This window comes from Oncorhynchus masou, chromosome 1 (assembly GCF_036934945.1).
Source record: "Oncorhynchus masou masou isolate Uvic2021 chromosome 1, UVic_Omas_1.1, whole genome shotgun sequence".
Lineage (NCBI taxonomy): Eukaryota > Metazoa > Chordata > Actinopteri > Salmoniformes > Salmonidae > Oncorhynchus > Oncorhynchus masou.
Window position 1 is genome coordinate 80,140,237 of NC_088212.1, and position 283,108 is coordinate 80,423,344.

The 283,108-nt window shown below is 43.7% G+C and overlaps 5 protein-coding genes across 9 annotated transcripts; 1 reads left to right on the forward strand and 4 right to left on the reverse strand.

The window, feature by feature from the left end:
* Nucleotides 1-8,215: 8,215 nt before the first annotated feature.
* LOC135551501 (signal peptidase complex catalytic subunit SEC11A) lies at nucleotides 8,216-21,184 on the reverse strand. 2 transcript variants are annotated; one of them, XM_064982713.1, is made up of 6 exons: nucleotides 21,006-21,184; nucleotides 20,303-20,412; nucleotides 19,961-20,110; nucleotides 19,550-19,669; nucleotides 8,876-8,933; nucleotides 8,216-8,647 (listed from the first exon to the last, which is right to left on the reverse strand). In XM_064982713.1, the coding sequence occupies exons 1-6, from the start codon at nucleotides 21,054-21,056 to the stop codon at nucleotides 8,597-8,599; spliced, it is 540 nt and encodes a 179-aa protein (XP_064838785.1). In that variant the 5' UTR covers nucleotides 21,057-21,184; the 3' UTR covers nucleotides 8,216-8,596. The 2 variants fall into 2 exon arrangements, with proteins under 2 accessions (XP_064838785.1, XP_064838790.1); XM_064982718.1 differs by lacking the exon at nucleotides 19,961-20,110.
* A 15,041-nt stretch (nucleotides 21,185-36,225) lies between these two features.
* Nucleotides 36,226-49,706, reverse strand: LOC135544050 (alpha-protein kinase 3-like). The gene is made up of 13 exons (XM_064971445.1): nucleotides 49,604-49,706; nucleotides 49,325-49,442; nucleotides 47,145-49,170; nucleotides 41,445-43,704; nucleotides 40,829-40,976; nucleotides 40,403-40,530; nucleotides 39,327-39,362; nucleotides 38,875-39,152; nucleotides 38,604-38,692; nucleotides 38,268-38,485; nucleotides 38,119-38,167; nucleotides 37,771-37,959; nucleotides 36,226-37,251 (listed from the first exon to the last, which is right to left on the reverse strand). The coding sequence occupies exons 1-13, from the start codon at nucleotides 49,704-49,706 to the stop codon at nucleotides 37,134-37,136; spliced, it is 5,760 nt and encodes a 1,919-aa protein (XP_064827517.1). The 3' UTR covers nucleotides 36,226-37,133.
* An 11,210-nt stretch (nucleotides 49,707-60,916) lies between these two features.
* LOC135504413 (FERM domain-containing protein 5-like) lies at nucleotides 60,917-242,329 on the forward strand. 2 transcript variants are annotated; one of them, XM_064923041.1, is made up of 14 exons: nucleotides 60,917-61,018; nucleotides 214,542-214,646; nucleotides 221,658-221,700; nucleotides 221,863-221,941; nucleotides 224,594-224,691; nucleotides 227,164-227,287; nucleotides 228,136-228,223; nucleotides 228,982-229,070; nucleotides 229,372-229,435; nucleotides 230,118-230,209; nucleotides 231,826-231,900; nucleotides 232,008-232,076; nucleotides 232,679-232,785; nucleotides 241,485-242,329. In XM_064923041.1, the coding sequence occupies exons 1-14, from the start codon at nucleotides 60,917-60,919 to the stop codon at nucleotides 242,075-242,077; spliced, it is 1,728 nt and encodes a 575-aa protein (XP_064779113.1). In that variant the 3' UTR covers nucleotides 242,078-242,329. The 2 variants fall into 2 exon arrangements, with proteins under 2 accessions (XP_064779113.1, XP_064779194.1); XM_064923122.1 differs by lacking the exon at nucleotides 214,542-214,646.
* A 13,619-nt stretch (nucleotides 242,330-255,948) lies between these two features.
* On the reverse strand, nucleotides 255,949-268,384 carry LOC135551517 (WD repeat-containing protein 76-like). 3 transcript variants are annotated; one of them, XM_064982725.1, is made up of 16 exons: nucleotides 268,041-268,384; nucleotides 261,961-262,101; nucleotides 261,731-261,799; nucleotides 260,279-260,371; nucleotides 260,117-260,172; nucleotides 259,809-259,929; nucleotides 259,328-259,429; nucleotides 259,077-259,117; nucleotides 258,755-258,911; nucleotides 258,250-258,408; nucleotides 257,956-258,071; nucleotides 257,766-257,864; nucleotides 257,367-257,519; nucleotides 257,158-257,211; nucleotides 256,781-256,889; nucleotides 255,949-256,550 (listed from the first exon to the last, which is right to left on the reverse strand). In XM_064982725.1, the coding sequence occupies exons 1-16, from the start codon at nucleotides 268,323-268,325 to the stop codon at nucleotides 256,407-256,409; spliced, it is 1,899 nt and encodes a 632-aa protein (XP_064838797.1). In that variant the 5' UTR covers nucleotides 268,326-268,384; the 3' UTR covers nucleotides 255,949-256,406. The 3 variants fall into 3 exon arrangements, with proteins under 3 accessions (XP_064838797.1, XP_064838804.1, XP_064838809.1); XM_064982732.1 differs by lacking the exon at nucleotides 261,731-261,799; XM_064982737.1 differs by lacking the exons at nucleotides 255,949-256,550; nucleotides 256,781-256,889 and having other exon boundaries at nucleotides 257,367-257,485.
* An 82-nt stretch (nucleotides 268,385-268,466) lies between these two features.
* Nucleotides 268,467-276,841, reverse strand: LOC135551537 (pro-cathepsin H-like). Its single transcript, XM_064982745.1, has 10 exons — nucleotides 276,740-276,841; nucleotides 275,849-275,880; nucleotides 275,533-275,617; nucleotides 274,988-275,058; nucleotides 274,758-274,862; nucleotides 273,998-274,084; nucleotides 273,129-273,197; nucleotides 272,921-273,027; nucleotides 272,494-272,619; nucleotides 268,467-270,478 (listed from the first exon to the last, which is right to left on the reverse strand). The coding sequence occupies exons 2-10, from the start codon at nucleotides 275,855-275,857 to the stop codon at nucleotides 270,460-270,462; spliced, it is 678 nt and encodes a 225-aa protein (XP_064838817.1). The 5' UTR covers nucleotides 275,858-275,880; nucleotides 276,740-276,841; the 3' UTR covers nucleotides 268,467-270,459.
* Nucleotides 276,842-283,108: the final 6,267 nt, after the last annotated feature.

The following is a 283,108-nucleotide window of genomic DNA, read 5'->3' on the forward strand; positions in this document are numbered from 1 at the left end:
TAGGTGCCGTGGGTTTGTGTGACAGAAATGAGGATATTATGAATGGACTATCAAGACAACCAAGTGCGTTGATGAAGGAGTTTGATGCAAGAGAGACAAAGTATGTTCAGACATTTGGGGCGGATTCTCAGGGCAAAGATTAAGCCTCGTTCTGGAATAAAAGCATGGTCAATGTAAAATCTCCATCAAATCAAATCAAATTGTATTAATCACATGCGCCGAATACAACAGGTGTAAACTTAACCGTGAAAATGTTTACTTACAAGTCATTTTCAATAACACAAAGGGAATAAAATGGCTTACAAGTTGCTTCATTGTCCAGGACTAAACTTAATCTGCGACCGGGAAACTGTCTCTCAATAAATGAAATTACTTGACAAGGACAATACTTGAAAGGTTGATTGAGGTCTATGGTCGAGCTGGACTCGACTCGCATGAATTTGAAGGACTCAAGGATTAGAGGTTATTTCATCTTAAAGTGCCTGAAGGATGTGTGAAGTGCCTACAGACTGAGTCAATGCAGGTAATTCCCTAGAGACCTGGAAAGTGTTGGTGTCCACAAACATACCTGATGAACCCTTTGATGGGGATTAGACTATGTTGGAGGGATTTCCAGTATTCTATATAAAGACATATAGGATTCACCATTAGATCAACTAGAAACGGTATAAGCAAACCACATCTAGACTGCATGTCCTTTAAGATTGTCTGAATGTGAAGTAAAACAAATTGCGGTAACTGCTGTGCTTTAAAATCCCAGTCTAATAAATAATGTATAATAAATAATGTATAAAATATGGTTGTATGTATTGTATTATTGTGTAACAATTTTAACGGTGTGGGAGGAATACTGTTTGACCGCGTCTCAAGAATATTTTGATTCTGTACAGTGTTTATTGAACAAGGCCCTTTGTCAGGTTGCGTCCCAAAGCTTTAAAACGCTTGATTTGAAGAGGCAAATATTTATCCTTCATAACATCTTCATAGTAACTTTGTTTATTCTTAGTTCTTCCTCCCCACCATGAGAGCATATACAGTGTCTTCAGACCGTATTCACACCCTTTGACCATACTTTGTTGTGTTACAGCCTGAATGATTAAAAATGGATACAATTTAGATTTTGCATCACTGGCCGACACACCATACCCCATAATGTCAAAGTGGAATTATGCTTTTAGACATTCTTACAAATTCATCAAAAATGTAATTCTGAAATATCTTGAGTCAATAATAATTTAATCCTTTTGTGATGTACGGCAAGCCTAAATAAATTCAGGAGTAAAACTTTGCTTAACAAATCACACTAATAAGTTGCATGGACTCACTCTGTGCGTAATAATAGTGTTTAACATGTTTTTTTTAATGACTACCTCATATCTGTACCCTAATATATAATTATCTGTAAGGCCCCTCAGTCGAGCAGTGAATTTCAAACACAGATTCAACCACAAAGACAAGGGAGGTTTTCCAATGCCTTGCAAAGAAGGTCACCTATTGGTAGATGGGTAAAAATAACAAAAGCAGACATTGAAAATCCCTTTCAGCATGGTCAAGTTATTAATTGCACTTTGGATGGTGTATCAATACACCCAGTCACTACAAAGATACAGGCGTACTTCCTAACTCAGTTGCTGGAGAGGAAGAAACCACTCAGCGATTTCACCATAAGGCCAATGGTAACTTTAAAACAGCTACAGAGTTTAATGGCTGTGAAAGGCGACAACTGAGGATGAATCGACAACATTGTAGTTACTCCACAATACTAACCTAAATGACAGAGTGAAAATAATGCAGTCTGCACAGGGAGTTTGTTTAGGATAAAAAGAAACGGAATAGAGCTAAGCACAGGCAAGATCCTAGAGGAAAACCTGGTTCACTCTGCTTTCCAACAGATACCGGGAGACAAATTCACCTTTCAGCGGGACAATAGCGTAAAACACAAGGCCATTGAATTAAAGTTGCTTACCAAGATGCCATTGAATGTTCCCGAGAGACCTAGTTAGTTTTTACATAAATCGGCTTGAACAACTATGGCAAGACTTGAAAATGTCTGTCTAGCTATGATCAACAACCAACTAGACAGAGCTTGAAGAATAAAAAAAAAGTGCAAATATTGTACAATCCAAGTGTGCAAAGCTCTTAGGGACTTTCCCAGAAAGACTCACAGCTGTAATCGTTGCCAAAGGTGACTAACATATATGGACTCAGGGGTATGAACACTTATGTAAATGAAAAATTTCTGTATTTTTTTTTCAATAAATGTGCAAACATTTTTTTAAACATGTTTTCTCTTTGTCATTATGGTATTATTGTGTGTTTAGGCTGTAATACAACAAAATGTGTAAGAAGTCAAGGGGTATGAAAACTTTCGGAAGGCACTGTATGTCAAAAGGACAAACATCGGTTCAGAATATTGTAAAAAATAAAAAAATAAAAAAAGTGGTGTATATACAGTGGGGCAAAAAAAAGTATTTAGGCAGCCACCAATTGTGCAAGTTCTCCCACTTAAAAAGATGAGAGGCCTGTAATTTTCATCATAGGTACACTTCAACTATGACAGACAAAATGAGAAAAAAAATCCAGAAAATCACATTGTAGGATTTTAATGAATTTATTTGCAAATTATGGTGGAAATAAGTATTTGGTCAATAACAAAAGTTTATCTCAATACTTTGTTATACACCCTTTGTTGGCAATGACAGAGGTGAAACGTTTTCTGTAAGTCTTCACAAGGTTTTCACACACTGTTGCTGGTATTTTGGCCCATTCCTCTATGCAGATCTCCTCTAGAGCAGTGATGTTTTGGGGATTTTCTATGGGGTTGAGATCTGGAGACTGGCTAGGCCACTCCAGGACCTTGAAATGCTTCTTACGAAGCCACTCCTTCGTTGCCCGGGCGGTGTGTTTGGGATCATTGTCATGCTGAAAGACCCAGCCACGTTTCATCTTCAATGCCCTTGCTGATGGAAGGAGGTTTTCACTCAAAATCTCACGATACATGGCCCCATTCATTTTTTCCGTTACACGGATCAGTCGTCCTGGTCCCTTTGCAGAAAAACAGCCCCAAAGCATGATGTTTCCACCCCCATGCTTCACAGTAGGTATGGTGTTTCTTTGGATGCAACTCAGCATTCTTTGTCCTACAAACACGACGAGTTGAGTTTTTACCAAAAAGTTATATTTTGTTTTCATCTGACCGTATGACATTCTCCCAATCTTCTTCTGGATCATCCAAATGCTCTCTAGCAAACTTCAGACGGGCCTGGACATGTACTGGCTTAAGCAGGGAGACACGTCTGGCACTGCAGGATTTGAGTCCCTGGCGGCATAGTGTGATTTTTGCTCACCGTTCTTGTGATAATTTTGACCCCACGGGGTGAGATCTTGCGTGGAGCCCCAGATCGAGGGAGATTATCAGTGGTCTTGTATGTCTTTCATTTCCTAATAATTGCTCCCACAGTTGATTTCTTAAAATCAAGCTGCTTACCTATTGCAGATTCAGTCTTCCCAGCCTGGTGCAGGTCTACTGGTGTCCTTTGACAGCTCTTTGGTCTTGGCCATAGTGGAGTTTGGAGTGTGACTGTTTGAGGTTGTGGACAGGTGTCTTTTATACTGATAACAAGTTCAAACAGGTGCCATTAATACAGGTAACGAGTGAAGGACAGAGGAGCCTCTTAAAGAAGAAGTTACAGGTCTGTGAGAGCCAGAAATCTTGCTTGTTTGTAGGTGACCAAATACTTATTTTCCACCATAATTTGCAAATAAATTCATTAAAAATCCTACAATGTGATTTTCTGGATTTTCTTTTACTCATTTTGTCTGTCATTGTTGAAGTGTACCTATGATGAAAATTACAGACCTCTCTCATATTTTTAATTGGGAGAACTTGCACACTTGGTGGCTGACTAAATATATATATATATACAGTGCCTTGCGAAAGTCTTCGGCCCCCTTGAACTTTGCGACCTTTTGCCACATTTCAGGCTTCAAACATGAAGATATAAAACTGTACTTTTTTGTGAAGAATCAACAACAAGTGGGACACAATCATGAAGTGGAACGACATTTATTGGATATTTCAAACTTTTTTAACAAATCAAAAACTGAACAATTGGGTGTGCAAAATTATTCAGCCCCCTTAAGTTAATACTTTGTAGCGCCACCTTTTGCTGCGATTACAGCTGTAAGTCGCTTGGGATATGTCTCTATCAGTTTTGCACATCGAGACTGAAATTTTTTCCCATTCCTCCTTGCAAAACAGCTCGAGCTCAGTGAGGTTGGATGGAGAGCATTTGTGAACAGCAGTTTTCAGTTCTTTCCACAGATTCTCGATTGGATTCAGGTCTGGACTTTGACTTGGCCATTCTAACACCTGGATATGTTTATTTTTGAACCATTCCATTGTAGATTTTGCTTTATGTTTTGGATCATTGTCTTGTTGGAAGACAAATCTCCGTCCCAGTCTCAGGTCTTTTGCAGACTCCATCAGGTTTTCTTCCAGAATGGTCCTGTATTTGGCTCCATCCATCTTCCCATCAATTTTAACCATCTTCCCTGTCCCTGCTGAAGAAAAGCAGGCCCAAAACCATGATGCTGCCACCACCATGTTTGACAGTGGATATGGTGTGTTCAGGGTGATGCGCTGTGTTGCTTTTACGCCAAACATAACGTTTTGCATTGTTGCCAAAAACTTCAATTTTGGTTTCATCTGACCAGAGCACCTTCTTCCACATGTTTGGTGTGTCTCCCAGGTGGCTTGTGGCAAACTTCAAACGACACTTTTTATGGATATCTTTAAGAAATGGCTTTCTTCTTGCCACTCTTCCATAAAGGCCTGATTTGTGCAATATACGACTGATTGTTGTCCTATGGACAGAGTCTCCCACCTCAGCTGTAGATCTCTGCAGTTCATCCAGAGTGATCATGGGCCTCTTGGCTGCATCTCTGATCAGTCTTCTCCTTGTATGAGCTGAAAGTTTAGAGGGACGGCCAGGTCTTGGTAGATTTGCAGTGGTCTGATACTCCTTCCATTTTAATATTATCGCTTGCACAGTGCTCCTTGGGATGTTTAAAGCTTGGGAAATCTTTTTGTATCCAAATCCGGCTTTAAACTTCTTCACAACAGTATCTCGGACCTGCCTGGTGTGTTCCTTGTTCTTCATGATGCTCTCTGCGCTTTTAACGGACCTCTGAGACTATCACAGTGCAGGTGCATTTATACGGAGACTTGATTACACACAGGTGGATTGTATTTATCATCATTAGTCATTTAGGTCAACATTGGATCATTCAGAGATCCTCACTGAACTTCTGGAGAGAGTTTGCTGCACTGGAAGTAAAGGGGCTGAATAATTTTGCACGCCCAATTTTTCAGTTTTTGATTTGTTAAAAAAGTTTGAAATATCCAATAAATGTCGTTCCACTTCATGATTGTGTCCCACTTATTGTTGATTCTTCACAAAAAAATACAGTTTTATATCTTTATGTTTGAAGCCTGAAATGTGGCAAAAGGTTGCAAAGTTCAAGGGGGCCGAATACTTTCGCAAGGCACTGTATATATATATATATATATATATATATATATATATATATATATATATATATATATATATATATATATATATAAATATATACATGTATATACCAGTCAAAAGTTTGGACACCTACTCACTCTAGGGTGTTTCTTAATTTGAACTATTTTCTACATTTTAAAATAATAGTGAAGACATCAAAACTATAAAAAAACACATATGGAATCATGTAGTAACCAAAAAAGTGTTAACCAAATCAAAATTATTTTATATTTGAAGTTCTCAAAGTAGCCACACTTTGCCTTGATAACATCTTTACACATTCTTGGCATTCTCTCAACCAGCTTCATGAGGTAGTCACCTGGAATGCATTTCAATTAACAGGTGTGCCTTGTTAAAAGTTAAATTGTGGAATTTCTTTCCTTCTTAATGCGTTAGAGCCAATCAATTGTGTTGTGACAAGGTAGGGGTGGTACACAGAAGATAGCCCTATATGGTAAAATACCAAGTCCATATTATGGAAAGAACATCTCAAATAAGCAAAGAGAAATGACAGTCCACCATTACTTTAAGACATGAAAGTCAGTCAATCCAGAACATTTCAAGAACACTTTCTTCAAGTGCAGTCGCAAAAACCCTCAAGCGCTGAGATGAAACTGGCTCTCATGAGGACCGCCACAGGAAAGGAAGACCCAGAGTTACCTCTGCTGCAGATGATAAGTTCATTCGAGTTACCAGCGTCAGAAATTGCAGCCCAAATAAATGCTTCACAGAGTTCAAGTAACAGACACATCTCAACATCAACTGTTCAGAGGAGACTGCGTGAATCAGGCCTTCATGGTCAAATTGCTGCAAAGAAACCACTACTAAATGACACTAATAAGAGGAAGACACTTGTTTGGGCCAAGAAACATCAGCAGAGGACATTAGACCGGTGGAAATATGCCTTTTGGTCTGATGAGTTCAAATCTGAGATTTTTGATTCTAACCGCCATGTCTTTGTGAGAATCAGAGTCGGTGACTGGATTATCTCTGCATGTGTGGTGACCACCGTGAAGCATGGAAGAGGTGTGATGGTGGTTTGCTGGTTACCACAGCATTCTGCAGCGATACGCCATCCCATCTGGTTTACGCTTAGCGGGACTATCATTTGTTTTTCAACAGGACAATGACCCAACACACCTCAGGGCTGTGTGAGGGCTATTTGACCAAGAAGGAGTGATGGAGTGCTGCATCAGATGGCTTGGCCTCCACAATTTCCAACCTCAACTCAAAGAAAATAAAATCTCTTGAATGAGTAGGTTTATCCAAACTGTTGACTGCACATATATAGTGAACCAAAATAGAAATGCAACATGCAACAATTTCAAAGATTATAAAGTTCCAGATCATATCAAGAAATCAGTCAAGTGAAATAAATGAATTAGGCCCTAATCTATGGATTTCACAACTGGGAATACAAATCTGCAACTGTTGGTCACAAGTACCTTAAAAAAAAGGCAGGGGTATGGATCAGAAAACTAATATCTGGTGTGACCAACATTTGCCTCATGCAGCGTGACACATCTCCTTCGCATAGAGCTGATCAGACTGTTGATTGTGGCCTGTGGAATGTTGTCCCGCTCCTATTCAATGCTGTGCAAAGTTGCTGGCTATTGGAACACACTGTCATACATGTCAATCCAGATCATCCTAAACATGCTCAATGGGCGACATGTCTGGTGAGTATGCAGGCCATAGAAGAACTGGGACATTTTCAGCTTCCAAGAATTGTGTACGGATCCTTGCTACATGAGGCCATGCATGATCATGCTGAAACATGAGGTCGGTGGTGGATTAATTGCACGACAATGGGCCTCAGGTTCTCGTCACAGTATCTCTGTGCATTCAAATTGCCATCTATAAAATGCAATTGTTTTTGTCTGAAGCTTATGCCTGCCCATAACCCCATCGCCACCATGGGGCACTCTGTTCACGTTGACATCAGTTAACGCCATACACTTGGTCTGTGGTTGTGAGGCCGGTTGGATGTACTGCAAGATTCTCTTAAACAACGTTGGAGGCGACTTATGGTAGAGAAATTAACATTCAATTATCTGGCAACAGCTCTGGTGTACATTCCTGCAGTCAGGATGCCAATTAAACACTCCCTGAAATCTGGCATTGTGTGGTGACAAAACTGCACATATTAGAGGTCTGTTTGTCCCCAGTACAAGGTGCACCTACGAAATGACCATGCTGTTTAATCAGCTTCTTGATTCGTCACATACATCAGGTGGATGGAATTAACTTGGTAAAGGAGAAATGCTCACAAACAGCAATGTAAACAAATTTGTGGACAATAATATTGAGAGAAACAAGCTTTTTGTGCATATTAAACATTTCTGGGTCTTTTATTTTAGCTCATGAAACATTGGACCAACACTTTACATGTTGCGTTTGTATTTTTGTGTATAAAAAAAAAGTGCCTTCCATGAATAAGATATCTCACCTAGCCATCTTAAGATGAATGCACTAACTGTAAGTCGCTCTGGATAAGTGTCTGCTAAATGACTAAAATGTAATAATGTCATATTTAGCCTGCATGTAAAATGGCATTTTGAAAATGCACAAATCTGTTTTAGTGAAGTTATGATTGAATATAAGAAAAAAACACTAGATGCATAAGTTACCAGAATGCAGGATAGAGGGTAACAGATGTCATATTTAATGTCACAAACATATCACCTGTCATTCAATATTTCAAGCAAAGCCCAATTAAAAAGTGAAAACAAATTACACAATTAACCATCTAAAATGTTGGATTCATGTTCTGAAAGAAATTAAATAAAGAAACAGCTCTTTATTCTACCTAACTTATATCTAATTTCCCTCACAAAAATAATGAGCGCTTGTTTTTTTTACAATGTAAACACTATCCACATTTCTAGACACAATTCAAAACATATGGTACAGAAAAAAAGCACCTTATTTTGACATATTCAACATAATTCTGTCTTGAAAGGCATGGTGGGGTGGGGATTTCCAATTCTTCCTCTGTGGCAGATAGTTAGGTAGTCTCTTCCTCACTCCCGATGGACCAGGACAAACAGACCCAGCAGGAAGAGAACAGCGTACTGGGAAGGGGAAGAACAACAACATATTAGTATCCCTGTTCTGAGGATCTGAAAGCAACAGCTTTCCGTCTGCCAGTTGCTGTCCCACTGTTTAGTGTCTGGCTGCTGGTCAGGCTCTCTAACCTTTAGAGTACCTGCACAATGCACCTAATAAGGCTGAATTTAGTAAACAATTCATAAAACCTTAGGTGATTGTCCTTCTAGTGATGACGATGTAAAATATCTTACCTTGAATTTGGGATAGTCGTTCATCAGAATGGTAACGATTCCGATGTATGGCACAAACCTGGAGACAAGATTGACATTCAACATCAGATGACATGTTCATGACAATGTCATGTCGCTGTTATGATGTACAATTCAAGTAAATTATTACATCTTCAATAGTTAAATACAGTGGTGGCAAAAGCACTCAATTGTGGTACTTGAGTAAAAGTAAAGATACCTTCATAGTAAATGACAAGTAAAAGTCACCCAGTAAAATACTACTTGAGTAAAAGTCTAAAAGTATTTGGTTTAAAAAATATTTAAGTATAAAAAGTAAATGTAATTGCTAAAATGTACTTAAGTATCTAAAGTCAAAGCATAAATCCTTTCAAATTCCTTATATTAAGCAAATCAGACAGCAACATTTTCAATATATGGATAGCTAGGGGCACACTCCAACACACAGACATAATTTACAAACAAAACATTTGTGATCAGAGGCAGCAGTGATGACCTGGAATGTTCTCTTGATAAGTGTGTGAATTGAAAAATGTTTGGGTGTCAGGGAAAATGTATGTATGGCACTTTCATTTGTTGACTTCTGTGATCGAAAAAGCCGTGGTTTCATGCATATCAACATCAGAAGCCTCCTCCCTAAGTTTGTTTTACTCACTGCTTTAGCACACTCCGCCAACCCTGATGTCCTTACCATGTCTGAATCCTGGCTTAGGAAGGCCACCAAAAATGTGGAGATGTCCATCTCCAACTACAACATTTTCCGTCAAGATAGAACTGCCAAAGGGGGAGGAATTGCAATATACTGCAGAGATAGCCTGCAAAGTTCTGTCATACTTTCCAGGTCTATGCCCAAACAGTTCGAGCTTCTAATTTTAAAAATGAATCTCTCCAGAAATAAGTCTCTTACCATTGTTATATTGTTACTGCTATAGACCCCCCTCAGTTACCAGCTGTGCCCTGGACACCATACGTGAATTGATCGCCCCTCATCTATCTTCAGAGTTCGTTCTGTTAGGTGACCTAAACTGGGATATGCTTAACACCCTGGCAGTCCTACAAGATAAGCTAGATGCCCTCAATCTCACACAAATCATCAAGGAACTCACCAGGTCCAACCCTAAATCTGTAAACATGGGCACCCTCCTAGATATTATCCTGACCAACTTGCCCCCCAAATTAGAGGTCGACCGATTCATCGGAATGGCCGATTAATTAGGGCCGATTTAAAGTTTTCATAACAATCGGAAATCTGTATTTTTGGACACCAATTTGGCCGATTTAAAAAAATGTTTTACACCTTTATTTAACTAGGCAAGTCAGTGAAGAACACGTTCTTATTTTCAATGACAACCTAGGAACGGTGGGTTAACTGCCTTGTTCAGGGGCAGAATGACAGATTTTTACCTTGTCAGCTAGGGGATTCAATCTTGCAACCTTACAGTTAACTAGTCCAACGCTCTAACCACCTGATTACATTGCACTCCACGAGGAGACTGCCTGTTACGCGAATGAGGTAAGAAGCAAAGGTAAGTTGCTAGCTAGCATGAACCTTTTCTTATGAAAATCAATCAATCATAATCATTAGTTAACTACACATGGTTGATGATATCACTAGTTTATCTAGCGTGTCCTGCGTTGCATATAACCGATTCGGTGCGTATTCGTGAAAAAGGACTGTCTTGATCCAATGTGTACCGAACCATAATCATCAATGCCTTTCTTAAAATCAATACACAAGTATATATTTTTAAACCTGCATATTTAGTTAATATTGCCTGCTAACTTAGCTCGTTGCGAACTCTGAAGACTATTTCTTCCTAACAAAGACAGCCAACTTCGCCAAATGGGGGATGATTTAACAAAAGCGCATTTGTGAAAAAAGCACAAACGTTGCACGACTGTACCTAACCATAAACATCAATGCCTTTCTTAAAATGAATACACAGAAGTATATATTTTAAACCTGCATATTTAGCTAAAAGAAATCCAGGTTAGCAGGCAATATTAACCAGGTGAAATTGTGTCACTTCTCTTGCGTGCACGCAGAGTCAGTGTATATGCAAACGTTTGGGCTGCCTAATTTACCAGAATATTACGTAATTATGACATAACATTGAAGGCTGTGCAATGTAACAGGAATATTTAGACTTATGGATGTCACAAGTTAGTTAAAATACAGAATGGTTCCGTATTTCACTGAAAGAATAAACGTCTTGTTTTCGAGATGACAGTTTCCGGATTCGACCATATTAATGACCCAAGGCTCATATTTCTGTGTGTTATTATGTTATAATTAAGTCTATGATTTGATAGAGCAGTCTGACTGAGCGATGGTAGGCACCAGCAGGCTCATAAGCATTCATTCAAACAGAGTTTTGCCAGTAACTCGTCGCTGTGCTTCAAGCATTGAGCCGTTTATGACTTCAAGCCTATCAACTCCTGAGATTAGGCTGGTGTAACCGATGTGAAATGGCTAGCTAGTAAGCGGGGTGCGCACTAATAGCGTTTCAAACGTCACTCGCCTTGAGGGCCGCGGCTTTTGTGGAGCGATGGGTAACGCTGCTTCGAGGGTGGCTATTGTCGATGTGTTCCTGGTTCGAGCCCAGGTAGGGGCGAGGAGAGGGACGGAAGCTATACTGTTACACTGCAATACTAAAGTGCCTATAAGAACATCCAATAGTCAAAGGTATATGAAATACAAATCGTATAGAGAGAAATTGTCCTATAATAACTACAACCTAAAACTTCTTACCTGGGAATATTGAAGATTCATGTTAAAAGTCACCACCAGCTTTCATATGTTCTCATGTTCTGAGCAAGGAACTTAAATGTTAGCTTTTTTACATATATTGCACTTTTACTTTCTTCTCCAACACTGTTTTTGCATTATTTAAACCAAATTGAACAGGTATTTGAGGCTAAATTGATTTTATTGATGTATTATATTAAAATAAGTGTTCATTCAGTATTGTTGTAATTGTCATTATTATAAATAAATAAATAAAAATCGGCATCGGCCTTTTTTGGTCCTCCAAATCGGTATTGGCGTTGAAAAATCGTAATCGGTCGACCTCTACTCCAAATACACCCCTGCTGTTTTCAATCAGGATCTCAGCGATCACTGCCACATTGCCTGCATCCGCTATGGGTCCGCAGTCAAACGACCACCCCTCATCACTGTCAAATGCTCCCTAAAACACTTCTGTGAGCAGGCCTTTCTAATCGACCTTGCCCCGGGTATCCTGGAAGGGTATTGACTTCATCCCGTCAGTAGAGGATGCCTGGTCGTTCTTAAAAAGTAATTTCCTCACCCTCTTAAATAAGCATGCCCCATTCAAAAAATGTAGAACTAAGAACAGATACAGCCCTTGGTTCACGCCAGACTTGACTGCCCTTGACCAGCACAAAAACATCCTGTGGCGTTCTGCATTAGCATCGAATAGCTCCCGCGATATGCAACTGTTCAGGGAAGTCAGGAACCAATACACTCAGTCAATCAGGAAAGCAAAGGCTAGCTTTTCAAACAGAAATGTGCATCCTGTAGCTCTAACTCCAAAGTTTTGGGATACTAAAGTCCATGGAGAACAAGAGCACCTCCTCCCAGCTGCCCACTGCGGCTAGGCAACACGGGCACCACCGATAAATCCATGATAATCAAACATTTCAAGAAGAATTGCTCTACGGTTGGCCGTGCTTTCCACCTGGCTACCCCAGGCCCTGCAAACAGCTCCGCCCACCCGCAGCTACTTGCCCGAGCCTCCCCCGCTTCTCCTTCACCCAAATCCAGATTGCAGATGTTCTGAAAGAGCTGCAAAACCTGGACCCGTACAAATCAGCTGGGCTAGACAATCTGCACCCTCTATTTCTAAAACTATCTGCCGCCATTGTTGCAACCCCTACTACCAGTCTGTTCAAACTCTTTCATATCGTCCGAGATCCCTAAAGATTGGCAAGCTGCCGTGGTCATCCTCCTCTTCAAAGGGGGTGACACTCTAGACCCAAACTGTTATAGACCTATATCCATCCTGCCCTGCCTTTCTAAAGTCTTCGAAAGCCAAGTTAATAAACAGATAACTGACCATTTCGAATCCCACCGTACCTTCTCCACTTTGCAATCTGGTTTCCGAGCTGGTCATGGGTGCACCTTAGCCACGCTCATGGTACTAAATGATATCAAAACAGCCATCGATAAAAGACAGTATTGTGCAGCAGTCTTCATCGACCTAGCCAAGGCTTTCGACTAAATCACCGTATTCTTATCAGTAGACTCAATAGCCTTGGTTTCTCAAATGACTGCCTCGCATGGTTCACCAATTACTTCGCAGACAGAGTTCAGTGTGTCAAATCGGAGGGCCTGTTTTCCGGACCTCTAGCAGTCTATGGGTACCACAGGGTTCAATTCCCGGGCCGACAATTTTCTCTCTATATATTTTTATAAATGATGTCGCTCTTGCTGCGGGTGATTCCCTGATCCACCTCTATGCAGACGACACCATTCTAGCCCTTCTTTGGACACTGTTAAAAACCTCTTGAAGCTATGGGGGCGCTATTTCATTATTGGATAAAAAAGCGTGCCCGTTTTAAGCGCAATATTTTGTCACAAAAAGATGCTCAACTATGCATATAATTGACAGCTTTGGAAAGAAAACACTCTGACGTTTCCAAAACTGCAAAGATATTATCTGTGAGTGCCACAGAACTGATGCTACAGGCGAAACCAAGATGAAACTTCAAACAGGAAATGAGCAAAATTTTTGAAGCGCTGTTTTCCAATGTCTCCTTATATGGCTGTGAATGCGACAGGAATGAGCCCACAATTTCTGCCGTTTCCCCAAGGTGTCTGCAGCATTGTGACGTATTTGTAGGCATATCATTGGAAGATTGACCATAAGAGACCACATTTACCAGGTGTCCGCCCGGTGTCCTGCGTCGAAATTGGTGCGAGTATTTTTCCATGGAATTCAGAGAAGAAAGCAGGCTTCCACGAACGATATATCAATGAAGAGATATGTGAAAAACACCTTGAGGATTGATTCTAAACAACGTTTGCCATGTTTCAGTCGATATTATGGAGTTAATTTGGAAAAATGTTTGGCGTTTTGGTGACTGAATTTTCGGTTTGTTTTGGTGGCCAAAAGTGATGTACAAAACGGAGCGATTTCTCCTACACAAAGAATCTTTCAGGAAAAACTGAACATTTGCTATGTAACAGAGTCTCCTCATTGAAAACATCCGAAGTTCTTCAAAGGTAAATTATTTGGAGCGAGCGGTCGCATCTACACTTCGGTCCGCAGGAGTCACTGCTAGCTAGCTAGCCAACAGCTAGCCAACGTCTTCCGAATTGAACTTCAACAACCCGGTCAACATTCCGCCTCGCTCCACAGGTAGTATCACATTTTCATTTCACTTCATTACAGTCCAACGGTTTGATTTGTTTGATCGTAGCTAGCTAGCTACATAGCCGTCTTTGTATCTAAGACAATTGTGTAGTCTGGAGCGATTTTCTAGGTTAGCTAGCCAGCTATTGTCGTTCTTTTAACGTAACGTTACGTAATCAACACTGCTAGCTAGCCAGCTAGCCCCCGAATAGCAGCACTGTAGAAACTATTACACTCGACGGAACGACTTGATTAGTGTAGTGTCAACAACGTAGCCACTGCCAGCTAGCCTACTCCAGCAGTACTGTATCATTTCAATCATTTTAGTCAATAAGATTCTTGCTACGTAAGCTTAACGTTCTGAACATTCGATAAGTGTAGTCCACTTGTCATTCCAATCTCCTTTGCATTAGCGTAGCCTCTTCTGTAGCCTGTCAACTATGTGTCTATCTATCCCTGTTCTCTCCTCTCTGCACAGACCATACAAACGCTCCACACCGCGTGGCCGCGGCCACCCTAATCTGGTGGTCCCAGCGCGCACGACCCACGTGGAGTTCCAGGTCTCCGGTAGCCTCTGGAACTGCCGATCTGCGGCCAACAAGGCAGAGTTCATCTCAGCCTATGCCTCCCTCCAGTCCCTCGACTTCTTGGCACTGACGGAAACATGGATCACCACAGACAACACTGCTACTCCTACTGCTCTCTCTTCGTCCGCCCACGTGTTCTCGCACACCCCGAGAGCTTCTGGTCAGCGGGGTGGTGGCACCGGGATCCTCATCTCTCCCAAGTGGTCATTCTCTCTCTCCCCTTACCCATCTGTCTATCGCCTCCTTTGAATTCCATGCTGTCACAGTTACCAGCCCTTTCAAGCTTAACATCCTTATCATTTATCGCCCTCCAGGTTCCCTCGGAGAGTTCATCAATGAGCTTGATGCCTTGATAAGCTCCTTTCCTGAGGACGGCTCACCTCTCACAGTCCTGGGCGACTTTAACCTCCCCACGTCTACCTTTGACTCATTCCTCTCTGCCTCCTTCTTTCCACTCCTCTCCTCTTTTGACCTCACCCTCTCACCTTCCCCCCTACTCACAAGGCAGGCAATACGCTCGACCTCATCTTTACTAGATGCTGTTCTTCCACTAACCTCATTGCAACTCCCCTCCAAGTCTCCGAACACTACCTTGTATCCTTTTCCCTCTCGCTCTCATCCAACACTTCCCTCACTGCCCCTACTCGGATGGTATCGCGCCGTCCCAACCTTCGCTCTCTCTCCCCCGCTACTCTCTCCTCTTCCATCCTATCATCTCTTCCCTCTGCTCATACCTTCTCCAACCTATCTCCTGATTCTGCCTCCTCAACCCTCCTCTCTTCCCTTTCTGCATCATTTGACTCTCTATGTCCCCTATCCTCCAGGCCGGCTCGGTCCTCCCCTCCCGCTCCGTGGCTCGACGACTCATTGCGAGCTCACAGAACAGTGCTCCGGGCAGCCGAGCGGAAATGGAGGAAAACTCGCCTCCCTGCGGACCTGGCATCCTTTCACTCCCTCCTCTCTACATTTTCCTCCTCTGTCTCTGCTGCTAAAGCCACTTTCTTCCACTCTAAATTCCAAGCATCTGCCTCTAACCCTAGGAAGCTCTTTGCCACCTTCTCCTCCCTTCTGAATCCTCCTCCCCCTCCCCCTCCTCCCTCTCTGCAGATGACTTCGTCAACCATTTTGAAAAGAAGTTCGACGACATCCGATCCTCGTTTGCTAAGTCAAACGACACCGCTGGTTCTGCTCACACTGCCCTACCCTGTGCTCTGACCTCTTTCTCCAGATGAAATCTCGCTTCTTGTGACGGCCGGCCGCCCAACAACCTGCCCGCTTGACCCTATCCCCTCCTCTCTTCTCCAGACCATTTCCGGAGACCTTCTCCATTACCTCACCTCGCTCATCAACTCATCCCTGACCGCTGGCTACGTCCCTTCCGTCTTCAAGAGAGCGAGAGTTGCACCCCTTCTGAAAAAACCTACACTCGATCCCTCCGATGTCAACAACTACAGACCAGTATCCCTTCTTTCTTTTCTCTCCAAAACTCTTGAACGTGCCGTCCTTGGCCAGCTCTCCCGCTATCTCTCTCAGAATGACCTTCTTGATCCAAATCAGTCAGGTTTCAAGACTAGTCATTCAACTGAGACTGCTCTTCTCTGTATCACGGAGGCGCTCCGCACTGCTAAAGCTAACTCTCTCTCCTCTGCTCTCATCCTTCTAGACCTATCGGCTGCCTTCGACACTGTGAACCATCAGATCCTCCTCTCCACCCTCTCCGAGTTGGGCATCTCCGGTGCGGCCCACGCTTGGATTGCGTCCTACCTGACAGGTCGCTCCTACCAGGTGGCGTGGCGAGAATCTGTCTCCTCGCCACGCGCTCTCACCACTGGTGTCCCCCAGGGCTCTGTTCTAGGCCCTCTCCTATTCTCGCTATACACCAAGTCACTTGGCTCTGTCATAACCTCACATGGTCTCTCCTATCATTGCTATGCAGACGACACACAATTAATCTTCTCCTTTCCCCTTCTGATGACCAGGTGGCGAATCGCATCTCTGCATGTCTGGCAGACATATCAGTGTGGATGACGGATCACCACCTCAAGCTGAACCTCGGCAAGACGGAGCTGCTCTTCCTCCCGGGGAAGGACTGCCCGTTCCATGATCTCGCCATCACGGTTGACAACTCCATTGTTTCCTCCTCCCAGAGCGCTAAGAACCTTGGCGTGATCCTGGACAACACCCTGTCGTTCTCAACTAACATCAAGGCGGTGGCCCGTTCCTGTAGGTTCATGCTCTACAACATCCGCAGAGTACGCCCCTGCCTCACACAGGAAGCGGCGCAGGTCCTAATCCAGGCACTTGTCATCTCCCGTCTGGATTACTGCAACTCGCTGTTGGCTGGGCTCCCTGCCTGTGCCATTAAACCCTACAACTCATCCAGAACGCCGCAGCCCGTCTGGTGTTCAACCTTCCCAAGTTCTCTCACGTCACCCCGCTCCTCCGCTCTCTCCACTGGCTTCCAGTTGAAGCTCGCATCCGCTACAAGACCATGGTGCTTGCCTACGGAGCTGTGAGGGGAACGGCACCGCAGTACCTCCAGGCTCTGATCAGGCCCTACACCCAAACAAGGGCACTGCGTTCATCCACCTCTGGCCTGCTCGCCTCCCTACCACTGAGGAAGTACAGTTCCCGCTCAGCCCAGTCAAAACTGTTTGCTGCTCTGGCCCCCCAATGGTGGAACAAACTCCCTTACGACGCCAGGACAGCGGAGTCAATCACCACCTTCCGGAGACACCTGAAACCCCACCTCTTCAAGGAATACCTAGGATAGGATAAAGCAATCCTTCTCACCCCCCCCCTTAAATGATTTAGATGCACTATTGTAAAGTGGCTGTTCCACTGATGTCAGAAGGTGAATTCACCAATTTGTAAGTCGCTCTGGATAAGAGCGTCTGCTAAATGACTTAAATGTAAATGTAAAGTATGTACACAATGGGTTAAATACTTGAGAAGGGTTAAAGCAAAAAAATAAATCCTGTGACTGAAACTAGTCTGGGGCCAAGTTAACCTGCCCTTTCATGTCAGAAAGTCATGGCCATCATGCTTTCAGGAAAAGTGGATAATAATGTACATGTATTAGACCTAGACTGCGAGTTTGACCAATTCCAGTCCCCTTCCTTAGGGGGCCCGGGGTCCACCCTGGGATAATTTGTAAGTAGAAGACTGAGAAGCTCAGTTCTGGTGACTTTTTAAAGGGACATTCTACTCCAAAATGAAACTAAATTATGCTGAAACCATTTCAAATTAAATTACCACCTTTAGAAATTTGTCCAATAAAATATTGGTAAAATCATATTGGACCATGCATATAGCCTATGCATGGTCTATATTATCAGATATGCTATAAGCAATATCACCTGTAGCCCAACTGATGCAGCATTGTGATAATAAAATGTACATAGACTGAAGCATGGAGTTTGTCTATCTGCATTTACCCATTGGACACAACATCATGATCATTATTAATAACGATACTTTTATTATAAATACATCAATTAAATATTATTCACTCTTAAGATATTTTTGGTTTCTATTACAAACGGTCATTGTCCATTTAAGACACCGTTGCCCCTTTTAGAGCTGTTGCATATTGATTCAGAGTCTTTTTGGTCAGCTGGATCATTTGGCTCCTTTCACCTAAAAGAGCTTCTCATTTGGCTGCCCATCAGTAGTGCTTAGAAATTTACATAAATGGTCAACCCCTAATTTAAAGCCTAAAATGTTACCTACCATTATGTCAGATCGTGAAATTTGAGTTCAAATACATTTTAACCTGACCAAATTATTAGATGGCTTGCAAAAATAAAGACAAAAAAAATGTAAAGAATTGCATAGTGCGGAATGAGGGTCTCTCCTCACAGTATGGTTCCTGCACTGAGGAATTAGCATCTTCAGAGAATATTTTTTATAATTTATCTGCAGATAATCGATGTCTGGAGATCAAAAAGCAGCAGTATGCACATCAGGGAGTCAAATAAACTGGAGAAATTATTTTTTGCAAAAAACAACCTAATCCGTTTAAAAAAATGCAGCTTGTTCGCAAACTATCCATCACTACTTTGCGCAGAAGTGCCTAAACCATGCTCTGTTGTAACCAGAGCATTTCTAAAAGACGCCACTCGCATAATTGAAGGAGTAAGAAATAAACGTGGTGTAGCAATGGAAAACTGGGCTCCTCCTCTTTAAAAGAAAAATATATATTAAAAAAGGCCAAACCCGCTTTCAGAATACATTTGCCAAAACTCCTCTGCCAACTTGAATGCGCCGCGAGTGTATGGATGTGACAAACATTATTAACTTTCAAACTGCCATTTTCATCTGAACATCCGAGTGTCAGCAACAGTATGTCAGTTCAGTTCACACAGCATAACAGAGAAAATAACATATTTGATAATACATTTATCTGGGAAAATATTACTTCATATTAGGATGTGATCTCCAGATCAGCCCCCCCACCCACCTTTCCCCCTGAGGCTTTTATGTGGATCTACACTGATCTTAAATCCATCACTTTGATGGAGAACTTTAAACCATGCTTGAGCTCTTCCCCTTTACAGGCTAGATGAGCGCAGACTCAAGTTTAGTTTAATTTAGCACTAAATAATATCAAGGGAAATGGTATCATATAGATCCAGTGAAGTGAAGCATGAGACTCAAGTCATACAGCAGACTAAGCCTAGTATCACTGGTGGAATGAGATAAATGCTCACCCTCTGGCTCGTCCCACCACATCTTTTTTCTCTAGCCAGTGCTGTCCCGGCTTGTACAGCCCTCTGTCATCTACAGAGTTGTTGTCACCTTTGGTCAGGAACTTGATTTCGCCATTTTCCCTGGAGATAAACAACATTTAGATTTAGTTTGGATGTCATATATCGATTTCCTGGCCCCAGAGCGGCTTATGAAGTTGCTCTGACAATGACATTTATTCAGTTACCCAGCAAATACAACTAAATATATACGAGGTAAGAAATATTACAGAATATTTAGAGCCTAGTTTGAGTGTTATGCAGCAATAAACTTTTTGGGGGAAGTAGGCCTTCTAAAACTTGTAACAAACAAAGAGAACTATCCCGAGAGAGAACTAGCGCATTTCAATAACTACAGAAACATCATAGACCAACTTTTCATGAATCTTTAGTACTCTGTGTACTATGGGGATCTCTCTGCCCTCTATCCTGAAGACCACAATCTCTCCGACTCTGATGGGGTCTTCAACCCGGTTTGTCAGGAACAGAAGGTCTCCTCGATGGAAAGCAGGTTCCATACTTCCACTGAAACCAAGGACATGTTACAGTCAAGGATAGACAGGTTACTGCAAATTAGCAGATGCGCTTCAGACAAACAGCAGGTATGTTGGTGCTACACTTTGGTAGTGAAAGTAGCAAATTTCCCCTTACCTTGTAAAGCGATTTGAGTGTATTGAAAAGCACCCCATTTACATAAATCCAACACCAATGCTTTACCTGAGGACGACAACAATAGGGCTCTCGCTGCCTGTCACGACCATCAGTCCTTTCCAGATCATCAGGGCTGAGGACACTATCATACCAAAATTCAGCACCTGGTAGTAGAGCTGAAAACAAATAAGACAGGTTGTCAGGCTGAGACGAGGATAAGCTAGTGGTCGCTTATAACAACGTCATAATAACTATATCTACCAACAGCTGGTCCTGGGACTAACAAGGTGTGCAGGCTTTTGTCCCAACCCAGTACTAATACATACGTTTCAGTTAATAAAGGGTTTGGTGATCAGCAGAATCTAGTAGAAACTAGTAACTTAGGCTGGAATAAAAGACTGCACACTTTGTAGGTCCTCAGCGCCAGGTTTGAAGAAGACTGAAGTAACACCATATTTAGGCAGAGAGGAAATTGTACGGGCTAAAGCTACATTGATTTTGCAAGTTTGCTAGCTAGTTATTTTGACAACCCAGTTTATCATGCATGTTCAGTAGGCGATGTAACGTATATAACTAGCAGGGTAATTTCTGTATACATGATTAAGACCACACGGAAAGCTGGGTAGCTAGTTAGCATAGACGACTTGAATCTTAAGCAACGTGTTATTAACCAGCCGACTAATGTTGCTAGCATAACTAGACAGCTAGCTAACTAGCCTTGGAAGAATCCGTCACATTCACACAACAAAAACAATATTATCGTACATACCTGGCGCTTATTCATCCGCCGCACATCATCAAGGAAATCTAAAGACAACATCGTCCCGGTATTGAGTTTATAAAATGAAATAAAAACCAGTGATCAATATATAAAAAGCGAACATATGGTAAACGTCTGAGAAACTTGCATCCAAATCTTCCGGGTACACTCAGCCGGAAGTTCCGCCCACATTCAAAATATTTTGTCGAGGTGTCGCTTCTCGATACGGGGGCTGGCAGACAGAAGGTTTAGATATCCACATTTTAAGAGCTTTCATTCACTTATGTAGTGAACACCCGATTTAGTTCCAATTAGTCGATCTAATCGACAACTATCATTAGAAATCAAGCGATATGAATCAGACAGTGGGGCGCCGCCTGCAATGAATGTATGAAAACTCTAAAAGCATAAAAAACTATGAGGTCTGAAATATAACAAAACAAGATAACTTTCTATAGGCTGGCACACGTTATTATAACATTCACCAGAGAGACAATCACTAGGAAGATTGCTATGTATTGGCCAATGAGAGGCTTTAAAGCCACCAGTCTGCCATATTGTAAGAGACAATTAAATCCACCAGCACAGAGAGAAAACTCTTCACTAGTGACCTAAAGAGAGAATACACTTATCCAGTGAACTACAGAGAGAAAACCATACTCCAGTGAACTACTGACAGGTCCCATCATCTCTCTCTGACTGAGCAGGGTTTCTGTCACAGGACAGAGGGAGTGAGGCAGGGTAGTAGAGGAAGGCCAAGGGTAGGAGGAACAGCCAGAAACATTGCACCACTTATAGCTATACAGAAGTTTTTACTGAGTTACAGTTGATATAAGGAAATCGGTCAATTGAAATCAATTCATTAGGACTTAATCTATGGATTTCACATGACTGGGCATAGACCCACCCACTGAGGAGCCAGGCCCAGCCAATTAGAATGAGCTTTTCCCCGTACTAGGGCTTTATTACAGACAGAAAAATTCCTCAGTTTCATCAGCTGTCTGCGTGGCTGGTCTCAGATGATCTCGCTGGTGAAGAAGCCAGATGTGGAGGTCCTGGGTTGGCATGATTACACGTTGTCTGTGGTTGTGAGGCCGGTTGGACGTACTGCCAAATTCTCTAAAATGACGTTGGAGGCAGCTTATGGTAGAGATATTAACATTAAATGCTCTAGCAAAAGCTCTGGTGGACATTCCTGCAGTCAGCATGCCAATTGCACGCTCCCTCAAAATTGAGACATCTGTGGCATTGTATTGTGTGATAAAACTGCACATTTTAGAGTGGCCTTTTATTGTCCCAACACAAGGTGCACCTGTGTAATTATCATGCTGTTTAATCAGCTTCTTGATTTGCCACACCTGTTAGGTGTATGGATTATCTTGACAGAGGAGAAATTCTCACTAACAAGGATGTAAACAAATTTGTTCACAACATTTTGGGGATCTTGTTGCGTTTACATTTATTTATATTTTTGTTCAGTATAATTGCCATCAGCACTTCTGATTTGAGCAGTTCATTGACATTGACACACAACTCTAAGGAAATGAGAGACGTGGACACGGAATTCAAACGTACATCTCTAAACGTACAAAAGTACATCTCCATCTAGTTGTCGCATCGTGGATAACTGTAGCATTTTAGCTAAACCTAACCCTTTTCCTAACCTTAACCTAATTCTCCTAACCTGCTGCGTTAATTCAAATAAACTGCTGCGTTAGTTCTCCTAACCTGCTTCGTTAGTTTTCCTAACCTGCCGCGTTAGTTCTCCTAACCTGCCCCGGTTAGTTCTTATAACCTGCTGCATTAATTCTAATAACTTCTGCATTCATTTTAATAAACTGCTGTGTTAATTCTCCTAACCTGCTGTGTTAGTTCTCCTAACCTGCTGTGTTAGTTCTCCTAACCTGCTGCGTTAGTTCTCCTAACCTGCTGCGTTAATTCTCCTAACCTGCTGCGTTAGTTCCCCTAACCTGCTGCGTTAGTTCTCCTAACCTGCTGCGTTAGTTCTCCTAACCTGCTGCGTTAATTCTCCTAACCTGCTGCGTTAATTCTCCTAACATGCTGCGTTAGTTCTCCTAACCTGCTGCGTTAGTTCACCTAACCTGCTGCGTTAGTTCTCCTAACCTGCTGCGTTAGTTCTCCTAACCTGCTGCGTTAGTTCTCCTAACCTGCTGCGTTAGTTCTCCTAACCTGCTGCGTTAGTTCTCCTAACCTGCTGTGTTAGTTCTCCTAACCTCCTACGTCAAGACACTACTGTCTGTATCTGTACTCCATCTAGCCACAAATGTAGAAGCTGTCATTTTCGAGAAACCATCAATTTCACAACAGCAGGACACGATCAAACCTGGTTATATCTAAATGCCATTGGTCAGATTTTTGCAAAACATTCACCAATCACGTTAGGTAGCCTAGCAGTTAGAGAAGCAAGCCAGCAACTGAAGGGTTGCCAGTTAGAATTCCCGGTCTGACAGGACAAAATCTGGTGGGAAGTGAGCCGGCAACAGGAGGGTTGCTGGTATTGAATTCTAGATGCCATTGCCTGCTGTTGTGCCCTTGTGCAAGGCACATAACCCTCCACAACAACTGTTTTACGGGCTCCTAGTGTGGCAGCCCTCTGGTCCAATCTGTATATGTACCGGTATGTGTGTCTTTTGGGGGGGTTGGGATAAAGTAGAAGTCATGTTTCAGTTGGACCTTGAGTACAATTGACGAATAAAGTAATCTTAATCTTAATCATCTTCATATTTTGTTTTGTATTCCCATTGTGATTGGTCTCTGAAAACTAGGAGGACATTTTTGAAATAGATAAAATCCTCCTTCAATTTGCCATCTGTAAGTCATGATGAAGACTGGTAAGGCCCTGATGTGGCAAAAAAAACCTTGGTTTTACCAATAATGAAGCATTTTATCAACTTCCACTGCCCTCCAAGAGAGTTGCTGATATACTTTTCATGTTCAGGTTGCTCCTCAATTCATGCACCTTGTTTGGAGAGCGAGGTAGTGGCAGTGTTACCTTACTAGGAACCAATGCAGGTCAGGGAGCCTGTTCGTCTTGTGTGTATGAGTATAAAAAATGTTTTTAAACTCAAGCCTAATCATGATTTTGAAAATGAGTCTGACCTCCTTGTTGTCTGTCTAGGACCAGGAAAGTGTTATTAGGCTGTGTGGGTCAAGTCATGTTTCAGATTTAAGGCTACAGCCGCTGTTTCTGTGCTCTCATATCGATTCTGTCTGTTGTTCATGCATCAGCATCAAGCATCCGTCCTCATCATCTTGACAAGAGCCTGTACAGGTGGCTTGTGTTGTGTCAATTCCCAGAATGAACTATTGGGTTTGTTCTTCTTTATTTGCAGTGAACTGTGTGGCTGTGGGAGTTACTCACGTTTCAGATGGCTTATTGTACATCACAATGCATTGTATCACTAAACAAACCCAGGCACATTAGGCTAATTGATAATGTCACTGAGCAAATAGTTTTTGTCATGTGTTCAGTCAAATTTCCGAGGGGAAGTACATTTGAATGAAAAGATGAGTCATACAATTGTCAGAACTGCCTGATTTTTTTTCATGTTGACAATTATTATGATTCATGGATATTTTAAGCCCCTGTCAATGTTTGACCAATACTGCAACTGTGTAGCCTATCATTAATGTAGGTTACATGACAACACGCACAGATCTACTGTCTTGTACAACATAATGAAAACCCTCATACAATTCCAGATATAGGTTTGTGAGTCATGGTGGCGCCCCAGCAATCACGTCACACTAAAAAGCTAGTATCCAGGGGGGCTGGTTAAGGATTCCTTTAGAAGGTGAAACTGACCCCATTAGTTGGTTGTTTAAGCATTGATGGTTTTAGCTTTGACATATGTTGTTTCTCCAATGTGTTTGACTTGCTCAGGGAGAGAGCGCCAGGCAGAGAGTGAGTCGTGGCTCAAGATCTTCACAGAACACTCACTTGTTCCCACTGTGGATGAGAATAGTAGAGGTCCGTGCTGATAAGGGAAGGTGTGCTTTTGAAATACCCACACTGTGGTGGTGTCAGTGTGAGCTTGTGAGTGGGTATGATGAAACGCACACACATACACACACACACGCGCGCACACACACACACACCACCAGTCCTGCCTTCATAATGGCAGATAAACACCTTTAGAATACAGCATACCAAGTTATGTTCTCCTCAGAGAGAGCGAGAGAAGCTCAGCCGATGTTCAGTAGACCAGCCTCAATCTTTCTGATTCAATATGTCTCACCAGCTCTGAGAAATAGATGTATGCCACAGGAGGTTGGTGGTACCTTAATTGGGGAGGACGGGTTTGTGGTGATAGCTGGAGCGGAATCAGTGGAATGGTATCAAATACATCAAACACATGGTTTGATGTCATCCCATTTCTCCATTCCAGACATTATTATGAGCCGTCCTGCCCAAGATAGTTTGTGTGTATGTATTGATATGTAGGCTGCTGTCATGACTTCTGCCGAAGTCGGTTCCTCTCCTTGTTCGGGCGGTGTCCGGCAGTCGACGTCACCGGTCTTCTAGCCTTCGCCGATCCATTTTTCATTTTCCATTTGTTTTGTCTTGTTTTCCCACACACCTGGTTTTCATTCCCTCATTATGGGTTGTGTATTTAACCCTCTGTTCCCCCCCATGTCTTTGTGTGGTATTGTTTGTTGTAAGTGCTTGTGCACATTGTTGTCTGGTGCACGACGGGTTTTGTACCCATTCTTTATTATTCTGGATGCCGGTGGTTATATATATATATTAAACTGCTCTGATTATTACCCAGTTCTGCTCTCCCTTACATCTACGTGTGCTTTTTGTAAAAACATATTTTTTAATATAGTTCTGTCCTGTAGTGCTGTTGTCTATTAATGTTCTGTATTATGTCATGTTTTGTGTGGACCCCAGGAAGAGTAGCTGCTGCTTATGCAACAGCTAATGTTGATCTTAATAAAATACCCCAAAAATATCAATACCCTCAGCAGCTTCCACTGATGTATACACGTGTTCTATTATCAACTCTTATCAAAATAGCCCAGTAACGTTGTTGTTAACACTTATCACTAATAAGGCGTTATGGTAATAATGTACATTACTTTAGGACTATATTACATTACACATCTGAAAACACATAATTAATCAATGAGTCCTTCAATAATTAGGAATTTGTTCAAAAATGATGGTGGATACTTGAAATGTAATTTTGTGAATCATTTGCTATTGTAATTTTTCTAAATGTTTTACCCTTTTGGCAAAGGGGCTCCTGAGTGGCGCAGCGGTCTAAGGCACTGCTAGAGGCATCCCTACAGACCCTGGTTCAATTCCAAGCTTTATCACAACTGGCTGTGATTGGGAGTCCCATAGGGCGGCAAAAAAGTTGCCCAGCATTGTCCAGGTTAGGGTTTGGCCTGGGGTAGGCCATCATTGTAAATAAGAATTTTTTCTTAACTAACTTGCCTAGTTAAATAAAGCTTGAATAAAAATAAAACCTTACTGGCATTCAAATTTGTTGAACTTGTTTTTGAAGAGGATCATGTTGTCATGCTTCCTCTCTGACATATTAACTAGCAACTGAACAATTGAAGGTTTGGAGCTTTGTTGTGAAACTAGAGACCATACATTACTTTTGGTAAGACATCCAGAGGACAGCTCTATAAACATATCTCTTTGTGAATGTGCCATTTTGTGGCAAGATTTCTATTGTTGTTCCATCTTCCTCTTCAGGCCTTCCACAATCTTGTTTCTGGGTATTTCCACAAAGCAACAAGATCCAACATAGCTCTTTTATCTGAAAATATTTCCCATAGCATAACACTGAAAAAATCCAAGCTGATCTGGCTCACCTGAAATCCTCCCAGTTGTTGCTACCTCATAGAAAGACTGAATCAGAATACCTAACACTGTTATGTGCATCTACTACAGAAAGAGTGTTGAATGCGGAATGTCAGTACAATCTCCATTATGTTCCATTGTATAACTCACATGTACTCAAATAGGAGGTGCTTATTTGTCTTGTTTTGATCTAGCAAGCTTTTGGTTTCTGTACCAACACTCTAACAGCTAGAATACCTGCCGCCCTAAAGCTATATCACTGTAGGCTATATCACAGGCCAGTCTTTTATACAGTAAATACAATATACATGAACATGCATATATGATTATTATGACAATGCTTTTTGTCATTCTGTTTCATATAATTTCCACAGCTCCTCAGAAGACGTCATGAATACATCATTACCAACCACCAACGTATGACTACTGTAGGCTATGAGATATGACCCGAAATTGTAGTGTGGTGGATATTATTTTCTGAGGAGAATATGATGACCAAAAGAACATTAAATTGTTCATAGTAGCCCGGGCTACATTATCATCTAATTAGTCCGTATTTATGTGATTCCAGCCACATTGAGCCTTTATGCTCTCATGAGAGTGGAACAGCGTGGAAGCAGAGAGATCTGTATCAGAATGTCATCATTTCCTAAGCACAAGGCATTCTGGGTTTTGGTAGATTACCTCGCCCTTGACAGCCTCAACAGTGGCGGCGGGGACAAAATGGCCGCCTGCGACTTTTGGTGGATTAGAGATAAAAGTTGTTCCAAATGCCATCACTGTACTGTGACATTTAGCAGCCTGTGATGCTTTTCAAATAAATCTGAATAAATGGTCGGGAATTACAATGTCTCTCAGCCAATTATAAATGAACATCACACACAACAATGTGAGTTTAATAACCGATGGTGTAGCCTAGGCTAATGCCTCTAAAATGTCTTAATCGCTAACTGGTTATAGTTATACACTTGCCACGTTCAACCAGTTAGCAAGTCGGAAACTTCAGAGTTCCAACTAGCACATGAACGCGGCATATCTATGAAGGATTTGTCCTGGGAGATCACACTCAGTCCTCTTTTAATTTGATCAAATGAGATCTCAATGACAATGGACCACCATTGTGCCTCTAATCAGCTGTTTACTTTGTAGTCCTTCTGAATGAGACTGCTACAGGAATTCATGTAAATGTAATATCTGCTTGCCTTGTGTGGCCTAACATGACCTTATTATAGCTGATTATTGTGCATGACTCTTCCGGCCCGTTCACCCTTATGGTTAACATTAGCTCCATATAAATGATTAACATGCTACAATTAACGTAGCCTCTCATATCACATTTAACAATTGCCTGAATGGATGAAATGTCATTGGCAGATTTGTCCTTTCTATTACTCTCCATAACTCTGATTGTGCCAATGAGTATCCATCAGTCCACAGAGCCCTGGGTCGCTGTGCAGTGTGAAGTCCTGATATTAACTTGAATTTCTGTTTTATTAACTGAGGGGGCATTTATTTATATGTACTACATGTGACGTTTCTATAATTAGTGACTCTCGATATCCACAGTTGCTGTGCCTTGCACTGAATCTCAATCGAAAGATTAGTTTAATTGACTAGAATCAATGCTCGTTAGCTCTCCTCATCAGACACACTCAGTGCAATATGAGGAGCTATTTTAATGTATGATGTTTTTATTCAACAATTTCCTGCAGGAATCTGCTTGGATTAAGGAATGCCTCATTTTGAGTTCCTCTGAGTGGGTCCTGATAGAGAAATGTGATTTGGCTGGCGTCAGTGTTTTTAACAAGGTTGTACGTTTGAGGGGGATATGTAATAGGGTATGTGAGCACTAAGCAAACTGTAGCATGAATGAGCCTCCTGAGCGATGATTGGTTTTTAATTACCATAGAAATCACTTGACGCCTAATACCCTTAACTGTGAAGGTAGGCTTGTGCTTTCTGTTGAACTATTACTGAATACGGAAAGACTGAGTGAAAAGTCTAACTTCCACATAATATTGTAGTGTTCTTGGAAGTCAGATAATTATGTAGGCTATTTGTAGGGATTTTTCCATCACATTGTTTGACTTGATGGACTTTGTGGGAATAGGTTGGATCAAGGAAATGAAGGTTCGGTAGGACTGTGTAGGCAGCACACTGGCTGGGTTTGAAAACATGCTCTAGTTACAACCTTGTCCTATCACTGAGATTTAAAGTAAATGATGGTGAGGAAACACTATAGCAGCACTCAACCCAGCATGACTTCTACTTCTGAAACTCTGCTCCCTAAAAGGTGACGAGGAAAAGCAAGGAAACTCTCAAATTTTCACAAGTCGCATCCTATTCGACCAAATACTCTTCACTTTCTGTTGACCTTGAGGGAGTTGGGTCAATTAAACCAGGGTGTCGATCGATAGTATGTGGGCAGAAAACAAGACACGTCTGCCATCTACTGTCAGTGCACTCTCCACACTATGCCATTTAACCCAGGCAGGCAGGAGAATGACTGCATGGGCTGCATCCCAAATGGAACCCTATTTCCTATTTAGTGCACTAATTTTGACCAGGACCCACAGAGCTCTATATAAGGAATATGGTGCCATTTAGGATTCTACGCATGCACTCATTTTCCTGCTTGCCTGGGTTAAATGGCATTGTGTGGAGAGTGCAGTTAGCCCTGGATCTCCCTGAGCTGTCATCACCTCTGTCACACTTTCTAACGGCTCCTGAAAGAGCCCTCTTCTCGGCCGCCAACTCCCTCGGCTCCCACCTCCGGGCTCTATAGGTCCCAGACCTGAGTCATTGTCGTATCAGGCAGACACTTCCAAGCCAAGACTGTGTAAGACATGAGCCACTAATGAGCCATGATGGAGTCAGATATCAATATATCTATTATGTTGTGGGAAGCCTCATCATGAGAGGAGTCTTTTGAAAAGAAGACATAAAGGTTGCCAGTTTGATGCAAAAACTTAAGTGAACTATTTACAAAATAAAAAGCAGATCAGAGCAGATCAGCCTATAGAAGGACAATATAGTAGGAAAAACATATTGAGGAGGAGGCGTCGTATGACCATATCGCTCATTAATATATTCTGTAGGTGATTCAATCATAGAGTGGTGTGACTTTTTTGTGGCTTTGTCATGTATTCACCTGAGCCGGGTCTTCTGTTTAGCGAAGGGGAACCTGTTTGAAGTTGATTCTCCTTTTCTTTCGACTTTCAAAGGAATATCCAGCCAATAGAGAAGTTTAATATCAGCTCCAGTTTTCATAAAGTGTCCTAGATCAGAACTCCTACCCTGAGACACTTTATGAATTAGTTCCCAGAACACCAGCCACTAAAGCTCTCAATATTGCTCGGAAACAGCATTGCCATGACACAAATTGATAACAACTGGTTAGGTTTATGAGAGGACCAGGTAGTGATGCAACCAGTCAGGATAATCTAGATGGTGCATCTGTAGAACCTTTTGAGGATCTGAGGACCCATGCCAAATCTTTTCAGTCTCCTGAGGGGGAATAGGTTTTGTTGTGCCCTCTTCATGACTGTCTTGGTGTGCTTGGACCATGTTAGTTTGTTGGTGATGTTGACACCAAGGAACTTGAATCTCTCAACCTGCTCCACTGCAGCCCCGCCGATGAGAATGGGGGCATGCTCGGTCCTCTTTTTACTGTAGTCCACAATTATCTCCTTAGTCTTGATCACGTTGAGGGAGAGGTTGTTGTCCTGGCATCCCACGGCCAGGTCTCTGACCTCATCCCTATAATCTGTCTCATCGTTGTCGGTGATCAACCACTGTTGTGTCATCAGCAAACTTAGTGATGGTGTTTGAGTCGTGCCTGGCCATGCAGTCATGAGTAAACAGGGAGTACAGGAGGGGACAGAGCATGCAACCCTGAGTGGCCCCTGTGTTGAGGATCAGCGTGTCGGATGTGTTGCTACCTACCCTTACCACCTGTCAGGAACTCCAGGATCCAGTTGCAGAGGGAGGTGTTTAGTCCCAGGGTCCTTAGCTTATTGATAAGCTTTGAGGGCACTATGGTGTTGAACATTGAGCTGTAGTCAATAAATAGCATTCTCACATAGGTGTTCCTTTTGTCCAGGTGGGAAAGGGCATTGTGGAGAGCAATAGAGATTTCATCATATGTGGATCTATTTGGGCGGTATGCAAATTGGAGTGAGTCTAGGGTTTCTGGATTAATGGTGTTAATGTGACTCATGACCAGCCTTTCAAAGCACTTCATGGCTACAGACGTGAGTGCTACAGGTCGGTAGTCATTTAGGCAGGTTACCTTAGTGTTCTTGGGCACAGGCACTATCGTGGTCTGCTTAAAACATGTTAGTATTACAGACTCGGACAGGGAGACACTTCCCAGGGACACTTCCCACTTCCCAGTTTTCACTGACTCGGTCACTGACTCGGTCAGCTGGTCATGGGTCAGTGAAAACACTTCCCAGTTGGTCAGTGCATGCTCGCAGTACACGTCCTCATAACCCGTCTGGCCCTGCGGCCTTGTGAATGTTGACCTGTTTAAAGGTCTTAGTCACATCTGTTGCGGAGAGCGTGATCACACAGTCTTCTAGAACAGCTGGTGCTCTCATGCATGTTTCAGTGTTATTTGCCTCGAAGTGAGCATAGAAGTGGTTTAGCTCATCGGGTAGGCTTGTGTCACTGGGCAGCTCTTGGCTGTGCTTCCCTTTGTAGTCTGTAATGGTTTGCAAGCCCTGCCACATCCGACGAGCATCAGAGCAGGCGTAGTACGATTCGATCTTAGTTCTGTATTGAAGCTTTGTCTGTTTGATGTGATGAGAGCCCAAATGTGGTGATTGATTTCTATTATGAGAAGGCAATATAAGGACATGATTGTATCGTGAGCATTATGTCAGCGTTTGTTTCTTGTGTGTTGTATTGCAACTGACTGTAATGCTGAGTGTACATGTATATTTCAGTGCTGTAGAGCAGGGGTGTCAAACTCATTCCATGGAGCTACAAGTGTCGGCAGGTTTAATTTTTTCCCCTTCAATTAAGACCTAGACAACCAGGTGAGGGAGTTCCTAATAATTAGTGATCTTAATTCATAAATCAAGTACAGGGGTGGAGCAAAAAAAAACGAACACTTGGCCCTCCGTGGAATCAATTTGACACATGTGCTTTGAGAATCTCAATTGTTGGTGGTCGACTTTGATAGAGCCCTCGGTCTATTCAGAAACACAAACACTCTTGTTCCTGTTGGTGGCTATCTGATCTGAACCTCTAATAACACTTCCTCCTTATTTATTTATGTTGTGCTGTCTAAAATCCCCTCTAGATCCTGTCACAGATTAAACCCAAATAAATGCTGTCACTGTTAGTAATGTGTTCTCTCCAGTTGAAATCTCTGCTGCCATCCACCGCCATCATACTGATTTGTCTGTCATCACTACGTCGAGACTGCGTTGACGCTGACAGCTCCTGACCCTCTCTCTCACTGACTGACAGAATTATGACATCACAAGTGTGTGTATACAATAAGTCGCCAAGCAAGGATGAGGGGGGTGGGGGTGGGGGGGTGGGGGTGGGGGGGGGGTAGTACACTCAGCCCGAGCTCCGCCACAAGAGTCTCACATTGGGGTTTCACACCTGCATGTGCAGCCATCGCTCATCTCTCTTTCTCTCGCTCTCTCTCTCCTTCATAAAACCACAGGGAGTAATTAATAATAACATTGATGAACTTGGGCAATTTCTTCCCAAACACTGCTGATCTATAGAAACTATACAAAACAATACTTAAGTGCTTTTGTAATATAAGAGAAGTAACTCACATTAATTTTAGTTTATTATCTCTGTTTGTGCTATGCTGACATCTAGTGTACAGAATCTTGAGGTGCTGAGTACGTATGGGGTTTCTGGCATAATTCACAGCTACATCAGCTGACTATTTGAATCTATAAACTCATTGGTTTCTAAATTAGTTAGTAGTACAGTGTCTGTCATACATTACTTCTCTTTGTCAGAGATATTATTATTATATATTTTTTTTCCCCTTTCTTTAACTAGGCAAGTCAGTTCAGAACAAATTCTTATTTACAATGACAGCCTAGGAACAGTGGGTTAACTGCCTGTCCAGGGGCAGAATGACAGATTTGTGTCTTGTCAGCTCAGCGATTTGAATTTGCAACCTTCCGGTTACTAGCCCAACACTCTAACCACTAGGCTACCCTGCCTCCCCAATCCATGAACAAGGGAATTATATTCCCTTTTCACTGAAATTGCAGTATTTCCCTCAATGTGATGTTTCTTCAAGTGAATGTCTTATAGCAATTATATGTTTGCTCTTTTGATCTGAAATATTAGAATGATTAAGAATGAAATAGGTTATTATCAGTGGCATGCAGCTCTAATGTAGCCTTACTATCCATAGCTTCGTGGTGCTGTATATAATTGCATGGGGATGACAGAACGCAATGTAATTTTGCCCTCTGAGATCTCAGTCAGACCTAGCTATCTGGCCAGCCGGACTTAGCTACATGGCAGGCCGACTGGCCGGACTTAGCTATCTGGCAGGACCTAGCTATCTGGCGGGCCAGCTGGCTTGGCCTAGCTACCTAGCTATCTTGACCAGTTTGCCAGATAGGTTGGTCCAGCTGGCCGGCCGGCCAGATAGCTAGGGTCATCCGGCCGGACCTAGCTGTCTAGGTAGGTACCGAGGAGTGGCTTCCATCTGGCCACTCTACCATAAAGGCCTGTGGAGTGCCACAGAGATGGTTATCCTTCTGGAAGGTTCGCCCATCTCTCCAGAGGAACTCTGGAGCTCTGTCAAAGTGACCATCGGGTTCTTGGTCACCTCCCTGACCAAGGCCCTTCTCCCCTGATTGCTCAGTTTAGCTGGGCGGCCAGCTGTAGGAAAAGTCTTGGTGGCTCAAAACTTCTTCCATTTAAGAATGATGGCCACTGTGTTTTTGGGGACCTTCAATGCTGCAGAAATCTTTTGGTACCCTTCCCCAGATCTGTGCCTTGACACAATCTTCACTGAGCTCTACGGACATTTCCTTCAACCTCGTGGCTTGGTTTTTGCACTGTCAACTGCGGGACATTATATAGACAGGTGTGTCCCTTTCCAAATCATGTCCAATCAATTGAATTTACCACAGGCGGACTCCAATCAAGTTGTAGAAACATCTCAAGGATGATCAAAGGAAACAGGATGCACCTGAGCTCAATTTCGTGTCTCATAGCAAAAGGTCTTATGTAAATAAGGTATTTATTTCCGTTTTTAATTTTTAATACATTTAAAAAAAAATCTTAAAACCTGTTTTCACTTTGTCATTATCGGGTATTGAGTGTTGAGCGATGAGTATTTTTGTAAATTTAATCGATTTTAGAATAAGGCTGTAACATAACAAAATGTGGAAAACGTGAAGGGGTGTGTATACTTTCCGAATGCACTGTGTTGACATGCATACTGTTATTAAAAGACAGCAATGTGTTCACCTAAAAAAAAAAAAATTAGTTCGCTACCAATCACATGAATTGTGCACAAATATGATAGCTAACGTTAGCTAGCTAAGTGAGTCAGTCAGTGGCGCCGACAGAAGGAAACTGATATCAACAAATGTTTCACTCTATCTGATAAAACGTGACATTGCTAACTAGGCATCATTTAGCTAATACCATTTTAAAGTTTAATTAATAAGTTAGAAACTCACCAGACAATGTTGGTAGGTACATTGTAGCTAGCTAGATAGCTTGGTTTCCAATTTCCATGTTTCTAACCCCCTTGATTGGTCATCAACTGTTTGCCACTAGTGGTAGTGAATATTATTGTTGCCAAAGGTTTGCTGCAGATTAACCACTAGTGGCAAACGTTTGCAACATTCTCGCAACATTTTGTTGCACACTATTTAGTTTGCAGCAAATTTTCCACAAACTTGTGGGAAGTTTGCTGCAACAAATTCATTTTTGTAAGGAGTAGTTAGCTATCTTAGCTAACTAGCTTCTCTCATATTGATGCAGTCAAGACAGGTACTACGCAATCATATTGGAAGATAAATAACCTAGCTATGACAATCTAGAAGTTAGTCTACTAGCACAAGTCAGCTCGGTTGGTTTCTGCCTCTCCCTCCCTCCTTGCTCCTGTTTCACTCAATCAAAGTACACACACTGCAAGGCCCCTCCTCCTCATGCTCTCCTTTGCACTTAATTAGTGTAACGGATGTGAAACGGCTAGCTTAGTTAGCGGTGCGCGCTAAATAGCGTTTCAATCGGTGACGTCACTTGCTCTGAGACCTTGAAGTAGTGGTTCCCCTTGTTCTGCAAGGGCCGCGGCTTTTGGGTAACGATGCTTCGTGGGTGGCTGTTGTTGATGTGTGCAGAGGGTCCCTGGTTCGCGCCCAGGTATGGGTGAGGGGACGGTCTAAAGTTATACTGTTACATTAGCTCTGATTAAAGTAGCTTACAAATAAATTTTTCTGCTACTTCCCTCACTCGGATCCGACCACGTCCTCAGGTCCATTCGGAGCGGGTCTCTGAATTGAAACATTTATTTATGCATATTACACCGGGTGGGAAAGCCCCAAGTCTAATTTCGGATCGTGTCCAACTTTTTAGACCTCTACTTGAGGCCCAACCTAACAATCCCTGTCACAACAGACAATACCAGAAACATTGTGAATGATGTCACAGAAACTGGACTTTGGCCACAAATAGGGTGCTTTAAATTTTGTGTATTTTCCAAATAAACATTTACATTTACATTTAAGTCATTTAGCAGACGCTCTTATCCAGAGCGACTTACAAATAAACACAAATTAAAACAGCTTCTATCTATTTTGTCTACTGTAAACTGAAACGTAACCCCAAAACCGCAATATGAATTGAACCATGGGTTTGGTGAACCGGTACACCTTTACTCTCAACTACACAATTTGATCCGTAAAATGTACCTTTATGATTCAAGCCTTTGGGGATCTTCATGTACCATTGAGCCAAGTGAGAGGCAGAAGGTAAGTCATGGGCCTATACTGTCATTGTAATGAGGATCTATTAAGATACCTAAATATGAGCTCTTGTATAGCATAACATTACTTAAGTTATAGATAGGCTATGGATATATTGAATTAACCTTTAATAATGTGGTTGGGATCTGTTATAACACGTTCATGAAATTCTTATAGATTATGGCTATGTCATCAAGGTAAATAATTTACCAAGTTCTCCTGCAACTGGGTGACCAAATTACGATCCTACATCTGTAATGTCAGATACTTATATGTCAGATTACAGCAAGTGACATAGCGGCTAGCCCACGTCATTATTTACCACTGAGATACATTACATGTCAAATGGTTTCCAGGTTAGCACTCTGTTTCATTGAGAAAAACACACCTTGGTCAATAAGAGGCTTAATTTCAATATATTTCATTTTAATTTACAGCCATTGCATCCAGTGAGCATTTTCTATAAATGTCATACACTGCAACATGAAAACGTAGGCACATTTACAGTACAAAAAGCACCACGTTTTTATTCACAGTGTCATGGAAAACAATATACGCTACATTCTTAGGGCATAGTTTTCTTAACAGAACTATTATCCTGAGCACTGTGCACCATTGAAGATAGCCTTTAACTCTTCAACAATCCCTTTAAATGTATTTCCCCTAAATGTTCATGTTGTTGGGACCTGAATCGAGCTGGCGTGCTAACCTTGTGAATTACTACTCCAAATTATTACTAATATGCAATAGGAATCCCTGTATAATGTGAAAGCTTTAGCCTAAAATTTTATGTGATCTACTCAATAAATTAAGAATGTATTCATTAGTGAAATTAATGTGTAATTTAATAATTTCAAGGACATACTAGTGTAGTCATTAATTTCATTGTCTCCGATTCTGGCAACAGGCGACATGCCCATTAAAACTGAGGTGGCATTTCATTGTTTATTTTAACACAGAATTCATTAAAAGATGTGTCTGTCATTTCTGGAAACATTCAAGTTCTTCCTTCACCTGGCCTTCTCTTTCTCATCTCATCTTTCTTTTGGGACCCAGGTGTCTGTCTGTGTCTGTCTGTCTGTCTGTCTGTCTGTCTGTCTGTCTGTCTGTCTGTCTGTCTGTCTGTCTGTCTGTCTGTCTGTCTGTCTGTCTGTCACGGCTTGGGGGAGGGGTCACCAGCCTTTCATCCCAGACCGGCTCCCAGCTCCCCGAAAGCTCTATAGGTGGGAAGACATGTCTGGCAGTAATTCCATATCTGTTTCAGCATTTATTCTCTTTATTGAGAAAAGCAGTTGCTTGCTTTCTACGGCCGATGAAGCCATTCTAACTTCGGACAACATTGGGAACATCAATGGCCTTGTGCTTGGCGGTGCTGTCCTCTGGCTGTGCTGGCTTTCTGATCAACCGGGGGCTTCCTGTGGCCTTCCTGGAGGGCTGGGGACTGAATAGAATAGGTACTTTATTAATCAATTTGGCTAGCACAGAAATTCGACTTCTACCTTTTTAATAACACCCCTAGACACACGTTGAGAAGTTACAGGGTCCGACACAGCGCAGCGTCCTTGGATGGAGACGGTTTGGGGGTTAAAGGAAAACTCCATCCTAAAACTATCTTTTGGTATTTTGTTCATTAGTCCATTGTTGATATAGTCCCAAAATGTTTTACATGTCAGCAATCAAGTTTTCAAGATATGTAACTTTCAAAATACAGAAATCTTGCCTGAATGATGCATTTTGCATCCTCTGATGCTGCGTTTGCATCATATGATGCAAAATGCATTATTCGGCCCAGATTTCTGTATTTTGAAAGTTACATATCTTGAAAACTTGATTGCCGACATGCAAAACATTTTGGGACAATATCAACAAAAGATGAATGAAACAAATACCAAACAATAGTTTTTGGGTGGAGTTGTCCTTTAAGTGCCTTGCTGAAGGGCACAATGGCAGTGGTTCATACCTGGAGGAGCCGCCCATCTTGCGGTGGAGCAGGGGGCTCCTGGAGCACTTGGGTTTGGCTGGGGTCTGCAGGGAGTCCTGTGTCTTCAGGGACCTCAGGCTGAGGAGGCCGCAGTAGTAGTTACACTGATGCTGAGAGACAAACTGCTCAAACACATTGGGGTTCTCTGTGATCGTGAGACTTTGGTACCTGGAAAAATAACAACAGATTCAATGTTACAGATGAGTAAAGGAACAGTTTGTTGACAGATCTTCGTGCCCGAGTTTGTTATTACAGTATTGTAATTGTAAATGGTCTATGTAGTCATGAATATCTCTAGAACACAATGTTCAGAAAAATTATACCAACCCTTTCGATTTGATGGAAATTCCAACATTTGTGATCTTGAAGTCAACACCTGCAGCACAATCACAATTACAGTTAATTTCACCTGTTCTGTTATTCAGCCAAAGCATTGTCTTGCTAGAGTTCGTCACCCGAGACTATGGACACTGTACCTTCCATCCGAGTGAGCAGCAGGTTTCCATTGGTCCACTGGAGGATCCAGTGCTGCAGAGTACAACACTTCAGTGCCGCCTCCGAGCCAGTTCTCATGACCAGCCGGCCTGTAGCGTCCATCAGACAGTACCTCAGATAGACCCCCTTCAGGTCAGACTCCACCGTGGCATGGGGAATGGTGTTGGCAGGCCGATACATATGGTGGACTGGGATCACTCTGTGTAACCAAGAACAAACACACACTGTGGTATGACAGAAGGCTAAACAAAGTAGTGAAATAATATGAAAAAACGTTGTTTTTATGTGCAGGTTTTGTATCATTTTGATGATCTCACTCCAGCGCTTCTCCAAAGGTTCCTATCACCCTACATTCCGCAGCAAAGATCTTGCAGTATTCACGAGCGATGTTCTGAAGTCTACATTCCTTTATGGAAAGAAGATTGCATTCATGATCGGACAGAAAAACTTTAATTGGGTTAGGGATCAGAGCTTTGACTAAATGATTTTTTGATTCCTTTCATAACATCAATAATATCATTACATTAGCCCAATTTCCATTGATTTCATTAAACATTTACTTTATGTTAAAGAAGTAAAACTCTTCACCTGTTGAGTGATTGCCAGGTTTCTCTCGACCAGGTTGCTCTCCTCCTTGACTCCGTAGTAGGCGATGGGGCTCTTCACCTTGATGTAACATGTGGTCCCAGACTCAAACACTGGCTCCAGCCCATAGATGACCTTCACTCTGCAGGCCTTGTGGGAGCAGCCCTCTCCTATATGGGCCTCCTCCATCATGATACGCCCAAAGAATTTACTTCCCCAGACGCCAGAGTCAGCCAGGCCCTTGGTGAACAGTAGTGGACTCATCTCTATCTCCTCTCCCACTGTAGAGAGGAAAGATTGTAACATCATCAAATATAATGCACTGGAAGTGGTATTATGAGGCTGCATCGTGAGCCACCTGATCCTGCAAGCTTCCATGAATGGCTAGTTGAACGGCGCTAACAGTGTTGAACACCAATTAAATCCTAACAAATAATAGACAAATGTAATCTTACCTTCTTGATCCTCACGCAGAAACATGCCAGAGAGTACTGCAAAAAAGACAGAGTAGAAAGAATAAGAGCTTGCGAGATGCTAAGTATTTATATATTCCTGCTACCAGTCACTTTTCAGCCCAGTTTATGTATATCCACCTATCACGCCTACACTGAATTTCTTGCACACTCACACACCCACGCTAACACCCACACACACTCATATACACACACTCACAACCACGCACTTACCCACTCTCCACTTATATGGCTGCCATATTGTTTACTATTATTATTAATCCTGCTACCAGTCACTTCCTCCTGATCTCTGCCTACATGTACATATCAAACGTAACTACTCCACTATTCCTGCACATTGTAAATGTGGTACTGGCATTGACCCTGTATATAACTTACATTCTTCTATTTATTTTGCTTCCTCTCTTATTTTTTATTTCTCCAGTTTTTTTGTTATACTATTTTGACATTGAATACTGCACTGTTGGGAAGGGCTTGCAAGTTTAGCATTTCACTGTACTTGTGCATGTGACAAATAAAACTTGAAATATATAGGAGATAAAATATGTACTGAAGTACTGAGTACTGAAAAAATAGATTCTAGTCGACAGAATGAGAGATAAGAGATATAGGAGATAAAACACACCAGAGAATACTGAAAAAATAGATTCTAGTCGACAGAATGAGAGATAAGAGATATAGGAGATAAAACACACCAGAGAATACTGAAAAAATAGATTCTAGTCGACAGAATGAGAGATAAGAGATATAAAGATATAGGAGATAAAACACACCAGAGAATACTGCAAAAAAATAGATTGTAGTAGACAGAATGAGAGATAAGAGATATAAAGATATAGGAGATAAAACACGCCAGGGAGTACTGCAAAAAATAGATTCTAGTCGACAGAATGAGAAATAAGAGATATAAAGATATAGGAGATAAAACACGCCAGGGAGTACTGCAAAAAATAGATTCTAGTCGACAGAATGAGAGATAAGAGATATAAAAATATAGGAGATAACATGTTGAAACAAGTCAAACTTCAGAGATTGAACTGAGACACTAGTGTACATACTGTCAACACTCAGTAGGAAGTCTGTTGTGTCTGTCCCATATTCATTAGTGATGGTGCAGCCATAAACTCCACAGTCTCTGCTGGACGTCTGGACAATAGCCAACGCTACCTGAGTCTCATCTCCTGCACTGGGAAACACACAGGAGTCAGGGATGGACAGAACAGCAAAATAAACAGAGTTTCAGAAAGCTCTAACTAGAATTTGTCAGTCACACAGTGTCTCTACAACACCTTTACATTGTTGCCATCAGGAAAACTAAATATATATATATATATATATATATATATATATATCCCATTTAGCAGGGATGAGGGAAAACTGTCTTTGATCGTGATTATTTTATTGTTGAATCCCTTTTATAAACAATATTTTCCACATTTTGGCTACAGCATTTCACGTCAAGGCAGCCTGCATGGAGGACTCACCTTCTTTTAACCTCAGCGATCTCCACCTCATCCCTGATCCACTTAATTGTGGAGTCACTAAGAACGTTGAAGAACTGGCACCACAGCTTCAGATGTCCTGCCGCATCGGAGAAGGGCTCTCCTCTAATCTTCCTGATGACCTGAGGAGCTGTAGACAGAGGGGGGGAGAAAGAGAGATTAGTGCCAGTAAGAGAGGGACTCCCGACAGACAGGCACATCTAGGTAAAGATAGACACTTTCTTATGTTACAGCTTCCTAACTTTAAGTAATATGGATACTATTTCAGTTAAGACTCCATGTAATCCCACCTGGCAAGTAGCGGGCCCCATAGAAATAGAATGAATAGAACCCCAGTCAAATTGTCAGGTTTAGAGGTTGCAAGCCAGTTCTATTAATTATATATCTATAACTGACGATCCATCTCGTGACAGTGTCAAAGCAAACAGAGGAAGCACGAAGGCTCTCGATACCACTCCCTACTGAAGCTTAGCCAAAGAAACTACACTGACTCCAATGGTTAATTTAATTGAATAAGACTAGCTACTCTCTAAAAGTATGCCAACATCATTCACCCCCTTTTTTTACACTAAGCTGATATATCTTGAAAGGAGTTTACCTTTGAATGGGTTATGCTTGTCCTTCTCAGCTGGTTTCTCCTCAGTCTTGGTAGTGTCGGTTGTCTCCAGGGCAGGTTCCTGGCTCTGTTTGAGGGTCTCTGTTGTTGGAGCCAGCTTCCTCCTACTGAGCAGTGGGGAGCGTCTCTCTGTTGGAGGGGTGCGCTGGCCATTGGGGGGCTGCAGCAGGGGTGACCTGCGGGACAGCCCAGGGGACATGGGAGAGGAGGACTCTGGGGATAGCCTGGAGCTCATCCTGAGGACCTCCTCTCTCTGGGGGCTCTGGGTGTCAATCTGTGAAGCAACAGCTCCAGGGTCCTCTCCTTTGGGTTTCGGGATTAAGATTTTGCGTCTAGCGCCGGAGGCCAGCTCCTGTGGGGTGGCTGAGGGCATGGGGGACACACTGTCTGATCCCTTCAGCAGGCCAGTACTTTCAGTGACTGAGACACATGTTGAAGAGTCTGACTTTGAATATTCCCCAACTTTCACCTCCTTGGATGGAGAGCTTTTGCTATCCAACGGAATGGTGGGAACAGGTACTGACCCTTGTGTCTCACTACTTGGGGAACCCTTGGTATCAAACCTTCGTACAGTCTGAGGACCTGGCTGAGGAACATCAGGTTCGCATGCTTCACTCTGACCTAAAATCATGCCAGTTACTGGTGAAACAATGTTGTTTGTAAATCCTGTATTTTTTGTAGAAAAACTTTGGTTCTCAGTGGCACTAGGAAGGGAGCTAGATTCTGTTGAACGCTCCGAAAGGGCAGAAGCACACGTTTTGTCTTTGCCATGTCGACTGCTGAACACTGGAGGCAGTAAGTGTGAAGAATCCATCCCTTTGACTGTATTTTCTAGTGTTTGTTGTTTCTCTGCAGGAAAGGTAACAGATGAGATGGATGGAGGAGGAACTGTAGTGTCCAAGGACTTCTGCTCAGGAGTAACAAGAGAAGACTCTTTCTGACCATCCTTATTCGCAGCCAGACTAATATCAGCATTATGATCCAAAAGATGCTCCCGCTCTGTATCCATGACACTTTCAATGTCCATAACTATACATACAGGAGGATTACTGTTCTCTAAAGTGCCATCCATGTCTACAATAGAGATAGGAGGAATAACGAAAGCTTTAGGTGAGGCTTCAGTCACAGGACTAACTATGGGGGACTCAACTCGTTCTGGTTCAGAGGTATTAAATCTATATTCTACATTTGAAGTTGAAATAGAACTGACAGACAGATCAGTTTCCTTCTTACAAGTGTCTTTCTCAGGTTCCTGCCTGTACTCTGTCTCATCCATCCTCAACTCTGGACTTTGTATTCTCACATCCTGTATGTCACATTTAGGTTGTTGGTCTGTGTTTAGACTTTGTGTAAGGGGCATTGAAATGGTAGCTACTGAAATGGGTGCCACTGAAATGGATGCATCTGAAATGGATGGCACTGGACTTACTTCTGTAGGGGCACTTTTCTCCATTTGTGACCTTAGAATCTCGGCAATAGACATTACTTTGGCTACAGGTGTCGGGGCTTTTGGTTGTTGCTCTGAGATGTTTGTGTTTGGGACACTTGTTGTTGTGTCAGCCATCTGTGATGTGTCTGGAATAATAGGCTGAAAATGGGGATTTAGAGAAAGATCTTGGCATTCTGCTATCTTCAACACAGGTATACTCTTCTCATCCCATAGAGCCACTGCTATACTTTCAACGGTTTTCTTTTCAGGTGCTTTCGTAAGTCTTTCAATTTCACCTTCCTGAACTTTGCTAACTTTATAAACAGTTTCCATGTCAGCTCTTCTCTCATAACTGCCTCCCTGTGCATATATCTCAGCCAAATTATTACCCTGTACTTTAACGTCAAATTGTATTTCTGTCTCACCAACGGTTTTTATAGCTATCTCAACTTGGCCTTGCTGGCCTACTGAGGAAACACTACACCCCAAGGTTTTCTCACCAACACCCGGGCCTTCCAGGGGTGACTTTAGTGGCTCTGTAAAAGGTAATGTATGGGTCTCATTTGATCCCCTGGAATGATCCTGTGTGCCCTGCGTCATTTTGTCAGAGGCCGATTGGCTCTGAGGATTGTGCAAAGTAGGAGACCGTTTGTTGGCATTTGCTGTGACTTCTCTGTCCGATGACGATGGAGAACATTGTCGTGGCGAAGGTGATTGTCCGTCCAGCTTTCTCCGGATGGTTAGTATTACAGGTTCTTGCCCGACAGGTGTTCCCTTCCACTCTCTCTCTGTCTGTCTGTGGTTCTGTGTAACCTTGAGGCACAATAAAAGCAGAGACAGATTTACATTCTGTAAATACTTTGCTGCAGTCATATCCATGACACATAAACACACATCATTGCTATATACACATCAAAAACTTAAAAGTGTTATCTTATGAACAAGTAACCAAAGAGACTGCTGTAAGTGTTAAAGACTATGAAAATAACAACAAAGGCTTGACCTTTTCGACAAACTGAAATACATTCCACATCCACAATGTGCAAAGCTCTGTCGCCTGCAGATGTGTTTACTACTAGCAAAACACCAGTCTCAACGTCAACAGTGAAGAGGCGACTCCGGGATGCTGGCCTTCTAGGCAGAGTTCCTCTGTCCAGTGTTCTTTCGGCCCATCTTAATCTTTTATTTTTATTGGCCAGTCTGAGATATGAGTTTTTCTTTGCAACTTTGCCTAGAAGACCAGCATCCCGGAGTGACCCCAAACTTTTGAACGGTAGTGTATATATGTGGACACCCCTTCAAATTAGTGGATTTTACTATTTTAGCCACACCCGTTGCTGACAGGTGTATACAATTGAGCACACCGCCATGTGATCTCTATAGACAAACATTGGCAGTAGAATGACCTTACTGAAGAGCTCAATGACTTTCAACATGGAACCGTCATAGGATGCCACATTTTCAACAAGTCAGTTCGTCAAATTTGTGCCCTGCTAGAGATGCCCAGGTCAACTGTAAGTGATGTTACTGTGAAGTGGAAACGTCTAGAAGCAACAACGGCTAAGCCTTGAAGTGGTAGGCCACACAAGCTCACAGAACGGGACCACCGAGTGCTGAACCATGTAGCGCGTAAAAATTGTCTGTCCTCTGTTGCAACACTCACGACCGAGTTCCAAACTATCTCTGGAAGCAACCTCAGCATAATAACTGTTCGTCGGGAACTTTCTGAAATGGGTTTCCATGGCCGAGCAGCCACACACAAGCCTAAGATCACCATGCGCAATGCCAAGCGTTGGCTGGAGGGGTGTAAAGCTCGTTGCCATTGAACACTGGAGCAGTGGAAACGCTTTCTCTGAAATTATGAATAATGCTTCACCATTTGGTAGTCCGACGGACAAATCTAGGTGTGGCCGATGACGGAGAACGCTACCTGTCTGAATGCTTAGTGCCAACTGTAAAGTTTGGTGGAGGAGGAATAATGGTCTGGGGCTGTTTTTCATGGTTCGGGCTAGGCCCCTTAGTTCCAGTGAATGAAAATCTTAACGCTACAGCATAGATTGACATTCTAGATTCTGCACTTCCAACTTTGTGGCAACAGTTTGGGGAAGGCCCCTTCCTGTTTCAGCATGACAATACCCCGTGCACAAAGCGAGGTCCGTACAGACATGGTTTGTAGAGATTGGTGTGGAAGAACTTGACTGTCCTGCACAGAGCCCTGACCTCAACCCCATCGAACACCTTTGGGATGAATTGGAACGTCGACAGCGAGCCAGCCCTAATCACCCAAGACAGGTGCCTGATCACACTAATGCTTTTGTAGATTAATGGACGCAAGTCCCCGCAGCAATATTCCAACATCTAGTGGAAAGCCTTCCCAGAAGAGTGGAGGCTGTTATACCAGCAAAGGGTGGACCAACTCCATAGCAGGTGTCCACATATTTTTGGTCATGTAATGTATCTAATGAATTAATCTTGTTTTCAATTTTGAGCTCTCGTGTTAAGTGCTGAGTGCTCAGACATATTTACTAATTGGAACCTGGTCAATGGATGAAGCAATCCTGTTTTCCAGTTATAACTCTGTTACTATCTCACAAACTGTTCTTGACTTGACAGCTATGGCTTGTAGTCAAATCACTATAATTCACACAGGTTCAACCCCTCAGATAGAAAGATTTGAATACTGTCTAATCGTGCTACTGGTGGGGTAGTGCTGTTAAGCTGCACTCATTTGATTATGAGATGATTATTACTTCACTTAATATGTCCTTTGATGAGCCATGGAGATAAACAATACCCTCACAAACACAGTGCAGTCCTACAGTACAGGACGAGGTAGTCTAATGTTTCGACCAGGTGCAGAGTGAATGTGGATCTGTAGTGAGATTAACTCCTGGTCTGAGCTCATGTTCCTTTAGTCTTAGATAAACATAACAGTAAGAGATATCTAACTCATTTGAAATAAGCACCAGATCTAATTGGTCAGCTGAAATTAGCACCAGAGGGATTGGCTCCGGTGTGACTTATGTGTCACTCCATCAGTGAATGAGAAAAGTCCAGAGTTACTGAAAGGACCATTCACATTGCTTCTACTTTGATTTCAATATCACAGAACTAAAATATGGTGTTGTGTGAAATAAAAATTCATTCCCTTTGAAGGATCAACTGACAAATTATATTGAAATGGGGAGTATATGAACATTTACAATGACAAGTACAGAAGGGAGAGCATGCTCTTAGGTTCACATTGTACAAAAATCTATTGTAGGCCTACTTTGGTTTCATTGAAACAAGAAAGAGCTTTATAACCTCTCTCTCTCTCTCTCTCTCTCTCTCTCTCGCTCTCTCTCTCTCTCTCTCTCTCTCTCTCTCTCTCTCTCTCTCTCTCTCTCTCTCTCTCTCTCTCTCTCTCACAGTGTTCACAGTGGAGTGTATGACAGTGGAATAAGCACAGACAGACATGGAACATGGAATCTGTTTAGGTTTCGTGAGGAGACAATGTAATGTGGATCATTCAAAGGGGTGCTTGATGGAACAGAGTGGACAGAAGTCGTCTCAACAGTATTTTCACAGTACTTTGTTTCCATACCTTACTTTTCTTGGATTCAATAAAAGATGCAGTGTTTCAAAAAGCCCAAATAGTATGGAATCATAAATGTCTTCTTTGGAGAGATAAAATAATCAATGCCTAAAATGATTTACAACTTTTTGGAAGAGAGACAGAAAACGACATTATCTCCATCTCTGTTTGGCATGGCTGCGACCAACAGTGTAACTAAAAGACGAGGATAACAGTGCAGCTCAACTCTCAAGGATAGCATATATTACCCATCATGCTCTCTGCCTCTATGTATGGACCAATCCAAAACCTGTTCCATTGTGCTTTTCACTCTCATGCCATGTGTTTTCCACCACCAAGACCATTCACAGACGCCTTAAAGCCCCACACTGTCACACAAGCTAAGATTGTTGACCTCCCAAAATCCTTACTGCACAAATCATACGCACAACAGAAGCCTTGAGGTACTCTGTGATTTCTCTACTCATGTTTTCAGCCATTCGATATGTAGGAGTGGTAATATACCTGCTGTCCGTGCCAGCACATGCATCATTACACATATGTCTTGTCACACAGAGGGGCATACTTGTAAAGTCTAATAATAGCCCTATGGGTGCTTGTGTTACTGATTTGGCTGGTGTGTTTTGGAAATGTTAGGCGCTCCATGAGCTCATAGGGACAGGGCAGAGACACTCACCTCCCCGCGCAGCTGCGCAGGCAGCCGAGACAAAGACACATTCTTTAGGCACATGCTTGTTTCCTCCACAGACAGCTGATCCCCTGACTGTTCACACAGACGCTGAGGCAAGGCAGAGACAGCCTCGCTGCTCTTACAGGGTGATGTTAGTACTGACTCCACTGATTCCCCAGCAACTTCAACTGCAGTTCCAGTTCCATGAATGGAATAAGTATCTGAGTTCAGCACCTCAAGCACTGATGCTGAATCCTTCCCCGGGCATTCAGTTTGACCTTTTAGGGGAGTAGTGGTGCTGTTTAGGTGTTCCAGGACAGAAGGCTTATCGTCTACCTCAATGTCTGTTATGTTGCTTTGATGGGTTTTAATGTTCTCTGGTGTGTTGCTCAAAACCTGTGGAGTTGTTACTGAAGGACTTGCTTGTGGTTGGGGTGTGACAGAGGAACTTGGTTGGGGTTGTAAATTCGGGGAAGGACTTGGTTGACGTGGTTGTGGTTGTAGCTTCGCAGAAGGACTCTGTTGTGATTGTGGTTGTGGTTTCGCATAAGGACTTGCTTGGAGTTTCTCTGAAGGACTTGGTTGACGTATTTGTGGTTGTAGTTTCGCAGAAGGAGGATCTGGTTGTGGTTGTGGTGTTACTGAGGGACCTGGTTGTAGTTTTACTGAAGGACTTGAATGACGTGGTTGTGGTTGTAGTTTCCCAGAAGGAGGATCTGGTTGTGGTGGTAATGAGGGGCCGAGTTGTGATTTTATGGAAGGGCTTGATTGACATGGGTGTGGTTGTAGTTTCGCAGAAGGAGGATTTGGTTGTGGCTGTGGTTTTGCTGAAGGACTTGGTTGTGGTTGTGACATCATAGAAGGAGGACTTGGTTGACGTGGTTGTGATTGTAATTTCGCTGAAGGAGGACTTGGTTGTGGTTTTAGTTTAGCTGAAGAACTTGGTTGTGGTTTTAGTTTAGCTGAAGGACTTGGTTGTGGTTTTAGTTTAGCTGAAGGACTTGGTTGTGATGAGGTGACAGGAGGAACTGTACTCTGACTCCCCATAATATTGTTATTTACAACATTTTGGGTCATCTGAGCCACTGCAGCATTCTGACTCTTATTCCCTGAGATGGTTTCCCCTGTAGAGAGGAGCCCAGTAGAAGGAGACAGGATGCTAGGCTCTCCGTTGTGTGGTGGGGTTTGTACAGGTACTTTCTCCTTCACTTGGACCTTCACTTCTTCCGTTACTGATACAGTGTTGTTCAGTGGGGCTCTCTCAGACTGATTCATGTATTTTACACTCTTTGTCTTTGAGGCTGAAGTTTCAACAGCACTCTCCACTTCCAGGGCCTCTTCTGATGACCCCAGTGAGGGTGAGGACTCAACCAGACAGGGTGTCAGACTGACCTCTCCTTCTTCACTCATCCCTCTCTCCTCAGGCTTCTTTCCTGCTTGGCTATCAGCCATCTTCCCACTATCCTCTCCATTGGAGATCTTTATCTTCTTCTTGGCCAGTGATGCTTTTGGTGTGTGTGGAGCAAAAGAGTTCTGCACTGAATCGTAAACATACGTCCGGCCTTTGTTGCTGCTATTTTCTGTAATGGCTGCCTGTCCATTGACATTGGAAGACCCAGCCCTGTTACATTCCCATTTTTCTTCCCCCACCACAGGTGTGTCCTGTAGCCTGGCCTCTGCCTCCCCAGCATGAGCCTGAGTGCTCTCCTCAACCACTTCATCCTCCATAAAGCTGGGGGCACTGAGGCTGGGGTCCATGGGGGACCGTCGCTTCCTCTGGGACCGGTCTGGACTGATGGTCCTCAGTGTTTCCTGCCGACTACCAGGAGACCCGTGGTTCTCCTTGTCCCACGGCTTGGGCTCCTCCAGCTCTCTGCGTGTGTTTTCGGCCTTCAGTTTAATCTTGGCGAAGTACTGCTGGTGGATCTTGTATTCACTCATCGTCCCCACCTCAAGGACTCCAGAGCAGGACACAATGCCTTTGTTGTTCCTGGCTGACGCTTGGTAGATGGCTGCATCCTCCATAGTGCAACTGTAAAGAAAACAAATCATAGATACTTGTATTATACAGTTGCTGCACAATGTTTTAAATAATATTTGTGTGCATCAATACAAACCAAACTGACATCAATATGATAACATTTAACATCTTCAATACAAATGACAATTATGATCTTGATACATACTTGTAAATGTGCAGTGAATGGTTTTGTCCATTGCGGGAAATGTTGTATTTAGGTAGTCCACAGTATCTGTCCAATTGCAAATCATCTTTATACCATGTCACTTCAGGAGCAGGGTGACCTGGAGTCAAATTGAAACAGAGAAACAGTTATAGAGACTACATTTCACACTTACTGTAAAATCTTCAGATAGATAATACTGGTTAGCAAGTACAACAACAAAGTATGTAGGCTATTACAAACAACGTATTGCGCCCACTCACACACCAGAGGAGAGTTTACCTGACACCTCACAGGAGAACTTGATGTTACAGGTTTCAGATACGGCTCTTGACTTTAATGTCGTCTCAAAGGATGGCTGGGTCTCCTCCGTTAAATGTGCCATAACACAATGTAGTGTGCTCCTGCATAACATACTTAGTTACATTTTCAAATGTAAACAAGTGTCTCCAACCTGGGCCAAAGTTATTTTCAAAATATGTAATCTTCTATAAAGGCAATGGAAGATAGCCAAAATATATGGAATATAAAATGCAATAGTTAATAAAACATATAAAGAATTTTTTTTTTTCTTTTTTTGTTGTTGAATTTTACCCCTTTTTTCTCCCCAATTTCATGGTATCCAATTGTTGTAGTAGCTACTATCTTGTCTCATTGCTGCAACTCCCGTACGGGCTCGGGAGAGACAAAGGTTGAAGGTCATGCGTCCTCCGATACACAACCCAACCAGCTGTACTGCTTCTTAACACAGTGCGCATCCAACCCGGAAGCCAGCCGCACCAATGTGTCAGAGGGTACACCGTGCAACCTTGGTTAGCACGCACTGCACCCAGCCTGCCACAGGAGTTGCTGGTGCACAATGAGACAAGGACATCCCTACCTACCAAGCCCTCCCTAACCCGGACGACGCTAGGCCAATTGTGCGTCGCCCCACGGACCTCCCGGTCATGGCCGGTTACAACAGAGCCTGGGCGCGAACCCAGGGACTCTGATGGCACAGCTGGCCAGTACAGCACCCTTAACCACTGTGCCACCCGGGAGGCCATAAAGACATTTTTATCAACACATTTAAACATACATACTGTAAGGCAATGTGATCCCATATCCTAGTGATTTGATTGCTATAGATTGTCTTGCTTTCCATAAGAATTGCAGAGGTCAAAATGGGTGTTATGTAGTTTGTGATGCAATATCTGGTGCAATCCAATATCACTATAATCAAATATCAGCCAACATACTTCACCAAGCACACATTGTTCCATCTTTCATCCTCAATGTCATGACGGTGAGACAACATAAGCCAGGCTAAAGGAAAGCTAAAAGATAGCAAGTGCATGACAATACCTTGATGGCCTGTACTGAGAATAGCTGTGACTGGAGTAGCTATGCAGAGAGGATGCAAATAGAAGCAGCTTATCAGGCACAATGTATAGGTGTTCTGGCATGAATGAAGATGGACTAAGAAGTGTTCTTACATACATTGTCATGCTTTTAATTGGTTATCAAATGCCCTTCATTGGTTATTACATTTAATTGGTTATCAAATGATTTCATTTATAATTCACTGTATCACAATTCCAGTGGGTCAGAAGTTTACATACACTAAGTTGACTGTGTCTTTAAACAGCTTGGAAAATTCCAGAAAACGATGTCATGGCTTTAGAAGCTTCTGATAGGCTAAGTGACATCATTTGAGTCAATTGAGGTGTACCTGTGGATGTATTTCAAGGCCTACCATCAAACTCAGTGCCTCTTGGCTTGACATCATGGGAAAATCAAAAGAAATCATCCAAGACCTCAGAAAAAACATTGTAGACTTCCAAGGTTCATCCTTGGGAGCAATTTCCAAACTCCTGAAGGTACCACGTTCATCTGTACAAACAATAGTACACAAGTATAAACACCATGGGACCGCGCAGCTGTCATACTGCTCAGGAAGGAGGCGCGTTCTGTCTCCTAGAGATGAACGTACTTTGCTGCGAAAAATGCAAATCAACCCCAGAGCAACACCAAAGGACCTTGTGAAGATGCTGGAGGAAACAGGTACAAAAGTATCTATATCCAGAGTACAATGAGTCCTATATCGACAAGAACTGAAAGGCCGCTCAGCAAGGAAGAAGCCACTGCTCCTAACGGCCATAAAAAAGACTATGGATAGCAACTGCACATGGGGACAAAGACCATACTTTTTGGGGAAATATCCTCTGGTCTGATGAAACAAAAATATAACTGTTTGGTCATAATGACCATCGTTATGTTTGGAGGAAAACGGGGGAGGCTTGCAAGCCGAAGAACACCATCCCAACCATGAAGCACGGGGGTGGCAGCATCATGATGTGGGGGTGCTTTGCTGCAGGAGGGTCTGGTGCGTTTCACAAAATAGATGGCATCATGAGGACAGAAAATATGTGGATATATTGACATCACGATAACAGTCCTCATGGTGCCATCTATTTTGTAAAGCTTGGTCGCAAATGGGTCTTTCAAATGGACAATGACCCCAAGCATACTTCCAAAGTTGTGGCAAAATGGGTTTAAGGACAACAAAGTCAAGGTTTTGGAGTGGCCATCTCAAAGCCCTAACCTCAATCCTATAGACAGTTTGTGGGCAGAACTGAAAAAGTGTGTGCAAGCAAGGAGGCCAACAAACCTGACTCAGTTACACCAGCTCTGTCAGGAGGAATGGGCCAAAAATCACCCAACTTATTGTGGGAAGCTTGTGGAAGGCTACCCGAAACATTTTACCCAAGTTAAAAAATTTAAAGGCAATGTTACCAAATACTAATTGAGTGTATGTAAACTTCTGACCCACTGGGAATGTGATGAAAAAAATAAAAGCTGAAATAAATCCTTCTCTCTATTATTATTCTGACATTTCACATTCTTAAAGTAAAGTGGTGATCCTAACTGACCTAAGACAGGGAATTTTTACTAGGACTAAATGTCAGGAATTGTGGAAAAACTGAGTTTAAATGTATTTGGCTAAGGTGTATGTAAACTTCTGACTTCAACTGTACATGACTCTATATGAATATAATGCTTTCAATACAGAATGCAGGTATTGCAGGCTCATTATTGAGTGACATTAATGCCAACAAAAACTGCATTTGTATTCAGAAATGTATTTTGAATTGAAAATGATTGAATTCAGATTCCATTTCTGTTGTAACTAATATCACTCCATACACCATAGAGTGCAACATCTTAATTGGTGGATATGTCATGCCTGTAATCATGGCCACAAACAGAGTGTTTAAGTGTACGTCTAGTCACTCTGTCTGGTGTTGTCATCTATTTCAGTCTCTCGGCCAGATCATTAAGATAGGGTGCTGCTAAGGCCATGGTTAATTTGAGATTGTATTTTGACTGACTATTGCCTAGTGTCTACAGTGAAACAAAATCCAACCACTGACAGTGGAAAAACACTAAGTGACGTCAGCAAGTATTACATGACGATACTATCTGTACCATTAATATTTTATTTTATTATAATTAAGAATACATGTTTTCACTTGACTTGATAGTTTTGCAGCACGCACTTGGCCATAAGTAGACATACCCAGTAGTAGGAAGATAGGTTTTCCTTAAACTTTTCTTCTATTTGTAGGATGCATTTTGGAAGACGGTTTGCCTTTACACAGGCTCATGCAGTGAGATGCAGTTTATTTATAAAGAGCAGAGAGCTGACCTTCATGGTCAGAGCTTTTTATGAGCCAGTAGTGAGTGGTGCCTATCAGCTGGCCATTCAAACAGTCCTCAATGCAGTAAACGACACCATGGAAACCAACAATGCCTTTGATATGTGGTTGACTCATCCAGTTACCTTAAGATGAATGCATTATAACTGGCTCTGGATGAATGCATTATAACTGGCTCTGGATGAATGCACTATAACTGGCTCTGGATGAATGCATTATAACTGGCTCTGGATGAATGCATTATAACTGGCTCTGGATGAATGCATTATAACTGGCTCTGGATGAATGCATTATAACTGGCTCTGGATGAATGCATTATAACTGGCTCTGGATGAATGCATTATAACTGGCTCTGGATGAATGCACTATAACTGGCTCTGGATGAATGCACTATAACTGGCTCTGGATGAATGCATTATAACTGGCTCTGGATGAATGCACTATAACTGGCTCTGGATGAATGCACTATAACTGGCTCTGGATGAATGCATTATAACTGGCTCTGGATGAATGCATTATAACTGGCTCCGGATGAATGCATTATAACTGGCTCTGGATGAATGCATTATAACTGGCTCTGGATGAATGCATTATAACTGGCTCTGGATGAATGCATTATAACTGGCTCTGAATGAATGCATTATAACTGGCTCTGAATGAATGCACTATAACTGGCTCTGGATGAATGCACTATAACTGGCTCTGGATGAATGCACTATAACTGGTTCTGGATGAATGCATTATAACTGGCTCTGGATGAATGCATTATAACTGGCTCTGGATGATTGCATTATAACTGGCTCTGGATGAGTGTGTCTGCTAAATGACTCAAATGTAAATGTTATGTAAATATAGCTAATACAACTACCTATAACTAACTAACACCGCTATCTCCAACTAACTAACACACTGAGAAATCATTTCAATCCAAGCCATCCAATCATTTTAATTTAAAAGGGCATTATAAATTCAATGATTATTGTTTTATTATTAAGACCTCATAATGCAATGATGCCGAATCAATGGTTAAACTTCACTCCAAAAGGAGAGGGATGTGGTAATAAACATATTCTAACTTTGTTGTTGCTTGTTGAGGTACAGTAATATTTCCTGTGTTGAGCTGAGGGGTTGTGTACCTGTTTTCAGGCCTGACATCAGAGAGGTAGCTGCGGCTGCTGGCTCTGCTACTCCCTATGACATCATCTCCATTGTGGGAGCTGGGCCTCCCGTCCCCCGCAGAGTAGGAGCGGGTCATCAGCCTCCTGGAACTCATTCTCCAACAGATACCGTTTCTCTTTCAAACTTAAATCCCCAGGAGAAACTTCCTCAGAGAAGGCAAAAAATGATGATGTACATCCAACAAGGAAATTAGGTTTTCTTCTGTGGCTGTAATCTATTATGGGCTAAATCTGGGAGATAGCAGCTGAAAGAGAGATAAAGATAATACTAAGTTATTTTTAATAACAAGATACAAAATCAAGATGATGCCCTTTTTTGGTAAATATTTATGAGCTTGAAAACATGTTTAAAAAAAGCAAACACTTCTATTGTCTTCATCAATTGTAGTGCAATGCCTTATACTATAGAGACTGATATCAGCAACAGAGATGTTTGTTCAAAGTAACGTTGTTATGTTCAGTTGGTAACACATCCATTATATCATCATTCATCGACAAGCTATCTTCCATCAGATATCTGAGGTAAACTCACCATTCATAGCTTTCCTTTTGTCTCTTTGTATAAGGACCCACCACTCTCTCCGGCTCAAGGCACTGTGCAATTTCCAATCAAACATGAGCATGTGTACCCTGCCAAACCTATTTATAACAGGCCTACAAATAGGCACAAGAGCACATCACATTTTCCAAAACTAGCCTTCAAACCATTTTAAGTACAATACCCCACAACCACAAGGAAAACTCCCTTTGGGAAAGAATCCGTAGAAAAGAGTTTTGATGATATCTGTTGCAGCATTGTGGAGGAGATAAATCCATAGGGAACAATGCTTAGTCAGAGGCCACAAGGCCATCTAAGAGTTGGTTGTCCTCCAAATGTTACAACTTGGGTTAAGCAAGTTAGGCCACCGCGAGTGTGTGACTTGGTTACCATTGGAAAACGTTCCCTCTAAAACAGCAGAGGGTCTTTCATGTGACCCAATGGGTGACTGCGCTTTTTCTTCTCTTAAACAGCGTGCATGCTTAGTGTTTGATACAGCCCGTGGTGCCAAAGTATCATATGACCCTGTCAATCAGAATGATGACACCAGACTTAAAAGTCAATTTAAAAGAGCTGTATATTCAGGCATCCAGTCCCATCGCTCCCACTTTCCAAACATAAAAGTGTTTGGTTACAATGACTGACCTTCCACAGCAACAAGCTTGTTGATCCTGCATATGACAAATATACTGGGACAAATGTGAGTCTAAATGCAATAGAACATTTTGCAATGGTTACTTCTCTGTGATATTTTTGTGCTAGTGATATAACATGTAAACAAGTGCTGTTCTCAGTGAGTTTTTCACAGAAGTGCCGTGCAAGTTGTGGATGTCAGTTTCATCATCTGTTGGGCTGCTGTTTGGTTAAGCTGTGATGACACTGTTCGACCACCCTGTCATCAGATTACAGATTACACAGATTACACATGCATACGTACCTCCTGCACTGCTATTTTAAATGAAACTTTTAAACATTTCCATTGCCGTGTCTCAGTAAGGTCTAGGCCCTGTCTTTTACATAGCAGGTTGATGTCTCAGTAAGTCTTTTACATGGAAAGCTGATGCAGTGTGTCTCTGCTTATTATCAAGCTGAATTATTCCACTCTTCTGTTGGCTCCCACCACCACCAACCACACTGTGATGACGGACGGACATGAACTGGACTGGATACACACACACACGCACGCACGCACGCACGCACGCACGCACGCACACACACACACACACACACACACACACACACACACACACACACACACACACACACACACACACACACACACACACACACACACACACACACACACACACACACACACACAGCTGGCTCAGAGCCCTCAATCAGAAGCCATGGTAGGGACAAAGAGGGAGGCCCTCGGCTAGCCTCTGCCTGGCTGTACATTCTTAGAGGGGTGTGTATGCTGCTATGCTGCTGGGATCAAAGCACAACACAGACCACTACATAGACCAATAGACCACAAGGCCATGTCACATGACCCTGAAACAAATGGCCTATGACGTAATGGAAGGGATTTTCTACAAGATGTGTGGAAAGAGAGAATGACAGATTGTACAAGGGTCTTTGATTATGTCAAATGTGGTTGATATCCTCTTTGACCTCACAGAGGCTGCCTTGGATACATCTTTGGTATAGTTGACGTCTAAAGTAGCTGTCACACCCTGATCTGTTTCACCTGTCTTTGTGATTGTCTCCACCCCCCTCCAGGTGTCGCCCATCTTCCCATTATTCCCTGTGTATTTATACCAGTGTTCTCTGTTTGTCTGTTGCCAGTTTGTTTTGTTTGTCAAGTCAACCAGTGTTTTTGTGGCTCAGCGCCTGCTTTTTCCAGTCTCTCTTTTTCGTGCCCTCCTGGTTTTGACCCTTGCCTGTCCTGTCTCTGAGCCTGCCTGCCCGCCCGCCTGTGCCTGCCTGCCTGCCGACCTGTACCTTTGCCCCACCTCTGGATTATTGACCGCTGCCTGGCCTGGGCCTGCCTGCCGTCCGGTACCGTTACTCCACCTCTGGTTATCTGACCCTTGCCTGCCTTGACCTGTCTATTGCCTGCCCCTGTTGGATTATTAAACAATTGTTTATTTGACGTTGTCTGCATCTGGGTTTTACCTTCATACATGATAGTAGCTTTTGTTACACCATATGTTTTGCCTACTGATTATGGAAATAGAAAATCACATTATTGTAATTATATTGAATTTACAGCTGATTTATGATCATTATCCCATTGCATAAATGAGGAAACCTGATACTCAGACGTTACGTTATTATTTGTGTTGACCTCCTGGTCTGGATCAGATGGTGGGTTTGAAAAGTATGTTTTGTAGTGTGTAGCGTCATACCGGCTATCTATAGCAGTTCCTAATGTCCTGTAGCCTTGTTGGACAGATGTCTAGATGTCTGTGAATGATGTTGAGGAACACCAGAGGCACTGCCTTTACAAAAACATAATCCCATGGCAAAATAGTTATACAAAACAGACGAAATGTAGGTTCACTGGCTTCTGTTTCTGTTGATGAAACTGACATATTTATATGAACATCTTCTGGAGTTCATCCCATTTTTACCCTTTTACAAGGCAATCTCTTGCTAATTTTGGACAGCACCTTCAAAAGAAATGTTTCTATATTAACTTACACACTCTACAATGCTAATATCCAATTCTGAATGAGTGTAAAATGGTTATACAAGCCTTCTTCATTCAATGCAAGACAGCATAGAGCCATGTGCTTGCCCAAAATAATGAGTAAACTGTGCTGCTATAAGTGAAACCAAAAAGCAGCCAATGAAATCCCATTATCACAAGGTGAGTGGCTGTTAAAGAGGAAGGAGGACTGCTTTATGGCACCTTGTTGGGATATAGTTCTGGTGTGGTAGTAGATAAGGGGCTGAGCCGCTGTAACTTCATCTTGATTCCACCATGGCCGGCGGGGTCATAATCCACTTCATTGACATCGTAAATAGTGACCTTTAACGCCTCATGGCCCTGAACTTTTCACCCAGCTTCCTCCAACTCTGTTACAAGGTCATGTAGAACCAGGTAACTTGATTTACTCTACAGCTGTGATACACGATATCATGTTGGTTCTGATATGAGACAACATGTTGATTTCTACAGTATTTATAAATGGGAGAAGTTGTAATGCTTATCTGCCTGTCAGCTATACAGGATACAGGATAACTGATCCCCTAATTATGATCAAATGAATACATATATGTCGTCTCTAGGCCTCAGCAGTTTCAACATCAGCTAAACACAACCAGAGCCCCTTCAGATGTAGGCCTACTACAATATGCCTCAGTGCTAGACATGTGTAAAGTCACTCAAGTCAATATCTCATTGGATAAAAATACACTTCTCTGTACAGTTTAGCAATTTAATAATTTCAATTCAAACAGGTGCTCTTGTCTGTAAAGAGTACAAATACCCTGCTTACAGTAGGTGCCTGAGTTTACGCAGTACTGAACACTTCACTACTTCCCTCTAGTGGTCCCCTAGCAAACGAGCAGGAAGTAGACTGTGTGTGGCCACTACTATGAAACTTCTGTGTTATCACTCCTATAGACATCTTCACATGCACCCAGGTGGGCCAACAGTGTATTACTGTTTGGTGAAAGCAGAACATTAAACTCCACTGATTTTTCAGACTGCTTTCATAAACATTGTGTGTGTGTGATGGAGATCACAAAGCTATGTAAGATATACAGTAGTGCGTCCAGCTTCAAATGGCTTCCACCAGGATACATATTGGCTAAGATTAAAATACAACATATCACATTTAGGGTATCGGAACTATGGAACATTGGAACATGGTGTTCCGTTTCGATTGGACTCATGAGGGTTAAGATCCAGGCTAATTGGAGCGGCTAGGTGTTGACATGACATCTTGTGCCAGAGTGATTGGCTGGCTGTCCTGGGTTATGTCCTAAATAGTACCCTATTCCCTATGTAATGCACCACTTCTGACCTCTGGTCAAATGTAGGGCACTGTATATAGGCTATATTGGAGTGCTGTTTACCCCTCTCAGGTAGCATGATGCCAAGTCCTGTTCTCGCTCCTTACCCCCCAGCCAGCCGGTAGGGTTGTTTTGATGTTTGACAGCCTGGGGTCTGGTCACTGTGGAAACTGGGCTTGGATTTGTAAGACTGTCCGGGGCTGCTGAATCTATGACATCATCTCTTGGTTATTCACACCCAGACAGTGTTGACTCCCAAGGCCAGAAGGAGAAATAGGAAGAAGACGTGACCCTGTGGAAGGACAGCTGAACAACACCCAGACACCCCTCTTCACTCAGGGTCACATTTATGCTTGTGACCACACCCATTCTGCAGTGCCATGAACCAATCCGCTGCCGCATGCCATCCCAGACAGGTGTTACTACCATGCTGTCATGTCCATGAATGATGATTGGTAAATGTGTTTACCTCCTGTTGTTAAAAAGTATTTGCCCACTCATGTAATGTTGAACACATTCAGTATCAGAATTTTAACAGCACCATAGGCACATTCCAGAAGTTAGCATTAGCAAAGACCTAGGATTAGCTTAACCTCTACACATTTTTTATATCTTTTTTTTTATACTTCAAGGGGTCTTAATATTAAAAATCAAATAGCAAAATGATCCATGGTATGACCTTCTTAAAACAATTCCATAAAGCTTAGTAAACCCCCCTCCATGTCGTGAATATGTTATTCATTGTGTTTGTATGGGCTAATAGCAGTAAGGCCAAATAAAATGTTTCATCAAATAATTTGTGTATATATATTTTTTTATACTTCAATGGGTCTTAAAATTCAAAACCAAATAGAAAAATGATCCTTGGTATCACCTTCTTAAAACAATTCCATATAGCTTAGTAGAACATAGACAGGGTTTAGACTCTTACGGGTTAAACAAAACTTGGTTGAAACATGAGTCTTTCATTAATGTTAGGCCTAATTGATGTGATATAATTGACAGCTTCCCGATACTCACAGGGCTGTTGTTTAGCCTAATATATTCATATCCTACAGCTACATGCATTCCACATGTGTTGATAGCCTATTCTGTCTTAATCCCAATAATCAATCGATTAAAAAAATCTGCGATCCAATCCACCCCTCTAAGCGCACACTGAGATAACGGTAAAGCAGGTAGGGCAGGTACATACTGTTATGTCAACTATTTCCAGCGGCTTCTCCTCGTGGTCTAGTGGCCCACCTGCTCAAGACTACCAAGAGCAGACTGCACTAGAAATTACACACCACCTGAGGGAGCCAACAGCCTATTGCATAACCAGACAATCTTAATAGTAGGCCTAGTCTATGCAATAAATTGGACTCCCCGGATGAGATCAATTATAGGTACATTAGGCTATAATAAGTTACATGATCATTGTTTTCCCTTACCTCAGTGGTTAATGTTGGTAATTAACATTGCATATTCCCTGGTTTTTCAAAGGGTGAATCTAGAAAAATATGACTATTGCATTCTCTGTATTATGAAACAGTCTACGATTAACACCTCTCGCTCGCCAACCTCCTTTCCAGCCGCTCTCCTCGAGCGCGTCATGCACTCATTTGCATACGGTGCGATTTGAAATACAATGTAAACAGCTCTTAACTGAGAAGCTCATCGAATCAGGTCGAGCAGTCCTTGCTGGCTATTCGTACCCTTGGCGATGTAGGCTAACTGGCATTATTTCAGCTGATGGGCATGGCCCTGCATTCTGATGGAAACGTGGGAGATTCGAAATGACTATTCGTCACATTGCTCCCGCGGATAACCAACCTGTGGTTAACACACAGAAATGTAGCCAATTTCCTCGGCTTTGACTGTCGCGCAGACACGTCATTCAGAGACTCGTCCTTGGCCCGCCCAGCAGCATTTGACGGAAGAGAGCAATGAAGAGTGTGGAGGTATGATAACAGTTTAACTGGACCTCAGCAGCAGGCTAACATTTTATCACATTGAGTGACACAGTATACGTTCTTTGGTTGCCCAGCAGTTGAGCATTCAGTGCGATATCACATCTGGGCTACCGGAAATACGATGCTCAACCACCGCTGTCGGTTGACATTGCTGCTATCCAGGTGTTGGACCAAAGAGGAGGGACGTTGTTGATGTGACATTACATCTATGCTGTGTGCAGTTTTTGTGGTCCCATTCACAGACACAGAGCAAGAAGATGCTGAGCCGTTTCATGAGTGGCAGCATCAGGAATCTGGAACGAGAATACAACTGTACGGTGAGGCTGCTGGATGACTCGGAGTACACCTGCACGATCCAGGTCAGTTCCTGTTTAGCAAGCAGGGAACCTATTATATTGATGCCGTTGCTGTCATCGTTGGTTGCCCCGCATCACATGACAGCTTGATGAAAATATAGAAAACCGTAATCTGCATTGCGTATTAAATGTGTAACGATCTAATGTATCTCATCGGGTATTTGATGTCATTCTGCTGGCTGAATTTTGGAAGCATGGCTTCAGTGCACTGCAACTGTCCTGAATCGTTCATCATACAATATTGATCATCTATGGATCATCTATTGATCTATGACACTTTTCATATTTTCTATGTTTGTCTGGGTTTTAGACTGGCCTTGGCCTAGGTAAAGAGTGATAATCAGCATCAATAACAGTTTGTGAGTGTGTCTCCTAACATGGACGCTTAGAGATGTGACAGTTCTCCTCACCATCATATTTGTAATGACAATATGTAGAGACCTTCACCATCCACAACATCTCTGGGATCTGACAAAGGAAAACTATAGCCTACTTTCCAATGTGACTGAAACACTGAATTGAAAGGAAATGGTAGGATTTAACACCAACCATGTAAAGTCTGTAAACAAATGCTGATACCTTTTCAGAGAATCTACAGTATAAGAAGAGGTCAGTCAATCAATCAGCCATCTGCAATCAATCTGCAATCAATCAACATGACCATTTTTTTCATTCTTTGTATCAGAACCTCTGACTTTCTGAGTATTGTAATGACCCTGGACTTCCTTTTGCTGATCCATGCCTGATCAGGCCCTTGCATCTTGTCTAAGAGAGAGACAAAGTATTGAAACACAAGACACATCTCCAGGACACACATTTTAAGGCTTGTCACAAGTCACATTTGAATCACTCTCAGACCGTTGTTGCTGATCTGCAATTCTCTCACAGAGAGAGGGAAGGGGAGGTGGATGGATAGATAGATAGACAGACAGACAGACAGACAGACAGACAGACAGACAGACAGACAGACAGACAGACAGACAGATGTATTGGAAGAGAACATGTGAGAGAGTGTATGGGAGAAAGAGAGCTTCAGCTCTTTATATACTGCATTTGGGCGTTATTAGTCTGTGTACCTCAACGCTTTAGGGCTGCACTGCTCACAGCCGTACTCAGCTTATAATGTGCTCTCTGGTCCTATTCTGAATGCATCTCTGGGTCTTCTGCTCTCTATTGTTACAGGGTGGTTTGGAACAGGACATATTCAAACCCTTTATGATACTGATGACAGTCAAATGGTCAAAGTGCCATCTAGTGGCCTCATGGGTGGAATGTTATTCATATTTGTCATAATTTCATTCATCAACATTGTTTAAAAAAATGCTGAAAATCCTGTTTTATATGTCAAACGGTTTTGTTATAGTTCTTCTGTGATGTTTATAATGTGTAACATTGGGATGCAAACTCAAAATGATCTGAAATGGTACATGTATCTTCTTTTTTGTAAGCCTATAACCATGTGTGTTTCAAAGTAGATTTGTTTTAGACTACCAAGAAACACTCTGTGTGACCCTGATTTAGCCCACTGGAGTAATTAAATAAACGTTTTAAAAAAGGAGGGAACTCAAGATTTTGAGATGCACTGACTGTGGCAAGATGAGCATTTTAACTTCTGATGGTGTTTGGTCTTGTTCACCCTGAAGGAAACTGGAATCACTCCTTGCCAAGTCTTGAAGTGTACTGTATTTCCCCCAAAGCTCTTCTAGTCTTATGGCACATTGGTATTCCTTACTTTTACCCTCTTCAATTCACCTGGAATTCATACAAGTTTAAAACAGAAACAAGTACATTTATTAATGACTTTAGACAGGAGCTTGAATTAAATATGTCTCTGTCTTTCATAGAACGTTATTGATCCAGAAGAGCAGAGAAGTCCTCTCCTCCTCATCAGTATGGCTGACTGAGGCACTGGCACAGAGTCAGTGGTGGTGTCCCAAATGGCACCCTATGTAGTGCACAATATTGGACCAGGGTGCATAGGAGTCTGGTCAAAAGTAGCGTGCCATTTGGGACATCAACAGTCTACAGGCCTCAATCAAGATGCTGCATTCTGTGGTGCACTAATGAAATCACCACCGTTCCCTGGAAGTCTAATGCAGGACTTGGATGGAGTTCTGATTTTGTCTTGTAAATGCATTATTGAAATAGACTTCTGCTGCTTTCGTCTAAGTGGGCGTTGTTAAGTTATGTTGTTTACTGCCTGGCGTGTTGCCTGGTAATGTTGGGGTTTGTTAAACTTTTACTGCAGTGGGCTAAATCAGGCTCACATGGAGTGATTCTTGGTAAGTCTTAAACACTTCTACTTTGAAACAAAAGTATACACTTCACACACATGGTTATGGGCTTAAAAAAACAAGACACCTGTACCATGTCAGATATAGACTTCAAATGTATTACATTTTGAATTTGCATCCCAATATTACACTTTATATACATTACAGAAGATTGAAATATAACATAGTTTGACATAGAAACACTGGATTTCAGTCAGGTTTTTAAAAATAATCTTTAAATCTGATTAAATTAGGAAAAATCTGAATAACATTTCACCCATGAGGCCAAAGAGGGTGCTTTTGGTCATGGACTGCAGGAAAGGGATGGCAGCTTTGTTTTTGGAGCCTACATTCAGATAGAAAAGCCTATTGTAGATGTCAAGTTCACATTTCTTTCTTCTCTTCTTCTCATGCCTATACCACTGCACTGCAAAAGTGCTTCACAAATAATATATAAGCGTATATCATGCTTTATTTATTTATTTCACCTTTATTTAACCAGGTAGGCAAGTTGAGAACAAGTTCTCATTTACACTTGCGACCTGGCCAAGATAAAGCAAAGCAGTTCGACACATACAACGACACAAACAAACATACAGTCAATAATACAGTATAAACAAGTCTATATACGATGTGAGCAAATGAGGTGAGATAAGGGAGGTAAAGGCAAAAAAAGGCCATGGTGGCAAAGTAAATACAATATAGCAAGTAAAACACTGGAATGGTAGATTTGCAGTGGAAGAATGTGCAAAGTAGAAATAAAAAGAATGGGGTGCAAAGGAGCAAAATAAATAAATAAATAAAATAAATACAGTAGGGAAAGAGGTAGTTGTTTGGGCCAAATTATAGGTTGGCTATGTACAGGTGCAGTAATCTGTGAGCTGCTCTGAGAGTTGGTGCTTAAAGCTAATGAGGGAGATTATTGTTTCCTGTTTCAGAGATTTTTGTAGTTCGTTCCAGTCATTGGCAGCAGAGAACTGGAAGGAGAGGCGGCCAAAGAAATAATTGGTTTTGGGGGTAACTAGAGAGATATACCTGCTGGAGCGTGTGCTACAGGTGGGTGATGCTATGGTGACCAGCGAGCTGAGATAAGGGGGGACTTTACCTAGCAGGGTCTTGTGGATGACATGGAGCCAGTGGGTTTGGCGACAAGTATGAAGCGAGGGCCAGCCAACGAGAGCGTAGAGGTCGCAATGGTGGGTAGTATATGAGGCTTTGGTGACAAAACGGATTGCACTGTGATAGACTGCATCCAATTTGTTGAGTAGGGTATTGGAGGCTATTTTGTAAATGACATCGCCAAAGTCGAGGATTGGTAGGATGGTCAGTTTTACAAGGGTATGTTTGGCAGCATGAGTGAAGGATGCTTTGCTGCGAAATAGGAAGCCAATTCTAGATTTAACTTTGGATTGGAGATGTTTGATGTGGGTCTGGAAGGAGAGTTTACAGTCTAACCAGACACCTAGGTATTTGTAGTTGTCCACGTATTCTAAGTCAGAGCCGTCCAGAGTAGTGATGTTGGACAGGCGGGCAGGTGCAGGCAGCGATCGGTTGAAGAGCATGCATTTAGTTTTACTTGTATTTAAGAGCAATTGGAGGCCACGGAAGGAGAGTTGTATGGCATTCAAGCTTGCCTGGAGGGTTGCTAACACAGTGTCCAAAGAAGGGCCAGAAGTATACAGAATGGTGTCGTCTGCGTAGAGGTGGATCAGAGACTCACCAGCAGCAAGAGCGACATCATTGATGTATACAGAGAAGAGAGTCGGTCCAAGAATTGAACCCTGTGGCACCCCCATAGAGACTGCCAGAGGTCCGTATAGCAGACCCTCCGATTTGACACACTGAACTCTATCAGAGAAGTAGTTGGTGAACCAGGAGAGGCAATCATTTGAGAAACCAAGGCTGTCGAGTCTGCCGATGAGGATGTGGTGATTGACAGAGTCGAAAGCCTTGGTCAAATCAATGAGTACGGCTGCACAGTAATGTCTCTTATTGATGGTGGTTATGATATTGTTTAGGACCTTGAGCGTGGCTGAGGTGCACCCATGACCAGGTCTGAAACCAGATTGCATAGCAGAGAAGGTATGGTGAGATTCGAAATGGTCGGTAATCTGTTTGTTGACTTGGCTTTCGAAGACCTTAGAAAGGCAGGGTAGGATAGATATAGGTCTGTAGCAGTTTGGGTCAAGAGTGTGACACCTTTGAAGAGGGGGATGACCGCAGCTGCTTTCCAATCTTTGGGAATCTCAAGACGACACGAAAGAGAGGTTGAACAGGCTAGTGATAAGGGTGGCAACAACTTCGGCAGATCATTTTAGAAAGAAAAGGTCCAGATTGTCTAGCCCGGCTGATTTGTAGGGGTCCATATTTTACATGCTCTTTCAGAACATCGGCTGACTGGATTTGGGAGAAGGAGAAATGGGGAAGGCTTGGGCGAGTTGTTGTGGGGGGTGCAGTGCTATTGACCGGGGTAGGGGTAGCCAGGTGGAAAGCATGGCCAGCCGTAGAAAAATGCTTATTGAAATTCTCAATTATAGTGGATTTATCAGTGGTGACAGTGTTTCCTATCTTCAGTGCAGTGGGCAGATGGGAGGAGGTGTTCTTATTCTCCATGGACTTTACAGTGTCCCAGAACTTTTTTGAGTTAGTGTTGCAGGAAGCAAATTTCTGCTTGAAAAAGCTAGCTTTGGCTTTTCTAACTGCCTGTGTATAATGGTTTCTAGCTTCCCTGAACAGCTGCATATCATGGGGGCTGTTCGATGCTAATGCAGAACGCCATAGGATGTTTTTGTGTTGGTTAAGGGCAGTCAGGTCTGGGGAGAACCAAGGGCTATATCTTTTCCTGGTTCTAAATTTATTGAATGGGGCATGCTTATTTAAGATGGTGAGGAAGGCATTTTTAAAGAATAACCAGGCATCCTCTACTGACGGGATGAGATCAATATCCTCCCAGGATACCCCGGCCATGTCGAATAGAAAGGCCTGCTCGCTGAAGTGTTTCAGGGAGCGTTTGACAGTGATGAGTGGAGGTCGTTTGATCGCTGACCCATTACGGATGCAGGCAATGAGGCAGTGATCGCTGAGATCTTGGTTGAAGACAGCAGAGGTGTATTTAGAGGGCAAGTTGGTTAGGATGATATCTATGAGGGTGCCCGTGTTTAAGGCTTTGGGGAGGTACATGGTAGGTTCATTGATAATTTGTGTGAGATTGAGGGCATCAAGCTTAGATTGTAGGATGGCTGGGGTGTTAAGCATGTTCCAGTTTAGGTCGCCTAGGAGCACGAGCTCTGAATATAGATGGGGGGCAATCAGTTCACATATGGTGTCCAGAGCACAGCTGGGGCAGAGGGTGGTCTATAGCAGGCGGCAATGGTGAGAGAATTGTAGAAGTAGAAGTTCAAATTGTTTGGGTACAGACCTGGATAGTAGGACATAACTCTGCAGGCTATCTTTGCAGTAGATTGCAACACCGCCCCCTTTGGCAGTTCTATCTTGTCTGAAAATGTTGTAGTTTGGGATGAAAATTTCAGAATTTTTGGTGGGCTTTCTAAACCAGGATTCAGACACAGCTAGAACATCCGGGTTGGCAGAGTGTGCTAAAGCAGTGAATAAAACAAACTTAGGGAGGATGCTTCTAATGTTAACATGCATGAAACCAAGGCTATTACGGTTACAGAAGTCATCAAAAGAGAGCGCCTGGGGAATAGGAGTGGAGCTAGGCACTGCAGGGCCTGGATTAACCTCTACATCGCCAGAGGAACAGAGGAGGAGTAGGATAAGGGTACGGCTAAAAGCAATAAGAATTGGTCGTCTAGAACGTCTGGAACAGAGAGTAAAAGGAGGTTTCTGGGGGTGATAAAATCGCATCAAGGAATAATGTACAGACAAAGGTATGGTAGGATGTGAATACAGTGGAGGTAAACCTAGGTATTGAGTGATGAAGAGAGAGATATTGTCTCTAGAAACATAATTGAAACCAGGAGATGTCATTGCATGTGTGGGTGGTGGAACTAATAGGTTGGATAAGCTATAGTGAGCAGGACTAGAGGCTCTACAGTGAAATAAGCCAATAAACACTAACCAGAACAGCAATGGACAAGGCATATTGACATTAAGGAGAGGCATGCTTAGTCGAGTGATCGAAAGGGTCTAGTGAGTAGTGAGGTTGGTTGGGGTCACGGCGATTCAGACAGCTAGCCGGGCCATCGGTAGCAAGCTAGCATAGGATGGAGGTCTGTTTTTAGCCACCTCGTGCGTTTCCGTCGGTAGGATTAGTGGGGTTCCGTGTGGTAGAGTGGATCAATCCAATTCGCAAAAAAACCCAATAGATATAGTTATAGAGGCCCAAGAAAAAAAAAAAAAATAATTGTCCGATAGGTCTATTCACATAGCAACCGATAAGACAGCTAACGATTAGCGGACCGCAGATGGACGTTCAAGTAACGTCGCGACGGAGGAGCCAGCTGGATAACTCCCTCGGGCAGATAACGTCAGTAGTCCAGTTGTGAAGGCCCGGTGGGGCTCCGCATTGGCAGTAAAACGGGTCTGGATAGGTGATTGTAGCCCAGGAGTGACTGATGGAACTCTTCAGCTGGCTCGCTCCGGAATAATTGATGTTTGCTCCGGAATCGATGTAAGCCGATAGTCACACGGATAGCAGCTAGCTAGCTGCGAGATCCAGGTATAAATATCTCGAGTTAGCGGTTGAAATCCAGGGACATGGAGAGAAAAATAGGTCCGGTATGTTCCGGTCCGAGACGCGCCGTACAAAACTTGCAATAGATTTTCGAGCTAAAGGATAGCTGATGACCACAAACCGTGGTTAGCTGAATACTAACAATTAGCCAGTAAAGCAGCTAACTAGCTTCTGATTAGCTTCTTGTTAGCTTCAGGCTAGCTTCTGGCTAGCTTCTGGATTAGCTTCTGGCTAGCTTCTGGCTAGCTTCTGTCTAGCTTCTGGTTAGCTTCTATGGAGGATTACAGATTTGAGGTAAATAGAACTTTCTTTTTTAAAATATAAATTGGTGAGACGGGTTGCAGGAGAGTGTTTTGAAGATGAGTTTATGGACAATAAAAAATATATATAAAAATAAATATAAAAAGGTATGCGAAGAAAGTTGTAAAAATATATATATATATATATATATACAGTGCCTTGCGAAAGTATTCGGCCCCCTTGAACTTTGCGACCTTTTGCCACATTTCAGGATTCAAACATAAAGATATAAAACTGTAATTTTTGTGAAGAATCAACAACAAGTGGGACACAATCATGAAGTGGAACGACATTTATTGGATATTTCAAACTTTTTTAACAAATCAAAAACAGAAAAATTGGGCGTGCAAAATTATTCAGCCCCCTTAAGTTAATACTTTGTAGCGCCACCTTTTGCTGCGATTACAGCTGTAAGTCGCTTGGGGTATGTCTCTATCAGTTTTGCACATCAAGAGACTGAAATTTTTTCCCATTCCTCCTTGTAAAACAGCTCGAGCTCAGTGAGGTTGGATGGAGAGCATTTGTGAACAGCAGTTTTCAGTTCTTTCCACAGATTCTCAATTGGATTCAGGTCTGGACTTTGACTTGGCCATTCTAACACCTGGATATGTTTATTTTTGTACCATTCCATTGTAGATTTTGCTTTATGTTTTGGATCATTGTCTTGTTGGAAGACAAATCTCCATCCCAGTCTCAGGTCTTTTGCAGACTCCATCAGGTTTTCTTCCAGAATGGTCCTGTATTTGGCTCCATCCATCTTCCCATCAATTTTAACCATCTTCCCTGTCCCTGCTGAAGAAAAGCAGGCCCAAACCATGATGCTGCCACCACCATGTTTGACAGTGGGGATGGTGTGTTCAGCGTGATGAGCTGTGTTGCTTTTACGCCAAACATAACGTTTTGCATTGTTGCCAAAAAGTTCAATTTTGGTTTCATCTGACCAGAGCACCTTCTTCCACATGTTTGGTGTGTCTCCCAGGTGGCTTGTGGCAAACTTTAAATGACACTTTTTATGGATATCTTTAAGAAATGGCTTTCTTCTTGCCACTCTTCCATAAAGGCCAGATTTGTGCAATATACGACTGATTGTTGTCCTATGGACAGAGTCTCCCACCTCAGATGTAGATCTCTGCAGTTCATCCAGAGTGATCATGGGCCTCTTGGCTGCATCTCTGATCAGTCTTCTCCTTGTATGAGCTGAAAGTTTAGAGGGACGGCCAGGTCTTGGTAGATTTGCAGTGGTCTGATACTCCTTCCATTTCAATATTATCGCTTTTTGTTTCCAAATCCGGCTTTAAACTTCTTCACAACAGTATCTCGGACCTGCCTGGTGTGTTCCTTAGTCTTCATGATGCTATCTGCGCTTTTAACTGACCTCTGAGACTATCACAGTGCAGGTGCATTTATACGGAGACTTTATTACACACAGGTGGATTGTATTTATCATCATTAATCATTTAGGTCAACTTTGGATCATTCAGAGATCCTCACTGAACTTCTGGAGAGAGTTTGCTGCACTGAAAGTAAAGGGGCTGAATAATTTTGCACGCCCAATTTTTCAGTTTTTGATTTGTAAAAAAGTTTGAAATATCCAATAAATGTCGTTCCACTTCATGATTGTGTCCCACTTGTTGTTGATTCTTCACAAAAAATACAGTTTTATATCTTTATGTTTGAATCCTGAAATGTGGCAAAAGGATGCAAAGTTCAAGGGGGCCGAATTCTTTCGCAAGGCACTGTATATATATATATATATAATATACAGGACACGACAAGACGAGGACAAAAGACCTCTGACTGCTATGCCATCTTGGAGCTTTATAAAGGGTGACATAACCATTCCCACTGTAGGGTCAATTGCCAAATGTGACACAATGCACTATGAATGTTTATGCACCATTTATAGAGTATGACATACACTTATAGATTCCTTGTGAAGCATTTATGTTGTGCGTATGAAGTATACTATATAAAGCCTTTATTAATTGTACTTTGGTTAAAGTTGGACTGTCATATGTGCATTTGTTACTGTACATGAACATGTTATTACCAAAATGACTTCTTAAAACTGCATGTGGGTTAATCCCCAATCATTCCCAGTCAAAATAATCTCTCCTAGATGCAATACCAAATAAATCCTGAAACTGAGGTTCCACCTAGAGTGAACATTACAGGAGAGAGAGAGGGTTCCAAGTGGGATCATTTCACCCCATGATAGTCCTGAGACTGGGATTGCTGATCCCCTATTTATATATATTTCTAACTGCTGGCTCAGGCTTAATAGAACCTAGAATAGCAGGAAGATGTGATTTAGACAGCCACACCTCTGCTTATCAGTCCCTCTAGCTACAGGCCTACTCTACGCCACCAGGCCTGAGTTCAAATAGTATTTGTTGTCTTTCAAATACTTCAGCTGTGCTTAGTTGAATAGGCCTGCTGCAGTAGAACTAATGGAATCATACAGTAAAGGCAAACAGACTCAAGCAAATGCTCACAAATACTATTTGAACCAGTCCTGACGCCACAGAGCTGAATCTACACAACGCATGTCACTTTGATTCGAAGGCACCCTGCAACAACATGGTTAATCCATAATGTAGAGGAATAGTGAGATAAATCCTCCAAGGCTTTGGTGCTCTCTCAGATTAGGATGATTTGTAGTCATGACAGTAGTAACCATGATTCTAATGATGTCACTGGATACATCCCAAATGTCACCCTATTCCCTATTTAGTGCCCTACTTTTGATCAGGGCTCTATGGGGCAATGGTCAAAAGCAGTGCACTTCATAGCGAATAGGGTGCCATTTAGGATGCAGACACTGACTGCTTTAGCTTGTCCCTTTGATTGCTGCTCTTCCAGCAATGTTAAAAAAATCTCTGATGCCAAATTTCAGAATTTAAACATTTGCATCCTAGTCACTGACAGCTTGAAATGGTGCTGTTTTTTACTACTACGACGTGGACAGACCGGTAGGATTGTCGAGCATCTGCCGGCGAGACTACTAACCACCTCTGAACAGAGTGGTGGATGTAATTTGCAAACCAAGTACAAAGCGATTCTCCATGTAGAAACGTGTGAAAATGATGGTCATTATGGTCAGTCGCCAACAGTGGGTGGCCCCTATATCCCACCGCTCTGACAGCAAGCGGACGGTGGAGGAGCAGCCCTGCACTGTGCAGACCGACAATTGGTCTGGTGAGTTTTCTCCTTTACTTTTACTAACTACTCACCATGACAACTGATAAACCCAACATGCATCTCTCTAATACTTGGTTAAGCTGCATGCATGTGAGCTGCTGTGCCCTAACCCATTCCTGGAGGCAGTGCTGTACAGCTGTTAAGATACGGTATACTCCATAGCAGTTTGGAAGAACAAAACAACTCTGGTTGAGTGCCAACTTCAGGCAGGCGTTGCATGAAACCTTACACCTCCATATTTAGCCAGCAGCACCAGAAGTGGACCTTTAACCACACCAGTCCCAGGTGACCTGTAGAGTGTCGGATAAGAAGCACAGAAATATTTTGATATGGTATTTACGTCCATGGTAGAATTGCAGTTACACACTAATAGCCTATGAATGTTTTGTTTCTTTGGGTCGTTAATTAGTTACTAGTTGTTTTGAATTATACTAAGTCATTACCAGACAATACACATTAATACCATGCCATGTCCTATTACATATCAGGAACATACCAGAGCACACAGTACTGGTTATAAAGTAGAATGCTCAGCCTTACTGGAACATAAACACAGTTCTGTTGCTTACAAACCTTGATAGATAAACACCTTTCTCTGTAGCTTAGTGAATATGAACCTAGTCGCTGTCAGACAGACATTCGAGCCACAGCGTGTCTGCCTGCAGAGCGGACTGACAGGCTGCTTCCGTCAGCAGTGAGGCAGTGATGCCACAGCGTGCCACAACCTGTCTCTGACTGTCTGTTTCGGGTTCAAGCGGCTCTACTGTTGCTGTGCTGACCCACGGCAATAAATAATACAAATGTGTGCCAGGAGTGAATATTTCATGGAGCGTTTCACCTCTACCTCAGACTGCTACGATTGCAGGCATCACAGCACACATGTTTTTGGGGCTGTGTATACACAAACACACACAGACGCACACAGACATGTGCGCACATGCACACGCACACACCACAATAGCAACAGATATGTTGCTGATAGTAGGGATTTTTCATTTCATTGTGGTGCAGGCAGGAAGCAAAATAATAATTTTGAATAATAATAATCTTTGCAACCGCTGCATGCTCCCTCTCTCCTCACCCAGTGATGATGTCACTGGGATAGCTCAGGTCTCTGCAGCAGTGCCTGTAGGATCCACAGTCAGCACAGGAGCAATGAAGATTCCCGCTGTAGTCACTCTCAGTATAGAGTATATTCTCTCAGTGTAAATACTCAACCTATATGGAGCAGTATTAGGATGCCCCAATCTGTCCAGAGAAATTAAGAGATACTGATGATAGAGAATAATGTAAACAAGATAAGTCAAATGTAATATCTTGGCATAGTATAATTAAACAATAAGGCACGAGAGGGTGTGGTATATGTCTAATATACCATGGCTAAGGACTGTTCTTATGCACAACGCAATGTGGAGTGCTAGGACACAGCCCGTAGCCGTGGTATATTGGCCATATATCACAAGGTGACTTATTGCTATTATAAACTGGGTACCAACTTAATTAGAGCAGACAAAATAAATGTTTTGTCATACTCATGGTATACGGTCTGATATACCATGATTGTCAGCCATTCAGGGTTCGAACCACACAGTTTATAATCAAGCAATAATGCCCGAAGGGGTGTGTTATATGGCCAATATACCACGGCTAAGGGCTGTTCTTAAGCACGACGCAACGCATGGTATATTGGCCATATATCACAAACCCCCGAGGTGCCTTATTGCTATTATAAACTGGTTACCAACTTAATTAGAGCAGAAAAAATACATGTTTTGTCATACCCGTGGTATAGGGTCTGATATACCACAGCTTTCAGCCATTCAGGGCTCGAACCACCCAGTTTATAATAGTACTGTATCTTACTCCTACTCCTTTCCTTCTACCTAGTCTTTTCTGACCAATAATTCTTCCCATAGTGCTTTGTGGTTTGCTACCTCTTTGGGATTCATTACTTACTTAGCTACAGTCTGCAACTCTTGATCTGACATTTCTAATGCCTTTAAGCTTGTAATCTACCCGAGTGGCAGATCTTGTAACACAATCAAGTTCAACAGGATTTAGTGAGTGACTGAGTGTCGGGAAATACAGAGGCAAAGACAAAACAATCCCAATAGTTAGAGGTGCATGGAAGTGTTCACTGAGTCCACTCAGACGAGTCTTTAGCCTGGGAGCTGTAATGTTTGGGTGGTGCATCATATTGTTAGGAATTTCATGTTGTTTCCCAGGTATTTATTCCCAGGTAGCAGTGTCATATTTGTACCCATGTCACCCTAGAGATCTTTACCCTCCTTCTCCTGCTCCAGTCTCCTTCCTGTTAGTTCCTAGCTGGTATCTGAACCTCTGAGCTCCACACAATCCATTATTTGTTCCCCTCGCTCTCTCGCTCTCTCTCTCTCACCCATTGGGGCGGCAGGGTAGCCTAGTGGTTAAAGCGTTGGACTAGTAACCGGAAGGTTGCGAGTTCAAACCCCCGAGCTGACAAGGTACAAATCTGTCGTTCTGCCCCTGAACAGGCAGTTAACCCACTGTTCCCAGGCCGTCATTGAAAATAATAATGTGTTCTTAACTGACTTGCCTGGTTAAATAAAGGTAAAATAAAAATAAAATACATTCTCTCCCTATCTCTCTCTCTCTCTCTCTCTCTCTCTTTCTCCTCTCTCCCTTCAGCACTGCGGTTCTCTCTCTAGATTGATGAGACAGCAGCCCAGAGAGAACCTGACACCACTGTACAGTATAGCCTACAGTATATACATGATGCAGCAGTGAAGGCTCTGTACAGTATATACATGACACAGCAGTGAAGGCTCTGTAAAGTATATACATGACACAGCAGTGAAGGTTCTGTACTGTACAGTATATACATGACACAGCAGTGAAGGCTCTGTACTGTACAGTATATACATGACACAGCAGTGAAGGCTCTGTACAGTACATACATGACACAGCAGTGAAGGCTCTGTACAGTATATACATGACACAGCAGTGAAGGCTCTGTAAAGTATATACATGACACAGCAGTGAAGGTTCTGTACTGTACAGTATATACATGACACAGCAGTGAAGGCTCTGTACAGTACATACATGACACAGCAGTGAAGGCTCTGTACAGTATATACATGACACAGCAGTGAAGGCTCTGTAAAGTATATACATGACACAGCAGTGAAGGTTCTGTACTGTACAGTATATACATGACACAGCAGTGAAGGCTCTGTACAGTATATACATGACACAGCAGTGAAGGCTCTGTACAGTATATACATGACACAGCAGTGAAGGCTCTGTACTGTACAGTATATACATGACACAGCAGTGAAGGCTCTGTACAGTATATACATGACATAGCAGTGAAGGCTCTGTACAGTATATACATGACACAGCGGTGAAGGCTCTGTACTGTACAGTATATACATGACACAGCAGTGAAGGCTCTGTACAGTATATACATGACGCAGCAGTGAAGGCTGTGTACTGTACAGTATATACATGACACAGCTGTGAAGGCTCTGTACTGTATAGTATATACATGACACAGCAGTGAAGGCTCTGTACAGTATATACATGACACAGCAGTGAAGGCTCTGTACTGTACAGTATATACATGACACAGCAGTGAAGGTTCTGTACTGTACAGTATATACATGACACAGCAGTGAAGGTTCTGTACTGTACAGTATATACATGACACAGCGGTGAAGGCTCTGTACTGTACAGTATATACATGACACAGCGGTGAAGGCTCTGTACTGTACAGTGTATACATGACACAGCAGTGAAGACTCTGTACTGTGCGGTATATACATGACACAGCAGTGAAGGTTATGTACTATACAGTATATACAGGCCAGTTTATTAGGTACACCCCGTTCACAAAAATGGATCGCTCCTACAGAGAGTGAGTCACATGGCCTTGGCTAGCTATATAAAGCAGACAGATAGGCATTGAGTCATTCAATTACTGTTTGATTGAAAGTTAGAATGGGCAAAACGAGTGACTAAGTTACTTTTCGTGTGGAATGATCGTCGGTGCCAGGCAGGCCGGATCCAGTATCTCAGAAATGGCCGCCCTCCTGGAGCTTTTCACTCACATCAGTGTCTAGGGTTTACCAAGAATGGTGGGACAAACATAAAACATCCAGTCAGCGGCCGTCATGTTTGAGAAAACAGCTCATTTATGAGAGAGGTCGAAGGAGAATGGCAAGAATCGTGCAAGCTAACAGGCGTGCCACAAACAGACAAGTGACAGTGCAGTACAACAGTGGTGTGCAGAACGACATCTCAAAACGCACAACTCGTCGATCCTTGTCACAGATGGTTATTGCAGCAAACGACCACACTGGGCTCCACTCCTAACAGGTACAAACAAGAAGAAGAGGCTCCAGTGGGCATCACCAACACTGGACAACTGAGGAGTGGAACAACATGGCCTGGTCCGACGAATCCCGGTTCCTGTTGCGTCATGCTGATGGCAGTCAGGATTTGGACCCATCCTGCCTGGTGTCAACAGTACAGGCTGGTGGCGATGGTGTACACGTTGGGTCCCTTGATACCAATTGAGAACCGATTGAACGCCACACCATATCTGAACATTGTTGCTGACCAAACCCAGTATGGCATCTTTGGCATGAGATGGAAAAGGCTGTTTCCCGACACACTCAGTCACTTACTAAACATAGATGCATAAATGCATGCATGAATGTACCGCATTCTAATCTGCAGCAACTGCGTGATGCCATCGGGTCAGCATGGACCAACATCCCTGTGGAATGTTTCCAACACCTTTCGAAGTCCACTCCGGAAGACAGGCTGGAGGTCCGATCCGGTACTCGATGGTTGTACCTAATAAACTGTCACTGACTGTACATGATGCAGCAGAACATGCACTGTATCACTGTATGACTAAAGCACAGACAGTAGTGTAGCTGGTGTGCAGAAGAGGAAGCTGATTGTGTGTACATACCGTGCTGTATCTCTGTATAGATGTGTGTATATATCTAATACGTCTCTGCAGGCCATTGCCTATGTGGTTCGCTTTTGCTCCGAGCACATCCAGCGTGCACTGTCTCTGTGCTGTGTGCTGCTATGGGTGCAGTAGTTCCTGTCTCTCCCCTCCACAGACAACTGTGGAGCAGTGACCCAGAAGACCTGGCCTCCCTCTATGATTGCTGTGTCTCAGGCCTGGCCAGGACCAAACAGATGGCCTGTGTTTGTCCCTGTACTGTTCCTAGCCATCCTCATCACTGACACTTGTCCATTGTACTAATCCATCACTAAAACTGTGTGCCATAGAGACCTAATGAGCTGACTCAGAGTAGAGTACACACACTCAAGCACAGATTCACGCACACACACACACACACACACACACACACACACACACACACACACACACACACACACACACACACACACACACACACACACACACACACACACACACACACACACACACACCACACACAGGTGGTCGAGTCGTGCCAAGCCAAAAAGTTCACACGTGAACCAAAGCAAACTGAACTGAGCAGTAGTAATGAATCTGGCTGAGGAGTGCATGCTGAGTTGAGCGGAGGTCTATCAGTGTAATCAAAACAGTTTAATGATCCAATATCCCAGCTTTTATGCACTGCCTCGTGTGTATCCTGCTCCCTGCACATTACATTAACCCGTTGAAATGTTATTGCTGAAAAGTAATTCTCAGCCTTTGTCATACTGGGAATCAAGCAGGAGATTATGAAGTCTGTTTTGTCTCCTGGATTACAGAACCAATGCGAAGTCTGTTTACGAAACTGGGAAACTGCAAAATGAATGTGGCCGAATGGTGTTATGAATTTCTTCTAGATGTCTCTCTCTCTCTGTCTCTCTCCCTCCTTCAGACATTATCACTTTCATCTGTCCCTTCTCTAGACAGATGTAGGATCTTCATTTGAGCCAGTTTGCTACAGCCGGAAAATAATCCTGCGGCAACAGGAAATGTGAATTATTATGTGGATTAGAATGAATGGAGATTTTTTTGCATTTTTCATTAAGTCTGACATTTTAAGTGGAAATTACAAACTTTAGATTCCATTTTTAACCTTGAATACACTACAAGTTAGCATTTCCTGCTGTTTCTAAGTCAGTTATTTTGTCAGAATTTCCCATAATCCAAAGAGATGACTGCCTGAGTCATAGTTTTTTGTATGAAGGAAGAGCAACCACTGACTATAAACCTACACCATGTGATCAAGCCATTGAAGAGACAGATCAAAGCAGACAGAATTCCACAAGTGTTAATCCACCGTGTGTAGCAGTGCACCTCTAGAGAATACATCAGTACAGCCTCTGAAGATACGTTTATAGCTGGAGGAGAAGATGCTTTCGTTGTGCAGGCGAGCTGCTTGTCTATGCATTGGGGAACCTAAACAAGTTTTCTGAATATGATAAAGGGAATAGGGTGCCATTTGAGGCGTAGATTAGAGCCTGTGAGCGGAGTTGAGCGGTTGGTAATCCCCCTCATTGCTCATGGAGCATCCAGGGCTCATCATCCTTTCCCACAGCTCCGGTAAAAAACGCTCTGCACTCATAGGAAAAAAACTGCCACTACAAAATCGCTCCATTCATTAAAATCACTATTTTTTTATTTCACCTTTATTTAACCAGGTAAGCTAGTTGAGAACAAGTTCTCATTTCTAACTGCGACCCGGCCAGGATAAAGCATAGCAGTTCGACACATACAACAACACAGAGTTACACATGGAATGAACAAAACATACAGTCAATAATACAGTAGGAAAAAAAGTCTATATACAGTGAGTGCAAATAAGGTCAAATAAGCGAGTTAAGGCAATAAATAGGCCATGGTGCCGAAGTAATTACAATATGGCAATTAAACACTGGAATGGTAGATGTGGAAAAGATGGATGTGCAAGTAGAGATACTGTGGTGCAAAAGGAGCAAAATAAATAAATACAGTATGGGAATGAGGTAGATAGATGGGCTGTATACAGATGGGCTATGAACTGGTGCAGTGATCTGTGAGCTGCTCTGACAGATGGTTCTTAAAGCTAGGAGGGAGATGGGAATCTCCAGCTCCAGTGATTTTTGAAGTTTGTTCCAGTTAGTGGCAGCAGAGAACTGGAAGGAAAGACGACCAAAGGAGGAATTGGCTTTGGGGGTGACCAGTGAGATATACCTGCTGGAGTGTGTGCTACGAGTGGGTGCTACTATGGTGACCAGCGAGCTGAGAAAGGGCGGGTCTTTACCTAACCTTAGGGAAATGCATGCGTAGCCGGGTGATCATACAAGTCCAGTGCGTGGCTTCAAGCAGCTAGTGGCACGGGGCTAGCAGGCCAACAGAAAGGCCTTAGAGGGATGACACAACGGAGGGAAGTCTGTTGTGGCCCCCTCGTGCAGTTACATCAGCGGACGGATCAGCAGGGCTCCGTGTGGTAAACCAGGCCAATTGGCCAAATATGTATGGTGGCCGAAGAAATATGTCCGAAGGGCCTCTTAAGTCAGCAGTCCAATGTGCTAGCTAGCAGGCCGCAGACTAGCGGCTGTGCGTTCAGGGGTCGTTAGCTGCTATAATTCCAGGTGGAAAAAAATATATAAAAAAATATAATAACATTTTTCATTTTTTTTAAATTAAAACATTTTTTTCTTTAAATATACAAAAATATATTCAGAGCTTGCGGTAGAAACTCGCAGATATCGAGAAGAATAAGTCCGACTAGCTCTGGTTTGAGTCATGCTGTACAGACTGGCGAGAGTTGTCTGGGATAAAGGTAGCTGATGACCACTAGCAAAGGATAGCTGACTGCTAGCTAGTGGCTTCAGAATGTATTCGATGGGCCTCGTAAGCCAACAGTCCGTTGTGCTCTAGACAGCTAGCATTCAGGGGACGTTAGCTGCGAAGGTCGGAAGGTGAGAAGGTTCAGAGCTTGCGATAGGAATCGGGGGATATGGAGAGAAAAAATAGGTCCGGTATGCTCTGGTTGAATCGCATTGTACTAACTGGTGAGAGCTTTCCTAGCTAAGGTTAGCTGATGACCGTTAGCTGGCTAGTTTATGTTGGAGAGATTCCAGTAAGAATCTAATCAACACCAATCTATTTTTGTAACTACCTGGACCTACCAATTGGTTTTGAGGTATTGAAATCAAACCATATGGATTTAAATGAAAAGTATGAAAAGGTGAATGTAAGTGTCACACCCTGACCATAGTTTGCTTTGTATGTTTCTATGTTTTGTTTGGTCAGGGTGTGATATGAGTGGGCATTCTATGTTGGATGTCTTGTTTGTCTATTTCTATGTCTGGCCTGATATGGTTCTCAATCAGAGGCAGGTGTTAGTCATTGTCTCTGATTGGGAATCATATTTAGGTAGCCTGTTTGGTGTTGGGTTTTGTGGGTGATTGTTCCTGTCTCTGTGTTTGTTTGCACCAGATAGGCTCAGTCACTTTGGATTTTATTTTTTCCTGGTTTTGGAAGAGAACGTGAGCCGGGTGCACCATTCGATAAGGGATTGTAAATTTAGATTAGTGGTGGTGTATGTGCCACAGGTGGTGGCAGACAGGAGGGAGATGGTGGACTGACTGGCGCCCCTGTGTGTAACAAATAGGAAATTAGTGATAGGGGGGACTTTAATACAGATTTAGGAATAGGGGGGATAGCAGTGCAGGCGCCATCACCGGGCTAATGGCTTGCCATGGTCTGGTTGATGGTGGCCTGCACACTACTCCGAAAATGGCCGGTCCTACACGGCGCAACTCCAGGGGGGTTGCGCGGAGGCTCGACTATATTTTTGTACCCAGGTCTTTGGGTAAGTTGTCTGGGCGGCTGTTCGGATCACGAAGGGGTGCTCCTACAGGTGGGGTCGCCAGTCTGCCTCTTTGGTAGGGGGTACTGGTAGTTAGATCGGGATGTGCTGGAGGAGCAGGCTTTTGTTGACAGGTTTTTTGGTTTCTTTTGGAGGCTTGAAGGCCCTTGGTCCTTGTGCGAGGGGGTGTTAGAGTGGTGGGAATTAGTTAAGGTGAGGATTAGGGCTTTTATAATAGGGTATTGCAAGAGGAAAAAAAGGGAGGAGAGGAGGGAGGTGGATCGTATCCAAAGGTTAATTGAACTCGAGTACGAGGCAGGCAACCTCGGCGGGTCGTTTGACTGGGAGGGATCCGCAACCCTAAAGGCACAGCTCAGGGAGCTGCAGGAGCGGAAGGCTCGAGCTTTCCTGGAGCGTGCGCATAGTGGCTTTCTAGAACACAATGAGACTTGTTCTGCTATGTTCTTTAAGTCGGTTAGGGCCAGACAGAGTAGGAAGGTAATGCATGGTGTTAGGGAAGAAAATGGTAGTATAGTTAGAGAACCAGAGGATATGGTCAGGGTGACAACTGATCATTTCCAAGGTTTATTTAAGGAAAGGGAAATAGATGTAGAGCAGGGAAATGTGTTTTTAGAACACTTGTCCAGGCGGTTGCCGGAGGACATTAGAGAAGTGATAGAGGCCCAGATCTCACTAGAAGAGGTTGAGAGCGCTCTTAGGAGGATGGGAAAAGGGAAGGTGCCTGGGATGGATGGGCTGCCGGCTGAGTTTTATCTCAAGTTTTGGGGTATACTTGGACCAGTGGTCCTCGAAGTCTTGAAGGCCATCCTTGAGACGGGGTCCCGGGGGATCAATGGCTGTTGGTGTGCTGTCACTTTTATATAAGAAGGGGGAAGTAACAGATCTTGGCAACTGGCGGCCGTTGACCATGCTGTGTGTAGATTACAAGCTACTTGCAAAGGTTTTAGCAGACCGGTTGCGCACAGCCCTTCCCTACGTCGTCCATGAGGATCAGACGTGCGAGGTAGAGGGCCGCTCTATTAGATGGAACCTACAGTTAATCAGGGACTCCATCGCTTGGGTTGAAGATAGAGGAATGCCTTTAATGGTAGCAGCGCTAGATCAAGCGAAAGCCTTTGATCGCGTGAATAGATCCTTTTTATTCAGAATGTTAGGTTGATTAGGATTTGGGGAGAAGTTCATAGGATGGATTCGTACATTATATGTCGGAGCTGGGTGCCGAGTTAGTGTAAATAGTCACTTGGGTGACGTTTTTGACCTCTCGTCTGGGGTCAGGCAGGGGTGCCCACTCTCGGCTCTCCTCTTCGTTCTGTACATGGAGCCTCTGGGGGCTGCCATTAGGGCAGACACAGGGGTGGAAGGCTTGTTGATCCCTGGAAGTGGTGGGCTGCATGTTAAGATGACGCAGTATGCCGACGACACTTCCTTGCTGCTGTGCAAGGACTCGTGCCTGACAAGGTCCCTTGCCATCTTTGGGGATTTCACCCGAGCGTCGGGAGCGGTTCTGAACCATGCAAAGTCTTCCGTCAAGTTTTTCGGAAGATGGCGCGGTAGAACGGATGTGCCCGGGGGGTTATCTCTCTGTGAGGGGGCCCTGAGGATTCTCGGGGTCCATTTTGAGACCTCCGGCTCAGCGACGCTAAACTGGAACATGCGTATCGCAGTGGTACAGAGGAAGCTAGCAATGTGGAAGGCTAGGTATTTGTCTTTTATGGGCAAAGTCCTGGTCCTAAAGGTGGATGTGTTGCCATCTCTTTTGTATTTGGCGTACATCTACCCATTGTCGGCTTGTCTGAGGAGGCCTCTTGTGAGTCTTGTGTTTCAGTTCATGTGGAGTGGCAGGTGCGAGTGGGTCGCCAGGGCACGCATGCTCTGTCCCATCGGGGAGGGAGGTAGGGGGGTACCACATTTCCCCCTCAAGCTGGACACAATTTTTGTTTCTTTCTTGTTAACGGAGCTTGCTCATCCAGTGATACATCTGTCCGGTTACCTCCTGCGGGTGTTCTTCTCGTATCAGGCGAGAAGCGCAATGGTGTGGTCTAACACGGGACCTCGGGCGGAACAGCTGCCGTGGCACTTTGGTCATGCGGCCAAGTGGCTGCGTGCGCACCCTGAGGTTGAAGTTGCCAGAGTAGGTTTAGATCACAGGCACCTGTACGAGGAGGTCAGAAAGGCAGGGAGTCCGGTGCCTGTATTGGGCATCTCGGAAGTGGTCTGGGAGGGAGTGCAGGCGCGGGGTCTGGAAAACAGGCTCAAGGACCTGAATTGGTTGAGCCTCCATAAGTGCTTGCCGGTACGTTCCATCATGTACCGGTATAGTTTGGTGCAATCCCCCACCTGTCCAAGATCCTCTTGTGGCAGGGAGGAGACTGTGCGCCATGTCTTTTGGGACTGTGCCTTTGCCGGAGTAGTATGGGCTAGGGCACGGGTGTTGTTAGGTTTGGTAAGGGGGGATTTTGTATTGACGTGGGCCAGGTTAGAGAGAGGTGTAGGGAGAGCGAGAGGGACGGATAGGGACAGGTTTCTGCTCTGGCTTCTCATGAGTCTCTTAAAATGGGGGCTGTGGGAAGCCAGGCAGAACATGGTGAAGACAGGGAGAGATTGGGGGGTGGAAGGGATAGTGAGGAGGGTGGAAGGAGATTTGAGGGGCAGGATGAAGAGGGGGGAGAGGAAGTGGGGGCAGCATGCTGCTCGGGAGAGGTGGAAGGACGGTTTAGGGCTGGGTGTCATTTAGATTTGTAAGGGGATAGATTAGGGACGGGGAGATAGGGAAAGGTATTTTGTAGGGTGATGGTGAGGGAAGATGCTCCCCTGAGGATTTGTTTGGGGTTTTTGTGTTGTTAAAATTAAAATACCATTATTGGAGTATGTATGAAAATTATGAGTTGTAAAGAATGAATGGTATTGAAGGTAATAAATTATTTTTTATAAAAAAAAAAAATAAAAAAAAATAGGCTGTTTCGGTTTTCACGTTACGTTTATTGTTTTTTGTATTGATCGTGTTTCATCTTCATTAAAGATGTATCTAAATAACCTCGCCGCATTTTGGTCCGACTCTCCTTCACCACAAGAAAACCGATACAGAATCACCCACCACAACAGGACCAAGCGGCGTGACAACAGGCAGCGGCAGCAGGAGCAGTGTGAGGAGTACTGGACATGGGAGGATGAGTTGGACGGAAAAGGACCCTGGGCACAGCCTGGAGTATATCGCCACCCCAAAGAAGAGCTGGAGGCGACGAAGGCGGAGAGGCGCTGGTATGAGGAGGCAGCACGGCGGCGTGGATGGAAGCCCGAGAGTCAGCCCCAAAAATTTATTGGGGGGTGGCTCACAGGAAGTATGGCGAAGCCAGTTAGGAGACCTGCGTCAACTTCCTGTGGTTACCGGGGGGCTAGAGAGACCGGGCAGGCACCGTGTTATGCTGTGAAGCGCACGGTGTCCCCAGTGCGGGTGCATAGCCCGGTGCGATACATTCCAGCTCCGCGTATCGGCCGAGCTAGAGTGGGCATCGAGCCAAGTGCCATGAAGCCGGCTCTACGCATCTGGTCTCCAGTGCGTCTCCTTGGGCCGGCTTACATGGCACCAGCCTTGCGCATGGTGTCCCCGGTTCGCCTGCATAGCCCAGTGTTGGCTATTCCACCTCGCCGCACTGGCAGGGCGACCGGGACCATTCAACCGGGTAAGATTGGACAGGCTCGGTGCTCAAGAGCTCCAATGCGCCTGCACGGTCCGGTCTATCCGTCACCACCTCCACGCACCAGCCCTCCGGTGGCAGCCCCCCGCACCAGGCTGTCTCTCCGGCTCATTCCTACAGGTGCTCCTGCCTGTTCAGCGCTGCCAGAGCCTTCCTCCTCTCCAGCGCTGCCGGAGTCTCTCACCTGTCCAGCGCTGCCAGAGCCTTCCGCCTCTCCAGCGCAGACGGAGTCTCCCGCCTGTTTGGCGCTGCTAGAGCTCCCGCCCCTCAGTCCAGAGGCGCTAGAGCCCCTCATTCCAGAGGCGCCAGAGCTACTCAGTCCAGCGCTGCCAGAGCCTTCCTCCTCTCCAGTGCAGCCGGAGTCTCCCGCCTGTTTGGCGCTGCCAGAGCTCCCGCCCCTCAGTCCAGAGGCGCTAGAGCCCCTCATTCCAGAGGCACCAGAGCTACTCAGTCCAGCGCTGCCAGAGCCTTCCTCTCCAGCGTTGCCGGAGCTTCCCGTCTGTCCAGCGCCATCTGAGCTACCCGTCTGCCCAGCGCCGCCTGAGCCACCCGTCTGCCCAGTGCCGCCTGAGCCACCAGTCAGTCAGGGGCCGCCAGTGCCGCCAGTCAGCCAGGGGCCGCCAGTGCCGCCAGTCAGCCAGGGGCCGCCAGTGCCGCCAGTCAGCCAGGGGCCGCCAGTGCCGCCAGTCAGCCCAGAGGCGCCAGAGCCCCTCAGCCCAGAGGCGCCAGAGCCCCTCAGCCCAGAGGCGCCAGAGCCCCTCAGCCCAGAGGCGCCAGAGCCCCTCTGCCCAGAGGCGCCAGAGGGGTGGAAACTCTGGACAGAGGAGCTCCTTGAACGTGGGAATATGCCAGGTCTATTGGGCCAAATTCAATTATGGCCTATTCTATAAATAATAGAACAAAAATGAATGAAAATTTTAAGAGATCAGATTTTTTGTTTATGAATACTTTGCCACCTCTTTGTCTCATTACAATTGCGACCTGGCCAAGATAAAGCAGTTCGACACATACAACAACACAGAGTTACACATGGAGTAAAACAAACATACAGACAATAATACAGTATGAACAAGTCTATATACGAGGTGAGCAAATGAGGTGAGATAAGGGAGGTAAAGGCAAAAAAAGGCCATGGTGGCAAAGTAAATACAATATAGCAAGTAAAAAACTGGAATGGTAGATTTGCAGTGGAAGAATGTGCAAATTATAAATAAAAATAATGGGGTGCAAAGGAGCAAAATAAATAAATACAGTAGGGAAAGAGGTAGTTGTTTGGGCTAAATTATAGGTGGGCTATGTACAGGTGCAGTAATCTGTGAGCTGCTCTGACAGTTGGTGCTTAAAGCTAGTGAGGGAGATAAGTGTTTCCAGTTTCAGAGATTTTTGTAGTTCGTTCCAGTCATTGGCAGCAGAGAACTGGAAGGAGAGGCGGCCAAAGAAATAATTGGTTTTGGGGGTGACCAAATAATTGGTTTTGGGGGTGACCAGAAAGATATACCTGCTGGAGCGTGTGCTACAGGTGGCGCCAGAGCCCCTCAGCCCAGAGGCGCCAGAGCCCCTCAGCCCAGAGGCGCCAGAGCCCCTGCCCCTCAGCCCAGAGCCCCTGCCTCTGTCCAGAGCCTCCGCCCTCTGTCCAGAGCCTCCGCCCCTCTGTCCAGAGTTTCCGCCCCTCTGTCAAGAGCTTCCGCCCCTCTGTCCCGAGCTGCCCCTCAGTCCAGTGGGGTCATGTAGTAGGGTCGCCGTGGTTAGGAGGTCAAGGAAGCGGACAAGGTGACGGACTAAGACTATGGTGAAGTGGGGGCCACGTCCAGCACCAGAGCCGCCACCGCGGACAGATGCCCACCAAGACCCTCCCCAATAGGTTCAGGTTTTGCGGACGGATTCCGCACCTTGGGGGGGGGGGGGTACTGTCACACCCTGACCATAGTTTGCTTTGTATGTTTCTATGTTTTGTTTGGTCAGGGTGTGATATGAGTGGGCATTCTATGTTGGATGTCTTGTTTGTCTATTTCTATGTCTGGCCTGATATGGTTCTCAATCAGAGGCAGGTGTTAGTCATTGTCTCTGATTGGGAACCATATTTATGTAGCCTGTTTGGTGTTGGGTTTTGTGGGTGATTGTTCCTGTCTCTGTGTTAGTTTGCACCAGTATAGGCTGTTTCGGTTTTCACGTTATGTTTATTGTTTTTTGTATTGATCATGTTTCATCTTCATTAAAGATGTATCTAAATAACCACGCCGCATTTTGGTCCGACTCTCCTTCACCAAAAGAAAACTGTTACAGTAAGAAGTGCTCATAATTTCAAATAGGCTAGATGTCATATTAAATAGCATATAAACACTCTAAATAGGTCAGGAGCCAGATAGGGAGCCAAAGAAGTAATGAAAATGAATTATTTAGGCTATATTATTTCAATTATTTTAAGGCTATAGCCTACAAAGAAATAGATTGTGAAACATTTGCGAGTGCGACACAATAGGCTGGTAAGGACATAAAGAGCTCAGCATTTAAACAACATTTTGTGGTATTAAATCAGTGTAGTCTATAAATTGTGCATATAGGCTATGACTTACTTAGAATTATATACAAATTAAATGAAATATGACTTATTTGTGCATTTTGAATTCAATTTTAAAATTCATTTTTCAGAAACACGAGTTGGCCAGTCTGTGCCTTCAGGCTCACGCGATGGTGCCTGGAGAGCAGGCCAGCATTGCAGAATATCCTCTCCACACCTGCAGAGCCACTGGAGATGCTAAACACCCTTTTGGCCACTGATGCCAGGCTGGGCAGAGATGCAGAGTTGTTTTTTAAAATGATTCTATAGGTAGGCCTAAACGTTTTTAGGCAAAATAACCCAATCAAAACGGAAAGCTCCTTGAACGTGGGAATATGCCAGGTCTATTGGGCCAAATTCAATTATGGCCTATTCTATAAATAATAGAACAAAAATGAATGAAAATTTTAAGAGATCAGATTTTTCGTTTATGAATACTTTGCCACCTCTTTGTCTCATTACAATTGCGACCTGGCCAAGATAAAGCAGTTCGACACATACAACAACACAGAGTTACACATGGAGTAAAACAAACATACAGACAATAATACAGTATGAACAAGTCTATATACGAGGTGAGCAAATGAGGTGAGATAAGGGAGGTAAAGGCAAAAAAAGGCCATGGTGGCAAAGTAAATACAATATAGCAAGTAAAAAACTGGAATGGTAGATTTTCAGTGGAAGAATGTGCAAATTATAAATAAAAATAATGGGGTGCAAAGGAGCAAAATAAATAAATACAGTAGGGAAAGAGGTAGTTGTTTGGGCTAAATTATAGGTGGGCTATGTACAGGTGCAGTAATCTGTGAGCTGCTCTGACAGTTGGTGCTTAAAGCTAGTGAGGGAGATAAGTGTTTCCAGTTTCAGAGATTTTTGTAGTTCGTTCCAGTCATTGGCAGCAGAGAACTGGAAGGAGAGGCGGCCAAAGAAATAATTGGTTTTGGGGGTGACCAGAAAGATATACCTGCTGGAGCGTGTGCTACAGGTGGGTGCTGCTATGGTGATCAGCGAGCTGAGATAAGGGGGGACTTTACCTAGCAGGGTCTTGTAGATGACATGGAGCCAGTGGGTTTGGCGACGAGTATGAAGTGAGGGCCAGCCAACGAGAGCATACAGGTCACAATGGTGGGTGGTATACTGTGATAGACTACATCCAATTTCTTGAGTAGGGTATTGGAGGCTATTTTGTAAATGACAAGTCGACGATTGGTAGGATGGTCAGTTTTACAAGGGTATGTTTGGCAGCATGAGTGAAGGATGCTTTGCTGCGAAATAGGAAGCTTTGGATTGGAGATGTTTGATGTGGGTCTGGAAGGAGAGTTTACAGTCTAACCAGACACCTAGATATTTGTAGTTGTCCACGTATTCTAGGTCAGAGCCGTCCAGATTAGTGATGTTGGACAGGCAGGTAGGTGCAGGTAGCGATCGGTTGAAGAGCATGCATTTAGTTTTACTTGTATTTAAGAGCAATTGGAGGCCACGGAAGGAGAGTTGTATGGCATTGAAGCTTGCCTGGAGGGTAGTTAACACAGTGTCCAAAGAAGGGCCAGAAGTATACAGAATGGTGTCGTCTGTGTAGAGGTGGATCAGAGACTCACCTCCCTAGAGAGGATCAGTATGATTGCTGTGCTGCCCTATAGAGGTACACGCTCTGCACATTAGCTCTGCACATTACTGACATCACTATCATCTCATCCTCTCAGTGGGCTTGGTGCTATAGGAAGTTGAACACAGCATAAGAAGGGAGAGAGAGAGGAAAGATACAGATTGAGGGATGGAGAGGGGGCTATAATAGAGAGAGAGGGGGGGGAGAATAAGAGAGAGGGAAAGATTACATTTTACACTAAGACAGCCTGTACATGTTAGCTGTACCGGTTATGCCAATGTTGACTGGCACTGGCCCCTTCCTCTTGGCATCGCTGTATAGGATGCATGTCTGTGTCCTGCAGTCAGTGTGAAAGGCTGGCCAGGTTAGTCTGGTGTGAATCCCAAATAGCACTCTATTCCCTATGGGCCCAGGTCGAAAACATGGGGAATAGAGATGTATTTAGGATGCAGCCCAGGACTCTGGAGGATACCCAACAACCCAATATCCCACGGGTCTCTCCTCTGACTGTCCTCTCCACAGCCTATCAGGGCTTAGGGCCTAAGCCACTGGTGGAGGAGGTGAAAAACACACAGGCTGTATGTAGACTAAGGCATGGGGGATAGTGAGGCGTGATAGAGGCCAGGGGAACTCAAGTACTATTTGATAAGGCCCGGTCACACACATTTCCTAGGTGGCAAAGGTCCAGATGGATAATGTCATTTATCAGCGTAGTAACAAACCTCCACCTCACAACCCTTGCGACGTCAAACTGTTCACACCCCTCTTGTTGGTGGATAGACAATTTGCAGTTTTAAAGCTAATTTCCTGCAATTCTATGCATTCTTCCATGTCTTGTGTGTTTATGGTACCAAGGGTCAAAGCCCAACCGAGTAAAAAACAAGTATAATTATTATATATATATATATATTTTGGGGGGTGCCTACGGTCCATATTGACCCCGTTCTGGTCCGCGATCCGCCAGTTGAGTATGTAGGATATAGGCTAATGTACTGAGGGTGTTTCCACACAATCACGCTAATTACATGTTTTACAGTGCCTCTGCTATTGATGATGGGAGATAGTGTTACTATAAGCACGGATGTGTGATATAGTTATGTTAATGTTATGGGAAATAAGGGAACCACATTCTCCTTTTCCTCACCAATTAATGTTGTGTGCGTAAGCGCGTATCTGTGTGTGTGTTGTGTTGATATTGTTGTTGTCCTCTCTTGTCTCTTGGGGATCTTGTGCCTGCCTGGCTGGCTGCCTGGCTGGCTGCCTGGCTGACTGCCTGGCTGCACTGTAATGGGGATTAAGGCTGTGCTGAGATTCAGACACTCTGCTAGAACCAACATCTGCTCAGCAGTGTCGTGTCTTTACTATCATTAGCTGAAGACTTATAGTTTTTATCAAAATTCTCTGGACAGAGGAGCTCTGGACAGAGGAGCTCCTTGAACGTGGGAATATTTTGTGATGAACTAATCAGGCAAATGTAATTAACTAGGAAGTCGGGGCACAAAGGAAAATATTCAGATTACAAAGTTATAATTTTCCTAATATAACTTTTCAGATATATTTTAATATCTGATCAATTATTCTTCTTAATTAATTAATTATTTATTTTACCTCACGGTAGTCTCATACTAAACATCGTAAATTGTTGGTTATCTGCACGAACCCAGTCTTCACTCTAAGTCATCCATACATCAATTGTCTTAAATAATTTATTTACTAAGTAATTCACAGAAATGCATAAACAAACAGTAGATAGTTACAAGGAAATGATAACGGAGTTTCCCTAGTGGGATAAACCGGTATCGTGGCTTGGTGTACAAAAGAGAAGTGGGGGTCGACTGAGATAATCCTTTACACATGAACGCTCACCCATTTGGGTATAATTGCAATCAATATATATATTTACGCTCAGTGTGTCGTCGGGATCTCTGTTGAAAAGTTTGTTTCTGTTGGAGAGTTTGTCTTCTCTCTCTCTCTGTCATGGTTAGAATAGATAGTTCAGAGTGACATTCATTCATGTTGTTATAGAATAGATATTTCGGCAGGTGTCGGTCTTCACGTTCAATGATACCAATGGTATGGTTAAAAGATTCAGCAGTCTGGTCTCAAACGTTTGTCCTCTCGCAATTGAGAGAAACATGGTCTGGTGATAGAAAACTCGGGTGGGGGTTTTATTCGGAAGAGCAGAAAAGGGCCTGTCCCAGGATGCCCGACCATAACTGTGCTCATGGGTGGTCCTCTGATTTAGTTAAATTACAAAGGGAATTAGAGTTTCCTTCATTAAACAGTCCAAAATCACATTACACAATTTCACAAACTGTATCATCCACACTCATTCATCTTATACAACAATTAGATGTAAGCCTCATATCTGAGGCTATTGAAAAACAGCGTTATGGTAATGTGGCTGTATTGTCTCTCATGAGTTTCACAAAATTCTACCAAACGGACCAGTTCGTAGCTGGATTTTTCACCGATCTTTTATACCTTCTCCGGAACATAAATGTTGAGGTGGAAGAAATTCCTTTGTTCTCTCCATGAAAACACTCTCTCTATACTGTGGCCATGAGGAGATAATGTCCTCCAGGAATTTATGACCTGAGGTCGCAGCAGCCTGAGTGTAGGAGACAGAGAGAGGGGGATGGGGCTTGCTGTACCTAAAGAGGGCAACGTCATGACAGCAGCCAATAGCATAGCCTCCCTGCCTGACAAATACCCTCAGCAATATATACAGTTGAATTAGTATTTGTTAGCATTGCCTTTACATTGTTTGACTTTGGTCAAATGTTTCGGGTAGCTTTCCACAATAAGTTGGGTGAATTTTGTCCCATCCATCCTGACAGAGCTGGAGTAACTGAGTCAGGTTTGTACGCCTCATTGCTCGCACACACTTTTTCAGTTCTGCCCACAAATTTACGATAGGATTGAGTTCAGGGCTTTGTGATGGCCACTCCAATACCTTGGCTTTGTTGTCCTTAAGCCATTTTGCCACAACTTTGGAAGTATGCTTGGGGTCATTGTCCATTTGGAAGACCCATTTGCGACCAAGCTTTAACTTCCTGACTGATGTCTTGAGATGTTGCTTCAATATATCCACATAATTATCCATTCCTCATGATGCCATCTATTTTGTGAAGTGCACCAGTCCCTCCTGCAGCAAAGCACCCCCACAACATGATTCTGCCACCCTCGTACTTCACGGTTGGGATGGTGTTCTTCATCTTGCAAGCCTCCCCTTTTTCCTCCAAACATAACAATGGTCATTATGGCCAAACAGTTCTATTTTTGTTTCATCAGACCAGAGGACATTTCTCCAAAAAAGTATGATCTTTGTCCCCATGTGCAGTTGCAAACCGTAGCCTGGCTTTTTTATGGTGGTTTTGGAGCAGTGGCTTCTTCCTTGCTGAGTGGCCTTTCAGGTTATGTCGATGTAGGACTAGTTTTACAGTGGATACTTTTGTACCTGTTTCCTCCAGCATCTTCACAAGATCCTTTGCTGTTGTCCTGGGATTGATTTGCACTTTTTGCACCAAAGTACATTCATCTCTAGGAGACAGAAGGCGTCCTCTTTCTGAGTGGTATGACGGCTGCATGGTCCCATGGTGTTTATACTTGCGTACTATTGTTTGTACAGATGAACATGGTACCTTCAGGCATTTGGAAATTGCTCCCAATGATGAACCAGACTTGTGGAGGTCTTCAATTTATTTTCTGCGGTCTTGGCTGATTCTATTTGATTTTTCCATGATGTCAAGCAAAGAGGCACTGAGTTTGAAGGTAGACCTTGAAATACATCCACAGGTACACCTCCAATTGACTCAAATGATCAATTAGCCTATCAGAAGCTTCGAAAGTCATGACATTGTGTTCTGGAATTTTCCAAGCTGTTTTAAGGTGCAGTCAACTTAGTGTATGTAAACTTCTGACCCACTCAAATTGTGATACAGTGAATTATAGGTGAAATAATCTGTCTGTAAACAATTGTTGGAAAAATGACTTGTGTCATGCACAAAGTAGATGTCCTAACCGACTTGTCAAAACTCTAGTTTGTTAATAACAAGAAATGTGAAAAACTAGTATTAATGGCTCCAACCTAAGTGTATGTAAGCTTCCGACTTCAACTGTATATATATATATATATATATATATAGATATATATATTTATATATATATATATATATATATATATATATATATATATATATATATATATATATATGTATATATATGAATATATGTATATATGTATATATATGTATACATGTATGTATGTGCTTGTTGTTTATTATCTCATATTCAGCAATTATTCTCTCTCATAAATGTCCTCCCAGAATGTTGATGTTTGGTTACTACTAGTTTGACTTTTGTTACAAAGCCTACTACTGTTATATTCCCCTCAAGGAATAACTGAATGTTGTGAAATCTTGACGTAAATGCTACGTGTATGTAATATCACATAGATAGAGGCTGTTCTTTGAAACGGACCAGCTTTATGTCTTTTTAAGATCTGGCCTAGAGGATGTATCTCCAAAGTCTCCCCAATCTTCAAGCTACACCAGCGTTGCCGACTGAGGTCTCTAAAGAAAGTATAGGCTTAAAGCGATACTTCGGGTTTTGGCAATGAAGTCCTTTATCTACTCCCCCAGAGTCAGATGAACTCGTGGATATCTTTTTTATCTCTACGTGCAGTTTGAAGTATGTTGCTAAGTAGCGTTAGCGCAATTGCTAACTGGCGTTATCACAATGAATGGACATCTATGGCATGCTAGCTGTTACCATAGACTAGAATAGATTGTGCTAACCCTAGTAAGCTTTGACTTGCGAATCTACCTCTAACTTCCTTCATACTGGACGCAGAGACATACAAATAGAATCTACAAGTTCATCTGACTCCGGGGAAGTAGATAAAGGGCATTTCCCTGAAGTATCCCTTTAAAGCATTGTTAGAAGCCACTGTCAATCATTTTAGTTTCCACACTGTTGTTGTTATATAAAATAATGAGTGGTAGACTTCAGGAAAAACGTCTCATCTGGTCTGCAGCGTCATCATGCTGTATTTTCACATCCTTCTTTTATATCTGCTCTGCATTCTGTTCAGCTCGCGATGGAGAGAGAGAGAGAGAGAAAGAGAGAGAGAGAGAGAGAGACTCGCTGTTGAAAGGGGGTAAAGGGAGATAGATAGTAAGAGAAAGTGCTAAATAGAAGCTAAAACGCTGCTCTTCAACTGTTCAGCTCTCTGTGTGGGGATTTAACAGAGGCCTGCTGGAAATAGTTGAAAGTCAGTTTGCCATCTGGATTGAAATAAATTGCATACTGAATCAATGTTTTTACACAGCGCTGTCGCTAGGGAAAACGTGTTGAACTGCTTGAGTGCGTTTGTTGAATCATGGACACTAGTATTTGACCCAGGTTGGTGGAAAAGCATGAGTTTGAATTGAAGAAAAGCACTCCAGCCATAGAAAGTTTTAAAGTTTCGTTTTGGGTAACTAAATGTTACAAATTCTATGTCTTTGGCTTTTATGCCTCAACAATAAGTGACAAATGTATGTGATCATCACATTACTACACTCAGTACACATCGCAAAGTACTATAGATATACTGTGCATTCGTTCTTGACTCCAAAACTGCTCTATTCTCCCACAAATGGGATTCATTAGTAAGCCAGCAATGTGTGTTCTGACATTTAACACATATAGGTATTTGTATTTGTCTTTCGTCTGGCCATTTTGCACCCTTCCGGTACTCTCCGTTCATTTTTTTCTGTTCTCTTGGTATTCCTCTCAGGACTTGCGTTTTGTTTGGCTGCCTGGTTCAGTTCTATTTTTACCTTTTCTATATATCTCAGGCAGTGTGTGTATAGCATATTAAACGTCTCCTCTGCCTCTCTCTCTCTCTCTCTCTCTCTCTGTCTTTTTCCTCTCCCCTCTCCTCTCCTCTCACCAGCCATAACTTCCCCCATCATCAGATCACTTCCATACACACATCACGACACACTTCCGTCAAGTGCTAACCAAAGTTCCCATTCCTCTTCCTTTTTAATCTCTTGTGGACAGACTACATAGAGAGAGAGAGAGAGAGAGAGAGAGAGAGAGAGAGAGAGAGAGAGACACAGAGAGACAGAGAGACAGAGACAGAGAGAGAGAGAGAGATCCTTCTTTGTAATCCTAAAGCGTCTTGTTGAGAGGGAGTTTACCAACACAGAACTGCTCAGACTCTTTGTTGTCTTGTGGACTGTATTTGAGATGAAAGAGACAATGCTAGTCTGCCTTCGCTTGTGGGAGCTCTCCTCTCCTTTCCTCATCTCTTTTCTACACTCCCTTCTCTCCCCGTCTCTCTCTTCTCTCAGCTCAGAGACAGGTGGATGGACAGCAGCATAATGACTCAGTCAGAGAGAAAGTTATCTGGGCTATATTCATCCATATTGGTGTTTTTTCAGTTGTATGTATAGATGTACAGTATATGGATTAAGCTATAGTAGTTCTAACAAAATTGTGTTTTCTTTAAAGAGCTGTCCCCAAATTTTAGAAACACACTTTGTACCTCATGGATTGATGTCAGTGGAAGATTCACACAAAGGTTTGAGATACTTCAAATACTATCAAATCAAATCACATGTCATTTGTCAAATGTGCCAAATACAGTGAATTGCTTACTTACAAGCGCTTAACCAACAATGCAGTTCAATAAATAAAGTTTAAGGAAACATTTACTAAATAAACAAAAGTAAAAATGTAAATAGAAAGCGAGTCATTGTGCGGTGGTACAGGTTAGTCGAGGTCATTTGTAAAGTGACATAGATAATAAACAGCGAGTAGCAGCAGTGTAAAAACAAAGGGGGGTCAATGTAAATGTAAATAGTCCGGGTGGCCATTTGATTATGGCTTGGGGGTAGAAGCTGTTCTAAGGAGCCTTTTGACTTTACCGTCAGGTTCGGCGCTAAGTTTGAGGAAGTAAAACAGGTGAAGTTGTGTTTAGTTCATGGCAGAGCAGAACTTTGCATGCGAACCAAATGAGCACAACTTCTAATGAAGAACATTTATTGGTCGCTCCTGTTAGAAAAGCAATCCTGTGTTGTTTAACTATGATTAAGGCAGGACATCATACCTTATTCATATAGTTTGGGTGTCATTGTAATGTTGACCTCTGCTAGCAAACATATTTCATACTACTGAGACTTAGTTTAGGGATGCCAGTGGTATGGGAAGTTTAGGAATTATTTGTTTAAAGGAATTGACACATTTTGATGGAATATTTAAATGAAACAGTATAAACTTCTTGAAGTTTCATGATTTGTTTGTGTGTGTGTGTGCGTGCATGTATGTGCGTGTGTGTGTGTGTGCACGCACGCATGTATGTATGTGCGTGTCTATGTGTGCCCACTGCCCATTTCTAGTGGCACGTTTCCGCATCACTCCTGCCTGTCTCGTCCTCATGCGGACAGACGGACGGACGGACGGACACTGACTGACTGACTGACAGACAGACAGACAGAGACACAGCATAGCTCTCCTATCTTTATCCCAGTAGCTGCTTGCCAGTGAATATATTCCAGACACATTTTCCATCATTCTGTTCATTTACTGCAGCTCCTAGCCACCTATGGCCAGTCGGCCACACAAATCTAATTGGCGAACATTAGATTGGCACTGAGCAGTTACCGTTCTGCAGTAATAATGTGTGTTTTGGAGCTGGAACAGCGACTATCGTTTTATAGATCATCCATCTTAATAGTTAAGGAAGGGAGGGTCATCTGTAAAACACAAGTTAGAGTTGATGATTAAACAATGAGTAAACAATGTGGGGAAAAAGCTGAAAAACATTCAGATATTCCTGCATTCAGATATTCCTGCAAGTCATTTACAATTACAACCGGTACAGTAGCCTATATTTAAAATTTTAGCGGCCAGTTAAATAGACATCGGGCCAATACCGATGTTGGCATATTGGCCGATTCCAATATGTTCACCGATATATCGGTCATCCCTAATTTCAACCAATGTGTTTCAACTGTTTAGTAACCTCCTTCATCGGTTGTTATTTTGTGTTTCATGTTAGTGGAGCTGTCTTTCTCCTACCATGTTGTATTCAATATAAACATACAGGATCTAATTGGCCCTCTCAGGTCTGTTTGTTGGGCATGTAAGGGCACCACTTAATTTTCCTGCATTCAAACAGTCCCATTCAGTGGCTATCTCATTATGAGTTGCAGTGCATCACTCATGTTTCTACAGAGAAGTCAGGCGCAGGAGAGCAAAAACTGATTTACAACGGCGCAGTTTAATAAACAAAACCACCGTAAACAGAACAATAAATCAAGGGGTTAACAAAACCCGGGACACACCAGCATAACGTGCACAAGCACTACAATAAACAATATCGGACAAGGACATGGGGGGAAACAGAGGGTTAAATACACAACATGTAATGATGGAATTGAAACCAGGTGTGTGGGAAGACAAGACAAAACAAATGGAAAATCAAAGGTGGATCTGCGATGGCTAGAAGATGGTAACGTCGTCCGCCGAACGCCGCCCGAACAAGGAGAGGGACCGACTTCGGCGGAAGTCGTGACACCAAGACAGTCGTGAAGAGGGCACGACAAAGCCTATTCCCCCTCAGGAAAATAAAAAGATTTGGCATGGGTCCTGAGATCCTCAAAAGGTTCTACAGCTGCAACATCGTGAGCATCCTGACCGGTTACATCACTGCCTGGTACGGAAATTGCTTGGCCTCCAACCGCAAGGCACTTCAGAGGGTAATGTGTACGGCCCAGTACATCACTGGGGCAAAGCTGCCATCCAAAGCTGCCATCCAGGACCTCTACACCAGGCGGTGTCAGAGGAAGGCCCTAAAAATTGTCAAAGACCCCAGCCACCCCAGTCATAGACTGTTCTCTCTACTACCGCATGGCAAGCGGTACCGGTGTGCCAAGTCTAGGACAAAAAGGCTTCTCAACAGTTTTTACCCCCAAGCCATAAGACTCCTGAGCAGTTAACCAAATGGTTACCCGGACTATTTGCATTGTGTGCCTCCCACCCCCAACCCCTCTTTTCAGCTGCTGATACTCTCTGTTTATCATATATGCATAGTCACTTTAACTATACATTCATGTACATACTACCTCAATTGGCCCGACCAACCAGTGCTCTTGCACGTTGGCTATCCGGGCTATCTACAATGTGTCAACCACCCGCCAACCCCTTTTTTTACACTACTGTTTATCATATATGCATAGTCATTTTAACCATACCTACATGTACATACTACCTCAATCAGTCTGACTAACCGGTGTCTGTATATAGCCTTGCTACTCGTATTTTCAAATGTCTTTTTACTGTTGTTTTATTTCTTTACTTACACACACACACACACACACACACACACACACACACACACACACACACACACACACACACACACACACACACACACACACACACACACACACACACACACACACACACACACACACACACACACCTTTTTTCCCACTGTTGGTTAGAGCCTGTAATTTAGCATTTCACTGTAAGCATTTCCTGTTGTATCCGGCGAACGTGTCAAATAAACTTTGATTTGATTTTTCATAATAATAATCTACTTCATAACGATCTGGCCTTAATGACCATACTCTTAATATCTCCACCCGGCACAGTCAGAAGAAGCCTTGCCACGCCTCAGAGCCTGGTTCCTCTCTAGGTTCCTGCTGTTCTAGGGAGTTTTCCATAGCCACTGTGACTCTACATCTGCATTGCTTGCTCTTTTTGTTGTCTTTGGGTTTTTCAAGTGGAATGTATGTGTAGGAATCTTGAATGATGATCATGCTCTTGTTTGAATAACCTGTGTAGCTGCTAATACTACTGACAGTATTGACATGTTTGAATGACATAACAAGCAGGACACCCTGCGTCGGTAAATAGGGGCCTCCCATTGTCTTCCTACTCAAGGCTTTTGGATGAAGGTGATTTATGCTGAAACGTAAGCCTATTGTTTGTCCCGTCAATAAACCTATCAGATTTACACAGCAACAGAGTGCTGCTTTTTCTGTCTTCTCCCGGATAGTCACCAGTTCAGGTATCCTGGGGTAAGAAATGGTTTTTAGGACTGGCCACCCCTCAGAGCCTGGTTCCTCTCTAGGTTTCTACCTGGGTTCCTGCCTTTCTAGGGGGGTTTTCTTAGCCACTGTGCTTCATTCATACTAGAGGTCGACCGATTAATCGGAATGGCCGATTAATTAGGGCCGACTTCAAATTTTCATAACAATCGGAAATCGGTATTTTTGGACACAAATTTGGCCGTTTTTATATATATATATATATATATATATATATATATATATATATATATATATATATCAAATTTTTTACACGTTTATTTAACCTTTATTTAACTAGGCAAGTCAGTTAAGAACACATTCTTATTTTCAATGACGGCCTAGGAACGGTGGGTTAACTGCCTTGTTCAGGGGCGGAACGACAGATTTTCACCTTGTCAGCTCGGGGGATTCAATCTTTCAACCTTACAGTTAACTAGTCCAACGCTCTAACCACCTGTCTCTCATTGCACTCCACGAGGAGACTGCCTGTTACGCGAATGCAGTAAGCCAATGTAAGTTGCTAGCTAGCATTAAACTTATCTTATAAAAAACAATCAATCAATCAATCAATCATAATCACTAGTTAAATACACATGGTTGATGATACTAGTTTATCTAGCGTGTCTTGCGTTGCATATAATCGATGCGGTGCGTATCGTTGTGTACCTAACCATGAACATAAATGCCTTTCTTAAAATCAATACACAGAAGTGTATCTTTTTAAACCTGCATATTTAGATTTAGATAAAAGAAACCCAGGTTAGCAGGCAATATTAACCAGGTGAAATTGTGTCACTTCTCTTGCGTTCATTGCACGCAGTCAGTGTATATGCAACAGTTTGGGCTGCCTAATTTGCCAGAATTTTACGTAATTATGACATAACATTGAAGGTTGTGCAATGTAACAGGAATATTTAGACTAATGGATTCCACCCCTTAGATAAAATATGGAACGGTTCCGTATTTCACTGAAAGAATAAACGTCTTGTTTTTGAGATGATAGTTTCCGGATTCGACCATATTAATGACCTAAGGCTCGTATTTCTGTGTGTTATTATGTTATAACTAAGTCTATGATTTGATAGAGCAGTCTGACTGAGCGGTCGTAAGCAGCAGCAGGCTCGTTAGCATTCATTCAAACAGCACTTTCGTGTGTTTTGCCAGCAGCTCTTTGTTGTGTGTCAAGCATTGCGCTGTTTATGACTTCAAGCGTTTGAAATGTCACTCGCTCTGAGACTTGGAGTAGTTGTTCCCCTTCCTCTGCATGGGTAACGCTGCTTCGAGGGTGGCTGTTGTTGTTGTGTTCCTAGTTCGAGCCCAGGGAGGAGCGAGCAGAGGGACGGAAGCTATACTGTTACACTGGCAATAATAAAGTGCCTATAAGAACATCCAATAGTCAAAGGTTAATGAAATACAAATGGTATAGAGAGAAATAGTCCTATAATTCCTATGATAACTACAACCTAAAACTTACCTGGGAATATTGAAGATTCATGTTAGAAGGAACCACCAGCTTTCATGTTCTCATGTTCTGAGCAAGGAACTTAAACCTTAGTTTTCTTACATGGCACATATTGCACTTTTACTTTCTTATCCAACACTTTGTTTTTGCATTATTTAAACCAAATTGAACATGTTTAATAATTTATTTGAGGCTAAATTGATTTTAAGTTAAAATAAGTGTTCATTTAGTATTGTTGTAATTGTCATTATTACAAATACATTTAAAAAATCTGCCGATTAATCGGTATCGGCTTTTTTTTTGGGTCCTCCAATAATCGGTATCGGTATCAGTCGACCTCTAAATCATAATCGGTCGACATCTGCATTCCTTGCCCTCTGGGGTTCTAGGCTGGGTTTCTGTATAAGCACTTAGTGTCACGACTTCTGCCGAAGTCGTTGCCTCTCCTTGTTCGGGCGGTGCTCGGCGTTCGACGTCACCGGTCTTCTAGCCATCATTGATCCTTTTTTCATTTTCCATTGGTTTTGTCTTGTCTTCCCACACACCTGTTTTCAATCCCATTCATTACCTGTTGTGTATTTAACCCTCTGTTTCCCCTCATGTCTTTGTCAGAGATTGTTTTATTGTCAGTATAGTGTGATTGGTGTATAGGTGCGAGTCGGGTCCTCGTACCCATGTTTGGTTTGTTTGTACATTTATTGTTATGGAGCATACTCTTGGAACTTTATTAAAAGACTCCATTTTACACTCAGTTTGACTCTCCTGCGCCTGACTTCCCTGCCACCTATTACACCTATGCATGACAGAATCTCTGACCCTATATATGAAGTCAGCAGGAGAGGACACTATGTTTGAAATATCCAATAAATGTCGTTCCACTTCATGATTGTGTCCCACTTGTTGTTGATTCTTCACAAAAAAATACAGTTTTATATCTCTATGTTTGAAGCCTGAAATGTGGCAAAAGGTCGCAAAGTTCAAGGGGGCCGAATACTTTCGCAAGGCACTGTAAACAGTCAGACCAGCTCCTTCAGCAGCCTAACACACACACACACGCACACACACGCGCACACACACACACACACACACACACACACACACACACACACACACACACACACACACACACACACACACACACACACACACACACACACACACACACACACACACACACACACACACACACACACACACACACACACACACGCCAGCCTGTGATGATGACTTTCTCCCGTCCTTGGATTTGCTGTGACTCTGGGGTAGGCTATGATACCAATGTCGGTCTCCATAGCAACAGGCTTATTACATCACTGCCCGCCATCTAGCTGCTCTCGTCAGACTGGTGTTGTAGCCCAGACACACACACACACACCAACCGCTGCATGCCAAATCACACACCACACAGACTGCACGCCAAACTCTTAAATCAAATGGGCCAAAAATGGCATTTTAACAACAACACAAATGTCAGCCTACATAGGCCATAACACTACCTGAAACCTGTCTGCTTGCTTACACATGTGTACTTACACATACACATTATACTGCCACACCACAACACTTGTACATATCTGTACTCTGAAACCTACAATACTTGCATGCTGTTCACAAGTTGCTCAAAAATACTCAAAGTTGTAATTTCCTCTTCCTGGTCTCAGGCAGTTAAGCCCCCTCTATATATGGCCGTGTCTTTACTCCAGTTTCACTGTAGCCTGCGGGAAGGTTAGCTCCTACATGATCTGTGTCATTAATGGGGTTAACGTTCCGTTTTAGCCTAATTTCCACCACTGCCTCCCTGCAGACTGCCAAGATGGATGTTTGGGTGAGAGGTTTGGAAATGGAGGCTAAATTCTCCGTTGGTAGACAGACAGAAATTCTTGTAGCCAGGTACCTGAGATTTGAGGATGCATACAGGACACAGGAAAGGGCTTGCAGAAGGTTGCCCAGAAGATTATCAGATGTCAAACCCTCTCTTTTCTTCCTTACTCAAACTGTACAGTACCTCTAATTGGCCAGCTTGTACTTCCTGTCCCCAGTGGAGGTCAAAGTGACCTTGCTGCCTAGTCGCTCACATTAGCCTGCCTGGGGATGGGGTTAGTTGCTGCCTGACTGGACTCTCCTCTCCTCACCACGTCACCTCTATCCTCACCACGTCACCTCTATCCTCACCACGTCTCTGAGACCTTGGTCATTAATCATTAATGTGCACAGAGACATAGTGTCCTGTTTTGTCCTGTTCTGTTCTGTGTGCTGCAGGGCCACTCCGGAAGGAGACGAGGGGCCAGGTGAGCAGTCACACGGCGTGCCTCATTCCCACTTCTACCGTTACCCTAACTGTCTAAGTAGGGAAGGATGTGTGGCGTGCATGCATATGTGTGTGTTTGTGTGAAGGTGAGGTGCTGACGGGGGCCATCTCTCTAACGCCCACCCCCTTACCTTACATAACTCCAGGTTCTGATGTTTTAGCAGAAAGTTCTAAAATAGGAGCTGTGGTGTCAGCACGCAGGGCTGCAGTGGTGCATTATGGTGTGTGTGGGGGGATTAAACATGTATAAAATGTCTGAAGGAGGATGATAATGCAGCACAATGAGAGGTGAGGGAGAGGTGCTGGCTGCTGTCTCATCCTCATCTCATACATGGCCCTGCACTGGCAGCTCTTGCTCCCTGGGTGCACTGTGGATGGGCTGACTAGAGTGAGGCACACCACTTGAATGCTGAGATGGGAAGGAGGGAGGGAGGAAGACGCAGGTTATCGTAACCCAGTCTTTCTAATCTCTTTTTAAATACAATTTATTTCAAATCGTTCCACTAGTCCCAAATAGCAAAGCAATTTATTAATTCAAATACTAATGTTATTTTATAACAATTATCGATACAGGGAGCGGATAGCTCCCATAAATACTGTAGCTTTCAGTACAAACAGCAGAGAGAGATTAATGAGAGATCATAGACATCTCACATATGTGATAAAGCAAGTCACCCTCCACCTGCCAGTCCAGAGCAGACATGACTGATTCATTCTGAACAGAGAGAGATACCTCTGTGTCAAACCAGTCAAATATTCATCCTGGTATGTGTGTATCAGCTGGTAAACATGGTATTAGCAACGCCAACATTGTGGGTTCAATTCCCACAGGGATCACACAAAAATGTATGTTCTGATGAATAAAAGCATCTGCTTAGTGGTATCGGGGTTAGTATTGGGGGATTTCATGTTCATGTATCATGTTGATGTAGGGCATAGCGGAGGGCCATCGTGATACAGCCTGCAGGTGAACTTATCAGTTACAGTCATCTCTAATGAGGAGGTATGTTAACCTGATTAGACAGGATCTGTCCTCAGCTCTAATGAACCATACCCCAGACATATTCATTAACTCTCCTTACTATCTCCTCATCTACCTCCAGTTCTATTCAGTTTGCTGGTAGTAGTGTTGGGGTTAGGTTAGACTCTGTCTCCTCTTCATCCACCTCCATTCAGTTTGCTGGTAGTAGTGTTGGGGTTAGGTTAGACTCTGTCTCCTCTTCATCCACCTCCATTCAGTTTGCTGGCAGTAGTGTTGGGGTTAGGTTAGACTCTGACTCCTCTTCATCCACCTCCATTCAGTTTGCTGGTATTCTGCAGTTACTCCACTGTCTCTGTCCTCATGCACTTCCATGCATGTCTTGTCATGTTGGGGTTAGGTTAGACAACTTTCCTGTCTCTTCATCTATTTCCATCCATTTACATTTACATTTAAGTCATTTAGCAGACGCTCTTATCCAGAGCAACTTACAAATTGGTGAATTCACCTTCTGATAGCATTGATATGAATGGCTGTGTTAAGTTTAGTCTTCTAGTAACAAGGTTGTGGTTATTCTCCTGTCTCTTCATCTATTTCCATCCAGTCTTCTAGTAACAAGGCTGTGGTTATTCTCCTGTCTCTTCATCTATTTCCATTCAGTCTTCTAGTAACAAGGCTGTGTTTATTCTCCTGTCTCCTCATCTATTTCCATCCAGTCTTCTAGTAACAAGGCTGTGGTTATTCTCCTGTCTCTTCATCTATTTCCATCCTGTCTTCTATTAACAAGGCTGTGGTTATTCTCCTGTCTCTTCATCTATTTCCATCAAGTCTTCTAGTAACAAGGCTGTGGTTATTCTCCTGTCTCTTCATCTATTTCCATTCAGTCTTCTAGTAACAAGGCTGTGGTTATTTTCCTGTCTCTTCATCTATTTCCATCCAGTCTTCTAGTAACAAGGCTGTGGTTATTCTCCTGTCTCTTCATCTATTTCCATCCAGTCTTCTAGTAACAAGGCTGTGGTTATTCTTCTGTCTCTTCATCTATTTCCATCCTGTCTTCTATTAACAAGGCTGTGGTTATTCTCCTGTCTCTTCATCTATTTCCATTCAGTCTTCTAGTAACAAGGCTGTGGTTATTTTCCTGTCTCTTCGTCTATTTCCATCCAGTCTTCTAGTAACAATGCTGTGTTTATTCTCCTGTCTCTTCATCTATTTCCATCCAGTCTTCTAGTAACAATGCTGTGTTTATTCTCCTGTCTCTTCATCTATTTCCATCCAGTGTTCTAGTAACAAGGCTGTGGTTATTCTCCCGTCTCTTCATCTATTTCCATTCAGTCTTCTAGTAACAAGGCTGTGGTTATTCTCCTGTCTCTTCATCTATTTACATCCAGTCTTCTAGTAACAAGGCTGTGTTTATTCTCCTGTCTCTTCATCTATTTCCATCCTGTCTTCTAGTAACAAGGCTGTGGTTATTCTCCTGTCTCTTCATCTATTTCCATCCTGTCTTCTAGTAACACGGCTGTGGTTATTCTCCTGTCTCTTCATCTATTTCCATTCAGTCTTCTAGTAACAAGGCTGTGGTTATTCTCCTGTCTCTTCATCTATTTCCATCCAGTCTTCTAGTAACAAGGCTGTGTTTATTCTCCTGTCTCTTCATCTATTTCCATCCAGTCTTCTAGTAACAAGGCTGTGGTTATTCTCCTGTCTCTTCATCTATTTCCATCCAGTCTTCTAGTAACAAGGCTGTGGTTATTCTCCAGTCTCTTCATCTATTTCCATCCAGTCTTCTAGTAACAAGGCTGTGGTTATTCTCCTGTCTCTTCATCTATTTCCATTCAGTCTTCTAGTAACAAGGCTGTGTTTATTCTCCTGTCTCTTCATCTATTTCCATCCAGTCTTCTAGTAACAAGGCTGTGGTTATTCTCCTGTCTCTTCATCTATTTCCATCCAGTCTTCTAGTAACAAGGCTGTGTTTATTCTCCTGTCTCTTCATCTATTTCCATCCAGTCTTCTAGTAACAAGGCTGTGGTTATTCTCCTGTCTCTTCATCTATTTCCATCCATTCTTCTAGTAACAAGGCTGTGGTTATTCTCCTGTCTCTTCATCTATTTCCATCCAGTCTTCTAGTAACAAGGCTGTGGTTATTCTCCTGTCTCTTCATCAGTTTCCATCCAGTCTTCTAGTAACAAGGCTGTGGTTATTCTCCTGTCTCCTCATCTATTTCAATCCAGTCTTCTAGTAACAAGGCTGTGGTTATTCTCCTGTCTCTTCATCTATTTCCATCCAGTCTTCTAGTAACAAGGCTGTGGTTATTCTCCTGTCTCTTCATCTATTTCCATCCAGTCTTCTAGTAACAAGGCTGTGGTTATTCTCCTGTCTCTTCATCTATTTCCATCCATTCTTCTAGTAACAAGGCTGTGTTTATTCTCCTGTCTCTTCATCTATTTCCATCCTGTCTTCTAGTAACAAGGCTGTGGTTATTCTCCTGTCTCTTCATCTATTTCCATCCAGTCTTCTAGTAACAAGGCTGTGGTTATTCTCCTGTCTGTTCATCAGTTTCCATCCAGTCTTCTAGTAACAAGGCTGTGGTTATTCTCCTGTCTCTTCATCTATTTCCATCCAGTCTTCTAGTAACAAGGCTGTGTTTATTCTCCTGTCTCTTCATCTATTTCCATCCAGTCTTCTAGTAACAAGGCTGTGGTTATTCTCCTGTCTCTTCATCTATTTCCATCCAGTCTTCTAGTAACAAGGCTGTGGTTATTCTCCTGTCTCTTCATCTATTTCCATCCTGTCTTCTAGTAACAAGGCTGTGGTTATTCTCCTGTCTCTTCATCTATTTCCACCCAGTCTTCTAGTAACAAGGCTGTGTTTATTCTCCTGTCTCTTCATCTATTTCAATCCAGTCTTCTAGTAACAAGGCTGTGGTTATTCTCCTGTCTCTTCATCTATTTCCATCCTGTCTTCTAGTAACAAGGCTGTGGTTATTCTCCTGTCTCTTCATCTATTTCCATCCTGTCTTCTAGTAACAAGGCTGTGGTTATTCTCCTGTCTCTTCATCTATTTCCATTCAGTCTTCTAGTAACAAGGTTGTGGTTATTCTCCTGTCTCTTCATCTATTTCCATCCAGTCTTCTAGTAACAAGGCTGTGGTTATTCTCTTGTCTCTTCATCTATTTCCATTCAGTCTTCTAGTAACAAGGTTGTGGTTATTCTCCTGTCTCCTCATCTATTTCCATCCAGTCTTCTAGTAACAAGGCTGTGGTTATTCTCCTGTCTCTTCATCTATTTCCATCCAGTCTTCTAGTAACAAGGCTGTGGTCATTCTCCTGTCTCTTCATCTATTTCCATTCAGTCTTCTAGTAACAAGGCTGTGGTTATTCTCCTGTCTCTTCATCTCTTTCCATTCAGTCTTCTAGTAACAAGGCTGTGGTTATTCTCCTGTCTCTTCATCTATTTCCATCCTGTCTTCTATTAACAAGGCTGTGGTTATTCTCCTGTCTCCTCATCTATTTCCATCCAGTCTTCTAGTAACAAGGCTGTGGTTATTCTCCTGTCTCTTCATCTATTTCCATCCAGTCTTCTACTAACAAGGCTGTGGTCATTCTCCTGTCTCTTCATCTATTTCCATCCAGTCTTCTAGTAACAAGGCTGTGGTTATTCTCCTGTCTCTTCATCTCTTTCCATTCAGTCTTCTAGTAACAAGGCTGTGGTTATTCTCCTGTCTCTTCATCTATTTCCATCCTGTCTTCTATTAACAAGGCTGTGGTTATTCTCCTGTCTCCTCATCTATTTCCATCCAGTCTTCTAGTAACAAGGCTGTGGTTATTCTCCTGTCTCTTCATCTATTTCCAACCTGTCTTCTATTAACAAGGCTGTGGTTATTCTCCTGTCTCTTCATCTATTTCCATTCAGTCTTCTAGTAACAAGGCTGTGGTTATTTTCCTGTCTCTTCATCTATTTCCATCCAGTCTTCTAGTAACAAGGCTGTGGTTATTCTCCTGTCTCTTCATCTATTTCCATTCAGTCTTCTAGTAACAAGGCTGTGGTTATTCTCCTGTCTCTTCATCTATTTCCATCCAGTCTTCTAGTAACAATGCTGTGTTTATTCTCCTGTCTCTTCATCTATTTCCATCCAGTCTTCTAGTAACAAGGCTGTGGTTATTCTCCTGTCTCTTCATCTATTTCCATTCAGTCTTCTAGTAACAAGGCTGTGGTTATTCTCCTGTCTCTTCATCTATTTACATCCAGTCTTCTAGTAACAAGGCTGTGTTTATTCTCCTGTCTCTTCATCTATTTCCATCCAGTCTTCTAGTAACACGGATGTGGTTATTCTCCTGTCTCTTCATCTATTTCCATCCAGTCTTCTAGTAACAAGGCTGTGGTTATTCTCCTGTCTCTTCATCTATTTCCATTCAGTCTTCTAGTAACAAGGCTGTGGTTATTCTCCTGTCTCTTCATCTATTTCCATCCAGTCTTCTAGTAACACGGATGTGGTTATTCTCCTGTCTCCTCATCTATTTCCATCCAGTCTTCTAGTAACAAGGCTGTGGTTATTCTCCTGTCTCTTCATCTATTTCCATCCTGTCTTCTAGTAACAAGGCTGTGGTTATTCTCCTGTCTCTTCATCTATTTCCATCCTGTCTTCTAGTAACAAGGCTGTGGTTATTCTCCTGTCTCTTCATCTATTTCCATCCTGTCTTCTAGTAACAAGGCTGTGGTTATTCTCCTGTCTCTTCATCTATTTCCATCCTGTCTTCTAGTAACAAGGCTGTGGTTATTCTCCTGTCTCTTCATCTATTTCCATCCAGTCTTCTAGTAACAAGGCTGTGGTTATTCTCCTGTCTCTTCATCTATTTCCATCCTGTCTTCTAGTAACAAGGCTGTGGTTATTCTCCTGTCTCTTCATCTATTTCCATCCAGTCTTCTAGTAACAAGGCTGTGGTTATTCTCCTGTCTCTTCATCTATTTCCATCCTGTCTTCTAGTAACAAGGCTGTGGTTATTCTCCTGTCTCTTCATCTATTTCCATCCTGTCTTCTAGTAACAAGGCTGTGGTTATTCTCCTGTCTCTTCATCTATTTCCATCCTGTCTTCTAGTAACACGGCTGTGGTTATTCTCCTGTCTCTTCATCTATTTCCATTCAGTCTTCTAGTAACAAGGCTGTGGTTATTCTCCTGTCTCTTCATCTATTTCCATCCAGTCTTCTAGTAACAAGGCTGTGTTTATTCTCCTGTCTCTTCATCTATTTCCATCCAGTCTTCTAGTAACAAGGCTGTGGTTATTCTTCTGTCTCTTCATCTATTTCCATCCAGTCTTCTAGTAACAAGGCTGTGGTTATTCTCCTGTCTCTTCATCTATTTCCATCCAGTCTTCTAGTAACAAGGCTGTGGTTATTCTCCTGTCTCCTCATCTATTTCCATCCAGTCTTCTAGTAACAAGGCTGTGGTTATTCTCCTGTCTCTTCATCTATTTCCATCCAGTCTTCTAGTAACAAGGCTGTGGTTATTCTCCTGTCTCTTCATCTATTTCCATCCTGTCTTCTAGTAACAAGGCTGTGGTTATTCTCCTGTCTCTTCATCTATTTCCATCCTGTCTTCTAGTAACAAGGCTGTGGTTATTCTCCTGTCTCTTCATCTATTTCCATCCTGTCTTCTAGTAACAAGGCTGTGGTTATTCTCCTGTCTCTTCATCTATTTCCATTCAGTCTTCTGGTAACAAGGCTGTGGTTATTCTCCTGTCTCTTCATCAATTTCCATCCAGTCTTCTAGTAACAAGGCTGTGGTTATTCTCCTGTCTCTTCATCTATTTCCATCCATTCTTCTAGTAACAAGGCTGTGTTTATTCTCCTGTCTCTTCATCTATTTCCATCCAGTCTTCTAGTAACAAGGGTGTGGTTATTCTCCTGTCTCTTCATCTATTTCCATCCATTCTTCTAGTAACAAGGCTGTGGTTTTTCTCCTGTCTCTTCATCTATTTCCATCCAGTCTTCTAGTAACAAGGCTGTGGTTATTCTCCTGTCTCTTCATCAGTTTCCATCCAGTCTTCCAGTAACAAGGCTGTGGTTATTCTCCTGTCTCCTCATCTATTTCAATCCAGTCTTCTAGTAACAAGGCTGTGGTTATTCTCCTGTCTCTTCATCTATTTCCATCCAGTCTTCTAGTAACAAGGCTGTGGTTATTCTCCTGTCTCTTCATCTATTTCCATCCAGTCTTCTAGTAACAAGGCTGTGGTTATTCTCCTGTCTCTTCATCTATTTCCATTCAGTCTTCTAGTAACAAGGCTGTGGTTATTCTCCTGTCTCTTCATCTATTTCCATCCAGTCTTCTAGTAACAAGGCTGTGGTTATTCTTCTGTCTCTTCATCTATTTCCATCCAGTCTTCTAGTAACAAGGCTGTGGTTATTCTCCTGTCTCTTCATCTATTTCCATTCAGTCTTCTAGTAACAAGGCTGTGGTTATTCTCCTGTCTCTTCATCTATTTCCATCCAGTCTTCTAGTAACAAGGCTGTGGTTATTCTCCTGTCTCTTCATCTATTTCCATTCAGTCTTCTAGTAACAAGGCTGTGGTTATTCTCCTGTCTCTTCATCTATTTCCATCCATTCTTCTAGTAACAAGGCTGTGTTTATTCTCCTGTCTCTTCATCTAATTCCATTCAGTCTTCTAGTAACAAGGCTGTGGTTATTCTCCTGTCTCTTCATCTATTTCCATCCAGTCTTCTAGTAACAAGGCTGTGGTTATTCTCCTGTCTCCTCATCTATTTCCATCCAGTCTTCTAGTAACAAGGCTGTGGTTATTCTCCTGTCTCTTCATCTATTTCCATCCAGTCTTCTAGTAACAAGGCTGTGGTTATTCTCCAGTCTCTTCATCTATTTCCATCCAGTCTTCTAGTAACAAGGCTGTGGTTATTCTCCTGTCTCTTCATCTATTTCCATTCAGTCTTCTAGTAACAAGGCTGTGTTTATTCTCCTGTCTCTTCATCTATTTCCATCCAGTCTTCTAGTAACAAGGCTGTGGTTATTCTCCTGTCTCTTCATCTATTTCCATCCAGTCTTCTAGTAACAAGGCTGTGGTTATTTTCCTGTCTCTTCATCTATTTCCATCCTGTCTTCTAGTAACAAGGCTGTGGTTATTCTCCTGTCTCTTCATCTATTTCCATCCTGTCTTCTAGTAACAAGGCTGTGGTTATTCTCCTGTCTCTTCATCTATTTCCATCAAGTCTTCTAGTAACAAGGCTGTGGTTATTCTCCTGTCTCTTCATCTATTTCCATCCAGTCTTCTAGTAACAAGGCTGTGGTTATTCTCCAGTCTCTTCATCTATTTCCATCCAGTCTTCTAGTAACAAGGCTGTGGTTATTCTCCTGTCTCTTCATCTATTTCCATTCAGTCTTCTAGTAACAAGGCTGTGTTTATTCTCCTGTCTCTTCATCTATTTCCATTCAGTCTTCTAGTAACAAGGCTGTGGTTATTCTCCTGTCTCTTCATCTATTTCCATCCAGTCTTCTAGTAACAAGGCTGTGGTTATTTTCCTGTCTCTTCATCTATTTCCATCCTGTCTTCTAGTAACAAGGCTGTGGTTATTCTCCTGTCTCTTCATCTATTTCCATCCTGTCTTCTAGTAACAAGGCTGTGGTTATTCTCCTGTCTCTTCATCTATTTCCATCAAGTCTTCTAGTAACAAGGCTGTGGTTATTCTCCTGTCTCTTCATCTATTTCCATTCAGTCTTCTGGTAACAAGGCTGTGGTTATTCTCCGGTCTCTTCATCAATTTCCATCCAGTCTTCTAGTAACAAGGCTGTGGTTATTCTCCTGTCTCTTCATCTATTTCCATCCAGTCTTCTAGTAACAAGGCTGTGGTTATTCTCCTGTCTCTTCATCTATTTCCATCCATTCTTCTAGTAACAAGGCTGTGTTTATTCTCCTGTCTCTTCATCTATTTCCATCCAGTCTTCTAGTAACAAGGCTGTGGTTATTCTCCTGTCTCTTCATCTATTTCCATCCATTCTTCTAGTAACAAGGCTGTGGTTATTCTCCTGTCTCTTCATCTATTTCCATCCAGTCTTCTAGTAACAAGGCTGTGGTTATTCTCCTGTCTCTTCATCAGTTTCCATCCAGTCTTCTAGTAACAAGGCTGTGGTTATTCTCCTGTCTCCTCATCTATTTCAATCCAGTCTTCTAGTAACAAGGCTGTGGTTATTCTCCTGTCTCTTCATCTATTTCCATCCAGTCTTCTAGTAACAAGGCTGTGGTTATTCTCCTGTCTCTTCATCTATTTCCATCCAGTCTTCTAGTAACAAGGCTGTGGTTATTCTCCTGTCTCTTCATCTATTTCCATTCAGTCTTCTAGTAACAAGGCTGTGGTTATTCTCCTGTCTCTTCATCTATTTCCATCCTGTCTTCTAGTAACAAGGCTGTGGTTATTCTCCTGTCTCTTCATCTATTTCCATCCTGTCTTCTAGTAACAAGGCTGTGGTTATTCTCCTGTCTCTTCATCTATTTCCATTCAGTCTTCTAGTAACAAGGCTGTGTTTATTCTCCTGTCTCTTCATCTATTTCCATCCAGTCTTCTAGTAACAAGGCTGTGGTTATTCTCCTGTCTCTTCATCTATTTCCATCCAGTCTTCTAGTAACAAGGCTGTGGTTATTTTCCTGTCTCTTCATCTATTTCCATCCTGTCTTCTAGTAACAAGGCTGTGGTTATTCTCCTGTCTCTTCATCTATTTCCATCCTGTCTTCTAGTAACAAGGCTGTGGTTATTCTCCTGTCTCTTCATCTATTTCCATCAAGTCTTCTAGTAACAAGGCTGTGGTTATTCTCCTGTCTCTTCATCTATTTCCATTCAGTCTTCTGGTAACAAGGCTGTGGTTATTCTCAGGTCTCTTCATCAATTTCCATCCAGTCTTCTAGTAACAAGGCTGTGGTTATTCTCCTGTCTCTTCATCTATTTCCATCAAGTCTTCTAGTAACAAGGCTGTGGTTATTCTCCTGTCTCTTCATCTATTTCCATTCAGTCTTCTGGTAACAAGGCTGTGGTTATTCTCCGGTCTCTTCATCAATTTCCATCCAGTCTTCTAGTAACAAGGCTGTGGTTATTCTCCTGTCTCTTCATCTATTTCCATTCAGTCTTCTAGTAACAAGGCTGTGGTTATTCTCCTGTCTCTTCATCTATTTCCATCCATTCTTCTAGTAACAAGGCTGTGTTTATTCTCCTGTCTCTTCATCTATTTCCATCCAGTCTTCTAGTAACAAGGCTGTGGTTATTCTCCTGTCTCTTCATCTATTTCCATCCATTCTTCTAGTAACAAGGCTGTGGTTATTCTCCTGTCTCTTCATCTATTTCCATCCAGTCTTCTAGTAACAAGGCTGTGGTTATTCTCCTGTCTCTTCATCAGTTTCCATCCAGTCTTCTAGTAACAAGGCTGTGGTTATTCTCCTGTCTCCTCATCTATTTCAATCCAGTCTTCTAGTAACAAGGCTGTGGTTATTCTCCTGTCTCTTCATCTATTTCCATCCAGTCTTCTAGTAACAAGGCTGTGGTTATTCTCCTGTCTCTTCATCTATTTCCATCCAGTCTTCTAGTAACAAGGCTGTGGTTATTCTCCTGTCTCTTCATCTATTTCCATTCAGTCTTCTAGTAACAAGGCTGTGGTTATTCTCCTGTCTCTTCATCTATTTCCATCCTGTCTTCTAGTAACAAGGCTGTGGTTATTCTCCTGTCTCTTCATCTATTTCCATCCTGTCTTCTAGTAACAAGGCTGTGGTTATTCTCCTGTCTCTTCATCTATTTCCATCCTGTCTTCTAGTAACAAGGCTGTGGTTATTCTCCTGTCTCTTCATCTATTTCCATCCAGTCTTCTAGTAACAAGGCTGTGGTTATTCTCCTGTCTCTTCATCTATTTCCATTCAGTATTCTAGTAACAAGGCTGTGGTTATTCTCCTGTCTCTTCATCTATTTCCATCCATTCTTCTAGTAACAAGGCTGTGTTTATTCTCCTGTCTCTTCATCTATTTCCATCCAGTCTTCTAGTAACAAGGCTGTGGTTATTCTCCTGTCTCTTCATCTATTTCCATCCAGTCTTCTAGTAACAAGGCTGTGGTTATTCTCCTGTCTCTTCATCTATTTCCATCCTGTCTTCTAGTAACAAGGCTGTGGTTATTCTCCTGTCTCTTCATCTATTTCCACCCAGTCTTCTAGTAACAAGGCTGTGTTTATTCTCCTGTCTCTTCATCTATTTCCATCCTGTCTTCTAGTAACAAGGCTGTGGTTATTCTCCTGTCTCTTCATCTATTTCCATCCTGTCTTCTAGTAACAAGGCTGTGGTTATTCTCCTGTCTCTTCATCTATTTCGATCCTGTCTTCTATTAACAAGGCTGTGGTTATTCTCCTGTCTCTTCATCTATTTCCATTCAGTCTTCTAGTAACAAGGTTGTGGTTATTCTCCTGTCTCTTCATCTATTTCCATCCAGTCTTCTAGTAACAAGGCTGTGGTTATTCTCTTGTCTCTTCATCTATTTCCATTCAGTCTTCTAGTAACAAGGTTGTGGTTATTCTCCTGTCTCCTCATCTATTTCCATCCAGTCTTCTAGTAACAAGGCTGTGGTTATTCTCCTGTGTCTTCATCTATTTCCATCCAGTCTTCTAGTAACAAGGCTGTGGTCATTCTCCTGTCTCTTCATCTATTTCCATTCAGTCTTCTAGTAACAAGGCTGTGGTTATTCTCCTGTCTCTTCATCTCTTTCCATTCAGTCTTCTAGTAACAAGGCTGTGGTTATTCTCCTGTCTCTTCATCTATTTCCATCCTGTCTTCTATTAACAAGGCTGTGGTTATTCTCCTGTCTCCTCATCTATTTCCATCCAGTCTTCTAGTAACAAGGCTGTGGTTATTCTCCTGTCTCTTCATCTATTTCCATCCAGTCTTCTACTAACAAGGCTGTGGTCATTCTCCTGTCTCTTCATCTATTTCCATCTAGTCTTCTAGTAACAAGGCTGTGGTTATTCTCCTGTCTCTTCATCTCTTTCCATTCAGTCTTCTAGTAACAAGGCTGTGGTTATTCTCCTGTCTCTTCATCTCTTTCCATTCAGTCTTCTAGTAACAAGGCTGTGGTTATTCTCCTGTCTCTTCATCTATTTCCATCCTGTCTTCTATTAACAAGGCTGTGGTTATTCTCCTGTCTCCTCATCTATTTCCATCCAGTCTTCTAGTAACAAGGCTGTGGTTATTCTCCTGTCTCTTCATCTATTTCCATCCAGTCTTCTACTAACAAGGCTGTGGTCATTCTCCTGTCTCTTCATCTATTTCCATCTAGTCTTCTAGTAACAAGGCTGTGGTTATTCTCCTGTCTCTTCATCTCTTTCCATTCAGTCTTCTAGTAACAAGGCTGTGGTTATTCTCCTGTCTCTTCATCTATTTCCATCAAGTCTTCTAGTAACAAGGCTGTGGTTATTCTCCTGTCTCTTCATCTATTTCCATTCAGTCTTCTGGTAACAAGGCTGTGGTTATTCTCCGGTCTCTTCATCAATTTCCATCCAGTCTTCTAGTAACAAGGCTGTGGTTATTCTCCTGTCTCTTCATCTATTTCCATTCAGTCTTCTAGTAACAAGGCTGTGGTTATTCTCCTGTCTCTTCATCTATTTCCATCCATTCTTCTAGTAACAAGGCTGTGTTTATTCTCCTGTCTCTTCATCTATTTCCATCCAGTCTTCTAGTAACAAGGCTGTGGTTATTCTCCTGTCTCTTCATCTATTTCCATCCATTCTTCTAGTAACAAGGCTGTGGTTATTCTCCTGTCTCTTCATCTATTTCCATCCAGTCTTCTAGTAACAAGGCTGTGGTTATTCTCCTGTCTCTTCATCAGTTTCCATCCAGTCTTCTAGTAACAAGGCTGTGGTTATTCTCCTGTCTCCTCATCTATTTCAATCCAGTCTTCTAGTAACAAGGCTGTGGTTATTCTCCTGTCTCTTCATCTATTTCCATCCAGTCTTCTAGTAACAAGGCTGTGGTTATTCTCCTGTCTCTTCATCTATTTCCATCCAGTCTTCTAGTAACAAGGCTGTGGTTATTCTCCTGTCTCTTCATCTATTTCCATTCAGTCTTCTAGTAACAAGGCTGTGGTTATTCTCCTGTCTCTTCATCTATTTCCATCCTGTCTTCTAGTAACAAGGCTGTGGTTATTCTCCTGTCTCTTCATCTATTTCCATCCTGTCTTCTAGTAACAAGGCTGTGGTTATTCTCCTGTCTCTTCATCTATTTCCATCCTGTCTTCTAGTAACAAGGCTGTGGTTATTCTCCTGTCTCTTCATCTATTTCCATCCAGTCTTCTAGTAACAAGGCTGTGGTTATTCTCCTGTCTCTTCATCTATTTCCATTCAGTATTCTAGTAACAAGGCTGTGGTTATTCTCCTGTCTCTTCATCTATTTCCATCCATTCTTCTAGTAACAAGGCTGTGTTTATTCTCCTGTCTCTTCATCTATTTCCATCCAGTCTTCTAGTAACAAGGCTGTGGTTATTCTCCTGTCTCTTCATCTATTTCCATCCAGTCTTCTAGTAACAAGGCTGTGGTTATTCTCCTGTCTCTTCATCTATTTCCATCCTGTCTTCTAGTAACAAGGCTGTGGTTATTCTCCTGTCTCTTCATCTATTTCCACCCAGTCTTCTAGTAACAAGGCTGTGTTTATTCTCCTGTCTCTTCATCTATTTCCATCCTGTCTTCTAGTAACAAGGCTGTGGTTATTCTCCTGTCTCTTCATCTATTTCCATCCTGTCTTCTAGTAACAAGGCTGTGGTTATTCTCCTGTCTCTTCATCTATTTCGATCCTGTCTTCTATTAACAAGGCTGTGGTTATTCTCCTGTCTCTTCATCTATTTCCATTCAGTCTTCTAGTAACAAGGTTGTGGTTATTCTCCTGTCTCTTCATCTATTTCCATCCAGTCTTCTAGTAACAAGGCTGTGGTTATTCTCTTGTCTCTTCATCTATTTCCATTCAGTCTTCTAGTAACAAGGTTGTGGTTATTCTCCTGTCTCCTCATCTATTTCCATCCAGTCTTCTAGTAACAAGGCTGTGGTTATTCTCCTGTGTCTTCATCTATTTCCATCCAGTCTTCTAGTAACAAGGCTGTGGTCATTCTCCTGTCTCTTCATCTATTTCCATTCAGTCTTCTAGTAACAAGGCTGTGGTTATTCTCCTGTCTCTTCATCTCTTTCCATTCAGTCTTCTAGTAACAAGGCTGTGGTTATTCTCCTGTCTCTTCATCTATTTCCATCCTGTCTTCTATTAACAAGGCTGTGGTTATTCTCCTGTCTCCTCATCTATTTCCATCCAGTCTTCTAGTAACAAGGCTGTGGTTATTCTCCTGTCTCTTCATCTATTTCCATCCAGTCTTCTACTAACAAGGCTGTGGTCATTCTCCTGTCTCTTCATCTATTTCCATCTAGTCTTCTAGTAACAAGGCTGTGGTTATTCTCCTGTCTCTTCATCTCTTTCCATTCAGTCTTCTAGTAACAAGGCTGTGGTTATTCTCCTGTCTCTTCATCTATTTCCATCCTGTCTTCTATTAACAAGGCTGTGGTTATTCTCCTGTCTCCTCATCTATTTCCATCCAGTCTTCTAGTAACAAGGCTGTGGTTATTCTCCTGTCTCTTCATCTATTTCCATCCAGTCTTCTAGTAACAAGGCTGTGGTTATTCTCCTGTCTCTTCATCTATTTCCATCCAGTCTTCTAGTAACAAGGCTGTGGTTATTCTCCTGTCTCCTCATCTATTTCCATTCAGTCTTCTAGTAACAAGGCTGTGGTTATTCTCCTGTCTCTTCATCTATTTCCATCCAGTCTTCTAGTAACAAGGCTGTGGTTATTCTCCTGTCTCTTCATCTATTTCCATCCAGTCTTCTAGTAACAAGGTTGTGGTTATTCTCCTGTCTCCTCATCTATTTCCATCCAGTCTTCTAGTAACAAGGCTGTGTTTATTCTCCTGTCTCCTCATTTATTTCCATCCAGTCTTCTAGTAACAAGGCTGTGGTTATTCTCCTGTCTCTTCATCTATTTCCATCCAGTCTTCTAGTAACAAGGCTGTGGTTATTCTCCTGTCTCTTCATCTATTTCCATCCAGTCTTCTAGTAACAAGGCTGTGGTTATTCTCCTGTCTCTTCATCTATTTCCATTCAGTCTTCTAGAAACAAGGCTGTGTTTATTCTCCTGTCTCTTCATCTATTTCAATCTAGTCTTCTAGTAACAAGGCTGTGTTTATTCTCCTGTCTCTTCATCTATTTCCATTCAGTCTTCTAGTAACAAGGCTGTGGTTATTCTCCTGTCTCTTCATCTATTTCCATCCAGTCTTCTAGTAACAAGGCTGTGGTTATTCTCCTCTCTCTTCATCTATTTCCATCCTGTCTTCTAGTAACAAGGCTGTGGTTATTCTCCTGTCTCTTCATCTATTTCCATCCAGTCTTCTAGTAACAAGGCTGTGTATATTGAAGTTAGACAGGTAAATTGCTGAACCTGGCGTAAGGGTGGAAAATACCCGTGCCCCAGTTTTAACATGACTAAATTTTAAACGAAGGTGCGCTTGACACTTATGCCTCCTTAAAGCCAGCCGAAAATAGAGCCCAGTGTGTTAGAGATTAGGTGATATGGATGAAACAAACCTCTTGAGGGTATTATATTGGATCGATTTGGAGAGTTAGGTGGCACTGGTAGATTGCCAGGCGTGTTAGGCTTGGCAGGGCATCATTGGTATGAGAGAGAGCTGTGTGTACCAGGGCCAGACTGGCAGCTCATCCCTTCTAGAGTTTCAATGTCCACTCTTTCATCCACAGTATCAGCAACAGTACAGCATCTGCTGATATGTTGGGCTTTTAGTCTGAATGAGAGATGTTCGAGACACAGAAAAAGCAGCGCACTTTACATTAATATATTCTGGCTTTTCAGACTATTCACATCATGCAGTGTTATTCTCCTATCCTGAAAGGCAAAGATTAGTGTCTCATCATGCACTATAAAACCAGATAAGTTGTTAAGAAATCTTAAAAAGCTGAAGTGAGCAGTACCACCTTCATATGAGTAAAACAAATGCAGTTTTAAGGTATACTTAAGCAATAACGCACAAAGGGGTGTGGTATATGGCCAATATACAGATTGACTGGATACAGCCCTTAGCCGTGGTATATTGGCCATATACCACAAACCCCCAAGTGTGCCTTTTTCGAATGAATTGTAGAGTTACCACCCATGACTGTATTTGTTAGTGACATAGACATGGTTGTTGAATTCGTTCATTTTCAGTCCTGTGGCCTTCACCAAGTGAGTTCCTAGATGAATATTATCAATATAATTGAACCATTACATATATCATAAGACCTTATACAGTGGCCTGAATCTCGTAGTTTACAGGACACATCAGGCCTGCAAGTAGGGTTGCAAAATTTCACAAACTTTTCCCCAAAGAATTTCAGTAGTCTTCCAACCAGGATTTCTAGAAAACCTGGGAAATGGAACCAAATTTTGCAACCCTAACTGTGAATCACATTATGTTCCTTGCAAAGTGATGTGTAATTCCTGTTGGAATCTAGCCAGCTTTAGGCTATCCAACAGTTGAAATGTGTATTCACCCGCAACTTGCATTCATAATGACTGCCAGGTTTTTTTTTTTTACCTTTATTTAACCAGGCAAGTTAGTTAAGAACAAATTCTTATTTTCAATGACGGCCTGGGAACAGTGGGTTAACTGCCTGTTCAGGGCAGAACGACAGATTTTGTACCTTGTCAGCTCGGGGGTTTGAACTCTCAACCTTCCGGTTACTAGATTTTTTTTTTTTACAAAAATAATTTATTACGTTCAATGCCATTCATACTTACAAATCATAATTCTCATTCATACTATATACAATACACCATCACCAAACACCCAAACAAAAACAAACCTCAGGGGAGCATCAACCCTCCCCGTCATACCTAACCAATACCTGACCGCTTCCCTATCTCCCAGTCCCTAATCTATCCCCTTACAAATCTAACACTCCCAGCCCTAATCCCCCCTTCCACCTCTCCCGTGCCGCATGCTGCCCCCACTTCTTCTCCTCCCTCTTCATCCTCCCCCTCACATCACTTTCCACCCTCCTTACTATCCCTTCCACCCCCCAATCTCTCCCTGTCTTAACTAAATTCTGCCTGGCTTCCCACAGTCCCTTTTTAAAGAGACTCATGAGAAGCCAGAGCAGAAACCTGTCCCTATCGGTTCCTCTCGCTCTCCCTACGCCTCTCTCTAACCTAGCCCACGTTACTACGAAATCACTCCTAACCAAACCTATCAACACCCGTGCCCTAGCCCATACCACTCCGGCAAAGGCACAGTCCCAAAAGGCATGACGCACAGTCTCCTCCCTGCCACAAGCAGATCTTGGGCAGGTGGGGGATCGCGCCAAGCTATGCCGGTACATAATAGCACGTACCGGCAAGCACTTGTGGAGGCTCAACCAATTCAGGTCCTTGAGCCTGTTGTCCAGGCCCCGCGCCTGCACTCCCTCCCAGACCACTGACGAGATGCCCGCTACAGGCGCAGGACTCCCTGCCTGTCTGACCTCCTCGTACAGGTGCCTGTGATCTAAACCTACTCGGGCAACTTCAACCTCGGGGTGCGCACGCAGCCACTTGGCCGCATGACCAAAGTGCCACGGCAGCTGTTCCGCCCGAGGACCCGCGTTAGACCACACCATTATGCTTCTCGCCTGATACGAGAAAAACACCCGCAGGAGGTAACCGGACGGGTGTATCACTGGCTGAGCAAGCTCCGTCAACAGAAACGAAACAAAAATTGCGTCCAGCTTGAGGGGGAAATGTGGTATCCCCCTACCTCCCTCCCCGATGGGACAGAGCATGCGAGCCCTGGCGACCCACTCGTACCTGCCACCCCACATGAACTGAAACACGAGCCTCACTAGAGGCCTTCTCAGACAAGCCGGCAACGGGTAGATGTATGCCAAATACAAAAGAGATGGCAATACATCCACCTTCAAGACAAGGACCTTACCTATAAAAGACAAAGACCTAGCCTTCCACATTGCTAGCTTCCTCTGTACCACTGCGATACCCATGTTCCAGTTCAGCGTCGCTGAGCCGGAGGTCTCAAAATGGACCCCGAGAATCCTCAGAGGCCCCTCACAGAGAGATAACCCCCGGGCACACCCGTTCTACCGCGCCATCTTCCGAAAAACTTAACGGAAGACTTTGCATGGTTAAGAACCGCCCCCGACGCTCGGGTGAAGTCCCCAGTTAAGAACAGTGGGAGGAAACAAACTAAGCCATTTAAACTGGAACAACCATTTCAGTAACGGGTGCAAAAATTAAACGATTGGATTAGTTTAGAAAAAAATATGTCTTTGTGTAGTGTAAAATTTCATAAATCGTCAATATACTGTACATGCAAAAACACAGATATTAAAAACAATTCAAAAAATCTACCTGCAGTAGAGCATGCTGGGAAAAGTTAATTTGTTTTCATATCTTTTACTTGGTGTGACTTCTCATTTAGTTTTGAGTCAGTACCACATAAACATTTGAAGTAATAATGACTTGTCATTGACTTTGAGTCCAACTTATTTGAGTTAAAAATGCCTTGGGGTGGTGACTAAGATTTTTAGCAGAGACATAGAATGTGCAGTAATTGCCTCATCAAGACATGGAGAATAATGTATCTAACAACATAGCAGGAATTGATTGGATACTCTTATGCTCATGTAGTGAAGGCTATACATGATCATTTCTGGTTATGACTCAGGCACGCTCACCTACCAGTATATTTCATCAACAGATTCCAACAACAAGCCTATATTTCCCAAACATACTGTAGAATAAAAGGGCAGGGTCTGGTGCCAAGCTAATAATTCAAAACGGTGACATCCCATCTCACTTACAACACCTTACCGTCTGCCTGTGTGGGGGATGGATAGATAGATCATTGATTTGTTCTAGTGTGAGTTGTAACTACCATGAAAATAATTATTGGGTCAATCTGTCCTCTGTCTGTCTGATGAGGCTACTTAGGTAACCCTGATTCACTGTCTGATGGGACTGCTTAGTTGATTGTGATTGGACCCTCTGCTCAAGTGATCATGATTGGCTGGTGTCTGATCAGTCTGCTTAGGTGAGCATTATTGATCTCTGACACTACCTTCAACTGGCATCTGAGCTCATCAGTAAATCACCTCCAAACCTCATTACTCTTTGGATGAGGACAGGCTCTCTGGAGATGCACCATGTCCAAGGAAAAGGCCATAAGGCCTCAAGGCTAACCTGCCTGGTTCAATAGCCTATGCGATGGGAATGGATTTAAAAGGCAATTACTTACCTGTATCGACACTGCTTCTGTTCAGAGAGCGAGGGAGAGGGTAGACAGAGTCAGGGAGAGATAGAGTCAGGGAGAGAGAGGAGGGAAAGAGAGAGAGGGAGAGAGAGAGTCAGGTAGAGAGAGAGAGTGAGTAAGTAAAGGTTAACCTGGTTGTCTTTAGATTAGTCCATGGCTTGTTGAACTGATGTGTTATTGATATTTGGTTTGATATTCCTATAGTGGAGAGATACAGGATGCTGTTGAGGATGAATTACCAGCCTACATTGTCAGTTAATAGGCTGTTGGAAAGGCCTAGGAGTGGGGTCAATGCCTGGTTGATGGACTCAAGAACATCTATATCTGTATAGGTGGGAGCTCAGTGCCGGGTCTTCTTGTCACTGGACAAGACCTGTGAAATGTCTTTCTCCTGCTCCTCTTTGCACAATGTTTTGACCTGATCCCCACCTGGTAGGTGACTCTGTCACCAACTTGTGCTGGGGTAGGTTGTGTTCTTTATGAGAGACCTGGGTCACCAACTTGTGCTGGGGTAGGTTGTGTTCTTTATGAGAGACCTGGGTCACCAACTTGTGCTGGGGTAGGTTGTGTTCTTTTTGAGAGACCTGGGTCACCAACTTGTGCTGGGGTAGGTTGTGTTCTTTATGAGAGACCTGGGTCACCAACTTGTGCTGGGGTAGGTTGTGTTCTTTATGAGAGACCTGGGTCACCAACTTGTGCTGGGGTAGGTTGTGTTCTTTATGAGAGACCTGGGTCACCAACTTGTGCTGGGGTAGGTTGTGTTCTTTATGAGAGACCTGGGTCACCAACTTGTGCTGGGGTAGGTTGTGTTCTTTATGAGAGACCTGGGTCACCAACTTGTGCTGGGGTAGGTTGTGTTCTTTTTGAGAGACCTGGGTCACCAACTTGTGCTGGGGTAGGTTGTGTTCTTTATGAGAGACCTGGGTCACCAACTTGTGCTGGGGTAGGTTGTGTTCTTTTTGAGAGACCTGGGTCACCAACTTGTGCTGGGGTAGGTTGTGTTCTTTATGAGAGACCTGGGTCACCAACTTGTGCTGGGGTAGGTTGTGTTCTTTATGAGAGACCTGGGTCACCAACTTGTGCTGGGGTAGGTTGTGTTCTTTTTGAGAGACCTGGGTCACCAACTTGTGCTGGGGTAGGTTGTGTTCTTTATGAGAGACCTGGGTCACCAACTTGTGCTGGGGTAGGTTGTGTTCTTTATGAGAGACCTGGGTCACCAACTTGTGCTGGGGTAGGTTGTGTTCTTATTGAGAGACCTGGGTCACCAACTTGTGCTGGTGTAGGTTGTGTTCTTTATGAGAGACCTGGGTCACCAACTTGTGCTGGGGTAGGTTGTGTTCTTTATGAGAGACCTGGGTCACCAACTTGTGCTGGGGTAGGTTGTGTTCTTTATGAGAGACCTGGGTCACCAACTTGTGCTGGGGTAGGTTGTGTTCTTTATGAAAGAACTGGGTCACCAACTTGTGCTGGGGTAGGTTGTGTTCTTTTTGAGAGACCTGGGTCACCAACTTGTGCTGGGGTAGGTTGTGTTCTTTATGAGAGACCTGGGTCACCAACTTGTGCTGGGGTAGGTTGTGTTCTTTATGAGAGACCTGGGTCACCAACTTGTGCTGGGGTAGGTTGTGTTCTTTATGAGAGACCTGGGTCACCAACTTGTGCTGGGGTAGGTTGTGTTCTTTATGAGAGACCTGGGTCACCAACTTGTGCTGGGGTAGGTTGTGTTCTTTATGAGAGACCTGGGTCACCAACTTGTGCTGGGGTAGGTTGTGTTCTTTATGAGAGACCTGGGTCACCAACTTGTGCTGGGGTAGGTTGTGTTCTTTATGAGAGACCTGGGTCACCAACTTGTGCTGGGGTAGGTTGTGTTCTTTATGAGAGACCTGGGTCACCAACTTGTGCTGGGGTAGGTTGTGTTCTTTATGAGAGACCTGGGTCACCAACTTGTGCTGGGGTAGGTTGTGTTCTTTATGAGAGACCTGGGTCACCAACTTGTGCTGGGGTAGGTTGTGTTCTTTTGAGAGACCTGGGTCACCAACTTGTGCTGGGGTAGGTTGTGTTCTTTATGAGAGACCTGGGTCACCAACTTGTGCTGGGGTAGGTTGTGTTCTTTATGAGAGACCTGGGTCACCAACTTGTGCTGGGGTAGGTTGTGTTCTTTTGAGAGACCTGGGTCACCAACTTGTGCTGGGGTAGGTTGTGTTCTTTATGAGAGACCTGGGTCACCAACTTGTGCTGGGGTAGGTTGTGTTCTTTATGAGAGACCTGGGTCACCAACTTGTGCTGGGGTAGGTTGTGTTCTTTATGAGAGACCTGGGTCACCAACTTGTGCTGGGGTAGGTTGTGTTCTTTATGAGAGACCTGGGTCACCAACTTGTGCTGGGGTAGGTTGTGTTCTTTATGAGAGACCTGGGTCACCAACTTGTGCTGGGGTAGGTTGTGTTCTTTATGAGAGACCTGGGTCACCAACTTGTGCTGGGGTAGGTTGTGTTCTTTATGAGAGACCTGGGTCACCAACTTGTGCTGGGGTAGGTTGTGTTCTTTATGAGAGACCTGGGTCACCAACTTGTGCTGGGGTAGGTTGTGTTCTTTATGAGAGACCTGGGTCACCAACTTGTGCTGGGGTAGGTTGTGTTCTTTATGAGAGACCTGGGTCACCAACTTGTGCTGGGGTAGGTTGTGTTCTTTATGAGAGACCTGGGTCACCAACTTGTGCTGGGGTAGGTTGTGTTCTTTTGAGAGACCTGGGTCACCAACTTGTGCTGGGGTAGGTTGTGTTCTTTATGAGAGACCTGGGTCACCAACTTGTGCTGGGGTAGGTTGTGTTCTTTATGAGAGACCTGGGTCACCAACTTGTGCTGGGGTAGGTTGTGTTCTTTATGAGAGACCTGGGTCACCAACTTGTGCTGGGGTAGGTTGTGTTCTTTATGAGAGACCTGGGTCACCAACTTGTGCTGGGGTAGGTTGTGTTCTTTATGAGAGACCTGGGTCACCAACTTGTGCTGGGGTAGGTTGTGTTCTTTATGACTTGTGCTGGGGAGAGACCTGGGTCACCAACTTGTGCTGGGGTAGGTTGTGTTCTTTATGAGAGACCTGGGTCACCAACTTGTGCTGGGGTAGGTTGTGTTCTTTATGAGAGACCTGGGTCACCAACTTGTGCTGGGGTAGGTTGTGTTCTTTATGAGAGACCTGGGTCACCAACTTGTGCTGGGGTAGGTTGTGTTCTTTATGAGAGACCTGGGTCACCAACTTGTGCTGGGGTAGGTTGTGTTCTTTATGAGAGACCTGGGTCACCAACTTGTGCTGGGGTAGGTTGTGTTCTTTATGAGAGACCTGGGTCACCAACTTGTGCTGGGGTAGGTTGTGTTCTTTATGAGAGACCTGGGTCACCAACTTGTGCTGGGGTAGGTTGTGTTCTTTATGAGAGACCTGGGTCACCAACTTGTGCTGGGGTAGGTTGTGTTCTTTATGAGAGACCTGGGTCACCAACTTGTGCTGGGGTAGGTTGTGTTCTTTATGAGAGACCTGGGTCTTTATGAGAGACCTGGGTCACCAACTTGTGCTGGGGTAGGTTGTGTTCTTTATGAGAGACCTGGGTCACCAACTTGTGCTGGGGTAGGTTGTGTTCTTTATGAGAGACCTGGGTCACCAACTTGTGCTGGGGTAGGTTGTGTTCTTTATGAGAGACCTGGGTCACCAACTTGTGCTGGGGTAGGTTGTGTTCTTTATGAGAGACCTGGGTCACCAACTTGTGCTGGGGTAGGTTGTGTTCTTTATGAGAGACCTGGGTCACCAACTTGTGCTGGGGTAGGTTGTGTTCTTTATGAGAGACCTGGGTCACCAACTTGTGCTGGGGTAGGTTGTGTTCTTTATGAGAGACCTGGGTCACCAACTTGTGCTGGGGTAGGTTGTGTTCTTTATGAGAGACCTGGGTCACCAACTTGTGCTGGGGTAGGTTGTGTTCTTTATGAGAGACCTGGGTCACCAACTTGTGCTGGGGTAGGTTGTGTTCTTTATGAGAGACCTGGGTCACCAACTTGTGCTGGGGTAGGTTGTGTTCTTTATGAGAGACCTGGGTCACCAACTTGTGCTGGGGTAGGTTGTGTTCTTTATGAGAGACCTGGGTCACCAACTTGTGCTGGGGTAGGTTGTGTTCTTTATGAGAGACCTGGGTCACCAACTTGTGCTGGGGTAGGTTGTGTTCTCTTTGAGAGACCTGGGTCACCAACTTGTGCTGGGGTAGGGTGTGTTCTTTATGAGAGACCTGGGTCACCAACTTGTGCTGGGGTAGGTTGTGTTCTTTATGAGAGACCTGGGTCACCAACTTGTGCTGGGGTAGGTTGTGTTCTTTATGAGAGACCTGGGTCACCAACTTGTGCTGGGGTAGGTTGTGTTCTTTATGAGAGACCTGGGTCACCAACTTGTGCTGGGGTAGGTTGTGTTCTTTATGAGAGACCTGGGTCACCAACTTGTGCTGGGGTAGGTTGTGTTCTTTATGAGAGACCTGGGTCACCAACTTGTGCTGGGGTAGGTTGTGTTCTTTATGAGAGACCTGGGTCACCAACTTGTGCTGGGGTAGGTTGTGTTCTTTATGTGAGACCTGGGTCCCCTACTTGTGCTGGGGTATGTTGTGTTCTTTATGAGAGACCTGGGTCACCAACTTGTGCTGGGGTAGGTTGTGTTCTTTATGAGAGACCTTGGTCACCAACTTGTGCTGGGGTAGGTTGTGTTCTTTATGAGAGACCTGGGTCACCAACTTGTGCTGGGGTAGGTTGTGTTCTTTATGTGAGACCTGAGTCACCAACTTGTGCTGGGGTAGGTTGTGTTCTTTATGAGAGACCTGGGTCACCAACTTGTGCTGGGGTAGGTTGTGTTCTTTATGAGAGACCTGGGTCACCAACTTGTGCTGGGGTAGGTTGTGTTCTTTATGAGAGACCTGGGTCACCAACTTGTGCTGGGGTAGGTTGTGTTCTTTATGAGAGACCTGGGTCACCAACTTGTGCTGGGGTAGGTTGTGTTCTTTATGAGAGACCTGGGTCACCAACTTGTGCTGGGGTAGGTTGTGTTCTTTATGAGAGACCTGGGTCACCAACTTGTGCTGGGGTAGGGTGTGTTCTTTATGAGAGACCTGGGTCACCAACTTGTGCTGGGGTAGGTTGTGTTCTTTATGAGAGACCTGGGTCACCAACTTGTGCTGGGGTAGGTTGTGTTCTTTATGAGAGACCTGGGTCACCAACTTGTGCTGGGGTAGGTTGTGTTCTCTTTGAGAGACCTGGGTCACCAACTTGTGCTGCGTTAGGGTGTGTTCTTTATGAGAGACCTGGGTCACCAACTTGTGCTGGGGTAGGTTGTGTTCTTTATGAGAGACCTGGGTCACCAACTTGTGCTGGGGTAGGTTGTGTTCTTTATGAGAGACCTGGGTCACCAACTTGTGCTGGGGTAGGTTGTGTTCTTTATGAGAGACCTGGGTCACCAACTTGTGCTGGGGTAGGGTGTGTTCTTTTTGAGCAACTGCCAGGTCTCTCTTCTTTTCCACCAATAGGAAAAGGCACCTACCACCTTCTAATACTGTCCAATTGTTCGATCCACCCGTTTGTCTCTACCCACTCTCTCTAAGAGAAATCAAGATATTTTAATCAAATGTTAATTTTTAAAATGTATTTATTTATTTCAACTTTATTTAACCAGGTAGGCAAGTTGAGAACAACTTCTCATTTACAATTGCGACCTGGCCAAGATAAAGCAAAGCAGTTCGACACATACAACGACACAGAGTTACACATGGAGTAAAACAGACATACAGTCAATAATACAGTATAAACAAGTCTATATACGATGTGAGCAAATGAGGTGAGATAAGGGAGGTAAAGGCAAAAAACGTCCATGGTGACAATGTAAATACAATATAGCAAGTAAAACACTGTAATGGTAGATTTGCAATGGAAGAATGTGCAAAGTAGAAATAAAAATAATAGGGTGCAAAGGAGCAAAATAAATAAATAAATTAAATACAGTAGGGAAAGAGGTAGTTGTTTGGGCTAAAATATAGGTGGGCTATGTACAGGTGCAGTAATCACAATAATCCTTTAGTTATGTACAAATGTAATATTTAACTTAATCAGTTGATGAAAAAAATGCACATTTAGCTTCATCTAACCAATTACTTCCATGTACACAATTGACAAGGTTACTTACTAATGGCCAAGTGCAGACAATGTTCAAAACATTGCAGTCGGGGCCTTTTGTTGATTTCAGCGGCCATTACCACGTTCACACCACTATCTGTTGTAATGCAGACCTGTCTGTCTTGACTGAGTCCCCAGGAGGAGAGAGCGTCAATGAGCCCCTCTGCTATAGCTTCACCCGTGTGGTCGTCGGGAAAGTATGATGTTTGAAGGCATTTATTTCTAAGATTCCATCCTTTGTCAATATAGTGGATATTGAGGCTAATATAAGGCTCTGACGTGTGACTAGACCACAGATCGGTATTAGTAGCAAAATATGTCAAATCTGTCTTGAGCTGTTCTTCAACTTTTTCCCGGCACTCAGCGTAGCGTTTAGGCAGTGCGGTGTGACAGAATTCTTTGCGGCCGGGAGTACGTACTTGGGGTCAATTAAATTGGTAAGCCTCTTGAAACCATCCTTTTCGCCTGTGCTAATTGGTAGCATGTCCTTAGCAATGCAATGCATAATAGCATTTGTGATGTCTTTGTGTCTTTTCGATGTTTGCTCGTAGGGCATAAACGCTGAGTGTTGACTGCTTTGGATGAACATCTCTAGATTGGCTGGTGCTTGAGGGGCGTTTATCAATACCGAGGAGCAAACTCAAACTTTCTGAATGTTCCAAAGAGTGATTTTGCTTCAGATGGGGAAAAAGGTTTGTCGTATTACCAGACTTGGTAGCCACCTTTCTATGGCACAATTTGCAATGAACATTGCTCTGCTCTTTAAAAAAACATTAAAAAAAGGGGTGGATCAGCTGAATATTGCGGAAAGATTGTTGCTTCCATCAATGTAATTGCCTGCATCTTTTCCAATCCCCCATATATTTTTTTGGTTGAATATATAATTGCATACATATACACATATATACATACAGTGGGGCAAAAAAGTATTTAGTCAGCCACCAATTGTGCAAGTTCTCCAACTTAAAAAGATGAGTGAGGCCTGTAATGTTCATCATAGGTACACTTCAACTATGACAGACAAAATGAGAAAAAAAATACAGAAAATCACATTGTAGGATTTTTAATGAATTTATTAGCAAATTATGGTGGAAAATAAGTATTTGGTCAATAACAAAAGTTTATCTCAATACTTTGTTATATACCCTTTGTTGGCATTGACAGAGGTCAAATGTTTTCTGTAAGTCTTCACAAGGTTTTCACACACTGTTGCTGGTATTTTGGCCCATTCCTCCATGCAGATCTCCCCTAGAGCAGTGATGTTTTGGGGCTGTTGCTGGGCAACACGGACTTTCAACTCCCTCCAAAGATTTTCTATGGGGTTGAGATCTGGAGACTGGCTCGGCCACTCCAGGACCTTGAAATGCTTCTTACGAAGCCAATCCATCATTGCCCGGGCGGTGTGTTTGGGATCATTGTCATGCTGAAAGACCCAGCCATGTTTCATCTTCAATAACCCTTGCTGATGGAAGGAGGTTTTCACTCAAAATCTCACAATACATGGCCCCATTGATTCTTTCCTTTACACGGATCAGTCGTCCTGGTCCCTTTGCAGAAAAACAGCCCCAAAGCATGATGTTTCCACCCCCATGCTTCACAGTAGGTATGGTGTTCTTTGGATGCAACTCAGCATTCTTTGTCCTCCAAACACGACGAGTTGAGATTTTACCAAAAAGTTATATTTTGGTTTCATCTGAGCATATGACATGCTCCCAATCTTCTTCTGGATCATCCAAATGCTCTCTAGCAAACTTCAGATGGGCCTGGACATGTACTAGCTTAAGCAGAGGGACACGTCTGGCACTGCAGGATTTGAGTCCCTGGCGGCGTAGTGTGTTACTGATGGTAGGCTTTGTTACTTTGGTCCCAGCTCTCTGCAGGTCATTCACTAGGTCCCCCCGTGTGGTTCTGGAATTTTTGCTCACCGTTCTTGTGATCATTTTGACCCCACGGGGTGAGATCTTGCGTGGAGCCCCAGATCGAGGGAGATTATCAGTGGTCTTGTATGTCTTCCATTTCCTAATAATTGCTCCCACAGTTGATTTCTTCAAACCAAGCTGCTTACCTATTGCAGATTCAGTCTTCCCAGCCTGGTGCAGGTTTACAATTTTGTTTCTGGTGTCCTTTGACAGCTCTTTGGTCTTGGCCATAGTGGAGTTTGGAGTGTGACTGTTTGAGGTTGTGGACAGGTGTCTTTTATACTGATAACAAGTTCAAACAGGTGCCATTAATACAGGTAATGAGTGAACTTCTTAAAGAAGAAGTTACAGATCTGTGGAAGCCAGAAATCTTGCTTGTTTGTAGGTGATCAAATACTTATTTTCCACCATAATTTGCAAATAAATTCATAAAAAATCCTACAATGTGATTTTCTGGATTTTTTTATTCTCATTTTGTCTGTCATAGTTGAAGTGTACCTATGATGAAAATTACAGGCCTCTCTCATCTTTTTAAGTGGGAGAACTTGCACAATTGGTGGCTGACTAAATACTTTTTTGCCCCACTGTACCTATATAGATATACATACTTTTTAGAATATACCTTTATTGTTCCCCGTAGACCCTACCACTCTTCCCTCAATTGGAGTAAACTAATAAACAATAACACTTCTACATTAAGTTTATACGTCTTATAAACATTTTACAGACACAATCCATTTTACAATAGTTATATTTTGTTTGTTTTTAGTCCTTCCTCTATTTCTGATGTCCATCCAGTTTCTATTTGTAACTGTGCTATTTCACAAAATTTCTGAACTTACAGTTGAAGTCGGAAGATTACATACACCTATGTTGGAGTCATTAAAACTCGTTTTTCAAACACTCCACAAATTTCTTGGTAACAAACTATAGTTTGGCAAATCAATATGGACATATACTTTGTGCATGACACAAGTCATTTTTCCAACAATTGTTTACAGACTTATATTTGACTTATTTGACTTATAATTCACTGTATTACAATTCCAGTGGGTCAGAAGTTTACATACACTAAGTTGACTGTGTCTTTAGACAGCTTGGAAAATTCCAGAAAATTATGTCATGGCTTTAGAAGCTTCTGATAGGCTAATTGACATAATTTTAGTCAATTGGAGGTGTACCTGGGGATGTATTTCAAGTCCTACCTTCAAACTCAGTGCTTCTTTGCTTGACATCATGGGAAAATCAAAATAAATCAGCCAAGACCTCAGATTTATTTGTAGACCTCCACAAGTCTGGTTCATCCTTGGGAGCAATTTCCAAACGCCTGAAGGTACCACGTTCATCTGTACAAACAATAGTACGCAAGTATAAACAACATGGGACCTCGCAGCCATCATACCACTCAGGAAGGAGACGCGTTCTGTCTCCTAGAGATGAATGTACTTTGGTGCGAAAAGTGCAAATCAATCCCAGATCAACAGCAAAGGACCTTGCGAAGATGCTGGAGGAAACGGGTACAAAAGTATCTATATCCACAGTAAAATGAATTCTGTATCAACATGACCTGAAAGGCAGCTTAGCAAGGAACAAGCCACTGCTCCTAAAACCGCCATAAAAAAAGACTACGGTTTGCAACTGCACATGGGGACAAAGATCATACTTTTTGGAGAAATGTCCTCTGGTCTGATGAAACAAAAATATAATTGTTTGGTCATAATGACCATCATTATGTTTGGAGGAAAAAGGCGGAGGCTTGCAAGCCGAAGATCACCATCCCAACCGTGATGCACGCGGGTGGCAGCATCATGTTGTGGGGGGGCTTTGCTGCAGGAGGGACTGGTGAATTTCACAAAATAGATGGCATCATGAGGAAGTAAAATTATGTGGATATATTGAAGCAACATCTAAAGACATCAGTCAGGAAGTTTAAGCTTGGTCGCAAATGGGTCTTCCAAATGGACAATGAACCCAAGCATACTTCCAAAGTTGTGGCAAAGTGGCTTATTAAGGACAACAAAGTCAGGGTATTGGAGTGACCATCACAAATCCCTGGACTCAATCCCATTGAACATTTGTGGGCAGAATTGAAAAAGAGTGTGCGAGCAAGGAGGCCTACAAACCTGACTCAGTTACACCAGCTCTGTCAGGAGGAATGTGCCAAAGCATTTGACCCAAGTTAAACAATTTAAAGGCAATTTCTACCCAATACAAATTGAGTGCATCTAAACTTCTGACCCACTGGGAATGTAATGAAATAAATAAAAACTGAAATAAATCATTCTCACTACCATTATTCTGACATTTCACATTCTTAAAATAACGTGGTGATCCTAACTGACCTAAGACAGGGAATTTTTACAAGGGTTAAATATCAGGAATTGTGAAAAACTGAGTTTAAATGTATTTGGCTAAAGTGTATGTAGACTTCTGACTTCAACTGTATACATTTTACAGACCCTGTATGTTTTACATTGGTTTTCTTGTCATTGGTCCCACCCTACAGCTCCTTTCAACCCCCCCATCTCTCAACACCATCCATTTTGGGTTTCTATTTGCCATTTATTTTTCAACTGTGCTGTGATGCTTCACAAAAGTACTGAACCTTTCTATTCTCATAGCTTCTACAGATTGTAAATTAAAAATATATATTTTTGCTAAAATAATAATTATATTATTGATTGATTGATTGATTGATTATGGCTTTTCAAATCACCCAGTATTGCTATCTGCAGCGTTAGACCTAGGCAGATGTTGCAATTCTCCAGCCATTCCTGGACCTGTGACCAAAAACGAGCTACATATGGACAATACCAAAATAAATGATCTAATGACTATGCCTTTTCACAGCAAAATCGGCAGAGCTGGGAAGATTGTATCACCCCATATATATGTAACATTCAATTGGTTGCAAAAATTTTGTAGTGTAATTTAAATTTAGTTTCGAATCCGGCTTTGTTTAGCGTATCAGTTCATAAACCATGTGCCATGGAATGGGTTCACCAAAAATCTCTTCCCAACTATTTTGCAATTTATATGGCACAGCTCTCAGTTTTTTGTTTGAAAAACTTGTTTAAAAAATAATTATATTTTGGATATTATTTCCTTTTCAAACAACCGAAAGTGAGCAGGTGTAATCTGAATAAAGGGAAAAAGGCCATTCTTGAACATAGGATGAGACATTCCTACCAATTTACGAGAGAACCAGTTTGGATTTCAGTATAACTTTTGTATGACTGATGCCTTTAGTGAGAGGTCTAATGCTTTAATATTTAATAATTTCTGCCCTGTTATGACTTCTAGAAGTAGTGGGTGGAGGAGTCAGACGCAGAGAGCAGAGTAGTTCGATACGTGGATATTTATTTCCATACAACAGAGTGTCGGTCAACGCCACACCCAGTCCAAACAAACAGGACGAAACTGTTCGGAAAATAGAATCCACAAAATATACACACACCAATAACAGAAAAACAAGCCCGCACAAAAGCCGACGGGCCTCCCGGGTTTAAATAGCCCAAAACAAAACCCAAACAAGACACAGGTGAAACTAATCAGACAACACTAAATGAAGTGTCAGCTAGTAGGCAGACGATGACGACCGCCGAGTGCCGCCTGAACATGAAGAGGCACCATCTTCGGCGGGATTCGTGACATGCCCTCCGAATTCATATTAGTTAAGTAAATAGTCCCTTTACTTTTGTCTGGCTTGCCATTCCAAATAAAATGGAATATTTCTTGTTCATATAATTAAAAAAATCAGGTCACTAGGTGTAGGCAAAACTATAAGCAAATCGGTGAAATGTGATATGACTAAAGAGTTAATCAGGGTGATTTTTCCACAAATATACAGGTATTTTCCTTTCCATGGTAGCAAGATCTTATCTATTTTTGCTAACTTTCTATTACAATTTATTGGAGTGAGATCATTTCTTTCTTTTGGGATTTGTATACCGAGTATGTCCACATCTCCGTCAGACCATTTAATTGGTAAACTACACAGTAATGTAAAATTAGATTTTTTTTTGTGATCCAATACGTAATATAGTAGTCTTATCATAATTTGGTTTTAATCCAGAGAGTATAGCAAAAGTTTACAGATCCTCTATGAGGCCGAGGAGAGATTCTAATTGTGGTTTTAAAAGAAAACATGAATCATCAGCGTACAATGACACCTTCGTTTTTAAGCCACGGATTTCTAATCTCTTAATATTATTGTTTGATCTCATTTTAACAGCTAACATTTCGATGGCAATAATAAATAGATATGCCGATAGTGGACAACCTTTTTTTTACTCCTCTAGCTAGTTTAAATCTTCCTGAGATGTAGCCATTATTTAATATTTTACATCTAGGGTTACTATACATAACTTTACGGGTTACTGTACATAACTATACATACTTTATCAAAAGCCTTTTCAAAATCAGCTATGAAAACCAGGCCTGGTGTCCCTGATATTTCATAGTATTCTATTGTTTCCAGTACTTGTCTTATATTATCTCCAATGTATCGTCCATGTAAAAAACCTGTCTGATTAGGATGAATAATGATTAGGATTAATAATATCTGACAATACTTTTTTAATTCTGTGTGCCAAGCATTTTGCTAGGATTTTTGCTTCACAACACTGAAGTGTAAGAGGACTCCAATTTTTTAATGGACTGGATCTTTATATATACCACTTGGGTCCTGTTTCAGTAATAATGATATCAGACCTTCTTGTTGCGTGTCTGATAATCTACCATTTATATTGGAGTGGTTAAAACATGCTAATAATGGTCCTCTGAGTATATAAAAAAAAGGTTTTGTATACTTCCACTGGTATGCCATCCAGCCCAGCCTTAAAGGCTGTCTTTCTTTCTTTCTGTACAGTTGTTAATTTTACATTATTATTAGGAAAAAAATCCATACAATTAGCTTCAGTTAGTGGAGATGGAGGATACTGAAATGAAAATATATTCTTAAAGTACTTTATTTCCTCTTTCAAAATATTATTCGGTGAATCATGCGTGACTCCATCATTTGTAACAAGTTTTAATACATTTTTTTGGTAGCCTTTTTATACTGAAGATCGAAAAATTATGTGGTGCATTTTTCCCATATTCCATCCAGTTGGCTTTATTTTCATAATATATTACACTGGATCTTTCTTGAATAAGTTCCTCCATTTCTTTTTGTTTTTCCTCTGACTTATTCTGTGCCTCTATGGTACCGTTTTTATTGCTATCTAACTGTACTGTTGGTCCTTCAAATTTCCTTTGTTAATATGGACTCTTTTGATCTAAATTGCTTTTGTTTTATAGATGAGTACTGAATTGCATGGCCTCGAAAGGCATATTTAAAGTGTCCCATACAATAAGGGGATCTGCTGTACCTGAAAAAGTCAGTTATAAATGATTCTGTCCTAGTTCTAAACAATTTATCATCTAGTAGGCTTTGATTACATTTCTGATTCTGTCCTAGTTCTAAACAATTTATCATCTAGTAGGCTTTGATTACATTTCTGATTCTGTCCTAGTTCTAAACAATTTATCATCTAGTAGGCTTTGATTACATTTCTGATTCTGTCCTAGTTCTGAACAATTTATCATCTAGTAGGCTTTGATTACATTTCTGATTCTGTCCTAGTTCTAAACAATTTATCATCTAGTAGGCTTTGATTACATTTCTGATTCTGTCCTAGTTCTAAACAATTTATCATCTAGTAGGCTTTGATTACATTTCTGATTCTGTCCTAGTTCTAAACAATTTATCATCTAGTAGGCTTTGATTACATTTCTGATTCTGTCCTAGTTCTAAACAATTTATCATCTAGTAGGCTTTGATTACATTTCTGATTCTGTCCTAGTTCTAAACAATTTATCATCTAGTAGGCTTTGATTACATTTCTACATTTCCTCACCCACGTGGAAATTCGGTAATAGTAAAATATATGCCATTTATGTGATGATCCGACCGCATTCTGTCCCCTATCAACACTTTTTAAAACTTTTGGTGCCAGAGAGAATGGCATAAGAAAGTAGTCAAGACGACTAGCTTGATTAAGCCTCCGCAATGGATATCTCACTAGGTCAGGGTATTCAAGTCTCCATATATCCACTAATTCCAATATATCCATGACATTCATGATGTCCTTAAATGCCTAAGGGTGATAGTTTGTAGTGTGATTTCCATTACGGTCCATAGAGGTATTAAAATCTCTCACCATAATAATAGAGTCTAGTATTGCTTGTAGAGTTGATAAATTCTTATATATATTTTCAAAGAAGCTTGGATGATCATTATTTGGACCGTATAGGTTAATAAGCCATTTCTGTTTATTGTCCAATAACCTATTTAAATAATCCATCTACATTGATGATCTGTTTGGACAATTTGCACATTTGGATTAAAATTACTGTTAATTAATAAAACCATCACCCCTTTTGAATTTCTTTGCCCATGGGAGAATTATATTTCACCCCCCCCAGTCCTTTTTCCACAAAACATCATCTAAAATTGTTGAATGAATTTCCTGTAAACAATAGATATTATATTCCTTCTCTTTTAGCCAGGTAAATACTGATCGTCTTTTCTTATTATCTGCTAAGCCATTACAATTGTAACTGGCTATACTTATTTCACCACTTACTATAACTCTCTCTCTCTCTCTCTCTCTCTCTCTTTCACACTGTCTCTGTCTCCCTTCCTCCTTCCCTCTCTCCCCTCCTCTCTATTGACGGAAATCTCAGAGGTATTGTAGGTGTTTATAGAAAGACTGTGTAAGTAACATAATAATAATAATAGCGTGTCTGCTCTAATAGCGTGTCTGCTCTGCATCACTTCCTCCTGGGTTAGTGAAGTAAGGGAGGCAGGCACCCTGTTTTCTCTTCCCTTGGGACTCTTTTAGAATACAGTACCAGGGGAATCAATTTACCACAGGGAATTAGGCACCTGGAATCAATTGAGTTCCAAGTTCTAGTTTCTGACTGTGTAAAGATAATGAAGTAGCCTATATCAGTGCACAATTTACCGCGTTATAAGATGTAAATTATTGAAGGAAAGTGTGTTACCATCTCTACCATCTCTGAAATGAGAGAGATAACTTTTCACCTCCAATGGGTGGACTCCATCTCCATGCCCCAATAATTGCAACTGTGCCTTCCTATTACCCTGTTATAATGGGAAATAGTGTTTAAGCTCTGTGGAAGATCCATCACAGTGTCATTGGTCTGTCGTCCTGATTCTGCCCAGCTATTTAAATGAATGCCTTCCGGTTCTTTTCTATGGCTATGGAGTTACTGTTTATTGTGTTTCCATTGACACAGTTTAGCTGGTGCTATTTAGGGTTAGGGATCCAGAGTTAATTGTAGCCTTCCAGTTATTTTCTATAGCTGTGGTTTCTGATGTGTTTGTTTATTGTGTCTGGACTGGCACAGTTTAGACGTGTTTTTGAGTCTCCCTATTTTTTAGCACATTCTAATGCAACCAGAAGGGGAAGCTGGCATGTGGTCCTACATGGGTCATGTGTTCAGGCCTTGCCTTTGGGGCTGGCTGTGGCTGTGCCTGTAGAGAAAGATCCCATTCACATTGGCATAGCTGTGGAACAGCTGGGCAGTGCATCAGACCTGCGTTAAAATTCTATTCAAAACTATTTCACATACTTTATCTGTGCTTGATTAAGTTTGCCTGGCTTAATGGACCAATAGAATATTCCCATAACGGCAAACCCTGCCAATTTGACACTCCAGGCAGGGAAACGCTCAAAGTCAAATCAAATTTTATTTGTTACATGCGCCGAATACAACCTTACTGTGAAATGCTTACTTACAAGTCCTTAACTTGTTATGGCTGGGGGCAGTATTGAGTAGCTTGGATGAATAAGGTGCCCAGAGTAAACTGTCTGCTACTCAGGCCCAGTTGCTAATATATGCATATTATTAGTAGATTCGGATAGAAAACCCTCTGAAGTTTCTAAAACTGTTTGAATTATGTCAGTGAGTATAACAGAACTCATATGGCAGGCAAAAACCTGAGAAAAAATCCAACCAGGAAGTGGGAAATCTGAGGTTTGTAGTTTTTCAACTCATTCCCTATTGAATACACAGTGTATATGGGGTCAAATTGCACGTCCTAAGGCTTCCACTAGATGTCAACAGTCTTTAGAACCTTGTTTGATGCTTCTACTGTGAGGTGGGGGCGAATGAGAGGGGAATGAGTCAGAGGTCTGGCAGAGAGGCCTTACTGTGAAATGCTTACTTACAATTCCTTAACCAACAATGCAGTTCAAGAAATAGAGTTAAGGAAATATTAACAAAATAAATGAAAACAATTCTAATCAATCAAAAAGTAACACAAGAAATGTACATAACAATAACGAGGCTGTATACAATGCGCGGGGCTACAGGTTAGTCAAGGTCATTTGTAAAGTGAATTTGCATAGATATTAAACAGCGAGTAGCAACAGTGTAAAAACCAAGGAGGGGGGCGGGGGTCAATGTAAATAGTCCGGGTGTCCATTTGATTATGCCTAGGGGTTGATCCTGGACAGGGCTAATGTGTGTTGGTGCCCTTGACGGCCCACCTTGACATCTCTGTGAGGTCAGACAGGACCCTTGTCCTCAGAGCAACATACCTAACCAGAGGAGAGTGTAGCGTTATTCCCTCCCAGTGTGGTTTGTCTGTCTGTGGACTGTGTTGTGAGCTCACTGTGTTGTAAGGCTGCAGACAGACGGACTCTGTGAAAGGAATGAAAAAGACTGTTCTGTCCTCTGGCGGACTGTGTGAAACACTGCAGCTCAGACTCAGCCTAACATCTCTTCTCAATATAAATACACTGCTGCCTCCCTGCCTGCCTGTCTGTCTGTCTGCCCGCCTGTCCGTCCGTCCGTCCGTCAGTCCGCCTCCCTCCCTCCCTGTCTGTCTGCCTCCCTGTCTGTCTGCCTCCCTGCCTGCCTGCCTCCCTGCCTGTCTGTCTGTCTGCCTGCCTGTCTGCCTGTCTGTCTGCCTGTCTGCCTGTCTGTCTGTCTGTCTGTCTGTCTGTCTGTCTGTCACAAGCTGAACATTTATTTGCTATTATATAAAGTGCTGATTCAGAAAGACATGAATATGTGATCCTATTGGAGACCTAATCTATATAAAAATGTCCAGTATTATAATAATCCTCTTCCTGTAAATGACTGGACCAAAGCGCAGCGTGGTACGTGTTCATGTTCAATCAGAACACTTGAACAAAAATAACAAAGAGGAAAACGAACAGTTCTGTAAGGAAACTAAACTATACAGAAAACAACTACCCACAAAAACCCTGTGGGAAAAAGCTACCTAAGTTTGGTTCCCAATCAGAGACAACGATAGACAGCTGTCCCTGATTGAGAATCATACCCGGCCAAAACAAAGAAATACAAAAACATAGAAAAAGGAACATAGAATGCCCACCTAAATCACACCCTGACCAAACCAAAATAGAGACATAAAAAGCTCTAAGGTCAGGGCGTGACAAGTATAAACTTTAATATTATTACATTATTATATAAACTTCTCTTGGGACATAATTATATAATTTGTTGTAAAGTTTCCTTTTCAAACCAATTTCACTTTCACTGGAAACATATGAACTGTATTAATAGCTCAGGAGAAGCCTTTAAATTCCTGACTACGACAGAATAGCTATATAGCTCTTCAATAGCTCTATTGTCATCGATGTGAAGGCATGCTCATTTGGTGCAACTAATCTAAGAGCATGTCTTCCTCCGATGTGTCACTTTACATTAGCAGTAGCAGCAGCAGCAACGTACTGTGTTCCAAACAGATCCCCGTAGGCCTGCCAGCGATGCTCTCATTATTAAATGTCTCAGGAATAAAGCCCTGTCCATTCCCCCTGTCCTAGTAGACTTTCACAGAGGTAGGTCCATTCTCCTTGTCCTGGGCTGGTACACCTTCACAGAGGCAGGTCCATTCTCCTTGTCCTGGGCTGGTACACCTTCACAGAGGCAGGTCCATTCTCCTTGTCCTGGGCTGGTACACCTTCACAGAGGCAGGTCCATTCCCCTGGTCCTGGTATACTTGCACAGAGATAGGTCCATTCCCATATTCTCCTTGTCCTTCATTGAACATCAGAGCTGGAGAGACCTTGTTGAAGAGTTTGATAATGGAGGTGAGATGTAATCTCATCAGAGGTAGGTCCATTCCCCTTGTCCTTCATTGTACACCTTCAGAGAATCAGCTTTCATTCCCCTTGTTACACCTTCAGAGTTGGAGAGGCCTGCTTGAGGAGTGTTATAATGGGGATGGGATGTGATGCCAGGATGCCATTCTCCTGAGCCCACGTCTCCTTCTTCTCCTTCAGCCAGTTAACTGAAGCTGGCGAGCTGATTGATTGCTACTCAATAACAGTTCTCAGTGGCTGCAGCTCACGTTAAGGAGACACGTATCAGAGCTTGCCAAATCATTCATGAATTATGTTTGGTACTTATCAGTTTGGTACACACATATATATATATATATATATATATATATATATATATATATATATATATATATATATATATATATATATATATATATATTGACAATGCAGTCCATTGTAAAATGTGTACAGTGCAGGGATGCTGGGTGAATGAAATCAAAATGTATTTGAAGTTGTTTGTTTACAGGTTCTCCAGCAGTGTCCCCAGCAGTCTCACCAGATGATGCCGCAGACAGCTGCTGTGATTGAGATTCATTTATTAATCAGAGGTTTTCAGGGGCATTGATGGCATGGAGATCACAGCAGGAACAACAGTCTGCAGTCCCCATGACTGACAGGCAGAAGCTAATCAAGCCTGTTCTGGCCACTAAATAATAATATTATTATCTATGAGATATCAGAGATGATTTCAAATGTATGAGATACCAAGTTATACATATTAGATATTAGGTCAGCGAGGAACTTATGACTGCAGTAGTCTTTGGTTATTGGGATGATTCCAGTTGAGCTGTAGTATTTTCTAATTTTGAATGTCAAAGCATTGATTGTTGCTGAGTAAAGCAATTCTAAGATTCACAGTTTATCTGAGGTATCTAATGTTCATCTAAGGTAGCTTTTCTGCAAAATGGTTCTTGACAAAAGTTTTGGTGGTTCCTGCTTCTCTAACTGCTACTTTTTGAGAGCATTGTGAAATCCCATCCTAGAACATTTCTGCAATGTAATTTAATAAGCTCAATGTAGTGAGATAATTCAACTAGACTTTCATGTAGTTAGATGAGTTGGTTTGCAGGAAGCCTTGTCATTGCTCTGTGCTGGTCTTGAAGCTAGGAATGAGATGTGACAGTGTAAGATATATCCTGGAGCAGTTCAGGGCTACAGCAGTAAAATACTATTCTTTTCTCTGTGTAATAACAAATTGACCCACTTGTTGTAAACTAAACTACTAAGCACATCCAGTTGGTGTGTCAGTGTACATGGCCACGTAAAATGTAGCAGTGATGTTACCAGCTCCCCTTAGCCTACTTGGTAATGTTATGCCTATCTACCACACTGCCAGACAGTTCTAATGGCTCTGGACTTCATTTCCCCCCAAACTTCTGAACAAAAGAGGGTAGTCTGTGTCCCTAATTGTCTCCTTTCCCAATTATTTTTTATTTTCAATGAGCCCTCCTCTTCCTCTATCCCCCTTTCTCCCAAAAGTAAATATAACACTCTTTCAAGCTGGTGCCTCTGTAGAGCATGCCAATCATGGCAAGCAGAAGCGATACTCCTCTCCGGGCTGCTGATCTTCTCTGTGTTCAGCGACTCAGTGACCCAGGCTACTTTTGTACTGTGCATCCCCTGCTGTGATCCCCTATAGACACAACATGGCTGTGATCCCCTATAGACAATCCCCTATAGACACAACATGGCTGTGATCCCCTATAGACACAACAAGGCTGTGATCCCCTATAGACACAGCAAGGCTGTGATCCACTATAGACACAAGGCTGTGATCCCCTATAGACACAAGGCTGTGATCCCCTATAGACACAACATGGCTGTGATCCTGTCACGTTCGGACCTTTATTTATTCCTTTGTTTTGTCTTTATTTAGTATGGTCAGGGCGTGAGTTGGGGTGGGCAGTCTGTTAGTTTTTCTATATTTTCTATTTCTGTGTTTGGCCTGATATGGTTCTCAATCAGAGGCAGCTGTCTATCATTGTCCCTGATTGAGAACCATATTTAGGCAGCCTGTTTTCCTTTGTGTTTTGTGGGTGGTTATTTTCTGTCTTTGTGTTACGTGTGTATGTCACCAGACAGGACTGTTTCATTTCGTTCGTTCATTTTGTTGTTTTTGTATTTCAGTGTTCAGTTCGTTTTTAATAAATCGTCAGGAACACTTACCACGCTGCATCTTGGTCCGATCCTTACTCCTCTTCAGATGAAGAGGAAATCTGCCGTTACAGATCTCCTATAGACACACCAAGGCTGTGATCCCCTATAGACACACCAAGGCTGTGATCCCTTATAGACACAACATGGCTGTGATCCCCTATAGACACTGCAAGGCTGTGATCCCCTGTAGACACATGGCTGTGATCCCCTATAGACACACCAAGGCTGTGATCCCCTATAGACACTGCAAGGCTGTGATCCCCTGTAGACACAAGGCTGTGATCCCCTATAGACACAGCAAGGCTTTGATCCCCTATAGACACAACATGGCTGTGATCCCCTATCGACACAGCAAGGCTGTGATCCCCTATAGACACAACGAGGCTGTGATCCCCTATAGACACAACATGGCTGTGATCCCCTATAGACACAGCAAGGCTGTGATCCTCTATAGACACAGCAAGGCTGTGATCCCATATAGACACAAGGCTGTGATCCCCAAAAGACACAACAAGGCTGTTGTTAATGTCATGTAGTGATCCCCTATAGACACAACAAGTCTGCTGTTAGTGTCCTGCTGTGATCCCCTGTAAGCACAACAAGGCTGCTGTTAGTGTCCTGCAGTGATCCCCTATAGACACAACAAGGATGTTGTTAGTGTCCTGCTGTGATCCCCTATAGACACAGCAAGGCTTTGATCCCATATAGACACAACAAGGCTGTGATCCCCTATAGACACAACAAGGCTGTGATCCCCTATAGACAACACGGCTGTTATTCCCAAAAGACACAACAAGGCTGTTGTTAATGTCCTGCAGTGATCCCCTATAGACACAACAAGGCTGTTTTTAATGTCCTGCAGTGATCCCCTATAGACACAACAATGCTGCTGTTAGTGTCCTGCTGTGATCCCCTGTAAGCACAACAAGGCTGCTGTTAGTGTCCTGCAGTGATCCCCTATAGACACAACAAGGCTGCTGTTAGTGTCCTGCTGTGATCCCCTGTAAGCACAACAAGGCTGCTGTTAGTGTCCTGCAGTGATCCCCTATAGACACAACAAGGCTGCTGTTAGTGTCCTGCTGTGATCCCCTGTAAGCACAACAAGGCTGCTGTTAATGTCCTGCAGTGATCCCCTATAGACACAACAAGGATGTTGTTAGTGCCCTGCTGTGATCCCATGTTGGCACAACAAGGCTGTTAGCCCATCAGTCTCATCCTCCTCTCAGTGTCCTGCTGTACTTTCCCTTGTAGGAGGGGTCTAATAATTGGTGACTTAATTAATGAATTAATCTGCCTACTATTTCAAGTTAAACGTTGTGTAAGGGCACAAGTAATCATTTTTATTCAAAGAGAACGATTAACTTGAAACTCTGATTAGTTTAGCCTCCATTCATCAAGTCTCATAACAACAATCTTAAAGTATACGTAAGGTCTTTAATTGTCTTAGAGACAGCATTTGTCAAAGCAAGAGAAAACCACACTTACTTATAAAGAGAGGATGTATTATTATGCTAAGAAACACATAGTGGAAAGAAACACAGAGATTATGATTGTTCTATTAAGATTATAATTTTGCGATGCTGAATTGTTCAGAGGTCGTTTCGTACTCTTTCAGTCCAAGACTGGCAACTCTTTGTCATGCCTACTCTCTTCTCTCCCTCCTGCAAGACAAGTCTATTTCTCTTCCAAGTTGATTCAATTCTCCATTTGTCTGTCTTTTGGGCTGAGTTTTCAGCTGTGTCCAGGAGATGGGATCATTTGCCCAACAGGTGTCCTCGCCTTACAGAACTTGACTTGATAAGATTACATCAAATCAAATGTAGCCCTTCGTACATCAGCTGATATCTCAAAGTGCTGTACAGAAACCCAGCCTAAAACCCCAAACAGCGAGCAATGCAGGTGTAGAAGCATGGTGGCTAGGAAAAACTCCCTAGAAAGGCCAAAACCTAGGAAGAAACCTAGAGAGGAACCAGGCTATGTGGGGTGGCCAGTCCTCTTCTGGCTGTGCCGGGTGGAGATTGTAACAGAGCATGGCCAAGATGTTCAAATGTTCATAAATGACCAGCATGGTCAAATAATAATAATCGCAGGCAGAACAGTTGAAACTGGAGCAGCAGCACGGCCAGGTGGACTGGGGACAGCAAGGAGTCATCATGTCAGGTAGTCCTGAGGCATGGTCCTAGGGCTCAGGTCCTCCGAGAGAGAGAAAGAAAGAGAGAATTAGAGAGAGCATACTTAAATTCACACAGGACACCGGATAGGACAGGAGAAGTACTCCAGATATAACAAACTGACCCTAGCCCCCCGACACATAAACTACTGCAGCATAAATACTGGAGGCTGAAACATTTTCTGTTTAGTCCATCGATATTAGCATGTTATTAGACAGAATTTAGCCATGTTTTTCCCTTTCTTTTTACATTTCCATGTTTTTCCACCAGTTGTCTGGTAAATGTTCTACTTTATAGGGAGACTCCAGGAGGTGGGCTTTAATGTCCAAACAGTGTAACATTGGGAATGCCCCGTTGATTCAGAGAACTCAACCATTTCATGTTCAATTTGAGATTGGGATTATCTCATAAGTGTTCACATAATGTTTTTTCCTGTTCAGAGGACAATTTCACAATTTAAAAACATATTATACTTTTAATAACGTAGGAAAAACATCACAATCTATATTGGGCTCATACCAAAAGTTTGTCCGTTTATAAGAAACACAAAAATGGAAGAGGGAAGTGGAAGGGGGAGAAAGTAAGGATCTTGTCTGTCAGCCCCGAATTAAGGATCAAAATTGACAGCTGTGACATATTGATTGCTGAGGAGGAGAGTCAGACCAAAATGCGGCGTGGCTATTGCGATCCATGTTTAATGAAAATCAAGTAAACACGAATCAAATACAAAAGACCGGTAAACAATACACGAAAACCAAAACAGCCTAATACTGGTGCAAACTAACACACGACAGCCATAAGGATAATCACCCACAAAACCTAACACCAAACAGGCTACCTAAATATGGTTCCCAATCAGAGACAATGACTAACACCTGCCTCTGATTGAGAACCATATCAGGCCAAACACAGAAACAGACAAACTAGACACACAACATAGAATGCCCACTCAGATCACACCCTGACCAAACAAAACATAGAAACATACAAAGCAAACTATGGTCAGGGTGTGACAATTGCAAAATAGTTGGGAAGAGATTTTCTATGTACAAATTCCATTGCACGTGGTTTATGAACTGATACACAAAACGAGTTTTTCTATTTAAATGATTATACAAAATTCTTGCAATCAAAAGAATGTTATATAAACTCAGCAAAAAAAGAAACGTTCCTTTTTCAGGACCCTGAGTTTAAAGATAATTCGTAGAAATCCAAATAACTTCACAGATCTTCATTGTAAATGGTTTAAACACTGTTTCCCATGCTTGTTCAATGAACCATAAACAATTAATGAACATGCACCTGTGGAATGGTCATTAAGACACTAACAGTTAATTAAGGTCACAGTTATGAAAACTTAGGACACTAAAGAGGCCTTTCTACTGACTCTGAAAAACACCAAAAGAAAGATGCCCAGGGTCCCTGCTCATCTGTGTGAACGTGCCTTAGCCATGCTGCAAGGAGGCATGAGGACTGCAGATGTGGCCAGAGCAATAAATTGCAATGTCCGTACTGAGACGCCTAAGACAGCGCTACAGGGAGACAGGACGGACAGCTGATCGTCCTTGCAGTGGCAGACCACGTGTAACAACACCTGCACAGGATCGGTACATCCGAACATCACACCTGCGGGACAGGTACAGGATGGCAACAACAACTGCCCAAGTTACACCAGGAACGCACAATCCCGCCATCAGTGCTTAGACTGTCCGCAATAGGCTGAGAGAGGCTGGACTGAGGGCTTGTAGGCCTGTTGTAAGGCAGGTCCTCACCAGACATCACCACACAAACCCACCGTCTCTGGACCAGACAAGACTGGCAAAAAGTGCTCTTCACTGACGAGTCACTGTTTGGTCTCACCAGGGGTGATGGTCGAACTGGTGTTTATCGTCGAAGGAATGAGCGTTACACCGCGGCCTGTACTCTGGAGCGGGATGGATTTGGAGGTGGAGGTCCGTCATGGTCTGGGGCGGTGTGTCACAGCATCATCGGACTGAGCTTGTTGTCATTGCAGGCAATCTCAACGCTGTGCGTTACAGGGAAGACATCCTCCTCCCTCATGTGGTACCCTTCCTGCAGGCTCATCCTGACATGATCCTCCAGCATGACAATGCCACCTGCCATACTGCTCGTTCTGGGGTAACATGTCACAGCAAGAACTAGCAAATCTGGTGCAGTCCATGAGGAGGAGATGCACTGCAGTACTTAATGCAGCTGGTGGCCACACCAGATACTGACTGTTACTTTTGATTTTGACCCCCCCTTTGTTCATGGACACATTATTCCTTTTCTGTTAGTCACATGTCTGTGGATCTTGTTCAGTTTATGTTTCAGTTGTTGAATCTTGTTATGTTCATACAAATATTTACACATGTTAAGTTTGCTGAAAATAAACGCAGTTGACAGTGAGAGGACCTTTTCTTTTTTTGCTGAGTTTATATGGAGGATACAACCATCCCAGCTTTGCAGATTTTGCTGTAAAGAGACGGAATCATGAGATCATTTGTTTTGGTGCTGTCCAAATGTAGCTTGGCAGGAATGGCTGAAGAATTGCAACATTTACCTGGAGCTAACTCTGCAAATTGCACTGCTGGGGGATTTGAAAAATCCTAGTCAATCGATCAATAATATAATAATACTCTTAGCAGAAATGTTTATCTTTAATTTACAATCTTTAGAAACTATGACAACAGAAAGATTCAGAACTTTTGTGAAACATCACAGCACAGTTGAAAAATATATGGCAAATAGAAATCCAAACTGGATGGTGTTCAGAGATAGGTATATAACAAAATATAATGGTTGTAAAATATACTGTGTCTGTAAAATGTACATAGTATGTATAAGCTGAAAATAGAAGTCTTAAGTGTTATTGTTTATTAGTTTACTCCAATTACGGCAGAGATGCAACGAAAAGCCATATCTCAGACTGGCCAATAAAAATTAAAGATTAAGATGGGCAAAAGAACACAGAAACTGGACAGAGGAACTCTGCCTAGAAGGCCATTATCCCGTAGTCGCCTTTTCACTGTTGACGTTTAGACGGGTGTTTTGCAGGTACTATTTAATGAAGCTGCCAGTTGAGGACTTGTGAGGCACCTGTTTCTCAAACTAGACACTCTAATGTACTTGTCCTCTTGCTCAGTTGTGCACCGGGGCCTCCAACTCCTCTTTCTATTCTGGTTAGGGCCAGTTTGTGCTGTTCTGTGAAGGGAGACTACACAGCATTGTACGAGATCTTCAAAAACAATTGCTTTTCTTTCAAAAACAAAGACATTTCTAAATGACTCCAAAGTTTTGAACGATAGTTACCAAAAAAAAGATAAATGTTGTTTTTTTAAACGTGTTTAATATGTTCTGGGGCTCTTGGCACCATTTTCCCTCAGAGATCTTTTCGACTGTGTTGTGTCTCATGCTCTTCCCAGGGGGCACTCAGGTTCCAAGAAATTAGCTATAATGGTCCCAGGTGGCCTTTATGGCTCTGTCATATCATGAAGCACATTCCAGTGGCTCTGATAATCCACTCAAGAGCAGGAAGGGTGATCCTGGTTCTTGTGTTAATGTGTAATTGTAAATCACCCCCGTTGTGCATGTCCTCCTCGTGGGCCCAAAGTCGCAACACCCTTCACCCTATGCCCAACCTGGGTGATATTAGCCATTCAATCTCTTCCTTCTCTCTGGTTGTCCTTTATCCATTCACTCTCATCCTCATCGTTCTAACAGTGCTCTTTACCTTCACCCTCTCCTTGCATGAGCCAAATGAGACAAATGGTAGTGTTTGCTGGGGTGTTAAATGGAGTGATGTTTCTTTATGTAAGAAGTCAGACACACCACCAAGGATACTGTTAAAGGAGAAATATAGTACACAATGTAGCTTAAAATAAACCAGTCCTAGATGACACAACTCCAGAAGCCTAGTTGGAAAGGGTTTTGTGTTTTATGCTTTGAGAGCCATGCCCCTCGGCACACTACTGAAATGAGGGCTGGAATATTTAGATACTCTACTCACAAACGGCACAAGAGGAAGAGAGGAGGGAGGGAGGGATGGATGGATGTAAGGAGGGAGGGAGTGGAAGAATGAGAGTGAGAGCTAGAGAGAGAGAGGGAAGGATGGAGAAAGAGAGAGAGAACGAGAGCAACGGTAGTAATGTGCTTTGATAGTGTTTTGTCCTGTGGGCACCATGAGTAGGGTGACTGCTCAGACCTACTCTGGAGTTCTGTACAGAGGTAGCAGGTTTTTAGGGCCACCTATTCTGCAGACACATACAGTTGAAGTCAGAAGTTTACATACACTTAGGTTAGAATCATTAAAACTAGTTTTTCAACCACTCCACAAATTTCTTGTTAACAAACTATAGTTTTGGCAAGTCAATTAGGACATCTACTTTGTGCATGACACAAGTAATTTTTCCAACAATTGTTTACAGACAGATTATTTCACTTATAATTCACTGTATCACAATTCCAGTGGGTCAAACATTTACACACCCTAAATTGACTGTGCCTATAAACAGCTTGGAAAATTCCAGAAAATGATGTCATGGCTTTAGAAGCTTCTGATAAGCTAATTTACATAATTTGAGTCAATTGGAAGTGTACCTGTGGATGTACTTCAAGGCCTACCTTCAAAATCAGTGTCTCCTTGCTTGACATCATGGGAAAATCCAAAAATCCAAATAAATCAGCCAAGTGTAACGGCGTTCTTCGTTTGTCACAAGAAAGTCGGACCGAAATGCAGCGTGTTGGTTACTTATGTTTTTTAATGAAACAAATAATGGAACTATACATGAAATAACTAATAAATACAAAACAACAAAACGGAACGTGAAACCTATTACAGCCTATCTGGTGAACACTACACAGAGACAGGAACAATCACCCACGAAATACAAAGTGAAACCCTGGCTACCTAAATACAGTTCCCAATCAGAGACAACGAGAATCACCTGACTCTGATTGAGAACCGCCTCAGGCAGCCAAGCCTATACAACACCCCTACTCAGCCGCAATCCCAAATACTACAAAACCCCACTATGAAATACAACGACATAAACCCATGTCACACCCTGGCCTGACCAACTAATAAACGAAAACACAAAATACTAAGACCAAGGCGTGACAGAACCCCCCCCCCTAAGGTGCGGACTCCCGGACGCACCTCAAAACCATAGGGAGGGTCCGGGTGGGCGTCTGTCCATGGTGGCGGTTCCGGCTCGGGACGTGGACCCCACTCCATAAGTGTCATAGTTCCTCCCCTTCGCCTCCTGGGATGATCCACCCTCGCCGCCGACCATGGACGAATAGTCCTCACCCAGAACCCCACTGAACTGAGGAGCAGCTCGTGACTGAGGGGCAGCTCGGGACTGAGGGGCAGCCCAGTACTGAGAGGAAGGCCAGTACTGAGAGGAAGCCCAGTACTGAAAGGAAGCTCAGTACCGAGATGACGCCCAGCCAGGCAGTAGAATCCGGCAGATCCTGGCTGACTGGCGGATCTGGAAGAGTCTGGCTGACTGGCAGATCTGGAAGAGTCTGGCTGACTGGCAGATCTGGAAGAGTCTGGCTGACTGGCAGATCTGGAAGAGTCTGGCTGACTGGCAGATCTGGAAGAGTCTGGTTGACTGGCAGATCTGGAAGAGTCTGGCTGACTGGCAGATCTGGAAGAGTCTGGCTGTCTGGCAGATCTGGAAGAGTCTGGCTGCCTGGCAGATCTGGAAGAGTCTGGCTGACTGGCAGATCTGGAAGAGTCTGGTTGACTGGCAGATCTGGAAGAGTCTGGCTGACTGGTAGATCTGGAAGAGTCTGGCTGACTGGCAGATCTGGAAGAGTCTGGCTGACTGGCAGATCTGGAAGAGTCTGGCTGAATAGCAGATCTGGAAGAGTCTGGTTGACTGGCAGATCTGGAAGAGTCTGGTTGACTGGCAGATCTGGAAGGGTCTGGCTGAATAGCAGATCTGGAAGAGTCTGGTTGACTGGCAGATCTGGAAGGGTCTGGCTGACTGGCAGATCTGGAAGAGTCTGGTTGACTGGCAGATCTGGAAGGGTCTGGCTGAATAGCAGATCTGGAAGAGTCTGGTTGACTGGCAGATCTGGAAGGGTCTGGCTGACTGGCAGATCTGGAAGAGTCTGGTTGACTGGCGGATCCTGGCAGACTGACGGCTCTGGCTGCTTCATGCTGACTGACGGCTCTGGCTGCTCCATGCTGACTGGCGGCTCTGGCTGCTCCATGCAGATTGACAGCTCTGGCAGCTTCTTGCAGACTGACAGCTCTGACTGTTCCATGCAGACTAACAGCTTTGGCAGCTCCTTGCCGACTGGCAGCTCCTTGCAGACTGGCAGCTCCTTGCAGACTGGCAGCTCCTTGCAGACTGGCAACTCCATGCAGACTGGCAGATCTAGCTGCTCCATGCAGACTGGCAGCTCTGGCTGCTCCATGCAGACTGGCAGCTCCTTGCAGACTGGCAGCTCCATGCAGACTGGCAGCTCTAGCTGCTCCATGCAGACTGGCAGCTCTAGCTGCTCCATGCAGACTGGCAGCTCCTTGCAGACTGGCAGCTCAGGCTGCTCCGAACAGGCTCTGGCAGCGCTGGAGAGGAGAAAGGCTCCGATAGCGCTGAACAGGCGGGAGACTCCGACAGCGCAGGAGAGAAGAAAGGCTCCGACAGGTACAAAAGTATCTATATCCACAGTAAAACAAGTCCTAAATCAATATAACCTGAAAGGCCGCTCAGCAAGGAAGAAGCAACTGCTCCAAATCGCCATAAAAAAGCCTGACTACAGTTTGCAACTGCACGTGGGGACAAAGATTGTACTATTGGTCTGATGAAACAAAAATAGAACTGAATTGGCCATAATGTCCATTGTTATGTTTGGAGGAAAAAGGGGAGGCTTGCAAGCCAAAGAATACCATTCAAACCGTGAAGCAGCATCATGCATCGGTGGCAGCATCATGTTGTGGGGTGATTTGCTGCAGGAGGGAATGGTGCACTTCACAAAATAGATGGCATCATGAGGACGGAAAATTTTGTGGATGTATTGAAGCAACATCTCAAGACATCAGTCAGGAAGTTAAAGCTTGGTTGCAAATGGGGCTTCCTAAGTTGTGGCAAGCATACTTCCAAAGTTGTGGCAAAATGGCTGAAGGACAACGAAGTCAAGGTAATGGAGTGGCCATCACAAAGACCTGACCTCAATCCTATAGAAAATGTGTGGGCAGAACTGAAAAAGTGTGTGCGAGCAGGAAGGCCTACAAACCTGACACAGTTACACCAGTTCTGTCAGGAGGAATGGGCCAAAATTCACCCAACTTATTGTGGAAGCTTGTGGAAGGCTACCTGAAACTGACCCAAGTTAAACATTTTAAAGACAATGCTACCAAATACTAATTGAGTGTATGTAAACTTCTGACCCACTGGGAATTAAATATATGAAAGCTGAAATAAATCATTCTCTCTACTATTATTCTGACATTTCACATTCTTTAAATAAAGTGTTGATCCTAATTAACCTAAGACAGGGAATTACTAGGATTAAATGGCAGGACTTGTGAAAAACTGAGTTTAAATATATTTGGCTCAGGTGTATGTAAACTTCTGACTTCAGCTGTATCTGTTAGACTTCTCCTTTCTTACCAACTGAAGCCAATCGCCATTACATCTGTCATCTCAATTACTGCAAATGTTCACCCTATTGTCTATTATTATCATAGAACTATTACTGATTACTACCAAGGATCTTATAGTGTACAATGTTTTCAGATATTTGTTTCAAAGACTAGGGCTTTGCATGCTGGGATGTGTATTGCCATACATAGTGTTAAAGGTCCAGTGTGGGTAGTTATTATTATTCCAGTGCTGAAGTCACATGGGTGAATGGAAGACAGTAGAGAACTCTAGCTACTGTTGTTGGCAGGCAGATTCAACTACAGAAAATAGTGTATGTTCACTTGGTTCTTTTGAATCCCACAGGGTCAGTAGCAAGTGGAAGGTAATAGTTCAGAGGTGTGGAATTATCATACTGGGATGTACACGAACACACACAAAAGAGCACACATAAAAGCTCAGTAAAACCGAACACACATAAAAGCTCAGTAAAACCTTTTGACTTAAATAATTCAAATAGTCTGCTCAGGGCTGTGAGGTGATCATTTATATAGTTAGGCTACTACACCTACTGTCATCATCTATCCAGCACTTCCTGATATCTGTACCTTTGGGAGGGAAACAACAGCTGGAAGAGAGGGCAACTCTATGTTTGAGATACTGTACAGTGTAGAATACCTCAATCCTCTCCAGCTGTTGTTGTCTTCCCAGAGGTCCAGGCATCAGGAAGGAGGCTCCTTCCCCACACCACTTCAGTTTCATGTTCAGCTCTAGTATCAACAGATCGGTACAAGAGGGAAATTGTTTTACTCCTGTTATAGCTCAGTTTCCCCCTCCACTCTGAGGACTCTTGGCAACGTCCCAGGATATTGTGACAGTAGTGCTTTGACTTTCACCTTGTTGTCCCGACTCTCCAGACACACAGCACAGTACAGGACACATTTATCAAGCACTTGCTCCAGTCCAGTGGAAACTTTTCACTAGTTATTTCTAAGGGGAAGTGAAACAAATCGATGTGTCTGGTTAGAAATGTTAGAAACATTATAAGAACAAAAATGTTTTTTTTCTTCTTTTTTCTCCATGATGCCAAGCAAAAATCTTGGCGTGTTTTTTTGTATGGTGTGTGATACTGAGTCTAAGGTGGTGGCAGCCCAGCCCACACCTCAACCCTCAGCCTGTCCTTCTGCCTCCTTGTCTGGTGCTTAGCACAGCAGAAGCCGGGCGCCCATTGCCCTCTCCCTTCACCCTCTCTACCCCTCCTCCATACCCGGTGATCAGTAACACGTTTGGCCTGCCGACTGCTCTGTCAGGGCTTCATTATCGGCTGTCTGCACTTTTTACAGAGGAGAGGAGAGAGAGAAGCTCTTCAGTGTCAGAACCATCAGCCACCACAAAGCCTCCAGTTACAGAGCAGAGCAGTGAGGGTAATGTCTCTCTGGCGTGATGTGGCTAGGTGGTGCTGGGCTGGACAGGAGAATGTTGATGGCTGGGCAGACTCTTCATGGTACTATGCCAGGCTTCAGCCTGTGGCAGGATACTTGCTTGGTCAACTGGCCTAGGAGCTTTTGCTACCTGCTTGGTCAACAAGAGTTCTGGCTAGGTGCTGGACAGGAGCGGAGAAGAGCATTTTGTACCATTCATTGCCTCATCCTACAGATGCAGGACATTTTCAACTTGTAGTGTATTTGAGGTTTAAAAACGTCCTTTCCACTTTGAAAATTCAGACTTGATTTTCCTTTTGGAAAAACGTATGAACCTCTACAAAAATGTCCATTAATTACAAGAGACTGGCTTAAATGAAGATTGTACATTTGTATGACAGAACCGCTGGCTACAGTCAGCTACCGTGCCTTCAGAAAGTATTCACACCTCTTGACGTTTTCCACATTCTATTGTGTTACAGCCTTAATTTAACATTTATTCAATTTAGATTTTGTGTCACTGGCCTACACACAATACTCCATAATATCAAAGTGGAATTATGTTAAAATATTTTTTGTTTGTTTTACAAATTAATTAAAAATGAAAAGCTGAAATGTCAATAAGTATTCAACTTCTTTGTTATGGCAAGCCTAAATAAGTTCAGGAGTAAAAATGTGCTTAACAAGTCACATTATAAGTTGCATGGATTCACTCTGTGTGCAATAGTATAGTATAGTATTTAAATAGTATTTAACATGACGATTGAATGACTACCTCATCTCTGTACCCCACACAAACAATTATACGTAAGGTCCCTCAGTCGAGCAGTGAATTTCAAACACCGATTCAACCACAAATTGGGTAAAAAATAAAAAGTGGACATTGAATATCCCTTTGAGCATGGTGAAGTTATTAATTTCACTTTGGATGGTGTATCAATACACCTAGTCACTACAAAGATACAGGCGTCCTTCCTAACTCAGTTGCCAGAGAGGAAGGAAACCGCTCAGGGATTTCACCATGAGGTCAATGGTGACTTTAAAACAGTTGCTCCACAGTAATGTGAAAGTTGTATTTTTTTAGCAGTCCAATACGTAATAACACTTATCATAGTTCGGTTGTACTCCTGAGACGTTAGAAAAATGATCTAGATCCTCTATAAGGCTGTGCAGGGATCCAGATTGCAGGTTTAAGAGGACATTTGAGTTGTCAGTGTACAATGACACTTTTGTTTTTAAGCCCTGGATTCCTAGCCCCTCTATATTATTGTTGGACCTGATTTTAATAGCTAACATTTCGATGGTCATAATAAATAGATACGTTCCTCCTCTCCAATTTGTCCCTCACACAAGTCTTTCTGTACAGCTGTTAATTTGACACTATTATTAGGAAAATAATCCTTACAGTTAACTTCAGTTAGTGGAAATGGAGGAGACTGAAGGTAACATATGCTTAAAGTACTTTGCTTGGTCTTTCAAAGTATAATTTGGTGAATCATGGAGGACATTCAATTTGCATTATTTTTATAATATATTATACTTGATCGTTCCCAAATAATTCCTCCATTTTGTTTAGTTTTTCCTCTTAACGTATTCTGTGCCTCTGTGGTACTGTAACGGTTCTCTTGAGTTGAAGGAGAGTCGGACCAAAATGCGGCGTGGTTATTTAGATACATCTTTAATGAAGATGAAACACGATCGATACAAAAACAATAAACGTGAAAACCGAAACAGCCTAAACTGGTGCAAACTAACACAGGAACAGGAACAATCACCCACAAAACCCAACACCAAACAGGCTACCTAAATATGGTTCCCAATCAGAGACAATGACTAACACCTGCCTCTGATTGAGAACCATATCAGGCCAAACACAGAAATAGATAAACTAGACACACAACATAGAATGCCCACTCATATCACACCCTGACCAAACAAAACTTAGAAACATTCAAAGCAAACTATGGTCAGGGTGTGACAGGTACAGTTGTTGTTGCTATCCGTCTGTACTGTTATTTATTCTATTTCCCTTGCTAATTTGAACTCTTTTGAACACATTTCTTTCGTTTTAAAGATTAATATTGAATTTCATGACCTCTAAAGGTACATTTAAACGTGTACCATACAGAAAGGGGATCTGCTGTACCTATGTTATGCAGGAAGAAATCTGTTATAAAATCCTTTGTCTTGTTTAGAAACAGGTTGTCATCCTTTAGGCTTTGATTACATTTCCACTATCCTCACACACGTTGGAAATTCTGCCTTTGTCAGAGGCCTTGATGCCGATACGTTAGCTTAATAAAGAACAGTGATACTAGTGTAACGGTTCTCATCTGTCGAAGGAGAAGCGGACCAAAATGCAGCGTGGTGGTTATTCATGTTCTTTAATAAATGAACTAGACATGAAATAACGAACAAAACAAAGAACGAACGTGAAAACACATACAGCCTATCTGGTGAACATAAACACAGGGACAGGAACAATCACCCACGAAATACTCAAAGAATATGGCTGCCTAAATATGGTTCCCAATCAGAGACAACGATAAACACCTGCCTCTGATTGAGAACCACTCCAGACAGCCATAGACTATGCTAGATACCCACACACACACAACACCTAACAACACCCCAAGACAAAACACACCACAATAAACCCATGTCACACCCCGGCCTGACCAAATAAATAAAGACAAACACAATATACTACGACCAGGGCGTGACAGAACCTCCCCCCCTAAGGTGCGGACTCCCGGACGCACACAAAAACCATAGGGGAGGGTCTGGGTGGGCATCTGTCCATGGTGGCGGCTCCGGCGCAGGACGTGGACCCCACTCTATCAATGTCTTAGTCCCTCCTCCTCGCGTCCTTGGATAGTCCACCCTCGACTCCGACCATGGCCTAGTAGTCCTCACCCAGAACCCCACTGGACTGAGGGGCAGATCTGGAAGAGTCTGGCTGACTGGCGGATCTGGAACAGTCTGGCTGACTGGCAGATCTGGAAGAGTCTGGCTGACTGGCGGATCTGGAAGAGTCTGGCGGATCTGGAAGAGTCTGGCTGACTGGCGGATCCTGGCAGACTGACGGCTCTGGCTGCTCCATGCAGACTGACAGTTCTGGCTGCTCCATGCAGACTGGCAGCTCTGGCTGCTCCATGTAGGCTGGCAGCTCTGGCTGCGCTAAGCAGGCAGGAGACTCCGGCACCGCTGTAGAGGCGGAAGGCTCTGGCAGCGCTAAACAGGCGGGAGACTCTAGCAGCGCTGTAGAGGAGGAAGGCTCTGGCTGCGCTGAATAGGCGGGAGACTCCGGCAGCGCAGGAGAGGAGAAAGGCTCTGGCAGCGCTGAACAGGCGGGAGACTCCGGCAGCGCAGGAGAGGAGAAAGGCTCCAGCAGCGCTGGAGAGGCGAGGCGCACTGTAGGCCTGATGCGTGGTGCTGGCACTGGTAGTACTGGGCCGAGGACACGCACAGGAAGCCTGGTGCGGGGAGCTGCCACCGGAGGGCTGGTGTGTGGAGGTGGCACAGGATGGGCTAGACCGTGAAGGCGTACTGGAGATCTTGAGAGCAGTGCTGGCACAGGACGTGCAAGGCTAGGAAGGTGCACAGGAGACCTGGTGCGTGAGGCTGGCACCATCTTCACCAGCCGACTAACACGCACCTCAGGACGAGTATGGAGCGCTGACCCAGGTGCCATCAAATCCCGACACGCTCCGTCTGGCGAATTCCATGCTTAAAACACCAACACAGCAACTCCCTCATTACTCTCTCCAATTTCCCCATTAACTCCTTCACAGTCTCTGCTTCGCTCACCTCCAACACCGGCTCTGGTTCTGGTCTCCTCCTTGGCTCCTCACGATAAACAGGGAGAGTTGGCTCCGGTCTGACTCCTGACTATGCCACACTCTCCCTGAGCCCCCCCACCCCCAAGAAATTTTTGGGGCTGACTCTCGGGCTTCCTAGCCAACCGTGTTCCCTCGTATCGCCGGCTCCTCTCTCCGGCTGCCTCTGCTCTCCTAAGTGCCTCCACCTGTTCCCATGGGAGGCGATCTCTTCCAGCCAGTATCTCCTCCCAAGTGTAACAACCCTTGCCATCCAAAACGTCTTCCCATGTCCATTCCTCCTTTCGCTGCTCCTGCTGCCGCTGCCTGTCACCACGCCGTTTGGTCCCGTTGTGGTGGGTGATTCTGTAACGGTTCTCGTCTGTCGAAGGAGAAGCGGACCAAAATGCAGCGTGGTGGTTATTCATGTTCTTTAATAAATGAACTAGACATGAAATAACGAACAAAACAAAGAACGAACTTGATAGGCTGTATAGGTTATCTGTTTTTTTATTTATTTTTTATATAAAAAATAATTTATTACCTTCAATACCATTCATTCTTTACAACTCATAATTTTCATACATACTCCAATAATGGTATTTTAATTTAACTAAACACAACCCCAAACAAAACCTCAGGGGAGCATCTTACATTTACATTATATTTAAGTCATTTAGCAGACGCTCTTATCCAGAGCGACTTACAAATTGGTGAATTCACCTTCTGACATCCAGTGGAACAGCCACTTCTTCCCTCCCCGTCACCCTACAAACTACCTTTCCCTATCTCCCCGTCCCTAATCTATCCCCTTACAAATCTAAATAACACCCAGCCCTAAACCCCCCTTCCACCTCTCCCGAGCAGCATGCTGCCCCCACTTCCTCTCCTCCCTCTTCATCCTCACCCTCAAATCTCCTTCCACCCTCCTCATTGTCCCTTCCACCCCCCCAATCTCTCCCTGTCTTCACCATGTTCTGCCTGGCTTCCCACAGCCCCCGTTTAAAGAGACTCATGAGAAGCCAGAGCAGAAACCTGTCCCTATCCGTCCCTCTTGCTCTCCCTACACCTCTCTCTAACCTGGCCCACGTCAATACAAAATCCCCCCTTACCAAACCTAACAACACCCGTGCCCTAGCCCATACTACTCCGGCAAAGGCACTAGCCTTCCACATTGCTAGCTTCCTCTGTACCACTGTGATTTACATTACATTTAAGTCATTTAGCAGACGCTCTTATCCAGAGCGACTTACAAATTGGTGAATTCACCTTCTGACATCCAGTGGAACAGCCACTTTACAATAGTGCATCTAAATCATTAAGGGGGGTGAGAAGGATTACTTATCTTATCCTAGGTATTCCTTGAAGAGGTGGGGTTTCAGGTGTCTCCGGAAGGTGGTGATTGACTCCGCTGTCCTGGCGTCGTGAGGGAGTTTGTTCCACCATTGGGGGCCAGAGCAGCGAACAGTTTTGACTGGGCTGAGCGGGAACTGTACTTCCTCAATGGTAGGGAGGCGAGCAGGCCAGAGGTGGATGAACGCAGTGCCCTTGCTTGGGTGTAGGGCCTGATCAGAGCCTGGAGGTACTGCGGTGCCGTTCCCCTCACAGCTCCGTAGGCAAGCACCATGGTCTTGTAGCGGATGCGAGCTTCCACTGGAAGCCAGTGGAGAGAGCGGAGGAGCGGGGTGACGTGAGAGAACTTGGGAAGGTTGAACACCAGACGGGCTGCGGCGTTCTGGATGAGTTGTAGGGGTTTAATGGCACAGGCAGGGAGCCCAGCCAACAGCGAGTTGCAGTAATCCAGACGGGAGATGACAAGTGCCTGGATTAGGACCTGCGCCGCTTCCTGTGTGAGGCAGGGTCGTACTCTGCGGATGTTGTAGAGCATGAACCTACAGGAACGGGCCACCGCCATGATGTTGGTTGAGAACGACAGGGTGTTGTCCAGGATCACGCCAAGGTTCTTAGCGCTCTGGGAGGAGGACACAATGGAGTTGTCAACCGTGATGGCGAGATCATGGAACGGGCAGTCCTTCCCCGGGAGGAAGAGCAGCTCCGTCTTGCCGAGGTTCAGCTTGAGGTGGTGATCCGTCATCCACACTGATATGTCTGCCAGACATGCAGAGATGCGATTCGCCACCTGGTCATCAGAAGGGGAAAGGAGAAGATTAATTGTGTGTCGTCTGCATAGCAATGATAGGAGAGACCATGTGAGGTTATGACAGAGCCAAGTGACTTGGTGTATAGCGAGAATAGGAGAGGGCCTAGAACAGAGCCCTGGGGGACACCAGTGGTGAGAGCGCGTGGCGAGGAGACAGATTCTCGCCACGCCACCTGGTAGGAGCGACCTGTCAGGTAGGACACAATCCAAGCGTGGGCCGCGCCGGAGATGCCCAACTCGGAGAGGGTGGAGAGGAGGATCTGATGGTTCACAGTATCGAAGGCAGCCGATAGGTCTAGAAGGATGAGAGCAGAGGAGAGAGAGTTAGCTTTAGCAGTGCGGAGCGCCTCCGTGATACAGAGAAGAGCAGTCTCAGTTGAATGACTAGTCTTGAAACCTGACTGATTTGGATCAAGAAGGTCATTCTGAGAGAGATAGTGGGAGAGCTGGCCAAGGACGGCACGTTCAAGAGTTTTGGAGAGAAAAGAAAGAAGGGATACTGGTCTGTAGTTGTTGACATCGGAGGGATCGAGTGTAGGTTTTTTCAGAAGGGGTGCAACTCTCGCTCTCTTGAAGACGGAAGGGACGTAGCCAGCGGTCAGGGATGAGTTGATGAGCGAGGTGAGGTAAGGGAGAAGGTCCCCGGAAATGGTCTGGAGAAGAGAGGAGGGGATAGGGTCAAGCGGGCAGGTTGTTGGGCGGCCGGCCGTCACAAGAAGCGAGATTTCATCTGGAGAGAGAGGGGAGAAAGAGGTCAGAGCACAGGGTAGGGCAGTGTGAGCAGAACCAGCGGTGTCGTTTGACTTAGCAAACGAGGATCGGATGTCGTCGACCTTCTTTTCAAAATGGTTGACGAAGTCATCTGCAGAGAGGGAGGAGGGGGGAGGGGGAGGAGGATTCAGGAGGGAGGAGAAGGTGGCAAAGAGCTTCCTAGGGTTAGAGGCAGATGCTTGGAATTTAGAGTGGTAGAAAGTGGCTTTAGCAGCAGAGACAGAGGAGGAAAATGTAGAGAGGAGGGAGTGAAAGGATGCCAGGTCCGCAGGGAGGCGAGTTTTCCTCCATTTCCGCTCGGCTGCCCGGAGCTCTGTTCTGTGAGCTCGCAATGAGTCATCGAGCCACGGAGCGGGAGGGGAGGACCGAGCCGGCCTGGAGGATAGGGGACATAGAGAGTCAAAGGATGCAGAAAGGGAAGAGAGGAGGGTTGAGGAGGCAGACTCAGGAGAAAGGTTGGAGAAGGTATGAGCAGAGGGAAGAGATGATAGGATGGAAGAGGAGAGAGTAGCGGGGGAGAGAGAGCGAAGGTTGGGACGGCGCGATACCATCCGAGTAGGGGCAGTGTGGGAAGTGTTGGATGAGAGCGAGAGGGAAAAGGATACAAGGTAGTGGTCGGAGACTTGGAGGGGAGTTGCAATGAGGTTAGTGGAAGAACAGCATCTAGTAAAGATGAGGTCGAGCGTATTGCCTGCCTTGTGAGTAGGGGGAAGGTGAGAGGTGAGGTCAAAAGAGGAGAGGAGTGGAAAGAAGGAGGCAGAGAGGAATGAGTCAAAGGTAGACGTGGGGAGGTTAAAGTCGCCCAGGACTGTGAGAGGTGAGCCGTCCTCAGGAAAGGAGCTTATCAAGGCATCAAGCTCATTGATGAACTCTCCGAGGGAACCTGGAGGGCGATAAATGATAAGGATGTTAAGCTTGAAAGGGCTGGTAACTGTGACAGCATGGAATTCAAAGGAGGCGATAGATAGATGGGTAAGGGGAGAGAGAGAATGACCACTTGGGAGAGATGAGGATCCCGGTGCCACCACCCCGCTGACCAGAAGCTCTCGGGGTGTGCGAGAACACGTGGGCGGACGAAGAGAGAGCAGTAGGAGTAGCAGTGTTATCTGTGGTGATCCATGTTTCCGTCAGTGCCAGGAAGTCGAGGGACTGGAGGGAGGCATAGGCTGAGATGAACTCTGCCTTGTTGGCCGCAGATCGGCAGTTCCAGAGGCTACCGGAGACCAGGAACTCCACGTGGGTCGTGCGCGCTGGGACCACCAGATTAGGGTGGCCGCGGCCACGCGGTGTGGAGCGTTTGTATGGTCTGTGCAGAGAGGAGAGAACAGGGATAGATAGACACATAGTTGACAGGGTACAGAAGAGGCTACGCTAATGCAAAGGAGATTGGAATGACAAGTGGACTACACGTCTCGAATGTTCAGAAAGTTAAGCTTACGTAGCAGGAATCTTATAGACTAAAATGATTGAAATGATACAGTACTGCTGGAGTAGGCTAGCTGGTAGTGGCTGCGATGTAGCTAACCTAGAAAATCGCTCTAGGCTAAACAATTGACTTAGATACAAAGACGGCTATGTAGCTAGCTAGCTACGATCAAACAAAACAAACCGTTGTACTGTAATAGTTACTACAGTGCTGCTATTCGGGGGCTAGCTGGCTAGCTACGTTAAGAGAACGACAATAGCTGGCCAGCTAACCTAGAAAATCGCTCTAGGCTACACAATTGTCTTAGATACAAAGACGGCTATGTAGCTAGCTAGCTACGATCAAACAAAACAAACCGTTGTACTGTAATAGTTACTACAGTGCTGCTATTCGGGGGCTAGCTGGCTAGCTACGTTGAAAGAACGACAATAGCTGGCCAGCTAACCTAGAAAATCGCTCTAGACTACACAATTGTCTTAGATACAAAGACGGCTATGTAGCTGGCTAGCTACGATCAAACAAATCAAACCGTTGTACTGTAATGAAGTGAAATGAAAAATGTGATACTACCTGTGGAGCGACGCGGAATGTTGACCGGGTAGTTGGAGTTCAATTCGGTAGAGGTTGGCTAGCTGTTGGCTAGCTAGCTAGCAGCATTTCCTACATTAAGGACGACAAATAGCTGGCTAGCTAACCTCGGTAAATTAAGATAATCACTCTAAGTCTACACACTCTAAACTGCACAATTATCTTGGATACGAAGACAGCGAAGACAACTATGTAGCTAGCTGACACTACGCTAATCGAGTCGTTCAGTTGAGTGTAATAGTTTCTACAGTGCTAGTGGACAGTGGATGTTAGCTAGCTGCTTAGCTAGCTGCTGGGCAGATACGTTAGGACGACGAAATACGATAATATGCAATTGTCGTTGATACAAAGACGGCTATGTAGCTAGCTAAGAAGAAATTGCTAAGATAAGACAAATCAAACCGTTGTACTATAACGAAATGTAATGAAATGTAATGAAAAGTTATACTACCTGCGGACCGAAGTGTAGATGCGACCGCTCGCTCCAACCGGAACCGAGATACGCATGTTACAGTTTAGCGTCGCTGTGCAGGAGGTCTCAAAATGGACCTCGAGAATCCTCAGGGCCCCTTCACAGAGAGATAACCCCCCGGGCACATCCGTTCTACCGCGCCATCTTCCGAAAAAAAACTTGACGGAAGACTTTGCATGGTTCAGAACCGCTCCCGACGCTCGGGTGAAATCCCCAAAGATGGCAAGGGACCTTGTCAGGCACGAGTCCTTGCATAGCAGCAAGGAAGTGTCGTCTTAACACGCAGCCCACCACTTCCAGGGATCAGCAAGCCTTCCACCCCTGTGTCTGCCCTAATGGCAGCCCCCAGAGGCTACATGTACAGATCGAAGAGGAGAGCCGAGAGTGGGCACCCCTGCCTGACCCCAGATGAGAGGTCAAGTAGCTTGTAATCCACACACAGCATGGTCAACGGCCGCCAGTTGCCAAGGTCTGTTACTTCCCCCTTCTTATATAAAAGTGACAGCACACCAACAGCCATTGATCCCCCCGGGACCCCCGTCTCAAGGATGGCCTTCAAGACTTCGAGGACCACTGGTCCAAGTATACCCCAAAACTTGAGATAAAACTCAGCCGGCAGCCCATCCATCCCAGGCACCTTCCCTTTTCCCATCCTCCTAAGAGCGCTCTCAACCTCTTCTAGTGAGATCTGAGCCTCCATCACTTCTCTAATGTCCACCGGCAACCGCCTGGACAAGTGTTCTAAAAACACATTTCCCTGCTCTACATCTATTTCCCTTTTCTTAAATAAACCTTGGAAATGATCAGTTGTCACCCTGACCATATCCTCTGGTTCTCTAACTATACTACCATTTTCTTCCCTAACGCCATGCATTACCTTCCTACTCTGTCTGGCCCTAACCGACTTAAAGAACATAGCAGAACAAGTCTCATTGTGTTCTAGAAAGCCACTATGCGCACGCTCCAGGAAAACTCGAGCCTTCCGCTCCTGCAACTCCTTGAGCTGCGCCTTTAGGGTTGCGGATCCCTCCCAGTCAAATGACCCGCCGAGGTTGCCTGCCTCGTACTCGAGTTCAATTAACCTTTGGATGCGATCCACCTCCCTCCTCTCCTCCCTTTTTTCCCTATTGCAATACCCTATTATAAAAGCCCTAATCCTCACCTTAACTAAGTCCCACCACTCTAACATCCCCTCGGACATGGACCGGAGGCCTTCAAGCCTCCAAAAGAAACCCATCAACAAAAGCCTGCTCCTCCAGCACCTCCCAATCTAACTTCCAGTACCCCCTACCAAAGAGGCAGACTGGCGACCCCACCTGCAGGAGCATCCCGTCGTGATCCGAAAAGAAAACAGGCAACAGCCGCTCAGACAACTTACCCAAAGACCTGGGTACAAAAATATAGTCGAGCCTCCGCGCAACCCCCCTGGAGTTGCGCCATGCAGGACCGGCCATTTTCGGAGTAGTGTGCAGGCCACCATCAACCAGACCATGGCAAGCCATTAGCCCGGTGATGGCGCCTGCACTGCTATCCCCCCCTATTCCTAAATCTGTATTAAAATCCCCCCCTATCACTAATTTCCTATTTGTGACACACAGGGGCGCCAGACAGTCCACCATCTCCCTCCTGTCTGCCACCACCTGTGGCCCATACACCACCACTAATCTAAATTTACAATCCCTTATTGTGACATCCACCCCTATAACCCTCCCCTGCATCACCACAAAAGAACCCTCCACTTTTACCTCCCTGTGCCCACACAAAATCCCTACCCCCGATGAGTGCACCCCCCCAATACCCCAAACCGACTCCCCCTTGTCCCACTCCCTCTTAAACCTACTAACATCCCCTCCATCCCTCAGGTGAACCTCCTGTAAAAAACAAAAATCAAACCCCACACCCTCCAAATAACTAAAAACCGCCCTCCTCTTAACAAAATCCCTTAAACCCCTTACATTTAAACTAACAAAAGTAAAATTAGACCCCATGAAATAAAAACATGTAATACACTCAAATACTAAACCCAGACAGAAAAAAACAAAACCAGGAGACTCACCCGATGCTCCCCTGCTCCATATCTACCTGTGAAAACACCATCGACTTCCCCCCCTCTTCCTCCATCTCACCAACCCAGGATGCAGGAATAGTGTTTGGCTCCGGGGTGCCCTGCACCCTGGGTCTACCCCCACACTCCTCCCACTCCCCAGTGCTGCAGCTGGTTTGGAAAAAAATAGGGGAGGCTGAGTCCCCAAACAAAGAACTCCCCACCTCCTCCTGTACCCAGTCCTTGTTAGGTGTGACCCCACCCACCAGAAGTTGAGGGCCTGGGGAAACCAGCAGCAACCCAGAGGTTTCTCCCACCCCCATCACTCTCTTGACCATCCCCTCACTCTCATTGTCGGCCAATCGCACCCTCCTCTTCATTCTCTTCTTTGGTGATGGCGGCAGTGGAGAGATACCACCCTCCCCCCGCCAGCTCCTCCACCATACCCCTCATCTCTTCCACCAGGGCACTTTCCCCCCACTCCACTTGCTCTTCCACCGTCTCCTTCTCCACCACCCCTCCCTCGCTTTCTTCTCTCTCATGCTCCTCCACTCGCTTGCCTTCTTCCGCCGCTTTTCCTGGTTCTCCTACTCCCGTGCCTTCCGTTTCCTTCTCTCTTCCATCCGCCACTTCTTGCTCCTCCTCCTTCCTTGCGGCCTTCCCCTCTGGACCTGTACTCTGGTCATGAGGCGTGCTTCCTTCCCCTCCTCTTCTTCCCCCATTCCCCGCCCCTGCTCCCCCACCAGCCGCAGACGCGTATGACCTCTGACGAGCCGGGCACCCTCGCCACAGGTGTGCTAACGAGCCACACCCGTGGCACGCCTTAGGCTTGTCACAATCCCTCGCCTCGTGCTCCCCAGATCCACAAAATCTGCATTTTCTTGCGCTGCACGAGGCGAAGATGTGGCCGTAGGCCATACAGCGCCTGCAAAATGGAGGCTGACATGCATAAAACAACGTCCCCCTGTCAGCCCCCAGGGAGAACATAGCAGGAGGATGGAGGTAGCCACCATGTCCCTTTGTGTCCTCCCTGAGGAGGGCCTGGAAACCTCTCCTCCCATTCCAAAACCCAAGGGAGTCTTTGAGGTGCCTTGCTGAGGAGATGTTATCCATGTATCTCCCCAGAAAGGCCCTCACCTCTTCGTCCTTAACGTAAGGGTTGTATATGTTGACAGTTACAACCCTAAAGTTGTTCTTCGCCAGGCTTGTTATTTCATAGTGGCTCATCAGCTTCTCACCTCCCACTGCTCTTGCCCTTCTCAGGATATCATCGTGTTTTTCCTCTGTATGTAGTGCCATGTCATATGCTCCCTCCAACGAGTTGCCTTGGAAACTGTCAGCTTTAGAATCCTCATCAATATTGTCCTTCCAAAAGTTTCCCGTCCTAAAGGCTCCAACTCCTTTTCCTTCGAAGCAAACCGAATCGTGTTGGCCAGCCCAATCCCAGGGACCGACCGTGTTGATGAATTTTGCACCATCTCCGCAAGGAGAATGGCGCACCCGGCTCATGTTCTCTTCTCTTCTCTTCTCTTCCAAAACAAGGAAAAAAGAAAAACCAAAGTGACCTAGCCTATTCTGGTGCAAACAAACACAGAGACAGGAACAATCACCCACGAAATACTCAAAGAATATGGCTGCCTAAATATGGTTCCCAATCAGAGACAAGGATAAACACCTGCCTCTGATTGAGAACCACTCCAGACAGCCATAGACTATGCTAGATACCCACACACAAGACATGAAAATGGTAGTCTAGAAATGATCAACAACCAATTTGACTTTGAAAAGAATAATAGGCATATGTTGCACAATCCAGGTGTGGAAAGCTCTGAGACTTTCCCAGAAAGACACAGCTCTAATCGCTGCCAAAGGTGATTCTAACATGTATTGACTTAAGGGAGTTAAACACTTATCTATTCAAGATATATTTGTTTTTGTGGTTTCATGGATTTTCTACAAATGTTAGAATTTTTCTTCCGCTTTGACATTACAGAGAATTTTTTAAAGATTGTTTACAAAAAATGACAATTAAATCAATTTTAATCCCACTTTGTAACACAACAAATGTGGAAAATGTCAAGGCGTGGGAATACTTTCTGAAAGCACTGTATACCTGGTCACTAGGTTTATTTCTATGTTAGGAATTTGGCAATCCCGAGAGTGATGAAAGGCAAGCTGAAAATTAGGAATAATTTCAGTAACTCCGAGGGCAGGGATCGTCAACCCGCTGTCACGCCCTGGCCGTAGTTATCTTTGTTTTCTTTATTTTTTTGGTTAGGCCAGGGTGTGACATGGGTGATTTATTGTGTTTCGTCTTGTCTAGGGGTTTATTAGATTAATGGGGTTGTGTTCAGTTTAGTTGTCTAGGTAAGTCTATGGTTGCCTAGAGTGGTTCTCAATCAGAGGCAGGTGCTTATCGTTGTCTCTGATTGGGAACCATATTTAGGCAGCCATATTCTTTGGGTATTTTGTGGGTGATTGTTTCCTGTCTTTGTGTTTTATGCACCAGTTAGGACTGTTACGGTTTTCACGTTTATTGTTTTGTAGTTTGTTCATGTTTGAGTTTTCTTATTAAAGAACCATGAACTATAACCACGCTGCGTTTTGGTTTGCCTCTCCTTCCCAGGAAGAAAGCCGTGACACTGGCGGCCAGCTGACAATTTTATTTGGCCCCCAAAGTTTTCTGAGCAAATTTATTTTTCTTCATTTTTGCACATAAAAGACTGTACAATCACTAGGAATTCAGCTCGAAATTATTTTTATTTAGGAAAACTATTCCGATGTATTTCCACTCATAAATAGAGAGACATACAGTATGTGATCGTGTACCAATGTCTTTCTAGGTTTGAAATGATTGTTTTTGTCAAATACAATATCTGTTTAGGCTTCTTGCATCAATTTGCAAAGTACAAATGAAGTACAAATAAAATTAAGTTCCAGCCCCCCATCATTGGCCCAGAATTCTCACAGTTGACGGTGAGACTGAAGAAGTGGATAAGTAATAGCGTCTATTACCCCGGTGATCCTTGACTTAATCTTTTAAATGGAATTCCATTATACTGGCTAGCAGGTAGATGAATTGTTTAGTCAAGTTACCCCTGGGTGTTTGCGTCAGTTAGCCTGTCTGCCTCACCGACTCAGACACTCATTTCTGAAACACTACTGGACCTCAACAAACAACCTTGAAGACTGGGGACTGTGAGCACCAACAGGATTCCACATCACTCAAAAGAAAGTTTTCTCCTTGACTTGAACAAGAAGGGAAAAACGAGGACAGCCTAATACTTCCCTTCATCTGACTACCTACACGTTATAGTCTCTCATTGTGTCACAATAAGTTAAGGTTTCATTTAAAAAATGTTCCTTCAGAGATCTATGTTTATGGACCTATTTGAGACTCATGTAATTTCAGTAGGCCATCATTTCAATTCTTTGGCAAAACTTGGGCTTTAGATGTTAAAGGGAGTAGACTCTTGAGTGGAGGGAACCTTGATAGTATGAAACAGATGACAAATCATCTTACATTCTGACATGGCTCCACTGTCCCTTAGAATTACCATCTCAGTCCAAACCACCCTTGGTTACAATCTATGAAAACAACATTGGAAATGGAAATGGGCTCCAAATACATCACCAATTTCTCATATAGGGAATTTAACGCTGATCCATGTGCTGTTGGTTATGTTATGTCTTTCAGTTAGATATTAATTTTGGGAAGCTATAATTGTCAATTAATGGTCTAAATTACATTTAGTTTTCAGCTCACTAGAGGTGGCAGCAAAAGGTTTACCTCTAGAAATGTTTAGGAGACTCCAGAGGCTTGTAATGGTAACCATTGTTACCAATAGTTTGGCTGTATCTATTTGAATTCGTCCTTCTGTTTATCAGGGCAGGTAATTCTGCCTTGGGATTGGCTGACTTTGCTGTTTGTCAAAACAATAAAGCCTTAAACATTATGGAGAGAAAGAGAGGGGGAGATGCTGAAGAGAGAGAGAGATATGCTGAAAAGAGAGAGAGTTACTGAATTTAATCCACAAAATCCTCTGTTTATTTGGTTAAAAGTGATTTAACGAAGTTGTTTCACAAGAGCTTGTTTACAATTTGCGACTTTTTCTTAGTGGTCTTTTCATTGCTCATATCTGATGTAGTGCTACCCCCATTACTGAGTCTCTTTTCCTTTGGATCAGCCAAGCGTCCACGCTGTTGCTTTGAATAAAACATACAGTAGGAGATAGCATCCTGTGGCTGTGTGTTTGTGTGTGTTGTGGCTGTACCTACTGTCCAGGCTTTGCTGTGTCTGACTCATTAATAAAGGACTGGTGGGTTTTGCCATGTCATATGGTCACTGGATGTACTCAGGTTAACTTCATCAACCATTCACCGCCCACCCATTCATCATTGATTCATGTAAAGGAAAGGTTGGTAGTACCCAGAGTAATCATTCATCTACACTTAGATTTGAAGCTTTTTCTCTGACTTGGATTAAGGTTGGCTAACCCCTTCATGTGTTTCAGACCTCCTTTACAGAAGAAATCCCCTTTTAAATCTGCCTCTTGTTGTTGCCTACAATAAACACTTTTCAGTTGACTGACATGTCCTGATACGTTATTTTCACTCTCTGGGGTTAGAACTGAATCCCTGTTTATCTGTTTCACTGTCACTGTCGTGCACACAACCCACTGGGCTAAAACTGGTTTCAATGCCAAAAATATATGCGATGACGTTGAATCACCGTGAAAAACGATTTGGATTTGCAAAAAGTCAACGTTGTCAATTTCCGTCTTTTGTTCACCCAACTTTTGACCTAAATCCAACGACATGGTGAAATGTTTTGTTGATTTCAAGTTGAATTCACGTTAGTTGACAACTGAACGAAATGTAAATCAAAACGAGACATTGAATTTATGTCTATGCCCAATTGTCTCGTTCAGGTAGTATTTAATGTATTTTTTCTTTCTTTCTTTCTTTCCTTAAATAGCACCAGTCAGATCTGCCAGGGTCAGACGTGAGGCTGAAGGTTATGTCACTGTTGAGTTGAGTGTTGACTTTTCATCAGCTATTATGGAGATAATGATGATATTGCCTGGTGTATAGAATTATTGGTTTTACACAACAACATCCCTCCTGAGTAGTCAATAAAATCAGCAAAAGTATGTTGACATGAGTCATATTTGAACAAATCCACCCAACTTGAATCTCAATATATTGATCCTGACAATGTCCACCATTGGAGGTCCAGTATTGTGATACAATGCCTCTTTATCTGCCCTTTGACTCTGAAGTTTGACATTCGGAGTCCTTTCAAAGTGACTTCTGATGATGAAACCATATGCTGCTCTTGTGTCTGAGAGCGATGTCAGCACTGTCTGATCACCAATGGTGTCACAGCCAAAAGGATTAAACCCCAGTATAAAGTAGCTGACTCTGCCTTTGATGTGGGTCAGTGAGTGAAAGGGAAATATGATGGACCAGGTTTGTCTCTCTCTGTTACAGTACCGTCTAGTTTTGCATTAATTGGTGGTTACAGGGTTAATTCCGCGTGGTTACAGGGTTAATTACGCGTGGTTACAGGGTTAATTCTGCTTGGTCACAGGGTTAAAACAGAACTCAAAAGGTTAAGTTAGATATTAATTCTGAATGGTTAAGGTTAGGGCTATGGTACGTGGAAGGCTTAAAACTAAATCATTAAAAACAACGTGCTATCATCAGTATTGTCACAGCTTGCTAGAGAATTGTGAACTGCGGTGGATCAGTGGTCTAAACAGCGAGCTCCAGCTCCGAGCATCTCTAGTTTTCCCTCTGTGCTGGGAAATGTTATTTTCTTTGTGAGCGCTAAGGACGGCATATATCAACTTTCTCAGGAGTCTGAAATTGCCACTTATTTCTAGTGATCATGCTGGCCTTCTCATTCTCTGTGAGAATGCCCAGTCAGATAGTTCTTCTCGTACTTTCTTAGAATGCCCAGTCAGATAGTTCTTCTTGTTCTCTCTTAGAATGCCCAGTCAGATAGTTCTTCTCATACAGATAGTTTTCTTAGAATGCCCAGTCAGATAGTTCTTCTGTACTTTCTTAGAATGCCCAGTCAGTTAGTTCTTCTTGTTCTCTCTTAGAATGCCCAGTCAGATAGTTCTTCTTGTTCTCTCTTAGAATGCCCAGTCAGATAGTTCTTCTTGTTCTCTCTTAGAATGCCCAGTCAGATAGTTCTTCTTGTTCTCTCTTAGAATGTCCAGTCAGATAGTTCTTCTTGTTCTCTCTTAAAATGCCCAGTCAGATAGTTCTTCTTGTTCTCTCTTAGAATGCCCAGTCAGATAGTTCTTCTCGTTCTCTCTTAGAATGCCCAGTCAGATAGTTCTTCTTGTTCTCTCTTAGAATGCCCAGTCAGATAGTTCTTCTCATTCTCTCTTAGAATGCCCAGTCAGATAGTTCTTCTTGTTCTCTCTTAGAATGCCCAGTCAGATAGTTCTTCTCGTTCTCTCTTAGAATGCCCAGTCAGTTAGTTCTTCTTGTTCTCTCTTAGAATGCCCAGTCAGATAGTTATTCTTGTTCTCTGTGAGAATGCCTAGTCAGTTAGTTCTTCTTGTTCTCTCTTAGAATGCCCAGTTACTTAGTTCTTCTTGTTCTCTCTTAGAATGCCCAGTCACTTAGTTCTTCTTGTTCTCTCTTAGAATGCCCAGTCAGTTAGTTCTTCTTGTTCTCTCTTAGAATGCCCAGTCAGATAGTTCTTGTTCTCTGTGAGAATGCCTAGTCAGTTAGTTCTTCTTGTTCTCTCTTAGAAGGCCCAGTCACTTAGTTCTTCTTGTTCTCTCTTAGAATGCCCAGTTACTTAGTTCTTCTTGTTCTCTCTTAGAATGCCCAGTCACTTAGTTCTTCTTGTTCTCTCTTAGAATGCCCAGTCAGATTGTTATTCTCGTTCTCTGTGAGAATGCCTAGTCAGTTAGTTCTTCTTGTTCTTGTTATGTACTTGAGTGAAGACCCAAAAGCGGTTTTAACAGAAAACAGAGTTCTTTAATAAAAAAACAGGAATGGCATAAATCCTCTTCCAACGTAGTCAATGGAACAAAAGAACGTAGTATAATGCAGGATGCACCTGCCAGGCAGACTCCGACAGGATAGGACAAGGTGGAAGCAAACGGGACGACAGCTTGCTTCTAGTATCAAAAACACAAACAAGAATCAGACACTGAAAGTAGCAGGAACAGAGAGAGAAATAGAGACCTAATCAGAGGGGGAAGAGAGAACAGGTGGGGAAAGAGTGAATGAGCTAGTTAGGGGAAATGTAGAACAGCTGAAGAATGAGAGACAGAGAAGGTAACCTAAAAAGACCAGCAGAGAGAGACAGAGTGAAGAGAAAGGACAGGAACAGACATAACAAGACATGACAGTACCCCCCACTCACCGAGCGCCTCCTGGCGCACTCGAGGAGGAAACCTGGCGGCAACGGAGGAAATCATCGATCAGCGAACGGTCCAGCACGTCCTGAGAGGGAACCCAACTCCTCTCCTCAGGACCGTACCCCTCCCAATCCACTAGGTACTGATGACCACGGCCCCGAGGGCGCATGTCCAAAATCTTACGAACCCTGTAGATGGGTGCGCCCTCGACAAGGATGGGGGGAGGGACGAGCGGGGGCGCGAAGAACGGGCTTAACACAGGAGACATGGAAGACCGGGTGAACGCGACGAAGATAGCGCGGGAGAAGAAGTCGCACTGCGACAGGATTAATGACCTGAGAAATACGGAACGGACCAATGAACCGCGGGACCAACTTGCGAGAAGCTGTCTTAAGGGGAAGGTTCTGAGTGGAGAGCCATACTCTCTGACCGCAACAATATCTAGGACTCTTGGTCCTACGCTATTAGCGGCCCTCACAGTCTGCGCCCTATTACGGCAAAGTGCCGACCTGACCCCCTTCCAGGTGCGCTCGCAACACTGGACAAAAGCCTGAGCGGAGGGGACGCAGGACTCGGCGAGCTGAGATGAGAACAGCGGAGGCTGGTACCCGAGGCTACACTGAAAAGGGGATAGACCGGTAGCAGACGAGGGAAGCGAGTTGTGGGCGTACTCTGCCCAGGGGAGCTGTTCTGACCAAGACGCAGGGTTACGAAAAGAAAGACTGCGTAAATGCGACCAACAGTCTGATTGGCCCGTTCGGCTTGACCGTTAGACTGGGGATGAAAGCCGGACGAGAGACTGACGGAAGCCCCAATCAAACGGCAAAACTCCCTCCAAAATTGAGACGTGAACTGCGGGCCTCTGTCGGAAACGACGTCAGACGGAAGGCCATGAATTCGGAAAACATTCTCGATAATGATCTGAGCCGTCTCCTTAGCAGAAGGGAGCTTATCGAGAGGAATGAAATGAGCCGCCTTAGAGAATCTATCGACAACCGTAAGAATAACTGTCTTCCCCGCTGATGAAGGCAGTCCGGTGATAAAATCTAAAGCGATGTGAGACCACGGTCGAGAGGGAATGGGAAGCGGTCTGAGACGGCCGGCAGGAGGAGAGTTCCCAGATTTAGTCTGCGCGCAGACCGAACAAGCGGCGACAAATCGACGCGTCACGTTCCCGAGTGGGCCACCAGAAACGCTGGCGAATGGAAGCGAGCGTACCCCGAACGCCGGGGTGGCCGGCTAACTTGGCAGAGTGGGCCCACTGAAGAACGGCCGGACGAGTAGGAACGGGAACGAACAGAAGGTTACTAGGACAAGCTCGCGGCGACGGAGTGTGAGCGAGTGCTTGCTTTACCTGCCTCTCAATTCCCCAGACAGTCAACCCGACAACACGCCCGTCAGGGAGAATCCCTCGGGGTCGGTGGAGACCTCAGAAGAACTGAAGAGACGAGATAAAGCATCAGGCTTGGTGTTTTTGAGCCCGGACGATAAGAAATAACAAACTCGAAACGAGCGAAAAACAGAGCCCAACGAGCCTGACGCGCATTAAGTCGTTTGGCTGAACGGATGTACTCAAGGTTCCTATGGTCAGTCCAAACGACAAAAGGAACGGTCGCCCCCTCCAACCACTGTCGCCATTCGCCTAGGGCTAAGCGGATGGCGAGCAGTTCGCGATTACCAACATCATAGTTACGTTCTGACGGCGATAAGCGATGAGAGAAAAACGCGCAAGGATGGACCTTGCCGTCAGAGAGAGAGCGCTGAGAAAGAATGGCTCCCACGCCCACCTCTGACGCGTCAACCTCAACAACAAACTGTCTAGAGATGTCAGGTGTAACAAGAATAGGAGCGGATGTAAAACGATTCTTAAGAAGATCAAAAGCTCCCTGGGCGGAAACGGACCACTTAAAGCACGTCTTAACAGAAGTAAGGGCTGTGAGGGGAGCTGCCACCTGACCGAAATTACGGATGAAACGACGATAGAAATTAGCGAAGCCCAGAAAGCGCTGCAGCTCGACGCGTGACTTAGGAACGGGCCAATCAATGACAGCCTGGACCTTAGCGGGATCCATCTTAATGCCCTCAGCGGAAATAACGGAACCGAGAAAAGGGACAGAGGCGGCATGAAAAATGCACTTCTCAGCCTTCACATAAAGACAGTTCTCCAAAAGGCGCTGGAGGACGCGTCGCACGTGCTGAACATGAATCGAGAGAGACGGAGAAAAAATCAGGATATCGTCCATGTAAACGAAAACAAAAATGTTCAGCATGTCTCTCAGGACGTCGTTAACTAGTGCCTGAAAGACAGCTGGAGCGTTAACGAGGCCGAAAGGAAGAACCCGGTATTCAAAGTGCCCTAACGGAGTGTTAAACGCCGTCTTCCACTCGTCCCCCTCCCTGATGCGCACGAGATGGTAGGCGTTACGAAGGTCCAATTTGGTGAAAAACCTGGCTCCCTGCAGGATCTCGAAGGCTGAAGACATAAGAGGAAGCGGATAACGATTCTTAACTGTTATGTCATTCAGCTCTCGATAATCCACGCATGGGCGCAGGGACCCGTCCTTCTTCTGAACAAAAAAAAACCCCGCTCCGGCGGGAGAGGAGGAGGAGACTATGGTACCGGCGTTGAGCGAAACCGACAAATAATCCTCGAGAGCCTTACGTTCGGGAGCCGACAGAGAGTATAATCTACCCGGGGGAGTAGTTCCCGGAAGGAGATCAATACTACAGTCATACGACCGGTGTGGAGGGAGAGAAGTGGCCTTGGAACGACTGAACACCGTGCGCAGATCGTGATACTCCTCCGGCACCCCTGTCAAATCGCCAGGCTCCTCCTGTGAAGAAGAGACAGAGGAAACAGGAGGGATAGCAGACATTAAACAGGTCACATGACAAGAAACATTCCAGGATAGGATAGTATTACTAGACCAATTAATAGAAGGGTTATGGCGCACTAGCCAAGGATGACCCAAAACAACAGGTGTAAAAGGTGAACGAAAAATTAAAAAAGAAATGGTTTCGCTATGATTACCAGAGACAGTGAGGGTTAAAGGCAGCGTCTCACGCTGAATCTTGGGGAGAGAACTACCATCTTTAGCGAACAAGGCCGTGGGCTCCCTAACTGTCTGAGAGGAATGTCATGTTCCCGAGCCCAGGTCTCGTCCATAAAACAGCCCTCCGCCCCAGAGTCTATCAAGGCACTGCAGGAAGCAGATGAACCGGGCCAGCGGAGATGGACCGGAAAGGTAGTGCGTGATCCAGAAGGAGAGGCCTGAGTAGTTGCGCTCACCAGTAGCCCTCCCTTTACTGATGAGCTCTGGCTTTTACTGGACATGAGGTGACAAAATGACCAGCGGAGCCGCAGTAGAGACAGAGGCGATTGGTGATTCTCCGTTCCTTCTCCTTGGCCGAGATGCGGATACCCCCAGCTGCATAGGCTCAGCATCCGAGCCGGCGGAGGAGGGTGGCAGTGATGCGGCAGGTGGCAGTGATGTAGAGAGGGGAGCAACGGAGAACGCGAGCTCCTTTCCACGAGCTCGGCGACGAAGATCAAACCGTCGCTCTATGCGAATAGCGAGAGCTATTAAGGAGTCCAGACAGGAAGGAACCTCCCGGGAGAGGATCTCATCCTTAACCTCGACGAGGAGACCCTCCAGAAAACGAGCGAGCAAAGCCGGCTCGTTCCAGTCACTAGAGGCAGCGAGAGTGCGAAACTCAATAGAATAATCCGTTATGGATCTATTCCCCTGACATAGGGAAGACAGGGCCCTGGAAGCCTCCTCGCCAAAAACAGAACGGTCAAAAACCCGTATCATCTCCTCCTTAAAGTCCTGATACTGGTTAATACACTCAGCCCTCGCCTCCCAGATTGCCGTGCCCCACTCACGCGCCCGTCCGGTAAGGAGAGAAATGACGTAGGCGATGCGGGCTGCGCTCCTGGAGTAAGTGTTGGGCTGGAGAGAGAACACCACATCACACTGAGTGAGGAATGAGCGGCACTCAGTGGGCTCCCCAGAGTAACACGGCGGGTTGTTGATCCTGGGCTCCGGAGACTCGGAAACCCTGGAAGTGGGCGGTGGATCGAGGCGGAGTTGGTGAACCTGTCTTGTGAGGTCGGAGACTTGGACGGCCAGGGTCTCAACAGCATGTCGAGCAGCAGACAATTCCTCCTCGTGTCTGCCTAGCATCGCTCCCTGGATCTCGACGGCGGAGTGAAAAGGGTCCGGAGCCGCTGGGTCCATTCTTGGTCTGATTCTTCTGTTATGTACTTGAGTGAAGACCCAAAAGCGGTTTTAACAGAAAACAGAGTTCTTTAATAAAAAAACAGGAATGGCATAAATCCTCTTCCAACGTAGTCAATGGAACAAAGAACGTAGTATAATGCAGGATGCACCTGCCAGGCAGACTCCGACAGGATAGGACAAGGTGGAAGCAAACGGGACGACAGCTTGCTTCTAGTATCAAAAACACAAACAAGAATCAGACACTGAAAGTAGCAGGAACAGAGAGAGAAATAGAGACCTAATCAGAGGGGAAGAGAGAACAGGTGGGGAAAGAGTGAATGAGCTAGTTAGGGGGAAATGTAGAACAGCTGAAGAATGAGAGACAGAGAAGGTAACCTAAAAAGACCAGCAGAGAGAGACAGAGTGAAGAGAAAGGACAGGAACAGACATAACAAGACATGACAGTTCTCTCTTAGTATGCCCAGTCACTTAGTTCTTCTTGTTCTCTCTTAGAATGCCCAGTCACTTAGTTCTTCTTGTTCTCTCTTAGAATGCCCAGTCAGATAGTTATTCTCGTTCTCTGTGAGAATGCCTAGTCAGTTAGTTCTTCTTGTTCTCTCTTAGAATGCCCAGTCAGATAGTTCTTCTCGTACTCTGTGAGAATGCCTAGTCACTTAGTTCTTCTTGTTCTCTCTTAGAATGCCCAGTTACTTAGTTCTTCTTGTTGTCTTAGAATGCCCAGTCACTTAGTTCTTCTTGTTCTCTCTTAGAATGCCCAGTCAGATAGTTCTTCTCGTTCTCTGTGAGAATGCCTAGTCAGTTAGTTCTTCTTGTTCTTTCTTAGAATGCCCAGTCACTTAGTTCTTCTTGTTCTCTCTTAGAATGCCCAGTCAGATAGTTCTTCTCGTTCTCTGTGAGAATGCCTAGTCAGTTAGTTCTTCTTGTTCTTTCTTAGAATGCCCAGTCACTTAGTTCTTCTCGTTCTCTCTTAGAATTCCCAGTCAGTTAGTTTCAATGCACAGCTTGTGTTGCTTTTCAGGGTCACTGTGTATTGAAATGACTAAGAGACTGGTGCTCACTATTTTATATGGCTGGATGTCTTTCCTTTTGCCTGGCTGTTCTTCCAGAGATTTCCACACAGTTACCTCAGTAACACACACACAAACATGCACACACACACACACACACACACCTGCATGCACACACATACACGCGTGCACACACACACACACACCCACCCACCCATACACACACATACACACACACCCATACACAAACACACACAAGCGCAGACACATACACACATAGTCGTCTCTCCACTGTCCCATGAGGACATCACTTGTGGTAGCTTGACAGTGAGTTGTTCTGTCACTGTGCTGCCTACCTTCATGCAGGCCAGGTGATGGGACTCATTCACTAGAGAGATCTTTCCCTAGCCAAGAGAACGTCAGGTGTGTGTGTGTGTGTGTGTGTGTGTGTGTGCGTGTGCGGGCACGCATGCGAGTCTATGTCTGTCTGTGCATATTATTTTTCATTATAGCAGAGAAGTTCAGGAGAGGTGTCTTTTGATTACCTGATTTAAAAATAAAAAACATTTAAAGCAATTTCTATTAATGTGATGAGATAAAATTGAACCCTACTGCAGTCTCTGTACAGCAATAATTGTTTTCAAATATAATGAAAAATCGTTACACCATCAACAGAAATCCTACTTGTATTCTTCCTTTGGTACAATGCCAGGCAGGGGAATCCATTAGCATGGTTGAATCTGTTGGGGGAAGAATAGGCAGAGATGAAGTAGACTAGACAAGGATGTTCTACAATAAACTGATGTCTGAACATAGAGACAAATAGACCTCACTGTAAGGGATTTCCTCCTCTTCTTCTGAAGAGGAGAGGCGAAAAGGATCGGAGGACCAATATGCGGCGTGGTAAGTGTCCATGGTTCTTTTAATAAGAAATAGTACACATGAACAACTGAATACAAAAACAATAAATGTGGAATGACCGAAACCCAAAACAGTACCGTGTGGTGAAAAAACACAGACACGGAAACAAACACCCACAAACACACAGTGAAACCCAGGCTACCTAAGTATGATTCTCAATCAGAGACAACTAATGACACCTGCCTCTGATTGAGAACCATACTAGGCCGAAACATAGAAATACCCAAATCATAGAAAAACAACCATAGACTGCCCACCCCAACTCACGCCCTGACCATACTACAGTGCCTTGCGAAAGTATTCGGCCCCCTTGAACTTTGCGACCTTTTGCCACATTTCAGGCTTCAAACATAAAGATATAAAACTGTATTTTTTTGTGAAGAATCAACAACAAGTGGGACACAATCATGAAGTGGAACGACATTTATTGGATATTTCAAACTTTTTTAACAAATCAAAAACTGAAAAATTGGGCGTGCAAAATTATTCAGCCCCCTGAAGTTAATACTTTGTAGCGCCACCTTTTGCTGCGATTACAGCTGTAAGTCACTTGGGGTATGTCTCTATCAGTTTTGCACATCGAGAGACTGAAATTTTTTCTCATTCCTCCTTGCAAAACAGCTCGAGCTCAGTGAAGTTGGATGGAGAGCATTTGTGAACAGCAGTTTTCAGTTCTTTCCACAGATTCTCGATTGGATTCAGGTCTGGACTTTGACTTGGCCATTCTAACACCTGGATATGTTTATTTTTGAACCATTCCATTGTAGATTTTGCTTTATGTTTTGGATCATTGTCTTGTTGGAAGACAAATCTCCGTCCCAGTCTCAGGTCTTTTGCAGACTCCATCAGGTTTTCTTCCAGAATGGTCCTGTATTTGGCTCCATCCATCTTCCCATCCATTTTAACCATCTTCCCTGTCCCTGCTGAAGAAAAGCAGGCCCAAACCGTGATGCTGCCACCACCATGTTTGACAGTGGGTATGGTGTGTTCAGGGTGATGAGCTGTGTTGCTTTTACGCCAAACATAACATTTTGCATTGTTGCCAAAAAGTTCAATTTTGGTTTCATCTGACCAGAGCACCTTCTTCCACATGTTTGGTGTGTCTCCCAGGTGGCTTGTGTCAAACTTTAAATGACACTTTTTATGGATATCTTTAAGAAATGGCTTTCTTCTTGCCACTCTTCCATAAAGGCCAGATGTGTGCAATATATGACTGATTGTTGTCCTATGGACAGAGTCTCCCACCTCAGCTGTAGATCTCTGCAGTTCATCCAGAGTGATCATGGGCCTCTTGGCTGCATCTCTCATCAGTCTTCTCCTTGTATGAGCTGAAGGTTTAGAGGGACGGCCAGGTCTTGGTAGATTTGCAGTGGTCTGATACTCCTTCCATTTCATTTTTATCGTTTGCACAGTGCTCCTTGGGATGTTTAAAGCTTGTGAAATCTTTTTGTATCCAAATCCGGCTTTAAACATCTTCACAACAGTATCTCGGACCTGCCTGGTGTGTTCCTTGTTCTTCATGATGCTCTCTGCGCTTTTAACGGACCTCTGAGACTATCACAGTGCAGGTGCATTTATACGGAGACTTGATTACACACAGGTGGATTGTATTTATCATCATTAGTCATTTAGGTCAACATTGGATCATTCAGAGATCCTCACTGAACTTCTGGAGAGACTTTGCTGCACTGAAAGTAAAGGGGCTGAATAATTTTGCACGCCCAATTTTTCAGTTTTTGATTTGTTAAAAAAGTTTGAAATATCCAATAAATGTCGCTCCACTTCATGATTGTGTCCCACTTGTTGATTCTTCACAAAAAAATACAGTTTTATATCTTTATGTTTGAAGCCTGAAATGTGGCAAAATGTGGCAAAGTTCAAGGGGGCCGAATACTTTCGCAAGGCACTGTAAATAAAGACAAAACAAAGGAAATAAAGGTCAGAACGTGACACTCACCATAATACTGGGCTAGGAAAATCAGATTTTTCACTCAAGAACGCTAATTTGTTATCAACAGTAAAGATGATAACAGTCCTATGTAACCAGCTGTTTCTAAGATGGGTTCAACTGTTGTAACTTCAGTGGGCTGTAAGTCCCCTCAGCCTGCTGAGGTAGAGGGGGAGAGGAAGGGCACAGAGAGCAGATGCTCAGTAGATGGGTTCAACTGTTGTAACTTCAGTGGGCTGTAAGTCCCCTCAGCCTGCTGAGGTAGAGGGGGAGAGGAAGGGCACAGAGAGCAGATGCTCAGTAGATGGGTTCAACTGTTGTAACTTCAGTGGGCTGTAAGTCCCCTCAGCCTGCTGAGGTAGAGGGGGAGAGGAAGGGCACAGAGAGCAGATGATCAGTAGATGGGTTCAACTGTTGTAACTTCAGTGGGCTGTAAGTCCCCTCAGCCTGCTGAGGTAGAGGGGGAAAGGAAGGGCACAGAGAGCAGATGATCAGTAGATGGGTTCAACTGTTGTAACTTCAGTGGGCTGTAAGTCCCCTCAGCCTGCTGAGGTAGAGGGGGAAAGGAAGGGCACAGAGAGCAGATGATCAGTAGATGGGTTCCATTAAAGAGATGCACCTCACTACCCTTGTCCTTTCACTGACTCAGCCCCTGGATACTGTAAACTGGGTTCTAAAGAGCAATGTATCTCCTCTTTCCCTTCCTTTCATCTTCTCATCTTCTCATCCCTCCCACACACACACTCTCCTCGAGATCACTTACCAGTCCGAGACATCCAGCCATGAGGGTTGGAGAGCAGTTTGGCCACTGCCGGCCCCTGTGTGTTCATGCAGGCGTGAGTAGTAGTGCTGGTCAGCCCCCAGACCCCCACCATGTCATCACTCTAATGGGGCCCCTAGGGAGGGCCACTCTCTCTCTCGCTCTTACTCTCACCCCCCCCTCCACCCAGGCTCCCTCGGAACACAGCCCAGCACGAAGCACTCCCACTGGGCCACTTCAAGGGAATATCCAGTCTCTACCAGACGGCTCCAGGCCCAGCCTAGTTATTAAGGAGGATTTATCATGTTTTTTCCTCCATCAGTTGAGAGGCTTTTTAGGGACAGTGGATATTAATGTTAGAAGATGTGGAGAGGCGTATTGCATTCAAAATGTACATTAGTTATGTACCTTGAGCCCTTTGTAGTCTAGGGGTTAGTAGTACTGAGATGGCTTGGCGTCTCGACATGTGGTGTTATGTCTACTGAAGACCTGTTGCCTGGGATATTCTCTGAAGGATATGTTTATCTTTAAAAACACAATATAGGGCAAGTATGGATCATCAACAGCAGCAGCATAAATGACTAAACCAAATGCCATAGCTGCTCTGCTTAGTATAAATTCATAGGAGGCATCAGTCCTGAGGAATTATGTACAGATGAAGGACTTCAATCCAGTTTTCCAGTGTCCACCACCAGGCTCTTGGTCTGACTATATTTCTGTAGCACTGACTGGACTAATCAAAGGCTTTGAAATAAAACTTGGCTTAATGTTTTTGGGGCAAATCTATACTGTGTGTGTGTGTGTGTGTGTGTGTGTGTGTGTGTGTGTGTGTGTGTGTGTGTGTGTGTGTGTGTGTGTGTGTGTGTGTGTGTGTGTGTGTGTGTGTGTGTGTGCGTGTGTGTGTGTGTGTGCGCGCATGTGTTTCTCTATTCTCGCCTGCCTGGCGTAGAGGATGACCCAGTTAATGGTCTATCTCTGTCTGCTATGTGTGACGCTCTGTGTGATGCTCTGTGTGATGCTCTTTGTAGGAATCTCTCTTCCTCTCGGGGATATTAACACTTACAATTAAAAGGAGGAGTGTTGTGCTGCTTATCTTTTCATGGTACAGTTGGCAGTTTATTACAATATGATACGGTAAATCTGACCATTAAGAACAGCACCAATAGTAACCTCCCGCCTTAAGTCCGGTGTAGATAAATGGCGTGTGGCACCACAAGCCGGTCTTAAAGTCTGCACTGTAAATACAGTATCCAAATCACTTTATTACATTATAAAAATACATGATACAGTATAACTTCCCACTAGAAACCAAACTAATAGACACACCTTATACACTCACCTGACCTTCAACATGTCAGGGTTGGGGTCAATTCCATTTCAATTCCAGTCAATTCAGAAAGTAAACTCCAATTCCAATACAAAGTGTTCCTCTTTGAAAAGCATTGAAGAGAATTGGAATTGGAATGTGTACTTGGACTTCCTGAATATACTGGAATTGAAATGGAATTGACCCTAACCCTTCAACATCTCCTCTCGTCTCCAACAGGACTCCTCTGCTTTACACACAGCCACTATCTCTCAGTAAACATAACATTACATAACATACCATATCATGTGATTATCCCCCCTAGTAAGCCGTTGAAATACTGAACTGTACATATCTCTGAGATACACCACCTTTTAGCTCTGAAAGCATCATAGAGATTATCCAAGTGGCTGATATAGGGTGCATCCCTAATGGCACCCTATTCCCTACTTAGTACACTATCTGGGACACGCTGCTTACTGAGTGGCAATGCTGAGGTTGAGCCTCACAGCAGCACAGCAGGACAGGAGTGGAGCGTGAGGTTGTAAAGTAGCAGCCACCACATTAACCGCTCACTGACTTAATCACACAAAACACAACCCCAGAGCAGAGCTATGTGGGAGAGAGAGAGAGACTGAGAGAGAGATCATTTTTACATTGTTTATTTCCCTTTTGTTTATTATCTATTTCACTTGCTTTGGCAATGTAAAGATGTTTCTCATGCCAATGAAGCTCTTAAATTGATATTGAAAGAGAGGGAGAGAGAGGCAGAGGGGCAGAGGGAGAGAGTGAGGCAGAGAGAGAGGCAGAGAGAGGCAGAGGGAGAGAGGCAGAGGGAGAGAGAGAGAGAGGGCAGAGAGAGAGAGAGGGGCAGAGGGGCAGAGGGAGAGAGAGAGGCAGAGAGAGAGAGAGGCAGAGGGGCAGAGAGAGGCAGAGGGAGAGAGAGAGAGGCAGAGAGAGAGGCAGATAGAGAGAGTGGCAGAGGAGCAGAGAGAGAGGCAGAGGGAGAGAGGAGCAGAGGGGCAGAGGGAGAGAGAGAGAGAGGCAGAGGGGCAGAGGGGGGAGAGAGAGAGAGGCACAGGGAGAGAGAGACAGAGGAGAGAGAGAGGCAGAGGGGCAGAGGGAGAGAGAGAGAGGCAGAGGGGAGAGAGAGAGAGGCAGAGGGAGAGAGAGAGGCAGAGAGGGAGAGAGAGAGAGAGAGAGGCAGAGGGGCAGAGGGAGAGAGAGAGAGGCAGAGGGAGAGAGAGAGGCAGAGAGGGAGAGAGAGAGGCAGAGGGGCAGAGGGAGAGAGAGAGGCAGGGAGAGAGAGTGAGGCAGAGGGGCAGAGAGAGAGAGAGAGAGGCAGAGGGGCAGAGGGGAGAGAGAGAGGCATAGGGAGAGAGAGAGGCAGAGGGAGAGAGAGAGGCAGAGGGAGAGAGAGGCAGAGGGGCAGAGGGAGAGAGAGAGAAAGAGAGAGGCAGAGGAGAGAGAGAGGCAGAGGGAGAGAGAGAGGCAGAGGGAGAGCGAGAGAGAGGCAGAGGGGCAGAGGGAGAGAGAGAGATGCAGAGGGAGAGAGAGAGAGGCAGAGGGAGAGAGAGAGAGAGGCAGAGGGGCAGAGGGAGAGAGAGGCAGATGGGCAGTGGGAGAGAGAGAGAGGCAGAGAGTGAGAGAGGCAGAGAGAAAGAGGCAGAAAGACAACGAGAATGAGTCATCTGCTAATGTGACCAGACATTACTATCACCACAAACCAGCCTCTGTTTTCTCCTGAGCCCTAATCAAGATCGCTGACTCGGGTTGCACATTTTGGGGAATATTCAGAGGTGGAAACTTTCTGTGGGAATTAACGGGAATAATGGGTATTAATGGGAATATATGGGAATTAATGGAAACATATGCAAATTCATATTAGTACCATTTAAATGTAGATATTTTTTGCAATGGATACATTTACCATATGGTATGGAGACAGAAACATAAACCTTTTACCTTATCATAAGTAGACATAATTGCAAATGATTAAATCCTTCCAATAAAATGTAAAAAAAATAGTTAAGAATTGATCTTTAATTAAATTAATCAATCACATGGAATGATTTCACTGAACAACAAAAGAAAGGGAATATTGAATGATCCCCAATGATCCATCGCATCTCCCAAAAACGTTTTTCAACATACATCTGTAAAATCTAGAAACTAGAGTCTAGAAACTTAAGCTTTGGTTGTCTTCCTCTCAGGTTTCCATGTCTTCTCCCTGGTAGAGGTCAACCGGTTATGATTTTTCAACGCCGATACCAATTATTGGAGGACCAAAAAAAGTCGATACTGATTAATCGGCCACATTTTATATATATATTAGAGGTCGACCGATTAATCGGAATGTCAGATTAATTTGGGCCGATTTCAAGTTTTCATAACATACGGAAATCTGTATTTTTGGACACCGATTTGGCCGATTTTTTGGGGGGAGGGGTTTTGTACACCTTTATTTAATTTTTATTTAACTAGGCAAGTCAGTTAAGAACACATTCTTATTTTCAATGACAGCCTAGGAACGAACGGTGGGTTGACTGCCTCGTTCAGGGGCAGAACGACAGATTTTTACCTTGTCAGCTCAGGGGATTCTATCTTGCAGCCTGACAGTTAACTAGTCCAATGCTCTAACCACCTGATTACATTGCACTCCACGAGGAGCCTGCCTGTTAGGCGACTGCAGTAAGCCAAGGTAAGTTGCTAGCTAGCATTAAACTTATCTTATAAAAAACAATCAATCAATCAATCATAATCACTAGTTAACTACACATGGTTGATGTTATTACTAGTTTATCTAGCGTGCCCTGTGTTGCATATAATCGATGCGGTGCGTATCGTTGCTCCAATGTGTACCTAACCATAGACTCATGTTAAAAGGAACCACCAGCTTTGATATGTTCTCATGTTCTGAGAAAGGAACTAAACGTTAGCTTTCTTACACTTCCTTCTCCAACACTTTGTTTTTGCATTATTTAAACCAAATTGAACATGTTTCATTATTTATTTGAGGCTAAATTGATTTTATTGATGTATTATATTAAGTTAAAATAAGTGTTATTTCAGTATTGTTGTAATTGTCATTATTACAAATAAAATAAAATAAATTGGCCGATTAATCGGTATCCTCTCTTTTTTGGGTCCTCCAATAATCGGTATCGGTATCGGCGCTGAAAAATCATAATCGGTCGACCTCTAATATATATATATATAATAATGACAATTACAACAATACTGAATGAACAATGAACACTTTTATTTTAACTTAATATATTACATGAATAAAATCTATTTAGTCTCAAGTAAATAATGAAACATGTTCAATTTGGTTTAAATAATGCAAAACACAGTGTTGGAGAAGAAAGTAAAAATGCAATTTGTGCCATGTAAAAAAGCTAAGGTTTAAGTTCTCAGAACATGAGAACATATGAAAGCTGGTGGTTCCTTTTAACACGAGTCTTCAATATTCCCAGTTAAGAAGTTTTAGGTTGTCATTATTATAGAAATTATGACGCGTCAACTATTTCTCTCTATACCATTTGTATTTCACATACCTTTGACTATTGGATGTTCTTATAGGCACTTTAGTATTTAGAATACTCAACAAATTGGATGCAGTCTATCACAGTGCCATCCGTTTTGTCACCAAAGCCCCATATACTACCCACCACTGCGACCTGTATGCTCTCATTGGTTGGCTCTCGCTTCATACTCCTTGCCAAACCCACTGGTTCCAGGCCATCTACAAGTCTCTGCTAGGTAAAGCCACGCCTTATCTCAGCTCACTGGTCGCCATAGCAGCACCCACTCGTAGCACGCGCTCCAGCAAGTATATCTCACTGGTCACCCCCAAAGCCAATTCCTACTTTGGCCGCCTTTCCTTCCAGTTCTCTGCTGCCAATGACTGGAACAAACTGCGAAAATCACTAAAGCTGGAGACTCATATCTCCCTCACTAGCTTTAAGCACCAGCTGTCAGAGCAGCTCACAGATCACTACACCTGTACATAGCCCATCTGTAAACAGCCCATCTATCTACCTCATCCCCATACTGTATTTATTTATTTATCTTGCTCCTTTGCACCCCAGTATCTCTACTTGCACATTCATCTTCTGCACATCTACCATTCCAGTGTTTAATTGCCATATTGTAACTACTTCTCCACCATGGCCTATTAATTGCCTTAACTCCCTTATCTTACCTCATTTGCACTCACTGTATATAAACGTTTTGTTTTCTTTTTTCTACTGTATTATTGACTGTATGTTTTGTTTATTCCATGTGTAACTCTGTGTTGTTGTATGTGTCGAATTGCTATGCTTTATCTTGGCCAGGTCGCAGTTGCAAATGAGAAAATGTTGAACTAGCCTACCTGGTTAAATAAAGATGAAATAAAAAATATAAAACAAATGCCAGCCTAATCTCGGGAGTTGATAGATTAAACAACTCTTTGTAAAATAAATGTTTTAAAATGAATCATGTATGGAAACAGGTGAATTAACACTCTTCAGTTAGCAGGGTCAAGCAAGCTAAAACCCACATGGTAGCAAAAACTAACTTGCAGAAATCGTTAACAAGTTAGAAATGATTTTAACACACTTTGCTGTAGGCTACTATTTATTAGTTAACAATAAATAATTTATGTCATATAAAATATATTCACTCGACCCAGTATTGTAATCAAAACCAGAAAGCAATTTGTCCTTGGCTCAGACAGTGTAGTAGTGTGGGCTCAGTAGCAACTCATTAGTGTGCAAGATCTTGAGAATCAGCTGTACATGTGATGAAAGAGTGCACTGTGCATGCAGAGGGTTGCAATTCCATTGAATTATGGATAGTTTAACCAAAATATGCACAATACCTAGAATCACTGTTATAAGCCAATTTGATGAATTTAAGCAAAATTCCCCAGCTTAACCTCCCATGGAAAATTTCCCGACCCTTTGCAACCCCATCGCTGACTGTCTAGTGCCTGGTGCACAACAACCATTTAGACTCCATTCCTCAGTTGTTGCAATCTTCCATCCACCTGCAGGTTAATATGACACCATCACATATTAATGCTGTGTTTCCCTGGGTGATATGGAACCCATTTCAATAATTCATCTAAAGTGAGGCCTGGGTTGGCCGTGGAGGACCAAGAGAGGAGTCTGCTGCTGAGCGGCGTGCCGCCTGACGACTGGCTCTAAAATGACGGACTCAAGATCATTTGGCCCCAGTCTTTTTCCTCTCTGTGTGTGTGTCACTTTTATTACTTCTATGATGGAGCATCAATATCAGCATTAGCTTGGTTAAACAAATTACTAATGTCTCCATCCCTCCCTCCTTCACTCCCTTCTTCACATTTAAACATTCCTTCCCTTTGCTAATCCCATTACCCATGAGTCATGGTGGCTGATATCACAAGGCTGCCCACCCTCACCCGCCACCCCTGGGATGAGGGCAGACCACACACCCCCTTCTGCCCACCCTCTCCTGCCCACCCCCTAAAGAGGGCCTTGGGCCTCGAGGCACCACACACACCATTTGTCCACGCCACAGAGCGACTCAGGGTGTGTCCCATACACACTTTCCTATATAGTTCACTACTTTTGACCATGGCCCATAGACCCCTGGCCAAAAGTACTGCACTATGTAGGGAAGACGTTTCCATTTGGGATGCAGCCACAGAGACGGCCCAGGGAGCTAAATCAAATTGCCTGGCATTAATAATGTCCCCAGTAACATCCCGACTTGGAAAGGGGGACATGACTCTCTCTCTCTCTCTCTCTCTCTCTCTCTCTCTCTCTCTCTCTCTCTCTCTCTCTCTCTCTCTCTATCTTTATTTGCACGTGAAACATGTCTACATCGCCAAAGCGAGTGAAATAGATAATAAACAAAAGTGAAATAAACGATACAAAATTAACAGTAAACATTACACTCACAAAAGTTTGACAGTGTTGTCAAATCAAATCTTATCAAATTGTATTGGTCACATACACATGGTTAGCAGATGTTATTGATCACATACACATGGTTAGCAGATGTTATTGGTCACATACACATGGTTAGCAGATGTTATTGGTCACATACACATGGTTAGCAGATGTTATTGGTCACATACACATGGTTGGCATATGTTATTGGTCACATACACATGGTTAGCAGATGTTATTGGTCACATACACATGGTTAGCAGATGTTATTGGTCACATACACATGGTTGGCATATGTTATTGGTCACATACACATGGTTAGCAGATGTTATTGGTCACATACACATGGTTAGCAGATGTTATTGGTCACATACACATGGTTAGCAGATGTTATTGGTCACATACACATGGTTAGCAGATGTTATTGGTCACATACACATGGTTAGCAGATGTTATTGGTCACATACACATGGGTAGCAGATGTTAATACGAGTGTGGCGAAATGCTTATGCTTCTAGTTCCGACAGTGCAGTGATATCTAACAAGTAATCTAACAAATTCACAACAACTACCTTATACACACAAATGTGTTAACCCTCGCAAGGCTGCAGGCCCAGACGGCATCCCCAGCCGCGCCCTCAGAGCATGCGCAGACCAGCTGGCTGGTGTGTTTACGGACATATTCAATCAATCCCTATACCAGTCTGCTGTTCCCACATGCTTCAAGAGGGCCACCATTGTTCCTGTTCCCAAGAAAGCTAAGGTAACTGAGCTAAACGACTACCGCCCCGTAGCACTCACTTCCGTCATCATGAAGTGCTTTGAGAGACTAATCAAGGACCATATCACCTCCACCCTACCTGACACCCTAGACCCACTCCAATTTGCTTACCGCCCAAATAGGTCCACAGACGATGCAATCTCAACCACACTGCACACTGCCCTAACCCATCTGGACAAGAGGAATACCTATGTGAGAATGCTGTTCATCGACTACAGCTCGGCATTCAACACCATAGTACCCTCCAAGCTCGTCATCAAGCTCGAGACCCTGGGTCTCGACCCCACCCTGTGCAACTGGGTACTGGACTTCCTGACGGGCTGCCCCCAGGTGGTGAGGGTAGGCAACAACATCTCCTCCCTGCTGATCCTCAACACTGGGGCCCCACAAGGGTGCGTTCTGAGCCCTCTCCTGCACTCCCTGTTCACCCACGACTGCGTGGCCACGCACGCCTCCAACTCAAACATCAAGTTTGCGGACGACACAACAGTGGTAGGCTTGATTACCAACAACGACGAGACGGCCTACAGGGAGGAGGTGAGGGCCCTCGGAGTGTGGTGTCAGGAAAATAACCTCACACTCAACGTCAACAAAACTAAGGAGATGATTGTGGACTTAAGGAAACAGCAGAGGGAACACCCCCCTATCCACATCGATGGAACAGTAGTGGAGAGAGTAGCAAGTTTTAAGTTCCTCGGCATACACATCACAGACAAACTGAATTGGTCCACTCACACAGACAGCATCTTGAAGAAGGCGCAGCAGCGCCTCTTCAACCTCAGGAGGCTGAAGAAATTCGGCTTGTCACCAAAAGCACTCACAAACTTCTACAGATGCACAATCGAGAGCATCCTGGCGGGCTGTATCACCGCCTGGTACGGCAACTGCTCCGTCCTCAACCTCAAGGCTCTCCAGAGGGTAGTGAGGTCTGCACAACGCATCACCGGGGGCAAACTACCTGCCCTCCAGGACACCTACACCACCCGATGTTACAGGAAGGCCATAAAGATCATCAAGGACATCAACCACCCGAGCCACTGCCCGTTCACCCCGCTATCATCCAGAAGGCGAGGTCAGTACAGGTGCATCAAAGCTGGGACCGAGAGACTGAAAAACAGCTTCTATCTCAAGGCCATCAGACTGTTAAACAGCCACCACTAACATTGAGTGGCTGCTGCCAACACACTGACACTGACTCAACTCCAGCCACTTTAATAATGGGAATTGATGGGGAATGATGTAAATATATCACTAGCCACTTTAAACAATGCTACCTTATATAATGTTACTTACCCTACATTATTCATCTCATATGCATACGTATATACTGTACTCCATATCATCGACTGCATCCTTATGTAAAACATGTATCACTAGCCACTTTAACTATGCCACTTTGTTTACATACTCATCTCATATGTATATACTGTAATCGATACCATCTACTGTATCTTGCCTATGCTGCTCTGTACCATCACTCATTCATATATCCTTATGTACATATTCTTTATCCCCTTACACTGTGTATAAGACAGTAGTTTAGGAATTGTTAGTTAGATTACTTGTTGGTTATTACTGCATTGTCGGAACTAGAAGCACAAGCATTTCGCTACACTCGCATTAACATCTGCTAACCATGTGTGTGTGACAAATAAAATTGGATTTGATTTGATTTGAATTGTAAAAGGATGGAATAAGAATATGTACATATACAGTGGAGCAAAAAGTATTCAGTCAGTCACCAATTGTGCAAGTTCTCCCACTTAAAAAGATGAGAGAGGCCGGTAATTTTCATCATAGTTACACTTCAACTATGACAGACAAAATGAGAAAAAAAAATACAGAAAATCACATTGTAGGATTTTTAATGAATGTATTTGCAAATTATGGTGGAAAATAAGTATTTGGTCAATAACAAAAGTTTATCTCAATACTTTGTTATATACCCTTTGTTGGCAATGTCTTCACAAGGTTTTCACACACTGTTGCTGGTATTTTGGCCCATTCCTCCATGCAGATCTCCTCTAGAGCAGTGATGTTTTGGAGCTGTTGTTGGGCAACACGGACTTTCAACTCCCTCCAAAGATTTTCTATGGGGTTGAGATCTGGAGACTGGCTAGGCCACTCCAGGACCTTGAAATGCTTCTTACGAAGCCACTCCTTCATTGCCCGGGTGGTGTGTTTGGGATCATTGTCATGCTGAAAGACCCAGCCACATTTCATCTTCAATGCCCTTGCTGATAGAAGGAGGTTTTCACTCAAAATCTCACGATACATGGCCCCATTCATTCTTTCCTCTACACGGATCAGTTGTCCTTGTCCCTTTGCAGAAAAACAGCCCCAAAGCATGATGTTTCCTCCCCCATGCTTCACAGTAGGTATGGTGTTCTTTGGATGCAACTCAGCATTCTTTGAGTTGAGTTTTTACCAAAAAGTTATATTTTAGTTTCATCTGAGCATATGACATTCTCCCAATCTTCTTCTGGATCATCCAAATGCTCTCTAGCAAACTTCAGACGGGCCTGGACATGTACTGGCTTAAGCAGAGGGACACGTCTGGCACTGCAGGATTTGAGTCCCTGGCGGCGTAGTGTGTTACTGATGGTAGGCTTTGTTACTTTGGTCCCAGCTCTCTGCAGGTCATTCACTAGGTCCCCCCGTGTGGTTCTAGGATTTTTTCTCACCGCTCTTGTGATAATTTTGACCCCACGGGGTGAGATCTTGCGTGGAGCCCCAGTTCGAGGGAGATTATCAGTGGTCTTGTATGTCTTCCATTTCCTAATAAGTGCTCCCACAGTTGATTTCTTCAAACCAAGGTGCTTACATTTACATTTAAGTCATTTAGCAGACGCTCTTATCCAGAGCGACTTACCTATTGCAGATTCAGTCTTCCCAGCCTGGTGCAGGTCTACAATTTTGTTTCTGGTGTCCTTTGACAGCTCTTTGGTCTTGGCCATAGTGGAGTTTGGAGTGTGACTGTTTGAGGGTAGCTACTATCTTGTCTCATCGCTACAACTCCCGTACGGGCTCCGGAGAGACGAAGGTTGAAAGTAACGCTTCCTCCGATACACAACCCAACCAAGCCGCACTGCTTCTTAACACAGCGTGCATCCAACCCGGAAGCAAGCCGCACCAATGTATCGGAGGAAACACTGTGCACCTGGCAACCTTGGTTAGCGTGCACTGCGCCCGGCCCGCAACAGGAGTCGCTGGTACGCAATGAGACAAGGATATCCCTACCGGCCAATCCCTCTCTAACCTGGACGACGCTATGCCAATTGTGCGTTGCCCCACGGACCTCCCGGTCGCGGACGGTTACGACAGAGCCTTGGCGCGAACCCAGAGTCTCTGGTGGCCCTAAACCACTGGGAGGCCGCTCAGATTAAGTATTTGAAATGGTTTATAATAGTATTAGAAGTCTGCAGCAGTTTCATTCCTAAAGCGAAAGCCTCTTATTCATGGTCAGTAATTAGAGTGTGATGGCTATAAGGAAAACTTTCTAACAGTGCTAAGAGGGCCAGCCAGTGTGATTAAAATGTAGCTGATGAATTTACTGGAGTGAAGCTCAATTACTCCTAGAAAGTGGGTGGTGATATTCACGAGCAGTAATGGTGTTCTGTAGATTTGAAAGTGGGTGGTGATATTCACTGGCAGTAATGGTGTTCTGTAGATTAGAAAGTGGGTGGTGGTATTCACTGGCAGTAATGGTGTTCTGTAGAGTAGAAAGTGGATGGTGATATTCACTGACAGTAATGGTGTTCTGTAGATTAGAAAGTGGGTGGTGTTATTCACTAGCAGTAATGGTGTTCTGTAGATTAGAAAGTGGGTGGTGTTATTCACTGGCAGTTATGGTGTTCTGTAGATTAGAAAGTGGGTAGTGATATTCACTGGCAGTAATGGTGTTCTGTAGATTAGAAAGTGGGTGGTGATATTCACTGGTAGTAATGGTGTTCTGTAGATTAGAAAGTGGGTGGTGTTATTCACTGGCAGTTATGGTGTTCTGTAGATTAGAAAGTGGGTAGTGATATTCACTGGCAGTAATGGTGTTCTGTAGATTAGAAAGTGGGTGGTGATATTCACTGGCAGTAATCGTGTTCTGTAGATTAGAAAGTGGGTGGTGATATTCACTAGCAGTAATGGTGTTCTGTAGATTAGAAAATGGGTGGGGATATTCACTGGCAGTAATGGTGTTCTGTAGAGTAGAAAGTGGGTAGTGATATTCCCTGGCAGTAATGGTGTTCTGTAGATTAGAAAATGGGTGGTGATATTCACTGACAGTAATGGTGTTTTGTAGATTAGAAAGTGGGTGGTGTTATTCACTGGCAGTAATGGTGTTTTGTAGATTAGAAAGTGGGTGGTGATATTCACTGACAGTAATGGTGTTTTGTAGATTAGAAAGTGGGTGGTGTTATTCACTGACAGTAATGGTGTTTTGTAGATTAGAAAGTGGGTGGTGATATTCACTAACAGTAATGGTGTTCTGTAGATTAGAAAATGGGTGGTGTTATTCAATGGCAGTAATGGTGTTCTGTAGATTAGAAAGTGGGTGGTGTTATTCACTAACAGTAATGGTGTTCTGTAGATTAGAAAGTGGATGGTGATATTCACTGACAGTAATGGTGTTCTGTAGATTAGAAAGTGGGTGGTGATATTCACTGGCAGTAATGGTGTTCTGTAGATTAGAAAGTGGGTGGTGATATTCACTGACAGTAATGGTGTTCTGTAGATTAGAAAGTGGGTGGTGTTATTCACTGGCAGTAATGGTGTTCTGTAGATTAGAAAGTGGGTGGTGATATTCACTGGTAGTAATGGTGTTCTGTAGAGTAGAAAGTGGGTGGTGTTATTCACTGGCAGTAATGGTGTTCTGTAGATTAGAAAGTGGGTGGTGTTATTCACTGGCAGTAATGGTGTTCTGTAGATTAGAAAGTGGGTGGGGATATTCACTGGCAGTAATGGTGTTCTGTAGATTAGAACGTGTGGTAGAGAAGAAATAAGAAATACTGTATGTGTACTTGCACTACACACACACACACACACACACACACACACACACACACACACACACACACACACACACACACACACACACACACACACACACACACACACACACACACACACACACACACACACACACACACACACACACACACACACACACACACACACACACACAAATGCATGCAGGAATGCACAAACACACACACACACACTCAATGAAGCTCCTATTAAATCCAATCTATACAATGAAGATGCCACACTGAAAGTCATCAGTAGGTTTCCTTTGTTCATTCTGAGATGAGATGGATCCATTATCTCTGATTAAACCTCACTCATTAAAACTTCTATAACCCCATCCTCTCTGTATTAACACATCTGCTATGCTCAACAGTAAAGTGGAGATGATGATGTAGGTAGATGGTAGATGGTAGGTGTTAGGTGGTAGATGGTAGGTGGTAGGTGATAGAGGGTAGGTGGTAGAGCAAAGCAGTGGAATACTGTACCAAAACATGGTACTCTGCATTAATATAACATATCCACACTCCCCACAAATCTATATTGTACAATACAGCGTTTTTCTACATAGTTTTTGTTCCTCCAGAGTAGCTCGTCTCTGGGCTTATTCCCATAGGGACATCAGAGACCGCTTTGCTTTGCATCGGATCAATACGCTTTAGCTTCAGTCTTCTAATACATACAGTCATTGTCTTCAGCCCTGCTTCAGTCCTCTAATATATACAGTCATTGTCTTCAGACCTGCTTCAGTCTTCTAATACATACAGTCATTGTCTTCAGCCCTGCTTCAGTCCTCTAATATATACAGTCATTGTCTTCAGCCCTGCTTCAGTCCTCTAGTATATACAGTCATTGTCTTCAGAGCTGCTTCAGTCCTATAATATATACAGTCATTGTCTTCAGCCCTGCTTCAGTCCTCTATTATATACAGTCATTGTCTTCAGACCTGCTTCAGTCCTCTATTATATACAGTCATTGTCTTCAGCCCTGCTTCAGTCTTCTATTATATACAGTCATTGTCTTCAGCCCTGCTTCAGTCCTCTAGTATATACAGTCATTGTCTTCAGCCCTGCTTCAGTCCTCTAATATATACAGTCATTGTCTTCAGCCCTGCTTCAGTCCTCTAATATATACAGTCATTGTCTTCAGCTCTGCTTCAGTCCTATAATATATACAGTCATTGTCTTCAGCCCTGCTTCAGTCCTCTATTATATACAGTCATTGTCTTCAGCCCTGCTTCAGTCCTCTATTATATACAGTCATTGTCTTCAGCCCTGCTTCAGTCCTCTAATATATACAGTCATTGTCTTCAGCCCTGCTTCAGTCCTCTAATATATACAGTCATTGTCTTCAGCTCTGCTTCAGTCCTATAATATATACAGTCATTGTCTTCAGCCCTGCTTCAGTCCTCTATTATATACAGTCATTGTCTTCAGCCCTGCTTCAGTCCTCTATTATATACAGTCATTGTCTTCAGCCCTGCTTCAGTCTTCTATTATATACAGTCATTGTCTTCAGCCCTGCTTCAGTCCTCTATTATATACAGTCATTGTCTTCAGCCCTGCTTCAGTCCTCTATTATATACAGTCATTGTCTTCAGCCCTGCTTCAGTCCTCTAATATATACAGTCATTGTCTTCAGCCCTGCTTCAGTCTTCTATTATATACAGTCATTGTCTTCAGCTCTGCTTCAGTCCTCTAGTATATACAGTCATTGTCTTCAGCCCTGCTTCAGTCCTCTATTATATACAGTCATTGTCTTCAGCCCTGCTTCAGTCCTCTATTATATACAGTCATTGTCTTCAGCCCTGCTTCAGTCTTCTATTATATACAGTCATTGTCTTCAGCCCTGCTTCAGTCCTCTAGTATATACAGTCATTGTCTTCAGCCCTGCTTCAGTCCTCTAATATATACAGTCATTGTCTTCAGCTCTGCTTCAGTCCTCTAATATATACAGTCATTGTCTTCAGCCCTGCTTCAGTCTTCTATTATATACAGTCATTGTCTTCAGCCCTGCTTCAGTCCTCTAATATATACAGTCATTGTCTTCAGCCCTGCTTCAGTCCTCTAATATATACAGTCATTGTCTTCAGCCCTGCTTCAGTCTTCTAATATATACAGTCATTGTCTTTGGCCCTGCTTCAGTCCTCTAATATATACAGTCATTGTCTTCAGCCCTGCTTCAGTCCTCTAATATATACAGTCATTGTCTTCAGCCCTGCTTCAGTCCTCTAATATATACAGTCATTGTCTTCAGACCTGCTTCAGTCCTCTAATATATACAGTCATTGTCTTCAGACCTGCTTCAGTCCTCTAATATATCAGTCATTGTCTTCAATATATACAGTCATTGTCTTCAGCCCTGCTTCAGTCCTCTAATATATACAGTCATTGTCTTCAGACCTGCTTCAGTCCTCTAATATATACAGTCATTGTCTTCAGCCCTGCTTCAGTCCTCTATTATATACAGTCATTGTCTTCAGCCCTGCTTCAGTCCTCTAGTATATACAGTCATTGTCTTCAGCTCTGCTTCAGTCCTCTAATACATACAGTCATTGTCTTCAGACCTGCTTCAGTCCTATAATATATACAGTCATTGTCTTCAGCTCTGCTTCAGTCCTCTAATATATACAGTCATTGTCTTCAGCCCTGCTTCAGTCCTCTAATATATACAGTCATTGTCTTCAGCTCTGCTTCAGTCCTCTAATACATACAGTCATTGTCTTCAGACCTGCTTCAGTCCTATAATATATACAGTCATTGTCTTCAGCTCTGCTTCAGTCCTCTAATATATACAGTCATTGTCTTTGGCCCTGCTTCAGTCCTCTAATATATACAGTCATTGTCTTCAGCCCTGCTTCAGTCCTCTAATACATACAGTCATTGTCTTCAGCTCTGCTTCAGTCCTCTAATACATACAGTCATTGTCTTCAGACCTGCTTCAGTCCTATAATATATACAGTCATTGTCTTCAGCTCTGCTTCAGTCCTCTAATACATACAGTCATTGTCTTCAGACCTGCTTCAGTCCTATAATATATACAGTCATTGTCTTCAGCTCTGCTTCAGTCCTCTAATATATACAGTCATTGTCTTTGGCCCTGCTTCAGTCCTCTAATATATACAGTCATTGTCTTCAGCTCTGCTTCAGTCCTCTAATATATACAGTCATTGTCTTTGGCCCTGCTTCAGTCCTCTAGTATATACAGTCATTGTCTTTGGCCCTGCTTCAGTACTGCTGTTTCTGTTCCAGGGGTGCTGCTCTCAACTTTGGAAAGTTGAATTTATCTCCTCAATATGCAAAGGATACATTCAGTACAAGTTGAGGTCAGCTGAATGCACGTGCAATGTGCAGTGGTGCTTATGTAGCCATAATACAGTATGTAAAGCTGCTTAGTGACTGCTAAGTGCTATAGGTGGCAGGTAGCCTAGTGGATTAGAATGTAGTGCAAGTAACCGAAAGGTTGCTGGTTTGAATCCCATAGGTGAAAAATATGTCAATTTACCCTTGAACAAGGCACTTAACCCCAATTGCTCTTGATAAGTATGTAAAGTGTTGTTGTTCCTGGTGAGGGACAGAGATTGTTGAGTGCATCCAAAATGGCACCATCTTCTCTGTATAGTAGTAGTGCACAATAAAGGGAATAGGGAGCCATTTGGGACAAAACCTAGGATTAGTCTAATGAATGAAAGCCTGTGTTTGGGTTCCAGTTCATTTCATTCCTAAATGTTCAGACCTGTCATGATAAATGGCTCTGTGTTTTGTTGTCTTTCAGTAAACACAGTTGCCATAAATGACATCACACACACTGATTTATTAGAGAGGCTGTCTGCCTCATTTTGGCTCTAGATAAGTTATGTAGCTTAGTATAGGAAGCAGGTACTATATACGTGTATATGTTGGTGCGGTGTCTCTGTATGTGCTTCTGTGGAGCGGTGTTTGCGTCTGCCTGCCACTCTCAGACCGGCAGGATGATTGTATTTTAAGGGAGTGCGAGTCAGCGCTTCGTGTCGTGGAGGATAGTCCTCAGTGTGTGTGGTATAGCTGCTGTGACGGTGACATACTGGACAAGATAGTAGCCAGTGGATGTGCGATCCCATAGAGAGACTGGAAAAGGTCAGGCTTCTGTGGTGCTAGCCAGCGTTAACATTCAGAACATTCTGTCTGCGTACCAAATAGCACACTATTCCCTATATGGTTCTGGTCAAAAGTAGTGCACTATATAGCGAATATGGCGCCATTTGGGATGCATCCTCAGCGCTAACACTGAGCCATACAGTCACCTAAGGCTTTGCCAGATGCCAGCCTCAGCCCTGCTGATGTGTTTTATGGTGGTAAACTGGGCCATTCTTATTACTGGGCCATTCATATTGCTGTATCTGGGTCATTCATATTACTGTATCTGGGCCATTCATATGACTGGGCCTGGGCCATTCATATTACTGTATCTGGGCCATTCATATGACTGGGCCTGGGTAATTCATATTACTGTGCCTGGGTCATTCATATTACTGGGCCTGGGTCATTCATATTACTGTATCTGGGTCATTCATATTACTGGGCCTGGGTCATTCATATTACTGTGCCTGGGTAATTCATATTACTGGGCCTGGGTCATTCATATTACTGGGCCTGGGTCATTCATATTACTGGGCCTGGGTCATTCATATTACTGGGCCTGGGTCATTCATATTACTGGGCATGGGTCATTCATATTACTGGGCCTGGGTCATTCATATGACTGGGCCTGGGTCATTCATATTATTGGGCCTGGGTCATTCATATGACTGGGCCTGGGTAATTCATATTACTGGGCCAGGGTCATTCATATTACTGTATCTGGGCCATTCATATTACTGGGCCTGGGTCATTCATATTACTGGGCCTGGGTCATTCATATTACTGGGCCTGGGTCATTCATATTACTGGGCCTGGGTCATTCATATTACTGGGCCTGGGTAATTCATATTACTGGGCATGGGTCATTCATATTACTGGGCCTGGGTCATTCATATTACTGGGCCTGGGTCATTCATATTACTGGGCATGGGTCATTCATATTACTGGGCCTGGGTCATTCATATGACTGGGCCTGGGTCATTCATATTATTGGGCCTGGGTCATTCATATGACTGGGCCTGGGTAATTCATATTACTGGGCCAGGGTCATTCATATTACTGTATCTGGGCCATTCATATTACTGGGCCTGGGTCATTCATATTACTGGGCATGGGTCATTCATATTACTGTATCTGGGCCATTCATATGACTGGGCCTGGGTAATTCATATTACTGTGCCTGGGTCATTCATATTACTGGGCCTGGGTCATTCATATTACTGTATCTGGGTCATTCATATTACTGTATCTGGGCCATTCATATGACTGGGCCTGGGTAATTCATATTACTGTGCCTGGGTCATTCATATTACTGGGCCTGGGTCATTCATATGACTGGGCCTGGGTAATTCATATTACTGTATCTGGGTCATTCATATTACTGTATCTGGGTCATTCATATGACTGGGCCTGGGCCATTCATATGACTGGGCCTGGGTAATTCATATTACTGGGCCTGGGTCATTCATATGACTGGGCCTGGGTCATTCATATGACTGGGCCTGGGTAATTCATATTACTGGGCCTGGGTCATTCATATGACTGGGCCTGGGTAATTCATATTACTGTATCTTGTCATTCATATGACTGGGCCTGGGTAATTCATATTACTGTGCCTGGGTCATTCATATTACTGGGCCTGGGTCATTCATATTACTGGGCCTGGGTCATTCATATTACTGGGCCAGGGTCATTCATATTACTGTATCTGGGCCATTCATATGACTGGGCCTGGGCCATTCATATTACTGTATCTGGGCCATTCATATGACTGGGCCTGGGTAATTCATATTACTGTGCCTGGGTCATTCATATTACTGTGCCTGGGTCATTCATATTACTGGGCCTGGGTCATTCATATGACTGGGCCTGGGTCATTCATATTACTGTATCTGGGTCATTCATATGACTGGGCCTGGGTAATTCATATTACTGTGCCTGGGTCATTCATATTACTGTATCTGGGTCATTCATATGACTGGGCCTGGGTCATTCATATTACTGTATCTTGTCATTCATATGACTGGGCCTGGGTCATTCATATGACTGGGCCTGGGTAATTCATATTACTGTGCCTGGGTCATTCATATTACTGGGCCTGGGTAATTCATATTACTGGGCCTGGGTCATTCATATTACTGGGCCTGGGTCATTCATATTACTGGGCCAGGGTCATTCATATTACTGGGCCTGGGTCATTCATATTACTGGGCCTGGGTAATTCATATTACTGTATCTGGGTCATTCATATTACTGGGCCTGGGTCATTCATATTACTGGGCCTGGGTCATTCATATGACTGGGCCTGGGTAATTCATATTACTGGGCCTGGGTCATTCATATGACTGGGCCTGGGTCATTCATATGACTGGGCCTGGGTAATTCATATTACTGGGCCTGGGTCATTCATATGACTGGGCCTGGGTAATTCATATTACTGTATCTTGTCATTCATATGACTGGGCCTGGGTAATTCATATTACTGTGCCTGGGTCATTCATATTACTGGGCCTGGGTCATTCATATTACTGGGCCTGGGTCATTCATATTACTGGGCCAGGGTCATTCATATTACTGTATCTGGGCCATTCATATGACTGGGCCTGGGCCATTCATATTACTGTATCTGGGCCATTCATATGACTGGGCCTGGGTAATTCATATTACTGTGCCTGGGTCATTCATATTACTGTGCCTGGGTCATTCATATTACTGGGCCTGGGTCATTCATATGACTGGGCCTGGGTCATTCATATTACTGTATCTGGGTCATTCATATGACTGGGCCTGGGTAATTCATATTACTGTGCCTGGGTCATTCATATTACTGTATCTGGGTCATTCATATGACTGGGCCTGGGTCATTCATATTACTGTATCTTGTCATTCATATTACTGGGCCAGGGTCATTCATATTACTGGGCCTGGGTCATTCATATGACTGGGCCTGGGTAATTCATATTACTGTGCCTGGGTCATTCATATTACTGGGCCTGGGTAATTCATATTACTGGGCCTGGGTCATTCATATTACTGGGCCTGGGTCATTCATATTACTGGGCCAGGGTCATTCATATTACTGGGCCTGGGTCATTCATATTACTGGGCCTGGGTAATTCATATTACTGGGCCTGGGTCATTCATATTACTGGGCCTGGGTCATTCATATTACTGGGCCTGGGTCATTCATATTACTGGGCCAGGGTCATTCATATTACTGGGCCTGGGTCATTCATATTACTGGGCCTGGGTAATTCATATTACTGGGCCTGGGTCATTCATATTACTGGGCCTGGGTCATTCATATTACTGGGCCTGGGTCATTCATATTACTGGGCCTGGGTCATTCATATTACAGTAGATTAGAGAATGTGAGTTTTAGCTGCCACTAAACACAGCTGTCTCCATGCTGGGCCACATACTACCGCTGGGCTGAACTGTAGCGGGCTGCTGCGTTAGCATGCATTAATCAATACCTGAGAAGTGCACAATTGTGAATGGTGTAGTATGACATTGGCTAGAAGGTACAGAGGGAGTAGAAAGGCATGAGCCCCCACCTGTTACTGTCCCAGCAGTCCTCACTAATCAACGCATCAGGGCCGAGACCAAGCCTGGACAAAGGCCGGCCCGGGGCTGTATGCAGCCCGCGACCTGATTCAATACGGCCCACGGAATCATGCTCAGATCACGTAGAGAATTTGCAATAGTAAAGTTTTGAAAAAGTCCCAACGAATACCCGCCTCCTTTGTGTTATGATTTAACACTCACCACTTGTGGGACATATTTTTTGAAGGCACCTATAAATAACAATTGCATGAGGACAGACAGTGACAGACAGGCTGACATACACGTCACAGGTACAAATAAATTGCGCAAAAATTAGTTTTTCGAAGATAAAAAAAAAGGAAAGTAGACAATGAATGTAGGGTGTTCCAGCAAGAGTGGACATTGAACTATTTATTTATTGGGGAATCAGTAAAATCTGTGTACTTCGTGTGCAAAGAGAACATCTCTGTCTTGAAAGACTGCAACTTGTCCCGACACTTCCAGACGAAGCAGAGAAACATAGGAACATGTCTTCAGAGCAGAGGGCAGGTGCATCCAAAGAGTTGCTTTCTCAGTTGCAAAAGCAGCTTTTCACAAAACTGCATTCAGCAAATGATTTGCGAGAGCTAGCTATGTACTGTCCCACAAAATTGTGAAACATAGCAAACCATTCGCTGAGGGCGAATTCATTAAAAAACGTTTAATTGACTCTGCAGAAATACTTTGCCCCGACATGAAAGAGTTGTTTGAAAATGTTTCCCTGTCAAGACGAACATTGACACAGCGGGTTGAGGACATGGCAGAGAATATGGAACAACAGTTGAAAGACTGTAAAGGATTTCTCCTATTTCTCCTTGGTCCTGGATGAGAACAGTGATGCATGTGACACGGAGCAGTTGTTGATATTCTTCCGGGGCTTAACCTCAGACGTTGAAATTACAGAGGACCTTGCTTCAGTGCAGTCAATGAAGAACACAACCACAGGGAAATATTTATTGGAGGAGGTTAATAAGTGTGTGGCAAAGCTGGGACTGAGTTTTGAAAGGTTATCCAGTGTGACCCCTGATGGTGCCCAAACTTGACAGGAAAAAACATTGGCCTTTCGAAAAGGATAGAAGATCAAGTAGCTGAGCTGAACCCAGATCAGAAAATTATTTTCCTGCATTACATTATTCGTCAGGAGGTGCTCTGTAAATATGTTCTGAAAAGGAGTCATGTTGTGGATACAGTCAATAAAGTGGTAAACTTGATAAGAGGAAAATCTTTAAACCACAGGCAGTTTGTCTCACTGTTGGAAGAGACAGAGTCTGGTCATTCAGATCTCCCCTACCTCCCAAATGTGAGATGGCTGAGTTTGGGGAAGGTGCTTAAAAGGGTGTGGGACCTGAAGTCGGAAATTGCTGAGTTTTTGTAAATGAAAGGAAAATATGTGGATTTCCCTCAACTGCAAGACAAATAATGGTTGACAGATTTTGCCTTCACCTTGGACATCATAGCCATCATGAATGAACTGAATTCCAAACTACAAGGGAAGGGCCTTTTTGCACATCAGATATACAGCCTTGTCAAAGCCTTCAAGGGAAATGACTCCTCCTGACCCGCCAAGTAGAAGCCAACAATTTCACCCACCTTCCGACACTACTAGTCTGTTCCCTATCAGTTGACCAGGGAGAGAAGTATGTGGATAATGCTCCCACTGACCTGCAACTTGAGCTAATCCATCTTCAGTCTGATGCAGCGATTGGAGAACTTTTCAAAACAATGTCACAGACAAGGTTCTATAGATCTCTCGATTAATAAAACTTTCCAAACCTTAGGAGTCATGCTCAGAAGATGTTTGTACTTTGTGGGTCAACCTTTTGTACAGTGCTTTGCAAAAGTATTCATCCTCCTTGGCGTTTTTCCTATTTTGTTGCATTACAACCTGTAATTTAAATAGATTTTTATTTGGATTTCATGTAATGGACATACACAAAATAGCCCAAATTGGTGAAGTGAAATTAAATGTTATTTTCCTCAAAAATACATAACAAAGGTGGTATACAAGCGTGTATACAGTTGAAGTCAGAAGTTTACATACACCTTAGCCAAATACATTTAAACTCAGATTTTCACAAGTCCTGACATTTAATCCTAGTAAAAATTCCCTGTCTTAGGTCATTTAGGATCACCACTTTATTTTAAGAATGTGAAATGTCAGAATAATAGTAGAGAGAATGATTTATTTCAGCTTGTGTTTCTTTCATCACATTCCCAGTGGGTCAGAAGTTTACATACACTCAATTAGTATTTGGAAGCATTGCCTTTAAATTGTTCAACTTGGGTCAAATGTTTCGGGTAGTGTTCCACAAGCTTCCCACAAAAAGTTGGTTGAATTTTGGCCCATTCCTCCTGACAGAGCTGGTGTAACTGAGTCAGGTTTGTGTGCCTCCTTGCTCGCACACACTTTTTCAGTTCTGCCCACAAATTTGCTATAGGATTGAGGTCAGGGCTTTGTGATGGCCACTCCAACACCTTGACTTTGTTATCCTTAAACTTCATCAGGAGTTGGTTCCTGTACAGCAACCAAATGAGTGGAAATTCCAGAGCGCCAACTAATTGTACTCGTTAAAACTCAAACTTTCATTAAAATTCACATGCAAGGTACTCAAATCAAGCCACACTCGTTGTGAATATAGCCAACATGTCAGATTTGTAAAATGCTTTTCGGCGAAAGCATGACAAGCTATTATCTGCCCCCAGATACACACAGGGGACGTAAACAAAGAAATTAGCGTAGCTGGCGCTACCCAAAACGCAGAAATAAAATATAAAACATTCATTACCTTTGACGAGATTCTTTGTTGGCACTCCTATATGTCCCATAAACATCACAATTGGGTCTTTTTTTTCGATTAAATCGGTCCACATATACCCAAAATGTCCATTTATGAACACCGTGAAATCCATGGAAAATGCATGTTTCCCAACACAACGTAATTTTTTAAAATTCATAGCCCCTAAAAAAGCCCCTAAAAAAGATCTGGTTCAACCATTTATCTCCAGAAGTTACATAATTAGTTAAATAAAGTCCACTTGTGTGCAATCTAAGTGTCACATGATCTCAGTAAATATACACCTCTGAAAGGCCCCAGAGTCTGCAACACCACGAAGCAAGGGGTACCACTAAGCAAGGGGTACCAACATGACCAAGGAGCTCTCCAAACAGGTCATGGACAAAGTTGTGGAGAAGTACAGATCATGGTTGGGTTATAAAAAAATATCCAAAACTTTGAACATCCCACGGAGCACCATTAAATCCATTATTAAAATTTTTAAAGAATATGGCACCAAATCAAACCTGCCAAGAGAGGGCCGCCCACCAACTCTCACGGACCAGGCAAGGGCATTAATCAGAGAGGCAACAGAGAGAACAAAGATAACCCTGAAGGAGATGCAAAGCTCCACAGTGTAGATTGAAGCATCTGTCCATAGGACCATTTTAAGTCATACACTCCACAGAGCTGAGCTTTATGGAAAAGTGTCCAGAAAAACGCCATGGCTTAAAGAACAAAATAAGAAAACATGTTTGGTGTTCGCCAAAAGGCATGTTATGTGGGAGACTCCCCAAACATATGGAAGAAGGTACTCTGGTCAGATGAAACTAAAATTGATTTTTTTGGCCATCAAGGAAAACACTATGTCTGGCGCAAACCCAACACCTCTCATCACCCCTAGAACACCATCCAAACACTTCCGTCCCAGTCTCAAATCTCTGGAAGACTGAAATAGGTTTCCCTCAAGAATCTCCCTGTGTTTAGCGCCACCCATCATTCCTTCAGTTCTGACCAGTTTCATAGTCCCTGCCATTGAAAAACATGGAGGTGGCAGCATGGCGGTGGCAGCATCATGCTGTGGGGATGTTTTTCAATGGCAGGGACTATGAAACAGGTCAGAATTGAAGGAATGATGGGTGGCGCTAAACACAGGGAGATTCTTGAGGGAAACCTATTTCAGTCTTCCAGAGATTTGAGACTGGGACGGAAGTTCACCAGGACAATGACCCTAAGCATACTGCTAAAGCAACACTTGAGTGGTTTAATGGGAAACATTTAAATGTCTTGGAATGACCTAGTCAAAGCCCAGACCTCAATCCAATTGAGAATCTGTGGTATGACTTAAAGATTGCTGTACACCAGCGGAACCCATCCAACTTGAAGGAGCTGGGGCAGTTTTGCCTTGAAGAAAGGGCAAAATTCCCAGTGGCTCGATGTGCCAAGCTTATAGAGACATACCCTCAGAGACTTGCAGCTGCAATTGCTGCAGAAGGTGGCTCTACAGGTGGCTCTGACTATAGTGAATAGTTATGTACGCTCAAGTTTTCTGTTTTTTTTGTCTTACTTCTACGTTGTTTCACTTTTTGTTTTGCATCTTCAAAGTGGTAGGCATGTTGTGTAAAATTATACAAACCCTCCAGAATTATACAAACCAACCCCAAAAAATCTATTTTAATTCCAGGTTGTACTGCAACAAAATAGGAAAAATGCCAAGGGGGTGAATACTTTCTCAAGCCACTGTATGTGAAAAGACATTTTCAGTGATGAAATATAACAAGTTAAGGCACAGATCATCACTTACTGACCCTCACCTCTCAGCAATCCTTCGCATAGCGACATCAGAAACTGTACTTTTGCGTCCATGTAGTTCATTGCATGTTTAATAATGAAAATACCTACCAAAAGGAGAACATGGATGTGGTTTATTTCTGTGCATGTTAAAAAAGTTAAATAAGTAGCATATCTGGATGTGATTTACAGTATATATTAGATATATGATTTACAGTAGATCTGTCAACACATTCATACACATGATGTATAATCCTCTAATATGATTCTGGCTGCGATGGCAAAAATATAGCCCTCCATGGAAAATAATTGCCCAGGCCTGTCATAGAGTGACTGACTGCAGCATCAGACTGGCTGGGCTGAGGTAGAGACTGACTACATCATCAGACAGGCTGGGCTGAGGTAGAGACTGACTACATCATCAGACAGGCTGAGCTGAGGTAGAGACTGACTACATCATCAGACAGGCTGGGGCTGAGGTAGAGACTGACTACATCATCAGACAGGCTGAGCTGAGGTAGAGACTGACTACATCATCAGACAGGCTGAGCTGAGGTAGAGACTGACTACATCATCAGACTGGCTGGGCTGAGGTAGAGACTGACTACATCATCAGAATGGCTGGGCTGAGGTAGAGACTGACTACATCATCAGACTGGCTGGGGCTGAGGTAGAGACTGACTACATCATCAGACTGGCTGGGGCTGAGGTAGAGACTGACTACATCATCAGACTGGCTGGGGCTGAGGTAGAGACTGACTGCATCATCAGACAGGCTGGGCTGAGGTAGAGACTGACTACATCATCAGACTGGCTGGTGCTGAGGTAGAGACTGACTACATCATCAGACTGGCTGGGCTGAGGTAGAGACTGACTATGTCATCAGACCGGCTGGGGCTGAGGTAGAGACTGACTACATCATCAGACTGGCTGGGCTGAGGTAGAGACTGACTACATCATCAGACTGGCTGGGGCTGAGGTAGAGACTGACTACATCATCAGACTGGCTGGGCTCAGGTAGAGACTGACTACATCATCAGACAGGCTGGGCTGAGGTAGAGACTGACTACATCATCAGACTGGCTGGGGCTGAGGTAGAGACTGACTACATCATCAGACAGGCTGGGCTGAGGTAGAGACTGACTACATCATCAGACTGGCTGGGGCGGAGGTAGAGACTGACTACATCATCAGACAGGCTGGGCTGAGGTAGAGACTGACTACATCATCAGACTGGCTGGGGCTGAGGTAGAGACTGACTACATCATCAGACTGGCTGGGCTGAGGTAGAGACTGACTACATCATCAGACTGGCTGGGGCTGAGGTAGAGACTGACTACATCATCAGACTGGCTGGGCTGAGGTAGAGACTGACTACATCATCAGACAGGCTGGGCTGAGGTAGAGACTGACTACATCATCAGACTGGCTGGGGCTGAGGTAGAGACTGACTACATCATCAGACAGGCTGGGCTGAGGTAGAGACTGACTACATCATCAGACTGGCTGGGCTGAGGTAGAGACTGACTACATCATCAGACTGGCTGGGCTGAGGTAGAGACTGACTACATCATCAGACTGGCTGGGGCTGAGGTAGAGACTGACTACATCATCAGACAGGCTGGGCTGAGGTAGAGACTGACTACATCATCAGACTGGCTGGGGCTGAGGTAGAGACTGACTACATCATCACACAGGCTGGGCTGAGGTAGAGACTGACTACATCATCAGACAGGCTGGGCTGAGGTAGAGACTGCCTACATCATCAGACTGGCTGGGCTGAGGTAGAGACTGACTACATCATCAGACTGGCTGGGGCTGAGGTAGAGACTGACTACATCATCAGACTGGCTGGGCTGAGGTAGAGGCTGACTACATCATCAGACTGGCTGGGGCTGAGGTAGAGACTGACTACATCATCAGACTGGCTGGGCTGAGGTAGAGACTGACTACATCATCAGACAGGCTGGGCTGAGGTAGAGACTGACTACATCATCAGACAGGCTGGGCTGAGGTAGAGACTGACTACATCATCAGACTGGCTGGGCTGAGGTAGAGACTGACTACATCATCAGACTGGCTGGGGCTGAGGTAGAGACTGACTACATCATCAGACTGGCTGGGCTGAGGTAGAGACTGACTACATCATCAGACTGGCTGGGGCTGAGGTAGAGACTGACTACATCATCAGACTGGCTGGGCTGAGGTAGAGACTGACTACATCATCAGACAGGCTGGGCTGAGGTAGAGACTGACTACATCATCAGACTGGCTGGGGCTGAGGTAGAGACTGACTACATCATCAGACTGGCTGAGGTGGATACTGATTACATCATCAGACTGGCTGGGGCTGAGGTGGATACTGACTGTATCATCAGACAGGCTGAGGTGGATACTGATTACATCATCAGACTGGCTGGGGCTGAGGTGGATACTGACTATATCATCAGACAGGCTGAGGTGGATACTGATTACATCATCAGACTGGCTGGGGCTGAGGTGGATACTGATTACACCAAGAGACAGGCTGGGCTGAGGTGGATACTGATTACATCATCAGACTGGCTGGGTCTGAGGTAGATACTGACTACATCATCAGCCAGGCTGGGCTGAGGTGGATACTGATTACACCAACAGACAGGCTGGGCTGAGGTGGATACTGATTACACCAAGAGACAGGCTGGGCTGAGGTGGATACTGATTACATCATCAGACTGGCTGGGTCTGAGGTAGATACTGACTACATCATCAGCCAGGCTGGGCTGAGGTGGATACTGATTACACCAACAGACAGGCTGGGCTGAGCTGGATACTTATTACATCAACAGAGATGCTGGGCTGAGGTGGATACTGATTACATCAACAGAGAGGCTGGGCTGAGGTGGATACTGATTACATCAACAGAGAGGCTGGAGTTGAGGTGGATACTGATTACATCAACAGACAGGCTGGGGCTGAGGTGGATACTGATTACATCAACAGACAGGCTGGGCTGAGGTGGATACTGATTACATCAACAGCGAGGCTGGGGCTGAGGTGGATACTGATTACATCAACAGACAGGCTGGGCTGAGGTGGATACAGATTACATCAACAGCCAGGCTGGGCTGAGATGGATACTGATTACATCAATAGACAGGCTGGGGCTGAGGTGGATACTGATTACATCAACAGACTGGCTGGGGCTGAGGTGGATACTGACTACATCATCAGACTGGCTGGGGCTGAGGTGGATACTGACTACATCATCAGCCAGGCTGGGCTGAGGTGGATACTGACTACATCATCAGACAGGCTGGGCTGAGGTGGATACTGATTACATCATCAGACAGGCTGGGCTGAGGTGGATACTGATTACATCAACAGAGAGGCTGGGGCTGAGGTAGATACTGACTACATCATCAGACTGGCTGGGGCTGAGGTAGATACTGACTACATCATCAGACTGGCTGGGGCTGAGGTAGATACTGACTACATCATCAGACTGGCTGGGGCTGAGGTAGATACTGATTACGTCATCAAACTGGCTGGGGGTGAGGTGGATACTGACTACATCATCAGACTGGCTGGGTCTGAGGTGGATACTGACTACATCATCAGCCAGGCTGGGCTGAGGTGGATACTGACTACATCATCAGACAGGCTGGGCTGAGGTGGATACTGACTACATCATCAGCCAGGCTGGGCTGAGGTGGATACTGATTACATCATCAGACAGGCTGGGCTGAGGTGGATACTGACTACATCATCAGCCAGGCTGGGCTGAGGTGGATACTGATTACATCATCAGACAGGCTGGGCTGAGGTGGATACTGATTACATCATCAGACAGACTGGGCTGAGGTGGATACTGACTACATCATCAGACAGGCTGGGGCTGAGGTGGATACTGATTACTTCATCAGACAGGCTGGGCTGAGGTGGATACTGATTACATCAACAGACAGGCTGGGCTGAGGTGGATACTGATTACACCATCAGACTGGCTGGGTCTGAGGTGGATACTGATTACATCATCAGACAGGCTGGGGCTGAGGTGGATACTGATTACATCATCAGACAGGCTGGGGCTGAGGTGGATACTGATTACACCAACAGACAGTCTGGGCTGAGGTGGATACTGATTACACCAAGAGACAGGCTGGGCTGAGGTGGATAAGGATTACATCAACAGAGAGGCTGGGGCTGAGGTGGATACAGATTACATCAACAGAGAGGCTGGGGCTGAAGTGGATACTGATTACATCAACAGAGAGGCTGGGCTGAGGTGGATACTGATTACATCAACAGAGAGGCTGGGCTGAGGTGGATACTGATTACATCAACAGAGTGGCTGGGGCTGAAGTGGATACTGATTACATCAACAGAGAGGCTGGGCTGAGGTGGATACTGATTACATCAACAGCCAGGCTGGGGCTGAGGTGGATACTGACTACATCATCAGAGAGGCTGGGCTGAGGTGGATACTTATTACATCAACAGAGAGGCTGGGGCTGAAGTGGATACTGATTACATCAACAGAGAGGCTGGGCTGAGGTGGATACTGATTACATCATCAGACAGGCTGGGGCTGAGGTGGATACTGATTACATCATCAGACAGGCTGGGCTTAGGTGGATACTGATTACACCAAGAGACAGGCTGGGCTGAGGTGGATACTGATTACATCATCAGACAGGCTGGGGCTGAGGTGGATACTGATTACATCATCAGACAGGCTGGGCTGAGGTGGATACTGATTACATCAACAGACAGGCTGGGGCTGAGGTGGATACTGATTACATCATCAGACAGGCTGGGGGTGAAGTGGATACTGATTACATCATCAGACAGGCTGGGGGTGAAGTGGATACTGACTACATCATCAGACTGGCTGGGCTGAGGTGGATACTGATTACATCATCAGACAGGCTGGGCTGAGGTGGATACTGATTACATCAACAGACAGGCTGGGGCTGAGGTGGATACTGATTACATCATCAGACAGGCTGGGGGTGAAGTGGATACTGATTACATCATCAGACAGGCTGGGGCTGAAGTGGATACTGATTACATCATCAGACAGGCTGGGGCTGAGGTGGATACTGATTACATCATCAGACAGGCTGGGGCTGAGGTAGATACTGACTACATCATCAGACTGGCTGGGCTGAGGTGGATACTGATTACATCATCAGACAGGCTGGGCTGAGGTGGATACTGATTACATCAACAGACAGGCTGGGGCTGAGGTGGATACTGATTACATCATCAGACAGGCTGGGGGTGAAGTGGATACTGATTACATCATCAGACAGGCTGGGGCTGAAGTGGATACTGATTACATCATCAGACAGGCTGGGGCTGAGGTGGATACTGATTACATCATCAGACTGGCTGGGTCTGAGGTGGATACTGACTACATCATCAGCCAGGCTGGGCTGAGGTGGATACTGACTACATCATCAGACAGGCTGGGCTGAGGTGGATACTGACTACATCATCAGACAGGCTGGGCTGAGGTGGATACTGACTACATCATCAGCCAGGCTGGGCTGAGGTGGATACTGACTACATCATCAGCCAGGCTGGGCTGAGGTGGATACTGATTACATCATCAGACAGGCTGGGCTGAGGTGGATACTGATTACATCATCAGACAGACTGGGCTGAGGTGGATACTGACTACATCATCAGACAGGCTGGGGCTGAGGTGGATACTGATTACATCATCAGACAGGCTGGGCTGAGGTTGATACTGATTACATCAACAGACAGGCTGGGGCTGAGGTGGATACTGATTACATCAACAGACAGGCTGGGCTGAGGTGGATACTGATTACACCATCAGACTGGCTGGGTCTGAGGTGGATACTGATTACATCATCAGACAGGCTGGGGCTGAGGTGGATACTGATTACATCATCAGACAGGCTGGGGCTGAGGTGGATACTGATTACACCAACAGACAGTCTGGGCTGAGGTGGATACTGATTACACCAAGAGACAGGCTGGGCTGAGGTGGATAAGGATTACATCAACAGAGAGGCTGGGGCTGAGGTGGATACAGATTACATCAACAGAGAGGCTGGGGCTGAAGTGGATACTGATTACATCAACATAGAGGCTGGGCTGAGGTGGATACTGATTACATCAACAGAAAGGCTGGGCTGAGGTGGATACTGATTACATCAACAGAAAGGCTGGGCTGAGGTGGATACTGATTACATCAACAGAGAGGCTGGGGCTGAAGTGGATACTGATTACATCAACAGAGAGGCTGGGCTGAGGTGGATACTGACTACATCATCAGAGAGGCTGGGCTGAGGTGGATACTTATTACATCAACAGAGAGGCTGGGGCTGAAGTGGATACTGATTACATCAACAGAGAGGCTGGGCTGAGGTGGATACTGATTACATCAACAGACAGGCTGGGCTGAGGTGGATACTGATTACACCATCTGACTGGCTGGGTCTGAGGTGGATACTGATTACATCATCAGACAGGCTGGGGCTGAGGTGGATACTGATTACATCATCAGACAGGCTGGGGCTGAGGTGGATACTGATTACACCAACAGACAGTCTGGGCTGAGGTGGATACTGATTACACCAAGAGACAGGCTGGGCTGAGGTGCATAAGGATTACATCAACAGAGAGGCTGGGGCTGAGGTGGATACAGATTACATCAACAGAGAGGCTGGGGCTGAAGTGGATACTGATTACATCAACAGAGAGGCTGGGCTGAGGTGGATACTGATTACATCAACAGAGAGGCTGGGCTGAGGTGGATACTGATTACATCAACAGAGAGGCTGGGGCTGAAGTGGATACTGATTACATCAACAGAGAGGCTGGGCTGAGGTGGATACTGATTACATCAACAGACAGGCTGGGCTGAGGTGGATACTGACTACATCATCAGAGAGGCTGGGCTGAGGTGGATACTTATTACATCAACAGACAGGCTGGGGCTGAAGTGGATACTGATTACATCAACAGAGAGGCTGGGCTGAGGTGGATACTGATTACATCAACAGAGCGGCTGGGGCTGAGGTGGATACTGATTACATCAACAGAGAGGCTGGGGCTGAAGTGGATACTGATTACATCAACAGAGAGGCTGGGCTGAGGTGGATACTGATTACATCAACAGACAGGCTGGGCTGAGGTGGATACTGACTACATCATCAGAGAGGCTGGGCTGAGGTGGATACTTATTACATCAACAGACAGGCTGGGGCTGAAGTGGATACTGATTACATCAACAGAGAGGCTGGGCTGAGGTGGATACTGACTACATCATCAGAGAGGCTGGGCTGAGGTGGATACTTATTACATCAACAGACAGGCTGGGGCTGAAGTGGATACTGATTACATCAACAGAGAGGCTGGGCTGAGGTGGATACTGATTACATCAACAGAGCGGCTGGGGCTGAGGTGGATACTGATTACACCAAGAGACAGGCTGGGGCTGAGGTGGATACTGATTACACCAAGAGACAGTTTGGGCTGAGGTGGATACTGATTACATCAACAGACAGGCTGGGCTGAGGTGGATACTGATTACATCAACAGAGCGGCTGGGGCTGAGGTGGATACTGATTACACCAAGAGACAGGCTGGGGCTGAGATGTATACTGATTACATCATCAGACAGGCTGGGGCTGAGGTGGATACTGATTACATCATCAGACAGGCTGGGCTTAGGTGGATACTGATTACACCAAGAGACAGGCTGGGTTGAGGTGCATACTGATTACATCATCAGACAGGCTGGGCTGAGGTGGATACTGATTACATCATCAGACAGTCTGGGGCTGAGGTGGATACTGATTACATCATCAGACAGGCTGGGCTGAGGTGGATACTGATTACATCAACAGACAGGCTGGGGCTGAGGTGGATACTGATTACATCATCAGACAGGCTGGGGGTGAAGTGGATACTGATTACATCATCAGACAGGCTGGGGCTGAAGTGGATACTGATTACATCATCAGACAGGCCTGGCTGAGGTGGATACTGATTACACCAAGAGACAGGCTGGGCTGAGGTGCATACTGATTACATCAACAGACAGGCTGGGCTGAGCCCAGTCACCCAGTGACCACCTATGCCTGAGCAGGCAGCAAGCAGTAGAGCATATTCCATTTCTCCCTCTTTGAAAAGTCTACAGAAGTGGGACCATTCCATTTGTCAGGTGCTGCACTGCAGGTTCCATTCCATTTCTTATTCACTGCACTGCACAGCAGGGCCTATTCCATTTCCCACTCACAGCACTACACTGAGGGCCAATTGAATTTCTCACTCTCTACATTTCCTTCTCATCACTGTCTGCAGCAGGTGTACGTTGCTCCACTTCCACTCCATGTTCCACCTTGTCTACCTCTCCGTACTGCTTCTCTCCATCATGTCTTTTCCTCTGCAGTAGAGGTTTCAGCGAGACATCACAGATGGCTGTTTCTGCATATTAATATTTGATTCTCCTCAGATATGTCCCCAGGGTTGGTGAAATATTAACCATGTTCTGGTGTTATTGAAATCTCGTTTCTTTTGAGCCCAAAATCTTTGTACATGGTGTCTGTTCATGTCTTCACCCCTCTCCTCCCTCTCCTCTCCTCTCTCCTCCAGACAGCTCTTTGTCAGTCACTATCTGTGGCATTGCCTGGCTACCAACCACTGTCACCCCTACATTGGTGACAGTAGTTGTCTCTCCTCAGTTATTCATGTAGTGTTTTCTTATGTGTTACAGCGCGATGCAAAGGGACAGTACCTGTTTGATCTCATCTGTCACCACCTTAACCTGCTGGAGAAGGACTACTTTGGCATCAGATATGTGGACCCAGACAAACAGAGGGTGGGTGGTGTCAACCGACAGGGAGGAGGGGTAACTCTCTCTCTCTCTGTTTATGTCTGTCTATCTCTCTCTCTCTTTCTTTCTGACTGTTTCTCTCTTAACTACCTCTCCCTTGCTGCCACTTTCACACTCTCTCCCCCTTCCTCCCTCTCCACTCTCTTTTTCTCTTTCTTTCGTTCTTTCTTTCTCTCACATGACATCACACGTATACCACTGAGCAGGCTATTTCTACAGTTTCTCCCTCTCTTCTCTCTCCTTCTTTCATGTGTGCCTGCAGCAGAGCCCAACCCTGTACTCTACTGCGTCACAGCCTGAGGTTATTACTGTGTGTTAACTCTCTTGTCTGCACAACCTGATTCACACACGCACACCCACACGTGACACCCACGAGCGCTCACACACACAGATCCTATTCCCATAGGAACAATGGTTCTGTGCCAATCAGAATCAGTTCCTGTTCTGTCTCTATCTCAACACTTTCAGAGATGCGAGTGTTGTTGTTGTTGTTGTGAGGAAAAAACATTTGATGGGAGGGGGATTTATAGAGTGATGGAGAAAAGTGGTAGCACATCTTTCTGCCCATAAACTAACCAGAAGAAGACATCCATCTGCTGTCAGACAGACAGATTGGACTGGAACTCTGATTGGAGCTGTTGGGTGTTTCTTACTGTGAGTATTGAACTGGACCTTACTTGGAAACATATTCCCTCACCCTGATCTGTGGGAAATGCTTTTGTCAGGTGTACTTTATGTGTAATAAAGCATCATTCTACCTTGACAGACTAATTAGTTACAGTACACATATAATTATATCAGTTTAAATATGATCTATTCTTAACACTTGTGTCAAAATCACATTGTTGAGGAGCTGATGCAATAATGTGAAATATATATATATATATATTTCACAAATTGGATTTAACCTTTATTTAACTAGACAAGTCAGTTAAGAACAAATTCTTATTTACAATGACGGCCTACCCCGGCCAAACCAGGACGACGCTGGGTTAATTGTGCGCCGCCCTATGGGACTTCCAATCACGGCCGGATGTGATACAGGCTACTTTATATGCCTTGTGACCGTGATATATCGGCCTAAGGCCGAGACAATAAGAAGACACAGTGGCAGAATAAATTCAACCACACCTTTGTTTCATCACAAAACCCGAGAGCATCCTCTGTCCGGTGAAGTCCACGAAGCATATTGTATGAAACAAACAGTTACATGACCTACAGCATGGTCAAGCAAGGTAATGTTTACCACATTTTCGGAATACTAAACAACTATTGATTTGGAACCGGGGAGAGTTACTTCAAGTCACAAAATAAAACAGGAGCTGCCTCCACTAATCCAGCAACATTTCAATGTCAACATTTCACCATCATCAAATCACCTATGTTTAGTTTAATACAGTGACAACTAAAAGATACCAAACACAAATGAGTCCAATCAACGTACGCTAAATATGATGTGGCTGTTCTGATTTCTCTCTGTGTGTGTGTGTGTGTGTGTGTGTGTGTGTGTGTGTGTGTGTGTGTGTGTGTGTGTGTGTGTGTGTGTGTGTGTGTGTGTGTGTGTGTGTGTGTGTGTGTGTGTGTGTGTGTGTGTGTGTGTGTGTCACGCCTTGGTCTTAGTATTTTGTGTTTTAGTCTATTAGTTAGTCAGACCAGGGTGTGACATGGGTTTATTATGTATTGTAGTTTCGTATTGGGGTTTGTAGTAGTTGGGATTGTAGCTGATTAGGGGTGTGTGTGTTTAATAGGTTTGGCTGCCTGAGGCGGTTCTCAATCAGAGTCAGGTGATTCTCGTTGTTTTTGATTGGGAACTGTATTTAGGTAGCCTGGGTTTCACTTTACATTTCGTGGGTTATTGTTCCTGTCTCTGTGTTAGTTTCACCAGTCAGGCTGTAATAGGTTTCGTTCCTTTTGTTGTTTTTTATTTATTAGTTGTTCATGTATAGTTCGTTCGTTTGTCTTCACTAATAAGCATGAGTAACTTACACGCTGCATTTCGGTCCGACTCTCTTTCAACAAAAGAAGAACGCCGTTACAGAATCACCCACCACACTCGGACCGAGCAGCGTGTCAACAGGCAGGTGCAGCCCAAAGAGGAGCCGCGTATTAAGGATTTCTGAACATGGGAGGAAATCCTTGACGGAAGAGGACCCTGGGCTAAACCAGAGTAGTGTAGCCGCCCAAAGGTGCAGCAGGCGAAGAGGAAACAGGAGCTACACGAGAGGCAACAGAAGCAGCTTCAGTGGGAGAGGCTACACCATTTGGAGAATTGGACATGGGAGGAGGAACTGGACGGAAAAGGACCCTGGGCTCAGCCTGGTGAATATCGCCGCCCCAAGGAGGAATTAGAAGCGGCTAAAGCGGAGAGGCGCAGGTATGAGGAGGCAGCACGGCGACGTGGATGGAAGCCCGAAAAGCAGCCCCAAAAATTTATTGGGGGGGGGCTATCAGGGAGTATGGCTGCGTCAGGTAGGAGACCTGCGCAAACTCCCTGTGCTTACCGGGGGGCTAGAGAGACCGGGCAGGCACCGTGTTATGCAGTGGTGCGCACGGTGTCCCCAGTGCGGGTGCATAGCCCGGTGAGGTATATTTCAGCTCCGCGTATCGGCCGGGCTAGATTGAGCGTCGAGCCTAATGCTATGAAGCCGGCTCTACGCATCCGGTCTCCAGTGCGTCTTCTTTGGCCGGTTTACATGGCACCAGCCTTGCGCTCGGTGTCTCCGGTTCGCCTACATAGCCCAGTGCGGGCTATTTCTCTTCACAGCACTGGCAGGGCAACCGAGAGTATTCAACCAGGTAAGGTTGGGCAGGCTCGGTGCTCAAGAGCTCCAGTGCGCCTGCACGGTCCGGTCTATCCAGTACCACCTCCACACCCCAGCCCTCCAGTAGCAGCTCCCCGCACTAGGCTTCCTGTGCGTGTCCTCGGCCCAATACCACCAGTGCCAGCACCACGCATCAGGCCTTCAGTGCGCTTCGCCTGTTCAGCGCAGCCAGCGCTTTCTCCCTCTCCTGCGCTGTCGGAGTCTCCCGTCTGTTCAGCGGTTCTAGAGCCTTCCTCCTCTACAGCGCTGCCGGAGCCTCCTGCCGGTATAGAGCAGCCTGAGCTGTCAGTCTACATGGAGCAGCCAGAGCTGCTAGTCTGCATGGAGCAGCCAGAGCTGCCAGTCTGCATGGAGTTGCCAGTCTGCATGGAGTTGCCAGTCTGCATGGAGTTGCCAGTCTGCAAGGAGTTGCCAGTCTGCAAGGAGCTGCCAGTCTGCAAGGAGCTGCCAGTCTGCAAGGAGCTGCCAGTCTGCAAGGAGTTGCCAGTCTGCATGGAGTTGCCAGTCTGCATGGAGTTGCCAGTCTGCAAGGAGCTGCCAATCAGCATGGCGCAGCCAGAGCCAACAGTCAGTATGGAGCAGCCAGAGCCGCCAGTCAGCATGGAGCAGCCAGAGCTGCCAGTCAGCCAGACTCTTCCAGATCTGCCAGTCAGCCAGACTCTTCCAGATCTGCCAGTCAGCCAGACTCTTCCAGATCTGCCAGTCAGCCAGACTCTTCCAGATCCGCCAGACAGTCAGACTCTTCCAGATCTGCCAGTCAGCCAGACTCTTCCAGATCTGCCAGTCAGCCAGACTCTTCCAGATCTGCCAGTCAACCAGACTCTTCCAGATCTGCCAGTCAGCCAGACTCTTCCAGATCTGCCAGTCAGCCAGACTCTTCCAGATCTGCCAGTCAGCCAGACTCTTCTAGATCTGCCAGTCAGCCAGACTCTTCCAGATCTGCCAGTCAGCCAGACTCTTCCAGATCTGCCAGTCAACCAGACTCTTCCAGATCTGCCAGTCAACCAGACTCTTCCAGATCTGCCAGTCAACCAGACTCTTCCAGATCTGCCAGTCAACCAGACTCTTCCAGATCTGCCAGTCAACCAGACTCTTCCAGATCTTCTAGTCAGCCAGGATCTGCCAGTCAGCCAAGATCCACCAGTCGGCCAGGATCTGCCAGTCAGCCAGGATCCGCCAGTAAGCCAGGATCTGCCAGATCTGCTAGTCAGCCAGGATCCGCCAGTCAGCCAGGATCTGCCAGATCTGCTAGTCAGCCAGGATCTGCCAGATCTGCTAGTCAGCCAGGATCCGCCAGTCGGCCAGGATCTGCCAGTCAGCCAGGATCCGCCAGTCAGCCAGGATCTGCCGGATTCAACCTCCTGGCTGGGCTTCATCTCGGTACTGGGCTTCTTCTCAGTACTGGGCTTCTTCTCAGTCCCGAGCTGCCCCTCAGTCCCGAGCTGCCCCTCAGTCCCGAGCTGCCCCTCAGTCCCGAGCTGCCTCAGTCCCGAGCTGCCCCTCAGTCACGAGCTGCTCCTCTGTTATGTAGGGTTCTGGGTGAGGACTATTCGGCCATGGTCGGCGGTTAGGGTGGATTATCCCAGGACGCGAAGGGGAGGAATAATGACATTTATGAAGTGGGGTCCACGCCTGGAGCCGGAACCACCACCATGGACAGACGCCCACCCGGACCCTCCCTAGGGTTTTTGAGGTGTGTTCGGGAGTCCGCACCTTAGGGGGGGTGGTTCTGTCACGCCTTGGTCTTAGTATTTTGTGTTTTAGTTTATTAGTTAGTCAGACCAGGGTGTGACATGGGTTTATTATGTATTGTAGTTTCGTATTGGGGTTTGTAGTAGTTGGGATTGTAGCTGATTAGGGGTGTGTGTGTTTAATAGGTTTGGCTGCCTGAGGCGGTTCTCAATCAGAGTCAGGTGATTCTCGTTGTCTCTGATTGGGAACCGTATTTAGGTAGCCTGGGTTTCGCTTTACATTTCGTGGGTGATTGTTCCTGTCTCTGTGTTAGTTTCACCAGTCAGGCTGTAATAGGTTTCGTTCCTTTTGTTGTTTTGTATTTATTAGTTGTTCATGTATAGTTCGTTCGTTTGTCTTCACTAATAAACATGAGTAACTTACACGCTGCATTTCGGTCCGACTCTCTTTCAACAAAAGAAGAACGCCGTTACAGTGTGTGTGTGTGTGTGTGTGTGTGTGTGTGTGTGTGCGTGCATGCGTGTGTGCATCCATGCAAGTAGAAAAAAACATGTTGACTCACCCTACTTGAAGAGAAATGCCAATTCCATCCTCCTCTCTTTCATGTTGATGAAATGGTCTGTGACTCTGTCATACAGTACAAGCTTTTATTTTTTTGTTGTCCTCGGCTACCTTGCTAAAATGCTTGCTCACTAACCTAACTTCCTATCATGGGCAATGTTAGCTAGTTAACATTAGCCTTCTATATCTAGCTACATATTGAACTTCCATTCTCTCAGGTTAGGGCACCACATATGAATTTATGGTTGGCATCAGAATCGCATCATTGGCCAGTACAGAGAATTAATTAAACCACAACTCCAAATCCCTGTCTCCATCCATGGATAATTTAGGAAAGGGCCCATTTTAGCTAGATAGCCACCGGAGGACAACAACATGAGATGCAACAATTCAAGTTATTTCTGTCTATGACGTATTGCTCTCGTGATGTGATTGGAGTGAAGCCAAATCCAAACTGGCTTCCCTTGACACATTTTTTTGGTGCACCAGGATCATTCACAGTTGAGCTCACTCAGTTTATTTCAATGCTGAGTGGCTATTATTTTATACTTTTTTATGAATGGAGGCCAAATGCTTTCTGGCTTCCCTTGCATTCAACGCTACAGGCGGCAACAATGTCATGCTCTTTTTGACCAGACAGCATCAAATAGATGGCCTACACATGCGAAGACAGAGGGGCGCTGTTTCGCTCACTCAGATGCTTTTTCCGGTGAGATACATTCAGCCTTGCAAGTTGAAGGAAAATTATGAAACACAGAGAGATGAATAGTCCATTTAAAATATATATATTTATCAATATTTTGGGGAAGCCTGGCTTTTCTTGGCATCCATAAATACACACCACTGCTGCCTTCCTCAGTCAGAGTCAGAGTACTTAACCCAGTCTATATTCACTGTCAGTCTCTTCTATACACCTTCAGATTGGCAGGTAGTTAGAGCAGTGTTTCAGGATTTGATAGAAGGACTGTAGTGAGGGTATATGAGGCTTTGACAGACACAACTCTGTCACAGTCTATCAGTGAAGCACTCAACCAAGCCCTCCTCTCCAGAGCAGAACCTCGAGGCCAGGGGAGAGACAGGTGAAGTATGGGAGATATGATTAACATCAACTAACTAGGCCAGTATCACCGGTGTAGTGTCTTCCCCACTCATTTAATGTATTCCATTTTTCATTCAACCTTTATTCATACAGATGAATTGAGATAACATCTGTTCAACTCACCAGAGATATTTTTTCTCCTCCAAATGGTTATGAGCTGACAGACAACAAGCGTTTCTCTGAGTGTCCTTCCTCTAAAGCACTTTCCTTTCTTTCATCTCTATAAGAGTCACTGGGTAAGAGAGAGAGGGGGATGTGAAGGAGAGAGAGAGAGAGAGAGGGGATGTGATGGAGAGAGAGAGAGAGAGAGAGAGAGGGGGATGTGAAGGAGAGAGAGAGAGAGAGAGGGGGGGATGTGATGGAGAGAGAGAGAGAGAGAGAGAGGGGGATGTGAAGGAGAGAGAGAGAGAGAGAGAGAGAGAGGGGATGTGATGGAGAGAGAGAGAGAGAGAGTGAGAGAGAGAGGGGGATGTGAAGGAGCGAGAGAGAGAGAGAGAGGGGGGGGGTGTGAAGGAGAGAGAGAGAGAGAGAGAGAGGGGGGATGTGAAGGAGAGAGAGAGAGAGAGGGAGGAGGATGAGTAGAGAGAGAGAGAATATAAACATCAGTGAGGTAGAGAGAACACAGCATTAGGGTGCTCAGTGGAGTTCTGTTCTAGAATGCCCTCCAGCTCTAGACAACAAGTCAGAATGCACAACTACAGAGCAATCAGACCACATAGTCTGTCACTAATGTCTAGAGTAGAGGCAGAGGGATAGCAGTCAGGTATTTAGTGCCTAGAAAACACCGTTTTTGACTGATTTGTTTTTGTTTATGTCTTTCAGCACTGGTTGGGGTTTACAAAATGTATTGCCAAACAAATGAAATGTAAGTACATGAATGCATGACCGTGTATGGATATTGAATTATGCATGATGATATGCAGTTGTGAATTTGATTGGGTGATTGAGTCGTTGGCAGTTACTACTAGTTAGGTCACAGTAAGTACTAGAAAAAGCCTCTGTTCTAACATGTGACCTCTCCCCCCAGCCCAGCCTCCATTCACCATGTGTTTACGTGTCAAGTTTTACCCTCCCGACCCGGCTGCCCTGAAAGAGGAAATCACAAGGTAAGAGACTAGAGACAGTCTGACAGGCAGAATGGAGTGGGCTTATAATAGAGGAGACTAGGCTGCCAGCCATGCACTGCTGTCAACCCAACTCAGAGGGAGGGAGGGAGGGAGGGAGGGAGGGAGGGAGGGGGAGGGGAGGGAGGGAGGGAGGGAGGGAGGGAGGGAGGGAGGGAGGGAGGGAGGGAGGGAGGGAGGGAGGGAGGGAGGGAGGGAGGGAGGGAGGGAGGGAGGGAGGGAGGGAGGGAGGGAGGGAGGGAGGGAGGGAGGGAGGGAGAGAGAGAGAGAGGGAGAGAGAGAGAGAGAGAGAGAGAGAGAGAGGGAGGGATAGGTTGTAGGAAAAGATAGTGTGGATTTTGCCTACAGTGGGTGCAATAGATTGAAAGACTTGGTTTGGTCCAAATGGTCCAAATTACATTGGATTCTTCCAACTGTGGGCAATCACTCTCTTTCATCTGATTGAAACTTATCATGTTAATGCTGAATATTACACACATCTAGAATATCAATGGTAGACCACAGGCATGAATGAGTGAGCACAAGCTGATTTTAGGGGTATCAAAACCCTACAGTGAATTCGTTTGTAGGAGGATTTAGACGAGATAACTCTTTCTTTAAGTTGCAATGTCAGGTCACCTTGCCTGCAAAATGCGGTACTCTATCTCTGACAGTCAAACTACGGTGTAGAGGAGGAGGAAGGAGGGAGGAGGAGGTTAGTCTGTGTCCAAATGGCATCCTATTCCCTATATAGTGCACTAAGACCAGAGCCTGGTCAAAAGTAGTGCACTATATAGGGAATAGGGTGCCATTTGGGACGTAACCCGAGTCTCGTCATCATGCAATCTAGCCCCTTTCACTTTCCACTGCTTCCCATTGTCTCATAACCCCAGTCGGAGCTAGGGAGGGAGAGAACCACTTCCCAATCCTCCACCATCTGGTGACGCTGCCAGCAGCACCCTCTGTAAAGACTAGACACACACACACTCATTCACAGACACATACACACACACACACAAACACACACTTATGACATTTTGCTGTATGATTAATAATGGTATTTATTGCGTTACTGCTCAAATCAAATCAAATCAAATCTGCTCTTAGAGAAGATAAGCCACTGGTGTGTGAAATTAATGCTGGGTAAGTTATTCTGAAATGTGCGTTTTCTTGGGCTGCAGTCTGAGGCAACTTGATCTCACATGAAACGTTCACATAAATTGCAAGAGCCTGAATAGCAATCACATGCTCAACCAGAAGTCTGAAGGAGGACTCTCCATGAACCACAGCTAAACTGATCTGTAAACCCAAAACCACATCTCTTGTGTGCTGGCCAAGTAACAGTCTGTCACAGAAGACTACAGTTAGACCAGTAGATCACAAGGAGTTAATTATAACTCAAATCATAAATAAATCACAGATGATATGTGAAATCATAGAGGACAGAGCCAGGGTGAAAGACAATCATCACATATCCACTCAGATCCACTCAGATCATGGTAAGTGAAGTTCTGTTTGAAGAGGAGGATGGTACTGCAGTGTAGGAGGTAAGGATGTGGTTAACAGAGCAAGTTCTGAATGAGACTAGACAGGGTTATGTATTAATGATGGGAAGATGGGAACTAAAAGCCTGGGGTGAATCCAAAATGGCCCCCTATTCTCTATAAAGTGCACTACTTTTGGTCAGAGCCCTGGTCAAAAGTAGTGCACCAGTTAGGGGATATGGTGCCATTTGGGACACAGACTGATTTTCCATATAAGCTTGGGTCACAGAATTAAACCTCTATTGCATTACTTATTCCTTTCATCTCCTAGTGGGGCAAAGGGCCTATGTTGCATAGAGACACTATATTGCTTATGCTGCTAACCTGGTAAACCTGCTGAATGCTGATATTCCTGCACCAAAACATCCCTGACAATGGCTCTTTTCCTCTCATGTCTTAACACACCTGGACACATGGAGTTGCCTGTCGACAGATGTATCTATTGTGCCGTTTACTTTCCAGCAGGATTCTAACCTATTTGACATTGAATTGGAGAGGAAGCCTTCTCCGCGTGAAGTTGTTTTGTCATCCTGTGTAGAACGACCCAGTAGCAACCAGGGGACTGTTTGTTTGACTCAAACTAGTAGAAGTGGAAAAGTTATTTCATCATCCTGCTTTCTAGAAGCAGTGAAAGTGAGATAATTCTTCACTATCTCCTCAACCTGAGAGATAAAAGGTTCCAATGAAGAGAAGGGCCAGATAAGGTGAAGTCCCCTCTGTGTTGGGCGGTGGAAGTGGCTGTGCTTTAGCTGGGTATGGAATGGTCTCCTGGGCCCTGTAGGCTAGAGGCAGGAAGGAGCAGAGACGGACTCAGAGAGACACGCCATTACTCGCCTCAGGACTTCCTTTACTAAACACTGTCTATCTCAAACACTCTCCTCTACGAACCCTTTCCAAACAACCAACAAACGAACAAAGAGTTAAGTGAAGAACATTGTCTGGGAATTTAAGATCAGGGCTCTCTTGGGCCGTCGCTATGACCCACTCATCCCTTTAAATGGAGCTACAAATGGAATGAAAGAAAAGAGAAACAAATCATTTAGGTTCAGTACATCTCTTTGCTTGTTTGGAGTGGACCAAAAAACACACTGTTTCTGATGTTCCTTTGCAGATATCTAGTCTTCCTACAGATCAAGAGAGATCTGTACCATGGTCGTCTCCTGTGTAGGACGTCAGATGCTGCCATGTTGGCTGCCTACATACTACAGGGTAAATGGACCACAGCAGTCCCATGTATTTCTTGTTTCGTATATTCTTATTTCTTCTTCTTCTTTTTTTTATTTAACCTTTATTTAACTATGCAAGTCAGTTAAGAACAAATTCTTATTTACATTGACGGCCTACGAAAAGGCAAAAGGCCTCCTGCGGGGACGGGGGCTGGGATATTTTTTAAATGTTTAAATACAATATAAATATAGGACAAAACACACATCACAACACTACATAAAGAGAAACCTAAGACAGCAACATAGCAAGGTAGCAACACGACATAACAACAACATGGTAGCAAGACAACATGGTAGCAGCACTAAACACGGTACAAACATTATTGGGCAAGGTCAACAAAACAAAGGTCAAGGTCAAGAAGGTAGAGACAACAATATGGACCACAAAGCAGCCAAAACTGTCAGTAAGAGTGTCCATGATTGAGGCTTTGAATGAAGAAATTGAGAACGGAAAAGAGGAGCGACACAAGGATGTGAGTGTTTTGGGGACCTTTAACAGAATGTGACTGGCAGAACGGGTGTTGTATGTGGAGGATGAGGGCTGCAGTAGATATCTCAGATAGGGTGAGTGAGGCCGAAGAGGGTTTTATATAGGTGTTTGGTATAAGACTTAATGGAGAAATACCACTGTCACCTTCTGTTTTCATTGTGATGTGAGTGTGTGAGTTGAGGTAGTGTGGTGGAGGTATAGGTCTAAAGCTCAGACTGTAGCCTCCAGCACTGTGGCAGCATCCTCATTGGCATTCAGGCAGCTGATTTAAGGCTTAGCTCTCCCGCTCCCCTGCCACACAGAGACAAGGCCGCCATTGTCTGATTGTCTGGGCCTGGCTCTTACAGAATCTCAGGGCTGCATGTAAGAACAGCAGTAGAACAGCCAGGTTAACCTATAGCAGAGATATAGAAGAGAAGCTCTGACGGCATATACCATGACTACAATAGATGTGGTTTATAACAGCCAGGTTAACCTATAGCAGAGATATAGAAGAGAAGCTCTGACGGCATGTACCATGACTACAATAGATGTGGTTTATAACAGCCAGGTTAACCTATAGCAGAGATATAGAAGAGAAGATCTGACAGCATATACCATGACTACAATAGATGTGGATTATAACAGCCAGGTTAACCTATAGCAGAGATATAGAAGAGAAGCTCTGACGGCATATACCATGACTACAATAGATGTGGTTTATAACAGCCAGGTTAACCTATAGCAGAGATATAGAAGAGAAGCTCTGACGGCATGTACCATGACTACAATAGATGTGGTTTATAACAGCCAGGTTAACCTATAGCAGAGATATAGAAGAGAAGCTCTGACGGCATGTACCATGACTACAATAGATGTGGTTTATAACAGCCAGGTTAACCTATAGCAGAGATATAGAAGAGAAGCTCTGACGGCATGTACCATGACTACAATAGATGTGGTTTATAACAGCCAGGTTAACCTATAGCAGAGATATAGAAGAGAAGCTCTGACGGCATATACCATGACTACAATAGATGTGGTTTATAACAGCCAGGTTAACCTATAGCAGAGATATAGAAGAGAAGCTCTGACGGCATGTACCATGACTACAATAGATGTGGTTTATAACAGCCAGGTTAACCTATAGCAGAGATATAGAAGAGAAGCTCTGACGGCATGTACCATGACTACAATAGATGTGGTTTATAACAGCCAGGTTAACCTATAGCAGAGATATAGAAGAGAAGCTCTGACGGCATGTACCATGACTACAATAGATGTGGTTTATAACAGCCAGGTTAACCTATAGCAGAGATATAGAAGAGAAGCTCTGACGGCATGTACCATGACTACAATAGATGTGGTTTATAACAGCCAGGTTAACCTATAGCAGAGATATAGAAGAGAAGATCTGACGGCATGTACCATGACTACAATAGATGTGGTTTATAACAGCCAGGTTAACCTATAGCAGAGATATAGAAAGAAGCTCTGACGGCATGTACCATGACTACAATAGATGTGGTTTATAACAGCCAGGTTAACCTATAGCAGAGATATAGAAGAGAAGCTCTGACGGCATGTACCATGACTACAATAGATGTGGTTTATAACAGCCAGGTTAACCTATAGCAGAGATATAGAAGAGAAGCTCTGACGGCATGTACCATGACTACAATAGATGTGGTTTATAACAGCCAGGTTAACCTATAGCAGAGATATAGAAGAGAAGCTCTGACGGCATGTACCATGACTACAATAGATGTGGTTTATAACAGCCAGGTTAACCTATAGCAGAGATATAGAAGAGAAGCTCTGACGGCATGTACCATGACTACAATAGATGTGGTTTATAACTGCCAGGTCACTATGCTTTATGTCATATGGGTTACATAGGTTTTCCCAGTAATGTATTTGTGTGTGTTGCAGACATCACAGGTAAAGTTGTTTCTGTTGTCTCCTGTGTTCTCCATCCTCCCCCAGCTGAGGTTGGTGACTATGATCCTGGAAAGCATCCTGAGGGCTACAGCTCTAAGTTCCAGTTCTTCCCTAAACACTCAGAGAAGCTGGAGAGACGCATCTCTGACATCCACAAGACAGAACTAATGTAAGGTGACACCTGTCATACACCTCATTGTGATTTTATTTGACACATAGTTCACTCAGTCTCTGTCTGTAGTCTCCATGTACACCTGACTCTGAACATAGACTACATCCATCCCACTAGCCTCTCTCACACTCTCTCTCTCTCTCTCTCTCTCTCTCTCTCTCTCTCTCTCTCTCTCTCTCTCTCTCTCTCTCTCTGATATTTGACATAGCGCTTGTAATTGAATATAGTGCCATCATCAGCATGATGATTGTGGACCTAACTTGATACAATATCATCCTATCTCTCCTAGATAGAATGTTACAGCCATGATGAAAATAGATATGTTGATGAGATACATTATGCATGACCCTAGCTTAGCCGTAGATATGCAATTTCATATCCACATCATATGCTGAATATACAATATTTTCCTACCTGCTATTTGTCCAACTCTTCCTGCTTATGGATAGTGGGTGAAAGGACCGCAGTGACCTTTAGAGTGTGTGTGTGCGTGCGTGTGTACGGGTGTGTGTTTTTCTCAGTACTGTACTGCTGTGTCATTAGTTTGTGGCAACCTGGGACAACTCTGCCAGTCAGCTGAACATCACATCACCCTCAAGAGGCTCTCTCTCTCTCCCCTCCCCCTTCACAGTATATGCAGTATCCATATATACAGACTCTACTACTGTAGACTACCTATGGGATCTTACCTCTGCTGCCCTCTAGTGTTGGTCTCTCTCATCTTTCACTCACTGAAATGAATGAAAGGAAATTCACTTTACAAATCATTAGCTCACCACTGGAACCTTTTCCATCCATCATCACACAGCCCACAGTAATCTGTCTGTTGTGTCCTCATCTCCCAGAGGACAGACTCCAGAAGAGTCCGAGCTGAACTTCCTGCAGAAGGCCCAGGAGCTGGAGACGTATGGTGTGGACCCTCACCCCTGCAAGGTACAAACACCTTGATAAGAGAAGGGTCCATTATAGCTCTGCACTGGCAGAGTCCTTTTAGCTCTCTATTGATTCCAGTACAGCCTGAACCTCGTCTAATACAATATGTTTTTTTGCTATTCTGTTTGTGAGGCCAGTTGTACATTACATACAGATGTTGGATCTTAATTTGACACCTTTTGTCGCAGGAGGAAAATAATCCTGCATCAGGAGGATTTGAATAATGAAGAAATATTTAAAATCTCCTTCAGGGTGACAGCTGGAAGCGGTGTTTGTATACAACACAGTACCTTATCTACAGGGTACCTTATGTAGGCTACGTGCCGGCTACATTGTGTCTTGTGTGGATTATAATAAATTGAACTCAATTTTGACAGTTCATTCATAAGCTTAGGATATAGTTGACCCTTGTATTGTATGTCGTAGCCTAGTGGAGACCAATATCTATCTTGTGTTTTTAAGCTATATAAAATGGTGTTTTTTGATGTGTATGGTTGCATTTCAAATACATTTTGGTACATTTGAATGTTGCAGTAATAGGACCTAGACCTAGTGTTTGAGCGAGTGAGAAAATAATTTTGATAGCATGTCCTGATACCATTGACTCAAATGCTATTTTTCAGGGACTCACAAGGCTCATTTGAATTTCCTGCTGTAGCAGGAAAATTCTCTGCGACAAAAGAGTGATCAAGTTAAGATCCAACATCTGTACAACAACATACACCGTGGATTCAATACTTGTGTTGTGTCTGTGTCAGGATGTGTCAGGGAACCCTGCCTTCCTGGCCTTCACTCCGTTTGGCTTCACTGTCCTGCAGGGGAACAGGAGAGTCCATTTCCTCAATTGGTGAGTAATAATATGGTTAGCATAGTCCTAACTTTTGTCAAGCCTTCATAGAAATAATTGCATAAAATGTAAGAGATGTAAGTGTGTCGTTGTTGCATAAAATGTGCAACATTTGGCTTGCCTGTCGTTAGCAATTGTTCTATTTAACCTGGCAGTCCAGAATCCCACAGTCTCAGACCTAAACCTATTTGTCCCTCCTCCTGATGAGAAAACAGAGCTGTTCTAATCTGCCAGTTGGTCACAAAGAATATTTCACTGTTCTGTTCGGATTTGACTGGTCTTGTCTTGTCTTGGTGGGTAGGGACGAGGTGACAAAGCTGAAGTTTGAGGCAAAGACATTCCATATATATGCAAATCAGAAAGAGGTAGGTTCCATGACATGTATTATTAAAATGGATTTCTTGCTGCTATGGAATTACACAGTGAAATTCATGTAGATAAACCTGTTTTATGCATTGGAAATGGCCTTTGGGGAGAAGGTGTAATTTAGCCGTAATAAAGAAGTTAATGACTTAACTGGAAATAAGATGTGGGTCCATTGTTGATAGATAAATGTCTACTTGTTGTGGTCTCGTTCATAGAAATAGAATGAATAAAAGTGGTGTCTCCATTCAAGTCAATGATTGCTTAATTGGTGGACTGGCAGCCATTTTGTGTGTATCCATGCCAGAAAGTAAAAGCAGGAAGTGTACCCTTCAATCTGTGCTGGGATTTGAGTCAACTCAACTGGCATTACAAAACATGTATTCCATCGCATGAGCCACATCAGTTAACATAATTTGAATGCATTACCATGGCAATCCAGCCTCAGTTTATAGAACATTTCCAAATACCATGTAAATTATTGCATCACAATACCAGGCAGCCATTGCAAGTGTACCCATGAGTTTACCAGTCAAATGCCAGGGTAAGAGCTTCCAAACCCGTTCTTTTCATTCTATTTCTATGGTTTTGGTAGCCAAGTCAGAAGATGTGAAATACAAGATGTGCATACTCTGTCATACTCAGATGTGCATACGCATACCTACATGTGTATACTCACTGCAGGACAAGAAGATCATCTTGACATATTTTGCACCTACACCTGAGGCCTGTAAACACCTGTGGAAGTGTGGAGTTGAGAATCAGGCTTTCTACAAGTGAGTTACACTGACTATCAGTAATTTAATCAATCAATCAATATATGATGTAATGTACACTTATCGGTCAAAAGTGTTAGAAAACCTACTCATTCAAGGGTTTTTCTTTATTTTTCCTATTTTCTACATTGTAAAATAATAGTGAAGACACCAAAACTATGAAATAACACATGTAGTAACCCAAAACGTTTTCAACAAATCAAAATATATTTTATATTTGAGATTCTTCAAAATGACAGCTTTGCACACTCTTGGCATTCTCTCAACCAGCTTCAGCTTCATACTCACCTGGAATGCATTTCAATTAACAAGTGTGCCTTCTTAAAAGTTAATTTGTAGAATATCTTTCCTTCTTAATGTGTTTGAGCCAATCAGTTGTGTTGTGACAAGGTAGGGGGGTATACAGATGATAGCCCTATCTGGTAAAAGACTAAATCCATATTCTGGCAAGAACAGCTCAAATAAGCAAAGAGAAACGACAGTCCATCATGACTTTAAGACATGAATGTCAGTCAATACGGAACATTTCAAGAACTTTGAAAGTTTCTTCAAGTGGAGTTGCAAAAACCATCAAGCGTTATGATGAAACTGGCTCTCATGAGGACCGACACAGGAATGGAAGACACAGAGTTACCTCTGCTGCAGAGGATAAGTTCATTAGAGTTACCAGCCTCAGAAATTGCAGCCCAAATAAATGCTTCACAAAGTAACAGACACATCTCAACATCAACTGTTCAAAGGAGACTGTGTGAATCAGGCCTTCATTTTCAAATTGCCGCAAAGAAACCAATAATAAGAAGAGACTTGCTTGGGCCAAGAAACACGAGCAATGGACATTAGACCAGTGGAAATGTGTCCTTTGGAGTCCAAATTGGATATTTTTGGTTCCAACTGCCGTGTCTTTGTGAGATGTGATGTGGGTGAATGGATGATCTCCCATGTGTATTTCCCACCGTAAAGCATAGAGGAGGAGGTGTTATGGTGTGGGGGTGCTTTGCTGGTGACACTGTCTGTGATTTATTTAGAATTCAAGGCACACTTAACCAGCATGGTTACCACAGCATTCTGCAGCGATACGCCATCCCATCTGGTTTGTGCTTAGTGGGACTATCATTTGTTTTTCAACAGGACAATGACCCAACACACCTCCAGGATCTTTAAGGGCTATTTTACCAAGGCGAATGATGAAGTGCTGCAACAGATGACCTGGACTTCACAATCCCCCAACCTCAAATTGAGATAGTTTGGGATGAGTCGGACCGCAGAGTGAAGGAAAAGCAGCCAACAAGTGCTCAGCATATGTGGGAACTCCTTCAAGACTGTTGGAAAAGCATTCCTGGTGAAGCTGGTTCAGAGAATGCCAAGAGTGCGCAAAGCTGCCATCAAGTAAAAGGGTGGCTACTTTGAAGAATCTCAAATATAAAATATATTTAGATTTTTTAAAGACTTTTTTGGTTACTACAGTTTTGATGTCATCACTATAATGTAGAAAATAGTAAAAAAATAAAGTAAACCCTTGAATGAGTAGGTGTTCTAAAACTTTTGACCGGTAGTGTATGTGCTATTATTACAATGTTATTACAATGCTAAATCTCTTTGTCTGTGTTCACTCACAGGTTGGACAAGTCCAGCCAGGTCAGAACAGTGTCCAGCAGTAATCTGTTCTTCAAAGGAAGTAGATTCAGATACAGGTAAATACATGTACTGGCTATAAGTAACGTTTTGAGGATTATTCAGTTCAGTTTTTGGTGATAATACACGTTTGAGTGTTATGTTTTGTCTCTGTGTTGGCTCTTAGTGGCAGGGTTGCTAAGGAAGTAATGGAGCAAAGTGCCAAAATAAAACGGGAACCTCCCGAGATTCACAGGTGAGCCTTGGTGCTTTTGATGTCTGAGTTACACAATGGCAGTTGGTTTGATGTCTGAGTTACACCATGGCTGTGTTTAGACAGGTAGCCCAATTCTGATCTTTTTTCCACTCATTGGTCTTTTGAACAATCACATCAGATCTTTTTCAGATCTGATCTGAATGGTCAAAAGACCAATTATTGAAAACAATATCAGAATTGGGCTATCCATGGCACTTAGTTTGAGCATGTTGCTTACAACTCTAGATGGTGTAATTCCCACATGGCCCACATACTGAATATACACTCTATGTTACTGGACTGTGAGTTCCTTTGGATAAAACTGTCAACTGAATTACCTCCACTATATATCATCCTATCTAGAACCTAAAAGGGTTCTTCAGCTATCCCCATAGAACTCTTTGAATAACTATTTGTTTCCAGATAGAACCCTTTTCGGTTTCATGTGGAACCCTTTCCACAGAGGGTTCTACCTTTAACCAAAAATGGTTCTACCTGGAATCAATAAGGGTTCTCCTATGGGGACAGCAGAAGAACCCTTTTGTAACCCTTTTTTCTAAGAGCGTATACCTGTAACCCCAACATGTAACACGTTTCCACAGGGCTGGTCTGGTACCCAGTAGGAGCTGTCCTTCCATCACCCACGGCCCAAGGCTGACCAGTGTCCCCCGACAAAGACGGAGAGCTGTACACATCTCCATCATGGAGGGTAAAACACACACTGGCCCCGCTCCACACACATCAGTTACAATCATTTACAGTAGACATAGATAGGGCTGGATTAAGTCTACTCATGTGTGTAACAAAACGTTATAGCACACAGATGGCTGGTTTGCCAGACCCAGATAAAGCCTACTTCTGGACTGAAAAGTGTGTTCAATGAATAATCTCCATTGAAAGTGCATTTTAGTCCATTAGTAAACTGGTCCCAGATTGCATCTGCACCGCTAGCAGGGCTACTTTAAACCCTACATTTACTTTGGATGTGCCTTACAAAGCAGCTGCCATAAGATTTAAACGTGTCTGAGGTCTATGCTGCTATGGTACTTCACTGCTTTAGTGTCTGAATGGATTATATTATAGCCGTACACACACACACACACACACACACACACACACACACACACACACACTGACGCACCAAGCTTGAGCAGTAACCTGAGTAGTATCTTTGCTACGAGAGCGGAGCAACAGTTGTGTGTGTCATTCAGGCTTATCCATAATCCACACACACACACACACACACACACACACACACACACACACACACACACACACACACACACACACACACACACACACACACACACACACACACACACACACACACACACACACACACACACACACACACACACACACACACACACACACAGACACACACACACACACATACACACACATACACACACACATACACATACACATACACACACACACACACACACACACCAAAGGCTGCACCAATTATCTATTCTCCTTTGTCATTCTTGCAATTCTCTCAAGAGTTGCTGTGACTGTAAGGTATTATTGTGGCAGGAGAAAGTCACCTTGCAGGTTTGTAAAGAACATTCACAGTCCCTTTTACAGTATAATCAGGTAAGTGAAGTAGCAACTTACCTACATGATTTCGGTTGCATTGTATTGTACAATGACAGGTCCTGATATTGAACCCCTTCAACCCTGTCCAAACCTTTCCTGTACTTCATTGGAATCTACAGTGGTAATAATACCCAGCCTAAAAATAGCCCTCCTGTCAGGGCCTCTCCATGTATGTCACTATGGAGCATATGGTTAGAAGGGTAGCAGTTTTAGGGGGGGGGGTAGGATAACCACACTGCAATTGGGCCACATTCCTGATCTCAGGATGCTGCCAGTCACTCTCCCAGCCTGCCTGGCTGTCATAGAGACAGAGTTGTGTAGTGTAGCCAGCAATTGCCAGTCACAAGGACAAAGGGAAAGGGGACAACAGCAGACAGGGGACAAGGGACAAAAGTAGAGCGAACAGACACAGGGGAAGAGTAGGGTGGTAGGACGGTGGTAGGGCAGTTGTAGGACAGTGGTAGGACGTTAGTAGGGCAGTTGTAGGACGGTGGTAGGGCAGTTGTAGGACAGTGGTAGGACGTTAGTAGGGCAGTTGTAGGACAGTGGTAGGACGTTAGTAGGGCAGTTGTAGGACAGTGGTAGGACGTTAGTAGGGCAGTTGTATGACAGTGGTAGGACGTTAGTAGGGCAGTTGTAGGACAGTGGTAGGACGTTAGTAGGGCAGTTGTAGGACAGTGGTAGGACGTTAGTAGGGCAGTTGTAGGACAGTGGTAGGACTTTAGTAGGGCAGTTGTAGGACAGTGGTAGGACGTTAGTAAGGCAGTTGTAGGACAGTGGTAGGACGTTAGTAGGGCAGTTGTAGGACAGTGGTAGGACGTTAGTAGGGCAGTTGTAGGACAGTGGTAGGACGTTAGTAGGGCAGTTGTAGGACAGTGGTAGGACGTTAGTAGGGCAGTTGTAGGACAGTGGTAGGACGTTAGTAGGGCAGTTGTAGGACAGTGGTAGGACCTTAGTAGGGCAGTTGTAGGACGTTAGTAGGGCAGTTGTAGGACGTTAGTAGGGCAGTTGTAGGACAGTGGTAGGACGTTAGTAGGGCAGTTGTAGGACAGTGGTAGGGCGTTAGTAGGGCAGTTGTAGGACAGTGGTAGGACGTTAGTAGGGCAGTTGTAGGACAGTGGTAGGACGTTAGTAGGGCAGTTGTAGGGCAGTGGTAGGACGTTAGTAGGGCAGTTGTAGGACAGTGGTAGGACGTTAGTAGGGCAGTTGTAGGACAGTGGTAGGACGTTAGTAGGGCAGTTGTAGGACAGTGGTAGGACGTTAGTAGGGCAGTTGTAGGACAGTGGTAGGGCAGTTGTAGGACAGTGGTAGGGCAGTTGTAGGACAGTGGTAGGACGTTAGTAAGGCAGTTGTAGGACAGTGGTAGGACGTTAGTAGGGCAGTGGTAGGACGTTAGTAGGGCAGTTGTAGGACAGTGGTAGGACGTTAGTAGGGCAGTTGTAGGACAGTGGTAGGACGTTAGTAGGGCAGTTGTAGGACAGTGGTAGGACGTTAGTAGGGCAGTTGTAGGACAGTGGTAGGACGTTAGTAGGGCAGTTGTAGGACTGCGGTAGGACGTTAGTAGGGCAGTTGTAGGACAGTGGTAGGACGTTAGTAGGGCAGTTGTAGGACAGTGGTAGGACGTTAGTAGGGCAGTTGTAGGACTGCGGTAGGACGTTAGTAGGGCAGTTGTAGGACAGTGGTAGGACGTTAGTAGGGCAGTTGTAGGACAGTGGTAACTTGGACGACGGTACAGTGCGCTTATTCACTCCTTCAACAGCCACCATGGTGAAATGTCTGATCAGGATCGAGACCAAGGTGAATGTGCATCTGTGCATGATCAACCACTGCTACCGTGATATGAAGGTCCGCGTCCTCCAGCTGGGGCCCAGACTCATGGGCAAGGTTCTGGGGGCCATACCCATCTTCCCTGCCCTCCCTAGGGCACCCTCAGCCCCTGGGTTTGGGTCTGCAGGGGCCTCCAGGGCTTCGTCCAGGCTGAGCGTAACACCTCCTGGTTATGGCTCCAACAGGCCAGGTAGCTCCTCCGAAGGTAAAGGACCTCATCATCATGGCACAGGATCCAGAATCCCTTACTAAACCATCCAGGGTTACACTTACACATCTTAAAGAGCAAGTACATCATCATGGCACAGATTCCTCCATCTAGTGTTACAGATCTTAGTAACATTGCTTTGAATCAGCTTTGGAAGCCATGACCCTGGAGTCTGGGGTAACACAAGAAGCCTTCGAGGAACCTCTTCCTTCTCAGATTCCCTGTTTCCATTAGAGATGGTACGATGGCATGCGGCTAGACGGAAGTATTCGGTTTGGGTCTGGTGTTGTGCGAAATGTTGTCTCGAGTAAATGTTATGGCCGACGGCTTTGATTCTGAGTTGATTTGGTTTAAGGTCATGTTAGTAGTGTTGTAGAGTGACATCAGTGGCTGCATTGCATGTCTGTTGTGTAGCAGTATAGTGGAGCATTTGGAGAGGATTGCTTGGGGTATTCCAGGTATTCATGGGTTGCATGTTTCATCACAATATTTTTTTGAATGTTTTTTGGGACTAATGCCAAACTAAGCAATTTACTCAATGCATTGTCAATGAGTGATGAAGATTTCATCAAAAGTGGCTTGGAAGTACAATGCCATTCAAAATTAGGCAAATAATTAGTAGGAAAACATTTCTTCATCATTTTGATGTTGCCAGATTGACTTTAGATGTACAGTCGTGGCCAAAGGTTTTGAGAATGACTGTAACGACGTTCTTCTGTTGAAGGAGGAGCGGACCAAGATGCAGCGTGGTGGTTACTCATATTTATTGAAGAAAATGACTAGACAATGAAAATACTGAAATGTACGAAAACAGACGGAAACATGAAAAAACTATACAGCCTATCTAGTGAAACTAAACACAGAGACAGGAACAATCACCCACCAAACACTCAAAAAATATGGCTGCCTAAATATGGTTCCCAATCAGAGACAACGATAATCACCTGACTCTGATTGAGAACCACCTCAGGCAGCCATAGACTACGCTAGACACCCCACAAAATCCCAAGACAAAAACACACCACAATAACCCATGTCACACCCTGGCCTGACCAAATAAATGAAGATAAACATAATACATTTTGACCAGGGCGTGACAGAACCCCCCCCTAAGGTGCGGACTCCCGGACGCACATCAAAACAATAGGGAGGGTCCGGGTGGGCGTCTGTCCATGGTGGCGGCTCCGGCTCCGGCGCGGGACGTGGAACTCACTCTATAAATTTCTTAGTCCCCCCTCCTCGCGTCCTAGGATAGTCCACCCTCGCTGCCGACCATGGCCTAGTAGTCCTCACCCAGAACCCCACTGGACTGAGGGGCAGCTCGGAACTGAGGGTCAACTCGGGACTGAGGGGCAGCTCGTGACTGAGGGGCAGCTCAGGACAGAGGCAGCTCGGGACTGAGGGGAAGCTCGGGACTGAGGGGAAGCTCGGGACTGAAAGGAAGCTCGGGACTGAGAGGAAGCCTAGCACTGAGAGGAAGCCCAGCACTGAGAGGAAGCTCAGCCAGGTAGTTGGATCCGGCAGATCCTGGCTGGCTGGCGGTTCTGGCAGATCCTGGTTGACAGGCGGATCTGGAAGAGTCTGGCTGACTGGCAGATCTGGAAGAGTCTGGCTGACTGGCAGATCTGGAAGAGTCTGGCTGACTGGCAGATCTGGAAGAGTCTGGCTGACTGGCAGATCTGGAAGAGTCTGGATGACTGGCAGATCTGGAAGAGTCTGGCTGACTGGCAGATCTGGAAGAGTCTGGCTGACTGACGGATCTGGCTGCTCCATGCTGACTGGCGGCTCTGGTCGGCTTCTTGCAGACTGACAGCTCTGGAGGCTCCATGCAGACTGGCAGTTCCATGCAGACTGGCAGCTCCATGCAGACTGACAGCTCCTTGCAGACTGGCAGCTCCATGTAGACTGACAGCTCCTTGCAGACTGACAGCTCCTTGCAGACTGACAGCTCCTTGCAGACTGACAGCTCCATGCAGACTGGCAGCTCCGGCTGCTCCATGCAGACTGACAGCTCTGGCTGCTCCATGCAGACTGACAGCTCTGGCTGTTCCATGAAGACTGACAGCTCTGGCTGCTCCATGCAGACTGACAGCTCTGGCTGCTCCATGCAGACTGACAGCTCCGGCTGCGCTAAACAGGCGGGAGACTCCGGTAGTGCAGGTGAGGAGAAAGGCTCGGGCAGCGCTGAACAGGCGGGAGACTCCGGCAGCGCAGGAGAGGAGAAAGGCTCCGGTAGCGCTGGAGAGGTGAGGCGCACTGTAGGCCTGATGCGTGGTGCTGGCACTGGTGGTACTGAGCCGAGGACACGCACAGGAAGCCTGGTGCGGGGAGCTGCCACCGGAGGGCTGGTGTGTGGAGGTGGCACAGGATGGGCTAGACCGTGAAGGCGTACTGGAGATCTTGAGAGCAGTGTTGGCACAGGATGTGCAAGGCTAGGGATGTGCACAGGAGGCCTGGTGCGTGAGGCTGGCACCAACTTCACAAGCCGACTAACACTCACCTCAGGACGAGTATGGAGCGCTGACCCAGGTGCCATCAAATCCCTGACACGTTCCGTCGGGCGAATTCCATGCAAAAAGCACCAACACAGCAACTCCCTCATTTCTCTCTCCTCCAATTTCCCCATTAACTCCTTCACAGTCTCTGCTTCGCTCACCTCCAACACCGGCTCTGGTTCTGGTCTCCTCCTTGGCTCCTCACGATAAACAGGGAGAGTGGGCTCAGGTCTGACTCCCGACTCTGCCACACTCTCCCTGAGCCCCCCCCCCACCCCCACCCCCAAGATATTTTTGGGGCTGACTCTTGGGCTTCCATCCGCGTCGCCGCACTGCCTCCTCATACCGGCGCCTCAGCTCTCACCGCCTCCAGTTCTTCTTTGGGACGGCGATATTCTCCAGGCTGATCCCAGGGTCCTTCTCCGAACAATTCGTCCTCCCATGTCCATTCCTCTATTTGCTGCACCTGCCTGTTACCACGCCGCTTGGTCCTGTTGTGGTGGGTGATTCTGTAACAATGTTCTTCTGTTGAAGGAGGAGCGGACCAAGATGCAGCGTGGTGGTTACTCATATTTATTGAAGAAAATGACTAGACAATGAAAATACTGAAATGTACGAAAACAGACGGAAACATGAAAAAACTATACAGCCTATCTAGTGAAACTAAACACAGAGACAGGAACAATCACCCACCAAACACTCAAAGATTATGGCTGCCTAAATATGGTTCCTAATCAGAGACAACGATAATCACCTGACTCTGATTGAGAACCGCCTCAGGCAGCCATAGACTACGCTAGACACCCCACAAAATGCCAAGACAAAAACACACCACAATAACCCATGTCACACCCTGGCCTGACCAAATAAATGAAGATAAACATAATACATTTTGACCAGGGCGTTAATTTTCACAAAGTCTGCTGCCTCAGTGTCTTTAGATATTTTTGTCAGATGTTACTATGGAATACTGAAGAATAATTACAAGCATTCCATAAGTGTCAAAGGCTTTTACTGACAATTACATGAAGTTGATGCAAAGAGTCAACATTTGCAGTGTTGACCTTTCTTTTTCAAGACCTCTGTGATCCGCCCTGGCATGCTGTCAATTAACTTCTGGGCCACATCCTGACTGATGGCAGCCCATTCTTGCATAATCAATGCTTGGAGTTTGTCAGAATTTGTGGGTTTTTGTTTGTCCACCCGCCTCTTGAGGATTGACCACAAGTTCTCAATGGGATTAAGGTCTGGGGAGTTTCCTGGCCATGGACACAAAATATCGATGTTTTGTTCCCCGAGCCACTTAGTTATCACTACTGCCTTACGGCAAGGTGCTCCATCATGCTGGAAAATGCATTGTTCGTCACCAAACTGTTCCTGGATGGTTGGGAGAAGTTGCTCTCTGAGGATGTGTTGGTACCATTCTTTATTCATGGCTGTGTTCTAGGCAGAATTGTGAGTGAGCCCACTCCCTTGGCTGAGAAGCAACCCCACACATGAATAGTCTTAGGATGCTTTACTGTTGGCATGACACAGGACTGATGGTAGCGCTCACCTTGTCTTCTCCAGACAAGCTTTTTTCCTGCCCCAAACAATCGGAAAGGGGATTCATTAGAGAAAATTACTTTACCCCAGTCCTCAGCAGTCCAATCCCTGTACCTTTTGCAGAGTATCAGTCTGTCCCTGATGTTTTTCCTGGAGAGAAGTGGCTTCTTTGATGCCCTTCATGACACCAGGTCATCCTCCAAAAGTATTCGCCTCACTGTGAATGCAGATGCACTCACACCTGCCTGCTGCCATTCCTGAGCAAGCTCTGTACTGGTGGTGCCCCGATCCCGCAGCTGAATCAACTTTAGGAGACGGTCCTGGTGCTTGCTGGACTTTCTTGGGCGCCCTGAAGCCTTCTTCACAAATTTTGAACCGCTCTCCTTGAAGTTCATGATGATCCGATAAATGGTTGATTTAGATGCAATCTTACTGGCAGCATTATCCGTGCCTGTGAAGCCCTTTTTGTGCAAAGCAATGATGACGGCACGTGTTTCCTTGCAGGTAACCATAGTTGACAGAGGAAGAACAATGATTCCAAGCACCACCCTCCTTTTGAAGCTTCCAGTCTGTTATTCAAACTCAATCAGCATGACACAGTGATCTCCATGCTTGTCCTCGTCAACACTCACACCTGTGTTAACGAGAGAATCACTGACATGATGTCAGCTGGTCCTTTTGTGGCCGGGCTGAAATGCAGTGGAAATGTTTTTTGGGGGATTCAGTTCATTTGAATGGCAAAGAGGGACTTTACAATTCATTGCAATTTATCTGATCATGCTTCATAACATTCTGGAGTATATACAAATTGCCATCATACAAACTGAGGCAGCAGACTTTGTGAAAATTGATTTGTGTCATTCTCAAAACTTTTGGCCATGACTGTAGTATAGCTTTAGCTAGCTAGCTAAGATTGCGTGGACACCGGATTTTAGCTAGCTACTGTTAGCATTACTAGCTATGTTTGATGAACTTAGCTAGCTAATGACAACATTGCCATGTCTAAAGTACATTTGACAACATGATAATTCTGGAAAAGTTGTTTCCTACTAAACATTTGACTACTTTAGCAATATCTGCGTATTTCTAGGCAGTATAGTGTAATTTAGACTAAACAATCGTTAGCCTCTGTCCAGAATGACTAGTTATAACAGGATTTTAGGGCACCACTGTGGCGCTACTGATGGAGGCCGAATTGAGAACGTTCATAACAATGGCATGACGCGACCAAGTGATGGAGGTGGAACCTATGAATATCTAGGTCAGAGGGGCCTACTGGATTAGAACACCTTTGTTCCTCTGTGTTTGACTTGATCAATGGAACAAATTCTATTTAGCAGGACAAGGTAGTATCTACAACCTACAGCAAATGTGTGTGAGAGTGAAACCTATGATCCTCCATGAGGACTCTGATTCTCCCCTTGGATCATTTTAAAGGCTGGCTGAGCTCTCTATTTTCACATTAACACTCTGGGTTACAGAGGAGATCCTGCCTCTCATCCCAAAGGTCTCCTGACTCAGGGATTGACATGAATAACTAGATCTGAACACTGAACTGAGAGACACAATTTCTCTCTGCCCCAATGTGTAGTTTTGTTCCATGGTACACTGATATGTGTTATGTGGATTCACTATTTTTGTAATAGGAGTTGTTGCTCATTGTCTTTATGATGGGATACATTTTCACAGCTCTGAGTTTGATGTTTCTTCTACTATCTCTATCTCTCTCAGGCCTGGAGTCCCTACGAGACTCCGCCCACTCCACGCCCGTTCGTTCCGTCTCCCATGGCGACTCCTTCATGCCACGACACCGTCACCACACAACAGATGCCGGCGAGGGCGGGTCATCCCAGCGGGTCATCTCTGACGAGGCCTACTGCCCCTCAGACAGTGTGCTGCCCACCCCCATGGCGGAACACAGCCTGGAGCTAGCCGTGGCACGCCACCCTAATGGAGCCCCCTGCAGCATCGAAGAAGAGGAGTCGGAGGCCGGGACTCCTGAGGGACAGGTGGCTGAGTTTGGCCCCGACGGCAGAGTGCTTCGGCTGGGTCGGACCAGGAAGTCTCTCCCTAACAAGGAGGTGCAGGAGCTACATAAGTTCATCCTGAGTGTGTTGCGTATGTTCCTGGTGACCATGGGACTGCTGTTTGCCCTGCTCTCCCTCCTCATCATGCTGACTGAGTCTGACCTGGACATCGCCTTCCTCCGGGACATACGCAAGACGCCTGAGTTCCAGCAGTTCCACTTTGAGTATTTCTGCCCTCTCAGACGGTGGGTTGCCTGCAAGTTCCGCTGGATGGGAGGCTTCCTTATAGACAAGTGAGAAAGACTGAGCGATGGAGGGAGAGAAAGAGGAGTGAATGAAAAAGAGGCCTCTGAGAGGACGTACGTGAAGGATGGAGGGAGGATAGGAGGAAGTCAAGGAAGGCTGTAGACAGGAAGGGAGGGCTGCTCCATCTGAACGGGAATTAACCTAAAGCTTCTCCCACAAGTCACTTCCTGTTACAAGCCAAGGACCGCCCCCTTCGCTGACCCTCTTCCCTTTTCTAACCATCAGACTGAACGGAGGACATTTTCTGAGCTCATGTTTTACTTTGGAAATTCAGGTCATTTCAAGGTACTTTATTTTTTACCAAGAGACAAGGCAACAGAGTTATAAAATGACATAAAATGAGACATCTGAGGTCTGTTATAGGCCTGGGAGGAAACACATATTATTCAACCAACAGAACAACAACAGTTGCCTTTATTTTCTATTACTTCATATGAACATCAACTGTAAGAGAGAAAAAACTGTATAATAATAAGATGGATACAAATATATTAGATGGACATTGATATAAAAACAGAGGTGTGAAGTGTTTAGTTGTGTACTGTTTGAGCTGAGAAAGGATGAGAGAGAGAGATGAAAAACCATGCCTTTTACTCATTTGGGGTCAACATCTAAAACATCCATGATAATCATTCTAATGCTGCTGAAACTTTCATTTGGGCTGCTATTGGAGGAGAAACATTTCTACTGGCAGGAGTACTGAAGTCTGGAGTCTGACAAAGAAACAAAGACATATGATACTCAATAGAATATGTAAAAAGGTACGTTTTTGAATGTACAGTACCATTCAAAAGTTTGGACACACCTACTCATTCCAGTGTTTTTCTTTATTTTTACTTTTATCTACATTGTAGATAAAAGAAATAACACGAAATAACATGAAATAACACATATGGAATCATGTAGTAACCAAAAAAGTGTTAAACAAATAAAAAAATACTTTACATTCTTCAAAGTAGCCACCCTTTGCAGAATGTATAAAAAGCAGACAACAATTGCTCAGCATATGTGGGAACTCCTGTTGGAATAACATTCCAGGTGAAGCTTTTTGAGAGAATGCCAAGAGTGTGCAAAGCTGTCATCAATGCAAAGGGTGGCTACTTTGAAGAATCTAATCTAAAATATATTTTGATTTGTAAAACACTTTTTTGTTACTACATGTGTTATTTCGTAGTTTTGATGTCTTCACTATTATTCTACAATGTAGACAATAGTAAAAATGAAGAAAAACCCTTCAATGAGTACGTATGCCCAAATTTCTGACTGGTACTGTACATATACACTGAGTATACCAAACATTAGGAACAGTCTCAATTCACCGGGAAATGAACTCAACAAGGTGTTGAAAGCGTTCCACAAGGATGCTGGCCCATGTTGACTCCAATGCTTCCCACAGTCAAGTTAGCTGGATGTCCTTTGGGTGTTGGACCCTTCTTGATACACACGGGGAACTGTTGAGTATGAAAAACCCAGCAGCGTTGCAGTTCATGACACAAACTGGTGTGCCTGGCACCTACTACCATACCCCATTCAAAGGCACTTAAATCTTTTGTCTTGCCCATTCATCCTCTGAATGGCACACATACACAATCCATGTGTCAATTGTCTCGAGGCTTAAAAATCATTCTATAACCTGACTCCTCCCCTTCATCTACACTGATTGAAGTAGATTTAACTCGTGACATCAATAAGGGAGGCTTTCACCTGGTGAGTCTATGTCATGGAAAGAGTAGGTGTTCTTAATGTTTTGTACACTCAGTGTACTATACTGTCTTGTAAGAATGTTGAAAAATATATGTGTAATGACTGTGGGTGTCCTAAACTTGGTTTATAGTTTGTTTGTTAGTTAAACATCATTACAAATTGGCACGGAACAATCAAGAGACAGTCATACAGTACATCAAAACTATAAACCAAATGAATGGAATTGTTGTGTTTTCTGATTTCACATGGCATCAGATAGAAAACTGTTACCAATTATTTTAATCAATGTATAAAAACTAAAATCTAAAAATCACGAGTTAAAAAAAACAACTTTCAATCAAACTAGATGCAATGGTGTTCTTTGTTATTATTATGTGACCTTGAAAGTACAATAGGGGGTAGAACACAGTGGTCAACCTCTTGAAAACACTGACTAGATGTGCAATACTATAACGATAAAAACTATGAGTATTTTACGGTTGGATATGGTACATTTTAGTTTATTAAATGTGCACATTGAAATGAATAATTATGGTTGTTTTCCAAAGGTATAAGAAAATGAAAATGCCTGCTGTGAACATGCCTAGGTAAAAAATACATTTCAACTTGTAGTTGTGCTAATGCATTGGGTTATTTTAAAATGTTGAATATATTGAAGTCCTGATGAATTATTTTGTACAAAGTAGAGTCTCCTTATATTTAGAGTTTTCCTTGTATAACCTATTTTAACTGAACTAATGTTATTTTTTACCATTGACAATGATACTTTTTTAGCGCAGTGATTCAGATGAGGACTAGAATTCAAAGAAAAGTAGGTAGAGATTCAGGGACGGTTTCCCGGACCCATATTAAGCCTACACCTGAGCTATGGCATCCTTAATGGTGCATCTCCATTCAAAGTGCTTTGTAGTCTAGGAATCGGTTTAATCTGGGCCAGGGAACGTTTTTGTCAGGTTTACCTCCAAATCCACCTAAGGGAGCATTATACCCTCTCATTTTCACACTGTCTTTACGTGTCTACCAAAGATACCTCTCTGCAGCCTCAGTGGTACTTCACATGAGATCTAGAGTTCCTGAGGAGGGTTTGGGAGAGGGTTGATTAGTGAAGAGCTGCAGAACAGGACAATGATAATCACTGCAGGTTTCTATTGTATTGTCCTTAGCCGGCACTCTGTCTGTTGGCTTAGAATAAACAAGTTGAGAGAGGGAATTGCATCGACTTAGGGTTGAAAAATTCTGGAAAATGTCCCCAAATTACCATGTTTTCCAGGAATCCCAGTTGGAATATTACTGGAAGCGGGAGGGAATAAGCAGAAAATCTGGAATCCTCGTACCAGGAATTCTGGGATTCTGGTAAAGTGATCTGAAATTTTGCAATCCTATGTAGACTCAAGATAAAAATATATTTCTACGTCATCATTTGGTTTTGCATCAGTACAATCCTATCAGAAATAATATTGTTTTAATGTTATAATCCCTCAGTAGACTAGTGTATGGTGGGTTTAATAAATAATATAGATTTATGAATTAATGTGGTCTGCTATGCAGCAATATTAAGATAACGATAAGTGGTTGGTCCCTGATTGGTGTATTAGATTAAAGTGATTGATTTTGTTTGAAGTTGTGGAAGGCCAGTCAAGGCAGAATATTTAGATTTTTATACCTCAGATCGCAACTTTGAATTTCAGTTCAATGTGTATGACAAACAATACAACCTTATTTGAGCAATAATGAAAACATTTGAAAATAATTCAATGTTGAAATCAATGTGGGCAGCTACAGACAGAAAAAGTAAGTGATGTTTTTCGGTTTGTTTTGATGTGTTCTCCTGTCTTTCCATATAGGATCACTGGATATTCAAGTGACATGTTTTTCATGATTAGACTACCTACCGTTATACTGGTGAACCTAGCTTCTTAATGCATGGGATGAGATGATGATGAGAAGACGGTGTAGCAGTAACATGCAGCTCAGTGTTGATTGCAATGGGTGCGTTCCAGGTTGTTGCAGTCATGCTGCACGTCTCAAAAGATCGCTATAAATCAATAGCAATATCATATCAGTGTGGTTCCGGAGATGTGCAAACATGTCTCCAGGGGTCGTATTCACTAGAAACCAAACTGAAGAAACAAACAGGGAGGGACTACCTTAACTTTGCAAGACATTTTCCTACGGTGTGTGCACTAATGAATACTAGCGACCCAGGTGGGAAGATCTGACAATCTGAGCATGTGACTGCAATGAAGACGACCTGGAACGTCCCCAATGACTCCAGTGTTAGGAACACCCAGACAGCCTCTGCAATGTCCTTCTGTTAGCTCCCTTACTGTCTCATGGCCATGCATATGGATCGGTCTCTGTAAGCATGTCTTCTGTATTTCTGTTGTTACTCCCAATTAAGACTGAATATTTTTTATCACAGAATGAAGACTGGTGTATTCAATGATTAATTTATCAATAAATATAATTGATTCTTAAATGTGTGTGCCGTATCCTTCACCTCGTGAGTCTTACTCATACCATCTCAACCATTGTAACACTTATTTTCTAACAGTATAAAATACTATACAATATTTGTTATTTCTGATGGTTCCTTGTAAACCTTACCATATGCTTCCCAGTCTAAACAGTTTGCACATACAGAACCATTCATAAGTTTGGACACACCTACTCATTCAAGGGTTTTTCTTTATTTTTACTATTTTCTACATTGTAGAATAATAGTGACGACATCAAAACTATGAAATAACACATATGGAATAATAAAACATAAAAAATACATGTTAGATTCTTCAGAGTAGCCACCCTTTGCCTTGGTGACAGCTTTGCACACTCTTGGCATTCTCTCAACCAGCTTCATGATGTTTTTCCAACAGTCTTGAAGGAGTTCCCACATATACTGAGAACTTGTTGGCTACTTTTCCTTCACTCTACGGCCCAACTCATCCCAAACCATCTCATTTGGGTTGAGATCGGGTGATTGTGGAGGCCAGGTCATCCGATGCAGCACTCCATCACTCTCATTGGTAAAATAGCCCTTACACAGCCTGGAGGTGTGTTTTGGGTCATTGTCCTGTTGAAAAACAAATGATAGTCCCACTAAGCACAAACCAGATGGGATGGCGTATCGCTGCACAATGCTGTGGTAGCCATGCTGGTTAAGTGTGCCTTGAGTTCTAAATAAATCGCAGACAGTGTCACAAGCAAAGCACCCCCACACCATCGCACCTCCTCCATGCTTCACTATGGGAACCACACATGCGGAGATCATCTGTTCGCCTACTCTGCGTCTCACGGTTGGATCCAAAAATCTAACATTTGGACTCATCAGACCAAAGCACAGATTTCCACCGGTCTATTGTCCATTGCTCATGTTTTCTTTTTCTTCTTATTGATGTCCTTTAATAGTGGTTTCTTTGAGGCAATTCAACCATGGAGGCCTGATTCATGCAGTCTCCTCTGAACAGTTGATGTTGAGATGTGTCTGTTACTTGAACTCTGTGAAGCATTTATTTGGGCTGCAATCTGAGGTGCAGTTAACTCTAATGAACTTATACTCTGCAGCAGAGGTAACTCTGGGTCTTCCTTTCCTGTGGCAGTCCTCATGAGAGCCAGTTTCATCATAGTGCTTGATGGTGTTGGAAACTGCACTTGAAGACACGTTCAAAGTTCTTGACATTTTACGGATTGACTGACCTTCATGTCTTAAAGAAATTATTTACTGTTGTTTTTCTTTGCTTATTTGAGCTGTTCTTGCCAGAATATGGACTTGGTCTTTTACCAAATAGGGCTGTCTTCTGTATACCACCCCTACCTTGTCACAACACAACTGATTGGCTCAAACGCATTAAGGAAAGATGTTCTACAATGTAACTTTTAAGAAGGCACACATGTTAATTGAAATGCATTCCAGGTGACTACCTCATGAAGATGGTTGAGAGAATGCCAAGCGTATGCAAAACTGTCATCAAGCGGCTGTTATCAAGGTGGCTACTATAAAGAATCTCAAATATAAAATATATTTAGATTTGTTAAACACTTTTTTGGTTACTACATGATTCCATGTGTTATTTCATAGTCTGATGTCTTTACTATTATTCTACATTGTAAAAACCTGGAATTAGTAGGTATGTCCAACTTTTGGCTGGTTCTGTATATTGTGACAATTTTGTGACTTTGCTTTTGTTGTTCGGGCAGGTATTTTTTTCAGCTGTTTGAGAATTATTTTTCCCATGCAAATCCAAGTTCGGTAGCCAAAGTCTACGCCCTTCGTCAATGATTTGTCAACAGTACAACTCCTAGTAGGAGTGGGAAATATGGACGGGATTCTTCAATTAAGTGTTTGTTTTCGTTGAACGAGAGACGACTCGTTTTCATGCATATATTTTCACTTGAGAAATACAGCACCAAAAAGCTTAGTTAGATGTAAATTTGCGCGAATAAGACCTCGGCAAAAACGTACATTTATGACAGATTTCATGATTTATCTTAGATTCATTTGGACTATTTTAAAGAACTGTTTCTGGCAGCGGAGAGACCTCTAGTGGTCAAAAGGCAGTTTTAGCCTGGGCAGAGCCATTTTATTTATTTAACCTTTACTTAACCAGCAAGGGCTCATTGAGATTTGAAATCTCTTTTTCAAGGGCATCCTGGCCATGATAGGCAGCACCAAGTATTTTCCCAATTAAAGACAGATGTGAAAAACTACAAATAATCTAGTAAAAACCATAGAATTCACAGGAGAATAACAAAATCATAAAACAGCAAATTAAAAACATTGACAGATCAGGGAATCAGCCTCAAAATCCATCATCAGTGATTTAAAAACACCAATCAGGACAGGTTCTTCCAATTTAAAAGTATTTTGTAAGGTGTTCCAAGCTGATGGAGCAGAGTACATTAAAGCCCTTTTACCAAATTCAGTTTAGACATTTGGAACAGTTAGCAGGATAAAGTCCTGCGAATGAAGAGAGTACCCACCACATTTCTAGAGAATAAAAATGACCAAATAAAATGTTAGTAAACCCAAAGTGGCTTTGTAAATAATAGTATACCAGTGAAGGGCCATTGAGCTCTTCCAGCATTTAAAAAATAGTCAAAGTAGTCAACTAGGTGGGGATTTTTATGGTTGGAGCCTCAATGGTGCAGGCCATGCTGGCACAGACACTATGACGGCACAGATATATAGATGTCTCCTCTATCCGTCTATTTTCCTGGCTATGTTGTTGCTACGGTGGCTCAAGAGGGACAAACAGTAATATTTCCGCTTTTTTTCTTTAGGGAATGTGCGAGCACAGACGTTCGCTTCGGCCAGCCAAGTTCTGCTAGGAGCAAACCAAATCTATGTTTGCGGACGCCTTAAGGGTTAGAGCATTGGGCCAGTAACCTAAAGGTTGTTGGATCGAATCCCCGAAATGACAAGGTAAAAATCTGTTGTTCTGCCCCTGAGCAAGGCAGTTAACCCACTTTTCCATGGGTGCCGAAGACTTGGATGTCGATTAAGGCAGCGCCCTGCACCTCTCTGATTCAGAGGGGTTGGGTTAAATGCTGAAGAAACATTTCAATTGAAGGCATTCAGTTGTACAACTGACTAGGTATCATCCCCCTTTCCTTAACCAGTGCTAGTATGACTTCAGTGTAGTTGTTGTGAATGTATTACAACACTGCCATCTAGAGGTGAAACAGTGGCACTAGATCTTCACTTGGGGGTTTTGTATGGCTCTCATTAGACAACATTATAATAACATGTCTGCCTCAGCCTCCGTACTGAAAAATAATAAACTACATGAAAAGTGCAACTTCAGCTATAACTTTATTGACTTACAAAACAATAGCAAAAGTGTCTTGGAGATAAAACATACAACATAAAAAAACAACCAATGACGGCCTACCCGGGCGAAACCCGGACGACACTGGGACAAATATGCACCATCCTATGGGACTCTCAATCATAGGCAAATGTGATACAGCCTGGATCAGGGCCACAATGTTCTGATAAGTCACCAGAATGTCCTGACAAGGTTTCGGGTTAAGGTTAAAGTTATGATTTTGAATAAGAACACATTTTTACTCTCCAATAAGTCCTGGAAATTCACAAAAACAAAGCTGTGTGGCTGCGTGAGATGCTGAGAGAGTACGCTCAAAGTTCCACAGCCCCACTCCACCCAACTTGTCCCCAGCAGCCATCAGCAGACGACTGCTACACGGGTGGAAGGCAACAGAGAAGATATGACTCTTCACCACCTTAGCTACTCCTCCAATCTCACTCAGCGCCATGCTCTTCAGAGTACTACGGTACCTGGAAACATACCCAACGAGTGTCTGTGTTGCCAAGAGCTAAAATAGAAGTCAGTTCTATTTCTGACACAGATTGCACTGCAAGTCCTGCCTCTTCTCATTGGTTTGTAGAAGCAGATACCCACGTGCCATTTCTTCGTGGGCAGCAGAGTAGCCTAGTGGTTAGAGCATTGGACTAGTAACCGAAAGGTTGCAAGTTCATATCCCTGACCTGACAAGGTAGAAATCTGTTGTTCTGCCCCTGAACATTCGGTTAACCCACTGTTCATAGTCATTGAAAATACGAATTTGTTCTTAACTGACTAGCCTAGATAAATAATGATTATACCCATGTGGGTGACTGAAAGATGAATGAAGTCAGTGGCGGTAATGCACCTACTTTATGAAATCGCAATATAAAGCCAAGAGAAGAAAAAACCTGGAAGGAGGAGAGATGACTAGAAATCATTCGGTTTTATGTGGGGATTAATTGGCAGAGTAAAGGATCTTGTGCTTTTCAGGTAAAACTCAATGTTTATATCCCAGGACAAATGACAAATTAGCTAGCAAGTGCAAGCTAGCTAGCTAGCTAAAATGCCATAAATGTTTATTTTTATTTATGGCAATTTAGCTAGCTAGCTTAATTTGTCATTTTTGTCATGTTGCTAGCTAATTTGTCCTGGGATATAAACATTAAGTTGTTATTTGACCTAAAATGCACAAGGTCCTCTACTCCTGTAACGTTCGTCGTTGGGAGAAAGCGTGGTAAGTGCACAGCGTGGTAAGTGTTTAATAAGCTTTTAATGATGTACTAGAACACTGAACAAAACAATAAATTACAAACAAACAGTCCCGTAAGGTGAAAGACAAAAACACTAAACAGGAAATAAGCACCCACAACCCAAAAATGAAACCAGGCTACCTGAGTATGGTTCTCAATCAGGGACAACGATTGACAGCTGCCTCTAATTGAGAACCATACCAGGCCAAACACAGAAATCCCAAATCATAGAAAAAAGAACATAGACAACCCACCCAACTCACGCTCTGACCATAGTAAAACAAAGACATAACAAAAGAACTAAGGTCAGAACGTGACAACTCCGACAATTAATCCACACATGAAACGCGTTTTCTTCTCTTGGCTTTATATTGCGATTGGCTACTTTCATAAATTAGGTGCATTACCGCCACTGACTTCGTTTGTCCTTCAGTCACCCACGTGGGTATAAACCAATGAGGAGATGGGAGAGGCAGGACTTGCAGCGCCATCGTTGGCGCGTGTGAGCAGTGTGGGTGCAATAATTGAATAATATATAGATTTCTACATTTATTTTGCAACGCCTGCACACGCGACTTGAGCGGTGTCGTTAGCCTAGAGTGCAAAGCGCAATGCTAAACTTCTCTGCCGTTGTTGTCTTGTGGCTATCACACCGCAGCAGTGAAGTTTACCGGATCACATGCAGATACTCTGTGAGGGAATCGTCTTGAATAACACTCATCTGAAATATCTATGGTTCATCCTGCTGTACAACGCAACGTCATATTGCTGAGTCTCAGTGCAACACAACTGTGCATTCTGCATAATTCAGTCTTGTCGACTGCTACAATTAATGAAATTGTATAAAAGTAAATTATCTATCTATATACAGTGCAAAGTACAAAGAGATAATTGATGAAAACCTGCTCCAAAGTGTTCAGGACCTCAGACTGGGGCGAAGGGTCATCGACCAAAGTATTTAGACCCCTTCACTTTTTCCACATTTTGTTATGTTACAGCCTTATTTTCAAATTTATTAAACCCACCCCTTATCTGCACATAATGACAAAGCAAAAACAGGTTTCTAGAAAATGTTGCAAATGTATTAAAAATAAAAAACAGAAATACCATTTTCACATAAGTATTCAGACCCTTTGCTATGAAACTGGAAATTGAGCTCAGGTGCATCCTGTTTCCATTGATCATCCTTGTGATGTTTCTACAACTTGATTGCTCTACCTGTGGTAAAATCAATTGATTGGACATGATTTGGAAAAGCACACACACACCTGTCTATATAAGGTCCCACAGTTGACAGTGCATGTCAGAGCAAAAACTAAACAATAAGGTCGAAGCAATTGTTCGTAGAGCTCAGAGACAGGATTGTGTCAAGGCACAGATCTGGGGAAGGGTACCAAAATTTCTCTGCAGCATTTAATGTTCCCAAGAACACAGTGGCCTCCATTGGGCTTAAATTTAAGAAATTTGGAACCACCAAGAATCTTCCTAGAGCTGGCCATGCGACCAAACTGAGCAATCGGAGGAGAGGGGCATTGGTCAGGGAGGGGACCAAGAACTCAATGGTCACTCTGACACAGCTCCAGAGTTCCTCTGTGGAGAATGGAGAAACTTCCAGAAGGACAACCAGCTCTGCAGCACTCCACCAATCAGGCCTTTATGGTAGTGACCAGACGGAATCCACTCCTCAGTAAAAGGCACATGACAGCCCATTTGGAGTTTGCCAAAAGGCAGCTAAAGACTCAGACCATGAGAAACAAGATTCTCTGGTCTGATGAAACCAAGATTTAACTATTAGGCCTGAATGCTAAGCGTCACGACTGGAGGAAACCTGGCACCATCCCTACGGTGAAGCAGGGTGGTGGCAGCATCATGCTGTGGGGATGTTTTTCAGTGGCAGGGACTGGGAGACTAGTCAGGATTGAGGCAAAGATAAACAGAACAAAGTACAGAGAGATTCTTGTTGAAAACCTGCTCCAGAGAACTCAGGTCCTCAAACTGGGGCGAAGTGGCCCAGAATGTCCTTAAGTGGCCCAGCCAGGGCCCAAACTTAAACCTGATTGAACATCTCTGGAGAGACCTGTAAATAGCTGTGCAGCAACGCTCCCCATCATACCTGACAGAGCTTGAGAAGATCTGCAGAGAAGAATGGGAGAAACTCCCCAAATACAGGTGTGCCAAGCTTGTAGCTGTAACGACGTTCTTCGTTTGTCGAAAGAGAGTCGGACCGAAATGCAGCGTGTTGGTTACTCATGTTTATTAATAGAACAAACGACGATACATGAAAAAACAAAAACAACAAACGGAACGTGAAAAACCTATACAGCCTGTCTGGTGAACACTAAACACAGAGACAGGAACAATCACCCACGAAATACAAAGTGAAACCCAGGCTTCCTAAATACGGTTCCCAATCAGAGACAACGAGAATCACCTGACCCTGTGAATATATAAATATATATAAATAAGTATATATATACAGTATATGGGGCAGCAGGGTAGCCTAGTGGTTAGAGCGTTGGACTAGTAACCTGAAGGTTGTGAGTTCAAATCCCCTAGCTGACAAGGTACAAATCTGTCGTTCTGCCCCTGAACAGGCAGTTAACCCACTGTTCCCAAGCCGTCATTGAAAATAAGAATTTGTTCTTAACTGACTTGCCTGGTAAAATAAAATAAAAATATATATATATTCACACTACCGGTCAAAAGTTTTAGAACACGTACTCATTCAAAGGGTTTTTCTGTATTTTCCTATTATCTACATTGTAGAATAATAGTGAAGAAATCAAAACTATGAAATAATAGTTTAATAATGGAATCATGTAGTAACCAAAAAAAGTGTTAAACAAATCAAAATATATTTTATATTTGAGATTCTTCAAATAACCGGTTCCCAATCAGAGACAACGAGAATCACCTGATATATTCACAGGGTCAGGTGATTCTCGTTGTCTCTGATTGGGAACCGGTTATTTGAAGAATCTCAAATATAAAATATATTTTGATTTGCCTTGATGACAGCTTTGTACACGCTTGGCATTCTATCAACCAGCTTCATGAGGTAGTCACCTGGAATGCATTTCAATTAACAGGTGTGCCTTCTTTAAAAGTTAATTTGTGGAATTTGAGCCAATCAGTTGTGTTGTGACAAGGTAGAACATAGTATACAGAACCCTATCCCTATTTGGTAAAATACCAAGTCCATATTATGGCAAGAACAGCTCAAATAAGAAAAGAGAAACAACAGTCCATCATTACTTTACTACATGAAGGTCAGTCAATACGGACATTTCAAGAACTTTGAACGTTTCTTCAAGTGGAGTCGCAAAAAACATCAAGCTCTATGATGAAACTGGCTCTCATAAGGACCACCACAGGAAAGGAAGACCCAGAGTTACCTCTGCTGCAGAGGATAAATTCATTAGTTACCAGCCTCAGATTGCAGCCCAAATAAATGTTTCACAGAGTTCAAGTAACAGACACATCTCAACATCAACTGTTCAGAGGAGACTGTGAATCTGTTTTTCATAGTCGAATTGCTGCAAAGAAACCACTACTGAAGGTCACCAATAATAAGAAGAGACTTGCTTGGGCCACGAAACACAAGCAATGGATATTAGACCGGTGGAAATCTGTCCTTTGTTCTGCAGTCCAAATGGGAGATTTTTGGTTCCAACCGCCGTGTCTTTATGAGACGAGGTGTGGGTGAACACATGACCTCTGCATGTGTGATTCCCATCATAAAGCATGGAGGAGGTGCGATGGTGCTTTGCTGATGACTGTCTGGGATTTATTTAGAATTCAAGGCACACTTAATCAGCATGGCTACCACAGCATTCTGCAGCGATACGCCATCCCATCTGGTTTGTACTGAGCGGGACTATCATTTGTTTTTCAACAGGACAATGACCCAATGCAACTCCAGACTGTGTAAGGGCTATTTTTACCAAGGAGAGTAATGAAGTGCTGCATCAGATGACCTGGCCTTCACAATCATCCGACCTCAACCCAATTGAGATGGTTTGGGATGAGTTGGACCGCAGTGTGAAGGAAAAGCAGCCAACAAGCTCTCAGCATATGTGGGAACTCCTTCAACTGTTGGAAAAGCATTCCAGGTGAAGTTGGTTGAGAGAATGCCAGGAGTGTGCAAATCTGTCATCAAGGCAAAGGGTGGCTACTTTGAAGAATCTCAAAATATATTTTGATTTGTTTAACTTTTGGGGGGTATTACATGATTCCATGTTATTTCATAGTTGTATTCACTATTACTCTACAATGTAGAAAATAGTAAAAAGAAACACCCTTGAGTAAGTGTTCTAAATCTTTTGACCGGAAGTGTATATAAATAAAAATAAACTAACCTTCCCTGTGGCAATTAAAAAATCATATCCCTCCCCCAAAGTAGTTTTACAAACCTCCCCAATTTTGGACCACCCCACCCTAGTCAATTTCAAATGGTCCCTTGTCAATGCATATCGTCTTTGCCAATGCATTGTTCTTCTCAGACCATTTGAAATAGAATTATAGAGCCACTTCTCAGGAACAGACTTTATTTCACGAGGACAGGCCTTACATGGCTGAGATCTCAGTACGTGATGGGAAAGGTTAAAACGGCCACTCCTTAGGTGTTTGGTGCCGTTGTAGACTGTCTTAATTCTTAAAGTCAACAAGTTGTCAAATATCTAAAGATGGTGCTCAATTGGCGTGACATTTTCAGGGCTGATGTAGAACAAAGATGATTCAAATCAAAGTACAAACGTAATTAATGCAAATTAGCCAGTACAGAATACATAATTACAGTAATTTAAGCCCAATAATTGAAGGTAGGGTGGTCATATTATTAACAAAGATTATTGCTTTTTCAATTTAAAAACTATTTCTGAAATGACCCCCACAGCCTAACATACACAACACTTCTCACCAAGTCTGAACCCTAAGACAGAAACCTACTCGTCTAATAACATAGCTTACGTCTAAGGTAGGCCTACACACGAGTTGGGTTACATTGGATTGTTATTTTTGGTGTTGAGGAAAAACTGCAGAAAATAATTAGCCTAGGCACAGAAGAGTGAGTTGCCTGACATAGGACACATTTTCAACACACTGGTATTTAGCCATGATTTTATTGATTGTAGGGCTGTAGCCACTGAATTCTGGTGGTTTTTATTTGAAAGATTAAAACCGTCAATCACAAAATTCACTGTGGGTACAATACAGCCAATGAAAGAGCTAAACTACATTAAAAGCACAACTTCAGCTAAATATATAAACTAACAAAACATCAACAATTTGATAGAAAACAATGTGCAACAATAGCAAAGGCAGCTTGCAGAAAAAACAACCAAACAACTTATTTTGGTCTATTCTAAGCATGTGTTCTGGGCCCATATCATTAAACATTTTAGAGTAGGAGTGCTGATCTACGATCAGTTGAGCCTTCCAGGTCAAAATTAATAAGAGGGAGGTTACCTGATCCTAGATCAGGACTCTTACTCAGATGTTTTGTGAACAATGGCCCAGGTTTCTCCTCTCAGGCAGCGAACACATACAGGCATCCTGCTCTCAGTCGGTGAAGACGTACAGCCGCCCGGAGGCGTTACCCCCCAGTAGAGCGTTCCTGGTGGGGTGGAAGGCTGTGACTGAGAGCACGGTGGTCATCTCTGGGTCCTGGAAGGAGTGCTGGAGCTGCCCACTCTCATGGAACACCTGGATAGAAAAGAATATACATTACTGTCCCAGAGGAGAAAATTGTCTTGGACACAGTGCCCCTGTATACAAAATATATGAAACGTTACCCATACCATGCATAGCCACATAATCCATAACTTGTACACTGACCTTACACATTCTGTTAGGGGAATAGTAACACGACCTCAGATCTTACTTATTGTTGTTGAGGTTCGATGATAGACGTGGGAACAAAGGAGTGCTTATACCTGGACTCTGCGAGGCCGCTGCATGCTGCCCACAACGAAGCAGTCGTCCCTCTTGGGGTCCCACGTCGCCTGCAGCTTGGACAGCCAGCGCCCTGTGTACAAGTTCTGTCTGCAAAGAGGGACAAAGGAAATGGATTCGTCAACATTATCCAAAGACACTATTACAAATACTTTGGATTTGCTGGCTGATGTCTACTGGTATAAAGCACACATACTAGAACACCGGCATTGGAGAGGAAACCAATGCAAACAGAGGTTGCAGGATCTTTCCACAATGTTTTTTTATTTCATCTTTATTTTGCCATGAGAGATAAAAACTTTCTCAAGAGAGACCTGGTCAGTTTCTCTTTCTAAATGTGATAGTATAATGAATTTACTGGATGGAGGTCAGTAGCGGAGCTCTGGAGGTTAGTTCCGAGGTGTCATAAATCCTGAAAAACAAAGTATATTTAATTGCTAAACATTTCATGTTTCAAGTATTGGACATAAGCAAATTATTTATTTGAACTTCAGTCATTTTTTAAACATTTTTTATCTCTTTACATATTTTAATGTACTAACATCTTATGGTGGCATGCAGACTCACCTGATGTTGTTGTCTAGGCAGGTGGTCACTACTCTGTTGCCAGTGCCAGGAGAGAAGTAGGCACTTGAGATGCTCTTTGAGTGACCATAGAGCTGGGAGACTGGCTCTCTCGATGACACCTTCAAACATCGAGCATCGTAAATGCTCACAATACTAGAGAAAAATCAAAACATCAATATCAGTTTTAGCAACATAAAAGATCAATGAAATAGAAAGTGGATTTCCTTAATAGGACTATACTTTAAGTAATCATTTTGCAAACTTGACAAAATACATAAATCAACTTATTAAACCATAGGATTGTCTCAAGGCTTGTATAGAGATTACTTGCCATAATGACATGGGTCGACCTGATTGGCTGACATATTGCACATCAAAGCACTGATTCCCATTTTGTACCTGTTCTCAGCCACCATGATGTACTGCTTCTGAACAGGGTGGACGTGAACACAGCGAACCGTCTTGGTATCCAGGCTATGGAGGGACTCATGAGAGGTTCTGAGTAAAACGAGACAGACCAACATTAATAAGGCATTAGCAATAAGCTTTTGACTTCTACAGACAGAAAATCAAAATGACATTACTTTACCCTGGAGTCCGCCTGTCAACGATGGCAACGTCTCCGTACCAGTCCCCGGTGACCAGCGTCGAACAGTCATGTGACAGGAAGTCAAAGGTTCTCAAGCCATCCTTGATCCGATACACCTAGTTGGAGAAAGGACAGAGATAACGTAACAAAGACCAAACAGGCAATCTAAAGTCTGATATGTGTGTTCAATTCCCACTGGGTCACATATGAAAATAAATGCCCTCACCGTTTTATGTTGCTTTGGAAAAGCTTGCTAAATGCCATATATTATCATCACTGTATTATGCATGGTACCTCATCAAAAACGGCTTTCTCCACATCTGTGCTCCGTAGCGTCCCGTCGTAGCTGAGGGTCAAAAGGTCTGTAGGATGTGACCTGGAGAAGGCCATGCAGGCCACCGGCTGGACGTGTGGCTCAAATAGCAGCACGCCCTCATCCCCCATATCAGAGTCCTGAGGAAACAAACAGCAGCACGCCGTTGTCGTATTCACAACAACTGGGAACTCGGAAATATCCGACTTCAGCACGTTCAAAACAACTGGGATTTTTTTTTTTTTTTTTGAACGGTCATCCAACTCAGGCCACTTTCTAGAGCTCCGACCTGAAGATCACTGATGTCATGATTTGACGTTTTATTTTTCTGAATTTCCAGTTGTTTTGAACACAGCAAGAGTCCTGAGGAAACAACAAATGGCAGCACGACATCACCCATACCAGATTCCTGAAAGAACAACAAAACCCAAATAAGCCCAGTCACACATAAACTCTACGGCATCCAGTTTCACTGTATGTACTCACGAGGTTCCACAGCCCCACTCCACCCAACTTGTCCCCAGCAGCCATGAGCAGATGACTGCTACACGGGTGGAAGGCAACAGAGAAGATACGACTCTTCACCACCTTAGCTACTCCTCCAATCTCACTCAGCGCCATGCTCTTCAGAGTACTACGGTACCTGGAAACATACCCAATGTAATGTCAGCCTGGCACAGGTTAGGGTTTTACACATCTATACATTCAAATCAATACAGGATGTCCATCAAATACTACAAATATATACATTTGTCACAGAACATTAAGAAAAAAGGCCTAATTCCTTAACATTCAAAATGAAACTCACTCTCCCAGACCCAACTCCTCCTTTTCTTCTTTGATTAAAACCTGTGTAATAAAATGAAACTGTAAAAGAACAGCAAAGCTGCAAACAGTTATGCTGAACATAGGACTGAAGAGTTAGCCTGGTCCCAGATCTGTTTGTGCGGTCTTGCCAAATGTTATGGTCATTTTCATGCCAAATGAGTTGGCTAGATCACACAAACAGATCTGGGACCGTGCTAGAGAAAAGTAGGTCATGGTGAACAAATGTGCAACCTCTGTCCACAGTTTGAGAAGTTCAGGTGGCAGTGAACTATCCTCCTCCATGTTGATTGGCTCCATACTAATGGGACCCTCTGGCTTCCTGGCACGTTCAAACTTTAGCAAATACACATCAACACAAACAAACCATTATCATGAGAAATAAACTAGCGTTTTTTTTAACCTTTATTTTACTAGGCAAGTCAGTTAAGAACAAATTCTTATTTTCAATGACGGCCTAGGAACAGTGGGTTAACTGCCTGTTCAGGGGCAGAACGACAGATTTTGTAACTTGTCAGCTCGGGGATTTGAACTTGCAACCTTTCGGTTACTAGTCCAATGCTCTAACCACTAGGCTACACTGCCGTTTCAAGACTAAAATGGAACAAATGTGAGAAGTAGGCTTTTCTGTGTAGTGAAGTACAATTTCTTAACATAAGAGCATATCCTAATGGTCAGTTAGTACGTCGCATTTTGCTATTGGTCAGTCACTTACTCGTTCGACTTCATAATAAATCCTGTGTGGTTCCGGGGGCAGGGGGAGTCGCTCTGCTTCCTTCTTCTGGATTCTCAAGGACTTGGTGCGAGGAGGCAGTATCTCTGTCCAGGCTACCTTACTGTAGCAAGCCAAGACATTAGTTACATTGTGTTAGAAACAGAAACGAGTCACACTGACATTCTCTATCCAAGCTGGCCATAATAAATACATTCTGTATGCCATACGTTACAGAAGCTCATATGGCCTACATACACAGGAAACATTGAAGTAAATATTTTCAGTACAGATGTTGAATCTGTCATTACTTGTTCTGTCTCTTGAGACCTCGCTGTGTGTTTTCTGGTTTCAAATCCTGCTTGGCCTATTGAGGAAACAATAATATATGTTATTCATTTCACCACACAAGGAGTTTCAGTAAAATATGCATAAGTAGATGCCATTTAAACTCTGTTCTTCAACAAACTAACCTCAAGCAGTTTTATGGAGGACAGGAACACTTGGTTTTGTCTGATATTTTCCAACCGTTCCAATTCATATATCGATAGACTTCCAGGTTGTATCTGAAATGTAAAAACAAAGAGTAAAGTGAGATCACCAACAGGATTGTATTCATTCGTGCAGTTTTCAAATGTCTCCTCTTGGATCCACAGAGGTTTCACAGTATTGTTATAACCCTGAACTAGCTCACCTGATCGCCTAAACTGAGCAGCTAACCGATCGCTGCAGCTGTACATAGTCTATCGGTAAATAGCCCACCCAATTTTACCTACCTTATCCCCATACTGTTTATTTATTTACTTTTCTGCTCTTTTGCACACCAATTCCTCTACCTATACATGACCATCTGATCATTTATCACTCCAGTGTTAATCTGCAAAATTGTAATTATTCGCCTACCTCCTCATGCCTTTTGCACACAATGTATATAGACTCTTCTTTTTTTCTACTGTGTTATTGACTTGTTAATTGTTTACTCCATGTGTAACTCTGTGTTGTCTGTTCACACTGCTATGCTTTATCTTGGCCAGGTCGCAGTTGCAAATGAGAACTTGTTCTCAACTAGCCTACCTGGTTAAATAAAGGTGAAATAAAAAATACAAATAAACAAGGGTCGTGTCCTCTGCTCAGATGTTGATGATGTACGTCACAACGCCTGGATCGGTATTTTACATATCAGCTGACCACATAATATGTTGTTATAGCTATCTGGTGTCTGACGGCAGCCGATGACGTGGCACACAACCATTGGTTCATGCATGCAATGTCTGAGCAGGGGAACATGACCATTGGCTTGATCATTTGTTGACAAGTTGAACCAGGTGTGCCAGCCCAGAAATAGTTCAAATACGTGGAATACCTGGAGGTCGCCGAGGAGATGTTTGAAAACCTCTGCATTAGTCCAAATGTAACATATGAACCTGGGTCTACCACGGGAGAAACCAACATCTTGACCATTAGTCCAGGAGGAAATTCTCCATTGGCACTAGAACCGACTGATTTTGAAGTCGCATGTGGGGCTACCTATCACGTGACCATGAGCAACCATGACCGACTCGAGTCCGCTACAGTCACCCCCTTTGATCTCCTGCCCCACGACAGATCGGGCCCCCAGTTGGGGATAAGAGCCATTAGACCAAGAGGAAATACCCCATTGGCCTGAAGACTGAAATAGATTGAAGTCGCAGGCAGGGACTACCCATCACGTGACCTTGAGCAACCATGACCGACTCATGTCCTTTACACATACGCCATAGCAAACGTTTCGCAACGGAAAAGAAAAACAAGCATTTTTCATTGGACAACTTGAGGTAGTCTCTCCCTGTTTCAATACTATGCAATCAGTTCTCTTTCGTTTGGTGCCTAATGAAACATGACACCTAGGTTATTTGGCCTAAATACTGTGTGTAATGAACACTTACATCCTTGTCTTCCTTCTCGTCTTTGACTTTTTCAATTCTTTCTTCCACTTTCAAAGGAAGTGTTTTTCTCTGAGACAAATTGCAATTAATTGTGAAGTACTAGCATTGCCCAGTTATAGCCCATAATACACACAATTGAGACAAACGTTCATGCATACATACATTCACTGAACTTGCACTTTGGAATTGCGTCATGGATCAGTGGTCATCATATGGGTGGACACACTTACCTTTCTTTTCGTTCCTTGATTTTCTTTGAAGCTGGGATTTGGTACCAGTACTTCATCTGGGGTGAATTTCTTGGGTTTGCACCCGTCTTTTGCTGAATGGAGTACAGGGACACCATTCACGGTGTTCGCTGGCTTCATTTCCTGCAATTAATGTTGGGATGCATTTCAATTTGGTAATGACTTAAACAGGTTTATAATTTATCATAAACTTAGCACAGTGGTATCTTCAGCTAGATAGCTCCGACAATGCTGGAAGTCCGGGGAAGAATGCTAGTTAGGTGCCCAAGGAAACTTCAGGTGCACATGGGCCGGGAATTTACAATACTACCGTAATGTGACAGCATAAAAAGTCATCTCAGAACCCGGAAACATATCTCGCATGAGCGCTAGCAGAGACGAAGATGGGGCATCACTAGCTTCTATAACCACAAAGTTATCACATCTGCCCATTTCTACAATTTATCTTCTTAAAATTTGATTTTAAACCTAACCTTAACCATGGACTGCTAACCTCATACCTAACCTTAAATTAATGACTGAAAGCACATTTTTTGTAGCCAATTTTGAATGTGGCTGTGGATCCTGACTGGAATCTAACTTTGTGGCTAAAGAAGCTAGTGGATACCACGGATGGGCGAATAGATGGTCGTCAGTAGTTACTACAGCCACAAAGGTCAATTCACCATCATTTCAGGTCATTTAATGCTTAAAAACAAAACACATATGAATAAGATATTCGGCTACAGAATTGCTATTTCTTATCGATCTCTACAGTTTACATCCAAAAACAAATTATGTGAAATGACGTAAACAAATACTGAGTTACTGGCTAACTGCACTGGCTAGCATAGCTAACGAACTAGCTACTGTCGCTGCGCACTTGACATCGATGAACCACCAAAGGCAAACCCCATTTCTGTTACAAATTGAGTAAAGGGCAGGTAGATGGTTTTTCGTGCCCAAAGTCGACCTTTAAAATCTTATTTTAAACCTAACATTAGCAGCAATGCTAACATTAAATTAAAAACAAAAAGCGAAAGATCATCTTTGGCGCTAGTCAGCTGCTTCTCGATGTCTGTTGAGGAGAGATAAGTTAGATAAGACAACGCATGCTGGTTTTAGTGGTTATGGTACATTACAACCTACCATTTCATTGATCTCCACTCACCCAGGACACCAGTCCATGCATAACTAACCCACTGTTTGTACAATTAAGTTATGATTGCTTGTCACTAACTAACGTTTGCGTCTATGAATGGGGTAAGATATACTGTAGCGCCTTTTAACAATATATTCGAATGTAACCACTGAAAACATACTGAGAAGGGTTTGCAATAGATAGCTAGCTATATATTAGCTCTTGCAAACCCTTCTCTGTGTGTAGTGTTTTCAGCCGTTACATTCGCCCACTGTTGGCTACATCCAAACTACAATGCGGATGTTCTGTTTTAATGTTTAGAAACTTCAATAATCTTAGCTCAAAATGGTTTTCGGAACATATGCTCCTTATCTTTCGTGAAGCGAGAAAGCGTCTTTCATGGAAAATACACACCTTACTGTAGCAGTTTGGAACAGATCCACTAGCTGTGTGCCTGTAGTTGACAAACTACACGTCCCCCCCAGTTAAACTTGAACACGAGATAGTTAATTAGAACAGGTGGCCACCTGTGTCGTCCATATCGGAGTCGGTGCAGCCAGTTGGTTTCTCCACGCATCGCGCCGACAGAAACAAACATCTTTCTGGTAAGAAGAGGGGCGGGGGCGTATGCCTTATGGCTGGCTAACGAGACGTGGTGTGATCACAGAAACATACAGGAACTCAAATCCTTCTGTTCACCTGATTTAGAATTCCTCACAATCAAATGTCGACAGCATTATCTACCAAGAGAATTCTCTTTGATTATAATCACAGCCGTATATATTCACCCCCAAGCAGACACATCGATGGCTCTGAACGAACTTTATTTGACTCTTTGCAAACTGGAATCCATACATCCTGAGGCTGCATTCATTGTAGCTGGGGATTTTAACAAGGCTAATCTGAAAACAAGACTCCCTAAATTGTATCAGCATATCGATTGCGCAACCAGGGCTGGCAAAACCTTGGATCATTGTTATTCTAACTTCCGCGACGCATATAAGGCCCTGCCCCGCCCTCCTTTCGGAAAAGCTGACCACGACTCCATTTTGTTGATCCCTGCCTACAGACAGAAACTAAAACAAGAAGCTCCCACGCTGAGGTCTGTCCAACGCTGGTCCGACCAAGCTGATTCCACACTCCAAGACTGCTTCCATCACGTGGACTGGGATATGTTTCGTATTGCGTCAGACAACAACATTGATGAATACGCTGATTTGGTGTGCGAGTTCATTAGAACGAGCGTTGAAGATGTCATTCCCATAGCAACGATTAAAACATTCCCAAACCAGAAACCGTGGATTGATGGCAGCATTCGCGTGAAACTGAAAGCGCGAACCACTGCTTTTAATCAGGGCAAAGTGACTGGTAACATGACCGAATACAAACAGTGCAGCTATTCCCTCCGCAAGGAAATCAGACAAGCTAAGCGTCAGTATAGAGACAAAGTAGAATCTCAATTCAACGGCTCAGACACAAGAGGTATGTGGCAGGGTCTACAGTCAATCACGGATTACAAAAAGAAAACCAGCCCAATCACGGACCAGGATGTCTTGCTCCCAGTCAGACTAAATAACTTTTCTGCCCACTTTGAGAACAATACAGTGCCACTAACACGGCCTGCAACGAAAACATGCGGACTCTCCTTCACTGCAGCCGAGGTGAGTAAAACATTTCAACGTGTTAACCCTCGCAAGGCTGCAGGCCCAGACGGCATCCCCAGCCGCGCCCTCAGAGCATGCGCAGACCAGCTGGCGGGTGTGTTTACGGACATATTCAATCAATCCCTATCTCAGTCTGCTGTTCCCACATGCTTCAAGAGGGCCACCATTGTTCCTGTTCCCAAGAAAGCTAAGGTAACTGAGCTAAACGACTACCGCCCCGTAGCACTCACTTCCGTCATCATGAAGTGCTTTGAGAGACAAGTCAAGGACCATATCACCTCCACCCTATCTGACACCCTAGACCCACTCCAATTTGTTTACCACGCAAATAGGTCCACAGACGATGCAATCTCAACCACACTGCCCTAACCCATCTGGACAAGAGGAATACCTATGTGAGAATGCTGTTTATCGACTACAGCTCGGCATTGAACACCATAGTACCCTCCAAGCTCGTCATCAAGCTCGAGACCCTGGGTCTCGACCCCGCCCTGTGCAACTGGGTACTGGACTTCCTGACGGGCCGCCCCCAGGTGGTGAGGGTAGGCAACAACATCTCCACCCCGCTGATCCTCAACACTGGGGCCCCACAAGGGTGCGTTCTGAGCCCTCTCCTGTACACCCTGTTCACCCACGACTGCGTGGCCACGCACGCCTCCAACTCAATCATCAAGTTTGCGGACGACACAACAGTGGTAGGCTTGATTACCAACAACGACGAGACGGCCTACAGGGAGGAGGTGAGGGCCCTCGGAGTGTGGTGTCAGGAAAATAACCTCACACTCAACGTCAACAAAACTAAGGAGATGATTGTGGACTTCAGGAAACAGCAGAGGGAACACCCCCCTATCCACATCGATGGAACAGTAGTGGAGAGGGTAGTAAGTTTTAAGTTCCTCGGCATACACATCACAGACAAACTGAATTGGTCCACCCACACAGACAGCATCGTGAAGAAGGCGCAACTGCGCCTCTTCAACCTCAGGAGGCTGAAGAAATTCGGCTTGTCACCAAAAGCACTCACAAACTTCTACAGATGCACAATCGAGAGCATCCTGGCGGGCTGTATCACCGCCTGGTACGTCAACTGCTCCGCCCACAACCGTAAGGCTCTCCAGAGGGTAGTGAGGTCTGCACAACGCATCACAGGGGGCAAACTACCTGCCCTCCAGGACACCTACACCACCCGATGTTACAGGAAGGCCATAAAGATCATCAAGGACAACAACCACCCGAGCCACTGCCTGTTCACCCCGCTATCATACAGAAGGCGAGGTCAGTACAGGTGCATCAAAGCTGGGACCGAGAGACTGAAAAACAGCTTCTATCTCAAGGCCATCAGACTGTTAAACAGCAACCACTAACATTGAGTGGCTGCTGTCAACACACTGACTCAACTCCAGCCACTTTATTAATGGGAATTGATGGGAAATTATGTATATCACTAGCCACTTTAAACAATGCTACCTAAATATAATGTTTACATACCCTACATTATTCATCTCATATGTATACGTATATACTGTACTCTATATCATCTACTGCATCTTTATGTAATACATGTATCACTAGCCACTTTAACTATGCCACTTTGTTTACATACTCATATGTATATACTGCACTCGATACCATCTACTGTATCTTGCCTACGCTGCTCTGTACCATCACTCATTCATATATCTTTATGTACATATTCTTTATCCCCTTACACTTGTGTATAAGACAGTAGTTTTGGAATTGTTAGTTAGATTACTTGTTGGTTATTACTGCATTGTCAGAACTGGAAGCACAAGCATTTCGCTACACTCGCATTAACATCTGCTAACCATGTGTATGTGACAAATCAAATTTGATTTTGATTTGATGTAACATGGACATATGGCTGTGTGGGAACACTAACCCTTTGAAGGCGTGTTATAATTTAAATTGTATTATAAAAAAATTTTCTTGCCGATATGAAATATACGTTCCTTGTGTTTTCAAAAACGTGCCCCAAGCTATGAGCTAATGTTTAGAGCAAGTGCTGGGCTCTTAACAAAACACCCCCTGTCTGAAGATACTACTGTCATCAATATTCGCTAAATCAGTTACCTCTGAATGGGGTAGCTAGCTGTATCAGTAGCTAAGTAGGTTTAACATTGACCTAGGTATTTGACAAAAGCAATATGTCGCAACAAAAAAAGTGTAATGGAAACGGAAGATGGGAGACATTATCTAAACATTACATTTTTATCCATTGGACTGGGGTGGATTTTTAATCTGTCAAACTTTCTTTATTGCAACAGATCTGATGGAAGCCGTGTTTTTCCTGCCTTTGCTTTTCTGTTTGGCTGTTTGGCTAGATTTACCATCCAATTATTTCAGATCTACATGAGTGCAAGTTTCACCATGGCACGGACCATTGGCGATACGTTGGCACATGAGATGTATTAGAATATGGCAAATATTAGTCAATTATTGCATTCTATCCATGCTGGCTTTTGCGGGCTACCTGCAGTTGTGTAAAGTACTTAAGTAAAAATAAATTTAAAGTAGTTTGGGGTATCTGTACTTAACTATTTGTATTTTTGGCAACTTTTACCTAACTACATTCCTAAAGAAAAGGTGTACTTTTTACTCCATACATTTTCCCTGACACCCAAAAGTACTCGTTACATTTTAACAGGAAAATGGTCAAATTCACACATCAAATGAACATCCCTGGTCATCCACTCTGGTCTGGCAGACTCACTAAACACAAATGCTACGTTTGTAAATTGTGTGAGTGTGCCCTTGGGTATCCGTCAATAAAGGTTGAAGTAGAAATGATTTATACATTTACTATTTATACTTCAGTACATCTTAGCAATTACATTTACTTTTGACACTTAAGTATATTTAAAACCAAATACTTTGACTTTCACTTGGGTCATTTTCTATTAAGGTATATTTGCTTTTACTCAAGTATGACAATTGAGTACTTTTTCCACCACTGGCTACCTGGGACATGAAACAGATAGAGATGGGAGGTCATGCAGGCTGTCTGCGCAATTTGCCTAAATGGGCAATGGAAACGCTTCAAAAACTACATTTTTATTCGACAGACGTGACGTCATTACGTTCAGCTGTTTTCGTCGACACCCTTGCAGGCAATTGTCGCATCTATTTTCTACACGAACTCTAAATGTTAACAAAAAATATCACTGGACAAGTTAATGGAAACATAACTTGTGACTCACTAGCAATATTTAATGGGTAGTTGTATATGGATAGTTCTATGCAATGGTCCTTAATCTTACCTGCAATATGTAGTACAATTTCACAAACGCGTTCGGAAGATTTGGTTCTTCCGAAACCACCAGGCAAACCGAGTCGCAGATATTTAGCTTGCAAGCTAGGTCCGAAAAGCTGTTTGTTCTCTTGAATAACCTAGTTGATGTAACCTGCACCACAGGATAAACCCTTTCCCGCCACGATGGTGTTTCGTAACAAACCCCTCCCCTTTGTTGTGTAAGATACTTCACAGCAGCTGATTGGTTACTATATTTTTTTATAACAGAGAAGACACATCGATTGGGGCACATTTGTTTATAACAAATTAACCAGGGATCATTATAATTTTGCTTTTCATGTGCCAATGGCTTTGGGGTATAGCTCTTAGGAATATATATATATATATATATATATATATATATATATATATATATATATATATATATATAAACACATGTAGTAATGTAGTAAACAAAATAGTGTTAAACAAATCAAAATATATTTGAGACTCTTCAAAGTAGCCACCCTTTGCACACTCTTGGCATTCTCTCAACCAGCTTCATGAGGTACCTGCAATGCATTTCAATTAACAGGTATGCCTTCTTAAAAGTTAATTTGTGGAATTTCTTTCCTTCTTAATGCATTTGAGCCAATCAGTTGTGTTGTGACAAGGTATGGGTGTTGTACAGAAGATAGCCCTATTTGGTAAAAGACCCAAGTCCATATTATGGCAAGAACAGCTCAAATAAGCTAAGAGAAACAACAGTCCATCATTACTTTAAAACATGAAAGTCAGTCAATCCTGAAAGTGCAGTCTCAAAAACCATCAAGAACTATGATGAAACTGGCTCTCATGAGGACTGTCACAGGAAATGAAGACCCAGAGTTACTTCTGCTGCAGAGGATAAGTTCATTCGTTACCAGCCTCAGAAATCGGCAATTAACTGCACCTCAGATTGCAGCCCAAATAAATAAATGCTTCACAGAGTTCAAGTAAACATCAACTGTTCAGATGAGACTGCGTGAATCATGCCTTCATGGTCAAATTGCTACAAAGATACCACTACTAAAGTACATCAATAAGAAGAGACTTGCTCGGGCCAAGAAACACAAGCAATGGACATTAGACTGGTGGAAATCTGTCCTTTGGTCTGACAAGTCCAAATTGAAGATTTTTGGATCCAACTGCCGTGTCTTTGGGAGATGCAGAGTAGGTGAATGGATGATCTCCCCATGTGTGGTTCCCAATGTGAAGCATGGACGATGAGGTGTGATGGTGTAGGGGTGCTTTGCTGGTGACACTGTCTGTGACTTATTTTGAATTCAATGCACACTTAACCAGCATAGCTACCACAGCATTCTGCAGCAATACGCCATCCCATCTGGTTTGCGCTTAGTGGGAATTTGTTTTTCAGCAGGACAATGACCCAAAACACACCTCCAGGCTGTGTAAGGGCAATTTGACCAAGAAGGAGAGTGATGGAGTATTGCATCAGATCACCTGGCCTCCACAATCACCTGACCTCAACCCAATTGAGATGGTTTGGAATGAGTTGGACCGCAGAGTGAAGAAAAAGCACCCAACATGTGGTCAGCATTTGTGGGAACTTTTTCAAGACTGTTGGAAAAGCATTCCAGATGATTACGTCATGAAGCTGGTTGAGAGAATGCCAAGAGTGTGCAAAGCTGTTATCAAGGCAAGGGTTGCTACTTTGAAGAATCTAAAATATATTTTGATTTGTTTAACACTTTTTTTGGTTACTATATTATTCCATATGTGTTATTTCATAGTTTGTCTTCACCATTATCCTACAATGTAGAAAATAGTACAAATAAAGAAATGGGTAGGTGTGTGTATATACAGACTGGTAGTATATATATATACTACAAAACTACATGCAAAAAAAGTAACCCTCAGCAGCATCAGTCTAATATACACAAAATATGCCTAGTACACACCTCTAAACACTGACCAAAATGTCAAATCAAGAGAAGCTAAAATATTGGTGATGCTTCCTAGTACTAACTAGGATCTCTTACACATTCAACTGAAGCAATATGTGGCTACATAAACACACGATTCAAAGACTCTCACTACCCAGTCAGTGCCTACTAACTAGCCATGACCAGCCACTTACCACATACAGTACAAACCTTCATAATACGATCCAGTTATAATTCATTTAAAATAAGTAACTTGGAAAATGTCAAACTCACATTGTAACAGTATAACTACAGTTCTTAAAAACATGTCCATGCAAATAACACAGAGATGCCCACTCCTGTCCTCTGAATGAGAAAATGTATTATGTTTTTCCTGAGTTCTCATACTGTAGCTGAAGACTCGGACTGTGGCGTTCTCTTCTTCTCTTCTGAGTTCCCGTTACATCACACCGGGGGGAGAGGATAAGAGGAGCAGGCTGCCAGTCCACACATGTTCCTCCCTCATTCTATTAGGAAATATCTGAGGAGGAAATACAAAACAAAATATATTTTGTAAGCTGTACCAAAGAAATATAAACACAACATACAACATTTTCAAAGACTCATATGGAAATCAATCAACTTCAAATAAATTCATTAGTCCCTAATCTATGGATTTCACATGACTGGGAATACAGATATGCATCTGTAGGTCACAGATACCTAAAAAAAAAGTAGGGGTGTGGATCAGAAGTGTGGTATCTGGTGTGACCAACAGGACAATCATGCAGCATGACACATCTTATTCGCATAGAGTTGATCAGGATGTTGATTGTGGCCTGTGGAATGTTGTCCCACTCCTCTACAATAGCTGTGTGAAGTTGCTGGATATTGGTGGGAACTGGAACAAGCTGTCGTACACGTCGATCCAGAGCATCCCAAACAGCTCAATTGTTGACATGTCTGGTGAGTATGCAGGCCATGGAAGAACTGGGACATTTTCCAGGAATTGTGTACAGATCCCTGCGACATGGTCATGCATTATCATACTGAAACACGAGTTGATGGCGGCGGATGAATGGGCCTCAGGATCTCGTCACGGTATTTCTGTGCATTCAAATTACCATCGATAAAATTCAATAGTATTTGTTGTCCGCAGCTTAAGCCTGCCCATACCATAACCCCACCGCTACCATGGGGCACTCTGTTCACGTTGATATCAGCAAACCGCCCACACAACACCATACACGTAGTCTGCAGTTGTGTGGCAGGTTGGAAGTTCTGCCAAATTCTCTAAAATGATGATGGATGCGGTTAATGATAGCGAAATGAACATTCAATTCTCTGGCAACAGCTCTGGTGAACATTCCTGCAGTCAGCATGCCAATTGCATGTTCCCTCAAAACTATTACACTGAACAAAAATACAAACGCATCTAGAGATGTAGAGATTCTGGGTTCGAGTCCAGGCTCTGTCACAGCTGGCAGCGAACGGGAGACCCATGGGGCGGCGCACAGTTGGCCCAGCGTCATCCGGGTTAGGGGAGGGTTTGGCCGGCAGGGATGTCCTTGTCCCATCGCGCACTAGCGACTCCTGTGGTGGGCCTTGGAGCAGTGCACGCTGATACGGTTGCCAGGTGTATGGTGTTTCCTCCGACACATTTGTGCAGCTGGCTTCCGGGTTAAGTGGGCATTGTGTCAAGAAGCAGTGCGGATTGGTTGGGTTCTCACGGCTCTCAACCTTCGCCTCTCCCGTACGGGAGTTGCAGTGATGAGACAAGACTGTAACTACCGATTGGATACCACGAAATTGGGGAGAAAAAGGGGTTAAAAAATAATAATAAATAAATAAACTTATCATGTAAAGTGTTGGTCCCATGTTTCATAAGATGAAGTAAAAAATCCCAGAAATGTTCCATATGCACAAAAAGCTTATTTCTCTCAAATTCTGTGCACAAATTTGTTTACATCCCTGTTAGTGAGAATTTCTCATTTGCCAAGATAATCCATTCACCTGACAAGTGTGGCATATCAAGAAAATTATTAAACAGCATGATCATTACACAGGTGCACCTTGTGCTGGGGACAATAAAAGGCCACTTTTAAAATTGTGAATTTTTGTTCAGTGTAATAGTTTTGAGGGAGCGATTGGCATGCTAACTGCAGTAATGTCTATGTAATGTATATCTGTCTGTAACATTATGATTGGCTGGGTGCGCCTGGCTGCTAAATGGGTGACCTATGCCCTCCAAGGTTGCACCCTTGCCCAGTCATGTGAAATCCATAGATTAGGGCCTAATGAATTTATTTCAATTGACTTATTTCTTACTATGAACTGTAACTCAGTAAAAACATAGAAATTGTTGCATGTTGTGTTTATACTTTTGTTCAGTATAATTTCACCCTAAAAGGAGATAGTCAGACAGGTATCTTGCAGTATACGTGTCCCACAATGTATGGGTGTTCAATAGCTGATCCGTGTTCATGAAACATCTACATAGTTATCATTAGTAAAAAAAGGAAGTTCAACAGCACTGAATATTTTTGATGTATTTACCCATCCATTCCCCAGTTGGTGCCCCAGGAGTTTTTCACGATCCAATATGGAGTGCTATTCTTTTCACCATATCCCACTGCCAGTACAGCATGGTTCACATTGTCTGTAGTGTTCTTACACGTAGTGCTAGTACAAACAAAGAATACGTTATAAAACACATGGAGGACATGTTAATTCATTGTAATAGAGGGTCAAATGTGCAGTTTGTATACCTTATGTGAACGGCAAGGAGCTTTACAGCTCATGAAAGTCTTCTACTGCAACATTGTATGGCTCATAAGTACAGTCTTCTACCTTCCACACATTATTTGATAAGATTTGGAGGTTCACAATTCAATTCCCACAAAGCTCTTTAATCCTGCCACCCAACATGTATTGTCAAGTGGGAGTGATAAGGAACAACGGAGTGTACTGGGCTTACTCTCACCTGCTGTACACACCATCTTTGTAGTGGAGGAAATCATCAGTCACTTCATATCCAAAGCTGACTGGGTTCAGTCTGGCCACAGCATCAACCATGCCCTTTTCCTCATACTATTATAGGGGGGAAGACAGAACAACATACCAATTGCTGACCAAGAAAACAATGTTTAGGACAGATGCAGAGGTTGTAAAACGTTTAGTTTTAGTCTCACACTTGTTATGTTGACAACATCTTTCACGAAGGCAGCTGCCAACTCGGGCATGAAATTGCAAGAGCCATCCTAAGGAAAGTAATTGGGGTAAATAAGTATATAGTGAGTAATCCAAACAAGTGAGTCATAAGGATTAAATACTAGTATAACACTGTTACTTGGGTTATTAACATTTTCCTTTTTTACACTAAGAGCAATTTATAAATACATATATGTCCCGTGTAAGGATAGTCATCTTCGGTCATGAGTCCGTTGTTGTATTTAACATACTCAAACGCCTGGCTTGGGAGTCCCCTGAAACCAATACATTACAGTATCTGAATGATGTTTTTGCAGACAGACAGCTACAGTATGCATCAGGAGGCATAGAAGTCACATGCAGGACAGGAGTGATAAGCTCATGTGATTTTAAGATGGTACTCTAGGCTACCAACCCCATACATCCGTGATTGTTGAAGTCTTGAGCACAGTCCACCAGTTGCTGCTCAGACTGGAAAATATAATATAATAATAATAATAATATATCCCATTTAGCAGACGCTTTTGTCCAAAGCGACTTACAAGTCGGCTGGGGCCACTACTTTTACATATGGGTGGTCCCAGCGGGAATCGAACCCACGACGCTTGGCGTTGCAAGCGCCATGCTCTACCGACTGAGCCACACAGGACCCCATATAGAATGATAACTCACAGATAAGGCTATTACCAACAACCATTCAACAACCAATTCAACTACAGTAACCCATTCTTTCTATTGTACCGCTTCATATGAAACCATACAGAGGAACATAGTAGGTTGACTGCCAAAAACAGTGTGAAACATAGTGTGAAACCGTAGAAAATACAAGAGAAATAGGGCTCGTTCTCACCAGAAGTGGGAGTTTTCCAGTAGCTATAGCGGTAACAGACTCAAGACAGCCGGTAGTGGAGAAGGTCCAGCAGCTTCCACAATGACCCTTAGGACACAACAATAGCACACTCACTCAACATGATATCAACACAGCACAGTCATAAATGTACAGCTTCATTTATCTTTTTCACTGGCCCGCAAACAGCCAATCCATCGGAAAATGACTTGGTCATGTTGTTGTGAATATACACTACAGTACAAACATTATGAACACCTGCTCATTCCATGACAGACTAACCAGGTGAATCCAGGTCAAAACTTTGACCCCTTATTGATGTCACTTGTAAAATTCACTTCAATCAGTGTAGATAAAGGGCAGGAGACCGGTTAAAGATGGATTTTTAAGCCTTGAGACATGGATTGTGTGTGTGTGCCATTCGGAAGGTGAATTGGCAAGACAAAAGATTTAAGTTCCTTTGAACGGAGTATGGTATTAGGTGCCAGGAGCAGTTTGTTTCACGCTCAACAGTTTCCCGTGTGTATCAAGAATGGTCCACCACCCAAAGGACATCCAGCCAGTTTGACACAACTGTGGAAAGCATTGGAGTCAACATGGGCCACCATCCCTGTGGAATGATTTCGACACCTTGTAGAGTCCATGCACAGACGAATTGAGGCTGTTCTGAGGGCAAAACAGGGGGGTTGCAACTCAATATTAGGAAGGTGTTCTTAATGTTTTGTACACTCAGTATATTTAGCATATGAGGGAAACGTAGTACCTGATATTTGACAGGTGACACATAGTTTCCCTTCTCTCTCCAGTCCACAGAACCAGGATATGGCCCAGGGCTGCTGATGTGACTCCCTTTGGTGGCAGAGCAGTTCTGATGAAGATAAACGTATGAACAGTTACTATTGATTAGGCTATCTTATATCAGGGAAGCTCGTAGACTTATAATTGGGGTTAACTACAGGCTCACATTTTAGTAATTACATTTCACAGCTGTACCTGAGGTTCAGTCAGGAGGAAAGTCTTCCTAAACTCTGCAAAGCTCATGTCAGAAAACTGATTCAGTCCCACTGGGAAAAGGAAAGTTACAACATGTCAGAAAACTGATTCAGTCCCACTGGGAAAGGGAAAGTTACAACATGTCAGAAAACTGATTCAGTCCCACTGGGAAAAGGAAAGTTACAACATGTCAGAAAACTGATTCAGTCCCACTGGGAAAGGGAAAGTTACAACATGTCAGAAAACTGATTCAGTCCCACTGGGAAAGGGAAAGTTACAACATGTCAGAAAACTGATTCAGTCCCATTGGGAAAAGGAAAGTTACAACATGTCAGAAAACTGATTCAGTCCCATTGGGAAAAGGAAAGTTACAACATGTCAGAAAACTGATTCAGTCCCATTGGGAAAAGGAAAGTTACAGGAGTTGCAAGATATCATACTTGTGCGTATATAAAGCTATATTATGAATACATTGGGAGTTAAGTTGTGACTGGGAAAACAGGAAGAAATGGACAAATAGTTTCATAAGTAAATGCATAGACTACTACTATGATAGTGGATTCTCCTCTTATGCCCAGTGAAGATGTTCAGACGATGGTGGTACTCCTCCAGAGCATAGACTTTATTATACTGTAATAACAAAGACAGGTATAGGCAGTCAGTCAACTAAAGATGACAACCTCATACTGACAAGCAAATACATTTGAGGAAGGTCTTGGCCTACTGCTTTCATTTCTTACAGGAAGGAACAAGATGACTGTGTGTACAGTAACTCTGGTATGTAGGCTACTGTATGTCATCTGCTTTCCTAAAACATAAACACGTGACAGATTTACATTGTAGCTTTAGAGTTTCACATACCTGTAACATCCATTGTTTGAAGTGATATTCCTCTTTAAAAATAATACATGAAAAAAGAATAAAACACAAATATGATCAGTGCGACCTATGATTTTTATGGTCACATTGTTACAAGTTTGAAATGGTCACTTTTTTTGTGAAATGGCAACATTGAAGACTATAGCATGTGTCACTGTTGTTTCACTGCTGCATGTATTATTCAATTTAATACGCTATAAATCAAATCAAAGTTTATTTGTCAAGTGTGCCGAATACAACAGACCTTACAGTGAAATGCTTACTTACAGGCTCTAACCAATAGTGCAAAAAGGTATTAGGTGAACAATAGGAAAGTAAAGAAATAAAACAACAGTAGAAAGACAGGCTATATACAGTAGCGAGGCTATAAAAGTAGCGAGGCTACACACAGACACCGGTTAGTCAGGCTGATTGAGGTAGTATCTACATGTGGTTAAAGTGACTATGCATATATGATGAACAGAGAGCAACAGTAGCGTAAAAGAGGGTTTGGGGTGGCGGGACACAATGCAGATAGCCAGGTTAGCCAGAGTGCGGGAGCACTGGTTGGTCAGCCCAATTGAGGTAGTATGTACATAAATGTATAGTTAAAGTGACGGGTTAAAGTGAGGCTATTCATTTCGGTAGACTAATTATGATCTTTGTTTTTTCATTAGGCTTATTAAATAGAGTCTGTTCAACTGCCCAGATCCAGATCAGAAACATAATTTGTGAAGTTAACGGTCCACACAAAACCCGCTTTCATCTACAGTGTGCCACTGCATGGCTTGTTGCACTTGACTTTCAGTTTGTTTCTTCCTCCACACGTCGATGTGTGCGTCCAAACGGGATGCGGGATATGAACAACAAACAGATTAGGGGAGTTATGCTTACCTTCAGGTAAAAACAAGGGTGTTAAATTGGCTAAATGCAAAAAAAGCAAGAATAAAAGCAACAGAACACAGCGCCATACTTCCGCGTGTGTTTCGCAACCAATGCATCACATGACTTGAGTAACCTATCCATTTCATTCATGTGTCCTTGTGGCAGGGTCGGTTATCAAAGTTTTTGTAAGCACCATAATATGCCTAATTTCCCACCTCATATCAAAATAATTAACATCAAAGTCAATAAAGTGTGCACATACTGAGGTGATAAAAATACAATTGCAAGTATCACAGAATTATTAAAGGCCCAGGGCATTCAAAATTCAGTTTTGCCTGTGTTTTGTATCATATTGTTAAACAGCTGACGAAACTAACACTGTACAAGTGTGTGAGAAAAAAAACTATCAGTGTTATTTCCTGATAGTTGCTGGTTGAAAATACAATCTACACAGGACCTTCTAGTCAGCAGGTTTTGCAAACGTGGAGTTTCAGGTTGTAAATTAGTTAATAGACCAATAACAAAGAGAGTTCCAAACCTCTCTGCCAATAAAGGCTAGTTTTCAGTTCCCCACCCACTCATGCCACTCCCAGACAGTCCTAGCAAAATTCTTGCTTGAGAATCTTTTTTGGTTGCTAAAAAGCTATTTAAGTTCTCTTTTTTAACCATTTAATGGACAACTATTACAGTCTGGTAATTCATTGTTACCCAATAATTTAATATTTATATAAAAACTTCTGCATCGGGCCTTTAAAACTATAGATTAGAACTTTACACATCTTTATACACTGCCACACATTCATATTTTTCAGGCAGTTAAAATAAAGACTATTGTCATATAACTGTAGTGATTATTCAAAATTCACAGTCCACAGCCCAGAACATAATGAATCTCTAACTCTGTGTGTGTCCTTCTGTCAGTTCTTTCTTAGGGTCAATGATGAATCATTTAAAATGGAAAATTATTGCTTGCAGAATACTTTTAAAAAAAGTAAATTAAAATGTCATGTTCAGCTCATGAAACTTTTTAAAGTTGGCCACAAGAGGACAGTGCACTCCTTATAAACCAGAGCCTGCTATGAGAGATCCGTCCTGTAGATGGCAGTATAATATCACTGCAAAACTGATATGATGGAACTGAAAGAGCAACTGCGTCTTCTGCAACAGAGCCACTCCCAATTGCATATACATATTAACGTTCCTCTTCTCTCTCCAACTCAGCTGTGGAGTGGGAGGTAATTGTGTTAATGCAGAACACTAGATAGTCAGTCATTATCACCTCCTCTTCAAATATGGTGAGCTACAGGTAAACAGTGCCTTCGTAAAGTATTCAGACCCCTTGATTTTTTCCACATTTTGTTACATTACAGCCTTATTCTAAAATGGCTAAAAATACAAATAAATCATCAACCTGCACACAATACCGCATAATGACATCGCAAAAATAGTATTTTAGATGTTTACTAATTACTAATTTATACAAACCTAATAACTTCATTATGACATTTACCCAAGTATTCAGACCCTTTACTCAGCACTTTGTTGTAGCACCTTTGGCAGCAATTACAGCCTCGAGTCTTCTTGGGTATGATGCTACAAGCTTGGCACACCTGTATTTGGGGAGTTTCTCCCATTCTTCTCTGCAGATCCTCTCCAGCTCTGTCAGGTTGGATGGGGAGTGTCAGTGCACCGCTATTTTCAGGTCTCTCCAGAGATGTACGATGGGGTTAAAGTCTGGGACATTCAGAGACCTGTCCTGAAGCCACTCCTGTGTTGTCTTGGCTGTGTTCTTAGGGTCATTGACCTGTCGGAAGGTGAACCTTCGCCCCAATCTGAGGTCCTGAGCACTCTGGAGCAGCTTTTCATCAAGGATCTCTCTGTACTTTTTCCGTTCATCTTTCCCTCAATCCTGACTAGTCTCCCAGTCCCTGCCGCTGATAAAAATCCCCACAGCATGATGCTGCCAACACCATGCTTCACCGTAGGGATGGTGCCACGTTTCCGACAGACTTGACGCTTGGCATTCAGGCCAAAGAGTTCAATCTTGTTTCTCATGGTCTGAGTCCTTTAGGTGCCTTTTGGCAAACTCCAAATGGGCTGTCATGTGCATTTTACTGAGGAGTGGCTTCTGTCTGGCCACTCTACCACAAAGGCCTGATTGGTGGAGTGCTGCAGAGATGGTTGTCCTTCTGGAAGGTTCTCCCATCTCCACATAGGAACTCTGTGACTGGGACCATCGGGTTCTTGGTCACCTCCCTGACCAAGGCCTTCTTCTCCGATTGCTCAGTTTGACTGGGTGGCCAGCTCTAAGAAGAGTCTTTCCAAACTTCTTCCATTTAAGAATGATGGAGGACACTGTGTTCTTGGGGACCTTCAATGTTGCAGAAATGTTTTAGTACCCTTCCCCAAATCTCTGCCTCGACACAATCATGTCTAGGTGCTCTACTGACATTTCCTTCGACCTCATGGCATGATTTTTGCTCTGACTTGCACTGTCAACTGTGGGACCTTATATAGACAGGTGCATGCCTTTCCTAATCATGTCCAATCAATTGAATTTACAAAAGATGGACTCCAATAGAAACATCTCAAGGATGATCAATGGAAACCTGTTTTTGCTTTGTCATTATGGGGTATTGTGTGTAGATTGATGAGGAAAAATATGGATTTAAACAATTTTAGAATAAGGCTGTGACGTAGCAAAATGTGGAAAAAGTAAAGGGGCCTGAATACCTTCTGAATGCCCTGTATATCACCATGCTGATGCACCATGCTACTACAACGTGCTGTGTGTTCATCCCTATAGCCTACCTATGGACAGTGCTAGTACACTGGAGGTCATCAACATCTAGGATATCAATAAATAAGGATTGTTGCCAGGAGCAGACATAGAAAGGAGGAACAGCGTCACGCACGCACACACGCGCACATGAGCACACACACACACACACACACACACACACACACACACACACACACACACACACACACACACACACACACACACACACACACACACACACACACACACACACACACACACACACACACACACACACACACACACACACACACACACACACACACACACACACACACACACACACACACACACACACACACACACACACACACACACACACACACACACACACACACACACACACACACACACACACACACACAGCTGTACTGTATATGGTTCATCATTAGTATGATCAGTGAGTGTGTTATCTCTCCTTCAACATTGTAGTTGTCTCCCTGCTGGCCCGTGCACATTAATATTTCATCACTGTGTGTGTGTGGGGGGGAGACATTTTGTTGGTCCCCACAAGGTCAAATTATATTTCTAGGGCGTTTAGGGTTAAGGTTAGAATTAGTGTTAGGGTTAGAATTAGGGTTAAGGTTAGTAGCTAGGGTTAGGTTTAGGTTTTTGGTTTAAGGTTACGGGTTACGGGTTAGGGGTTAGGGAAAATAGGTTTTTGAATGGGACTGTGAATTGTGTGTCTCCACAAGGTCCGTTACACAGGACTGTGTGTGTTTGTGGGTGTGACAGTTTAGGGTTTGTATTAATGAAGGAGAGAGGAGGCCTGGGGGAATATAAGACTGGAAATCAGCCAGCCTATCCCCTCTCTCTGTCTCTCGCTCTGTCTCAACATCTGCGTATGTACGTTGACATCTGTGTGACAGTTGGAGATTTATTTACACATCACTGTATGGTACAGAGTGACTCTCTGAAGGCAGCCTAACACACTTTCCAGCTATCACTCGTAATGTGTGTGTGTGTGACAGATAGTGTGTGATAGTGTGTTCACTGGTCCTCTGTACAGGAAGGGGCCATTTAAAATAGATAGGGTAACAAGCCTCATCAGTATAGGGGCATGGGTCTTCATCTCCACCAGGGAAACCAGCAATAAATCAAATGTCTGTGTGTTTAAATATTCCTGCAGTTTTCTCAGCAGATGGACCATAATATGATCATCATTACTCTCGATCTTCAAGCCATTCATACGCGTTAACTTACAAAACTATACTTTGGAGGAAGACAGTGACGCTCAAAGGATGGTTTTGGGTGTGATGTGGTATGATATACTGGATATTAATTATGTTGTTTATGTTTGACTATTAGGTGCAATACCTCCACATCTTGCTCCTTTCTTTTCAAGCTCACCCCATCGTCCTCTTGCTCTCGTCCTTTCACCCATTATCCTCTCTCTCACACCCCATCTCTCTCCCCTTCAGCTCACCCCTCTCCCCTGCCTCTCACCTCCCTTTCTGGCCTTCAGATCAACTGTCTCTTCCCTGCCTCTCAACCTCTCTCTCTCTCCTCTCACCTCTCTCACCCTCCTCCCTCTCAACCCTCTCACCTCTCTCCCCCTCCTCCCTCTCTTCCCCTCTCACCCCTCTCTTCCCCTCTCACCTCTCTCACCTCTCTCTCTCCGCTCCAGTTCCACTGGACTGTGTATATTGTATCTGAGAGGAATGAAAGCCAAGAGGCTGTACTACATAAGCTTGATCCTTATTGCCTTCGACTCACTTTGCTGAGCTTTCCTCTGCCAAGAGAATGTTCAGTTTACTGGTTTTCCTCTGCCAAGATAATGTTCAGTTTACTGGTTTTCCTCTGCCAAGAGAATGTTCAGTTTACTGGTTTTCCTCTGCCAAGAGAATGTTCAGTTTACTGGTTTCCCTCTGCCAAGAGAATGTTCAGTTTACTGGTTTTCCTCTGCCAAGATAACGTTCAGTTTACTGGTTTTCCTCTGCCAAGATAATGTTCAGTTTACTGGTTTTCCTCTGCCAAGATAATGTTCAGTTTACTGGTTTTCCTCTGCCAAGATAATGTTCAGTTTACTGGTTTTCCTCTGCCAAGAGAATGTTTGTAGGTGCAGTCAGGTATTCAGACTCAATGGTTCTTCAGGTAGCCAACCAACTTGATGTCCCAGGTTGTTCTGTATATATTGTATTGTAGGCTACACAAGCAATTTCAATTTGTGGATTCGGCCATTTCAGTCACACCCATTGCTGACAGGTGTATAAAATCGAGCACACAGCCATGCAATCTCCATAGGGTAACATTGGGAGTGGAATGGCCCATACTGAATTGCTCAGTTACTTTCAACATGGCACCGGCATAGGATGCCACCTTTCCAACAAGTCAGTTCATCAAGCTGCCCCGGTCAATTGTAAGTGCTGTTATTGTGAAGTGGAAATGTCTAGGAGCTACAATGGCTCTGCCACGAAGTGGTAGGCCACACAAGCTCACAGAACAGGACCGCCGAGTAAAAATCTTCTATCCTCGATTGCAACACTCACTACTGAGTTCCAAACTGCCTCTGGAAACAACGTCAGCACAAAAACTGTTCGTCGGGAGCTTCATGAAATGGGTTTCCATGGCTGAGCAGCCGCACACAAACCTGAGATCACCATACACAATGCCAAGCGACGACTGGAGTAGTGTAAAACCCGCTGCCATTGGAATCTGGAGCAGTGGGAACGCGTCCTCTGGAGTAATGTATCACGCTTCACCATCTGGCAGTCCAATGGACGAATCTGGGATTGGTGGATACAAGGAGAACACTACCTGCCTGAATTCATAGTGCCAACCGTAAAGTTTGGTGGAGGAGGAATAATTGTCTGGGGCTTTTTATGGTTTGGGCTAGGCCCCTTAGTTTTAGTGAAGGGAAACTACAGCATACAATGACATTCTAGATTATTCTGTGCTTCCAACTTTGTGGCAACACTTTCCTGTTTCAGCTTGACAATGCCTCCGTGAACAAAGCAAGGTTCATACAGAAATGGTTTTCTGAGATCGGTGTGGAAGATTTTAACTGGCCTGCACAGAGCCCTGACCTCAACCCCATCGAACACCTTTGAGATGAATTGAAACACCATCTGCGAGCCAAGCCTAATCGCCCCAAATCAGTGCCCGACCTCACTAATGCTCTAATGCTCTCCTCAGCAATGTTCCAACATCTAGTGGAAATCCTTCCCAGAAGAATGGAGGCTGTTTATAGCAGCAAACGGGGGAGAAAATCAATTTTAATGCTCATGATTTTGGAATCAGATATTCGACGAGCATGTAGTGTATGTCTCTATGTCTCGCTCTCTCTCTCCCTTCCTTAAAAAGCCCGGTGTTCCCACAGCTCAGCTGATCACGTTAGATCAATGGTTGGACAAAGAGCAGTGGTGAGGTGTGTGAGGTCAGGTTATCACAAGTCACATAAAACACACACACTGATGCACGCTTGGACACCAACACACACACATAAGCGCATGCACACATACACACACATTAATTTACGTTTGTAGGCAGACACCGTGGGTCTCACAGTCCACAGAACCCACCTGGTTCCCTCTGTTCGTCTCTCTCTCTCTCTCTCT

What these genes read in the sequence shown, in the direction of transcription:
- LOC135551501 (XM_064982713.1), bottom strand. Translation starts at nt 21,056, where the DNA reads ATGTTGTCTTTAGATTTCCTTGATGATGTGCGGCGGATGAATAAGCGC. An exon ending in CCTATTGTTGTCGTCCTCAG is followed by an intron (nt 20,111 to 20,302) that starts GTAAAGCATTGG and finishes CCTTGGTTTCAG; the next exon opens with TGGAAGTATGGAACCTGCTT. An exon ending in GTACTAAAGATTCATGAAAA is followed by an intron (nt 19,670 to 19,960) that starts GTTGGTCTATGA and finishes GTTTATCTCCAG; the next exon opens with GGAAAATGGCGAAATCAAGT.
- LOC135544050 (XM_064971445.1), bottom strand. Translation starts at nt 49,706, where the DNA reads ATGGCACATTTAACGGAGGAGACCCAGCCATCCTTTGAGACGACATTA. An exon ending in ACCTTTGGAGAAGCGCTGGA is followed by an intron (nt 38,486 to 38,603) that starts GTGAGATCATCA and finishes TTGGTTACACAG; the next exon opens with AGTGATCCCAGTCCACCATA. An exon ending in AAGATGGGCGGCTCCTCCAG is followed by an intron (nt 37,252 to 37,770) that starts GTATGAACCACT and finishes TATTCTATTCAG; the next exon opens with TCCCCAGCCCTCCAGGAAGG.
- LOC135504413 (XM_064923041.1), top strand. Translation starts at nt 60,917, where the DNA reads ATGCTGAGCCGTTTCATGAGTGGCAGCATCAGGAATCTGGAACGAGAA. An exon ending in GAGAATCAGGCTTTCTACAA is followed by an intron (nt 230,210 to 231,825) that starts GTGAGTTACACT and finishes GTTCACTCACAG; the next exon opens with GTTGGACAAGTCCAGCCAGG. An exon ending in GGAAGTAGATTCAGATACAG is followed by an intron (nt 231,901 to 232,007) that starts GTAAATACATGT and finishes GTTGGCTCTTAG; the next exon opens with TGGCAGGGTTGCTAAGGAAG.
- LOC135551517 (XM_064982725.1), bottom strand. Translation starts at nt 268,325, where the DNA reads ATGTGCCCCAATCGATGTGTCTTCTCTGTTATAAAAAAATATAGTAAC. An exon ending in ATCAAGGAACGAAAAGAAAG is followed by an intron (nt 261,800 to 261,960) that starts GTAAGTGTGTCC and finishes AATTTGTCTCAG; the next exon opens with AGAAAAACACTTCCTTTGAA. An exon ending in CCGCTACTGACCTCCATCCA is followed by an intron (nt 256,890 to 257,157) that starts GTAAATTCATTA and finishes CCCTCTTTGCAG; the next exon opens with ACAGAACTTGTACACAGGGC.
- LOC135551537 (XM_064982745.1), bottom strand. An exon ending in TCCTCCTGACTGAACCTCAG is followed by an intron (nt 274,863 to 274,987) that starts GTACAGCTGTGA and finishes TATCTTCATCAG; the next exon opens with AACTGCTCTGCCACCAAAGG. An exon ending in CTGGAAAACTCCCACTTCTG is followed by an intron (nt 273,198 to 273,997) that starts GTGAGAACGAGC and finishes TACTTTCCTTAG; the next exon opens with GATGGCTCTTGCAATTTCAT.